We start from the raw sequence: 262,368 nt of genomic DNA on the forward strand, positions 1-262,368 counted from the left end.
AAGCTCTATTAAATTTGAAAATCAAATCATCTTGAACATAGTTATATAGTATTTTCCTTTATCACATAGTATCAGAGCATGCAATGTCATCTGTTATGGAGCATTTTTGTACTATTATGGATAGTAATTTTTAAAATGCTAGCTATTCAAGTAGCAGTTTGTCAATATCTAAACCAAAACTTAATAAACCATTTAAAGACTAGGGCTCCTTAGAGCTCTCTGTCTTAAGTCATATAGTATTTACTATATAATACTGTCTCAAGTAAAAATTGGTATCAACCAATTCAGCTGGAATCTATGCTCTTTTTTACCAGGGAAACAGAAGTGGACAATATAAAAAATTCTGAGACTGCTATTCTTGACTACATGATGAAATCTGAAATGCAACTCTTACAAGTGTTACCACTTAAACTGCTTCACCATTTGTAATGATATTGAAAATCTGTCTCTGTTATTGGGCTCAAGGGAAGCTCAACTAATATACTTCCAGCTCCCATTGCTCCTCTCCTAGTCTTTACCTTGTGCTACCTGCTTTACTCTGTGTCTCCACTTATGCAGCAAGTGTTCCAAAAGAGTTCCAAAAGTGTTCATACTTTTGCAGCCAGAACTATGTCAAAGATGGGGAAGCTTGTAGCCATGTTGTAGCCATGTACAGAAAATTAACACCCATTTATGATCACCAAGACTTTGCTGTACACATGTACATGTCTTGTTAAAAGTCTGCACGTGGTCAAGTTATTGAAAAATCCCTAGCAACCACATGAGTGGAAATATTCACTTTGGTGTTGAACTAAGCAACTGCAAACAGAGACAGGAATGCTACTTTTGGGGTCAAAAGAGGTGGTTTTGTGGGGGTTTTATTAGTTTTTTATTTTTTTAAGTGATACCATAGTTTGTAAGCATCTATTCCAATAACACCAAATAACCTGTCCAAATTACATGTTGCCACTCTACACAAGAATGAATCAAATTAATGCCTTATTTGCAAAGTTTCAATGATCATCAGACTTCAGATAACTTCTCTAAACAGTATTTACAGCCACAAGCCAAAAGATGGCCACATCTTATGCAAAACACTCAAATTAGCTTTACAGCAGTTTTACCGGGTCACAAGCTATCAAATCCCATTACAGCAACAAGCTGTATAGGTTGGCTAAGAAACCTGAGTAACTGTTTGAAGGTTGAAGCATAGTTTCACAGCTGTACACACCTAAACTAGTTAATTTAAAGCTAGATCAAATATATCCAGATATGCCCACATGTATCTACACAAAATTTCAAGTTTCACTACAACTTTTGCTAGTCTACAATTCCAGGAATTACAAAGGCCAGAGAACTAGATTCTGAAGCTTATTTCCATAAGGAGATGTGACTAATTTCCAAATATATAAGACTTGCATTTCTTTGGCTCAGATGCAAAAATGCCCCCAGTTTGATTATACAATATAGATAAAAGCAAAAATATCAAGTGAATATATTAAAAAAACAAGTGAAAAATAGTTACTACTCGACTATTGGAACTTAAAGCATTAAATTAACATCAGTCAGAAGAGTTGCCATAGCAGACTTAGGAAAAATAAGTTGAAGAGCACAACCAACAAACAGGCAAAGAAGATTGATGATGAGAAACTGGGGGTTTTTGCTACACGAGTAGAGGCAAAAAGACCTCAGGATAACCATGGTGAAAAGAAAGATTATACTGAGTAATGTAAAGTAGAGGTACGAAAAGCTTATAACTGTGCTTTTAATGTAAGCATAGGTGAAGATGAATCAATCAAAGCAGGTTCCCACTCCGTCTCTCTCAGTCAGGATACAATTAATAGGCTTGTACAATAGAAGCCAATAAATGCAAATGCTGATGAATCTAATAGGAAAATAAGTATCAGAATTGGAATCAGTGCTGTCTTTTTGCAGCTAGTCTTGTAACAAGACATAAGCAAACCACATGGTTCTGGTTTCAGGTGGGTTTTTTAGTTAATTTTGTGATTATTTTGGGGGGGTTGGTTTGGGGGATTTTTTAATTCAATGGGCATTACTGGAAATAAGAGAAATGGAAGGAGTAATGTAGCATACTTAATCATGTTTTCTATAAAATGCTTGGTATATTAAAATTATGTTTACAGTTCAGAATTATTAGCTAGACAAGAAAGAGAAAGTGAAAAGTAAATGAAATTAAATCTCCAGCTATACTATGCAAGATATTTACTCAAAATTTCAGTCTTAAATAATGTTTTAGAGCAAATCACAAAATAGATTGATTGGTTTTAATAAGATATTTGATCCTTCCTGAATTCATTGGAAAAAATGTTTTCTTTAAGGCTGTGAGTTGTGAGAGAAGTTAACTAGAGAGGGCTTTTATCAAGACATGGGAAAGGAAAACTAGTTTTAACTGAACACCAAAAGCAAAGAGGAATAAGCTTAGCATATGGAGATACTCATAATATTTTTCTCTTCTTTATCTGTTTTCCCATCAGAATATTAAAATTCAGGAAATAGCACTAGGTGGAATTATGGAAGTTATTTTAAAATGCTGCTAATTCCTCAAAGCATAATAACAAACACTACCAATTTCTCTTCATGTCATCAATCTGTCATCCCTGGTCTGAAGAAGACATCTTTCAGGACCCCTCACCAGAAGATACTGGATGAACATCCTTATCTTGTTTCTGGAAGATTTCTTAAAGCATTTCACAGAACTCCAGAACCACAGAATCTTAAGGGTTGGAAGGGACCTGGAAAGATCATCTAATCCAATTCTTTGACAGCTTTTAGATATCAATATGGCAGTGTTACTCAGCAACATTACATTCTTCCAGAACTTCTTAACAGCCCCCAAGTAGTCACAAGAGGGCTGTTTCTTACCCAAATGTATCTGTTCATCCACTGTCGATCATTCCCTTGGCTTTTAACAAGTAGAGCTGGGTAACGGAAGTTGAAGAAAATGCATTTGAGCATTCAGTCCTTAGATATATTTTGATTTGCAATAGAGGTAAATGAGAAAAAAAAATAGTTCCATATTCACAGTCAGTTTAGTTAAAAAGTAAAACCTCTTCATCTCTTCTACCACATCCTGTGCTTGTATTTCCAAAGAACAAAGCTAACCATATGTAAGTCTTACATCATCATGTATTTATGTATTATTTGTCATTCTGTTGTTGTCAAAAGACTTCAATAGTGAAAAAAACCTGTTTATGTAAAAAAAAAAGATCTGTATTCATCTGTAAAACAAAAAAGTTGCTTTCCGTTTCTCCTCAAAACAAGCTCACTTCTGGTAACACAGAAAGGAGAGTACAAGTACAGCTAAAGGAAAAGGAAGCCAGAAATGTATCCTTACAAAATTGCTGCACCTGAATTCCCTTTATGTAGTGTGAAATAGATTCACATGGCATGTTCTATTTCTAGTTAGTCAATATGTTTTTTAGTACCTCCCTCCAATAGGAACTTAGAAACAAAATTAATAGTGTATTAATTTGGTGTAAAATCTTCATCAGTAGTTATTTTTAAGGTTTGTTTCATTACAATTAAAAAAAAACCAAACAGATCTCACTTTAATTCTGCATATATGACCTAAAAGCAAGAGTAATTCATGCAGATTATGTGACTGCACCTGTGACCATAACATATAACATTTACAACACAGAGCACACAACTCGTTTGGCTTCATTTTCTAGAGCAACTCCCAGAGGGCATTTCAGAGGGAAATTCAGTGGAATGCTCTCATTAATGAAATATTAGATCTGTTGTGGCAGAAAGTATATGGAGGTAGCCAGTTTGGAAGCAGTCTAAGCAAATAACATTAAACATGGAAGTAATGAGAACATTAATTCTCTGTTTCCCAGGCTATGAGCAAGATGAATATCAAAGAAATTAGAATAAATCTAGTTATTCGGACAGTGTTCAGATTGTGCTCCTACAGTGAAGCACTTCAGATGAAAGGCTGGTTGTTTTCTCTTACAACTTGTTTCAAATAGAATGGTCAATTATTTCATCTAGACATTTTAGCAAGATCTTGCACTACCCTGAGGTATATCATGTTTTCTTAAGAATATTCTTATTTCTATTCTTACAACAAGTGTTTGGAACTTGCAATTTTGGAATTGTAATGCTCTTGCACACTTGTTCTGAGCTATAGTACATTAATACATTTATAATTAACTTCTTGATGCAAATGTTAGTGATGAAGTCAAAATATTTCTCTTTCATTCAGAATATGATTTTCACACTTACTAAACAAAAATTTAAAAACATTAATAATGAATAAGAAAGTTAAACTAAATTTAATCATTATAATTGAAGTTATATATCTAATGCATCTATGTAATCTAATTTATATGTCATATCTTCAACAGCCTACTGTCCACTTGTAATTGTAGTTGGTAGTAAGCTGCCCATTATCCAACTTGCCTAATACACTTAAAGAAACTTGTTACTAATCTGATTTAACAGTGAGACTGCACATACATTTGTAAAATTAAAACCTAGAATTCCAATTATGTTAGTCTGCTATCAGTGGATTCATTCAAAAGTGGTGTACAAACACTTCTCAAGATAACTTTAAGAATCCCTTAATGCATAGGTCCCTATACCTGTCAAGTTCCCATCTCATTTACTTTTGACTTAAGATCTCCAAAATGTGTCAAGTGACAACAAAGTTACATAAGCTTAAATGGTTTAAACTTCCTTATATTTTTAGTTAGAATAATGATTCATTTCACATAGACCACAACCATATTCTAGATAAACCAGAAATTAGTGTCTTCAGTCTCCCAAGATTCCTAAACCATCTTTCAAATAACATGATTCTCAGAAATCTTTACCACCACATTAGAGTAACAGAATCTATGGTCTGAAATACTGAATTCAATCTGTCTTGTCATAGGTCAGACAAATTTGTTCCCAATTCAGGCTGTTCATCCTTCCTAAGTTGAGCATGCTGAGGATGAGACTGAATTATCTAAAGTACTATTTAATTCAGAGGACTGAATAAAGTTGTCAGATATATTACGACAAAAATCCCTATCCTGTCATAAGTCACACCATATTATCTGCAAAAATTTGCAGCAAATGCAAGTCCTGTATTTATGTACTTAAACATTTTTTAATCCCTGCTTGCTAAATATCTTTGGCTACTTCTCTACAGCGCTTTGTGATTCAATTACATCAGACAAATTCAGTTCTTTAAAATAATGTCTTACAAAGTTGTCTTCCCTGTACCCCCCAAACCTCCTTCTGCTCACTGTCAAGAACTTCTTCCAAGATCTTCTAGACTGTCCTCATAATAAACAGACAGCTGCAGAGCACAGAATTTGTGAGCTTCTGCAGAGATCTTCACTAAGAATGTGCTTTTTTGTTAAATGGGCACATGAAACAGCACTTACAAGCAGTAGAATTAATGATGATCGCTCAAGTGGTGCAGCAAGAGGAAGAAAGAAAAAAGTTTTGTTCTAAATTCTAACAGCTCATATGTCTGAAGAGGCAAGGCTTCTCCATTCACTGATATCAAGATGATGTATTTGAGTTGAAGATGGTAATATGTATGAGAACAAAATCCATAAAGACAGAACACACCAAGTCAACCACTCTACTTAATACAGTACTGCTTAACACAATATCTATGCCACACTGTGACTAGACCATCATAACCCAGCCCATGGCAGACCCACAGTTCACCTGCACACAGAATTTGAAACATTTTCAGGGATTTCAGAATAGTCTAATAAATATCTTTATGCAGGTAAATGCTACTTTAATAATCATAATTTATTAGGGTTTATTATAAGATGTGCAGCTTTTTGACTCTATATAGGAAAGTGACATAGCCTTCCTTTCAAATAAGTAGATTCATAACATCACAGTGGCATGCTTTATTCTGCAGCAAATACAAAGAAAGCAACTATACCCAGTTATTGACACATCTTTAAAAGCTTTCTTAATGGGTGTAATGATAAATTGCTGAAATGTTCCTTAGGTTGCGAAGCTAAAAACAAAAGAGATCATTAGCAACGTTTTTCTCCACAACAGGGCCCTATGTCTATGATGAGCACATATCACAGTTTTAGGGTTCTACTTTGCTTCAATTAGATTTAAAAAAAATATTTACATTCCTAAAATAGCTGTTGATACCTGAATATCAAAAGGCATTCGTTTTGTAGCCAGTTGTGCAATGCAACCCTCTTTCACCACATTTGATCATCCTGCTCTGGTTCCCGTTTTATTGGTTTCACAGCCCTGTGACTGGTGACATGAAAAAGAGCTTTTCTACTTGCAAAATACATATTTCACAGCCCTTAGACATCCTCTGAGGAATTCAAGTTTGTTCTCATTAGGTAATAGATGAGGGCATCTTCACAATTAATGTTCAGGCTAACAAAATAAAATTAATTACATTAATCAAAAACAATTATTCAATTGTGGTGGCAAAATGATTGTCCTGTTAATAGTTCACAAGCTGGGGACTGTAAATTCCCACTAGTTGAAAATCTTTCAAAGCTACACCAACATCAAGAAAAGATAAACTACATCAGCAATCACAAAAGAGAAGTCTTCTTTTACTATCACATGTTCATTTTACCAAAAGCTATAGATTAAATTGATAGAAATATTAAAAAAACACAGTGCTTGACATCATACCTGCTGGATGGTCTAATATGCGTTAAGTTATACAAAATCAGAATCCAGGCCAATGAATTTTAACTTTGATATTTAACTCTTGTATCTACCTTAATATGAACAGATTTGCTTGTAGCATATTAAAATATTCCAGCAAACTATTCTGGTATAAGGACTACTCAACACAGCTCAGGTTATCATTGTGCTCCCCCATCTGGGGACAAGATGCTCATTTGCCACACTTTCAGAGCCTGGGGTGAAACCTTACAATATAAATGACAGTTGTGTTGAAGAGTAAAAATTGTGTTAATATGTACATTTAAGATAGATCTGTACAGTTATTTTATTGGTGTGACAAAATGACTACCTAGGCCAAGAGCTTTTAAAGAAATTGAGGGAAGGAAACTAAATTTGAGTGAGCAGAAACACTCAGAAAGGAAGGAAACTCTGCCACCATAAGGTTATGGTTACCTATTCAATAATTCTTCAGTTTTAAGAGAAGTGCTATGCACGATCTAAAATGTTGCCATTTTTTATTCTACTATATAGGAACAGAAAGATATATTTTAAATAGGTGATTATAAGAAAAAGAAAAGCAACTTTGCCTATAATAGCTTCTTACAGCTAATTACTCTTTATTAGATCAGTATAATCATTGAACATGGGTAGCTAGCATATAGCAACATGATTCCCCACTCTATCAACCAACATTTTAGAAATTAATGAACAAAACACTTTAGTAGTCACTTAAAATATTCATAATTATTTGATAGTAGATAGTTAATTAACATCCCAAAAGCATTGTGAAAATTTATTATTAAGTGTAACTGATAGATTACATACAGTATCTTTGGCAATTAGACCTTTATTTGCTATAAAGCCAACATCAAAACTTAATGAATAAACACAAGTTCCAAATAAAAAATTTTCCATCCTAAAGCCCCCTCAAAATGCCTTTATGGAGCACAATCCAAAGGGAGGATGGAGGGGTCACACCCAGCAAATGGATGGCAAACAACATGTTTTACTACTTAGAGGATTATGCTTTCACAGTAAAATACATACACAAAAAGGGAAGTTTTACAGCAAATCACAACCACTAAACAAGTTTTAAAGCATGAAGTTCCTAAGATAAATCAGGTTTTAAACAAGTTTCATATCCAGTTTTACTGCATGTTAGATACACTCTCCAAACTACAGAAGCGGTTTCGCTGAATTCATTCTACACACTAACTGGCTACCTCAGGAACTAACGTCTGAGGTGCTAAGGAATTTGTATGCGTGCATTGATTATGTGTGGGTTTGAGATATTTTATTGAATTTAATTTTATACTCAGTTTCAAGTTTCTTTCACAGTACTCTTGAGAGATAATGATTGATTTTGCTACCATTTAGAGGTGAAAGACTCAAAGTCTGGGAATAGACAGCTAAATATAATAATAGATATTATTTCCTTCTTTTTATGAAGGATACGTTTTTAAGCAACCAAGCATTTAACTGTTAAAGTAAGCTCTTGTTGTACTCATCTCTACTATGACATTAACTTCAAGTTAATTTTGGAAAAATATATAAAAAGTCCTCAAGTTTAGAAAGTTATTTTACTATAAATATTCAGTATATTGTCCAGAATCCTCCACAGAATCAGTGTTTCTGAATAGAAGGAGCTGAAATTTTGTGTGCATGTGTCTAGATGATTGGAATCCAATGCTTCGTTGCAAAGCAGCTCATTTTCTGTGCTTGATGCAGAGTTTGGTACTTCATATATTTAGAAAAATAAAAGCCAAAATGCTGGAATAAATTTGCCTTGATGCTAGGCAACCAGATTACCTCTAGACAAAAAGGGAGCTTGACCATAGTAGCCTGACAATACCTAATGCGGCAGCTGCATCAGAGGAACAGAAATGACCAGCAAAGTATGTGAAGGACACATACTGAGTTAGGGAGTTAAATCTGTTGCTACATATTAGACAAGTTATCTACAGTTGAGCAATTTCTTTTCTTTCTTCCTACAGAGACTATGACATTTGAGGAATGTTAGCAATTACTGAACAAAACAGAATGCTTTCAAAAGGATTTTCACATTTAAGAAAGAAAAAGACTAAGAAGAAAAAGAAATAAGGTACAACTGACTGTTAAAATAGAAGATTATGATGAAGTTAAGATGCCTTAAGATTAGTATTCTAATAGTTTCTATTTTAGTACTATTTTAAAATACATTGTCACTGTGCACATATAAGAAATGTTTCAGTAAATTGTTCATAGCAACGGTCATCTTGAAGTAAAGTATTTGCATTACCAATGAAGACACTGCTCAAAAGGAACATACGAATGTTATTTCATTTCCTCCTTTCCTCCTTTTTTTGAGCCAGAACAATTTATCATTTTTACTTGAATTTTACCAGGTTTTTACCATTGCCAGGAGTTGTTTTCCAGGAAATACTTTAAAAGTACCATTGCAAGTATGTCCTAGAAACCTCTTAAGAGAAGGAGACTGAATTAGGCAAATTCTCCTTTAATATTTCTCAATTAAATTTCATCATTTCATATTAATTAGAATATAACATGAAGATCGTTTACCAAGAAAATTCCGTTAGAAGAATGTTTATACAAACAATTCACAAATAAAAGATTCCTGGCTAAGCAATTAGTAATGTAAATAGTGAAATCAACATCTAATACATTCTTGTACACTGGGGTTGAGGGCGTGAAAATCCATCTTTCTAGTCTCTTCAAAACACAGTCAGATCTGAAAAAAACATCTGCAATGGACAAATAGGAATGCTAACATGATTTCATTTTCTGGTTCCTGCAATGGATCTGAAGTAGCACTTCATAGGTACAACTAATTGACATCATTCATTGTTTTGAGATTCTCAGAGCCTAATTGGTCCAACCTAAGAGGATTAGTACAGTTAAATGCACATGACAACATAAGCCTCCAAGATAGTACACAGACTAAAGAAATCAACATTACCAGAAAAGACATTTATCCCCCTAGAACTTTACCATGATTTTCAGTACATTGTGGGTAAGGATTTTTCCCCATGAGCCAACATTCAGCTCAGCTTTCACATGTCACTGAGAAAGCAGCACTAGTAGAAATCATTGTATTTTATCGTTGTATCAGAATTGCATGTGATCTTATTGCTTACAAAAGGATAAACTATAAAATGCATGAAGCCAAAGGCTTTATAGAAGCTAAGTTTTAAAATCAAAATGTGCAAAGAGGAAACAGAGGGCTCATAATAGATTAACAATAAAAATACCCTTACAATTTCTTTATTACACAAGGTACCCAGGTCAATAGTACAAAGATAAGATTTGCTAAGATAACCTGAGTGATTACCCCATAAAGTTACATCAAATGTTCTTGGAGGGAATAAACAATATTTCCAGTACGTTTAAAGTATGCAGTCCAACCTTAGAAGATTGATTTGGGAAGGTGTCCCCCTAATCTCCTATATTCACATTACATTAGATCTGATCTTTTGTATCCCTTCAGATGGCAAGTGTCCCAAATTTTTCCATTGTTTTGCCCTTCCTTTCTGAATTCGTAAGGTGTGCACTATGATTTTCTCCAGGGAGGGAAATATTCAGGTAGATGAGAGTGCAAGGAGAGCCCATATTCTCTATCCCTAGTGTATACCAAAGTAGCTCAAGTCCTTATAGCAAAAGGCAATGCCATATATAGCCCAATTGATCTCAACACTTTCACCAGTAATACAGACATATTATTGTGATGTTTTACCCCCAGTTATCCCTGCTCGGACTTTTAACATAACTATAACACTTGTGAAGCTAATCTGAAAGGGCTCAATGGAGACAGCTCAATTTTCATGAAATTCTGGCATCACACACCACATTAGAGAATGAAATTGAATTCATCAGTATCATAATTAGAGTTAATCATTGAGTACCTTAGGTTTAATATACCTGGATTTTTATCTGATGTCAATGTTATCTTCAATAAATGAGAGATTTTTTTTGTAGTTTTCAAGACTTTTTGACATAGCAAGCACATACATGTATCAACAGAAGTATGTGGCATACGCTTTGAAAAGGAGTAGAAAATAATTGTTGCATCTACATTACATGATGTCCACATATAGAATGAGCACAGAAATCTTGCTTTGACAATACCAAATCTTCATTTCCCCCCATTCATTCATTCTAATAACACTCAGATCTTACTCATACATGTATCCTACCAAAGGAACACAGCTCATTTTAATTCTAATGTGTTACACAAATATCTAACATGTCATCTTTGCATGAATTTACTGCCAGTGATTCACAGGATGAAGTTGGAAAACAAAAAGTTCCACTTAAATATAAGAAAAAACTATTTCACTGTGAGGGTGACAGACCAGTGGAACAGGCTGCCCAGAGGGGTTGTGGAGTTTCCTTACTTGGAGATCTTCAAGACCTGCCTAGACATGTTCCTATGCGACCTGATCTAGGTGAACCTGCTTCTGCAGGGGGGTTGGACTAGATGATCTCTAAAGGTCCCTTCCAACCCCTACCATTCTGTGATTCTGTGATTCTATCATTCTATGATTGTCCTTAACCTAGCTAAAATAAAGTGCATGCAGATACAAAGGGAGAGAACACTGAACCAATGAGACCATTCGTAATAAGCTTTTGTTATGATTTTGGTTATGTTTTACAAACATGGACGTATTTACAGGAGACTTCAATGCTCAGTGATTTTCAATATTTGACCGTCCTGTGCTAAAATGAAAGGGGTAAGTGGCATCAATTAAATCATTTAACAAGGCGGCAAGTAAGGAAATAATGAATTCCATATATTAAAAAAAAAAAAAATCTCCTGGTTCCTCAGAAAGCAGCCATCTACGAGAGGTGGAAACAGGGGCTGGCTTCTTGGGAAGAGTATAGGAACATTGCCAGGGCATGCAGGGGTGCAACTAGGAAGGCTAGAGCCCTTCTAGAACTAAATTTAGCCAGGGTAGTTAAGGACAGTAGTAAGTAATTTTTCAAGTACACCACCAGCAAAGGGAAGATAAGGGGGAATGTGGGCCCACTGCTAAACACAGAGGGTGCCCTGGTGACCGAGGATGCAGAGAAAGCCAAACTACTTAATGTCTTCTTTGCTTAAGTCTTTATGGCCAAGATTGGCTCTCAGGAAGCCCAGTCCAGCAAGGATAGTAGAGTGGCCAGGACAGCAGAGGGCTTGCCCTGTGTGGTAGAGAAAGAGGTTAAAGACTGTTGGCCAAGTTTAAGGCTCATAAGTCAATGGGTCCTGATGGAGTGCATCCTAGAGTGCTGAGGGAGCTGGCTGATGTGATTGCTAAGCCTTTCTCCATCATTTTTTGAACAGACATGGAGGACAGGCAAGGTGCCCGAGGACTGGAGAAAGGCCAATGTCACTCCAGTCTTCAAAAAGTGCAGGAAGGACGACCCAGGAAACTACAGGCTGGTCAGCCTCACCTCCATTCCAGGAAAGGTGATGGAACAACCCATCTCTGAATGTCATCACTAAACATGTGAAGGAAAATACGGTTATCAGGGGGAGTCAACATGAATTCACCAAAGGGAAATCTGTTTGACCAACCTGATAGCCTTCTACGAATGCATAACTGGCTGGCTTGATGAGGGAGATCAGCAAGTGTCACCTACCTGGACTTCAGAAAGGCTTTTGACACTGTTTCCCATAACATCCTCATCAGAAAGCTCAAGCAATGTGGCTTGGATGAGTGAACAGTGAGGTGGATCGAGAGCTGGCTGAATGACAGAGTCCAGAGGGTGGTGATCAATAGCACAGAATCAAGTTGGAGGCCTGTGGCCAGTGGAGTTCCACAGGAATTGATTCAAAATCTTCATCAACAACCTGGATGAGGGGACAGAGTGTACCCTCAGCAAATTGGCTGATGACACCAAATTGGAAGGACTGGCTGATTCACCAGAAGGCTGTGCTGCCATTCAGTGGGATCTCGACTAGTTTGAGAGTTGGGAGGAACCTCATGAGGTTCAACAGGGACAAGTGCAGAGTCCTGCATCTGGGAAGGAACAACTCCATGCACCAGTATAGGCTGCGATTCGAACTGCTGGAGAGCAGCTCTGCAGAGAGGGACCCGGGAGTCCTGATTGATAATAAACTAACCATGACCCAGTAATGTGCCCTCGTGGCCAAGAAGGCCAATGGCATCCTGGGATGCATCAAGAAGAGTGTGGCCAACAGGACAAGGGAGGTTCTTCTCCCCCTCTAGTCTGTCCTGGTGAGGCCTCATCTGGAGTCCTGTGTCCAGTTCTGGACTCCTCAGCTCAAGAGGGACAGAGAACTTCTGGAGAGTGTCCAGCGCAGGGCCACCAAGATGATCAGGAGACTGGAGCATCTTTCATATGAGGAAAGGCTGTGGGAACTGGGGCCGTTTAATCTAGAAAAGAAAATTATCTGATGATAAAAAGTTCCAACAATTTTATAGTAGTAATACGTATTCAAAATAGGAACCATATTAGGTTACATAGAAAAGATAAGGTAAAATGTCTCATGTCTCTTCCAGAAATTTTTTACAAAATTCTCGCAGTAAAAAAAAAAATGTTAATATGCCTGAAGAAGCATGCATAGAGACTGATATATATACATACACATAGAAAATACACTGCAATTTAGATACAAATGTTTTGTATAAGACCAGGACCGGGTCAAACCTTTTTTTAGAAAAAAAAAAATTACGTGCTTTTGATTTAATGAGGCTTTCTCTATACCCATATTTTAGACAAGATACATATTACTGTGATTAGTTTTAGATAAAGCCAAAATAGAGAAAATGCCTCAGAAATGCAGTCCAGCCTCAAATACCCCACTAATTCATTGAATGAACCAAGAGTTAATCTGCAGTTTAAAACAAAAGACCAAAAAAAAAAAAGTTATATTCATGGTTTGCCTTGTGTCTTAAAGGCACATTGCCAATGCATAATTCACATAGCTGTCAGTGGAAAATAGTCTTGAGCTAAAAAGCACAGTCAAAAAACAACTTTATGGACATGCCTAGAATGCTTGGATGGTTTAAGCTGTACTACAAACTGGCAATGCAGCCGAACTACTAGGTTACTAGTAGTAGTTACTTGCAAGTAACTACTCCACTTAAGGGCTGTACATTCCACTTCTAAAACATCTTCCCATATGATCAAGCATGAAGTTCAACATCCTCACTTCACTGGTTGCTTTCCTCATGGCCTAAGGACACAGAAAAGAAACATGAGGAAAAGGTTTTGATGACTTCCTAAACACACTACCAATTGCACCCTTTCTGTGAGAGCCCTAGACAAGCAAGGTTCATTTATACTTTGGTTTGTAATTAATTTATGCATAGGGAAAAACGTATAACTTGATATTGCACCATATTTGGATTTCTGGAGGTATTCTCCATTCTCAGGGGCGGGGGAGCAGGTCTAAGCAATGATCCACAGCTAAGTCCAGACCAGCTACCTTTGGAGCAGCTCCACACATTCAGCTGCATTTCTCGAAGGAGATCAATGCTACAGAATAAAAAAACTTCACAAACACCACTAACCACACTTTTCTCAGTAATTTTCACCATCCATCTACAGAAAACTGCTCTGCCACTTGGCTCTTTGCAGTTGCTAGAAAAGCCAGCAATGCAGAACTGGGACACAAACTTGTTAAATAAAAGCAACCACATTTGGACATATTCATTCACATTCAGTCCAAATCATTAAAGGGCAGATGTCAGAGGATAGATCCAGGCTGTTCCCAACGATGTCCAGTGGTAGGACAAGGGCCATTGGGTACAAGCTGGAACATGAGAGGTTCCAAAGAAATACAACGAAGAATTTCTTCCCTGTGAGGGTGATGGAGCACTGGACCAGGCTGCCCAGATGAGTTGCATCGTTTCCTTCTCTGGAGATATTCAAAACCCATCAGGATGAGTTCCTGTGTGGCCTACTCTAGATGGTCCAGGCCTGACAGATGATTGGACTAGATGATCCCTTCCAACCCTTGAGTTTCTGTGATTTTGTGATTAACACCTAGGAATTATTATACAGAAAATCCAGTGGAATACAATTATATTTGTTCTGAAACAGATATATTCTATTTTGTCTAGAAAAATTGCTTAAAAATCATTTTAGCCATTCACCACAAGACCTGGGGTTTCTCTTCTAAAGGTAATATCTCTCTGGTACTCAGTCCTCTTTTCCAAGAGCTTATCAAGACTACAAGACTCTACAGGGTTCCAACCATATTTTTCCTCCAACACAGAGGTGGCAGGAAAACAAGATCTACTGTTTCTAACATTCCCACAGGTAGTCATGCATGTATGACAAAATGCATCTCTTCTCTGCAGCCTTCTTATTTAGGACTTTTTGTTTAATAAATCTTCCCTTAGAGGAGCAGTCTCACAGATTGAAAATATTTTAATTTTAGAAATCATGATTTTGTGGTTGCTTGTACAGCAGGAAACTGATGTTTCCTAGCTGAGGTCATACTCTGATTATTCTCTGATAATCCACAATCCTAGCATCAGGCTGCACCTGATGCTCCTACCCACCCAAAGGAAGCCACGCAACTCAAGATCTCTCTTCAGCTTATTTGGTACCACTTTGATACATATTTATATATGCATGCATACACACAAAACAGCAAGTGTAGTTGCATCACGACCACAGGATGTGGGGTTTACTGCAGTTTCCTGAGTCTTTGACAAGACAGTAATGAGAAACAGTAATATATGATAGGGAATGGGAGGAGGAAGGTATGTTTGTCCTGCACATCATCATTCAAATTCATAATGACAGAACAGACTTGGCTACTTACTCCTAATGCTAATCTGTTTGCATTGTGGATAAAGATCTTAGAAGGATTTAGAAGTTATATCTACAAATCAGTTGCAGAAGTCCTGTCATGGTTTAGCAAGGAGCAGCTTTTGCTCAGTAACAGGGGGAGTGGGTTGTAGTGGAGACCCTGTAAAGAGTTTTTGGACTCTCCCCTTGCTCCTGAGTGCAGACCCACCTCCGGCCTGGCTGGGCCAATCTGGCACCTCTGCCATCACTATTTAGGGATGAGAATTTGAGCTGCTGGTAGGAGGTGTAAGAGTGATACAAGATGGAGGTGACCACACGGACCCTGCAGTCAGAGAAGGAAGAAGGAAGAAGGAGCACCAGACTAGAGACCCCTCTGCAAGCCGTGGCAAGAATGCAAGGTGTACCCCTGCAACCCATGCAGGGCCATGACAGGGCTGAGAGCCATCAGCAGCTCTGTGTGAGTGCACCCAGACAGGCGAGAGACTGTGTGGGGAGGTGGTCATGGCGCAGGCCGTGCTGGAGAGCCTGTGGGCCGCAGAGCAGCCCCACACGAGAGGCAGAGAGGAGCTGCAACTTTTGGGATAAATGCACATCGGAGCAGCCTGTGCAGGGCTGCCATGTGTGTGAGGTACCCCATGGACCTTCAGGGAGGACTGGTGCGGAGCCCACTTGCCCTGAGGAGGGACAAATGGCAGAAGCTATCAGGAATAGACTGACTGAAACTCCCACTCCCTGCCCCCCTGAGCCATTCAGCGGGGAGGAGGTGAAAACACTGGGATCAGAGCTCTGAGCCTGGGAAGAGGGGAGGGGTGGGGAGAAGGTGGTCTTAAAGGGCTGGTTGGACTCTTCATTGTTGTACCACTCTGTGTTGTTTTATTTTGATTATGTTTTGGGGTTTTAAGGTTGTGTTTTAGTTGATGTTGCATTAAATTATTTTCTGTTTTCTTCCCCAAGCCCAGTAGCCTGGTCTGTTTTGTTCTGGACCTTAAGTGGCAATTAAGCTCTCCCTGCCCTTTGGCAATCCTCAGGTCTTCCATACTTTAGGCTAATTGTGGTCTTTTGTTCCCTGAAGGGCCTAAACCATGACAAGTCCTCAAAAGAAATCTACATAATACATATGTTGAATTTCATGTCTGTTTATGATGCTCTCTTCTGATACATAATTTCAAATGTCCCTTGATTAGGTGAACAGAGCTTAGTCTGAAGTCCATGCTTACTTCTTGCTATGAGTTACAGTTGAGTAAACCAATAAGATTTAACAGTTCACTTGAAACAACCCATTTCACTTCTATTGTGATTGCAATCTTTCAGTAACTAGTAAAAAGTTACCCAATTGAGCTTCAGAAGATATATTTACATAAAGCAATATTTTCTACTACAAGAGTTGATTTATTATGAGATAGTAAAGTATCTCCATCACCTAAGATATATGCTATTCAAAATCTGAAGTATGTCACTAATTTTAATTTCATATTGAAGAAAAACAAAACCAAAAAATGAATGCACCATGTGTCCCAACTCTATAGGCATTGTTCTTAAAACCATATTTAGAATGAAAATTATTCCCCAAGTTTGCTCAAATATGTTTTTTTCTAGAAATATTCCTGCTTGTTCTCGTTCACTGTAACACTCATAGGTTATAATCACAAGTTGGGTGTGACTCTTCCATAAGCAAGTTTATTCATATATTTGCATAAGTGACTGCAGTAACTTTGACTGTTCACATACTTTACAGCCTGAAATGATGAATAATTAAGGGATCCTCCAATGAATTAGCAACATTTAGGATGATTTGTAAAGGTTCTTTTAAAAAATAACCAAATACCTATTGATGCATTCAGTACCATTTAAAAATGTTTTGACAATGCCAGGTATTTTTCTTAACACCATTAGAAAATACCTGCAAAACACAGTAATTAGTTTTATATATCAATTTACGAGAACTCAGGTCTCACTTTTCATCAGTACTTGGACAAACCCAAATGCATGCTCTCGATATGTATCTACCAAACTGTTACAAATCTTTGCTGTTTATCATCTTGAATGTTTATTTATTAATCCATTGCATTGTAGCAACAGGAGGACACAAAGGTAGCAACATAAGTTCAGAAAGCCCTGAGAAGTAGCTAATAACTAACCATAGGTCTCTGGCAAATCTCAGCTCAGTTGTTTTTTAGATATTCTCCATGCACGCATCTAGAGTCAATTACTAAAACACAAGAAATGGCCTCTAACACCAATTAACACTCACCAGTGGAAAATAATACAGCTATAACCTCTTAAAAAATAGTCACCATCTGAACTAAAAATTTTTACCCTCTCTATCTCTTCTGTTCGTGACATTATTAAAGAGTAAGACATTTAAATTGCTGCCATGTACCAAAAGCAATGAAGATGCACAAGATCCTTTGCTTCATTATTATAATTTCCTCATGCAGCAAGGGGAAGACGAATTAGAAAAAGCCAACTTTTTGACCTAGTATGGAGTCATGCTCAGAGGAAAGTCGTTCAGTCTGGGACTGAATTCATGTGGTAGTGAACTTATTCCTTTGCTTTCCCACAGGCCTATTACATACTTGTTCCCACCACTTGCAAAACGTTTTCTCCATCAATCTTTTTTCTTTTCCTGAAATAACTGTATTGGTTCAGATTGTATTTACTTTTTTTTCTATATTAAACATCTTCAAAATAACTTTGAATATGTAGGAAGTTAAAGTTGTTAAAAACTGGAGCTAGGAGGAAAGCAAATTAAATTAATGTACTTAAGTACAATGTGCTTATTAAAATCTTTGCTCTGTGTTTGCACAGCTGAATCTGCATGCAGATTTCTGTAGAGTCACATACAGATTGAAATTTTACATTATCTAATGGATCTTGAGAAAATTCCTGCAGAAATTGAATTTTTAAGAATGGCATTGCATTCAATAAGAGACTAGTACATTACATTTACTTTGAAAACATTAAGAACAATAAAATAATTCTTTAGCATACTTTTAGAGATATATTTTAAATGTACATGCTACAATGTTGGATTGTTTTCTTAATTTCTGCATTTTATACATAAACAAAAAATTCCAGTATGTTTGGTGAATGACAGGGAAACAGCAAAAGACTTCCATACACAAACTACATGTATTATATAATGTCTTGTTAAATTTTAATAGAAGTAATTTCTTTCCCTGAAAATAATAAAATCAAACCAAGTTAAAAATTGGTGCATATGACTTCCACTTAAAATTTAGTTTCAATCCAGTTGCTTGCCACTTCAGCTCTTGTTTCCCACTTTATGATATGTAAATATTTCTCATCTGAGTCCCTATGGCCAATCCAGAGTTTGAAAATAATCAAATAGAGCAGTGTGCAATTTAAGGTCCTGACGACAAGTACAGAAATGGTTTTTATGCTTGAGGGAACTGTACATGGACCATCTGCTGCCTTTGTAATTCCCCTGATGCCTGTCAAAGTGAGTACTTATGAAAAGGTAGGGAACAGAAGCAGAGGTATTTTCATGTAGTTCAGTACAAGACCCTGAGAAAGACCAGCATCTCTGCTACACATCATTTTGCTAATCAGATCTGTGTCAGGTACTGTAACTTCACCTACTGGTACATGGTCCCTTTGGGAACAACCCTATTGTATGCTTTTTATTATTCTAGTAGCATTATGCATTACATGCAGAGCGATTTAGGCTAATATGATCAAATAGTATTGAATCACAGAAAATTATAAAAATCAGTGGGAAAAGATAGCTTTGATATTGTTTTAATCTATTAAGAAGATTCCTTTTTAACACATTGTTTTATTACTTCTACATGAGACATGTAGACAACCTAACTTCTGACACACTTGAGAGGAACCTCCAGGGCACCTTTGTAAAATATCTGCTAGAGAATCCCCGACTCTCTAGTAAACCACTGTTCTTCTTATGACACCTACGTTGGATTACTAGATTACAAGAGAATATTCACTTCAGAATGTCTGCCACATATATTTAAATGTTAATATCTACAAGTAAAATCCCTCTTGGTAAGTGCTTCTAATATGTGGATTTATGCATCGAAGATATTCTAAGTAATAGGTTGCAGCTCATCATTTTACCGTGACATTCCTGCTTCAGAATGACAGACTCCATGCTGTTTCTTCACTTTCACCAACTTAATTGTAAATGGCATATTGATGACACTAAAATTTATGACCCAGAATGAAACAAAAGCTTTCCAGAACTACTACAAACTACTACAACTACTACTTTTGAACCAGTTTTAATCTTCTCATTGAATTTGCATGAGAAATAAATCATCATAGCTCTCATCTGTTAAGATTGCTGCACAAGAGTGGCTTTCAACCAGAAGTATATCACAGATTACATGTTAACATAAATAACTCTGAATCATATACATCATATACATGGGGGGTTTTTTTGTTTGTTTTTTTTTTAAGGAAGTCATGTAACTTCAATAAGCAAGCTACTTCAGTCTGTTTCAATGCAAAAATAAAAAATATTTTTCCATTTCTAATTTTGTCTAAATATTTATCCAGTTACTTATCTAGATACGAAAAAAACCCTAAATACTCCACTTTCAATTCTTTCAGCCTGTTCCTTTACTCCTAGAGATGCTATCTTGAAATAAGATTCTGAAATAAAATTTCACAGTTCCTATTGACAACATTGTTTTTTTAAAAATATCATTTAGAATCATCATAGAATGGTAGGGGTTGGAAATGACTTTTAGAGATCATCTAGTCCAACCCCCCTTGCAGAAGCAGGTTCACCTAGATCAGGTCACATAGGAACATGTCCAGGAGGGTCTTGAAGACCTCCAAGGAGGGAGACTCCACAACCCCTCTGGGCAGCCTGTGCCACTGCTCCCTCACCCTCACAGTGAAATAGTTTTGTCTTATATTTAGATGGAACTTTTTGTGTTCCAGCTTCCTCCCATTACCCCTTCTCCTGTAGCTAGCTACAATAGAAAAAAGGGATGCCCCAACCTCCTGACACCCGTGATGTAGATATTTGTAAATATTAATAAGATCTCCCCTCAGTCTCCTCTTTTCTAGACTAAATAGCCCCAGTTCCCGCAACCTTTCCTCGTATGAAAGATGTTCCAGTCCTCTATCCATTTATCTATCTATTATCACATATATCTAAGAAGCAGTCTTGCAGGAAAGTTTGCAGCTGGACAGCATTGTGACCATGACTTGTTCAGCCATAGAAAAGGCAAAAGACAAGATGAGACATGGCTAATTCTATCTAGATATTAGAAATTTTTTCAGATGTTTAAATGCCATGAAAAAGACTAACTACAAGATGCTCAGAGATATTGTGGAAGGTGTTCAAGATTCAACTGGACAAGCACCTGAGCCACCTGATCCTTTTGGAACTGCTTTAAGCAGCAGGTTAGAGCAGGATTCTACAGGTTTCTTCCAACCTTAATTACTTCAATCTTATCAGCCTACTATGACTTTGGAAAAGTCTATCTCTGTAGAATTTCTTCCAGACCAGTTTTATTCACTGCTGTTCTAAGGAGGCATTGGAAGCCAGTTTAACTGAGCTTACATTCTACAGTCTACAAGCAGCTGTAAAGCCTTTCTTAAAGATTAGAGCTACTATTAGTTTTTGTCCTGTTTGCACTTCTTATACCATACTAACTACAACTGGGCTAGAAAACACTTGTACCAATCGCAGCACAGGTCTTTTTAAACTACTTGGACACCCAAACCCTATTTTTATTGAAGTTAATCTAACAATCTTCTTCTATTTTTGTTTTTGAAGTTTTTTCTCCTGAACAATGTCTGTACATCCCCAGTAGCATTAAAACTTTATCACTATGTTTGTAGAATTTTCTTTACAATTGTATAATTATTTTCATTTGTTCACATTTGCTCTCAGTTTCATGTCTTTCTGCTTAAGCAATAGTCTGAAAAACGTATTACATTAAAACAGGCATTGTTCAACTGTTCTTTAGCAGCCAGTCATAACAATAAAAAAAGATTTTGAATATCAAACAAACATTATAAATTCAATAAACAGGCCTTCAAACAATTTTAGTTGCAGTTTAGTAGGGATGGAAAAAATTGAACTTTCCCAGGCAAAGCCTAAAGTTCTTGCAGAGACATATGAATCAAATACAGGCAAAAAATATAAGCAAATGTAAAAAATCCTACATTATAAAAAGTACTCTTTACATACACATTCCTGCACATGAAAAAAGAGAAAAATAAACTCAACAAGCTTAGAACACTGTTAGGACTGCAGTGAATTCCTTAAAAATTATTTATTTTAGTTCTAATTTTAGTTCTATAAAATGTAGATTTTTTTTCAGTTCTGTGATAGCATACTGCTTCATTACTAAGTACCCAAAAGCATAAATCAAAATCTAGGAAAAATAAAACAAGTATCCTGTTTTTAGAAAACCCAGTAGAAAGTATATTGATGATTGTCACAACTAAGCAAAACATTTCACATTATTATTGCCACTTTTCTATTTAATTTCTATTCATTTTCACTTTTTCTAATTTGCTAGTGAAACCAAAGGTGATCCATCTAACCTCAAAACAGACAGATTATTGTCTAGCTTAATGTATTAGAATATAACGATTACTCAAAACTACAGAGATCAATATCACAAGTGTCTGCCCAGAGGACATTAAAATATGCTGTTACAGTGTAGCTGAGGGATTATGTCTGAGTTTCAATAGAGATCAATACAAAGGTAGAGAAAAGGGAAACGGCCAACGGAAGTTGCAAATAAAACATTATCTAGGCAAGCTTTAATTTACTAGTTTTTGTGAAAACTATTTTCCTTAAATTTGACATTCACATATTAAGACAAAGGTTGGTGGCATGGAAGACAATGCTTTCCCTTTCAATAAGCATGCACCACTCAAGGGACTCATTCTTTTAAAATATTATGAGTGTCTACACATCACAAGAAACTGGAGGAAAATATGAAATAATATTAATCCAGTTGAATCCAGTGGAAAGAAAAAGCTATCAGTCAACTAACAATCATAACACTAAAGAGAGCTATATGTTAAGTGTTAAGAACTGATACCTTGCATAAGGTGCAGAATTTTGTTCAGGTACAACATATCTGCTGAAGATTTTTTTCTCGTGATTGGTCAGCTGTGCAGTTCTCTCTTTTTAATGCAAAGATAAAGCATATGAGTGAGCCCAAAATCTACAGAGAGTTTTCTTAACTTCCTCTTTTCCAAAGTGCTAAACATTTCCATATATAATATAAAAATACTACATGCACTAACATCTGTCTGTCCCTATTTATGTCAAGATACGAAAATGGTACACTGTTTAATTCTCCAGTATATAAATACTAAGTAAAAGCTAATTTTTACTACAATGACATCTCCCACAAATGACATTTTTACCTAAAGAAAAGATAAAATGCCAAGAACAGTTACCTCTAACTGGACAAGTATCTACTTGACAAAAAAGTCATATTAGTTATTTTTGAGGAAAAAAAAGCAATTTTTACCCAAATAGAAGATTCATGTTCTCCTATGTAGAGCAACTAGCTCATTTATAGAGGTTGCACCTTATTGCCATCTGGAGAATTTTTCACTTCCATTTCTAGCTAAAATTATTTTTGTCTTGAATGCAAGTAGATCTTGCTTGCTATCCTCTTCATAAATTTCTACAATGTTTTCCTCTGAAAGAAAATATAATTCAATAAAATCCTTTATCCTTAGCCCTATGCCTACAACTTTCCTTCAAGTCCTTTGCAGCTCCATCCTGCAATGCTACAGCTACCTGCCTCTCAGTTTACCTTGCATTTGCGTAGGAAACCATCATTTCTCTATTTCCACGATTACTGTCCATCTTTCATCATCTGCTAATTTTTTCTTATTTGGTTTGTTTTACTTAATCTACCCACTTCTTTTACTACCACATTATCAGGCTTGTGCACTTGCTTGATGCTTTTTCTCTCCCATGTCTGGCATGCATGAGGACCCTTATGCATAAGGTGACACTTCAAGAGACTTCCTGTCACCAGATTTCAACACCTTCAGAACACTCACTTGTCACTAGGTGAAGAGTAACCATCTTATTCTGACAGAAAAATGTGAATGAATACATGAAAGTCATTTCATGGTTTCTAAAAATGTGTGTGATGCACTTGGTTATTTTTCTACCTCATCTTTCTCCAAATGGTAATCTCTGCTGATCAAGGACTGAATCTTCTTCTCTGTTCAGAATAAAGTGAGTCTACTTTAGGCATATTCAGTCAATCATTTCAATGGGGTATTTTAATTCTTTTAAAGTGTAAGATTTTTTTACAACATCAGTGCACATGATTACAGACAAGCAGCAAAACTATAGTTTCAGGGAGAGCCTCATGACAAGCAAACCTAATTTTGTACCCTGACTGTGACTGACACTACACATAGGTCACCAACTATAAACATGCAATCAAAGTTGAACCACACTCTGATGGCCTTTCGTGGTAGACCAGAAAAAACTTTGTGCAATGCATGTGTAAAGCTGGTTGATTTCTATGTGCTAAGACAATGACAGTAATAAGTCATATTTTGTTGCTTTTCTTTGTTATAAAAAGGACATTATTGCAAATTTTCACTTTGTTTAGAATTTGGCTTTTTCACCTTCAAATCCACTGCAGAATTTTTCTAAGATGTTAGAAATGTCAATTACTGCCTTCAATTATGGTTTTCCAAGTCAAGTATCACTTTTAATGGGTAGACACGCCTAATTTCAGTGCAATGGTGACAAGTGGATAACTCTGACTAGTAATGGTTATTTCCAGTGTCAAAATAGGACAACTTGCTAAAAAACTACAAAATTATTTTGTATGCTTGCTACAAACCCTAGTCCAAAGTGAAAAATTCAGAAACTGTATGGCACTCCTGCAACTCTGATTCCTTGTTTGAGAAAGGATAAGCAGCATATGTTAAGGACTTCTAAAATATTAGTGCATCTTTTCTTTACTAAGCCCTTTCTCAGCAAGCTACAATTGCTTTTGCAATATACTTCAAGTTATTGAGGTAATCAGCCAGGCACTACAGATTGACGGTGACTCCATAATTAGGGATGGATAGTCTCTAAATCAAGCTCAATTTTAACACCAACAGGCAAACAAGAGGAACAAATAATCTGCCAATTGTCCAGATCAGTTGCATTGAAGAATAATGTGAGCTTTTCTAGAGATCACTTCTCTTGTGCTTCAAATTTCTATAAGCTTTTGAACCCTTACACATACTGCATTTTTTTTTTAGCTGAGTAACAACTATCATATCAGCCTTGCAGAGGTCATGAATTTTGGTCAAACTGACACAACATTATTCTAGCTAGCAAAACATGAACATTGTCTATAACCCTAATCCAGTCAGGCATCATACAAACATGGGAAGCACAACACTGATTTTGAGTTATAAAGCACTACTGAGATGTCATCTTAAGCTTGATATGCACTAATTAACTGCACATAAATAACATCTGCTTAGGTCGGTACATGTGAAGGAGAAAACTACTGTCAGGCTTCAAAGACTGGGAAGACACAATAGTTCTACACTATTCCTAATGTCACACTGTTTCAGAAACTTGCATATTCTTTTGACCTTTAGCACAAGGTTGTACCACAAATTTAACACACCTCTCTCAGATAAACAGCCATCTCCACCAAATGAAGACAAAAAATTTTCAAGAATTTTAGGGAAAAAAACATGTGCAACATATTCATTTTGTAAAACAAAGAACATTGTTGAGTTTTATTCAGACAGCATTTAAGGTTTAACATTTTTCCTTTAATGCCATGATAAATTCAAAGGTAATGTGTTAATCAATCTGTGCTACAAGTTTCAAAAGTTATAAAGTGTTCCTGAGCTTTTCACAGTATTTTTCTATCATCCTCCTTTTTTTTTCCAGATTTAATCTTTTCTTGATTTATATAGCACAAAATCAATGTTCAGAGGCTGTTTTAAAAGGCAGAGAAAGACCTACTATAAAATAGACACGAGTTTGTAGGCTGAGTTGCTCCTCCTGTATATGCAAAAATCAAGTTCAAGAGTCTAGTTTAATAAGTCAGAACATGAACTAGAAGCTTGAATTACAAGGCTTTTTATCTCTTCTCCTTTCATTCTTCATCCTAAGTTTGAGAGTTTTTAATTGGGAGGGGTGCAGGGTTTCCCTGGTTGAAGTTCAATTGAAAAAGACTGTACAAAACAGCCTCCCTTTTGATTAACTCACATTGTCTCACCCAGACAAATCCTGACTATTAATCAGAAAACTCCTAATCAGCCCTTTGACTCTCTCCATTCTGTGAGACATCCATTCTCATGCTTTTCCTAGTGTTTTTCCAAGTTGATGAGGGGCAAGACAAAAGAGAAGAGATTCTGAGAATGTACTACAGTAGGATCCCTCTCCCTCATCTAATTTGAAAATGAAGAGTTCCACATAATCAGCAGCTTTATCATGATCTAATAAGTGATAAAGGGCTAGTCCATGATAAAAAGTAGTCTTCAGCAGACTTTCCCTCTTAGCCCACCAGTTTCATTGACAGCAATTTTCATCATAACAATGTTTTATGCTGAATTCTTCTATTCCTGAATTCTTTTCATCTTAACTTTCTGACCTGCAAATGCGCTTGTTGTGGTGTTGTCAGTAACTGTGGGATGAGAAGCTGCCAAGGAGATCAAACAAAAGTTTGAATGCTTTGTGTTTTACGTGCAAGTGGAAAAGTAAATGTATTATATCAAAAAATATAGATAACGGAGATTTTCTTTGGGCTTTCAAAAAAAAAAAAAAGAAAGAAAGAAAGAAAGAAAAGTATGCTAAAAAAAATGATAACAAAAAGAAACAAAAAATATACTTAGGAAAAATTATAGTCTTGAATACAGTATTATTCTGGATATTTTAGAGCTAAATATAGACTTAAAAGGGTCGAAGAACCAATTTGAAATATCCAATATGATTCCACTGAATTACAATACTGCTCGATTTTACTAGAGCCAAGGATAAAAGAGAGAACTGCCCCATGTGGGATGTTCAAGAATCTCTCCTTAATATTGAGTTAATTCCGTAGTCTATGTTTCATTTATGTATGTAATGCATTACACAGTTCAACTTTGCTTAAAAAGCATTATCAGCAAAGCTGTAAAACTAATACTTCTGAAAAGGTCTGAGGAGAGAAGAGAGGAATTCATTCTACTTTGAAACAAAATATTTCTTATCTGAAATGAAAACAAAAAGAATGTCTCTTTCAGGTGTTCCCAAAGAGCTACCAGTTTTACTGACAGACACTACAGTTGGTAGTCTGGAGCACAAAAACATGCAGGTTAAGAGATCCTGAAGCACTCAGGAGTCAATCAGCAAGTGTTAAATAACTGCAAGCATAACTGTGAAACATGAGATTAAAGTATTCTCCAGTTTGCATAACACAAGGAAAAAGAAAATCCCTAAATCTAATGAAAGATGCAGAAATCTGACCATCCTGAGGGAGTATCAAATCAGGGAAGATCCTCTTGCATCCATCCATGGAAACTTGTGTGTTTGAGTAAGCGCGAGTTGCCTCTACATCAACACATACAGCCTGGGGAATAAGCAGGAGGAACTGGAGATGTGGATACAGATGCAGGACTATGACCTTATTGCGGTCAAAGAGACGTGATGGGACAGCTACCATGACTGGAGCACAGCCATGGAGGGACAGGCCAACAAGGCGAGGAGGTGTAGTTGCTCTCTATGTATCGGAGCAATTAATGTGCATTGAGCTCTGTCTGGGTGGGGATGAGGGGCAGGATAAGTGCTTGTGGGTGAAAATTAAGGGGCAGGGTAAGGTAGGTGATACCGTTGTAGGAGTTTGCTACAGGCCACCTGATCAGGAGGAGGAAGTAGATGAGGTCTTCTACAAATAGCTGAGAGTTGCCTCACAGTCACAATCCCTGGTCCTCATGGGGGACTTCAACCTCACTGACATTTGTTGGCAAAGCCACTCAGCCAAGCACAGCAGTCCAGGAGGTTCCTACACATTGTTGATGACAACTTCCTGTCACAGGTGATTGAGGAACCAACGAGGAAGAGTGTGATGCTGGACCTTGTGCTAGCAAATAAGTAGGATCTGGCTGGGGACATGAAGGTTGGCTGCAGTGACGGTTAGATGGTAGAGTTCAAGATTCTGTGTGGAAGAGGCAGGACACAAAGCAGGATTATGACCCTGCACTTTAGGTGAGCTGACTTCAGCCTCTTCAGAGACCTGCTTGGAGGGATCTCATGGGATACGATCCTAGAAGGTAGAAGTGCTATGATTCTATGATTCTAAGAGAGCTGGTTGATCTTCAAGTGCCACTTCCTTCAAGCCCAGGATCAGTGTGTCCCCATTAGTAGAAAAGTAGGAAAAAGAGGCAGGAGGCCTCCGTGGATGAACAAAGATCTGCTGGGACAACTCAGGGAGAAAACAGACATCTATGAGAGGTGGAAACAGGGCCTGGTTTCTTAGGAAGAGTATAGGAACATTGCCAGAGCATGCAGGGGTGCAACCAGGAGCTAAAGCCCTTTTAGAATTAAACATGGCCAGGAAAGTAAAGGAAAATAAGAAGAGTTTTTTCAGGTACATCAGTAGCAAAAGGAAGATTAGAGGGAATGTGGGCCTGCTGCTGAACATAGAGAGTGCCCTGGTGACAGAGGGTGCAGAGAAGGCTGAACTACTGAATGGCTTCTTTGCTTCGGTCTCTACAGCCAAAACCAGCCCTCAGGAAACCCAGTCCAGCAAGAATAGTAGGACTGTTTGGACAATAGATGATCTTCCCTTGGTGGATGAGGAAGAGGTTAAGGTCTCTGCTTTTGTGCCACCATCCTCTTTATACTCTCCCCCAGGGAAAAAAAAAAAAAAAAAAGCTATTGACATATTGCATTTCATTTCTTATGAACCATACATATTCAGTCTCAGGGAGTAAGATGGCACTTCAGCTTGCCTCAGAAGTATTTTGTTCAATTAATGAAGATGATTTAGAAGAAAACCATGATTTAGCTGAGACTACTATGTATTAACTCGGCAGGATACATGGTGGAGGCAAGGCTCATTTATTCATGGCTGTGTGGCTGATTGAGGTAATCCAGGGGTTCCTGGAGCACAGAGAGTGTAGGAGAAGTGAGGAGAGCCGCCAGGAGCAGGCAGTTCTCATGAGGGGGATGGTCTTGCCGGGAGGCAGAGCCACAGCAATTGTGGAAGACTTAAATGATCCCCAGGGAGCACGAGCGACCAGGAGCGCAGCCAACAGAACAAACAGGGCCTGGCATGGCAGCCAGGTGTGGCACAGCAGTTTGGGCAGGCAAGGCGAGCAGGGAGGATAGGCAGGGAACAATCCCATAGCCCACACAAACAGAAGTCAGAGAAAAGCCCTTGCTTCAATCTAGCAAGATGGTGAGTATTCACCTGAAGGCTAAAGCCAAGGCTCAGGTGGATAAAACCCAGGTGAAGGTCGATACATCCACCTAGACAGAGTCAGTTAGTAAAGACGCTTCAGTCCAGGTGGAATGCAGGGAGTGTTTAGGATGCTTAGGTACCTATGCTTCTGACATAGGTGCCCTCAAGTTCAAGAACTGCAGCGCCTGGTGAAAGAGTTGCAGGAAATTCTTAGTAGACTGTGTAGAATTAGAGGGACAGAGTGGAGATGGACTGAGGTTTCCACAATCAGGTACAAGTCTCCAGTGAATCCAATATGCCTTGGACTCTAGTAACAAAAAAAAGAAGAGTAAGGGCTCATCTTCAAAACCTTCCTTCCAGAGTGCCCACTACAAATAAGTATGAGGCACTGGTGACACAGGACTTCGACGAACAAGCTCCAAAATGGGAAAACCCACCAAACAATTCATCAAAAGCTGCTCCTCCTGCAACAGGTAATGGGCACCGTAGAAAGAAGCAATGGGCGCTTGTTGTGGGTGACTCATTGCTAAGAAGCACTGAGAGACCCATCTGTGGAGTGGATAAGGAGTTGTGAGAAGTGTGCTGGTTACCAGGAGCCAAGGTCAGCAATGTGGCTGAGAGAGTGCCACAGCTCTTCAGGGATGTGGGCTACTGTCCCTTACTTGTGTTCCATGTAGGTATGAATGATGTCATAAGATCGCACTGAATGGCAGCACAGCTTTCTGGTTAATCAGCCAGTCTTCTCATTCCGGGAAAGGTGATGGAACAACTCATCCCTGAATGTCATCACTAAACATATGAAGGAAAAGACAGTTATCAGGGGGAGTCAACATGGATTCACCAAGGGGAAATCTGTTTGATCAACAAACAGATCGAGAGCTGGCTGAATGACAGAGCCCAGAAGGTGATGATCAAGTAGGAGGCTTGTGGCCAGTGGAGTCCCACAGGGCCAAACTTGTTCAGCAGTGGAGTTCTGGGGCCAAACTTGTTCAGCATCTTCATCAACAACCTGGATGAGGAAACTGAGGGTACCCTCAGTAAGTTTGCTCATGACACCAAACTGAGAGGACTGGCTGATTCCCCAGAAGGCTGTGCTGCCATTCAGTGGGATCTCGACTGGCTTGAGAGTTGGGAGGAACCTCATGAGGTTCAACAAGGACAAGTGCAGAGACCTGCATCTGGGAAGGAACAACCCCATGCACCAGTACAGGCTGGGGGTTGACCTGCTGGAGAGCAGCTCTGCAGAGAGAGACCTGGGAGTTATGATTGATAATAAACTAACCATGAGCCAGCAATGTGCCCTCGTGGCCAAGAAGGCCAATGGCATCCTGTGATGCATCAAGAGTGTGGCCAGCAGGTCAAGGGAGGTTCTTCTCCCCCTCTAGTCTGTCCTGGTGAGGCCTCATCTGGAGTCCTGTGTCCAGTTCTGGGCTCCTCAGCTAAAGAGGGACAGAGAACTTCTGGAGAGTGTCCAGCGCAGGGCCACCAAGATGATCAGAGGACTGGAACATCTTTCATACGAGGAAAGGCTGCAGGAAAGGGCAGGGGTAATGGGATGGAGCTGGAACAGAAAAAGTTCCATTTAAACATAAGAAAAAACTATTTTACAGTAAGGATGATGGAGCATTGGAACAGGCTGCCCAGAGGAGTTGTGGAGTTTCCCTCCTTGGAGGTCTTCAAGATCCACCTGGACATGTTGCTATATGACCTGATCCAGATTGACCTGCTTCTGCAGCGGAGTTGGACTAGATGATCTCCATAGGTCCCTTCCAACCCTACCATTCTATGATTCTAACTCCTTGTCTTAACTATAGTTAGACCTCATTTTCCCCATGATTCCTAACAGGTACACCTTTAGTACTACTGAAAGAAGCTCAGTCCACTCCATTGTCAATGAGGAGATTCCTCTCTCCAAAAAAATTTGCATCACCTTCCACCACTGATACTCTTTTGACCTGGAGAACACTGAAAACTTAAGAGGTAAAAACAGGCTCCCTTAAGATCATCAAAGTTATGAGTTGAGTCTATTTGCCTTGCTATTACTTTCAGTGGCATTCCAGACATACCATAGTAAACATAGCATTACATAACTTACATAACAAGGTACAAAACCCCATTGAAATTTAGATAGATATTTTGTAACATCAGATAAAAAACAAGAGTCTATTCCACATCAGAAGTTACATACAAAATTTTCTTTTATAATATCACCTATAATGGGGCTTTGGTTGATGTTTCCAAACTTTTCTACAATTTCTGGAGCATATATATTCAAATGTAGTGAATATATCTATATCAAAGTAGTGAATATATCTATATCAAAGATCTTTTTTTAAGTGATAGACTTATAAGACCCTCAGAAAAACTTTTATATCATGAACCGCTTTGCATGCAACAGCTTCTGATTTAATGGGAAAGAAAGACATAGCAGTAATTCACAGCAATTCACCTCTTCAGCAGGTTTAGTTTTTAAGCAGAGATACTTCTGCCTCTTCACTTTCCCTTTTAGATTCTAACATTTTTTCATTAATGAACAACAGTCATTTTTTATGTAAATCTCAGCCCTCAAGGGGTGTTTTAATCACCAGTACTTCTACTAGTAGAAGTATTATGAGGAGACCAATACATCCTTCTTAACATATTATCAAGGTATGATTCCATGCAATGAATCATTCTCCAGTTATGCCTCTCAAATAACATGGGGAAGAGTATTCCCATCAAGTTCAACTTTATCACTAAGTTGTCCTATTCCTTCCAATAATGAACTCTGGATCCCTGATGAGTAACTTACATTTAACTGGCAACATTCTGGGCTACTTATATTAACTGCAACAGTCTGAACAGCTTGAACCTCAATAAAGTGTGCAGTAAATGACTGAGCTAATTTAACCTCATTAATCCTCAAACTAATAGAATAATTCGATGTCCACACAGCAGCTTGTGCACAGTCTCCAGCATAAACACGTCCCTGTGGGAAATCAGCATCAAAAATGTGTTACAGCCCTACTGCCAGGGTTATCACTGTTGGGAAAATAGCTACGTAATTACAGAGCCCTATCGCCAGCTGCATTACATGAGTCACACACTTTATTTGGTCTTGTTAACAGACAAACTGTTGTTTCCAAACAGGATCTATCCTGGAATCTCCCCACTGCAGCATTATCATCCAAGAGGCTCTATTTTATCTGTAAATTGTTTACCTCTAGTTGCAACAGTAACAGTAAAATGTATTAGTATGAGGAAAGTAAAACACAGAAAAACAAGTAGTATTAGCAGTTTTATGTGGGGAATTAGTTGAATTTGCTTACATAATAACCATTCATTATAGCAGCATTTGAATAATGTTTATAATAGTCTGAAAACATACTTCCAAAGAACGTAAGGTTCCCAAAATCATAGAATCATACAATCATACAATCATACAGTCATAGAACAGTAGGGGTTGGAAGGGACCTTTAGAGACCATCTAGTCCAACCCCCCTGCAGAAACAGGTTCACCTAGATCAAGTCGCATAGGAACGTGTCCAGGAGGTTCTTGAAGACCTCCAAGGAAGGAGACTCCACAACCCCTCTGGGCAGCCTGTTCCAATGCTCTATCACTCTCACAGTAAAATAGTTTTTTCTTATATTTAAGTGGAACTTTTTGTGTTCCAGCTTCATCCCATTAGCCCTTGTCCTGTTGCTAGCTACTATAGAAAAAAGGAATGTCCCAACCTCCTGACACTCACCATTTAGATATTTATAAATGTTAATAAGATCTCCCCTCAATCTCCTCTTCTCCAGACTAAACAGCCCCAGTTCCCGCAGCCTTTCCTCATATGAAAGATGTTCCAGTCCTCTGATCATCTTGATGGCCCTGCACTGGACTCTCTCCAGAAGTTCTCTGTCCCTCTTTAGCTGAGGAGCCCAGAACTGGACATAGGACTCCAGATGAGGCCTCACCAGGGCAGAGGGAGAGAAGAACCTTCCTTGACCTGCTGGCCACACTCTTCTTGATACATCCCAGGATGCCATTGGCCATCTTGGCCATGAGGGCACATTGCTGGCTCATGGTTAGTTTATTATCAATCAGGACTCCCAGGTCTCTCTCTGCAGAGCTGCTCTCTAGCAAGTCAATCCCCAGCCTGTACTGGTGCATGGGGTTGTTCCTTCCCAGATGCAGGACTCTGCACTTGTCCTTGTTGAACCTCATGAGGTTCCTCCCAACTCTCAAGCCAGTCTACTTTCAGAGAGACATTTTTTGAAATTCACCTTTGTACATACTCTTTCTTATTGAAATTATTGCTGAAAGCCAGCTGCTTCATTTCATTACAACCCCTACTATTCTATGATTTGAAACAGCAATATGAGAGTCTAATAGCAGAAGCACATGTGGGCTAAGGTGTCAGAATGAGACCAGCTTCTAAAACACAGAAAACTTTTTAAGCATACAAATGCTAATTTCAGTACCATATGGGAGAAGTTAACTTTCAAAGAATCATTTCAATTGGAAAAGATCTTCAAGATCACCAAGTGCAACCAATAATCTAACACTGCCAAGCCTACCACTAAACCATGTTCTGGTTTAGTGCATGTGTCACAGCTTGACAGCATAGCAACACCTTCAAGGAATGGGGAAAGGGATTGGGGTAGGAAAATATATGTCTGAATCTTCTTAAAGGCTACAGTTGAAGGAAAGTGCAATCGCTAACCTAATAGGACACCTGCTAAACAGAAATGTCAACAACAGGCTATTGACCTGCATGTACAGCCACACAAGTATTGTTCTTTCATTAAAGAAATCATGTCTGCTGGAAAGCATGCTCCTCTGTAATAAAATAACAGTTCCCAAGGTCAAAGGCTTTCAGAGAAAGATTTAGTGATAAAGGATCTTCTCTAAATCCATTTCACAAATATTTTTAATTTCAAGGTGCAACTTTTTGTAACATGTGGTAGAAGAGTAAAGCACAATCTCAGAGATAAAGAGCAACTTCTGCAGTAGAGCTCACAGTTATTTGGAAGGGGCTTATTTATAACCATATATTTTTACCAGACCTAAGAACGGTAGGTAATGTTAAGCAGACTTGCATGCTATTGTAGGCACAAATGTGGCTTGGACCAGCCAGCTTGAATAAAGATGGTAGGGACAAGTTAATGCAGCTAGCAAGCTACTTCCAATTATCAGAAACAAGTTAATCAATTGTTAATTGTTAAAAGCTAATAGGTGATATTCAATGGGTACGAACCATATGTGGTATCACAAATGAGGATCTTGCGCCACTAATGCCTTTGTTAAAGGGCTCAGTAGAGGCTGACAGTGCGCGAAAACTGTCCCGGCAGCAAATACAAGCAATAGAAGAGATAGGAAACAAGATAGTCAATAACTACAGTCATCAAAATGATCCTGACTTGTCTATTAACATTGCTTGTCTTATAACATTGCTGTGATAAGTCAAAACCAGCATGTAATGGCAGCCTTGATGCAGTGGGATTCAGTAGCGAAAGACCCATTGAGGATTCTGGAGTGGATATTTTTGCCATATAATTTGCAAAAAACAATTACCACGAGACTAGAAGCAATTGCAAAAATAATAGTTAAGGCCAGGAAACGTCTGCTGGAAATAGCAGGGATTGAGGCAGACATCATTTTCGTTCCTCTCACAGACGAATTCCTGAAGTGGGCACTGCAACAATCTGATGAATTACAGTGGGCCTTATTGTCATATTCAGGGACTATAAGTAATCATTATCTGGCCCATAAACTGTTTTCTGTTAAATTTCAATTGGAAGACCAGCCATTGAGATCAGCAGTACCAGTTAAAGGCCTGACTCTTTTTACTGATGCAAGTAAGATCCAAGCCAAAGCAGGAGTGGTTTGGTGGGAGAATGGAAAATGGCAAAACCTAACTGTTCACTCCCCAGGCAGTTCAGTTCAACTGCTGGAGCTGATGCCTGTAGTTAAAACTTTCGAGAAATGGCCAGATGTCCCATTAAACATCATCTCTGATTCCCTATATGTGGTTGATGCCGTCACTCGATTAGAGAGAGCGTTGTTGAAAGAAATCTCTAATCAGAATCTGTATAACTTATTTCTGCTGCTCTGGCATCAGATAAATAAAAGTCAAACTGCTTATTATATTGGACATATTCAAACCCATTCGGGCTTAAAAGATGGCCTATCAGTTGGCAATGAAATTGTAGACAAGATAGTAGCAGCTCCTTTATTGATACCTATGGGGCCAATAATTGACAAATTTTCTCAAGCCCGAAGGTCACATGACTTTTTTCACCAAGGTGTGAAAATGCTGGCAAAGCAGTTTGACCTGACCATGTCGGATGCTCAGGGTATTGTTTCCATGTGTCCTGCATGCCAGAATCAAATCGGCCTAGGAGTAGGAGTCAATCCCAGGGGTCTGGCACCATTAGGAACATGGCAATCGGATATCACTGTCTATACTCCCTTTGGACGATTTAAATGTATACATGTCACTATTGATACTTATTCAGCCGTGGTTTGGGCCACAGCCTTAATGAGCGACAATGCTCGAGACGCCTTAAGATATTTGAGGAGTTGCGTTTCAGTTCTTAGTGTTCCACAAGAGATGAGAACTGATAATGGTTCGGGATATATAGCCAGTAGAACACGTAAGTTTCTGAACTTATGGGGTGTCAAACATACTACTGGAATCCCAGGAAATTCTACCGGTCAAGCCATTATTGAGCGTACACATCAAACCTTAAAAGGCCTGCTAGAAAAACAAAAAATGGGGGAAGAGGGGGTGAGCCCTCAAGATAGACTAATGAAAACCCTTTATACAATGAATCATCTCAGAATTGTGGCAAATCGGAATGAACCACCGGCATTAACACACTTTGCCCAAATGAGTCGGGACTTGGATTTTACTGACAAACCTAATGTTGGTATAAGAGTCCTGTTACTGGAGAGCGGCTAGGACCTGCAGATCTGCTAACATGGGGAAGAGGCTATGCTTGTGTCATTACAGATCAAGGTCCTTGGTGGATTCCAGCAAAATGGATCAAGCAACATCAACCGAAAGGACTTAATGACTGTAAGAGCAATGGAGAAAACAATCTTGAGGAAAGAACCAAGTGATCCACCCTCAATCCATCACCCTATTAAAATGTAAACCCTGTCAACTGTGGCACCATATGTGCTGCTGTAAATTCCTCCAGCAATCGGTATCGCATTAAAAGAATTGAAGAACTTGACAAGATGGCCACTGGAAACTTGGAAGCAAAAATGGTGTGTTTGCTATGGATGAAGAGATACTTCCATCTTACAGATAATGCTCACAGATAAGCATGCTAAAGAAGTTGAGGAAAAGTCCGAAACTACATTCAGGAAACAGAAATATCAGTGGAGTTACAGAGAACTCCTCCCTTCTAGCCAGTATGCGTCCCTTCTAGCAACATATATCAGATTATGTTTAGTTTGAGTTTATGGATTTTTGTACTATATTGTTCAGCGCTGTAGCTGTTATTGACCTTTTGTTGTAAACTCATGGCCATGGGTAAAAATATTTGTTTTCTTCATGTACCTTTAATTTTGAAATGTGTTGCTGAAGGCTGGCTGGTCCAAAAAGAAAAAAGGGGGAATTATAGGCACAAATGTGGCTTGGACCAGCCAGCTTGAATAAAGATGGTAGGGACAAGTTAATGCAGTTGGCAAGCTACTTCCAATTATCAGAAACAGATGCTGCAAGCTAATCAATTGGGCCCTGGGTGATCACACCGGCAGAAGCAGCATATAAGGAAGTAGCTAGCAAAGGAAGGGTGGCTTTGAGTCAACTCTGTTGCTTGTACTATGTTGCCCGTGTACATCTCTGCACGTGCATTACCTAGATTCTCTACATCTTTGAATGAATATAGCTTGCACCGCTACAACATGCTATAGTAAAAATGGTTCACCTTCAGTTAAATGACAGTCATAACCTTTAATTCATGCAGTCTGTCCTGCCTCTCTATACCATGTCCACTGATAAACAATTTCTAAATGGTGTCTCAGATGCAACAAAAGGAGGACACAATGTTCAAGTATTACCGATAAATTATAACTAGTGACAAAGCCAAGCACCCTTTTTTAGTAGCAAGTAATTTTGACTCAGCTATTTTACACTCCAGCTGAAACATTCTTCTGCCTAAAGGAATAAGTATTCCTTACTCTTCTATGGGAAAGTTGATTTATGTTTTTAATTCTAAAATGAACTAACACTACTGCAGTATGACAACTTGTGGACTAAACTGACCCATACACATACACAAACAAGCAGTGTTACATTTATAATCTGCTTTGATATTTGTAGAAGGTACGTGCTGAAGAGACACTGAATGTGCAAGCTCTACTTTGCAATAACTTCCCACAGGTCTCCTACAGACGAAACTGACATGATTTGTGAAGTGTTTCTCTCAAGTTCCTCACTCAAGGTCTTTATTAGTCTGAGTTATTTTTCTTTTAAAATTTAGAACTGATTATTTATTATCTTAATCTCTTTCAAAAGTTTGTAACTTCCTCCTAATTTAGCTTTATGAAATGTCAAATTTCAAACTGTTTTTCTTTTTTTTTTTTTTTTTAAAGTCACATCTGTTAAGTTCCTTCATTTAAGTCTCAGTTCAGATGTGATCAACATTTGTTTCAACTAGTCCAAAAGATCTTCAAAAATAAACTAGGCATATGACAGGGGGCTTCACAATTAAGTATTAAATGTCTGAGTTTTTAAAAAAGAACTCAACATACAGGAGGATTCATAGGTTCAGCTTCAATTCTCTGCTATCAGATAATGATAAACAAGGTTTCTTACAATTATTGTATTCATAAAGAAAACACACCCATCCTCTTCAAATACCTCTCTGTAGTTTATGTCTACTTTGATTACACATAAAATTTTGCTCCTTCCTTTTCAAAGAAGTAGGAATATTTAGTCATTCAATTGAAACATTAGCTCTTTTTAATACATCTTACAAGAGTTTGATATCATTTGCTGTTAAACTTCCAAATACCCTGCCAAGCTGTCTCTAACTTTTCTAACTTCCTGACAACCATTCAGTGTTTGACGGCACAAATTGTCAAAGCATCTCCATCTTACTGTGCCTGATTTCTGGATTCCTGTTGAATTACTTACACAGCTTAGAGGAAAAAAACAGTATAATCAAATTTTAGTTTCATAATTCTCATCCTACTCTACCTCCCAACACCTCGTGAAGACTCGATCTGGTTTATACATAAAGCTTTGCCAGCCAGCAGGTATCCAAGTAGCTTAATCATTAAAGCTGCTGTTCATTTCAAGTGATCGCAGAAAAGTCTGCCAGTCACATATGCAAATTGCAATATTCTCCATAGCATAGAAAAGCAAGATAGAAAATTTATTGCTGTATGGTCTCAATTTATGCATCTGAATACGTATGACACGACATAATGTCAATTTGGTAGTTGGATGTCATATCTGGATGCTCAGTGTAATCTATAGCTTCCTTATCAAGATGCTAATTTTATCTCTTGCAAATGGAGGATAGCAGTAACATTTAAAATTAACTTTGCCACAGCTTTAAGGATTAAGTTACTTCTGTAATTCAAATAAACATTAGGTCCATTATTTCAGAGAGAACTAGAAAAGCGTACCTGCATAACAGTAGCTCCACAGCACAGAAACTGCAAGTAAAAAAGGGTAATGGCATGTCATTGGCTCTTCCTACAAGGCAACTGATGTGTGGTGACTTGTGTGTGTAGGATGTGACTTGCTTTGTCCAATAACTAATTTACATGCCTGAACTGCTTGATATCTTCATCCTTTTCAACAGGAGGAAGTAAAGTTTCTCGTCGATGTCACGTGGGATTCAAATCCCTCTCTTTGGGTGTAGAATATTCTGTCTTTGGCAGAATATCATACTTTTTCTGTTTGTACTTTCTAATTGCTATATTTAATTTTAATTTGACATTTTTATGTTTAATTTCCCTGTTCCTCCTAAATTCAGTATATTATCAGAAAGGGTAGAAAGCGGTTCTTCTGTAAGTGCCATTGCTACAAGAGGAAATGATTTTAGATGCAAGTTCTGTGAAACATCCTATCAATTGTCCTATCTTGGAGATTGGCTTTACCCTCTCTGAAAACATTTTCCCCTTGAAGCTTAAACAACTATTTATTAGTAACTAAGAATGTTTTGCGTCTGGCGTTTTCTGTTGGTAGACACTAGCAATTTGAGACTATCCCTACTATTCTCTTGCTCTGTGCTGTAGCTTTTTTGGGTGTGTTATCTGAGAAACTAGAACTTAGCTTTAGTTTGAAGAAGGTTTATATTGGTCCCTCATCATGCAGTCTAAAAGAAGGAATTTAAATAAATACCTGAAATAGTCAAGGAACTCATGAAAGGACAAGAAGGCAGCTTGAATGCTGTAAGGGACAAGATAAACAATGCCTTAAGTAGTTTCTCAAACATTCCCCATTTCTAATCAGTGGTGTTTGATCTTATTTGCTCACTGCTGTACATTTTTCTTTAGCATTTCTGTAGCGATATTAACTGCAGTGAGAATACAATTGTCATCAACATACTGACTTGTAAACAAACAATACATATATTATCTACTGCTTGACTCAAGAACAACAACCTGTGGATTAGAAAAAGCATTAAATTACTGAGATTTTTAGTAAATTGTGTGCATATAAATAAAAATTGATACATTTGATTAAATTAATTTTACTCTAATTCTTCCAGAGTGAAAAAACATATCTTTGTTAATTTAAAAACATAGAAATAAGTGTGCTAGTATTTAAAATTAAGTTCTTCCATAGGATCACAATAAAAGTTGCCAGAGGCAATAAAAAAAGAGTAACTCCACACACCAAGGATAAAATTACATGAGTCTTACATCTAAGACTATAAAAAATGGTTTAACTAGTTGTGCTACAGAAGGTTTGTTTCCAAAATTTGTGCACGAGGTGATACACAAATTTGGTTTGAATCTCATTACTGCTGGTTACTGGGTAACATATTAATGCTACTTTATAAACTTCTGCTTTTCTTCAAGGTGCATAAATCTGTGTAAAATCACAGTGTCTTGTTCTCTAGAAATACGGAAAGCCAGTCTTCAGACATTTTAATCTTTCCATTACAGGGCTATACATTTCATTTTAATACAAACACCACACTCATCAGAACATTTCTGCCAACTGATGCAAAAACAGATGAACTCTTCAAAGAGACAACCACTTCCCCAAATTCTATACTTGAACTACATTGACAACTTATGTTTGAGTGTGACCAGTTTGTACCTTAGCCCTTCATACGTCCTTTTGGCACATCTCAGTGACTCTGAAAGGAATCCATTTTCATGGAAGCTATTTGTTTATGCAGAAATCCAAATAATATTTTAAAACAGACAATGGGATGAATGCTACCAATACAGTGTGCATGGTTTGGATTAATCTGCATTAATTTACAGCTTTAACTGTTACTAACACATTAGGTATCTGGCTTTAGTGATTCTTACTTTTGAAATCTTGCTGAAATGTTTGTCCATAGTATTGTTCTAGTCTTCAGAGATAAAAATTACATGGATTATTTTCTTAGAGCTTCCAATAAAGTATCATCTCACCAAGTTAAGAAATTGAAGTTTCATTGCTGTCAGCATTTGGATCACACGAACCTATTTTCCTGAAGAAGGGATAGAGAATCTTTGTCGAGAAAGTAAATTGCACAGTCAGAGGACAGACTAGCTGAACCACACTAAAAACAGTTTAAGGACAAGACATCTAGTACATTGCTGCCAAAATGCATCAGCATAGTAAGTATCTAGAAGAGGAGCGCTGTTAGCATTAACCGACATTTCAAAACATGAAATTAACAGGACTTCTTTTCAGTTCTTTTTCCTTACTATAATCATATATGGAATGGAAGGCAGTTTTTACATTATGTAAGTATCCTCTTAGCTACCTGAAGAAATATCTTTTATAATGAAGGAAAAATGTTTACTCTCAATACTAGAAGGGAGAAGAAATACCAGTACTGACCCATAAAAGCTTTCTCTCTGACCTCCAAAAATATCCACTAGATCAGTCTTTTCACAACCTTGTAAGGTTGCAAGAGGAATCAGCAGACACATAATAACTGAGTGCCACAAAGAAAGCGTTACCTAATGTCTTCAGACAGAGAAGGCAAATAAGAGGTAGAAGTGTTCAGGCAGACCTTCTGTATAAGTAGAAATTTCATAATAAATATGACTGCTACACATCCTTTCAGATCAGGATATTCATGGGGACAATTTAAAAAAAATGCATTTGAAATAAGTTTGAAAGGCTATTAACCATAATCGTTTGCTCTAGACAAAGTGCCCAGAGTACCAAGATATGGTTCAATTCAAGTGATTCTGACAGAAAAACTCCTTTGAATGAGGCACATAAATGGCTTGACTGAAATTTTTCATTTCACAAAGTAGGTTATTATTCAGAACATCAAATACCTGACCAAATACCGGTTGGTTGTTTGGCCATACTGTATTTGGCAAATGAAGTCCAATAGCTCAATTACGACTTCATAAACTCAAACCGTTCAATTCTAAAATGCTAAGCCCTGCTGGACACACATTAATTCAACACTGTAGATCAGGAACCTTCTTCTGACCTTTGTCCACTTGCAAGAAGAGAGAAATTACAGAAAACACCTACTGAAAAGTAAAAAATCTGAACACTATTTTCCTTCGTAAGCATGTAATTGTATCTCTTGTCTTACTGATAGCATTAAATTTAAAGTGCTTTGGTCAACATATTTTCTGAAACATATGAGAAGATGGAGGAAAAAACCCTGATGCTCTAAAAGCATTTTAAAATCATTGAACAAGACAGACTTAATGCCAAAAATACTTCTTAAGGAAGTGGTCAGCTTGATTGGAGCCTGGATTTTAGACAAATGAAATTATTCAAAAGAGAAAAATTGTTATAATTCATTCTAGACACAAATTAGGGAGTGAAGAGCAGCAGACACTATTTTGAGCATAACTGCTCTCACTTTCTGTGTTGGTTCTTTTGGGATTTTCCCAGACAACAAACATATGAATAAATTTGTATTAATGACTCAGTAAGTAGCACTAGAAGGGGATGCCCATATCTAGCAATTGTTTCAGAGCTCTGAGCTTGTAGGTCAAGCAGAACAGTCATTACCTTCAACTATCTACATGATAAATAATCAGAAAGTTGCAAGAGCATGTGGACAAGTCAACAATAGGCAGGAATTCACATTTTCTAATGTCAATGGTTTTTCCTTAACCTGCATAACTCTAAATAAGCAAGAATTGATATTTCCTTATTGACTGTTCTTTTGCTAGAGAAACCAGTCTTACATGCAACTTTATTAGACTTTCTTTAAAAGAAAATCAGGAACTTAAAATAAATAAATAAATTAATCTTATGACAATGTTTTAAACTCCACTTTGCTCAATATTTGTCTGGTAAATAAATCTGTATTGGGATTTAAATCTATTTCCACTATTTTAGAACAAGTTGTTGTAATAGTCCTACTTATAGCATTCATAATGATAGAAGACATTTTCCTTGTACATTTATTCTAAAAAGTAAATGGATAGAAGTAGTGGCAAGTCATAATAATTTTTACAAAGTTTGATCATTAGATTTAACCTTGTAGACAGTGTCTTACTAATTTCAATAGATCTGTATTTTAAAAATAAAACAAAACTGTCAAGCACCATGCATGTTAAATGTAAGGAAACATCATGTTTTATTCATTTAATGGAACAGCCACCTCAAACCAAATTATCTTTACCCATAATTTGTTTCGTCATTCTATTACAACTATTAAATTCAACTGAGAAATCTGTTGCCATAAAACATAGAGCTTAATGAATGGTATTTTTCTCCCCATTTTCATGACGAAGTGTGTACTATTAGTGCAGAGTGTGTGTACTATTAGTGCAGAGCGCAGAGTGTGGTTGTTCATAGAAAATAAGGGGAAGCCTACAGCTAATGAAAAACAGACACTGAGAAATGTACTCTGACATTGAAAATAATATTTTTCCATTAGGAAGAGGATAATTGGAAACAATGCTGAGGGTCACTGCAACAAGAGACAAAAATGGATTAAAAGGAGAGGAAAAAGGTTAGCATAATTGAACAATTTTTTCCCATCATGAATTTTTACACTGAGGTATTTATTCTACAGCACAAAGAATAATAAATCAACTTGAACCTACGTTTGTTAAAGACTGATACAGAGCAGTACTTACTAAAATCCATCAAGCCAAGAGTTCAAACACAGAAAAACATCACATACATTGTTAGTGTATCAACCTTTTAATGTAAGCGAAAGGAACTGTTCCCTCCCATTTTGTATTGCATAATTTCAGATTTAGAGAAATCAGAAGTGATAGAAAAACAAAATAGAATTTGTCAGAATAACTGCCACAGCTCTTCCTTTCTCCAACATAAACCCTACACGGTTCAAATTCTTCCAGACTATTTCAGAGCTGTAAATCTGTGACATTTTTTAAAAAATCCACTGACTTCTCAGCTGCCTGTTCCATTAGCTGCAATGTAATTTATCCTGGCATGATTTTCACTTCACAAGGATTTTCTTTCTGAATATGTTCTCATAAATGTGCTTAGTAGCCAAAATGATTTTGATGAGTAGTTATATTGATGATCAAGAGGAAAGCAGGAAAAAATTAAGGTTTATTGGCCACTTTCAAGGTTATCTTCTCTGCTTTCATACAATTTTTTTTTAAATTTTTTGGTCACCAAATGAACAAAAGTAAGAAACTGCCTAAGCATGAACAGTCCAAATGAGAGATTAAACTCCAGCTCTAAATTTTAGGCCAGGTAATTTATTATATTCTCCTCCTCAAATTCTAGTAAGAGAAGGTGGATAGGTTTTTTTTACATTGTGGGCAGAAACACTTGTAATGATAGATCACCAAGTAAGCACCCTATCTCACAGAGGAGCAAGTGAGTACAAAGTGATGAGTTTCTGCCTCATACTTGGTATTGCACTGAGTTAGCTTTTACAAGTTGACGCGTTAGAACTGTTTTCTTGGTTGAAGATATGTATTTTGCACAGCAAGATGGGAAACAGATACAGTCATCTCCAGTAGAAAAGCTGCCTTAAGGAGGTAGCCCTAGATATCAAGTATTCAAAGGGCTGCATTTGTTTAGCATCATAACAATCCATGTTTGCTATGCTGTACCTTTGTCACCTTCATTAACTCATCTTTTTACTATTAGAAGTCTACTGCCTCTGCAGACAGCAATTCTTAGAATCAGGTTTCTGCTGAGAGTTATATAACCAAAGATGGTCAGGCCATATGACATTTTTAATAAAAACAGCCTGAGTATTGCAGAAGTAACAGTCCCACAATAAGTTCCAGGTTGCAAGATATCCACAGAAACTTAGTCAACAATTTCAAGTTAATAAATGGATTCAAGTATAAAAAAATACAACAGTATCCTTGAACAAGTGAAATGGGAAAAAAGAAAGTTTAACCAGTCTTTCTGTAATGGCTTTACATCACTTTCTTTTCTCATACACATCTAGAGAAAATACAATCAATTTCCTGTAAATTCCTTGAGCTAGCTTCTGTTCTAATCTTATGTAGCTTATAAGGAATTCAGCAGAGCTATTATGATTTTACACCAACTTTCTGATCCTTTTTGATTATTATTTGAAGAATTATTTCAAACTTTACACAGTGATTATTTATTTTTTGCCATTTAAGAACAACTTACAATAAGCACAGAAGTCTAAAGGTGAGTTACAAAGTTCAAGTTCTAACTTATTTGTACATCAAACTGAAGTCTCCTAGTAAAGAAAGCAGTGAAATGTGCTGGAAAGTTGCTGGAAATAGGGATAGTTGAACCATTCATTCAACTGGCATCACTTAAATGGCATTTTGTTTCAAATACAATTCAATTCCTGAAGAAATGGCTAGCTGTTTAGCTTGCTTATGAAGCATGTTTGCTAAGGAAAACCACAGAGTATCCAAACAGAAAGGGAAATTACCACTAGCCACTCAAAAACCAGTTTAATATATTTATTCTTTCCAACAGCATCTCTACTGGAAATGGTACTTTTCTGCAAGTTTGTTTGTCAAAAGGACTTTAAAGTGCTCCCTATTTTTACATTAGTTTCACAACACTTCTGTGATTTCTCTCAATTCAGAGCCACTCACTCCTGTACACCATTGATGCAATTAAAGAGGAATTTATTTATATTCAATGAAAGATGTTTCAGTTCTAATTTAAAAGATGGCAATTTGAATAATTATCTTTCTCTAACTCTGTGTTTATATAAACTATATACATGTAACAAACTACTTAACACTGCATAATATGGTTACTTTGTTCAGGTTATTTTACTTGGGTAAGCTCCTGTTACACTGAATCATTGCATTCATCCCAAGAAAACACAGTATATCGAATTATTACATAAGGGGAAAAAAAGTAAAATCCATTAATTAATATTTATTCTGATCCAAAATATGCTTATGTTAGCATAACAACTTTTAACAGCATCTTATGCTTGGGTGTAACCATTTTCCCCCATAGAATCTGGTAACCTTTCCCTTAATTATATGCTTTTATGGAGGTATTTCTGTGTACATAATTCTATTAAATCCAAAACTAACAACAAATTCACAAGTCTAGCTACTACAGACCAGATTTTTCTCATCAGATTGATTACATACACTGATTAATGAGATAGCAAAAACATCCACAAGAATTCAAAGACTTCAGGTTTTTCTAAAGTTTGCAGAAATAGCACTGACAACTAAGTTTTGTTACAGTATATCTCTCATACTATTAAATAAAAAGCTTCTTTTTTTCATCTCAGACACAAAGATTTCTCACCATCTATTTGTTAAGAAGATATTATTTTCTCTGGGTAAGTCTGAACAACTAGCTTTTCCCCTTTATCTAGCCCCACTTTCTTTTTACATGGTAGTAAAGGATGTGTTTAAAGAATGGTTTAAAGGACTTGTCTGATATAATTATCTTGCGAGAAATTGGCTCTGGTTGGAGATATGGTGATCTTAACAGAGAAACTCAATGGTCTAATCCATTAAGGCAAGTCTATACTTCTTCCTAATACCAACTGCATTTATGTTTACAAAACCAGTGAGTTTAGACAATACAGAGGACCAGAATGTACATTGATTCCGATTAAAATGAAAGGGCAATTCATCTGCTATATAGCTCACTTGGGAAAACAACAATACTACATTAAGCAACTTAAGAACTGCAAGCCACGCAGCATCTCTATGGCTCTTTTTATGGACAAGAGCCTAGGTACAACTGATACTTTTTAGAGAAAAAGCATGTGTTTCGATAAAGTACTGATACAGCCTTCAGAAACATCAGCTCTAACAGATATTACGTGGAAGCATTCAAATACACAAGAGGTAAAATCTAGAGGCAGCATAATTTAACATTTCAATTGGTAGCAGAATTTTAACAGAACCTACACTATGGTTGCTTCACTCACCCTGTAAAACTACTGCAACAAGGTATCAGCCTTGGTTCACATGAACACACATTGCAGTCCTTTAATAAGTAGTAAAGTGGTAATACTGGAAACTACAGGCAAAATGTAAACATTACTATAAAAAGTAACTTTCAGAAAAGGAAATACAATATAAGCTTTTCATATGGAGCAGTAAATAACAGCAATCCAGATTGAGTATGCTCGTGTTTGGAAAAAATGTTATTAGCAGAGAAGATTATTGTGAAAATTGTGGGTGATAAGTTTACTACTACTTCAAAGTTTCCCTCCTCTTGTTTAAAGCTAATGTTGAAATTAAAGTTCTTAAGAAACTTTAAATGAGATTCTCATCCTCAAATGACATGCTTTACATGAAAATGCTGTAATTATACTGTGACAATCCCCACAGAGTGCCCAAGAGGCACATCCACTTTGTTAATATGTGGTTTTGTTTTCTTCAGTCAGCAGGATTGCTAGCACAAATGCAGTTATCCCAAATATACCATAGGTATGTTCTACGAGGGTTTTAACAGTACAGGCACAACAGCAACACTTCAGTAACACAAACTCAGCCTACATTTCCCAATTGACAAATTTGACCTACTGTCTTATATCCAACAGACATTAGTCTTCGAAATAAAAGAAACAAGTAAACAAAATAATCTATTTCTTTTCTTTTTCTCCCCTGACCTTGTCACTCCTGTATCATAGTTCTGGAGTACTTAAAATGAAATGTAAGAGGTTTTAATTTAAACCAGAGACACAAAATCTACTTTGACCCTCTCCTTACCGCAGCTCTGTTTTTAAGTGAATGTACTAACAAATCTGAAATAAAGGTCTCCTGTTCCCCTTTTAATTCATTTAAATTAGCTGCACAGTCTTTGTGCTCCCTCACAGTATATGCATGCATACACAAAAAATGAGCACTGAGAAAACAAACCAGGAGAAGCAGGTCTTTTACTCTCTTCCCCCTTCCTCTCCCCCTCAAAGTCATCTGAAGTCATTGAAACATCTATCAGTCTAAAGTTGATTACACAAGCAACAAAATGCAACAAATCTGAGTTTTAGTTGATTTTTACTTGACAGCTTTTATGGGAATAAAAAAAAAAAAGTGTTTTCAAGATGCTATCTTTTCCTCAATGTACCATGTTTTCCTTCTCCTCCAAATGCAGGCATGAGACACTAATGCTCTCCTGAGTCACTCATGTAAATCAAGAGGACTATAGGACAATGTATAATATCCTCAGTCCTAGCGGTTAAAATTCTAAAGTGTCTCTTCATACCACAATGCATTTTTAAAGTTAATGATTGCAGAGGTCATAAAATACAGAACCTACTCAACTCAGAGGTCAATAGATGCTTTTGTAGCCACGTTTTTGTCAAATCGCATACATTTTGTTCAGCCTGGCATGAATTGACAGCCACCCCTCTGAATCTGTCATTACAAGACAATGTGAAGATCAAAGAGATGAACCGTACTGCTGTAAAATGACCTTCAATTTATTATTACAAGCAGAGAGAGAGAATGAGTGTGTGCAGGCAGACATGTTTTTCAGGAGAAGCTATTTATCAAGTTTGTATTAGGCAATTCTACATTCATTGGTTAACCAAAAAAATTAACATTTTCAGACATAGTATTGCAAAATAATACTGTTCTTGTGAACTGTTCTTGTGATGAACTTCCACTAGTCTATCTGCAACTTTAAAAATCACTTTCTTCACATGAATGCCATCTGCCTTCTCACCCCATCTGACAAGGGCTCTAAAGAACACCTTACCTTCCCTTCAAGAGGAATTTTACTGGCAGCATCAATTACATTCTTGAAAAATAGGTTATTTGCTATATTTCTTACTTTGCATTATGCAAAATTATTGCCCAACCACAGGTGCTCAGGAGCAGTGGCTTGATTTCCCATAAATACCACTATTGAAATGTTACTAGTGGCACACAACAGAGTGGTACACATTAAACAGATTTTGTATCAGACTATTAGCTCACTGTTGGGACTGCATGAGAACACTTATCTAGTAACTTGTCGGTTTGCTTGCATTTTCTCTTTCACATAGCACAAAGAGGTAACACTGTGAGCGACATCTAGGCCAGTGCCTGTAGTAATTTTCCAGGGCCTGTCAGCCTAAAGGCAAGGCTTCATGAACATCTTTCTTTTACAGACCACTAGAGGAAATTTAGTGGGTTTAGGAGACAGATAGCAAACTAATGGGATGGTTATTGCCACTGTATTTCTTGCATGCATTACATAAACAAGGCTGACACCTTCTGGCAAGCTGTAGTTTGACTTCTTAGATGTTACTGATTAGATTTTGGGCTTAATGAAAGGTACTCCTGAGAAAGCAGTATATCAGTATTTAGATACAGAGATGTTTGTTAAGGATGACTACCAATGACTCAGAAGCAACAGCTGCTGGAATAAGGTGACTAATGAATTTACAACAATGGAAATGTGAAGTGATTAACAGTACCAGGTAAAGTTCATCCCCTTCTGAACATCTGGTTGTCCCCTTCTAATAGTCACTTCGGTTTAAAAGAACTCTGAAATACAGGGTCTACAAATTTATTTCATAAAGCAGAACTGAGGACTAGCTTAATAAGACCAGCAAAAACAACACCTTTATTCCTACACAAAGGTTATTATCAAATATTAAAATTCGCCTGACTTCTGTATTACAGGATTGTCAGCATTCATTTGGTTAAACTATGAACAAGAGATCCATATGGAGGATGAACTTACTGTACTCGGTAACCACAGAAGCACAGAAAAGTTGAGACAGAAATCAAGATTTGGATATTGTGTAGTGCAAATCCCTGCTCAGACTTGAACACCAAAAAGCAGACAATAGTTACATGTTTAAAAGTGGCCTGTTTCCCTGTGATTCAATGTAATACCCTAATCTCAGCAAGTCCAGTAAATATTTCCTACTCAATATGTATAAACTTCATTTTTCAGATAACAATTTCTGTCTGTGCAGTTCAGACCTTGGAGGTTTCAAATGATAAGTTTTCTACTTGAGCCTACACATGCAGTAATGAGACATTTTTTAATCTCTTTGTAGAAAGTTACTATCAGTGTTTATTTGAAATAGTTCATTAAACATCAATTTTTCCAGAAAACGCCTTTTGATCAGCAAAATAAAATAAAGGTCTTCTGAAACAAAATACTGAAGAAGCTGGAGCATAAACATTTGTAGACTGCAATTAAGGTACAATTTTAATTCTAGTTTAATTGAAATATTGCTATCTGGAACATTCTCTTGAAAATACATAATATCAGCAACAAGAGGGAAAGACTGGAGCATGCTTACATGTCACTTTTCACAAGTTGGACAGAGCAGCATTTTCTTTAGCGTAAGGACGTTTCATTACACTAATGTAATTACTCTGATCATGACAGTAGTTGCATTTTATTTAATTAAATTACTCAATAAAAATTTCAATACATAATCATCCAGTTCAAAGGTTGGGAAAGTTCATAACTTGAGGAGAAAGGATTCTTCAGTTTTAGGGTTTTTTTGTAAAGACAGAATGCTGATCTTCCATAAACTATGGCACAGAAAAGCAAATGCTAATTAAGCCATTTCCATTGGGAAAAATTTTGTCCAAGAAAAACATGGCAAGTTCAGTGACATAAATAACACACTAGTAGAAAGCAGAGAAATCAATGTTGGTGTAATCTTTATAAAGTGTATGATTACATTAGACTTTCCTCTTTTCCAAGTTCAACTGCCAACAGTGATGTAAAAGGAGAAAATACCTTCTATTACATATTATGTATACTATTACATATATTTATAATACATTCTATCTTTTGACAAACACAGAGCAATAAAATGATTTGACAAAAAAAAATGGAGTTTACAATGAAAAAAAGATCTCAAAATGTAACAGAAAAGTGATCATATCCCAAAGTCAATTCACCTTAAATGGATGTGTTGGAAACACTAATCTGAATCAAGACCTCAATATGCAATTGTATGGAGACATATACATAAAATAATTACTGACACTATGATTTCAAACAGTTGGAAGAGCAGATAAATACACAGGATAGCCATATGGAGTATCAGATTTTACAGAGTTTTGTCATTGCAATGTCTACAATTCCTTCTCGATAACAACCCAATAAACTAGGGGAAAAAACTTCCCACTGGATCAAGGTATAAACCACCTATGCAAAATAATGCTGCAGTATTCCCTCAATATTTGCTTATATCATAAGATATTTCATTATCTTTTTTACAAAGATATGAAGATAGACAGTAAAATCTCTCAGAAAATTAAGATGAAAATTTAAAGCTTTTCCTTTTTTTACTGAAAAAAACACCTTTCTGACAGAGTCTTCATGATGGCTTCCATGATATTCAAGCCGTATGAAAAGCTATCACAAATTGTTATGTTAGTGTCTATCTGAATAGACCATAATTTCTCAAGGCTAACTTTGTAAAGTAATAAAAATAGAAACTGTTCTGAAAACTATGCAAGTTAAACTATAGTCTTCATCAATAATACTTGTCAATCCACTATCTGTGGTAAAACTCAGTTTACATTCTAGCACTACAATCTTACATGCTTCAAAACACTGCTGTCCCATTTCAGAGCTAGAAATGTGGCAAATATCTTTCATCAGCTTAAGGCTTATAATTTAGTCAACAAAGGAAGAGATCATGAACATATAAATAATGTGAAAATATTAAATGAAAATTTTAGTATGAGTATGTGAAACCTACCAAAGAATTAGAACTTGATTTTTAACCAATAGTCTTCTCAGCAGCATATATAAAACATTTACATTAAGGTAAAATGGTAACAGAGGCCATAAGCCAGACACAAGCAGATGTCTTTGGAAAACAGATAAAATATCTCCAAAACCCAGGAAAGGATCTTGTCACATTCTTAGCTTGATTCCTGCTAGTGTAGATTGGTTGTTTGTTCCCACTTACAAGCACTTGGAAACTGCAAGTGTTTCCATTAACATCATTGTATTCTCCAAGTTGCTCACTGCTGTTTCAAAATTGAATTGTCACTATTCTGAAGAACTGATGTTATTTTAAATATCCTTGGGAAAATCTCCTATAACCAGAAGCACAAGTATTTCCTTACAGTCAATCTAAACTATTCCCTTGCTTAACTTCTTAATTTAACATCTCTTAGCATATTATATTATCACTGTCCAATCTTTTTGAGATCTACAGCAATAGAACAAGTGAAGATTAACATTTGATCCATTAAAAAACCCCAACATTATAGATGTTGTTTGTTGCTTTTATTTTGGGATGAGGGTTTTTACTTCCCACTTCAGTTACTAAGCAATGGTAAAAACATTTATTATTGCATATCACCCAACTTGTAACCTCCCTCCTCAAATAGTTCATATAGAAGAGGTCTCAGTGGATGCAGTCAGATTTTCAGGCACTTAGAAAACTTGAAGCGAAGATTATTTAGGCAAAATAATGTTCCAGGGCTCTAAGCAGGACTATAAGAATCAAGCTGTAGAGAATAAAAATTAGTCTTTTTTACTATAGTATTTTTGCAAGCAGTATAAACATTTAATGGCAGCATTTCCAAAAATAGAGTAATTCAGAACCGCATGGAAAAGATTCATCAGGAAACTTGTAATTGGATACAGAGCATCAGATCATGAATGATTCAAACCAGCTCAGTACTGACCTTTAGTTGTTAGTATTAGAAAGACTAAGAATATAAGCTGATGATCTCATTCTAGTCTTTAGCAAGAACAACCAAAATCAGACCCATTTAAAACTAATTGTCACTCCTGTCATCAATCACAAAGAGTTCATGGATTATGTGATGTTTCAATCTACTCAAAGACATCGTCTAGACCCTTTAAAAAAGGTACATTTTTCTACCTTGAAACTACTTCTTGCAAACCAAGACAGCAAGGGTAGATACTTCAGTAATTCTGTAAGTTAAGCAGAGGTAGAATCTCTTCACCACATGAACATGCTAATTTAGCTCTTCTACAAGTAGTGCTGTGTGGTGGTTGGTTCTTTTGGCAATTTTTGTTTGCTTTTTTGAAGAGGCCAATGGAAACCGGAGAAAGTAATTTGGCAAACATATACCACCATTCCTCTTTTAGCCATAGAAAAATCCATGGAAATAAAAATTGGAAGCCCCTCCTGCGGTATTCAAGCACCTTTTGTACTCTAAAACTAATTTTATCAATAGGACATTAAGCTATATTTTGCAATATGGTGAATTTCCATTTGCCTCATTCAAAACAGTAGCTACAGCATCAGCCTCTACTCTGGAGTTGCAGGGGACAGATCTGCCCAGGAAGATTTTTATTTGTTGTGTTCATGTTTATTCTTTAGTTCTCTGACATTTAGCATTTTCTGATTTCTTGGTGGACCTAGGACAGAAAGGCAAAGCTATCAGTCAAGAAAAAAACATCAGGGCTCTGAAGACTTAAAACCATAAAGCAATCATTAAAAGGGACCATAGGCTATACAAAAGTTTTAATATCCATAGAACATAATATTTCTTACATTAGGGACTGGTGCAACAGAAATACTTACAGGACTTGATGCAAAGTGCAATGAGATGCAGGAACAGCACAGAAAAGACAAGTAACTTCACTGCTAGAATGACAGTCTGCAGTTGAAATGACTGAAAAGTGGTGGGAAGAGTGGCAAAACTCTGTAGTTCTAATCAAAATCCATCAAGTACCACTTGAATACTACTGAGTCCTGTAAACAGTGTAAAAAACAATCATTAGGTATTAGCTTTCAAGATCCTTCCAAAATGTTTATTAGCTTTCAAGCTCCTACACACTGCCCTCATGAGTTCAATCTGCTGCATATGAATTTGGTTTAGGATCATGAACCACTCTTCCTTCCTGTCATCTAGAAATATTCTCATTTCAAGAGAGATGCTGTAATAAAATTTGTTCTAAAACTGCTTATTAAGGACCAGCTCCATCAAGAAATGAGAGGACTCATTCTCCAGAAAAACTGCATTCCTAAAAAGAAATACACTTTTCATCTGATTTTGTAAACATTACCATAATATTAGATTCACTGCATACGTAATTTATGTGAATATTTATTAAGTGTAATACTATCCTTTGTATAATCAGGAAAAAAATATTTCCATTGAAGGGGCCATCTCAGAAATTGATCAATAAATACAAGATTTACAGAACTCTCAACCTCCAAAAATTTAAGCTTTATAAAGATTTTGGGTTATATTTTAAGGTTAAAAAATCATTGACTACAAAGTCAATTCTAAGTTACTGCAAACAATTAAACACAGTTTAGATTCACAAAATAAATTCTAATTCTGAATGAATGCAATGTGAAATAATGTTTGTGTAACTACCCACAACGATATATTGTTATTAGCCTCTGTGTTTACATCAAAAGCAACTGAACACACTAAGGCTGCTCTTTCAGCTTTGACTCTGGAAGCTATGGCAACTCATTTATCCATAAACTGGATACACTGACAAAGAAAGAAGCCTTACTGATTACAAGTTTAGGTTAAATCATTAACATCATCCATATAAACAGCTTGCATGTCTGATTTTAATGATCAGAAGAAAATATCTCTCTACTTCAAAGAAACATCACAATTACCTTCATGCTGGAATCTGCCTACAAACTAATTATTTGTTTGGTGCTCCAAGCAACTAGTTTTTGTTACCAGATACGTTATTCAACTTGGAGAAAATTAGTTACTTTGTACTGACTTTTTGACCCTTTTGACAGAAGCCATCTTTCTATGTTGTTTTTCATAAAAGTACATGAAAAGTCGCTATTTTGGGGAGGTTTTGTTACTCCTGCACACTTAATAGCAATTTTGAAACATTCCCTTCTAAAGATGTATGATGCAATGAAATATAATCTGGAAGGTTAAAGAACAGATACTACTAATTTCTGATGCTATTCCAGTCTTTGAGGATTTTTTTGCTTTCAGCTGTAACTTCCTTTGAAAGTAGGCCTAATTCCATTAAAGGGAGGAGGACTAACCACTCCCACTTTAAAATTTCTTAGTATTATTAGTGTTCTCATTGCTATTAAAATTGGTACAACATGAAAAATTTTCACTTTTCTCATCACACGTGATATCCAGTTGTCCCCTAAACAATCTTCCACTGCCCATTCAGAAGGTTCTTGAATTCATTATCTCATGTAGACAACATGAACATTTTTTCACTGCTCCTAACTCAGGATGCCTTTCTGTGTTCCAAATACTCCCAATATTTAAGCCTTTGAGCAGCACCTATGTTCACTTTCAAGTTCCATGTCCCATATTTGTATTTAGAATTAATTTCCATTTTCTTTACTATGAAGAATTTTCCCAATTGACACATCCTTGTATGTTTGTTTGTAACCTCTGTCAAGAGCAGTGGAATTTAGTAAGCTTAAAACAAAAAGAAACCAAATCACTAAAGTAAGTAGGACAGTGATTCTCTTGAATTACAAAAGAGCAAACAAATCTGTAGTGGGTCTGGGACGGTAGTGATTTTCCACAGCAGCTCCTGCAGTGCTGTGCTTACTGTTGATATCAATATTATAACTACTGCTTGCACAGCATCAGGGCTGTCCCTCCAGCATTCCTTCCCCCACCTTCACCAATAGCTGTGGGTGGGCATGATCTTGGGAGGGACTATGGCCAGGACAGCTGACCCAGGCTGACCAAGGAGATATTCCACACCATATGACGTCAGCTCAGTAATATAAGTTGGGGGAGAGGAGCAGGAAGGGGAGGCGAGATTCATTTCTGGCCTTCCAAAAGCAACCATTACAGGTACCAAAGCCCTGCTTCTCGGGAGGTGGCCGGACATCGCTGCTGATGGGAAGCAGAGAGTAACAGCTTTATCTGCTTCTGCTTTGCTTCCCGCGCGCGCGGCTTTGCTGCTTATTTATTAAACTGCTTTTATCTCAACCCACGAGACTCCCATCTTATTTTCTCCCCTTCCCTGACTTGCTGAGGAGGTGGAAGATAGAGCGGTGTGGTGGGCACCTGGCATCCAGCCAGGCTCAAACTACCACAAAATCTCATATTCCTACACATCTACAGACCATGACAACACAAAGTATAATTCAGATTCTCACTCATTTCAGTAAGTATGTACTAATACAAATCAAACTCTTTTAAAAAATATTGACTTATTATGCAAGTCTGTATGTATATATAAGGGGGAATCAGAAGTTTTGTAGTCCTAGTATAGAATTATAAATTTAAAATTTATAATTTTGTAATAGATGTACAATTTAAAAATTTCACTATCAATGAAAAATACAGAAAAAGTTACAACGGGACTTTTAAACACTCTCCCCTCCCGGTCAACGTGGATTTACAAGCATTTATACAACGTGTATAATTTCACAAGGATGGCCAGGGTTGAGTAAAGTCATGAAGCAGTGAACTCAAGACTAATGCACTAACACTAAACTTCAGCTACTTTGGAGAGGATACATGCTGCAGACTGCTATTCTTGTTAGTATTGCCCTGAAGGAGGTGAGAAGCTGGAATACACAAACTCTCCAGACACTCAAACTGAATTCTCAGTTAAAGTATGACTTAAAACCCTTTGCTAAGAGGCAAATGAAAAGTATCGCTCAGTCCAAGAGCCTTCTCAAGCATATCATGATCCTTTCCACAGTTTCCTTGAAAGAGATGTATTCTTTAAGGACAATTTCTATATTCATGCATAATTTATAACCCACATTGACTCACTTGAACTCTCTTGTTAATATGGATAGGTGAATACACTATAACAAAGTGAAATTGCTTACATTTATAGACACATTTTCCAAAAAGATGTCCAATAACTTCTTTTACTGTCAGGAACTTAAGACATTCATATAATTTGTATACCACATATAAACATTATGAAGCTTATATTTCTGCATGTTTGTATAAAAATAGCCTGAAGAAAAATAGATCAGAAGGAAAGGCAGAGTAAAGAGGTATATAATCTTTCTATCATTTTTGAGAATGTGATCAGAGATGTTCAGACTACATAGCTTCTGGCAAAAAAAAATGATAGAATACTTTCTATAGTTGCTCTCTAAAGCATATACTTGTAAAGCTGTTGAGCACATTTATGGCACGTGCACTACCTGCCCTAGCCTAGTTTGTCTCAGTGACTTAACTCATAGGGCAATGCAATTGAAAAATCATTCATATAGTAACAGTCACATGATTGATGGACCTACAACCAACCCATGTCATTTTGTAGAGCTTATAAAGTGCTTCTTAGATTTCAGTTTTAGCTTCTCTACACTTTATCATACATAACATAGGTGGTTTGTCTTCAGCGTTACACAAACTGGAAAAGATAAAGGTGAATTTTGGTTTTAACATGGGTCAAGATGTTCTACAATTCAGGCACTACTGAATACTAATGTATTGCTGGCCCCATATCATTTGTCAACAAGTGCAACATAATGATGAAAGACTAAGGGAGGAGTTTGCATGGAACCAGATGAAACTGACTGGAGAAAACTGACTCATGAGCAACTGTAAGAGGCTACTGAAGGCCCTCTTAAAGCATGTGCAGTAGTCCTTTAGAATGACACAGCAATATTATAACCATACATACAACTTTGACCAGTCATGTAATAAAATAACAATACATATGTATGTATGTTATGTTAATGGTTTTGTGTATAAGTGCAACATAGAAAGCCCCATCTGTGTGCTTGCACAAACATCTCTCTTCAATATGTAATTATTGGTGAGTTGTACACCAGATCTGCTTTTTGGACAACATTAACAATGTCATCTTTGACCTTCTTCAAAAACAATCTTAACATTATTCCTGCCCTATCTGGACCTGCTTAAAGCAGTATTGCTAGTCAGCAACTTTCTTAAAATTGCTTGCAGATTTATCTTAATTTATCCTATCTTTGCTCTAAATAAAATAAAATTCACAGGATTACATCTTTATGACAGCACAAGGTTTATATCACCTTCCACATGACGAACAACTCACAACTGCATCATATTCCACGTTGTCCATCTTCCTCCTTTGCTCTTAGCAAGAAATCCCCTTGCAGTTATAATTTGCTCCTACACCAAACAACTGGCTCAAGCTAGATAATTAAAGGTAAAATTCAAGTTTGGTTCATGTGTCAGAGAATCTAGTCTTCTTGACAGTGCTAGGAGAGGCTAACACTGGTGCTAACAGATGAAGCTAATACTCCCCCGAAATAAAATATATCACTACACAAACACATTTAATACTTTGTATCTACTCAAGTCTTCCCCAAAATGTTATGTTTCAAGCACTACAGTATGAGATTCTATTTAAATAGGAACAACCTAGTCCATGACTAATTGTTTAAGCTGTGACTGAATTTCCATCACAATTGAATTGAAATTTTTTACTGTGAGGGTGAGGGAGCCCTGGCACAGGCTGCCCAGAGGGGCTGTGGAGTCTCCTTCCTTGGAGGTCTTCAAGACCCGCCTGGACATGTTCCTATGCAACCTTATCTAGGTGACCCTTCTTCTGCAGTGGGGTTGGACTAGATGATCTCTAAAGGTCCCTTCCAACCCTTACCATTCTATGATTCTATGAATCTGACAGTTTTCAGTCTTTTTTTTTCTCATCAATACTTCCATGGAGGAATTTAATTGATGCTGGAATCTACTACATGTTTCCCAAAGGCAAACAGAAAATAAGCTCCAATCAGCTTGGAGACACAGTAAAGAAAAATACTGGAAATAGTTTAAGCAATCACAGATTGCCTTTGGGATTTCTAAACAAATGTTCCTGTTTGGATCATTAAGGAAGCATGTTAATTCCAGACCTCTGGAAAAAGCTACTAATTTAAAAGCCTACAAGCTCTCCTTATAGTCACCATGTTTCTGATTGTTTATGGTTGTTTTCTTAACTAAAGCATCAGGAAGTGTTGGTTTCCTTAACTTAAAAGCTGCAAAGAACTTTGAAATTATTTGCCAATGACAGTATTGGCTGTTCAATTTGCCCTCTTCATTCCTGTTTCCATCTTCAACGTCTTTCCCCATACAGAAAAAGACTACATAAGTACTCTTCAGAAAAGAAAGACCAAATCCCAAACACTTCATGGAAGAAAGTCTGAATAACTTAGACTGAATTGTGTAAGACAGCATTTAGAAAACTTTCAATAACAGCTTATTTATCACTTCAGCTTTTTTGAAGGTCTCAGAAAAATGCTGTATTTAATTCCTCTACAGCTGAAGCCCAGCTCCTTTAAAGGCAGAGGTGTTCTGCTATCTCTACCAACATCTTTAGTAGGGATAGGCTCTGAAGAACTATTTTTAAGAAAGTAGACAATTGCATGCACACCATATATGTTTTGCCTTTGCATTTCATAGTCAAGATTTCCATTATTTTCTCTAATGATAAATTCAAAACATGTATTAAATTTATACACAAAAGACATGTAACTAAAAAATGCCAGCTTCAGCCCCACAAAGCCATTGAAAGTTTTATCTCACAGAACAAAATAAGAACCCAATAAGACATCGACATTTCCTTCTTTCCTGGATACAGATTGCTTTACTCAGATTTGGCACACACAGTTGCATTAAGAGGGCAGAAGCAAAGAAAAACACCTGCATCTGAGCGGATTATTTCCAAGGGCAATTCTCCTCTGTTTCACAGCAGGTCTGTCTGCCACCTTACTTTGCCAACACAGTCTGGGAACCTATACTCTGGCATCTTTGCTTTCTCCCAATAGCACAGCAACGTGTTGATCTCTAATAAAAAATCCACAGACCTAATCTCTTTGCTATCAACTCTGCAACATATACCACCCTGGTGAAATTAAAATAATGAAAACCCACTAACCATGATTTTTCAAGATACTGTTTTGTGAAGCTCTTTTAAGATTAAAGAAGCAAAAACATCAACTCAGCAAGAAATAAAGATCTTGCAATAGCACACTGCAGCTCTCTGTTGATGACAGTCCCATTATTTTCTAAAGGAGGCTAAGGTTGGGGAACCTTGAAGTACTCCTTCAAAGCAGCAACATGTTTTTGGCCACCCGGTCAATGGTTTTCTGCTCCAGGGCAAGGCAGGAACACTCATCCATTTGCCTCTAGAAGTAACAGGAAGCCAGCAGCTTGCAGTTAGGTGGCTTCTCTACACTTCTACTATAGACAGTTCCTCAAAGTCTTGGCTTCCAGTTTCTGGCTCTCCTGACTTCATTTAGGATATTCCTAGATCCTATCTCATACATCCTGTGATCCACATATATATATATCCATATATAAATGGACCAAAATGCATTGCTCAAAATCTGCTGCATTTACTTAACTGTAATAGGATTTCCTGTGGGAATCTTCCTTTGTGTCATCTCTGCTCTCCATTCCTGCAGTTCCACTACAAGTTTCTGTTCAAGGCTTGGTACACACTAAGCAAAAAACAGGGAAACGCAGAATTCAAGTAGTGCTTAAACAATTAATCTTTCTTCTTGCGTAGTGCCAAGCCATATAATTTATAGAATATGTAACACTCAATTTGAAACTAAAAAAAACCCCAATATAAAAGTCTCTATAATAGTCTTAAGGTTCTCTCTTAAAGCATATACCAGTTTAGTGAATAAAATGACCAAGGTTTCTCTCAAGAGAAGAAAAAGAAGTGTGGGTGGGAGATAATAGCCACAGAGCCCAGTGTCACAGTTTATTTGTTGAAGCGTGAGTAATGGGGATGTTTTGCTAGGTATTTATCCTGCAAGGATAAAGGGTCATATTTATCAAATGCCAACTGGTTAGTAACTCATTCTGACTTTTAAAAACTGAACTCATGGACATAAGGCAAAAGCAGGATTTGAGAGCTGTAGCTATACTATTTAATTTCTAACATGAGTGAAACTTGTTTTTATGGCTGTAAATAACAAAGCACATTCCTTAGTGTATGCATTTATGAATGCTTCAGTTTGTTATGCCAGTTTGTTATGCTGGGTGATTTAAAGTGACTGCAAAAGAACACCTGTTTTGCAAAGATTGTAGGTAAGCAAGAGTTAGACGCCACAAATGGTAGAAGGTGACTAACTGAAAAAGTACTGCTTAAGAGTCATGGTTCAGTTCATGCACTCATGTGTGCAGTCCTAGTCAAGTCCACAGAGACTGAATGATGAATTGCAAAGCAGAATTCAGCAAAACTTTAAAAAAATAAGTATCATTTAAAGTTTATCTAAAATTTTATGAATAACCTGTATATAAATGAAAATAATTGCATGTTGAAGGGGAAGGAAAAGGGTCCATAGAGTTGACTCATGAATTTTCCCTTTTCTTAAAACAAGGGAAAACCTCTTTTAAATAAAATAACTATTTTCTTTGACTCCTATATTGCACAAAATATTAACCATTCTAAAACTGCACATTGACAAATCACCCAGGACAGACAATCTGGTGTGGAGATTGTGGAGTTTGATTCACATTTGACTATCCATTCATATCTACTTGAAAAGTCAAAGTTAAAACTTTAGTACCAATTCCCCTACTTCTTTTTTATATATACAAAGCTAAGACCCTAACAAAGCTCTTCATTTTATTGTACCAGCTAGAAAGTAATTTGGCTGCTACACATTTTCTATACAGATACATGCATATGTATGCCTAGAGGTATGTATATTTACATTTACACTATGAATATTGAAATATACATTTACACTTATATATATGTTTATATCCACAACTAAAACCACACAGCTTTGTTAGATTTGTATCCATGTATTTTAATAGGGTCAAATGAGAAATGTGCTGTAAAGAAGTTAGACTTTTTTCTCCAGAAGCAAGATAAAGTTTCCCAGGTGTCATCATTCCCTGAATGTGTTGTTTGTATCTCCTGTAATAACAAATATCCATGTTCAGAAGATAAGTCAGATCAAGGCATATTCATTCATTTCAAAATAACATGTCATACAAAGAAACCCAGCAGCTTGCCAGTAGAATGTTGTAGCTATACCAAACACCATTAAAAGGAGATTCTAGCCAGGCTCAAGGAGTACTATTACATGAACATTTACGTTTGTTTGCTATAGGAAGTAACAGAAATGGTATTGATGATTCATCAATAAAAGATAGGAAAATATTAAGTACTCTTTCTTTATATTTTCCCTTGATAGGAGACTTCTGAAATTGACCGAATACAATGTTTCATGAAATACTCTGTTGATAAATGTTACAGATCAGATGACAGAATGCTACATCAATCTCAGTTTTCCATCTTAATATATTCTCTTTGTTGTCACAAGCAATTATAAAAGACAGTCTTGCAAAACAGAGATCATTAATTAATACAATTAGCACAACTTAACATTCTTTAAACTTCCACTTAACAAAAACCAGTAAGTTTCCCCTCACAAAAAGAGTAGCTTGAGAGCATTTAGAGGATTTCTTGGGCTTGGGGCTACAAGGCCAGAGAGAGATTGCTTGCTTGTTTTTAAGTTTTGCAGAGCAACTCATCTGGACCACCAGCTATTGAAAAGTGACAGAAGTGTGAATTGTTTCATCCAAATAGCTTTCATCTTTCCTTTTTTGGCTTCTCTTGAGACAGGCAGTAGTACATCCTACAGCTAAAGAAAAAAATAACAGCCTGGTATCTCTAAAAATACAGATTCCTAAAAATTAGGAAAAAATTTAATACTTCAAAGAATAACACTTTTGTCTACCTTTAACAATGCTTAATAAGTTTTCCCCTTTTCAAAGCTCACAAATAAATTTCACAAGTTAATACTACAGCTGGACACATTCAAATATATTTCCTTCTAACTTAAGCTGAAAAAAATATTTCCATTTACTGCAAGAAATCTCAGTTATCAATGTGAGGACCCACATTCTCAAACAGATGATGAAAATGTCAACATTACTGAAAACAGCTAACTGAAAGTAAGCTGTCAAATGACTTTTTCTTCTCTGAGATAAACACTACAATACCAGTATCTGCCTTGTTGTCATATTCAGAGTGCAAGAGACTAGAATTGGAGTAGAAACACATCTGCTAGGTCTAATAGTCTCTACTGCATATCTTTAAGACAGACATATTGCTGTTTTTGTCTTGTTCTTGATTTCTTAGATCATTTGGGCTAAGCAATAAATGAGTAGCCTCAAAGATTTCCTAAGGATCATTCCCAGTGGTTGAAGAAACATGCACTAAGTCAGGCTGCAAACAAAGGAACGTGCAGTGAAATAGAACATGCATATATTCTGATAAGACATATTTCTGCTACCAGTGCTCTTGCCATAGCTAAAAGTGAAGCTACAGCACACTTTTCCATAATTATGGAAAATAAGGATCACATTGATTCAATGCAAAAAAATTACTGGTGGGAAACATCTGAATTACAGGTATGCTGCAATACCTAGCAGTGCAGCAGTTGCCAACAGTCTGTGTTTCCATCATTTCTATACATTTCATCTTTGTTTAAATGGAAAGTACAGGGACAAATATTTACCTAATTGAACCTGTTCTTTTTACTGCAGCAAAGAGGGAAAGAGGAGAAAAATGGGTTGAAACAATAACAGTTCCAAGATTTTCTTGACCATCAGGCATCCACTGATAGCAAGGGAGATGACAACCTTGAAAACTGCATTTTCAGTAATAAAAGAGTGCTCTCCATCTGAATGGCTTCATAGGAGCTATCACATTAAAATAAGTTTTCAAATAAAGAGAAATCATATACATCTAGCAATTTTATAGTAAGTTTCCAGATGCGGATTTGTGGGGTTTATGAGACCAAATTTAATGCATCCTTAGCACGCACAGAAAGTGTTGTGAAATGAGAACTGTTAACATTTTCAAACAAATTGGATGACATTACAGAACAGGATTCTTTCTGTTACTTGTGAAAAGAACATGCTCTTGGTGCAACTGATTTCACACATAAAAGGAAATGGTTTGAAAGACCAACACCTCTATTTTTGGCCAGTTAGTAGAAACTGATTTCTAAAGCCGATGGAAGCTCTGACAATTAGTTACAAGCTAAAGATCAAGCATGTCAAATCCTCTTGAAATCCCTAGATGTGAATCAGAATGACTCCTGAGAGCCACAGTAGAGTTCAGAGGAAATATTCCGTCTTTTTTTGGCTCATCTTTTAGTGTGTCTGAGCTGCAAACATTATAAGCATGAATATTTTACAGAATAAGATAAAGGAAAGAGGGCCAGGGGATTTGCAGTCTTCTTGGTTTATGTACAACAGACTTAGCACTAGTTAGTTAGGTACTTGTATGTGTTAAAGCTAGGTGACTAAAAGGGAAAGATATTCACAAATGAGACTAAAATAAATTGCAATGGAAATTAAAATGATACTCACCAATATTACGCTATACCTGAGTTTGGGTTTAAAAAAAAAAAAAATCAACATAACAGCTGAAATAGGTTGTACTGTGAGATAATATCCATAAAGACATAATTTGGACATGACTATCCCAAGAGAGGTTAACTACATTAAACGCCCAGTCTCCACTCCTCCAGCCAGCCAAACTAATCAATGTGCATGTGACCATCTGCTGCAGAATTAGTATAAAAAATTCATTGAAATTGTTTGGTGTAATAGATTCATTTTGCCAAAATATTAACTGTTATAGGTTGGCACAGGAGTGACTTGAAGTTTTCCACAATACCAGAAAGTTCTGATTCTTCCGGAAAAATGAAGTGGATTCTGATGCATCATTAGCACTTCTTGGAAAGAAACTACATAACACTAGGTACCTTGGAATTGACCATCTCCAAATGAGAAGGTTTTAAATATGTTTAGATTCTGATTAAATTCAGAAATGAATGCACTAAAAGATATCAGAAGGAGTTTTAAGTAGACAAACTATACAGTAATTACTTATTTTTTTGCCTCCCCCTGGAGTAAGATCTTTTAAAAAAAAAAACTTTAAGAAGTTCTGCTTAGTTCAACCATGGCATATTGACTTTTGGGCACTATAACTGAAATAACAGGGAAAAAAAATAATAAAAAAAAAAGATTCTGAAAGACAAAGTCTACCAACTCAAACCAAGCTTTAAAAAAAAAAAAAAAGCCAAGAAATATGTCACTTACATGCAAAACAAATGCAATGAGAGGGGTGATTTATTAATTTATAGATTTACGTTCTATTTTCCATTTCATTCTCCTTTCCCTGTTTATTTCAAGTGTAAAACCTGCCTTCATAGTTACTGCTAAGACACTGGCATTTTCCAGCCAGACAGCTAAACAAATTACTCCAACTTACAAGCATTTAGCAGTAAGGTGAATTCTCCTTTCTATGCTCTACTAAACAGGACATTCTCTGGAGAGGTGCAATATTCACAGCTATAAAGTAAGCCACAGCTATATGTTGCATGCACTGTGAGAGTTATAGAGCACTGGAATGGGCTGCCCAGATGAGTTGTTAAGTTGTCTTTTGTGGAGACATTCAAAACCCACCTGGACGAGTTCCTGTGTGACCTACTCTAGGTGGCCCTGCTCTGGCAGGGGGATTGGACTAGATGATCTTTTGATGTCCCTTCCAACCCTTAAGATTCTGTGATTCTGTGATTTTAAGATTTAGAATATTTGTTTTGATTCTTTAGTACTGGTGGGAGAAGCTATCTCACTCACAAGAAGTTAATCGGCATGTTTGTTCATATAAAAAAATGGGAAAAGGAATAAAGTTAGCTGCTTATCTTTAACTTTTTTCAGAAGTTATATGGGAAGAGATGAGAAAAAGCTAGTGTGTCTATGTTTAAATAAGCATACTTCTGCAACAGTGCTAAAATCCAGTCTGACAACAGAAAATTTAAGTCATTGTCACACATCAAATTTATATAACATTAATTTATCCGTAGAACTAAAGGGTAGCAACTTTATAGGTTTCCTAACAATTTACACTGAGTAGTTTACATTACACTCTCAGAGAAGCCAAAGTAAGGTTTACGCTAAAGCATAAAGGGAATGAGCATAAGCAATGAGCCACACTAGCTTGCTAAATACTTGCGAAAGAGTACAAAAACGCTTTTCAAAAAACCCAACACAAAACCAACCAGCACTCAAGTAGCTCTGGCTTGCTTGCTCTCATCCTCTGAAAGACACGTTGTACACAGAAAACTGCCCATTGAGATGGGTCTGACATGGGATATATCATGGGATACAAGTTATTCATATGAAGAGACTTATAAGAGCTATTTCCAACAAAGAAAAGCAATCCTTCATGCCTTGCTGATTCAGGACCCTGCAGTCCCATGGAAGGTCTGTTGTGGTTAGCTTTGATTTTCCTTTCCCCACCCTTGAGCCACTTAGTATTTAATCAGAGCTCTGACACAAGCATCTGTGCCAGAAAGAGAAGCTATTTCTGGAACAATCTTTCCTTGGCAGCTTTATACAAAACAAAGCCAGCCTTGAAACAGGAGACACTTTCCAAGCTATGAGGCTAGTTTTATTTCCCCAGGTGTAATTTCCACAGCTAAGCAAATGTTTCTAGCAGAAATTATGAAGTGATAAGTCTTGGCAACTACTTGAAATGTCGATCAGCTTTCTATGGAAACTCACAGCCTATTGGAAAGTAGTCCAAAAGAGATTAGGCAGTGAGAATAAATAACTTATTTTCACATCTCTAATGGCATTTACAACAGATAACATTGTCTACATTAAAGCTGGTAACACTCCCACTGGAAAGAAGACTGTATATTGAAGGAGGTAGCTCCAAGCACTAAAGGCAATAAAAAAAAAAAATGGGACACACACTCAAGATTTATCACTTGCCATGCAATGATAAATATAATTAGCAGTTTAAACCATTTTTAAATTGCTTAATTTAAAAGATTGACACATTAAACTATTGCCACTGTGCCAAGTAAACCCATTGCACCTGGTAAGCATTGTGCTTGGGAGATAGCACTAACAGATTAAATAAAACCAGCTAAATAGTTTACATCAAAGTATCATACTATGCTCTATTTCAACATTTTTAAGATTCTGTTAAATGATTGGAACATAAATACTTCATGCAAAATATGAATACTCCAGCTAGAGGAAGAAAGCAAGAAAAAAAATTAAATCAAGAACAAAATCACTCATTTCTCTGAGCGCATAAACTCCTCAAATTAGAACTTCAAGGTGTACTCTACTACTACGTAGAAAGTAGATCAGAAAAATCAACATGGACGACAGTGAAAGTTCTGTTGCATTTTGAAGGACTTCATTAGAGTTAAAACTACTTTAATTGCAGCCCTTCCTCACCCTGATGTGGACTTCTTGTCTTGACGGTGTCCCATTAGATAGGAGTCATATTTTTCGATTATATATTTCTATATTACTATATTTTTAAAGAGAGTTGTATAAATCTTTCTTACTGCAGGATAAGTTCCAAAAAGAAAAAAGCAATTCTTAAGAAGGTTGAAAACTAAGACATTTGACTTTTGATCAATTCTTTATAGGAAAAGAACAGAAGACAAATACGGTCAGTCTACAAATAGCTATTGCAACTTGGTTTTATCCTGAACAGAGCAGTTGGGAATTTTCAGAAAAGACAGCATAAGGAAAATCTAAGCATGATCAGCTGTTTAAAACTATTGCAGACCAATGTTTCAATTAGAAGAAATCTACATGACTAGAGCACTTCTAAATGTAAAAACTTGGAGTAACCTTTGTGGTTGTTTGCAATTCTTTATGAGAATGACACTTATCCTCTGTTCTAAATTGCTACTAAGTGCCTGATGCTCAATGAGTTGCTATTGATCAGTGTAGAGGATCAAGGTTACTGTAATCAAATTTCAGTATCCTACTGTAAATTTCAGTTTCTCATATCATTTCTAATTTATAGTCTTTCACCTCTCAAAGATACACAGTCCCTTCTTGGTTCTATTTTCTGAATATGCTACACAATTGTGAAGAGCTTACAAAAGTTTGAGGCTGGACTGTTTCATAGAAGAAAATTTCATTGAGATGTACTGTACCTGCACAATAAAAACTGTCTCAGGAAGTACCTGAGCTACATATGTTGGACACTATTAGAGTACTTGGAAATTATTGCCCTTTTTTGGTTTTGCACTTTAAGTGTCTGGTGAGAACCCCTGCCAGAGACAAAATGCTATTTTAGGTGGAGCATGGATCTGACTCAGTAAGACACTGATTTTTATTAGCAGTAAAGAGTGTTTACTAGTTTATGTCCATATAAATAGCTGCATACGAGGTTTGCCCTAATTTTTTTTTTTTTTTTTTTTTGGTCAGACAGACCAGGTTTCAGTATTATTTTGCCCAGACAGAAGCCAGAGCACTCTCAAGAGGGACAAAAAAATCCCTAACACCTCCAACGTAGATGCAGCACCTCCAGCTTACCATCAGTCAAAAGTCAATCTACAAAATTGAAAGTAAGTTGACAAGCACCCAATTCCAAGCATTTGCAAGATGTGACATTTCATCTCTCCACATACAAGCACATACAAGTATTTTCAACAGGTTAAGAAAGATCATATATTGCCGCTACCAGCAACATCGCCAGGCCGCCCACATGGATCACACAGCTCACCGACCGCTGAGGGGACAAGATCACTGCATACGCAGTATGGATAATGCTTTATTCCAGCTTTATTGCTTGCACCATGTGCTTTTATCTGCTAACACAAGCATCTCCTTTCATCCCACCACGTGCCCGCCTCTTCTGTACTCTCCACCTCTCGCGTCACAGCCCAAGATCTTCCGGGCGCCTACAACAATGATAAAGAAATATAAGACACCTAAGGGAAGGAGCTGCTCACAATCTCATCCACCTGCATGTCATCGAGGAACTCACCTGGACTCTTCCAAACTCAGCATCCACAACCTACCCTTCTTTAATTCCTCATGGGTTTAGTCGAATAAAAAATAAAATATCTTCTGTGAGATAACTAATTAATTTGCTTATTATTGTTATAAACAATCAGTTGTAGATGCTACCTTTATTTGCCACAAGGGGAAATTTTTGTAGGGTATTTTAGGTAAAAATTTCTACGTATTTTTATATATGTATACAGACCCAAACTCACATATCATTACTTTATATTCATTTTATCAGACATCTCCTGCCATGCAGTGGAGAGGGGATGTACTGAAGCATACCTAAAACTTTTGGCCGTCCTTCTACATGCAGGTGTTTCCTGCTTATAAGAGAATTAGTTTGATTGATTATTGTCTGTCTCATTTGTTTCAACATGAAGTTTTCTCTAGTGACTTAATATTTCTTGAAATTTTGGCCCTGTTGGGGCTAAAATTAAATAGAGAGTGAGGAGAAGGGCAGGGCAAGCATGGTCTGAACAACAGCTATACAAACCATCATGATCATGACCATTTATAATGGTTCTTAATTTTTTGTCAAGAAACAGGGTGTCTCAATGAACTAGACAGACACTTGAAAGAATGCCTTGCCTGTCAATAATGGCTTCTGAAACACTTACTGAAAATACTGGTAGGAGTCAGTGCACATGGACACCAGTTATGGCAACTTTTAGATGCCATTGTCATGATCTTCTACAGGTATGAACCCAGAGACTATGACAAAGGGGCCAATTCTCTACTGCATTTAGAATAAATCAGAGAACTACACTGTGTTAACAGTTCACATGTACCCTTCACTTGAAAAAGCTCCCAAGAGACCTTGACAGAGAGTTTGTTTGAACCATCAGATGATCAAATCCTTCTTAGAGTATTTTCTTGACACCCTACACTTAGATCTGCCTATACTGCAGTACTAAGTATCTGGTCTGAACCATATTGCTATTTGCTCTTTCTTATTTTGACCAGAACTCATTCTTATATCTCTTTTTGCTCTGTTCCAAACCATGTTTAAACCAAGGCTTCTCTTTTTTTTTTTTTTTCTTTTCTTCCTTCCCTCAATTGTGTTTAAATACTCTGCTGCTTTTTTCTTTAAAGTCAAGGGAAAGAGTCTTATCCATTTTAACGAAGATTTAGCCTGGCCTTCCATTTGAAGTGTTCCACCTCACTGTATCTTCAAAAATATTTTTCCATAGGGACGGAGATGAATCCAAATACAGATTAATAAAAAAGCAATTTATAAGATATTATAAACTGAAGAAGTAAGGCCACATTATGTATTGTCAGTGAATACCAACACATTAATCATAATAACAATACAGAAGTGTCTTGGATCTAGACAAGAAACCACATCTGTGTTAAATCAGAATATTTTCTCCAAAAATTAGATAATTTTGAAGTTCAAAAACATTTCCACTGCTTCATAATGAATCTGAGTGAATATCACTGAGTCAAAAGAAAGTATTATTTATTTATTTATTTGCACCTTTTAAGCCTTATGTTGTATTTTCATCTTTCTGTCTAAAAATAGTTCCACTGAAAGAAGAATTTCTACTGCTCCAGCTGTCAAATACTCAGTAGTTAATGCAGCTTGCTCTGTGAGGAATTATTCTTTTCACACTTCAAGTCTGAAATTACTCTTCACTTTGACAAACCTGCTCCTGATTGCACCCTGATGTGTCCTCAGTCCAGCTCATGACATTGGTAAAATAAATGTGCAGAATAAGAATAGTGACAACACTAATATATGTTACTTAGCTCAAAGAGCTGTGATCAGATCCTTTGAATATTAGTGGATGTATTCTTGACAATATTATGAGGCCATTAAAGTCTATATGTATTGGCTGATGGAGGTGAAATATGGTAAGTTCCAGGAGGCAATTGTCTGAAGTAGGACATGCTGACTAATTATCTAGGAGTAATTCCTTAACAGAGTTAGGTCTACTTGTGCACCATAAAGTCAGAGTGAGCAGCAGATGATAAATAATACAAATACTGTTCAGACTAAACAATGTTTGCAGCTGTAGATAGCCACATTTATACAAAGACTAAGATGGATGATCCCCATGCCTTGTAAAGGTCCAGTGCAATTCATCTCAGGATATCCAACAGGATGCATCTCAGGATGCATGTGGGAACAAAGAACTGGTAATTAGGAAAAATGTAAACCGACTTTCAGAGTATGAGATTGTTGGCAAATGAGGTAATGTTATAGAATACCCTGTTGCACATCTGAGAAGCAGCAGCATGAGAGTGGAAAACAGACAAAAGCTGAAGGTCAGCAGAATGTAAAAACAAAAACAGGTATTATGTAACCTTGACAATAAATTGGGGGTTTGCATACAGTATGGTAGCACTTGCTCTAGGCAATGCTCCCCCTTCAGCAAACTGGAGTGGATTTTGTTTGTTCAAGCATGTCACCCCTATCCCAGCTGGCCCGAGACCAGCAGATGCATTCACAGAAAATGAGAAATTTTCTCCAGGAATCATTTCTTGCCCTTTTTTCTTAAATCCCCCTAAGAGAAGAGACAGATGTCTTAGGTATTTGAATTAAAAAAAAAAATAATCTCATGACACTGAGCATACCATTGAGAGCTGGCTGGATGACAGAGCCTAGAGAGTGGTGATCAATGACACAGAATCAAAATAGAGGCCTGTGGCCAGTTCCACAGGGGTCGGTTCTGGGGCCAGCCTTGTTCAATATCTTCATCAATGACCTGGATGAGGGGACTGAGGGTACCCTCAGCAAGTTGGCTGATGACACCAAACTGGGAAGACTGTCTGATTCCCCAGAAGGCTGTGCTGCCATTCAGCAGGATCTTGACCAGCTTGAGAGTTGGGCAGAGAGGAACCTCATGAGGTTCAACAAGGACAAGTGCAGAGTCCTGCATCTGGGGAGGAACAACCCCATGCACCAGTACAGGCTGGGGATTGACCTGCAGGAGAGCAGCTCTGTAGAGAGAGACCTGGGAGTCCTGATTGATAATAAACTAATCATGAGCCAGCAATGTGTCCTCATGACCAAGAAGGCCAATGGCATCCTGGGATGCATCAAGAAGAGTGTAGTCAGCAGGTTCAAGGGAGGTTCTTCTCCCCCTCTACTCTGCCCTCGTGAGGCTTCATCTGGAGTCCTGTGTCCAGTTCTGGGCTCCTCAGCTAAAGAGGGACAGAGAACTTCTGGAGAGAGTCCAGCGCAGGGCCACCAAGATGATCAGGGGACTGGAACATCTTTCATACGAGGCATGGCTGTGGTAACTGGGGCTGTTTAGCTTAGAAAAGAGGAGACTGAGGGGAGATCTTATTAATATTCACAAACATCTAAATGGTGGGTGTCAGGAGGTTGGGGCATCCCTTTTTTCTGTTGTAGCTAGCAACAGGACAAGGGGTAATGGGATGAAGCTGGAACACAAGAAGTTCCATTTAAACATAAGAAAAAACGATTTCACTGTGAGGATGATGGAGCATAATATTAATTAATATAAATTAATTAATAATACCTTATATGTCATACACAGTCTTCACATCAAATGAGCTGTAGTTTTCTTCACTGAATTTTGCTATTGGAAATTTTTTATGATGACTTGTCACACATGTGGTAAAGTCGGAACATAGATCACTGCAAGAAGAGGATATTTCCCTAGTTCATCAGGATTCATTCTAGGAAGGTATAATCTTGTGATATCCAGACTAATTGAGTTATTAAGAAAAATACTGTTGGAAAGAACATGCCTTGATACAGAAATAATAAAATTATTTTAATGTCTACAAACAGCCATTTAGGACATTCCTTTTTTCTATAGCAGCTAGCAACAGGACAAGGGGTAATGGGGTGAAGCTGGAACAAAAAAGTTCCACTTAAATATAAGAAAAAGCTACTTTGCTGTGAGGGTGATGAAACAGTGGAACAGGCTGCCCAGAGGGGTTGTGGAATCTCCTTAACTGGAAGTCTTCAAGACCCACCTGGACATGTTCCTATGCGACCTGATCTAAGTGACCCTCCTTCCGTAGGGGGCGTTGGACTAGATCTCTAAAGGTCCCTTCCAGCCCTACCATTCTATGATTCTATGAACAAACCTCAAATTTACTCTGTCACAGCATCCATACTCTTTAACTTAGCTTTCTCTATATATTATTGTGTCTTGTAAACAACTTCTGAACAAGATCACTAGCAATGGGCATCAATATCTAAATCATCCATGGAAATACAATGTCATGCAATACACTGTTTACTTCAATTATATTACTGAGAGTGGTCAGTGCTTAAACAGGCATATACAGAATAAGAGGAATATTCTGAAAAGAGCTGCCTTCTTTCAGTCTCCTTATTTCACACACACCAAAAAAGTCAGCTTTCAAGACAGTTTTTTTCAGTCAGTTCTTTAACCCTCTAACTTCTTCTCATCTCATTACGTTAAAGTAACTAAATATAGAGTTATCAGAGGTTTGTTAAACAAAGACATTAAGTCCAATAGTTTTATCATCTTCTTATCTATTGGACATCATGTAAAGCTACTAGACAAAAGCTCCAAAACCCAGAGCAGTACTAAAACATAATGCTTGTCCTGGAACTGGTTGTCACCAAAAGTGTCGGAAGGACTAAAAGGAAGTCCAAAACTGTTTAGATGCTAGACATTTATCTTCCAAAACACTGCACTGGACAAATGGATAGATTCTACAAAATTATAACAGCTATCAAGATTAGAGCTAGGTTTGAAAAAAATCCCACTTTTTAAATGAGAAAATCAAATAAATAAAACTGCACCATAAGAAACGTTTAGAGTATTTTAGGAGGAAAACAGAACATTATTTCATAGGCACATCAAAAGGACACACACTGAAAAGCATTTCCTGTAATGTTATGATAATCTTTCTCCATTCCTACCATGGCAATGACTGCAGCAGATGTTTCTTGGCAACTTTCGATGGGAAATATTCCCCTACCATTGTTAAAATTATTTACAATGTAATATTTAACATATTACAATACATAACTTCACAACAGAGCATTAGGCAGGTTCCTATACGTGGTAGATTGAATGGCTAGAGGTCCAGCTGACCCAGCACAGTGAAGCCTCTTAAGATCTTGCTATCTCAGATCCAGAACCAAGTTTATAAGGTTGTCTTTACCTACTTAGCATCCTGATGAGACTGTAACATGTAAATGCATTTCTGAGCTGGCCAGCAGGAAATGAGCCCTAGCACTTGTACTATCCTCTCCAGAGCTTATGGCTTCAGTATCTGTTTGGTGCCAGCTTGAATGCTGTTGAACATACCTTAAAATTTATCGTCAGAATATTTAATTAGAATAACTTAGAGCCATATTAGCATGCTTCTTTTTTTTTTATTTCAATTTTTGTCTTATTTAAAACGTGGATAAAGAATAAGGCCGATATTTGTCTACTTCAAATTTCTCCATACTGCGAATGCTTCCTCTTTAGTTTTTCTCTGCTTGCTAGACTTAATTTATTCATTTTTTGTGGGAAACCAAGATACAGGACTCAGTACAGTGTGAGAAAGAAGTGGACTGGCATGTGAACAGAGCACACACATGCAGCTGATTGGAGGAGCTTCCTCCTGAACAGGAGATTCAAGAAGCAAACAAATTATCAGCACAGCTGCTCTGAAGGCCACTGAACAAAAACAATCCTGATTAGAAGGAACTAACAGGGTTATAAGTAAAGGAGATGCTTGTACAATACAAAATTCCGATTCTGCTTCTGCTTGCACTGTAACCAGGGTCCATGTCTTCACTTGCTGCAAATGGCGCCAAGCATCAGGGTCCCCTTACATTAAGGGTCCCTGTGGGGTGATCCTTACATTAAGGATCCCAGGCAAAGACTTCACAAGAGGATTTCAGAAGTCCACTCCGGCAGCATAGCCCGACTGAACCACAGGAGGACCAGGACACATCATGTGCATCCACACCTTTCTGCAGGACAGAAGGTGAGCGGTTGGAAATGGGAGTCATGGGGAATTCAGTCACCTGGGAACAACAAATAAATCTAGATGTGTTACACCACATCTTGGACAGTCAGCAGCGAATTGTGACTACGCTGTCTTTAGTGACTTTTCTTGATTGGGTTCAAAAGAATGTGCCGGGCTTCCCTCCTACAGCTACTTTTTACAGGGGAATGCAGACTAAAATAGGTGAAAAGGTCTGGGATGCAGACACCAGGACTGATAAAAATCTGCACATCCGCCAGTGTGGAGCCAGGTGTCCAAAGCCTTAGAGCAAACACGGAAAGAGTCAAAAGATAAGCGGCCACAGTTTTCAGCAATGGAATGCTCAGATTCTTAGGAGGATAATCTTTTTATTTTTGACACTGGTTCTATTGTTTCTGAGCAAGGACAGGATTTATTTCCTTGCAATGATGAGTATAGAGAGGTCAACCAATTCGGGGACGTGGACTTTGCTCTGTCCGAGCAGCGTGGCAGGAAGGAGCCCAGAACAGTTTGTGCAGCAGCGGTGGGTGCTGGAGCAGCACGGAGTGCTGGGGCAGAAGCAGCTGCCTGTGGTCCTGTTGGGCAGGAAGGGCCCCCGCAAGAAGCTGGGTCCCGGAGGAAAGAGGAGGAAGAAGAGGGCCGCAGTCAGGAGAAGCCCGGAAGACCCCACCTCCCCAGCCCACATCGCATCCCATAGCAAAGGGTCCTGCCAGCGGTTTCTGGTGCAAGGAGGTTGTGCAGAATGGCCCGGTGGCTCCCCTGAAGCCGAAGGTGGTGTGGGCCCACAGTGGAGCCAACAGAAGCCTGATAGCCCCCAGAGTCCCCCCGCCATCTGCTAAAAGCTGGCAATAGGCTATGAGATGGTGGGAACCATGTCTGGCGGGTGCATCAGTGTCACCAGGGGGAATATGGGAGATACGCCTTCTGAACGATTGCGGAATGTCATATTTGTGTTAAATGTTTTAAACCGTGATCGTGCAGATATGACACATGTGGATCATCATTTTGGGGTTTCTCCTATGTTCTAGACACAGCTTTTGGTCCATGTACAAGATGTGGCTACAAGACAATGGGAAGGACCCTTGCATTTAATAACTTGGGGACAGGGATATGCTTGTGTCTCTACAGGTTCAGGACCAAAGTGGGTTCCTGCATGATACATTCAGCCACATCTGATAAATGAGAAAATAATGCCAAGTGGAGTGACACCAGAGGAGTTAACCTGAATGGGCTTTTTGTCTTTACAGGAATACTGCTATGGGTAATAACAAAAGGATAGGTAGTCACACAGCCCCAACAGAATGTCTGGGTCACTTCAGCAAATGTCACAGGACAAGACACACTCTGTCTTAGTACAGCTATGTCTACTAACCCTTGCTTGGTAGGAGTTCCTCTGAGTAACCAAAGATGGCTTAAATTGTGTGAGTATTGTGGTAAAGGCTGTCTGTAATAGTATTTACAATAAAATAATTGATGGATGGATGCCATATTTGCCACAAGCAGCATTAGAGCTGCAAGAACTAACCCTACTTGGAACCATGAGGGTTGATTTATGCTTTTACATAAATTACGCTTGTAGAAATCAAAGCAAAACTTGGCAACTATCTCATCACTTGTATATAAAAATATAGTGTAATGATATCGTTTGTAGCATTTCACATGGAACTAATACTCCTATCCATCTTCCTCCTGGGTTGTTTTTAATTTGTGGTGAGTGTGTCTGGCAAGGTATTCCATCATGCATCATGAGGGGTCCATGTACATTTGGGCAGTTTTCCTTACTAACACTTAACATCACCATGATACATCAAATGAAAAGGAACCATCATAGACACAGAAGGGATCTGCACGGTTTTGAAAAAGAAGTACAATTTTGGTCTGTAGTGGAAAGGATTGGAGGGTTACTTATCCCTGGTATTGGGAGTGCTCACGCTTTGGCAAAGCTTAATAAATTAGGGTGCTGGCTTGCAAAATTTAGGAATAGTACTTCACTAGCACTAACTGGATTGTTATCTGATGTAGACTCAATTAGACATGCTACTTTGCAGAACAGAGCTGCCATAGGTTTTTGTATTGCTAGCACAAGGACATGGTTGTGAGGATTTTGAAGGCATGTGTTTTATGAATTTGAGTGATCACTCAGAGTCAATACATAGAGTATTCAGGATTTGAAGGATCTCACCAAACAACTTAAAGTGACTGACTGGAATCCTTTTTCAGGGCTGAGCTGGTGGTCAGGACTGGGCTCTTGGTTAAAGTGAACACTAATGATGGGAATTGTGTTCTTGTTAGCACTATGTGCATTTGCTTGTTGCTTGCTTTGTATTGCAAGATTTGTGCACTTTATGATTGCAAGAACAATAAGTCAAGTAACGCATGCTCAGATACAGACTGTGCTGCTTCTTTAGCAATTAAACAAAGAAGGGGGAGATGTGAGAAACCAAGATGCAGGACCCAGTACAGTGTGAGAAAGAAGTGGACTGGCATGTGAACAGAGCACACACATGCAGCTGATTGGAGGAGCCTCCACCTGAACAGGAGATTCAAGAAGCAAACACGTTATCAGCACAGCTGCTCTGAAGGCCACTGAACAAAAACAATCCTGATTAGAAGGAACTAAGAGGAGTATAAGTAAAGGGGATGCTTGCACAGTAAACAATTCCGATTCTTATTCTGCTTGCACCATAATCAGAGGTCTGTGTCTTTACTTGCTGCAATTTTTAAAACATAATAAAAATATCTTGCTGGATGCAATTAAACTGGTAGTCAATTAATTAGAAGACAAATTGACAGTCAGTGTTGTAGAACATTATTACTTTTTTGACACCAAAACTAAAAAAAAAAAAAAAGTCTCCTGACAGTTCAAGAAGTTTCTCATTATTTTATCTAAGGCTTTCATTTTTTTTTGCATGTTTGACTTCAGAAACTTCACATTTAATACAATCGGCTACTTTGACCTTAGCAGAAAGAAGTGAAAAAGTGAGAAAGTATTACTATACTCAGCTACAGAATCACACTACAGTGATACCTTGCAACAAAGACAAGTAAATAATCACTTACTGCACTTATTTTAACAAAATACACTTCAGTGGGAAGGGAAGGAAGAGTGAAATACTGGTAAGACCTAGAACTCTCATTTCCAGTGTATATCAAACCCCAAAACTTTTGTACATTCTTGCAAGATGGAAACATGTTAGATTGGCACTTGACAACTGTCTGGCTTTTTCATGGAACAAATGACAAGTAGATACAAAATCCCATGTATTCTTTCCACTGTCATTTCAGCAAAGTCATTACAGTTCTTAGTCCAAATATTTTACTTGTGTAAAGAGAAAAAATAGGAGATTCCATCCCTGTGCTGGAGTAACAGCTTTAGCATTCCAGCTTGATTCCAGCTGATGTGGTTACTATCTGTGGATCACAGTACAAGATTGGCAGAGAAAGTTTTGAAAATTCTACTCAAATAGGCAGTCAAAAAGTTTGTGAGAATCTGAGCAGATTAAGAGCTAGGATTCTATAAAATCCAATTCCATACAGTGTGCCACAATACCTTTTCTGTACAGTTCAAATAGCAAAAGTAGTTATTAAGAAACTGCATCTGATTATCTTCTGGAGCCAGCCTCTTAGCATATTTCACAGGACAGAGGAAAAACAATGCAGGTTTCAAAGAAATCTACCTAGGAAAAGATTTAAGATTTAGGTTCAAGTGCACTGTGTACTTATTCTTTGAATTTGGCAACTAGTATAGCTAAACAACCAAGTAGCATAGTATTTCCACATCACAGATTTGAGTCCATGCACCTAATTCTGTCTGCACCTTTTGGATCTGAACCATAAACTCTCTCAGCTCATTGAAATGATAGTAAAATTCTCTTGTTTTGCACATAATATTTATAAATCAAATGACAGATGTATATAGGTATCTGGAAAACATTTTTCTGTGAGATCGTTTAGGATTTCCAGTGTATTTTAAGATAGTAAGGACATATATTCTTTTGTCCCATTCTGGAGAACTGAAGAATTGAAAAACATCAACAGATAACAGGAAATTATGTACAGGAGGAACTCCAGACCATACATCTACTCTGCAATCTGAGTAGTCACTAACAAGTTATCCATCAAGACTACAAACTGATAGTACTTTTGAGAGTATTATTGAGAATTTTGCCTACTTTAATCCTTCACAATGCACACACAGCTATTAAGGGATCTGAGAGGTTGAGATGGATGACAGGTTGCTATTTGTAACCTAATTTATACAGTGAGAGTTCAGGAATGCCTTTTACAGTTTCATCTTGTGTACTTATGCAAGCCTTCAAATCTCCATATTATAAGAAAAAATACAAGATAGATGGTGAAGAAGATACTATTAGCTATGTTCTTTCATCAGCTGCATCAGATACTCTGCATTGGCCAGGAAAAAGAAAAAAGCCAAGACCAAAACTTTATTTGACACCTAAAATATGATACCAGCAGAAGCACCTTCCAGCTCTCTGCAGAGTTTCTGGTTCATTGCTGACTCATAATTGCCACCTCCTGAGTCATCAACACCTTTGCCAGCAGCATTCTCCATGTCCCTTACTGACCCTGTTTGCAAGACAAGGGAGAGCTTGACCCTCTTTAATTTACAAGCTGGCTTAAGGCTGCAATGCCAAACAGTGTTCATATAATCAGCAGGGATTCCCATTCCCTCTAACCCTTAGCAGTAACAAATTTGAAATCAGTCACAAATTACGTAGGCATTTCTCTTTCAATTTTCAGAGATACTAGAAATTACTCACTGCAGTTTCTAAATAAAACAGTAAAATTTTTTTAACTACATACAAAGTCTATAATACAGATTTATGTTTAAAAAGCAAATAAATGTGAAGTTCTGCAATGCTCTTATCTCCTCACAATGTCAATTTTATAGAAAAATACTTTGCACCGTATGCCAGCAGATAAACAAGAAAATAGGAAAGAAAAATTACCAACAATTAAGGGGTTTTTATATACTTGCATAAGTATAAATCTAACTTCTCATTGTGTTTAATCATGACCCGTACATTTATTCAATGAATGCTGATCAGTTCTTACACAAAACTAATTTACAGGTATCTTTTTGTTATTTTAAACATCTAAAACTGGTTAACTGGTACTTCTGGTTAACAATTAAATGTAAACTGCAAGAATTTTGGTCTGAAACCTAAAAATTATAACAATATAGGCAATCTAAATTTTGAAGGAACTTTACTCTGCTTTGCATTAAAAAATGCAGCAGTTAACTATTTATAGTAATAGTAGCTATATGACATGGTTGATAAAACCTTATGTAAAACAACTCTTACAGAATTTTATCATGTTCATCCAGGAAACTTTCAAGATACGTTCCTATATACAGAAAATAATAGTTTTAATTAAACACAGAAAGAAAGTCATCAACAATGTCACTCCACACATTTAAATTCTGGATCATTTGCATGCATTTATGGAAAAGTTTCTTAAACATACTCTAAGAAAATAGACCAGATTTCTTATTAGTACAAATGTGGAAGAAACCTATGACCTAAATCCCAATTTATTTCTTACAGCTACAGTCATTCACGTGTTCCACTGACAGTTTTAGATTAACTACTGGTTTGATGTACCAACTGTTGTGAATGTATTTTCTTTCTTGTGGTGTTTAGTAAGCTTCTTGTCAGCTAAATAACTTGCCTATCTGTGTGAAATTCCCTCCAGGATTTTCATCACCTAGAAGGATTACTGCCCAGAATTAAGCCTGCTATTCTGTGACAACCCTATTCTATGATACATCCTACAAAATTAAATTTCAGAAGCCTGCATTACCTTTATAATTTAGTGTATATATCATATATTGTTTAGTCCATGGCAAAGTCAAAAGTACTTCTTAACCATTATTTAAGTACAAAGACTCATGATATCGTTTCATCCCTGATTTTTGAAAGTAAAAGTTTACATAATATTATCTGGCATCTTCCAAAATTTAGTTGCTGTGTCTTGGAAATAATTGGCTAAAAATCCCTTATTTGCCTGACTATTTCCACCACCTTATCACTAGAGCTAAAAACCGTGAAATGGCAAAGCAGAAGGTCTCTTCCAACCTATTCTGTGATTCTGTGAACTTTGTAACTAGTTTTTGTTAAATATCTCCTCTCTGCCCCTGTGGCTTTAAAGTTACACTTGAGTTTCCAATAAAACAGTAGTATTCTATTCAAGTACCAATTCTCCAACATAAAATGCATAATTGGTCTATTCACATAACAGGCAAGTAAAACATAATGTAAAGCATTATTACTAGTATATTTTTCTAAAGTTATTGTGTTGCATTTAAAAAATTAGCCCACAATCATTATCTACTCCAAGTTATACATTATTTGAGTAACACAATTATTTGAGTAACAAGCCAGATTGAACATTCACCAAAGTCAACGACAAACTTACTAAGATAATTCTTGAGCTATGAATATAAACCCAAGCAGCATCATGACTTCTTAAATACGAGAAACATTACCACATTTGGGTGTTATACATTTCCAGGAAGAGCTTGAGGAAAGGTTGAGTATATAGAATTTTATTATCCAGCCACCAGTTTTACAGGGTTGGTTTTTAGGTAATGAATACAGACTGTCTATCTGATAGCTCAGCTGTATGAGGTATTATTCAAGAATATTCTTGCTTTTTTCATTTTGGAGTCTTATACTCAAGAAGCAGGTCTATATCCCATAGTTGTGTTGACAATCCCTTCAAGGCTGATTTTTGCACAGAAGTAATCTAGACAAATACTACAAAACTTATTCTAAATATAATTAGAAAGAAAAAAAAATACAATCCTGACATATATTCTTTCTGCTAGTTTCAGAAACTGCGTCTAGCAGATTTCCAAAGAAACTCAATAATTAAAGAATTACTACTTCAATTTCTGTAATGCTGAAGCTTCTCTGCTCATACACGCTCTCACATCTTTCAATAGAAATAGAACCATTCAATCTTCCCTTTGCAGGCACATGCATCTTGAATATATAATATTGGCTCTTTTCACATAGTCAATTAGATGAAGAGGTTTTTCCCTCAGCAGGATATTAAAGTCTCACAATCATTCAGGTACAATAGACAGTCATCTTTCAAAACTGATTAAAAATATTTTTCCCTTAAAAATCAAAATTCTGAATATCTTACTGTCACATAGTCCAACAGTAAATGAAATATATTAATGTTTTAAATAGCAGTTTATAAAGTCAAGTGGTTTAAAAGCAATCTACAATAAAACGCAAAAAGATTAATAGACTGATTATTAGTTCTGTAAGATCATGCTATGATCGTGATGTTTATGATATTATGATAGTCTACTCAATATTAACTGTAATTTTCAAATATTGTTTCTCCTTCAAATTCTCCAAATTTCATGTTGGAGTACAGCATCTTTCTCTCAGCCAACCAGTTTTCACCTAGTGAAAGTTATGGGAAATTTTTCACCAGATACACTTACTAAATACTAGGCACCAGACAAATGATGAAGATGGTTTAAGCAGCAAATCTTGGGCCTTAGTAATTATCCCAAGACAAAGGACATCATCTACTGATCATAAATAGGTCAATTCAGAGAACTTAACAAGAAGTGCTTTCTGTTCATGTTACTGAATCCTGGGATTTTTTTTTTTCAAAATTTAAAGAAATAGAACCGAGTTCAGTACCAAACAAACATGAAAAATACAAGCTAATTTCACTTTATATGACTGAAGTCAAGGACAGAAAGGTGACTAGAACAAGTCATGTAAGAATCTTCCTGTTACCTTTGCATATAACAAGCAACTAACTAAAGAACAATCCTCATAAGGAACACATAAAGCAGGGCAGGTTTCCTAGCAGACTATGGAAAGAGTTGACTAATTCCAGGAAGCACATTTGAAAATTTGTAAATAGACTAGATCTAGTTCTGTTTTGTAGTTGGTGATCTTGTTGCAAATCTGCTGGGGAAGAAATACTTACCTACACAAAGTTAGAGATGTCTTTTATTTGACAATGCACTGGGGACAAGGGATCATTCCCAAAGAATGTACACCAAGGTATAAGAATTAACAAATATTTATACCCAACATTCTTTTGTTCTTTATTACTACGCATAAAAGCCCGCTTGTAATTGTTCATTAAATTTACCCTTTACCTTGATTGGTTATTTGTTACTTTTGCACATTACATCACTCTAATCGATTAGTCACTTATTAAACTAGCTATACATATTCATTTATATTTCAAAATCACTTGGCCATAATGGATTTAAGCTATGGATTATTTGGCACTCTGGACCAGAATGCTATTAATTATCTGGTGCTCTGCACCAGAATGTTATTTGATGCTCTGGACCAAAAAGTTAGGGGGGTTCAGGACAGGAAACAGCCTAATGGTTAACACAACAAACTCTTTTCTTCCTCTGAAGCAATCACTCCCAACATTGTTGTTAGATGTTTTATGCCTTGCAGGTGCACGGATTTAAACAATCCCTCTTACTATCACTCTTACTTTCATTGTGTCTGATTTCTTATGTATGTTCTTCTCTTTGGGAGCGGCTTTACCAAGGAGGCCTAGTTTTGCCTAGTTATGAATTTTACTTTAAAAAAATAATAATAAAATTACTTTAATTTTTATACATTCTATAACAATCTTGGCCCCCAAACTCTGGGTATTTGGCTCATAAACAGATGCATCTCTATTGTCTTGCATTTTTGTGTGAAGTTTCCACACTATTACTTTCTGTATTTAAATAACTGATCAAGTGGCTCCTTATTGAAATGTCCTTTTGATTTGAATTTCTTAAGATGTTACGTGCACTTTTAGTTACAGACTCATATGATAAGATGCATTTCAATTTCTAGGTATGTTCTTAAATAATCTGGGAGACAGCAGCATTTTCAAACAATTAACATTTACTTATTAAATTAACCGGTCTTCATATTCAGTTTGATACAGAATAATATTTTCTTACAAATTTTTCTGTCCATGTTAAGGTTTCATTTAAGTAGATAAACAATAAATAAATCAACCTGCAACATAATTAATCTAAGTCTGTTTTAATCAGAGTGAGGAGTATTATCAAATATAGAGAATCTTCTTGACTGATGAGTGATGAGTGTTTATGAGTGATAAACAGAATCTGAATAAATTGTTTTTCCAAGTCTAGTTTAACACTTCTCATATTTCTTAAAAGTATCTTGTTTTCTGGTCTTTAAATTATTGGTATGAATTGACATAATTAGCTTCTGAATCTTACTTTGTAAAAGAAGTAGAGCCTGCTCAAGCAAACTAAAACAAACTAAAACACAGAAAAAAATTAAACATGCTAACTTATCATTGGCAAAGGAGAAATTTTGTGCCACCTAACATCTTTCTATCATCCAATAAGGTAATAATTTTAACAAAAAAAAAAAGCCACTCTCTGTACACAGTATAAGTGGGTTTGAGAAAGTGATTTTTGTACACAAAGATCATTATCTAGTGCTGTTGCAGCCAAAACCTGTCTCACTCTATCACTTGCCATTCCAGAGGCATGCAGGTCTCCTGAAGTTTGTGCTGTTATCTGACAATACCATGTGGATGTCTTGGATATCTTTGGTCATCTTTAATGGCCTTAAGATAGCCACAATACCTCAATTTTTTTCATAATCTTTCTACTGTTTGATTCCTAGGACATTTTTAACATGACTCTTTGCATCATTATGTAAATCACGAGAATCTTCAGCTTTTTTATTGCTGCTGTTAATAAATACTACAGTATTTCTGATGACAGAAGAGGATTTCAATGTATTTTGAACACATTTTTTTTGTGGGTTTTTTTTAAGTGTGTACTATTCAGAAGTGCTTGGTGACTAAGCTCTATATTGTGAGGACATCTGGGTCTGTCAGAAATAGCTGGAGGTTATATTATTAACAACATATAATTATTTTCTAACTAACATGAGCCATCTCTAAAAGGACCAGACTTGAATTATTTGCACATCAAAAGTTTATCATCTGCAGTATGAGCTTTAATATGGAACATATTAATGAGAAAATACTTTAGAAAAACTGAGGGATTTTCTTATTATTTAAGGAATATTTGAGTTCAAGATGGTGCTTATTAAGAGTTTGCTGAAGTTCCCTTTGTAGAGGATTAATGAAAGGTTCTTTGCTTGATGAGCTTTTTACAGCTCACTATTCACATGGAAGAGAATCCAACTTTTGCCACTGACTGTCCTGTGAATATGAAGTTTCACATGTAAGGAAGAACTGCTATTCTTTATCAGTTGTGAAACTAGCATCATTTCACTTTAAGAGCTGTAAAAAGAAGAGGTGTATAAAAGAACATACGTTTGGGATCAGATGTGCTATGAAATTCACATCTGGAAAAATTCTAGCTCATAATCACTCTTTCACTCAAACTGTTTCTGCTGTCACATCACAAAAGACAAGAGATATTGCTGATGGATTGCAAACCCCTACAACCTCCCCTCTATTTGGCATCAGTAATGTTCAAAAGGATTTCAGAGAAAATTGGGATGAGCAGAGTCACTACAAACCAACTAGCCTACCAAAAAATTTGAACTGTAAAGAATTTGGTATTTGGCCCATGCTTTATAAACTATTGAAATAACTGTTCTCATTGGAGTATTTAGTGCATTTATTTCAAGACACTATGACTATTTACAAATTTTCCTTTCTATAGTAACAGAGCACAGTTAACTTCATTATCAAACGAGATACTGCTATATCATCATCATCATCATCGTATCTTTTCTATGCATCAAAAGGAAAAAAAAAAAACAACTATAAACTTCCAAAACTGAACATAACCTTGGTACATCACATGCTGCTTCATCAACATCTATGCACCTAAGTGTATCAAAGTTCAAGACACTCTGAAGGACACATCTACTACTACTTTTTATTCCACTACAGCAAAAACTCATTAAGGGGTTAGAGAAACAAAGACCATAGGAAAACCAACATGTAAACTTTTGAGTGTCATGATCCAGCACATGAATATCTTTAATGGAGAAAAAAAAAAATTAAAGTCTAAGCTAAACATAATTTAAAGCTAATTGAAGTCGTCTTTTATTCCCTGTGTAACTTCCCACAACTTGACCATCTGTATATTGATATATGAGTAAAAATATCTAAATGTGTTGTGCCAAGGGACTTATAGATTTGTAGTAGCTGACTACATCAGCACTGTGTTGAGCATACCCTTTAGCTTTGTACAAGCAGTCGAAGGTTCCCCCTTCAGCTGTTTCAGTCATGCTTACTTCACCAATCAAAAAGTGTATTTTTATAAAACATTTGTTTGATGTAAAACAAAGCATGAAAAGAAATCAGGATAGTTTGAGAGTAAGAGAATTTAGAATCTTTCCTCAGTAAAGACGCTACTCCATTTAAAACATGCAAACTTTTTAAGTATTTTTCAGTCACCTCTCCATTTTTTTCTTTGAATAAACTGTATGTACTCTTAAGAAAATAATTTGAAAATTACTGTTGTGTGTAAGATGCACTAGAAAACAACAAGCTTTGTTATCAGCAGAAGAGCTGGAAACTGAAGCTTATTCCTAAAGTTGAACCCTATGCTGAAGTCTAGGCTGCACTCAAAATGTTACCTCTTTACGGATTGGAAAATTTATTTTTCTAAGAACACTGTGTGACATTCAAAGAACTTCAATGGAAAATAATTTCTTTTTTCTTCTAGATTCAGAGAAAAACATTTTACTAGGAAAACCATTTCCATGGATTTGACCTGAGACTTTCATCAATGCAAGTGGTGAGATACTGTAAGTGAATATTAAACTTTAGGCTGTATTATGTAATCCAGAAAATCACAGGTTATCAGGTACAACCCTCATCTCAATCATTCCCCCCATAAAGTCTTCCTAGCATTTCAGATAAATTTGGAATATAGTAAGGACTAGTGCCAAGCAGGAAGTTTCTTGATCTCCCTCTATTTTTGAAGGAGGAAAAAAATGGTCATTTTACATCTTTACATAGTAGTCCTGGTTCTACTGGGCCTGAGTTACAGCACAATGCATAAAAATTCTGACTTTGAGGTTGAAATTAGAAATGCAAAATACTGAAAACCAGGGATGCTGTGTGTCCCTGTAACAGTAGAGAGAAACATCAAAAGCTAGTATACTTTGCACCAAAATAAAGGTTTGAAGTACAAAGATCTAAAAACAGAAGAGTAAATCTAGGTTAAAACAAAAAAAAAAATACAGTGTATCCACAACCCAAGGGTTGGAAATTATTCATTAAAATAAGAAGTCCCTAGTTCTTGATACTGCTTTGGCTTCCTTCCCTTTCGATCTTAATGTGAAACAATTTATAATGTGAAAATGGTGTTATATTTCAGAATGGTTTTTTTATTGTAGTGCCAGGAATCATAATAATTATAATTTGCTTTTAAAAAAATCTTTGAAGAGAAAAACATATTATCATAATAAATCCACTGGAGGATTATTGTTGCACAGGAATATCAAAGCATTTAGGATGCATTGAGGATTAATTGTCATATATAACATCAAAGTTTTAATAATTATAATCTGAAACTGGGTGTTCTTCCTTTGATTAGATGCTATATATCAGTCTGACAGTCTTAATACCTTCTAGGTAGACTGATAAAAGTAATAAATTTTAAGTTACATTACTCAGTATGCCTGATAGTTTAGAAATAAAATTATCTCTTTATAAATTTTAAATTATAAACTCCAGATGTATAAGCACAGTACAACCATTTATTTATTTTTCAGTATGCATTGTATTATGAAAGTGATTAAGATGCGTGTGGAACCTTCCCTGTCAAACAAGAGAAAATTATGGGAGGTGGTCTCAGCAGATATTTCTCCTTCCAAAAAATATTTGAGTTCAAAGTGATCAAGACATTTCATAGTTCAATGAGTTTACCAATGTAACAGCAGTAATCATATGCTTACAAACAGGTATACATAGACCATATATGCCTCACTGATTGAGCATACAAGTCGACAATACATACCTAAGTGTGCTTTTCAGCACAGATGTAAACAGATATGTACATTGTTGCTCCATGTTGTCTCTATTAACAGATAATGCAATACAAAACAGTAGAAGAAAACTCATACCTTGTGCTTATATGGCTAATTTAAGATGGTAGCATTCTATATCATTTAGAACTCAAAGATCCTCAAAACTGAATTAATCAATACCAGCAGCATCGTCTCATGCTTTTTAGCATTCTAGACTGAAACACAGCAAGAACAATGATATCTGTTTAAGGTGACGAATACTTGCTAATTCCTCATATATTTGCACTAAAAAACTTAGCAAACCATGCCTTGTATTGTAAATGGTTAAGCAAAAGCAGAGCACAAATTTTCCTAAGAGCTACATGCAAATAAAACCTTTTAGTCAATTCTAAATTACTTCATGTATACCAAGCTTTGCAAAGCAAGCACGAAAACATTCACATCTAGGCAAAATGTATTTGTACTGAGAAATATAGCCTTTCTCTTGCACATAAGTTAATAAAATCTTTAAACAGCTTTTGTAGCATTTTTCACTTTCCAAATATATCTTTGAACAACTATCCATCAAGAATCCACATATATATAGGCCAGACATGAAAATAATAAATGGAAAACTAACTCTCTAAAGGAGACATTTTGATTCATAGCATATAAGATAATGCAAACAAAACTAAAAGCAATAACTAAAAAGAGGCATTGTTTTCACTTTTCATCAAAAGCTGATTATAATCACTGGAAAAAAACAACATGATCTACACAGGTTCCATTTTCCTGTGTAAGACAGTGGAATTCATGACTTGGAGTCATATAGCGGGTTGACATGTCTGGACATGGTATAGGGGGCAGAACTCAGCTTGCATGAGAAACATCTGTAGCATCTGTTAAGTCATATAGCAAACACACGCTCAAAGTGTAGCCAATTTCACATTGTCATTGCAAGACCGCACTTGTTATTTATGTTTCCATACTTGCTTCTACACACAATGTCATGCCATGCAATTTGTAACAGAACAAAAAAAAAATCTAGAAACGGGTGACTTTGGAGAACACTTGCCGATTTATGAGGTTAATTAATTTCAATATCAGCATCTAGACCAGCTAGTGACCTCTGATGCATTTTCCTTTCATTAATGGAATAGAATAACATGCTGAAAGAATTGATTGTAAACATTTTTTTCCCTTTCATAACGGTGTTTGATTTTTATATAACCTGAGAAATACAGTATGAAATTAGGTATTCTCTCTCTAAACAAATTATATATGACAAGGGGAAGAAAACCACGCTATTTAGAAAGCAACACTTACATAAATCGTTAGATTTTTGCCATCGGCCTTTGAAATTCTTATTCAACAGAGGACTAGTATCATGGAAGGAAAGGCAGCAGGCAATTCCATAATCAAAAATTAAATCTGGGAGTAAACACAGGAGGATTCAAAATTTCAGGTTCGTAAGGTAAATTCTTTAACTCAAAAAGAGACAAGTTTTCTAAGTCACCGTAACTAAGAAATGCATGTTCTAGGAGTTTTTTACCTCAAATACAAAATTGCGATCCTGCCCCATGCACTACTCCAAATTCTGTCTGCTCCAAAGACCATGACACAATGGTATCAGACAGAACATGACAACAGCAAATGTTTTCATACTTCCAATAGTCCACAGGAGACGTTTTTCACTTCAATTGAAATTAACAACACACATTTCTTCAAATAGAAACTCCAGCACAGTATTCTTAATTGTATAAGCAGGCAAGAACAAGACAACCAGGAATAAAAGAAAACTCCAAACACACCCTCAGAGAGAAGCTACCTGACAGCTCTGTGCTTTCTCCAGAATGACCAGTGATGCAGCAAGAGTCTTTTGAACTCCCGCTTATGACCACTTTGAATAGGCCATGGTTCATCTTGGAACTCAACAAAACCCCTGGTAGCAAAAACGAAGACTAAACTTTATGCTAAAAACTTCCTGAGTCTCTTCTTTACTCTGGATATTTCCCTACCAGCCTCCATTTTTTTTTCTGTATTGAGGGCCAGAAGAAATGGACCCTCATTCTTTTGGAGCATCTTCAGAACTCACTTCAGTAGAACAAATCATGCTTTACCGCTACCTGCTTTATTAAGCTCAATGTAAATCCAGGAATAAAAGAAAATTACTAGCATATCCTCGACCTCATTTTATGTAACACTACCTAAAATAGTCTCTTCATGGGAATACATTTACTATCAGCCACTGATCTATCCATTGCATTTTATAACTATTTGAATAAGATCAATTTTAGATCGATTTATTTGATTGTTCTAATATTAATATGAAGGAAGATTCAGTTAAAAAGCTTACTGCTTGAAAATGAATGTTCTTATGACACCAAGTGAATACAAGAGACAAAATTCAATGCACTTCAGAAGGTGGCTACTGGATAACTGTTTACTATAATTCAGGCTAATCTTGTGCTTCATTCATGGATATGCTTCCATTTAATGATATTTTTCTTCATTTAGAGCTAAAGGAATCACCTGAATTTCTATGACGATTGGATCTATTTCAGGTGTCATTTATGACACTGAAATTCTCAAGACTAAGTCATTCCCAAGTTACAGTAGTGTTTCTTCAGCAAATCCAGAGTTCTTCCCTTTAAAAAAGACACCTAAGAAGACTTGATAAAGCTGTAATATAGCAAATGTGCAAATGCACACAAAACTAGGTTATTTAACAGGCAAAGCAGGTTAGCATAGTCAATACTGCATTAGATTATTAAACAAAACATCACTTGGTGTTGTGTTGGGTTGTGGGTTTTTTTTTTATTGCATGCTCATCTGTCAGCCCCCTGGATGACTACGTATAAGTTAGTTTTCTATTTATAGAAAAAGGATATCTATGATTGCTTTTGGTTGCAAAGCACTGGCAAATAAATCAATACTATCTCAAAAACGGATCTCAGCTAAGACAGTGTTTCCATCCTAAGGTTTTCTCAGACTTTTTGTTAGTGTTACAATTCCTTTGCTTTCCCACTCCCTATTTAACCTACCTATTTAACTAGGGTTTAAATAAGATAAATACCTTAAGACATTACATAGTCAGTGTGTCATATATGTCACTATCTATATCGTGACAGAGAAATACTTCCAAGAGAATTTCAAGATATATTTAAAATGTGGCCATCTGTATATTAGTTTTAATTCTTCTAGTGCTGGAACCTTTCCGCTGACAGAATGAAGTAGACAGTAACTACCATATCAACTTGCACTAGCTCTGAAGTTACCTTCCACTTGCAAAAAAGGTATGTAATGGCACCTTCAGGGGTACCTGTTTGTCTTAACCTACAGCACGTTGTTCTTTACAGTAGAGCCATTACTGAAGATGGAAGGAAGCAAGTGGTCCTCTCCCCAAGGTACAATAAAACCAAAGCTAATTATGTCTTTTTTCTGCTTGATAACTACACCAGAGTGAATCAATTCTTATAAAAACAAGCTGAAACTTCCCAGAAATACACCAAAGACTTGAAGAACTCAAAACATTTGTTTAAAATCAATTATAAAGACAATATTATTTCTAATATAATCAAAACATAGTAACATCATATATCTTCTAAGAAAAAGCATGGACTCAGGTGCAGTACTTAGGACACTTAAGCCAGCCAAAACTCTAGTACAACTGAGATTCACTTCATAAAACTTTGAACTTAGGTACACAATAGCACCCCGCTCTGCAGAATTTTCTGACAGAAATCTAGTCCACAAATTTGCCAAACCAAAAATTTTTAATATTTTAATTTTATATACACAATGTGAAATACTTCTGCACTGAAAAACCATTAAAGCCACTTATGCTATACAAGGTGTAAGTAAAATACTATACAAGATCGCACCACATATTTTCCCAGTTCGCATTTATACCATACAAGAGTTACAAAGTGCAGAAGGTACAGAAAAGTGGATAATGAAGAATCCTTACTTGATTGTAGGCAGTTTATCTTGCAAGGAAAATTACCAAAATGTTTTAGTATTTGTTTTGTCATAACCTTTTAAAAGAAATGAAAAAAGAACTGCAAAGCAGAGAAAGGATGTCCTATTTTATTTTTAATAACTGCTGATAAGCTCAAACATAGGAGCTCCCCCAACTCTCAATGGGAGAACTGCAGAATTCTAATTGCTACAGGCAATTATTAATTTATAATGGCAGCTAAGTATGTACACATTAATCATACATATAATTATATGTTACATACAATGCATTCCAAGTAACTAATTTGACTCCAGGATGTTGAAACACAATGAAGATTTCTTACTACTTTTCCTGAATGCCTTCAGAACAAGTCTGATGCCTAATTTAGATGTCACCAATACAGGCATCAAGAGCACAAGATTGGGTTAATGAAGCATTAAAAAGTTCAAGTAAACTTCATTGAATAATGGCAAATAAAGACAATTGTCTCAGTGATTCCATATTGACACACTCCAGATTTGTGACAACTTACTCAAGCAGACATAAACGAGACATAACTATTGACTAATTTTTCTATGGGAAGAACCTATTGCAAAAAGAGGGCCAGGAACAAAGATCCTTGTAACAAAGAAACCAAGTAACTATATTGATCATGGATCGGAGCTTCTGGCTCTAATACTCATATTGGAGCTCACTTCAGGAATCTGAAAAACTGTAGGACAGAAAGTCTGGCTCTCAGGCTCACAAGAGATTCTCTGAGCTTTAGTCTTAAAAAAAAATCAATTAGCAAGACCTTCTTTACATCACAGTCTATTATAGTTTACTCCTATCTTGATTCCAAATAATTCACATATGACTAACTCAAAATTTCCCAAATTATATTCAGATTCATCTAGGAAAACTATTTACTGCATTTCTACTATAAAATAAGGGGGGTTTTCCTCAGCTATAAATTGTTTACAAACATACTGTAATTTAGTTCTAATTTTCAGCCTTTCCAAGGTAGAGTTCAATTGTACTCAGGATTACCATCTTATGTTTACACACAGGATGTAAGCGTAAAGACAAATGAATGAGCTTATTTTGCTAGACTTTGACTTCGTCACCATTGGAGATGTGCTTTCTCTGTTTGCTTTTCTCCTCTTGATACTCTTTCCATTTTTTCAACTTTTTTTTACAGCAATTTGACTATTTAATTGGGATGTCACCAATACTGATCACCAAATGTCCTCCTTGCTACAACTGAGTTCTCCCCTGCTTATTATACATTTAGCATCACTTCAGTCTTCTTTGCCAAGTATCACAACAAATATTCATGGTGAATTTTTAAGTATTTTTCAGAAAATAGCTTGTAGCCAAAGAAAGTCCCTTTCATAACCAATTTTCTTAATCAGTTTTCTTCTTTCCAGGGGAAAAAAAAAAATACACTGAGAAGTAAGAAAACATTTTGTATTAGCAAAGTTCACTAAATGGTCCAATTATTCTGCATAATTGCTTCATCTTTCTCATTTATCAAGCTGTTTATTTTTCTCATCCATAATACTTATCATAAAAATGTTATCACTATTTCCAGTTCAACAATAAAAATAGTCAGAGAGGGCCTCTGCTAATCTTGACAGAGGATCGTGTTTCCCCACAGACACTTCCTTCTGTGATTTGTTCTTAGTCAGTTTTTAACACTTTTAATATGGGATAAAATACCAGAGTAGTTTCAATTTTGTAAATTCGGAAATCATATGGTATTTAGACTTCATGAAAATTTATGAAAGTTTTTTAACCTTTAAATATCTTTTTTTTTTCCCTGAAGACCATGGTGTTCATTAAAATGCTTTCTTTGCAACATCAAATGCTGTTACTATCTCTAATATTCATTATCTTATAAAGGGTAGTCCTACCAAGAGCTTATAAACTCAATACTGCTGACACCAGATCACCATAATTTTGAAAGCTGTCTCAAATGACATGTAAAACAGCTGTCTCAAAATAGCTATGGTATCAGGAGCTGACAAACAAGTCTGTAATATGAGAAACTTCAATAAAAGCATCCATTTAATTCTTAAAGTGGATTAATATTTTAAATTCCTATTAAAAATACTTCCTTAATTATTTATTCTTTCATGTTAAAGGAACGTTATCCTCTAAGAGACTCCTGAATTTATAATATACAATTGTGTAGAGAGATTATAATTTTTAGGTTTCTTCTGGAGGGACAGTGCAAGCTCTAAGAATTCTAACCTAAATTTATATACACAGAGAACACTTAGAATACCACAGGCTTGATTAGGAATATGTACAAAAATAAAACCAAGGTTACAGCATACTTCCCAGAGCACAAACCCTTCAAAGGCAACACCATCTAGCATATAATCTCTGTGATATGATCGAGACTACAACAGGATAATTCCAGACATAGAGTTGATGCTACCCTAGTGCAAGTCCAGAGAAAAGAGCATGGCTGCCTCTGGAGATACCTCTCCTTTCCTTTACATCCCTATATTGGCACTGGTCATGTTCCAGGTACAATTTGCGTGGTTTCAAGAGTATGACACATTAAAGAAAAAAATGGGAAACAACCTGTAGGTTTATATCCCTTTGGATCATCTCTACTAAACCTGTCACTGAATCTTGCAGTCTTTGAAATTACTTCGTTTAAGTCACACTTCTTTTGTTATGTAACAAGAAGCTATTCATGGTCATATTTTTCTGTCCCTTATCCCTGCTCTGAAAGAAGTGTTTTTTTAAAGCTAAAAGTTATCAAAAGATTCATATATTTATATGGCAACCCCATAATCTTTCTGAACCTTGAGTTGTAATTTGTGAATCCTTGTAACTACTCTGTAAAAGACAGCAGACTTTGACTGTACAAGCTATAATTTACTTGGAATGTGAGGGAATTCTGACACCTTATGGCTATTCCTGTATATTACCTACTGTAAGTCCTGAATAAGCATGGCATCAGCAGTATCAGAAGCAAAACAATGAGCTTAAACACCATTTGGATTCCTGTAAATTAACTTGCACACCTTGCACTGCGTGCCCTGATGGTCAAACTTACCTCTGTGTCTTTTGCTGAACAAGTTTTATTGTTCCTCTTCTTGGTTCATCTATAACTGTCTTCATTCATTATTTCTAACACACTAGATTCACTAGCAAGAATGATCAACAGTGGCTGGTGTCAATTAGCACCCATCTCATCTAAGTCAATGCAAATCCAGTCAGAAAGTATGGCAATTGCACCTGTAGTACAGGAGAACTAACCATCTATCTGCACAAGGTAGAAGCAGCATCTCTCACTAGTACTTGAAATAACCATTGAGCATATTTTGCTTATTCTAAAATCAACTGCTAGTACATGACCTAGTGATATCAGGAAGGTAAAGCCAGATTTTCACCAGAATAAAAATGGTGTTTCAGCCTATACTCACAATTCCACTGCCCATATCTTTTGACTGAGCTCAGCGCTCACTGTGCAGGACTCCACTCTTCAGCAAAACTGTCAAAACTCTGAAAACTTCAGAAAATCCACACTCCCAAATACTTACACAAACACATGAGGGAAAGGAAAATATTAATGTGTGTTCTGGTTTAGCAAGGAGCAGCTTTTGGCTTAGTAACAGGGGGAGCGGGTTGCAGTGAAGACCCGGTAAAGAGTTTGCGGACCCTCCCCCGGCTCCTGGGTTCACACCCACCTCCGGCCTGGCTGGGCCAATCTGGCGCCTCTGCGATCACTATTTTGGGGACGGGAATTTGAAATGCGAGTCAGGAGGTGTAAGAGGGATACAAGATGGAGGCGACCACGCGGACCCTTCGGCCAGAGAAGGAGGAAGGAAGGAGAAGCAGTAGACCGGAGACCCTTCTGCAGGCCGTGGCGAGAATGCAAGCTGTGCCCCTGAAACTTATGGAGATCCGTGGCAGGACTGAGAGCCACCAGCAGCTCCATGTGAGTGAGCCCGGACGGGCGAGGGACTGTGTGGGGAGACGGCCATGGCCCAGGCCGTGTTGGAGAGCCTGCACGCCGCAGAGCAGCCCCACACGAGAAGCAGAGAGGAGCTGCAGCCTTTGGACTGGGTGCACGTCGGAGCAGCCCGTGCAGGGCTGCCATGTGTGTGAGCTACCCCACGGACTTGCAGGGAGGACTGGTGTGGAGTTGGCACGTCCTGAGGAGGGACGAACGGCAGAAGCTATTGGGAGCAGACTGACTGAGACCTCCACTGCCTGCCCCTCCGAACCGTTCAGGGAGGGGCAAGGTAAAAACCCCGGGATCAGGGCTCTGAGCCCGGGAAGAGGGGAGGTGTGGCGGGAAGGTGTTCTTAAAAAGGCTGGTTGGACTCTTCATTGACGTATTCCTCTGTGTTGTTTCGTTTTGGTTATGTTTTGGGTTTTTGTGGGTATGTTTTAGTTGATGTTGCATTAAATTATTTTCTGGTTTTTTTTTCTTCCCCAAACCGAGTGGCCTGGTCTGCTTTGTCCTGAACCTTAAGCGGCAATTAAGCCCTCCCTGCCCTCGAGCAATTCTCAGCCTCTTCGGTACTTGAGGCTAATCGTGGTCTTTTGTTCCCTGATGGGCCTAAACCACGACAATGTGACACACTCTGTTGTCAAAAGAGTCGTGTAGCTCTGTAGCTCCTCCAAGAAAGCTGGCAAATAGTCATCCTCTCTTTCAAAAAGGTATAATTAGATTTGTATATAATGAAATGAAAAATAATACTTTTCACATAACAATACATGAATAAAGTCTTTTTTTCATGGTAAATGCCAATATATTATCATAGAATCATAGAATAGTGAGGGTTAGAAGGGACTTTTAGAGATCATCTACTCCAAGCCCCCTGCAGAAGTAGGTCCACCTAGATCAGGTTGCACAGGAACTTGTCCAGGCAGGTCTTGACGACCTCCCTCCAAGGAAGGAGACTATACAACCTCCCTGGGTAGTTGCTAGATACCATAGAGAAAAAGGATGTCCCAACCTCCTGACATCCTCCATCTAGATATTTGTAAATATTAATGAGATCCCCCCTCAATCTCCTCTTCTCTAGACTAAACAGATCCAGTTCCCAGAGTCTTTCCTCATAAGGAAGAAACTTACCAACTTCATAGCTTTCCAGAATGTCACATCATCCTCATTCAGTTTCACGAGGACAAAGGACTACAAGCAGATTATTTCTAATGGCAACTACTTGCTTTGTAAAAAAAACAAAAAACAAAAGCACTGAGGAGGGAAGAAACCACTCAGGAAAAGCTAAAATTTATGAAAAAAAGGTGTCACAAGGCATAGTTAATTTAAGCAGGTGTTTTGAATTCTAAGACTTAATAAAAAGGCATAAGGCACAAGGTGAGGGGGCATCCCAACAGACAGAGTTAATTAAAAAAATATTGTCACCTATATTCTATGATTCTATGATATTTAAAGGCAGTATTCTATGATATTTAAAGGCAGCAGGAATGCTGTAACAATATTTAATTAGAAGGCCTCATGAATTTACAAGAGCCCTTACTGAGAAATGGCCAGAACAAAGTAAACCCTGGGAGACATAAATCTGTTTACAAAATCCTGCAAATGAAGTAGTTACATCTAGGTGCTAAGGAAGAAACTTACATAAATTTATGCTAATTATTAACTCACAGTTAACCATTGGTTACCAACAGCAGAGTCAGATCTACATGCCTTCCCTTGAATTAGCTCCAGCAATTGCGTGGTTAAGAAAATATAGAATCATAGAATCATAGAATGGTAGGGTTCGAAGAGACCTTTAGAGATCATCTAATCCAACCCCCCTGCAGAAACAGCTTCACCTAGATCAGGTCGCATAGGAACATTTCCAGGTGGGTCTTGAAGACCTCCAATTAAGGAGATTCCACAACCCCTCTGGGCAGCCTGTTTCACTGTTTCATCACCCTCACAGCAAAGTAGCTTTTTCTTATATTTAAGTGGAACTTTTTTGTTCCAGCTTCATCCCATTACCCCTTGTCCTGTTGCTAGCTGCTATAGAAAAAAGGAATGTCCTAAATGGCTGTTTGTAGACATTAAAATAATTTTATTATTTCTGTATCAAGGCATGTTCTTTCCAACAGTATTTTTCTTAATAATTCAATTAGTCTGGATATCACAAGATTATACCTTCCTAAAATGAATCCTGATGAACTAGGGAAATATCCTCTTCTTGCAGTGATCTATGTTCCGACTTTACCACATATGTGACAAGTCATCATAAAAAATTTCCAATAGCAAAATTCAGTGAAGAAAACTACAGCTCATTTGATGTGAAGACTGTATGTGACATATAATAATTTTTGGGACAAGAAATAATATTTAAGCATAAAGACAGTGTATTTATAGACTTACTTCTACTGTGGGTTAATAAATAGAACCAGATGGTTGCAAACAATGACAGATATGATACTAAATATCTATATTTATACAAGTGCTATGTCTTAACTATTTGTTGATTGAGACTACTTAATTGAGCCTATTAAATGTTTTAGAAATGAAGTAAAAATATTAAACATTATTGTAGTGCATCCTAGCCTGGAATGCACTCTTGATCAAAATCAAGCTTATCTGCACTCAGCAGCTTCTTTTTACAGGATTTCAGTCTGACTGAAATAATACTTCTACTGTATTTCTGCCTACAAGAAAGCTAAAAAAAATAATTTGAGAAAAAAGTGTCATTGAAGTACCTGAAACAACAGCTACAAAGTGTTATCTACAATGAAAGCAATTTCACAACACTATTTTTGATGGATACACTCTTTGGCTATCTGTTATTGCAGTAAAAATAATATTGGTGTAACAATAAAGAAAGGCGTGTATACTAACATGTATGGCTCATTGTAATAGTCCAACACTTTGGCATAATGTCGCAAGAAACAAAACATTTGTTAAGTCCTCAGGACTTCTGAGTATTTTGCTATGAGGAAAGTGAAAGAGGCTATGTTCTGGCCAAGCACTAGGATTTAAGAACAGGCCTGCAATAATCAAGACACATGTTGATATCAACTAATTCTCAGGCCTTTAAGTCCATCTTTTCCCTCACTCTCTGTATAAATGTTTCTAATCAGCTGTGTAATTCTACACAGAAAGTGTTACTGTAACACAATAAATGTAAGCACAGATTAAAATAACTAGTCTTGAAGACTCAGACAATTGCATCTTTGTCTTGGGTAGTTTGTTTTTTGATGCCTAATTGTGCAATACAGTCACTAAGTCAGCTTCTCTCAGAGCAGCCTTCTCTGAGAAGAATTATTCACACCCTGCTTTCCCAGCCTTTCTCTCTGGGCCTAGCAGCATCTTACCATCACCAGGATTTCAATCTCCATATCCAGCCATTCTGCACCAGTAGCCTAGCGCAGAGAAAACAAAATGTCTTTCTATTAGGCCATGTAGCAAATCAAATGCAAGTGAACAAAGATAAAACCACAGCAAAATGGTGTATATATACTTACATGCTCCCTGCTAGCAGCTTCACAGCCATGCTGCCTCCTCAGGCTCTCTCTTCCCTCATGCAGATGCCTGACAGCAGCTCTTGCTGAGCACAGGCCTTTCTCTACACAGTACGTTATTTTAAATTCAGCCAAGTTCAACACCCATAGGCATTTTTCTATGTCTGTTCAACTAATCCTACCAGTATGTGGCTTGCACATTTGCCAAACCACCCTCTCATTTTGACATTGTAAAAAATAGCTACTCTTTGTTTTCTTTCCCTTCTTTATTTCCCAAGAGAAAGAAGATAGTACCTAAGACCTCAAAATCCACTTGAGAAGAAACCTCCAACCTTGCTGGGAGAAGCAGTCAGGACTTTAAGGATAAAAAGGTAGAAAGCAGAGTTACAAATTCAAATTCTGGTTTGGTTATGGGATACAAGTGACTCACCCTCTGCAAAGCCTTCTTTGCAGAAGGGGTTCCCCTGGGGCAGAAATTCTCACCACAACATTTCAATGCCTGAAGCACCTCCTCTGGCACTCCATCACACTACTGAGCTGCACTCAGCCATGACGCTGTTCTGGTTCATGTCAAGAACAAATGAACTGTAACACCCTGCCATACCCAAATGCACCCAGAAGAGCCTCACCTGACCAGCGAGGGCATAGAAAGATGACACTACCTTCCATTATTACCACACTACCCCAGGCAACCTTCCCATTTGAATAGCACCTCCAGACACCTCTCACTCTGGGCTTATGTAAGTCCATCCCACTCTCTCCTCAGGCTTCTCCTGAACAAAAAGATATTATATATAAATTAACACGCAGAAGATCATAACAGCACTCACTTTGCAATACATTTCAATTATGGATTTTAAGCCGCTTTCCGATGCCTGAAGAACATTACATAAATCCTGCCTTTCCCTTAGGATATGAGCTGACAAATGTTATCCAGTTGTCTCTCATAATGATGAGAGACATCTCCAGGACATCTCCAACTTACTTAAGCAATTAAGTTAGGTTTTATTTTAGAAAACCTTCCACTGGACACTAGTGCGGCTTGAGGAAAGACATGGTGGGATGGCTTGCAAGAGATCATTGGTCCTGTTTAAGCTGTTAGAGGTAGGGCTCTTGAAATAAGAATAAATGTTTGTTTTATTACAGTCAGGCTTTTTTTTACAACTTTGAACCTTCTATTCCATTTCAGGAAAGCTTCTCAGAGGGACATCGGCTTAAAATGTTATTTTAGTACATATTGTAAAAAGATAGCTGGGGGAGATGAAGAATAAATGAGTGTTCTTTCTGTGGGGTGGACTATTCAAATGCAAATGAAATACTCAAGTAGAAGTTCCAACTACACAACTGGTTTCTGACAGAGAAGGAAGAATCTGAAAACTGCTCCTTGTTCCACTTGGAATGCAAACTGCAGTCCTTAGGCTGTGCTTTTGTAAGTTCACATTAATTTAACTTTCTCTCTTAGCAGGAATATATACCTCAGTTTAAAGTTCTGTGGAAAGAGCTGTACAAGGTAATAAACTTTGCCTTTTTTTTAAATTGTGAAAGACACATACATAACAGTGAAACAGATTAGTAAAATATGAGACTCTTGGACTACTCATAAACTCTGTCATTCATTTAACTATTCTGAAGTTATTGTTAATAAGAACTACAGTAATGATCTTAATTTTTAAAGTACAGCAAAGAAAGTGGATGAAAATCGGGATACTCATGTTAAGCCTGATATTTATATTGTTATTCAGAATTTTTAAAATTAAATACTAGACATAGTACTGATTTGTACTTGCTCATAATTCTAGCCTCTAGTTCTAAACATAATGATGGATGTAAAGTAGAACCAAGTTGCATAAATACCTAGGAACTAGAAATAAAATACTGTTCTTGAGGCTTAAGTGAGTAAATGTTGTAATATGTCTTTTATAAAGTACAATCGAAACAAAGATTTATTAGCCTACTCAACACTGTTTATAGGATTTGTTCCTACAATATATTTTTGAACAATTTATTTTTTTGTCTACCCTATATTTAGTATAGAGCAATTTATTTTTTAAATAGTAATTTTCAGACATTCGCGTTTGAATCTACAAGATATCATTGACATGTGCACTTCAAGTTTATCTGAAGAACCAGTCAGGCACATAGGGATCTGCAGTCTCTGTTAAAATGGAACTCCCACCAAAGTTTATTGCAGTACTGTATGTGTTAGTACAGAACTGGTCCTTAGTGTTACATTTTGGAGATTTTACTTAGATTTTTGAGTCTCAGAAATGCTTAATTATTTCTTAGATTAAAAATGATCAAAATATAACATTCATCCTGCGAGCCTGCAACAGTGAAGGACATAAACTACTTAAATGAATGGTTAAATGTACTCAGACCACAAAGCAGGTTTTGATAACATATACAAAATAAAATATTTATTATAATCTTCATTGCTCATATTTCTTTTAGATCACAATGACAGGAGACAAAAAAAATAGGAATAATTTTTCTCTTAAGTTGGAAGATACAATAAATTTTGCTACAAATGCGTTACATTTCACGGGAAAGGAATATTTGGCCTGGCTCATCGTACAGTGGAGTCACCATGATATTAGTGGGAGCTTGACTGACATAAGGCAGCAAGTTGTCCCAATAACTCTGCCAAAATATGCTCATTTCTAGACTGAATTCCTCTTGTGTTAGGTTCCAACAGTTGTGTGATGCTACATACTTTTTCATGGATCAAGAAATCATTAGTTACTACAAATCTCACCCAATACAATAAAGTACATGTTAATCTACTAGCCTCTTAGACCTTCCATTGCCTCATGCTGCTTTGTAATTCTGATCTTAATATCAGAAATTCTCCTGTATTATGCAGACTACACAGGACCGAAATATTCCATTCTTTTCATACATACAAGTAGTGATGTGTTTTACAAGTGTCTGGAACAGACTTAGCTATGCACTTTGAAGATATTTTATTGAACTATTTGGATCTTTTGTGAGAAGGATCTCTGGTCTTAAGTTTAAAATCTTGTTAGAATAGCTTGCTGTTTTCTTACAGAACAGACTGTTTTCTTACCTCGTATATGGGATCATTTTCAAAGTACATCTTGATATTAAAATATTTTTAGACATAGGTTCCAGTAGCAAATTCTCTCCCATTAATCCTCAGTGGGCATGGGTCTGTGTACCCAACATAAAATCAGAGTTCAGCACTGTCACTGTTTTTGGGAGGCAATCTTTGGAGACAGATGTATTTGTCAGAGGGAACTCAGATGGAAAAGAGATGACCATGCAAATGTCTGACTTCAGATATATTTAATACTTGACTATTGGAAGCAGCCTGGGAGAGCCTGTTTTTCTCCCTAATATTTGATTTTCTAGTTTCTACACTCTCTAGGATGTTACTTTCCTAATTGATCTTAAGAAAATCATTGCAGTTAGTAAGCAGCGAAGTGTCTTGTGTCCCCATAAAGCAGTTGCTTCCCCCTTGTCTGGCAATGAGATAGGAGCAGAAAATAACAGTTCCATACATGCACGAATTCCCTATCCCCTTATTCATCCCCACTCCCTCCAGAAGATACACGTCATATGGATCAGTACTGATTCAGTCACCAGGTGCTCCCGGAAGACAAGCTTTTCCACTGCTGCAGGTGACAGAGGTGTACCCAACCGTCGCTCTGCATCTGTACAGGTAGTAATTAAAATTTTCTTTGCTGCTTTCCGGATCGCTTCCTTGAAACCCTGGAGCTTGCAGGGTAAGGATAGGTTGCCTAGGATTGCTGGCGTTTAGCTGGGTCCAGGCTCCTCAAGGCAGAAAGTTTTACCACCCCGCTCGCGGCTAGATGATTGCATCTGAAGCGGTGTTGGCGGTACGCGCGTCTCCATCCAGACCCCGCTCATGAGCGCAACTGGCCACCGTTCCCAGTAGGGAACCAGTGCCTGTCAGACTACCAAAAGACTGCCCTACTAGTGCTGGATGCCGATTGGACTGGGAAAGGCTCTCGGCGACCCCCATCCCCCCTCACTCAACCATTCCGCTGACCGGCGAGGCACGACTCCTGCAGAAGGCGCAGTGGACCCGCGCCCGTTACTGCCTACGGCCGCGCCCCCAACCGCGCGTACGCCCGGTGGGAACGCGCCTCCCACCCCCACGTAAAGGAAACTCCCTCACGACTGGAGCCCGAGCCCGGCACCGCCCCGGCACCGCCCCGGCACCGCCCCGGCACCGCCCCGGCACCGCCCCGGCACCGCGCAGGCGGTGCGAGCCCCGCCCCTCCGTGGCGTCACGCGGAGCGCCAGGTCGTCGCCCTGCCGCGCGTTGCCTGCCGGGAGGTAATTGGTCCGCCGCGCGCTGCCTGGCTTGCAGCGCTCGCACTGTTTTCCCGGCGTGCTCCGCGGCTGCCGGCCTCGCGAGCCGGCTGCGTTGCGGCTCCCCGGCGGCGCCGGCGCCGTCCCGTCCCGCTCTGCTGTCTCGCGCCGCCCTGTGAGACCCCCGGGCCAGGGGTGAGGCCGCTCCGCCCTTCCCGCCATGCCCCCCAAGAAGCAGCAGCAGCCGGCGGGGGGCAGCAAGAAGGCGGACCAGAAGAAGAAGGAGAAGATCATCGAGGTAAGGCAGGCAGGGCCGCGCCGGGCGGGCCGCTCTGCCGCCGCAGCCCTCGCCCTGCCCCGACGGGGACCTGCTGCTTCCCACTCTTTCCATTCGGAGGCGAGCAGCTCCCTGCGCCCCTCTCTGCTGTTCTCCGACCTGCAGAGGCGCGGAAGCTGCTGCTGGCAGACGCCGGCCTCCCCCAAGACCTCCGTCACAGCCTATGAGCAGCCAGGCCGGCAGGCCGCCTCTTCAGCTAAAGCAGCCGAGGAAACGGCCCTAAAGCCGAAGAGTGTGCGGGGGGTAGTTTACACCCTGATACCTGACTAGCCACGCAACCGAGCCCAGGGGCATGGCTCTGGGGGAGTCGGGTTCCCTTCGCGCCCCAAGCCACGGGCCAGACCTGTCAAATCCCCTTTTACGTTGTACTAATGCTCGATGCGCTGCATGGACTCGGGTTTGGCTTTTCAGCCTGGACGTTTTCAGACTAGAGCGCTGAAGGTGATCTGGCAAGAGCGCTCTTTATTTCACCCTTTCCGCTTAAAAAAAAAAAAAAAAAACCAACAGAAAATCAACAGCAAACGAACCTGACAGAGGAGTATGTGTGTGTTATATATTCGAGAAGTTGTGCAAATCTTCCACTAAACAAAACACTATGTCTTGTGTAAAAGGAGTGAGCAGTAACAGAAAATTAAATGTTAGCAATCATCTGTTGACACGAAAGCAGCTGCTCAGCTGTTTAGGCAGAATATCTGTGTAATGCAAGTGTTCTTCTAAGTCTAGCACTGCAGAGTATTGTTCCTGTGTTCTTTGGAAATGTTGAGTTAGTGGCTATGCTTGCTTTCCATTGGCTTTAGTGTTTCTGTTCTTGCTGAATCCATCAACATAGGAAAACTACGTTTTTTGTTAAGAAAAAAACCCAACCCTGCAGCTGAAAGGCCAAAAACTTGCATTGATTCTTAATAACACTTTATTATTTAATTCAAATACACAAGGACTATTATGTAGTCCAAGTGGCATTTGCCATGGAAGTCCAGTTTGTGAATTATCTATTTTCTTTCCCAGCTAGTTATTTTGACAAATTACAGACTTCTCAATTTAGCATAAAGTAGTAGAGGACTAGCTTCTGTTCATAAGGGGATACATTGTAAATGACAACAGAGTGACTCTGGAAATTTGGAACTGTTTATTCTGTAACTATTTTATAATAATATTTTTTGATTGTTAAAGTTTCCAAAACTTGTTGCTACTTGTTCCTGAAAGGAAAAAAAAAATGTTGGTATCAAATGAAGGGCATGGGTAGGTTTTTAATGTACGTAGTTCAGTTGCAAAAAACAATCTCTGCTTCAGATACTTATGTTCAAGTGAGCTTTTTTAAAATTAAATTTTTAATAGATTTGGTGTAGAAACTTGTCTGTAACAGTAAAACTGGAGATGTACAGGAAGAACTGTTTCAGGCAGTAAATAGAAAGTTCTTGCAATGGAGTTGAGGAGATGTGAACACCTGTCTGGACTTGATATATGGGGGAGTCTTTTAAATTAGTAGGGTTAGAAAACAAGAAGCTTAAAATAATTGAAAACAAACAGTAATATATGTCACAATGTTTGTCTGCATTAAAAATATGTAACATTTATATGTAAACACTTGAAGATAAAAGTAATAACTGATTTCAAGTAGATGGGAGGAGGGAAAAGGCTGTATTTATGGCTAAGCACTCATGTATTTTTCTCAGATATTACTTGGGAAGTCACCAAAACCATCTGTCCTTTTGTCCTGAGAGGTCTGAAAACACTGTGCTTTTAATACCTGGACACAAGTAGGTTTGGTGGTAAAAGCAATAGCTTGGACAAAAGCAGCATTTGATAGGTTCTTTTGAAAAGCAAATTTCAAAGATGATATGACGGGTCTAAATATTGTTCATACTGTTTCTTGGATAGCTCATGTTGCTAAAGGTTTAACTGAAAACCTGAGAGGAGTGGCAAGTTGTGGGAGTCTTTTGTAACAATTTAAACTTGTTTCAGTTAATCCAACTGTATTTATCTCATTATTTAGGACAAAACATTTGGTCTAAAGAATAAAAAAGGTGCAAAACAACAGAAGTTTATCAAGGCTGTGACTCACCAGGTTAAATTTGGTCAGCAAAATCCACGTCAGGTAAGCATTTATTATGCAGTGTTTTCCCACTGTATAGTAAAATCATCTCTCATGATACTGTCATAAAATACTGAAGTATAAAAAAATTTACGTTACTTGCCTAATGTATTATGACTAGAGTAGTCTTCTTGTACAGCTTGTCTAGCAGAGAATTATGTACCTGCTTAAAGGCAATACAGAGTGCTCATTACTCTCAAATCAAACTTATCTAATATAGGTGGGGGTTTTGTTTACTCAGTATTCTAATAGTAACATAATGAAGTTTAAGGTATGCATGAAATAAAATTGTAGAAACTGACTATCAGCAAACTGCAGTTGTATATTCTTTCTCTTTTTAATTCCCACATAATCTAAGAAATAGTGAACAGTTAACAAGAAAAATAGTTGTTACTAATACTGAAATTTGAATTGCCCATATGTGCTGTTTATTCTACTTGGGAAGTATTTGTTATAAGTAACTTCAAGAGGAAACGTCTCACAAGTCTGCCTCTGTTTGGTCATCTGGTCAAAGAAACTGAACTTCTGAGCTGCTGTCTATTACTCTTCTTTTCAACACCCGCCTGGACATGTTCCTATGTGACTTGATCTAGGTTGACCTGCAGGGGAGTTGGACTAGATGATCTCTAAAAGTCCCTTCCAACTCTACCATTCTATGATTACGAAGTAAAATGTGATGTGGCTGAGATACCATGTTTAGGTTGTACTTAATTGGAAAGCACAAATTTCATGACAATATTACTGTATGGGCAATAAGCCAGATTTCTTATTCCTACAGTGCTGGGGAAGCTAGTTGTTAAGTATTTACATGGCTTCCTATTCTATGAATAAGCCTGTAGAATTATTATATTTGTGACAGCTAAATTAATGATGTCATAATTTATGTTAAATTCCTTACATAATATAAGGATAAGCTATCAAATGTCAAGTACAACTTCAAAAGTAGATATTTAGGTCATTAGATCTACTAGTTTCTGCAGTAGAATTGATTACTTGATGTCCCTTGAAAAACATTGTTTCTCAGTCCTGAAATTTATGTATAAAATCCTCAAATCTGTAGCATGTATAGGAATACCAGTATATAAATTTGCCAACCTACAATAATTTGTTTCTCAATTACTTTTATCTATTGACAGATGTCAGAAGATAATTTTTGGACCTGATTATACATTTCTTGCCTGGAAAAATAGTTTTCAGTTAGAGTTCTTCCTTGGCAGGGGGGGAAGAATCTTTAAAGCAATCTTTCCTGTGTCCTGAGATAGTGGAATGCTGTCACATTTGGTGATTTTTTTGTTAAAAAAAGACAAGCTTCATTATCGTGCTTTTAGAACCCGAGGGTAAAAGAAGAACATTCTTCGAGTACTACTTTTTGGAATTGATTTGTGTTGGCCTGTATGTTGCATAAACCAAGATTTGTAAACTGAGTATGAAAACTGAAGAAATGATTTTGAAACGATTTGGCATGTTTTCACCTTAAGAACAAAGTTCATTTTTTAATATTACACTGTATTTTACCAGTAAAGCATCTATATTTGTATAGTGGTTTTAGTAGATTCCCTTAAAGATGAGAGTCAGGTAATCTAATATTTCTCCCATGTCCTCTTTCATCTGTCTTCATCCCTCTCTACCACTCCAGTATAGATACATGGTAAGGCTGAGTCTTAGTCTTAGGTAAAGTAAGGGGATTTTTTGAACAAATTTTCCCAGATTGTTTTTCAGTCCTAGGCCTCTAATACCTATAAAATAAATATTCTTGTCTTACAAACCACCGATTTTCAGTAAAACATTTGATATATAAATGCAGACAAATAGTGTTCTAAAAGCATTTTCCAATTTCTACAGACAGGTTTCCTGGAGTTACCACCAACATACATGACAAGCAAAAGCAAAGCAATGTGTAGGGGAGTAAACTGAGAGGGGCTTTTTGCATAGTTCTTGAAGTAAATGCATTGAATAGTTGTGCTGCTCACATACCACTAAAGAGCCTCTAACTCTTCTAGTCTCAATGTCCATAATTTCCTAACCTGTAGAGGTAACTGTTATCTAACTACCTACCAGCATCTTGGATCTCTGACTATAGGTGCATTTGAAGTCTTTTATGTTTGAAAGGTCAGTACCGCTAGATGGCACTGGCCCTGAAATCTCAGATTCTTTCCCTTTTCCCCTTAAACTTAGAATCGTCTGCTAATTTAATCTAGAGTTCATGTCAAGTGAGTAATGTCATTCTAATTTTACATTAATAACTTCAAATTTGGGATCATTGTAGGTTGCTCAAACAGAAAGTGAGAAGAAATTAAAGAAAGAAGATAAGAAAAAAGAATTACAAGAATTAAATGAACTCTTCAAGCCTGTGGTTGCTGCACAGAAAATTAGCAAAGGTATAAGTGACTGAATTCTCTTCTGTACACTTATTCATATGTCTACTTCAGTTAAAATAGCCCTTTAAAAAGGCAAGTTCATTTTTTTTTCATTGTTATACATCTGTTTCCTTCTCTACTTCACCAAGTAGTTTGTCAGTATGGATATGACTATCCTCCCAGAAAAATGTGAACATCCAGGAATTACGATGAATATAGTATGTTAACTATGGTCTTCATGGAAAACTTGTACTCAAATGAGCACAGACATTATTTCTGTCCTACCTCACAATTAACACTAAGACTTGGTTTCAGAAGTGTCTTGCTTGGACTTGTTTATTATACAGACTAGTTTTGTGATGAAATCTTAAGTTTCAACAGTGCTTTATCAAGAATTCTACAATTGGCTGCCACGTGGGAGAAAAAAAATGATCATACTGTTACAAATCAACTTAATGTTATGAACTCCTTCTGTTTTTAACTTTCTGGAATTTTTGAGATGATGCACAATAATTGTTAATTAAATGTGTGATGTCCACAGCATTAAAGCAAACCTGATATTTGCTGGTTTTGGCACTTAGTAGCAACTAAGGCTGATTTTCTGTTAATGATCTGCAGTGGTCAGCTTTCTGCAAGGCAAGTAGCCCTTGACTTAAATTTACTTAGGAATGCTAATATTGTCTTAATTAAAGCTCTGGCTTTCTGTTGGGATTGTCAACAAAGAGACTTATATTACCCAAAGTTCTTTTAGGGATCTACACACTGATTAAATACTATATTTTTAGTTAGTGTTGCATAGGAGTTGGTGTATGTACTCTAGTCACTGGTTGCTTGCACCAAGCATAAAATCAGCAAGTGAAAAACTCAGGATTTAAAATCTTACATGAACACTTAATGAGTATTGCAAGAAAAGTATTTCTGATTTAGTCATGTCTCATAAATTCATTTCTACCTGCATTCATTGATCTCCTAATGGTCAAATAACTCCTTTACCGGGGTGATTTTTACTTAAACTATAGATAGGTTGATTGAATATCATAACAGCTGTTGTTTATTTTGGGATCTGTGAGCAGCCATCTTAAAGGAAGTGGCCTGAATGAGTGCAGGTTAGATTATTATAATTTATTCTAGTGTGTTGATCTCTTAAGGAAAGGCTGATGTCCACAAGAGGAAAGGGAAGTCCTGTATAGGGAAGTTGCACAACACGACACTTCTTGTGTATTGTATTATATGAATGAATCGTTTTCTCAGGCACATTTCCTTTTTTTAAAAAGTGTTCTCATTCACTACACCTACAAAGACTGTATGATCCTAGATGTTTGTAATGTACAGCTTTTGCTTAAAAATAGTACTGAAATGTAAAATCTTTCTTCACTCAGGTGCTGACCCCAAATCTGTAGTTTGTGCTTTCTTCAAGCAAGGACAATGCACTAAAGGAGACAAGTGCAAGTTTTCTCATGATTTGTCTTTGGAAAGGAAGTGTGAAAAACGAAGTGTCTATATTGATGCAAGAGATGAAGACCTTGAAAAAGGTATAAAGAAAAGGACAACTAAACTACTCTGATTCTGAAACTGGATTTTTAAGATTTAAGAATAATGCTGTGCTGTGGTTATAATCCTGAAGAGTTTGATCAGTTACTAAGCCAACCCATACAATTAAGGTCAAAATTACAGCAAGTTTCACCATTGCTCACAAAAAGTGTGCTCACAAGTATTCTTTAGACCTGTTTTTTTAGAAAATGTATGATGTAGTGATAGTGGTTTTTAAATTCTACTGGGTAATATATTATGTCATACCAGTAGCAAGTTGTACAGTATTTGGTCTTGCAGTGGCTAGTTTCTTCTAAGTTCTATAAAACATTAAGTGTAATGAGCAACCACAGTTGCCTTCCAGAACTAATACTAGTGTTTGCCCAAATATGCACAGTACTGGAATTCAGGATACTTCAGAATTTTTCTCTATGACTTCATCTCCTGAAATCATTTGTTGGCAAAGAGATATGGATTTTCCTTTTAGACAGGGATTAGAGATTTTTATATCAAAATCATTGGTTTTCCACAATGCATCATGTCTTGGTCTTTATTTGAATTCAGCCTCTGTCATCCTAAATTAATACAGTAGTAGTACCAAATCTATGGGATCCTGTTATCATTGCTGGTCTTACCCCTGTTGATGACACATTCTTTTAACTTTTAACACACTTGGTATTACCTCTTCTCATCCTCAGGTTATATTACCTGAATTTATAAACATTAGCTTCCAAGATTCTCTTCAGTCATCTTTCTTCCCTTGTCCACACTTGGGAGTGTACAGATGGAATAACATATTTTTTAGTCTTTTAACTGAGGCACACTTTATGCATATCAAAGTACAAATTTCTAAGCCCTTTGAGGAAATTGCTTTGTGAACAGCATAGGAGAGTATGAAACTTTAAAATATTAAAGTCTGAATTATTTTTCCATTCCATAAAGAAAATCTAAGTATAGTGTATTTAAAACTGTTACTAGGGAGAAAAGCAACTTGACTGCATTGTTCAGTATTTGGAACTTTTGTGAAACCATCTGTTGTCTTTTCCTAGATACAATGGATAACTGGGATGAGAAGAAGCTGGAAGAAGTGGTGAATAAGAAGCACGGTGAGGCGGAAAAGAAAAAACCCAAAACTCAAATAGTATGTCTTTTTTTTTTTCCACTTGAGCTGTAGTAGAGAGAATGAACCAGAGACTGGTATTAGCTATGTATTGTTATCTAAATATTTTGAATGGAATAGTGTAACAATATTCTGAGTATACAGTTGAGTTGACAGAATTTCTAATGTATTTTTAAAACCAAAAAAAACTCCACTCTAAAGTCCTTTCAGTCATCATAAGATATTCTCTCAAGTAAAACACAAATCAATAGTAGATTAAGTGCTTTCAAAGTAGAAATGTTCAAGGAATCCATCCTACTTACTCAGAAGAATGAAGTTTTGTGATGAGTTAGGTCTGTCAGCTCATTCCAGTAACTGCCATGTATATTGGCTTATTATGTACTAGGTAACACATAAGTATATAAGGTTAAATTTCCTTCTGTAAGCTGAATAGTTGAGGCCCATTTGTAGTTCCTGACCTCTAACTTAAAGAATATAATATAATTCTTGTACTAAATGGTATAGTATCTTAATCCATTTTTCTTTCTTCAGAACTATTTCATCTTGTTTTCAGTACTAAAAATTTAAATATTCCATTGATGCTGCCTAAATATGCAGAAGTTAAACTTTGATATGGCTAAGTGTGAACTATGAATTGCTTGTTAAAAGTTCCATAATGGCATCTCTACCTCAGGATCATGAGCTGGAAGTTTTAACATCTGAGGTAGATTCAGTTTATTTTAATTAAAAACTACATGGCTCTTGGTGAGCCAGAAGAGAGTCAGCATGCTTCTCCATGCTACATGTGCTGCTGGCTTTACAGTAATACACAGTTGCCAGTCTTCTGAGTCATCCCACATTTTAAAAGAGTAAATAACTGCTGACTACATGAATTTTTAGATAATTGCTTCAACTTCTTTTACCTACTTTTGTAGTAGCAATGCATTTTATATGTCTCTTCAGTTTTGAGCACAACTGGCTTTGAATTGCTGTACTTCTGATGTAGCTGTGGTGTAAATTACTGGGAGTGAAAAGAGAATGCAGTGCTAAAAACTGTTGTTTTATACAGGTCTGCAAATATTTCCTTGATGCTATTGAAAACAACAAATATGGATGGTTTTGGGTCTGTCCAGGTGGAGGAGACAACTGCATGTATCGCCATGCTCTGCCTCCAGGTTTTGTGTTGAAAAAAGACAAAAAAAAGGAGGAAAAGCAAGATGAAATTTCTTTAGAAGATCTAATAGAAAAAGAGGTAAAGTTGTCAGATGGGTATCTTTTGGTGGTATTTGTTTTCTTACTCTGAAGAGACAGTTGTAAAAAACTTCTTAATTAATAATTAGAGTGTAAGATGTTTTAAATCTGTATGAGCTTGAGTGAAGGATGTGTAGTATTTGGTCCTTTATTTTGTTTAGAAACTATTATGTAGCAAATAGATTAAGCTGTAGCTGAATACTTAGTGCAGGTGTTGCTAATCCTTTTGTAGAGTTCTATTTCTTAGTGTTATTTTTCCTATATCTGTTAGGACTGCTTCTGTACACCTTTGTCATCCCCAACTCAATGCCTCTTTAATTCTCACATAACTTTAAAGAGGAAGCAATGCCAAGAGAAGGGGCCTTCTGAAGGTCTTAGGTTGCTGCTCTGCTTATTTCTATCATCATGGTCTGGAAGTGTCAATTTGAGGAGAACCTGAGCTGTTACCACTGGTTTCTTCCCTTCCCCACTTTTTTTAACTTTGATGTAAACTCATCTCACTAAGTGAAAAATTGAGTCCAACTTCAAGCTGATGATGTGTGTTTAACAATGGTGAGCGTTAAGAAGGAATTATTAAGAAATGGTTTTAATTAGTGTCTGGAAAAGAGTAATTAAATCTCTAATTTGTTAATAGCCTTTGGAAACAATTTGTAGCATTAATCAGTCTCTTTACTTGACAGCGTGCTGCCTTAGGACCAAATGTCACCAAAATTACTCTAGAGTGTTTTATTGCCTGGAAGAGAAGAAAAAGACAAGAGAAAATTGATAAGGCTGAGCAAGATATGGAGAGGAGGAAAGCAGATTTTAAAGCTGGCAAAGCATTGGTGGTATGTTCTACAGTCTTACTCTTAAAGAGTAATTAAGCTTTCATAAATACAGTAGTTAGTCTGGAATTGCTTTGCTTGGTTTTGGGGGTTTTTTAATGTACTTTTATAGCAGTGTAAGTCCCATGAAGTGATAATTCAAGATTTATTTTCCTGTGAATAGATTAGTGGACGCGAAGTCTTTGAATTCCGACCAGAGCTGGTTGATGCTGACGATGAGGAAGCAGACGACACTCATTATATTCAAGGAACAGGAGAAGATGATGAGGTAGAGATCAATCTTGAATATTTAATAACATTTGAAGTTATGTTCAAATTGGAAAACTTTGGAGAGCTTTTACAGTGCAATTAATAACTGGTACTTAATTTACCACCACTACAGAGTACATCTTGTCAAAATGTTGATGTCAAAAGAAAGATTAAAAAAAAACTTTGCAGAAGTCCTGCAGAAATGAGACCTACTGTAGAGAAGCAATACATGCAGAACATCTTGGTTTATTTTTCAGATGGAAGACCCTGTATGCATTAATGATATAGATTTGAATCTATATGTCCCAAAGGCCGTAGATGAGACTGGTATTACTGTGGCTAGTCCTGAGCGATTCAGCACATACAGTTCGATAGACAAGGATGGTGAGTTAATTTTTTAGGCATTGCTAACAGTATTTAATACAGAGACTTAAAAATGCAGACACAGTGGGAGCAGCTCACTGAGCTCAAACCACTTGTGAAAAGTGGGAATTCAAGGAGTTGGGAGTTTACTTTTTTCAGTCTGTTTTAATAATTGATGATCCACACCTGCATATTATTCAGATATATGCAAATTAACCAATATAAGCCTACATGAATTTGAAATTAAGTAACTTTTTATAGTTTCAAAACTTTATAGCCTGATTGGTAGGATTGTGAATTAGTGATTAAAAACTTGTGACACTGAAAAGATGTATCTTTATTTTCAGCTAATAAATTAAGTGAAGCTTCTGGCGGTGATATGAACAGCAGTGAGCAAAATGATATAGAGGAAGATAATGATGGAGGTGGAGAGTTGGAAAATGGAGTAATTGATGCAGTTCCAGTTGATGAAAATCTTTTTACTGGAGAGGACTTGGATGAACTAGAAGAAGAACTAAATACTCTTGATTTAGAAGAATGAATTAAGACACTCAAGTGAGGAATTAAATTCATGTGACAGAGAAAACCGAGTACATTTTTTCTCCTTTTTGAATAGAATTCTTAAACAGGATGTTTATGGTTACCCAGCTGATTCTGATATCATATACCAGGAGTAATTTCCCTCAATCTCATCGACTCCAATCTTGATTATGCTCACAGTAAAATATTCAGAGTAGTGCAGAATTACCCGACAGCTGAGTTTGCAGAAAATGAGATGATAACTTTCAACTAAAAGTAGAAAGTGTAACTGCTTTGCCAGTATGCAAGTATAAGCAGGCAATTTGAGACCAGGTACAGTATAAAAATCACACTATACACTTTTCACCAAAACTGCTTTTTTTATTAGTGATTGTGTTTATCTAGTAACTGCCTGAAGTGTTTTCAGGCAGTATACTCTACGGGAGCTGTTGCAGATAATGCTTCTTTAAGTGGTGATCAGCTTTATTTGACCAACTGGATACTGAAGATTGTGAACTGATACATCATATGATATAATATGGTGCCCTCTGTTTCAAATGTTTTAAACTTTCCCATTGTCTTTGGCCAACAAAACTGTAAATAAAAATGATCGACTTTAAAATATCTGTGTTGATTTTTCTCTGTTAAGCTAGCATACCAAACTGTTAATAACCTCATTTTCTAATACAGTTACCAGTCTTGATATGGAAGTGATCATCAGTTGGCTTCAGTTAGAGCGAACTCCAATTAAAAGGTTTTTTTTCCACACTTCATGTAGTGTAAAATTCAGGAGCTGACTCTTCCCCTACCATTCTTATCTCCTGCCCAACCCTTAAGTGGTTTAATATGTTGTTATACTTCAGTCACTGCTACTTGAATCTCATTCTTTCCCCACTGTTTTGTATTTTAATGAAGACTTCAAGCTCTGCAGAGAGGGATGTTACGATCTAAAGAAATCCCTGTCATACCGTTAGTGTTTATAAACAAGATGGAAGTTATGCTGTAGGGAGTTGCCTCAAAGAGTGGTGGTGTACCCTGCAGGGGCATTTGCTGTTGGGCTTAAGGGAAGTCGACATGTCCTTGCAAAATTAATAGAACCCCTGCCGTAAAGACTTCTCAGGTGGTGTTCTTTCAAAGGGACTGTAGGTTATGCCTCCTTGCCATACTACTAATAGTATCTGCAACAATATTGTGTACTAATGATACCATTGATATTGACTTTTATAAAGCTTTTACGGTACTACTTAAAGACTTAAGATTCGTGGCATTGTTAGTGAGCTTTCTTGATCTGCTTTTGGGTGGTAATATTGGCTTTAATGGTTATTTCTGACACTGCTAAATGGACTCTTGTATCTTGAATGCTATTTGTAAAATAGCTGACTTCAGACATATTTTTTTCCCTCTTTGGGATCTTTGTGGAATTTGTTTTTTCCTATAGGAACAAGCTGTGTTTTTGAGAAAGAGGCCTACTGAAATTGACATCTAAATGTAAGTGTTTAAGGAGAAGCTGCAGTATCAGATATAAATATTTATTTATGGAGATTTTACTCCTGTGGCTATAAATAAAACAGTGTTGACAGATTATTGGATTATGCTGGCCAGCAATAGGATACCTGGATACCAGGACACTTAAGAATGCAATTGGTATTTAAATGTATAATGCATAATTTTTAAAGTTGTATATTTTGAGTGGAAATAAAAGTAATTTAATCGTTACCAAGGGTGAAAATGGCTTTCTCTATTTGGTGTCGGTGAGAGGTTGGTATATTGTATATAGTACTGATTTCTGTACAATGATCTGTTTCACAAGTATAAGCCTTTGCCATAATTGTGTCAATATTATTTGTGCTTGATGGGAGGAATAATAGTAACTCATACTAATTTCAGCTAATAAACACTGAGCTAGGTGGGCAGAGTGCATGTGTGCACTTCTGTGTCTAATGGACTCTGCTGTGGTGCATTAATGCCTTTATGGCTATCATTTAAACATTAGGACAGTCACCTTGTGTAGTATTTAAATGTGTTGAATATCTTTGAGTTAGCTGAAGAAAAGCTTATTTTCATAGGCAGCAGCTCTTGACATGTGACTTCACTTATTGGGCACTTTTTGACTAGACTTGTAGCCCCTTGGCTAGATTACTAAGGATGGAAGCAGAGCAGCTGCTTTTAAAGAACTCTTTGTTAGTGTAACATTCAGGAGTGCTTTTGAGGATCAGCTGCACTATGCTGCTACTTGTTCCTTCTGCTTGAATATAGCTCCGTTAAAGGCTCTTAATCTTGTGAGTTAAAAAAGCCTAAATTTGCAGCTCTTAGGGAATTTCAGTCAGTAAAAGCTCATTTAAAAATGACTGCAAAGGCCTTACTTAGAATAATTGAATCATAGAATGGTAGGGGTTGGGAGGGCTCTTTAGAGATCATCTGGTCCAACCCCTCTGCCAAAGCAGGTCCACCTAGATCAGATCACACAGGAACGCGTCCAGTTGTGTAGTAAACTCTTCAGGAAATCTATTCTATGCATCCTGCATTGCTGGGCCTGTGTTGTAATGAAACTGTCTTGTCAGCATGTAATATGGGTATAATGTGTCTTCTAGAATTGTAAAAAATCTGCTAAAATGTTACATTTTCAGGCCTTGCATAAATTTTAACAGACTTGCTATGCTAGGAGACTTGTTGCCTATGTTTCATCTCTGTTGTGGTTTTAGCTTTCTCTGGGTGCTAGATGCCCACTAAGTCATTCTATCACTCCCCCTCCTAAACTGGACAGGGTAGAGAGAAATAGAACAAGAGGTTTGTGAATTAAGGATGGAAATCACTCGACAATTACAGTTGCAGACAAAACAGACTCAGCTTAGGGAGAAATGGTTTGATTTATTAATGAACAATCAAAGCAGCAGTGAAATGAGAAATAAAAGCCAAACCTTAGAACACCTCTCTTCACTCTTCTTTCTTCCCAGGATTCTCCTTCCTTCCCCTCCAGATGGACTTTGCCACTGCTTCTTCTCAAGAGGGAGGCCTGCTCACACTTCCCACTGCTACAATGTGGGGGTCCCTCATGAATGTCTCCAACATGGGTCCTTCCCATGGGCTACAGTTCTTTATGAACTGCTCCAGCATGAGGCCTTCCATGGGGGCAGCTCCTCACACCCTGCCCCAATGTGGGTCACTCACAGGGAGAACAGTCCTTCAGGTATTGACTGCTCCAGCCTGAGTCCCTCACAGGATCACAAGTCCTGACAGCAAACCTGCTCTGGTGTGGGCTCTCTACTCATGAGCTCCCAGGTCCTGCCAAGAACTTACTCCAGGGTGAGCTTCCCACAGAGTCATAGCCTCCTTCAGGCATCAACCAGCTCTGGTGTGGGGTCCTCCACAGGCTGTGAGTGGATCTCTGCTCCCTGGTGGCCTCCATGGACTGCAGGGGCACAGCTGCCTCACCATGGGCTGCACCACAGGTCACAGGGGAGTCTTTCTTCCACTGCTTAGGCACCTCCTTCCCCTCTTTCTTCACTGACCTTGGTGTCTGCAGAGTTGTTTTCAATATTCTCACTTCCTGCTGTTGCTGTAGTTTAGCAACTGCGCAGCAACTTCTTCCCCTTCTCAAACACATTATTCACAGAGGTGTTACCTCAGTCACTAATTGGCTAGGCCTTAGTCAATGGTGGATCCATCTTAAAATGAACTGCCAATGATCCTGTCAGCTACAGGGGAAGATTCTGGCAGCATTTTGTTTAAAGAAGCCACCCCTGTAGCCCCACCTCACTACCAAAAACCTGGCCCAGGCAAAACTACTCCAGCCTTCATTACTGGTTATTCCTTAGTTTACCTACTGCCACTGAGGCTGTCAGTCTGGTGCTCTGGATGCTGCAAGAAGAATTAAGGAAGCTGGTCAGGAGGGACATAGTCAAGATCTTATGTCTTCAGATACATCAGATGAGTCAAAATAAGATGGGATAATCTATAAGGGATCTGAAGGAGTCTGTTTAGCTGCAGTCATCTAGCTTTTATGAACATTTTCCTTGACTAAGATCCTAGTATGTCTCACAGCTACACGCGATAGCTGATATAATAATATCAACCTTACACCACAGACTCTTAGTGTCTTTTCTTGTCAGTACAAAAAGGCTGTATTCTATAAATAGTGATTCCAGATTGTGTTCCACGCAGAAATATCAAGTTACAGTTCTACAGAATACTTGCTGTACATAAATAATTGTCCTTTCTTTGTATGTCTGGAGAGGCAAGGGGAAGTAGAATGAGGAATCTTCCCCCAAGACAGTAAAAGGAAATAGCTTTTAAATGCAGTCTTTATTCAAAGCAGAGAAGTGTCTGCAGTTCCTGTCTCTGATAAATGCTGTCAGCAGTAATGGCCAGACTTCTTTTACATAGATGCAAAAAACCCAAGATCTTTTACCAGCAGCACCCAAGTGTAACAACCTCCTGACAATTTCAGGCTAGTGTATTATAAACAAGAAATAAACACTTTTAAAACAAAATGAACCCACATCAAACAACCTCTTGGCAAACCCTCTGTCAGAATGGTTAAAGACCTCATTCCATATGGATCCATTTTCTTAAGATTTATTCCTTGATATTTTTTCTTTAACCCAGCAAAGACATAGTCACCAGTACAATGTTATGGAGGTGAAGACATACTTTGGTTTAGTAATATCAGACAGGGCAGTAGGCCTCGGATATGGAGAATTAAAAGAGAATGGCTTTTAAAGTGAGGGTGAGTTGGGGTTCTTGGTGCATTTTGGGAAAAAGGAAATTTTTGCATGGGTAAGAGAGAGGGAGTTTGAACTCTGAGGTCCTCTGAAGTTAAGGTTGAAGCGAAGAGGTCAAGCTGAATGCTGAGATAGTTTACCAAGGCCAGAGATGCCTGGGCTCAAAAACCTTAAACATTTTTTTTATTAGAGATGGGGAGGGGAATATCTTTTTCCTTGTCAGTTTGTCTTACTGCAATATTCTAGAGCTTTGGTATTTCAGTGCAAAAGAGTATTCAGAGCATCAGCTAGAAGAGGGCTTGGCTTTACCCCATTACCTTTCAGTCCTGCTTGCTCTGCATCCTGTTATTATTCTGCTGTATAATTCTTCAACATATTTAAAGTCTGAACTCATTACTAAACATAGAGCAGTTGAAGAATCTTATTATTGTTAACTGGGGAATTCCTCAGAAGTTTTCAACTTGATTTTGTTCCAAATCCTTTAGCTGGAACATAGAAGCACCACTGTAATACAGGAGCACTGGGGGACAGATGCTTCAAGGCAAGATGTGATATTATGTTTCTGGAGTAATACATTAAAAAACAAGCTGACTACTCATTGAGACTGAGCCTTATTAGATTACTTTGAAAATACATGACAGAGAAAACATAGAAAAAAATCAATAAACATTCTCAAAGACTCGGTAATAGGAAGAAAGTCATATATAACCAACTGTCACTCTTAAGTAGAAGAATATTTGCTCTAAAGACAGGAATGAAAATATCTCTGTATCAGGAAGCAGCAATATCGGGTATTTCTATATAACCAGAAGCAGGCAAGAATGTAAGAAAACTAGAAAATGCCTCTTCTGGAAATTCTCCATATATGGAAGTTACTAGAAAGTGAGCCCTGTCTTCTGTGGCTATAGATCTTGGGTGCAGGGAAGTGTGCTGGCTTTTTGCTCTTGACGGAATCCTGTTTCACAAGAATTTCTTTAGTAACATGTTCTATATGTGTTTGCTGTGGCTGATGGTCTCATCAGGAAGGAGAGTACTTAAATTGTATGAAAACATCAACAGGCAAAAAAAGTGGACAGATTCTTAGGAAATAAATGTATATACAAATAGGAAGACAGGCAAATAATTTCTTCCTCATCCTTGTGGAACTTCATAACAGCAGCATGTTCTAGACGGTCCGTTGTGAATGTGAAAGAGTAGAGTTAAATTCATGGCATACAGCCAGCCATTTACCTTCTCTGAAAAAGAGAAAAAAAAAAAAAGCAGAGGAGAGTGACGAAAAGATAGTAGCAGTGATTCTTAATTTGATCAAGTGGAATATTGCACTCCTGTATTTGTTATGCCTGCTGCATATTTACTAGTTCTGCAGGATGAAAAGGGTAGGTAGGATTAGGAAGAAGGATAAGTCTAAACATGGTTCTGTCTGATGAAATTGGGCTGTAAAGGAGCTACCACTACTGTAGTTACTAGTATTGGGAGCAGGAGCTTTGTCGTCTAGTGGGCTGTTTAGGTGCTGTGCCACAACAGTGCTTTCAGTAGGGGAGGAGAAGCAGAATTATAGAAACATCTGTAGACTACACATTCTATGTGAAAGTGAAGAAAACATGTGATTTCCATGTTTATCTATTTTCTTTCTATTTTGGAACAAAAAGCTAACTCTATTACCCTCTCTAGATGAGTTAATTCTTCTCCTCCCATTCTAGAAATCTCTGCTGAGGCCTTTCCCACCAGAAGACACAAGATCCCTGTCTCTGCCTGCCTGTCTCCCAAGAACCCTCTCACTGTGTTAGCTATGGTCAGTGCTGATTCTGGAGGTAAGTGTGGCAATTTCTCAGGCCTTCCTCCACCCCCACTGGGCTACTCACTCCCCCACCCCATCTCTTAACAGAACAGAGCGCTATTGAACTTTTTGTCTCTGTATTACCTGCCATATATGCAGATACTATGAAAACATTTTTAGTAAGATTATGTAGAGAATATTACAGAGGTTGGTTGGGTTTTTCCTAATCTGTTTCTCCTTCATTGCATTATTTCCTGTAAAGCCTTTTATCTAGACTAAAAATACTGTTCAAAAATATCTTGTAAAAGTACTCCAGTTTTTGGCAGGTATTGCTGAGCTACAGCCAGATACATTTGTTTCAGCTCTGCACAAGTGCTCTGTGAAGCAAAACTTGAGACACACATATGACTTAAAATGATTAATTTTATCTAACGAAAGACCAATCCTTCTGTAAATCAAGCAGAGCTGTCTCTGAATTTGGTGCTATGAAATCTTAATATGACAAAAGACCTGGTGAGAAAAAAACATTCTATAAAACACAAAAAAGATGGTGGAAAGCTATTGACTAAAACTGAAGTAATACAATTCTTGGTACTGAACAAATTATCACTGAATGGAAGGGGCTGGAAGGGACCTGTAGAGGTCTTTAATCCAACTCCTCTGCTAAAGCAGGTTCACCTCTATCAGGTTACACAGGAAGGTATCCAGGTGGGTTTTGAAAACCTCCAGAGATGGAGACTCCACAACCTCTCTGCGAAGCCTGTGCCAGGGCGCCCTCATAGGAAAGACGGTTTTCTCTGAAAAATCGGTACCACTTGTTTCCTTTTGAACAATAAGATTTCAAACTCTACACTGAAAGCTGTTAACCAACTAGAAGCAGATTTTGAGAATGTAGGCATACCCTCATTGTGCTAAAGAAAACATTGCCCTATAGCCTTGGGCTAAAGACACCTTTTGCATAATTTTGAACGAGATTTTGCTGATGTGGGGAATTTGTCATAGGTGCAATAAGACAAATCAAGCTTAAAACATCACAGTAGTGATTTCCTCTTGTTTTTCACTTAGTAATGTTTCTGTTGTTTTCCAGATGCAATTTCTTTTTTCAAGAAAGCAAACATTAAAGATTAGTACTAAACAAAACAGAAATACAAGGCATCAACTGACCAAACCAAAATAACATGTGAACTGCTTTTTGTCAAGTTAGGCTTGCTCTCTAATGCCTTGATAGAAACTGAGTTATTTCTTAAAATATCTGTCCAGGGCAGCCAAGCCTCTTTACAAGTCCCAGTGTCTGGATGGCACAAGAGCAAAATACGTACCAAAACTCAGGTCAATAAGGGCTTTTGGGGGTAGTATCAATGAACAAATCAGTGGTAATCCTTTCTTTGCTCCAGATATTAATAAGACATATTGTAAAACACTGGATCCACTCAAGAGTCTGAAGCTTATGGCTTACATACAGGACAGCTTGCTGAGCCTTACACACTTGCTTGTGTAAGGCTCAGCAAGCCGCTTGTGTGCGGCTTACACACTTGCAGTTTCTACCAAATTATAGGACTTTGTCCACTTCTTCCTGATGAATGTAATGTCATGAGCAGAAGACATTACATGAACAGAAGACATGTCATGTGCAGAAAAAAAATTCTCTGAAATACTCTATCTGTTTTACAGACTAGAGACTTGGGAATAGCAAAAAAATGAGTACCTGCCTAACAGAAGTGCTTTTCGTCTTGCAAAGCTTTATTCAGCTGTGTTAGTAAATAGTTTATATGGAGAGCAGTTCTTCCAACCCTGAAGACATGAAACATTATCTTATTCAAGTAAAAGTAAAAACTTGTTGGTGCCTTGTTAAAAGGAATCTTAGTCCTCCTGTTATTGAGGAATCAGCCTCTAAAGCTTTCTTAACCAAACAGAACTTTATTAAACCAATTATAGCAAGCGATAAAAGGGCAAACAGCGCTGGGTGACCGGGGGAAGTCCAACAGTTCCGCCACGGCACACACATTCATCTTTTGGTATGTACTTAATATATGTTATCCCTCCCTTCATGGGCTGGGACACTCAGACGAATCGGCCTCTGGTTGGTCAGTCGACAGTGTCCATGCCCCGTCCTCACTCATCTACCAGTTCCAGATTGGTGAAAAATGTTGCTGGGTGTTCCTGCCTTTGAAGTTTCGCTATTTTGTTGCACCATCCCAGCGCTGACCAGGTGTTGGCTTAACCACTTAACTACTATTACAAGGTTCCACAAAACATAATCAAACTTAAACAAACACAGTCATTGCTTACAACAATATGCACAATATAACTGAATCCTACTCGATTTGTTCAACAATAACAATTTTGACCATCACCCATTACACTCCTACCCACTTCTTAGTAGTTAATTTTCCCTACAGAATATTTTAGTAAGTTGAAAAATTGAGATAACAGGAGACTAAATATAGAAACACAGAACACATTTGTTTACCTTCTGTAATATAATCTCAGTAGGTATCATTTACCTATTTGTTAGTAACACTGAGAAGTAAGCAAGCTAGTAAAGAAAAATCACATCTTGACTGGCAGGTTTCCGGCTTTATGTCAACAGCAAAGTCTGTTGTAGGCTTCCATTCCTCTGACCATGAGTCTGTCAGATGTAGTAGCTCAACGCAAGTAATAGAATCACTCTGTCTCTACCACATAGAAAATACTCTCCTTCATTGAAAGTAAGATTAACATTGATCAGAAGTATAATCCCAAGCCTGTACACTTATTTCTTTTCCCATGGGGAAATCTGGGGGTGTATGATACCATATAGGGAGATGTGGTTATGCTCTCAGGCTGTCTAGACTGATTGACTCTGATTGTGTTCTGAATTAAGGCCAGACAGCAGCAACGCCACCACTTCCGCTTCCAACTGATGACTCAACTCAGTGGGAGCAGAGCAGGGTGCTCAGTGCTGAGTCAGCAAAGCAACAGGATGCTTTACCTTTCTCAGCCCAAATGAGGGAAGAAAGCAGATATGCACCAAACAGTTGCTGAAAAAGCATTTATCTTCTTGAAGAGAGGAAAGGGTTTGAAGAAAGATTTCCCTAGGGATAACTCACCCCTGACTCTGTGTAAAGTCTGAGTTATTCCTCTGGCCTGTGTTTTAGTAATTTTCAGACAACAAGCAGTCGTGCTGCACAGATGATCCTTAGGAAGCTAAAATTTATTATTTGGTAAAAACACTTTTAATATCTAAAAAATTACTCATCTTTCACTGTTGGTGCAATGTTGTGAAACTGTACAATCAAGTAGGAAAAAGAAATCCTCCTTTTCCCTAATCTACTGATTTACTGATAAAAGTACCCATTGACCACTCTCTTTTTTTTTTTTTTTTTTAGTTAATTGCTCTGTTTGCTAGAATTTGGGAAATTATTAACTCATCTGCAGTTTTGATCAGGTCTGTAGTACAACTGCTATGAGAGAAGTTGGTACATAACAATAAAACTTAATCTTTACTGATGATTTTGTTTTTTCGTATGAAGAGCCAGCAAATATGGGAAAATCAGACACAAGGATGAAGTCTAAATATAGGAACCCTCCTCCTCTAGTTGATAGAATAATTTTTTTTTGAGTTAGCTTCCTGTCGTGGTTTTGAAGAAATTGTTATTATCACTTGGTAGCAAGAACAAGTGACTGGAATACAGGATTAACCAGTTCGTCTTTCTGGCTCTGCCATGGCTTTACTCGACCAAATCACTTACCTTCTGTGTGCTGCAGTTTGTCAAGCTGTGACACACATCACTGCAGCCAGAGAAGCTGTGAGAATGAATAAATGGGTGAGTCTGGGGGGATTTTTCCTTTTTAAACTATGAGATATACTGAAAAAAACCTACATTTAAAATACACTTTTTTGAAGTATAACTATGTATAAATATTAAAAATATCAATGTACTGCTTACAGCGGAGCAAGAGTGTTGCAGCGTTGCACAAATATCAGGGCCACACATATTTCTAGATGGGAGGAAACAGTTCAGTAGTAAAGCATTTTTAAAATGGAAAACTCTTAACTTGCAACCCCTTTTCAATGGAAACAATTTATTGTGAAATCTTTTCTCTCTCTCCTTGTTTTCTTCTTCCCCTTATGTTGGTAATTTTTTGAAATTCATTTGCAAAATCCAAATTTAACAGTAGGTAAGTAGCAGTAGGCTTGCCAAGAATCCACAGTGTCCAATACAGCTTGCATATTTTGCATCCAGCTTTTAAAAGGTTGCTGTCATTCAGCTTCTTTCTCTTAGGCTATTGTGTTTTCTGCTGGCTTCAAGTCGAGTTAATTTAGCTTGCATGCTAACAAAAAGTCTGATTGTATTAAAATGTAGCAGTATTCTTAATTTAAAGTAACTTTCTCTGTTCATTTAGTGAGAAATTGAAATGATCTCTCAATATCAGTGTTAAGTTCCTTACCCTGGGAATCCTTTATACATTACACAGAATTTTTCTTTTCTTATAAACCTAAATAGCATGGTGTCAATGCAGGCTCTTGGAACAAAAAACCAAAACAAAGCCAAAAATAAAACCAAAACTAAATTAACCAAAAAACGACCCCAGTGACTGTAAATTTGCACTCCAAGGGAAAACAGGAAACTGATACTAACTCTGAGACATGATTCATTAGTTAGTGATGAAGAAAGCTTTTTTTTTTTTTTTTTTTGTGCAAGGTCCTTGGGTTACTTGAAGGAATAATTCATTAAACAAAAACAAGACAGACAGTATTAAAGGGACCTAAGTCAGTTTTACTTTACTACTTTCTCTACATTGGATTAAGCCAACTGTACGACTATCAGAACTTCAGGAATACTTGATTATTAAATCACATCTCTCCTTAATAGGTTAACTAGCAGTTTTTATAAACATCATGAGTCTAACTGTATTAAGTTGCCTACCCCTGTACTTTTTATTATCTTAAATATTTTCTGCCATCACGATTTCTCTCCACTGAAAACATCTGCAGTAAGACTTATAATTTTGTAAATTGTAAATCTTTTTAGGTCAACCTGATGCACCTGATTTTTTAGAACTGAGCCTGCCAAAGTCCACTTACAGTCAATTTAACACATTTCCAAGTAGAATGATCTGTTGTAAAGTCCAAGTCCAAAATTTCACCAGTGGTTCCCATATCCAGCTCAGAAATTTGAGGGGAATTATATGAGTATTTTAGAAAGCCACTCTAACTGGTGTAACTTCCAATCTTTACACTTAAGAAGCCCTTTAAGGTAGCATTTTCAACTTCTTACATTTATTGTTGTATTAGAATCTATCACTGCTGTTAAGAGGCCTCAGCAAAATCTCTGCATAATATTTTTTTCTGAGTTTTTTTTTACATACCTCTGTGGGGTTTCATATGCTTATTTTATAAGTAATTTTCTTTCAGGATTCCCTTAACTCTGAATCTGTCCCTTGGTAAACATATATGGAATGATTTTAACTTGTATTTAGGGCTTAAACTGTTATTTGTTATCATGCTCACATGGCAAAAGCCAAGCAGAAAGTTTAGACTTTTGGTGGGAATTGGGTGAAACTGTTTACAAGGTAACAGGACTTGGTTTTTACAAACTAATATTCTCAACTAATATGAGTTAATTCCACATAATAGCATGCTTTCTTTTTCCTGAAACACTACTATACTGAGTAGATGAACTCTGCTGTATGTTGGTGTGGGTAAGACTATGATGGATGTGACAGCAGCCTACCACAACGGTAGTGCCCAAATCTTATTAGGGAGAGATGACATAAAGGCCACAAACTGTGACTGAAGAGGTTCAAGATGGAGGCTGGACAGTGAGGCTTAGTGCTGTGGTAAAACAGGAGCCAAGATCTCCATCTGGGAGGTTGTACAGACCCTGCAGCAGGTGCTCAAGCAACTGCTGCTTGGCATCCCTGGAGCTGTGGAGGTGTGGCTGGGCTCTGTGAGGACACTTGTGTTTTAAATTCCTTCATTTAATAGTCTGTTAGGTTGACAATTGTTGAGGTTTTTTTAATCATACAATCATAAAATAGTTGGGGTTGGAAGGGACCTTTAGGGATCATCTCGCCCCACCCCCTTGCCAAAGCACCGGTTCACATGCGTGCTTATTTCACTCCTGTTTTGTGTCAACAGCTTTCCTGAAACAGATTCTGAGATGTGGAAAGAAAAGCTTTAACTAAGTAAGTCTTGCCCCGAAATCCTAAGCACGGATGTGCCCCATTCCTTTTTTTGGGCACTTGTCCTCTTCAAGCCTTCGGGTCCAGTAGCCTCTGTTTAAAGACTCGGTTGCGGGAAATGAGAGGGCAAGTGCTTTTTCCCACCACTGAACCATTCGCCACCCCGCCGCTCCAGCCCCGCTACCCCCAGGCCAGGCAGCGCTTGCGTGGGCCGGGGCGGGCCTGCCGGCGGAAGGGAGCGGCGGGAGGGGAGCGGCGCGGCGCGGCGGCGGCGGCCGGTGCGGAGCAGAGCCCGCCTCCGGCACCACATGATGCCGCTGCTCCTTCCTGCCGCCTCTGTCCCGAGGAGAGAAGGGAACTGGGCGCCGGGTGGGAGGAAGTGATTCCGCTGCCGCCCGTCGCCGCCGCCGCGGGAAGCGCGCGGCCCCTCCGCCCCCCCGACGTTCTCGCCGGGCCGGGCGCCCTCAGCGCCAAGCTGCGTGGGGCCGGCCATGGCTTGGTTGTGGCTGCTAGCGCTGCTGGCCGCCGCGCTGGCCCCAGGCAGCACCTTCAACCTGGACGTGGAGCAGCCGGCCGTCTACTCGGGCCCCGAGGGCAGCTACTTCGGCTTCGCGGTAGACTTCTTCGCTCCCGATCCATCCTCGTAAGTATCCTGCCCCATCCCGCCGCGGGTGGCCGCCCCGTCAGGCTTGCTACTGGCTTTGCTCTGCCCCGCTCCGCTTGTAGGGAGGGCACGGCGGGGCTGTGTGTAGCCGAGGCTGGCAACGTCCTGGCGAGGTGCGAGAGCCCAGCCGTCCCGAAGGAGAAGGGTGAGAGTGAGGAGGGAGATGAAGATGAGGAGCGCGATGTGGAGACCAGGGAAAGCCCTCCCCTTATGAGCAGCCGAGCTGCTCTCGCTAGTTCTTAGCGCGGGCAGGGGGAGCAGAGGCCAAGGCGGCTCTCGGAAGAGAAGCGATGAATGGAGGGACGGGAATGCCGTGATGGAACCGGGCTGGTTCCGCTGCGGGAACGTCTCCGGTGGGCAGGACATTGGGGGGGGGGGGGGGCGAAGCGGCAGAGCCCTAACAGGCACATTGGCTTGGCTGCATCTTCTCGCCGTTCTGGGACGGTTCTGGCTTCCGAGAGCCAGCAAAGTCTGACTTGATTTCGTGCTAACAGGGCACAAACTTTACGCTGCTGGATTTTCTGAATAGCTTTATCAGTGTCCAATTTATGCAAATAATGGCGGTCATAAATATAAAGATGAAGGTATGGTGTTTTGCATCTCGCACCGGAGGTTTGATCTCCCGGGATTTCAGAAGTTCTTGTGTTCTGCGACTGCCCTTCTCAGAAGTGCATGTTTGAACGGTGCTGCACCTGTGCTGGTCACAACTGCTAAGGAGTCAGAGGAAGAGAAAGTTCTGTGTCCATGCCCTCCACGTCTGCTTCTAACATATATTCTCATTTCATGTTAAACAAAAATTAGGCAATGGGCAGTAGCTGCTGTGCTTCGGATTTTGAATAGTCTTGCCACCAACTTCAAAGTTGTGTTGCTACCATAATAAATTTGTTTCTATTTCTCAAGGGAAGGCTGTGTTCAGATCCAGCTTTTGCTGCCTTTTTTTTTTTCCCTTCCTTCTTTTCCACCTTAAGAAAGGGCTGTAAAGCTAGAAAAGCTGCTGGCTTCCATCTTGATTTTCCCTCTCTTTCAAGCTCATAAAAGTTTATAAAAAATTCTGTAGCTATTGAGCAAGTGTTCTTGCAGCACATCAGCTAGCCTTTTTTGAATTTCTTGATTGCCTGCAGATACTAGAAGTCATCTTGTTTTAACTTGTATGCGTTGCAACATCTTTCTGTGCTATCGTAATCCTGTAATTCTTAGTACTAAAAGAAAAAAACAGTTCTATTTGTGTCCTTCCCTTTATTTTTAAGTTAGTATATATGGCTGAGAAGTTGTCAGGAGGCTGGTAAATGTGTGTAGTAAACTTTCATCCCCACTTTCTGATAAGGAATTACTTGAGACAGCTCTCAATGAAATCACTATTTGGAACCTTTCCATTATTTTTAAAATAACTATTAACCTCAAAGTGCATGTCTGTAAAAGAAAATAATGTTGTGGGTTTTTTATTTTAAATCCTCTTTGAATGCTAGTGGTTTTCGGACGTGTGAAGGACTCCATTTTTTTAAGGGAATTTTCTCCTCAGTTGTTTGATGTCACTAGAAGTTAGTCTGTACCTGCTAAGCTAATCCTTAGTACTGCATGTTATCTTAAATTTAATATGCACTAATGTTGTGAAATTCTGTGGATACTGATATTTTGCTTCTTGAAATAGTAAAAAAAACTTGACTGCAGTGCCCTCCAGACATAGGCCCATTATTCAAGGATCAACAGATACATACACCACAGACTAGAGTGTCCGCACGTTCCCTCAGGGTGTTGGAAGGGGAAGAAAGGTAGTGATGAACAGCCGGCGCAGCAATGTCTCCAGTTCAGTGTTAGGCAGAAAACAGTGAACTGTTTTTCAGTATCATTAGCAAAAGGTTTTTAGTAAACTGAGCCTTGTTATATTGTTTGTATTGAGTGTCATGTGTCACTTGGTTCGTAGACTGGTGGTGTTGTTTTAGTGGTTTGGTTATTTTTTTATCACCTGTTCTTTACATGATTACTTGGAGATAAGTAAATTTAATTGAACTAAAGTTACTCATATTGACTAGCCTGATAACAGAGGAATGTTATTAGTTCTTGAATGCTCAAGCTGCTGTTTCACAGTCTGTTTTGACTTGCTGGATACCAAAATAAAGCATTTTTAGAAGTGGGGTATGAAAGACCTATTCCACGCATCATTGTGTCAGGGTGCTATGTGGTGGTGCCTGACAGGCATGAGAAATACTAACTGACTGAATGTGACTTGATAACACTGAAAAAGATTTCTCATACATTCTATGGTTTAGAAGAGCTGAATTTAATAGTCTGTCTTCTAGCATACAAGTACGTGGAAATACCAGTTTTTCTTTATTGGCCCATGGCAAAATACTGACAAGTGCTGATTACTGTAAGTACACCTACTAAAGCTGAAGTGCTGAGGATGCCAGTACACTCTTGTCTTATCCATGGCATTGTGTTGGGGCAAATGATTGCGTTATGTAGGAGACAGGCAGTATCAAACCACAGTGATATATTCCCATGGAAATCACAGAATCTTAAGGATTGGAAGGGACCTCAAAAGATGTAGTTCAACACCCCTGCCAGATTGTTTGCCTGTTCCTCTTTTCCCAAAGTATAGAGACTAGAAAGTTATTTGTGTTAAGATAATAAGACCTATGACAAAATCTGCGAGTTTGGTCGATAATGATAAAAATGCTTTTTTTTAATTTTCCTTTGGGAAAAGAGGTGACTAAACCTTCATGGAGTCCCGTAATGATTCCATTATTGATAATCTTGTTAATAAACTTCACCACAAAGTCTGTCTTAAGAAAGATTTGAAAGATATGATTAGAACAGGAATGTTTTTTTTTAAATAAGTATTTAATTTGTGAGGCTTCTTAAAAGCTAGTGGTACAAGAGTACAGTGGTAGGCAAACTACCACTTGATTAATAGATTGTAATTATAACAATAAATGTGTTTCTTTACTTAGCGTTATGATGTTTATTTTTAAGTACTTCTGTTATGCCCCAGAGAGAACATTTTTATGTTGACTAAAGCATTTAAAACTCTTGTTTTTGGAATCTAGAGACTCTGTGAATGGCAACTAAGGAAAACAAACAGATTAATAGCTAGCCTACATTTTCTATCAGGGCCCACACCAGGAAATTGTTCTGAAAATTCACATGAGTTAAAACTAGCAGCTTACATTGATCTTCATATGAATTGAGCTTTGATGAGGTTGCTACGTGGCTATACCTCCTTTTTAATGTGTTAAGAAATATAAACATAGCTCTGTATTAATGCCAAGTCTGGAAGAAGACTCTGAAAACCAGAGCATGTTTGATAAGTCTGGATCTGCCTACATGTAGACTCCAACCAGTCTTGCAGCTTGTTCAGTTAACCCATTTCAAAACTAAATAACCATAAGGCCTGATATGGGGTGATAAGACTTGCTCTTGCAAGCCATGTTCTCTCTTAAGCAGTCTAAAGAAAAAAGCAGAGAAGATCCTGATGAAAGGAACTATTTAGTTTATCTTCTGTACCTCTGTGCCTCAAATTGATGTCCTCAGGAAAGTCCTGTTGTGACTCAGAGATGTCAAAGTTCCTGGAAGATGTTAATAACCTTGTTGAAAGATGCCACAAACATTGTTTTGTCTGTCTTTTTATGTACAAACTTGTGACTGACAGTAATTTGGGTATCTGGAGATTCTTTTTAAAAGCGCATTTGCTAATACTAAGCTGACTCATCACTTAGGACCTTCTGAGCTCAGACACACTACTGTTTTGCTTATATAGTATTTCTATTTCTGACTGACTTCCTTGAATTACTCTTAGTACTCTTACTCAAAGTTAACCAGAAATTATGACAGCTGATGACTTTCTTAAATTATGGAAGTACACAATTTACTATTCCTATGAATAGGTACGTAGAAGAATAAAGAAGGCGTTTATCTCACTTAAAATATCACTTTAAGTAGGTTAGAATACTTTAATTTTCTGTTATCTCTTATTTTTGGTAAATGTTTTGGTTATTTTGGGGGTTTTTGTTTGAGTGGGTTTTTTTGCCTACCTTGGCATAGAGAAAAGAGAGACCCAAGTTCTAAAACCTCATGTGAATATCTCTGAAACTCACTGTAGCTCTAGTCAGATTTAGGTTTGAATGGACAAGGCTTTTGCTTATGAACGCCTCAGATGTCATAAAGTAACAACACCTGTACCTTAGAGTGCCAAAACCTTTGTTTTATTTCTTCTTTTTACTGCAGGACATTTCTTCTGGTGGGAGCTCCAAAAGCAAACACTACCCAGCACAACATTGTAGAAGGAGGCCAGGTGCTCAAATGTAACTGGAATTCAAACAGAAACTGTCAGCCAATTATATTTGATTCCACAGGTAACCTGTGCTTTACTGTGATGGGAGATGGGGTGTCTCTAAACCTATGTGAGAGAGCAGAAGGGGTTCAGATTCATATGGAGTTTCTTGATGGTTGATGCAGCTGTCTTTGGACTGGCAACTACTCAAGATTTGCTTTTTTTAATTTGTTGTTTGTCTCTTCCCCCCCTCTCCTCCCTCTTCTCCCTCTCCCTCCTTCCCTTTCTTCCCTTCCTTCCTCTCATCTCTTAGAATTTGATTGTCCTTGGTATGTGCTGAAAGCCCAAGTGAGCATATATTATTTTTGTTTTGGTTTAACCCATTTATACTTCTCCATACTTTCCAGCAATCCTAAATTTTAGCAATTTAATTCCTTATAAACCCCAGGGGTTTATTGCCTATTAAGAAAATGGCATGTGAGGGAAGATACTTTTTAATATCAGTGAAGGTGTTACAAGACGAAATACTCAGAAGTTTAATTTGAAACGGGGAATATAAACTTAAAACTCTGGAAAAAAAATGTCCTTTTTTTTTTTTTCCTTGGATGCAGTTCCATAGTATTTGTTACATTTTTGATGGCATCACTCAGGGTGCCTCAGGTCAGAGGCATTGCTTAGCATTTTGAAGTATACTAGAACTGAGCAGCAACAATGCTGACATTAAATGTTTTACTCAGTCTTCATGCTCTCGTACACACAGTGATTTCCACAAGCTTTGGCAGGTCATATGAGAAAGCACTGCATGAGCTTTTCTCGTCAAGCCATTCAGAGTTGAATCCTGTTTTCCGCAGCATGTCTCAGGCCAGTGGAAAAACCTTTCCATGTCACAGGAGTGGATTAGCAAGACCCATGTGGCAGGGAAGAGGAAACACTTGTGCTTTTAAGATCTAGTTGGTTGTAATTCATTCTTGACTTTTCTGGGATGTTGACTAGACAGTCTGAAGGCTATTAGATTTATGGCAGCCTTTGTAAATCATGGAAAATACAGTGGAGAAGCTTTTCTTTCTGTTCCGTTGTCAAATTGTACAAGTTATACCAGATTTCTACCATCTCCATTTATTTTTCTGAAAACTGTTATATTACAAGCTCACTTGCAAAAAAAAAAGAAGTAGCACATAATGGTACACACAAACGCCAACGTTATTACCAGTCTCTTCAGTCTGCGACTATTTCTGCCAGATTACTTCAGATCTCTAGTTAAGTTGAGAAATATGACATTTTGTATGCCACAGTGCAAGACAACAGAAATTGTTTTAATTTTTTTTTTCTACTTTGGGCTTATTATTTACTAGAATACAAAAGTGGGTTTTGTTTGGTTGTTTTTTTTAAAGAAAGAATCTCTGTGTCCCTAATGGATAATCACCACTAATGTAATAACCAATCATCTCTGCTAGGAAAAGATGAACCACCTAGGTAGGTTCTGGATGCACCTTCCAATGGGAATTGCAGTGTATTTATCTGTTTATACTGTGAACATCTGCAATAGGCCTTGCCACAGGCCAGGCAGAGTAAATAGATGCAGAGGCCAAGCTGCTTTGCTGTGTGTCTGTGATAAAGGTGCATGCTACTGAGCAAAGTGTGTTGCTTATAGCTGGCTTTTAAGTAATTGGCATGTTGAAATTTAACAATTAAAGTAGTAGGTCATACTGGCTTAAGAGGATTTCTTCAGGCCTATTTTAACCCATTCCAGCTTTGGGGCAACAAATTGGGAAATAATGCATTTGTCAATTATTCTCTGGATGAAAAGGCGCATTGTATTTCAGCATAATAAAATAATAAAGGCACTGAGACAAAAGAAAATGTTTTTTTCTGTGTGCATAATACAATAGTTAATTCCCTATGTTACGATGACAATGTCTTACTGCCAGCAGAGTGTAAAACCCCCACTCTGACCTGCCCCTGTCTCATAAGATTACCAGGGTGATTCACTTCACAGGAAGTGTAAGATTTGACCATCCACTTTAGGTGCTAAGGTAGAGGTGCTTTTTGCAGCTGACTAAATGAATCCTCTGCAAGAATTCAGGTTCATCCATTGTTACTTCAGCACTTGTGCAGTATGATTTGTAATTCCAGAAGTATTGCTTAACACTATAGTAAAAGGCAGACTATTTTTTTTTTTTTTCCCTCCAAGATGATTTAGCTATTTTGTTAATGGGAGAAGCAGCAGAGGTTCTGCACAATGAATTAAATGTTTGTTTGGAGTTCTGTTCTGATTGTTTACAGCTAGTGAGACATCTGATGAGAACATTCACATGTGTGGCTTTTCTCTGTTTATCTGTCAACGCCAAACTCCATATGTGGAGCTGCAAAATTATAATTACTAGAAGACTTGCCCCTATTCTTTATCGTGTTTCCTTGTGCCAGATAGCACAGCTGATAGATGCGAAACTAGGACAAGCCACTGAGTCTTACACACAGTGAGAGCAGGGAGAAGGCTGTTTTTCTGTGCTGTGAACTGAACATAGAAATGGAATGGAAGAAATAACAAGTCTTGTTCTGACTGTGAGGTTGTGTTGGTCTGCTTGTCTCATGGTTGTATCACAAATAAATATGAGAGTAGAGTTTTACAGAGGCCCAACAAGCAATGTTATTTTTATCTCTTAATTTTTCTATATACAGGCAGCTCAGCTGCACAGCAGTGACTGCACAGAGTTGGGTTTTATTTTCTAACTTGCCTTTGGCTTAAATATTTTATTGGCACAGGGGCGTAGTCATATACATAAGACATGCAACAGCTATTATGTAGCCCAAGAGAGAAGGTACTAGCTGCTTTATGTTAATCATTGGAGGAGTTCAAGCTCTTACCTTATGCCAGCATTGCTTGTTACTTGAATTTACCCTCACCTCAGCTCCTCTGGAGGAAAATGATAAGTAATTAAGCTGATAGTTCCTGGTAGTATCAAATTTACTACTTAGTTTCTTCCTTCCTGTGCGTGACAACTCAGCTCTTTCAGGAGGAGAGCTGGCTAGGAGTCCATTCATGGAACTCAGCTCACATGCTGGAAATACATGTATTTACTTTTCTTTCACACCCTTCTCACCACTCTGTATAACATTAAAAAATCCTCATAAACTGTATATGACAATTTTTAAGCTGCTGGACAGAAAAAAATGTTTTCACTGGTCCTACACAGTGTATTTTCTGATGTAAAACAGCAGTATATTTGTGAAGGGGAAGAGGGATTTCCCCTTTTCCTAGATCTCCCAGCACAATAGTTACACTTGTGTAAAAACACTCTAGAGAGTATTCTATATATACATCTATGTACATGTGTTGCGGTGCATGTTATACTAATTTCTTTTGCTGTTTTAGTATACATGGTGGCTTTGGAAATGTTTATATTGCACATTAACACTTTCCAAATGTAAAGATGCTTCACTGTGGGGTTCCAGAGCATTTGAGCATTGACATCAGTTGGCTTTGATTTAACATAGTTATGACTATGTGAAAATTGCATAACAAGTGTATGGTACAAAATGCCCTCAAATTCAATGATGCATATATCTGTGCTGCATGTGCTTGTGTGTACATGGCCAGAAAGTTTGAGTATATTTTTAAAGGCTTTCAGGTTTCATTAGACATGTGTTTCAGGCTGCTTTTTGCTCTTAGAAGCACATAAAGGTAGAAGTTCAAAAGGAACATCAGATCAAGCTTCCTCACAGGCATGCATTTGCTGATGCTTTTGCAAAACAGAAATACAAAGCAGTGCTTTTTATCTGTTACTCTTTTATCCTGCAAATCTAAAATAGAAATAGATCTGATGGAGAAGTGCTGTGTAAGTGCTGAACTTTCTTTTGCCTTACTTCTGTTTACCTTGTTAATGCAGATGCTAAATATGCCACTGTCACAAAACTGAAGTTTCTGGCATTTGTGTTGTTTTGTACAGCAGCTTCCTACTACAGCTGTCATGGCATTACTGCAATTTCATTTGTATTGTTATGTAAAATACTTGGGTTTTTTTCCCCTCTATGTCAGTTAACTTTCGTTTTTTTCAGAGTGTGTAGGAGACTCTTATTTCTTCGAGGCATACACTGGGAGAAAAATTACCTTCTCAAGATAGTATGCTTATGACAAATTTGAAGAATATGAAAAATACCAGTAGATGCTTTCTTTTAAAAGATGTTTTACATTTTACATTCCGTTTACTAAAACCCACAAGTTACAGGTCAAGTGAGTAAATACTTATCTTCATTCTTATCCCGTTTCCACACCAGATAATTTTGTGACTGAAAATTTAGTTAATTTTTTGCTTTAATCCATAGCAACAGGGGAGGTTCTGAATCTTATAAAGAAGAAAGAGTTTGGGAAAGTAAATGGTGGAAAAACAGCTCTTACTGTTTGCTGAGCCATGGTACTAATTTTTCTACATGACTGATGGGAGAAGTGGTTTCTCTCTTAGAAAGCTCAGCAATATCTACTGAGCAGTTGACTTCACCTGCCATCTGCTTATCAGCTTTGTCCAGGAAAAAACGTGTTTCTTGTGGATAAACTATAAAAAGAATGCACTTAATACAGCAGTCCGTTACCTGTTTCTGATTAGTTTTGAGACAGCGATCCAAAACCATTTGTTTTAAAGACACATAGGGTCACACTCCCCTTTTCTGCAGCTTTGATGGACTAGCACAGCAAAACTGGCATAAATAGCACCAGATATCACTGAAAGTATTTCCATCATCTTTCTCAGGGAAAGCATTCTTGAAAAGTTAAAGGTTTAACTGTGAGACGTGTTTATTTTGTGTCATCCATTTTTTGTGTATAAAACTAAACATTTTTTTTTTCTGTTCAAGAGGAGGATGAAAAACTCTTTGAGCCAGAAAACAAAAAAACCAGTGAGCAAAGAGGTAGTCAAATGTGTCTTTCAATAAATCAGCAAGTCATCTTTATGTTTTAATTTATGTATTTAACAGCAGTTTAGCATACAATGAATAGTAGAGTGGATACACATAGCTAATTGTCTGACATCTAGATAAATACCTCCGTTATTTGACCATGGAATTTTAGAGAGCAGAATCACTCTGAATTTTCGTTCTGACAAATAAACAAAAAATTCTTTGGAGACCCACGTAACCAGTTGGAGTTAGTCTGACTGTACGTACACATGTGAGCAATATGTGGCAAACTAATGTAAACCAAATGAGTTTCTTATGTGTTGCTTTCCAAAATGAAACAATATTATTCATAGTTACTCATATTATTTTACTTTTCATGTCTAGAGTCCTAGTTCTTCATCAGTCAAGAACATTGGGAAGTGGCATAGTAGAAATAACATTTCTTAATGCTCCCATGGCTTTTCAGAAAAAATGTAATGGAACAGTTTTGTGATGATAAAGTTTCTCTTGGAAAAACCTGCCAGTTTTTTCATGGAAATATTGATTGAGAAATGTACCTGCTACAGTACAGAACGCTTGAAAAGGCAGCTCTTGATGTCAGCATCAGAAAGTGCAGTACCGAGCCTGCTTCAAGAGCTTCTGCATTTGTGATAATCTGATGAAATGCAGACAGCTCTACAGACCATTACAATGGAAAATATACTCACAAACCAACTTCAAACTTCTATGCTAATTAATTGCAGCTTTCTTGAGCAGATTCTGGTTTTAGCATGGAATGATCTGCTTGCTCACACAATGGATTATTTTACTCTTCTGAGATACGTAGTAAAATAGAGTGATGTCACTGCTAAATTGTCATTTCTTCTCTTGCTAAAGCTTTCCCTACGGTTTTAATTCTCTATATCAGAATTCAAGACTGGGGAAACTTACAGAAGCTGTTGAATAAATTGAGAGCATCTCAAATGTCTTCAGCTCTGTCTTGTGCTTTCATTTCTTTGGGAGAAGAACTCAGGGTAGCCTCTGGCTGCGTAAGGTTTTATCACTTTGACAGTTGTACTGTCCCTTTTTTCCCCGCTCCCACGTGTTTTTACACAAAAGAGTAATTTTAGAGAAATTATTTGATTTTAATTATTTTTGGATGAAATACTTTTAAGACTAGTTATTTTGATCTGTGCTAAAAGAGGAGAGAGAAACTTTTGGAAAGGAAAATACTTACAAAAAACCCTCTCATGATTCCTCCTTAGATTTCCATGTTTGGTTGCTGAAGTTTTTTTCTATCTAAGTGGGTGATTCTAGACAATAGGAGTCTTTGTTTGGAAGCCTAAGCCACCAGTCTAGAATGGCTGTATCTATCTGTGACCTGTTTAGTTTGAAGTGGGTATTTTTACTGTCTTGCACGGCTTTGTACTGTAGCATTGCACAGCATAAGATCAGCTGATGTTGGGCAGTTCAGGCTGGAGCAGATATCATGAGCACTTACTTGCCTTTTGGAGATTTTGATCATTTATGCAAACGAGTTAGTTGTTCATAAGTCGATCCTTTACATTTATGGAATAAGGAGGCGGATAAGGTGTGGGATAGGTTGATATTTTGTGAAAATGACATGCTCGAATAACTGATTTTATCTGATTGCTTTATTGGTGTTAGAGTGCAATCTGTATGGGGATTTGAATCTCAATAAAGCAATACATCTTGTGAAGACCATTCATTCATTTGTCGTAAACCAGATTTTTATCTGGGCAAATCTGTCACTACCTCCATCCCATTGAAGTTTGGTTGTTTCCCTTATGGTGAGTGCTGGTATAATTGAAGCCTGTGTACTCTGGGTACTGGTCTGAAAACAGCACAGAGCGACAGAATGTATAAAACCTCTTTCACGTGTTGTTATAGCTGACAGTGGAAAAATGCTCATGTTTTTGTGATTAGGTAGACTCCTGTGTGAGTACTGTTGGCTCTGTGTGTGTGTGTAGCTGAATCTCGACTATATGACTAGTTGGAAAAAAAAAAGTGTTTCTCTTATATTAGGCAAAGGGAAAAGATACTTCTGTCCTGCATGTTTCAGGAACAGATGCTGGATTTGCACTTCAGGAGAGGGAAGGGAAGTAGTGGGAAGCTTTGTATTCACATCTCCCTGAGTCATTAACAAAATACTGTGGTGAAATCAAGGTTGCTAAACCATCAGCTGTGTGACAGTGTGGGGAGTTTCAAGTAAAGATAAGCTTGTACTCTCTTGCTCTTGCCTCATTAGCTAAGGCTGAAATTGCTTAGATTTTGGATGAAAGATAGCTAGACTCATACCACACAACGTTCTCTTATTATCAAAACAGCACTCTTGTATACTTTATAAGTTTGTCTGTCTTCTGGCTAGCTGCATAACATTTTCCCTTAACTAGAAAGAGCAACATCATTTAGATTGAGTTGTCATAATTATAAAGAGGTTTTTTCTCTTTTAAGGAAATTCTGTGAAATGAGTAACTATGTAAATTTTCCAACTTCTCAACCAGGCTTCATTGGTTCACTGCTTCTTGACTCACAATTATCTCAGTTAAGTCTGGCACTTTTGTTCAGTTTTCTCATTATCATGCAGACAGGGAGTCTGCAAGTTACAACTTTATCCACTTACTCAACTGTGGTCACTTTGTAGTGACACCATTGTTTCTGTAACTGATAACATTTACTTGGAAAAAGAAGCTTCCAACTATCCAAAGCAGATAGTCAAAAGAAATCCATCACTGAAAGAACTTTTGATCTTTTTATTATATATACTCAGAAGAGAGCTTAGACTATTTCCCCCCCTTTTTCTGTAATATCTACATTTCCATTTAGCAATTGAAATGCAATGTAATGCAGTAAAGTGACAGTGTTCTGTTGGTCCAGCAGCACCAATGCACCAATGTCATGGATTTTTAAAGCAATTCTGTTCCTGCCTTGATGAGTGAGACAAAAGCACAAAGCACTGTTGACTTGGTGCGTCAGCCCTTTTTCCCTAATTAAAGAGACGTAAAGTCGTCATGTGATGTTGACTATAAGGAGAAGTAGCAAAGGAAAAAAACATGGCGTAAGCTGCCTTTACAGATATGAAATAATACCCTATGGTCAAATGACATAATCCTGGAATTAATGACCTATCCAGTAGAAGGCCCTGTAGCAGCTGCATTTTAGTCTGACAAATGGCATTGTGTAAAAAATCTGAATGTTTTCTTGAATGGTCAGGACATAGTTTATATTGCCTAGATAATATTTGTTTGAATGAATGGTTTGAAGGTGTTTCTAAGGTATCCTTGAGACACTAAAAGAATTCAGAAATTCAGGAAAACCAGCAGTAGCTACAAGAACCATTACCCATAGTAAGGCTGACTAGAATACGTCAAAACATAGGTCTGGATTTATAAGTCTTTGTTTGTTTAAATTTTACCCGTATTACACTTCGTTTAATGTAGGTATTGTTTTTAAAGTGTATGGGGAGAACTTTTTTTTATGCAACTATAACTGAAAAGTTACACCATGATGGAATAATAATGTAGTCAGGCTCTGTATTTGAAACACAGAAATGCTGCAGTCAGTCCTGCGTCTTCCGTAACAAATCTACTTTAAAGGGTAGCTAAAACTCCTTGTTTAGCTCTGATTTGCTCCAGTGAGGGTTTATATTTAAGTGTTCTTTATGCTTGTTCTTCTCAGTCAGGAACAGAAACTCAAATAGCTTCTCCTTTAAAGCAAGGGGATTTTTAATGACAGCGTGTTTTCCAGATTTCCTCATAATATTGGTTTCTCTTCTGGACCTGAGGGAAAGGCTCTTGATCTAGTTTTTGCAGTGTTTTCCCGGGGAGAATTTTGAATGAGTGTGAGCAGATAATGGTTACTTTTCTTCCTCAATGGAGAGTTAACATCAGATTTAGCCTGTGTTTAATCTTTGCAATTTTTGGTCTGAGAAGTTCATATTTCCAGTGTTCTACTTGATCTAGTTTTTGTATCTTAATGCACTTTCCTGTGTTACAGCCAATCTCAAACTGAACAGCAGCCCTCTCTCCCAAAAACCCTCCACCTAGTTTTGGAGAACTTAAAGAAGCATTGAATACAGGATAAACGCCATGTGAGACATCTTACTCTTGTAGCAGAGGTTGAGTGTATTATGTGCATTTGCGCTGTCACTGGACAATTTGAGTAAAATGTTTGTAAAATATTTTGGCAATAATAGCATACTATAAATAAATAAAATTTATTTAGCCAGATTGCCTAATGGAGTGCATTTTACTACATGGTGGAGGTTTTTTTTTTTAAACGTAAGAATTCCTAATTTGTTATTTAGGCCTTCAGAAGGTATGATATTGGCTTCTGAAGTCATGACATTTGAAACATAATACATTCAGTGTCATGTTCCTTTGCTTTCTGATTTTGATAATTTTGGTTTTTTTATGTGCCAACTTCTGACTGTATCTCAAAGCCTAGGTGTTTACCTATTGTAATATTAGAAACCTCTCTTTAATTTTATTATCATCACTTTAGAGCTGAACCAGGGCTTTTTCAGTACTCTAGAAAGAAATAACTTTGTTGCCTGAAGACTGAGGGGAAAAAGTTTTTTTAGGTGCTTAGACATTGATTCTCCCGTGAGGCAGGGCAACACCTCTAGCTCAAGAATGCACGGAGAAAACGCAGAGAAGGGTCTGTTTTGTCAGCATGTGCTGGTTAAGCTACTGGGTCCTTTCTAGTGCAATCAGCATAGACTATGGGTAGATAGCACCAATACTCTTTTTTTGTTTGGTTGGGTTTTTTAAATTGTTTTATGCTGTCTCAGCTGGTGCATTCAGATGATAAAATCAGTTTGCTGATAAAGTGAATGGCTGCTTACCTGCTATTGCAACAAGGCTGTTCCTTCTACTTGCAGCCTATTGATTTGAAGTTCACATCCTAGACACTTTTACAGTACCTAGCATGCTAGAATTCTGCTTTACACTGTAAAACTGCTATATATCTTTCCTTTTAGTCATATATAGCGTTGTGTAAGTATTGTGTGTCATATCCCATGATGTAACTGTTCTAAAGTTTTTTATTGTTTAAAGCTTTGTTTCACAAGTAAAGCTGAGAGATTTCTTTCTGTTTGAGAGGAACTGGACAAATAGAGGGTAGGAGCCAAGTCAGTCTTTCTAGGCTGTGTAACCTTGGGTGTGGTTGCAAGCAGAATAACCCAATTTTAAGTCCCTGATGCTGCCAGAAAGGATATGGTTCCCAGCCATATTTTTCTGTCTCCTCCCCAGCAGGTTAGCAATACTTCCCTCCCCATGCAGTCAGCTGGCTGGTCCCTGATCTAGTTGTGTATTATTCTAGTTGAGTTCATTCTCAGGTGGTTCACATTGTGACTATGTGACTAGAAGGTATTAATGCCAAGATAGGGACTGGCAGCTGGAACATAAGGATAAGAGCAAGTGAGAACTGCCGTCCCCTTTGGTGCCTGCTTTATCTAAAACTAATCCAGTTGTGCAACTGCAAACTATCCTTGGAAGGCTTTTCTTTAATTACAGGCAAGAAAGAGATAACGTGATGATAAACAGGATTTTAGAAGTGTGTAAAGACAATTCCCTATTGGGAGAACATCTTGATCTGTTCTTGGTTTTCTGTACCCTGAGAAAGGGACATGCAGGTCTCCAAACTACATTCTATCTGTAGGATAGACTGACAGTATAAATGTTCAAGTGTACATGTATCGGTGCAGTTGTCCTAATTGTCAGATCCTCTGTGTTTTCAGCACCTATTCAATAAGAGAGTGGAGGAGGGAGTGATAGAAGGAAGTGGGTTTTTGTAAATTACGTTTTAAATAGAAAAACCACAACAGTTCTCCATAATGCTATGGGATTTCTGTATAGCTCTATTCTAGGAGCACAAGTAGTCCAGACACTTGCTTGGTTTGGCTGACTCTGCAGATTAGAATCAATTTTGCTGTCCTTCTTGTGGGATATTCCTCATGGAAGTAACACAGTCTCTCAAGACAAAATATCCTTTAGAAGGTGTAAGAGAACAAGGAAGTTTTGATTCAAATGTTCACAGGTCTGTGACTCATAGTTGGGTTGGGTTTGGGGATTTCCCCCAGCAGTCTGTGGAAGTGATGTATGGCTGTTGGCCTCATTGACTACTTTAGCTTTGAGTGCCATAAACCAGCACTTTAAGTGACTTTCCATAGCGTTACATCCATTTTCTCATTAGGCTGGCAAGGTTTCTGTAGTTCTTCCAATGAAAATATGTAGGAAATGTTAAAGGATTTCAAGACTTTTAATATTCCCACTTACAGAAATGACACTTATTAAATTGCTTCTACCAGCCTTCCTCACCGAACAGTTAACATACAGATACCAGTGCAAATTATCCTGTTTACCTTACTCTTCTGTATGGAAAACTCTCAAATGTTTTCATTACTGAATACCTTTTCACTTTCCTACTGGTAAGCATGGTAGTTACCATGCTTCACACACTGCACTGACATTCAGAGTATAGACTTCAACTATCAGGGCAATATTTCTTCTAGAAGCATTAGTCCTAACTTGGCTTTGGCACTAATTATTGGGAAGTGCTGTAATCTGATTTGAAAGTCAAATATCTCAGGTATGAGTTATTTACTGTGTTGCTGTCAAAGATGCTATAAGCTTTGTACTCCTAACAACAAATCAGTATTGTGCTAATGCTTCGTATGTAAAAATAGCTAGTTATGTTTGACCCTAGATGTAATAATTAATAATACATCCCTTTTTAAAGCCTATTTCCATGAAGTAATTATGTCTTCCAATGTCTATGTTTTCTGCTTTTCCCTGTATTTGTCAAAACCGTTTACTTCAGAGGTTTTTTTGTGCTAACAGTTTTCAGTGAAATTATGTTTCTTTTTCATTTTTTTGTAGGCAACAGGGATTTTGCTCCTGATGATCCGCTGGAATTTAAATCTCATCAGTGGTTTGGAGCCTCTGTGAGATCCAAAAATGATAAAATTCTGGTATGTTTCTGATGCCTTTCAAATGTTTCAGTACTGTGATATTGTAGTGGAAAAATATGTAGAAATATCTGTAAAATTCAGAACAAAATCCCACTAATCAGCTTGACTTGTCTTTTTCAGCATTTACTGGCTAGACTTTTCTTAACTCTTTATAACTCTATATAAACAAATAGCATTTTTATAGCATTTTTCTCTGTTTTTGAAGAAAGTAGTAGAATTAGTTTGCGAAACTTAGCAAGTGCTATAAATTCTTGAGGAACTCTTCACAATTCTTCCTTTAAAAAATGTTATTTCTAAAAGTCCTGTGATAAACCAGGTGTTTCTAAAAGTATAACCTAGTGGTATTTCTGCCTCAGTTTTGATAGTATAAATCCCCTCTAATAACCCATCTGCCAAAATTTTGTTTGATTATTATTCTCTAGACACTTGGAATTCTGTTGTATTCTCAACATTTTGATGAATTTTTCCTCACTGCTGTGTGTTATTTCTTAGGCCTGTGCCCCATTGTACCACTGGAGAACTGAAACAAAACAAGAGAGAGAGCCTGTAGGAACTTGCTACCTGCTTTCTGGATCTAGATCTGTGGAATATGCACCCTGCAGGTCAAGTACGTGTTAAGAGTTTTATTGCTTTTCTGTTTGGAATTTCTCATATTTTGTGTACAGTTGAAGTGGGATATTTTACAGGTATTTCCCCCTTCAATACTTAACTCTCACAGCAATAAGAAGGAAAAAAAAAGTAAGCTAGATGCAGATATCTGAATTCTCCTTCAGTTGATGCAGATCTTGCTTTCTCTACTGAAGGCCAGAGGAAAATCTTAGATCCAAGTATCATTTTCAGAGAACACCTCTAGAATTTTCTGAAGCTGAATTGTTATTCAAGTAATTTTTTAAGAGAAAGCTCATTTTAGAAGTCAAGGTTTTTCACAAGTACATTCTGATTTCTGTGTATGCATACATGCGTAGCACTGTTTTGTTTTTAATTCTAAAAGTTGTTTAACAACTTGAGACTTATTTTTCAAATGCTTTGCATCTATACCATGTATTCCAGTTTATTCAGATGGTTATAACCTTCTTTTTTTTATTATTTGCTGAAAGTAGTTGATGAACTGGAGGAATGAAATACAGCATGGTATGGCATAAAAGGAAGTTAAAACTAAATCCTTCTAGTTAATTAGTCACACATCCAGATAAGAGGATCTCAACATTTCTACTCTGTAGATACATAATTGTAAGATTAATTCAGCCATAACAAATGTTACTGGAATGAGTCTTGGTATGTAGAGATTTTTTCACTCAGGCTTTGTTTTTTTTTTGTTTTACGGCAATACTTGAAAAAATGTACATTTATGTACCTTTCAGATTTTTCTTCCATACCAAAACTTACTCCAGATACCTTATTTCCTCAATAAAAATGCAACTATTTCCCAAAAAAACTTTTAAAGATCAAAATACAAAAGAGTATATAATTGGTATTTATTTTTACTGTGTTAGGCTAGAACATGGGTTAATGTTCTATTTATGCTATGCCAGCCCTAAAATTGTCACAGCATTTGATTGGAAATTGCTGATAAGAGAAGATACTGATTTGATGGAAAAAAAATAATTCCAAGGTTGAAGTTCAAGAGTGCAAGGTTACCTAGGAAGATTCATTGGAAAATCCATGGAATCATCTGATCTAGTGCTGAGAACACTTATTTATTTTTCTCCTTCTCTTCTTTTTTTTTTTTTTTGTAGCCACAATCGATGCAGATGGGCAGGGATTTTGTCAAGGTGGATTTAGCATTGACTTTACAAAGGTATGTGATTCTTTCTCAGTTCCTGCAAGTCAGCTGACAGTTGCAAATTAACAACATCTCTGATATAGACCACATAGAAGCAGAGCTGTTATGAAACTAAATATAAACTACCATTCCTGGAGGGGAAAAAATCACAACCAAAGGCATCCTTGCAAATAAAAATAACTTCAAAGCACTCCAGTATTATAAACCTGTGTCTCCCTACATCTTGACAGCAACACACTTTCATGTAGGAATCACATCTTGAGTAACTGGTCTGCTTTTCCAGCCTTACATCATAAACCTTTGCTGCAGCTAGTCCTTAGGTGAAATGAGCTGTAGTTTTTTGAGATGTTTATTTTGAAGGGAATGGTGCATAGCTAGTGTTACTTCTTGAGGAAGAATAACTTACTGCTAAAGGGAAGTGGTAAAAACTGTTGTTATGAGTTATGTTTTGTTTTTCTTATCAGCAGAAGTAGAGTTTTATTGCTATCTGTTATGTTTATTCTGCTTTGATGTTCTTGCTGCCTTTTATACTTTTGATTGTTTTGTTTTGGTTTTTTTTTTTTAAATATTTGCAATTAGTTTTAAAATCCAAGCACAATTAAAATACACAAATCTGAGAGGTAACTATCGTTATTTATACTGTACAGTTAAGTTGTTTATCATAGTCTGGACATGTTAAGACTGCAAGTCAAGTTTGTGATGTAGCAGTTTTTGGGGTTTTTCACACCTTATAGTTGGGTCAAATCACTATTTGTCTGAGCACACCCTTGTTTTTCCTCCAGAGGAAATTGTGCAAAGTGTGCAAAGGACTGTGTTTGAGTTATTTTAAATCCAGTTCTCAGGTTTACTATGCGGACTGTAACCCCAGTTAAAACCAGCCTTGAACTCTAATCCAAAACTGTAGCAAAATTAGCAGGCCTTGAGTAAAAGGTTTCTCCAAATCTCTGACCTAGATTTTTCTGATTGGGGAATATGAGAGATTTTAAGATTAAAACCCAAGTAAATACTTTAATTATGCAACAAAGCCCATGGCCTGTTTCAGTACTTACGGAGCAAATTCACAGTGCTGGGATAGCTAATGTAGTTAAAGTTTTAGAAAGTGGTTTGTAGGTTGCAGTTGTACCAAGGAATACAGAGTAGCGGAATTACATCACAGCCTACTGAGTTACTCTGACAGTAAGTTACAGAAAGTGAGAGGGGCTGAAGATGAAACTAGTTTTGTGTACTGACCTAAAAACATGCTGTGATCACCTTGTAATGGTCTTCAAGTTTTCTCTTCATTGTATTTCTGTTATCTTAATGTGTGCAGAGTGGTCTGTTACAATAAAAGTAAAATTCATCCTAGAATCTTAAATGGGTGAAATAGAGAGGCAAATCAGTGATATTGTTTGTTATCGTAGCATTTTGCAAGATGTGTTCTTGATTAAACATACCTTCAAAAAATAAAATGTATTGAGAATCAGTGCACTGCAGTGATAGTCATGCTTGAGATTACACAGGACATATTGTCTTGTCTTTAGATAGTTTAATATGGTTTTGTGGTGTGTTTTTTTTTTTTTTTTTCTTTCTCCTCCAAGGGAGACAGAGTGCTGCTTGGAGGACCTGGAAGCTTTTACTGGCAAGGTGAGATATATCATTTAAGTCGCAGAGACCTCTTAGATTTTTGTCTTTATTCGCTTAGTTACTTGGATCTATAGTCCTCCAACCACGTCAAGTCAAAGTGTCTGTCAGTGTTGCCCATCCAGGGACAAAAGACCACAATTAGAATTAAGTACCACAGACATTGGAACTCCCAAAGTACAGGGAGGGCTTAATTGCTGCTTATGGTCCCAAGTATACAAGGCTACTTAACTTGGGGAAAAAAACAATTTAATGCAGCACCAACAAAAACATAACCATAAAACCCCAAAACATAACAAACAGGAAACACAGAGTGATACAAAGATGAAGAGCACAACCAGCCCTTTAAAACCAACTGCCTACCACACTTCTGAGGCTGAGAGCCCTCACCTTGTCTTTATCTCCTCCTCCCATTAATGGCTCAGGGAGAGAGAGAATGGGGGTTTCAGTCAGTCAATGGCTTCTGCTGTTTTTTGTGTCCTGAGGACAGGCAGGCTCCTCATAGATCCTCCCTCTTCTTCTGCGGGACACCTCACGCACCCGGCAGCACTGCACGGGCCACTCTGACAGTGTTGTTCCTCTCAAAGGCTGCAGCTCCTCTCTGCCTTTCCTGTGGGTCTCTGCAGCCTGAGGTCACCTCCTCACACAATCAAGTCTGAGAACTCTTTACCGGCCTTACACTGTCGCCCTGTCCCCCTGTTACCAAGCAAAAGCAGCTCCTCACAAAACCATGACAGTCAGTAAGAAAACTAAGTTTTTCTGATCCTTCAAGATATTTCCTGAATAATTAAGGCACCACAGATTAAAGCTGAAGTAATAATTGTATAGTTGTGTTGTCTTTTTAAATGACACTATGACTGTTTTCAAGGCATTTTCTGAGGAATGTGGATTTTGTTTCCACCAGCAGGATAAATTTCCTTTAGGATATTTTGCTTGTTGTTTCAAAATCTATGTTTTGTAATTTCTGACACACATAGGAAGCATGCATTTTTCTAGAAATGTACCCTGCAAAGAGAGAATCATCATTATTTTCCATTGACAGTGGAGATGTGTCATATTTGTTTATATTGATCTGTTTGTGCCATAGTGCGCATTTTTCATCTAACTGCGCTGTTTACACAGATCATTACCTATATATTTTACTGATGTGGGCTTGGGTCAGTATTCTTCAGGATCATATAATATTTGACTATCAATCTGTTCAAAAGACGGTGCTGCTACAGTGAAGACATAGCTGCCAAACTTTGTTACCTCTTTTGTTATTGTAAATACTGATGCTTATGAAAGCTTTTCTGCATTATGCTAGCCTTCGTGTAGATGCAGCATCATGGGGGGCTTGTTTCCAGTACCCTGTTTGAAAATCTGAGCAAAATGGAATTTTTGAAGCTAAACAGCAGATAGAGTATAATACACCTTATGTTTATGTAGTGATTTTATTGCTTTTTGTCAAAAGTGACATGTGATCTGCTGAAACAACCTTATTCTCTACTACTACTACCAAAACCCACCACCTGAGCTCTGAATAGAAGACAATAGTATATCTGTAAAAAAAAAATAGACTTTTCATGCCATATTTTTATTACACATTCTGAGATGCTGGAGGAGTAGTTTTCCCTGTATTGCACGCATGTATGAATATGTATGTGAAGTAAGTGCTCTTCTGAAAAAAAAGTTTGAATTCAAGATATAATTTAAACTCAAAGGACTGTAATGGAGTCCCCACCTACTGGCTAGTGAAGTGAAAACAGTGCCATAATATCCGATGCTCATCTTACTTGCTTCCTGTCTGCCATATTCAGCTCTCATCTGAAGACACTTAGATTGGAGTGATGACCCAGTTCTGCATATGCCTACTATTACCTAACTGAGCAGTTCTTTGCAAGTCCTGGCTTATCTGTAGAAGCAGCTTCTGTTTTCAGTGAGAACTCTTTCTGAGCTTTTCATTAAATATGTGCATAAATTTTTGCTGAAGTAGAATCCAGATTTGCACTTCGATCTTTTCTAGTGCTGCTGCTGTTGGCAGTTTTATGGTAAGTATTGTGGAAAAGTTGTTGCTTTAGAAGCAAGCATTCTGTAGATGAGTCCTGTTGCTTGTTGAATGAGTGCACACATATTTTACTTGTGGTTTTAGACTGTTTTCATTCTCTTTAGGACAACTTATTTCTGATCGAGTGACAGAGATCGTGGCTAAATACGACTCCAAAGTCTACACTACAAAGTATGATGACCAATTAGCAACCAGACCTGCCAGTGCTGCTTTTGATGACAGCTATTTGGGTGAGTGGTTTGAAAAGGAAGGAATCTTACTTGTACTTGAACTCCCTTGCGTTGTTCATATTTATGTCAAAATCACACTGCTATCAAGTCAATGCTTGACACATACCTGAAGAGCTACATACCTGAAAATGCATAAATTTATGTATGATAGAAACTCAGTTATCTCTAAGTAGACTTCAAAAACCAACTGATGACCAAAAAAAAAGGAAATATGTCTATGATTTTTTGTGCTTTGTGATTCAGGATGACTATGGGAATGGCTGAGGTATAATTTTTATGAGAGAAGTTAATCCCATATCTACTTTTTTAGGAAGCAGCTGTTTCTAAATAATCTACAAAAAAAAAATAAAGATGTGAAATAATCATGTTTGGGAAGAAAAATGATGAAGAAAGTCCCTTAGTGAATTGCAAAAACATTGTTTTACTTATTGTGTATCTAACAGGATTCAGAAAAAAAGCAAGGATAGACCTGGAGAGTTCCCAGGATGATAATTTTAACATGTTCATCTTCTGATCTCGAATTCATGGGTGCAGATGAATTACAGTCTACTCGTTTAACTGTTAATAGTCTAAGCTGCTTAGGAGCAATATTCCGTTGCATTTTAAGATGAAGTAAGAGGACTCTGCATAGAGACCTCTGAAGAGCATTAACCTTTCGTCTAGGTTTAATAAGATTTTTAAAGTGATATACATTTTTTTTTTCTGTTGATCAGGTTATTCAGTGGCAGTTGGAGACTTCAATGGTGATGGCATAGAAGGTAAGACCTTTAATTGACTGAGCAGATATTTCAAATAAATGATATAGAACAAATGATACAGTGTACAGGAAAATGCACAAGGTACTAGGAATGAGCTACTCTGTTTAAGCAAAGCTTTGGTGCATTGGTACCTGAAAATTATCTGAGTGTCTTGCTTTATATTTCAGACTTTGTATCAGGAGTCCCAAGAGCAGCAAGAACTCTAGGCATGGTAGGAATTTTGAAATACTAAACTTAACGGAGAATAAAAAAGATTCCTGTTGTTGGTATGCTGTAAGGTGTATTTTGGTTTTTTTATGTGCAGGTGTCTATTTACAATGGGAAAAACATGTCTTCCATGTACAACTTCACTGGAGAGCAGGTATGTAGCTTTGTTCAGTGTGGTGGGTGACCAGGAGGCTATCCTTGTAGAAAGATGACACACTGAGATGGTATTTAGAGTATTAAAACATACAATATTCTGTGTGGTATTAGCTTATGTGTCTAAGAAACATTTTATAAAGTTGGTAGGAATCCTAAAAATATATGTTCTGTGAGTTCCTGTTTCATAGTACTACTTAGAAAAACAATCTCACTTAAATGAAGGAAATCCTGCCTATTTGGAGAACTGGGGAAGAAGACTGGATCATGAAAGGGCAGAATGGGGAAAGTAGCAGATGAGTTTACGTTCTAGCTTATATGAAGAAAAGAAAGATAAGAAATGTAAGGAGACAACAAAAATGTGTTCTATGTTGTCATCTCTCTAACATCTTTTCTGTACAGTTTTGTATAAACTTGTTTATATCACTGCAACTAAGAAGTTTTGTTTAATTTTTGTTTTTCAGATGGCTGCCTATTTTGGGTATTCGGTGGCTGCCACAGATATCAATGGCGACAAGTAATTGCTCTCTTCTCCTCACTGTCACCCAACTGGTTTATAGAAAGGAAAAAAAGAAGCTTTTTTATGCAAAATAGCTTTCCACCTTCATTACTGGTTTAAGACGTAACTGTGCAACACACTTTCTTGCTAACACTCAGCATTTGTTTTAACAATTGTAGATTTGTTTCTCTACTTGCATAAGTACACGTGTATTCACATGTTTTAAATGTGTTAAATTCTAACATATTTGTGCTTACTTTGTCAGTAAATTTTTGCCTTCAGTTACAATGTAAAGATGGGCAACTGTCATCTCAACGTTGACTTCAATGCTGAGTTGGTCCTACTAACGGATACTTTAGGGAATGAAACTGAAACTTCATTTTGTTACTGAAAAACTTTATCCTTCTTTACTCCAGTTATACAGATTTGTTTATTGGAGCCCCTCTTTTTATGGATCGAGGTTCTGATGGGAAACTTCAAGAGGTTGGACAGGTTTCCATTTGCCTTCAACGAGCCTCTGGAGGATTTCACATCACCAAGCTGAATGGTTTTGAAATATTTGCAAGATTCAGCAGTTCTATTGCACCTTTGGGGGATCTAGATCAGGACGGCTTCAATGGTAGGACATCATTTACTGATCGATATTTTCCATTCATAGATGAAATCTAGGTAGCACACTGAATGTGGATTCTACACACAAACATTAGGCATTCTAACCATGACTGCATGTTGGATACTAAGGTCTAGACTCCTTTCGATGCTTGTATGCTACTCCCAAGACTGCTAACAGGAGTTACATGTATGCATCGAGCAGAGACTATACCATTTAAACTACAAAATGGATTATTTTAGCTGTTACACTGATAAGTACAGTAGAAATTTTGATGAAACATCTGACTCTCCACTGTGGCTTGTTATGACATCTCAATATAATTTTCCTATTTCCATTGCTTAAAGCTTGAATTTCCAGAAACAGAGTTGTGACTGAAGGGAAGATTTTATTTCAGAGAGATGATTAAAAATGTTCTGATAAATTTTCCTGTGAAAAATCTAGAATTTTTTCATTTATAAATGGCACACACTGAAAATATCCCATAACAGTTACAGCCAGCTATACCAAGAGCTGAGTGTCTTTCACAAGTATTTAAATGAGAAGTTTGAGTCTGATACAACTGCAGCTATGGACTTTCAAATGCATTGTCAGAGCTTTATGTTACTTTCACTTAGGAATGGAGAACAAGGAAACAGACAATCATATAGTTTGGGTATGGTGACTTCCAGGAGCCCTAGGGAGAACATTTTGTTTTAAAAGTCATACTCCTGTACTTCTAAAGAGTGGAAAGAATTTTTTTAGAGTTTCACAGAAAATGCTTGGTTGTGTTTTTTTCTGTCCTGCTTGCAAGCTAAGTATTTTCTGAAAGATCAGAAAATATAATAGGCTAATATTTTGAATTTCCAGGTAGCTCTAATTAATTTTAAAATGAAATTATAAAATCATAGAATCACAGAACAAGTCTGGAAGGGCCTTTTTAGTTGCTAATAATATACAGAATTAGTGTGAAGATGCAATATCAGTGCAGCTATTTGCAAAAGACATTGGAAAAGTTACAGGTGATGGCAAAAAATCTGGTCACTTGATGAGAGTATCCAAAAAATGTTGTGATTCCACCATATTTCAATCTGAAATACACTCTAGGTGAGAAAATCATAACTGCCTCTTTTTAATTACTTGATCATTCTTAAGTCTGTTTTTTCAGTCTTTTTTTTTCTGCCTTATTTTATTTTGGGAGTGTTAGTTAAAATACTTTTCAGCACAGTCTGGTGCTTAACTGGAATTTCTGCTGCTTTCATAGAGTTTGTAAGGATAAGTCAGAAATACAAAATGGTAAACTTCTGAGGCCTTGTTCTTGTCATGAAACTTTCTCAAATTTAAAGGAAGAGGAGGGAGTAGTGTAATTACTCTGTATAGTGTTTATGTTTGGTCTTTGAACCATCTGCACATATTGAATTTAGATAATATGTACACTTCTAAAGTTGTCATTATAGATAGTCCTGTTAACATTTTGTTTATTAGTAATGACTACTCTCAAATTGATTAAGCTTTAGGATATATTAAGCATATAAATAAAATAGCTTAAGACTTACTAAGCTTAACTGCACCAACTGAAAATTCTCCATAAAACATATTGCCAAGCTATGATCAGAATAGATTGGAATTTGATATTTACTGTTGCTTTGGGCTGATTTAAATTTTCCAGAATTATTAAAATGTCACACCCTTTGGAACAATATGAGTCTGTTAACATCATGGGCAGATAGTCCCAATTAGTTTTGTGATTTGTGGCCAACAGTGACTAATTCTGGGTGTTTAAAGCTCTCAAAAGAATCTCAGATCCATATGATTTGACTATAAGTCTATTACTGAAGTGCAGAAATATTTCCAGAACTTCTCCTTCTCCTGCCACTGCCACATACAAGTCTATGGTATTTATTCTTATGAAGCATTTACACTTTCTAGAAAAAACAATATGCAATTGGGAAAAATAAACCCAAAACAAAAACAGATTGATGAGCATTTTAAAGGCTGATTGCATTTCCTTCTTACAGGTGCACATTGAAACTGTAAGTTCTCCTAGTCTGTGTCTGGAGATGCTGACAATTGTTCTTTTGGTTTACAGACATTGCAGTTGCTGCACCATATGGTGGAGAGGACAAGAGAGGACTTGTCTATATTTATAACGGAAGAGCAAATGGTTTGAATGCAGCCCCATCTCAAATTCTTGAAGGGCAGTGGGCTGCTCGCACTATGCCACCGAGTTTTGGGTACTCACTGAAAGGAGCCACAGATGTGGACAAAAATGGATATCCAGGTCCTTTGCTCTAAATGTCACTTTAGAATAACCTAATAGTGCCCCATTGCTGATTAACAGCATATATTAAAAAATAAGTTGTAATGTATTTCTCTCTTCTTGCTAGACTTGATTGTTGGAGCCTTTGGTGTTGACACAGCTGTTTTGTATAGGTAAGTGTCCCTCTATGCTTTTATGTAAGTGTGAGCAGATGGAAAGTTCAGTAGTGTTCCTGAAGTCCAAAAGAGAGCAGATCAGGGAAGTCTGAAATGCAGCCCCTTCACCTTCCAAACTGCTGATAGTTAAAGGAGGTCATACTGCTGTTTTCACTAAGTAAATCTACAGTCTGCTATTTACTGTTTATATTTCTCAATAATCTATAGTTAAGAGAAAATATAAATAAGCTGTCTTCAAGGCTTTCTGAGTGACTTTTATAGATTCTGACACATACAGGGTGCTGCTAACTATTATACTGCAATCCTGATTGTGTTAATTTTGGAATAACGTGTGTGCCAGAAATAAAGAGGACTTCCTCTTAACACAGTTGTCTATGTTCTGATTCCAATGATAAGGAACGGGCACAGAAAAGCTTACTGCTGTTCCCTACTCAATGATTATTTGTTGTTACTGCAGTTTCACTAAATATTGTCTATGTGTGTATGTGTGTTTTTCACAATTTGATGGGGAGGGTATTGTCTAACATAGTGTTTGAATGCTGTCAAAGATGATGTTTTCTTTTGCAGAGCTAGACCAGTTATTAGAGTAAATGCTGCCCTAGAAGTTAATCCAACCATTCTAAACCCAGAAAACAAAGCCTGTTCACTGTCAGACGTAAAAGTTTCTTGGTAAGCAGTTGCTTTGTTTTACTTTGAGGGGAGAGACATTTTTAATTTTTTTTGTTTTTATAAACTTTCAATTTTGAAAGAATTCAGGAAGTCTAGTCATCTGAAAAACACAGATTTTTCTGTAAGGACCATAAAAAATACAAACTTGGCAACAGTGAAAGGACCGACATTGTCTTCAATAGCTGCTGGACTGCATCCTTTCTGCAGAGACTGGCAGTTGTGTTGAGTTCAGTAAGATCTTCCCAAGACAGTAACACACTACACAACTTCTGCAGTGTTTTTAACCATTAGCTTACTTTGTAGATGGGCTTATGGAAATCACTTGGGAAATGATCAGTTCTGCAAACTGGTATGGTTTTTACTCCTGGATGGGTATCCAAAGTGGTTTTTTGTTTCTAGCCCTAACTTCCTTTTCAATTCAGTATGCCAGTTCCTTCTAGCTTTAAAAAGAAATGAGCCACATTTGATTTCAGTAATAAACACTCTGCTTCACGAGTGACTGTTTCTGCATTGTGGTGGCTTAGCACTGGCTGGGTGCCAGATGCCTACCAAGATATTCTGTCACTCCCCCTCTAAACTGTACAACGGAGAGAGAAATATAATGAGAGATTTGGGAGTTGAGGTAAGGACAGGGAGGTCACTCAGCAGTTAATGTTATGGGTAAAACAGACTCAACTTGGAGGTCACAGGGGAGTCTCTCTTCCAGTGCTTGAGCACCTTCTTCCGCCACTTCTCCACTGACCTTGGTGTCTGAGGAGATGTTGCTCTCACATTCTCCCTCCCTGTTGGTGCTGCAGTTGAGCATCTGCACAGCAACTTCTTCCCCTTCTTCAATACGTTAATCACAGAGGTATTGCATCAGTCACTAATTGGCTTGGCCTTGGTCAGCTGCAGGGTCCCTCTTGGAATTGACTGGCAATCAATTGACTATCAGCTACAGGGAAGTTTCTGGCAGCATTTTGTTTCAAGAAGCTGTTTAAAGCCCCTGTATCTCCCCACTGCTACCAAAACCTAGCCTAGACAAGACCACTACATGCATGAATCAAGGCTCCAAACCTTTTCTTTGCTTATGTTGCTGTCTACTTAGTAATGGATTACAGTTTCTCTCCCACCAGTAGAAAATAGCTTTTTGGAATGAGACAATCTCAAAAGAGAATTACCTTTCAACTGGGAAAAATAGTAAAGAAATTTAGAAGAAATTAGAGAAAAGGTGTGTGAAATAAATATTTTCTTTTCCTCCAAAACAGCTTCAAAGTGAAGTTCTGCTTAAAAGCGGATGGCAAAGGAAAGCTTCCTACCTCACTCAGTAAGTTCTGCTAGTTTAAAAACTTTGAAGCCTTTTTGTGTTTCCTGCAGACATGAGCACTATTTCATTGTTCTGTTCTTTGTTGAAACAGTTGGTTACCCTTTACAGCACAGTCCAGTTAAGCCATCATCTGCATCTATACGACTGTCATCAGTGGGGCTTTTTTTTGGTGAGGTTGTGTTGGATTTGGGCATACTTGAGACTTCAAGCGTATGTTTAACCACTTTGTGGAACTAGCCTCAAAAGTATTTTGTATTTTATGGAACTGAGATAACTCTTCTTGAGGGGAGTTTTATACAAGAGTAATGAATAGTGTGCATTGTTAGGCCTGAAAAGTACAGAGAAGCCACAAGGGACTTCTCACTTTTCTGTTGAAATCATGACCTTCTGATTGATATCACAGATTTCTTCATCAGATTCTCTGGATCAGAATAAGGAAAAGATTGTTTCAAATAGGTTTTTAGGTTGTCTATAAGAGATTTTGAAGTGTGGCAGTCAGCCTGACATAGTCAGATTTTGTCTGATTACAAAAGCTTTTCCTCACTTTCTGTGTGGCATCTATACAGGTGCTATGTATGAAATATTTGAAGCAATTAGATTAGCAATACAGTTAATACCAGTGTTACGTGTAAGATTGCCTTAAAATTTTCTGGTAGAAAGTATTCTAATGTTTGTCCTTGCAGTTCTATAGCAATTATAAATGTATTGCTGCTCTTAGTGTTCTAGTTTTTAAGAGAAAGGGCCAACAGTGCTTGTTAGTTACTATTTTGAGAACCAATGTAGTAGCAGAATTTATATTGAAAGAAGTGGAAGTTTTAGAAGTTCCAAAAACTAAGTTTTCATTTTAGCTGAAATCTGTATTCAGTTCTATTTGTGATGGGAATCTGCAGTGTATTTAAATGAGATATGCCTAACCTTAAATGCTTTGATTTGGACAGACTTCCAAGTGGAGCTGCTGTTGGATAAACTTAAGCAGAAAGGAGCTATAAGGAGAGCTCTCTTTCTCCACAGCAAACAGCCCAGCCACTCTAAAAACATGACAATTACGAAGGGAGGCAAAATGAATTGTGAAGAACTTGATGCCTTTCTGAGGGTAAGTAGCCATTTACATTTTAGGCAAACAATTTTTGGTATGTTTTCTGTTATAAGGGCCTTGTGTTAAGTGTTTCAACCCCCATGCCAAAAAAAAAAAAAAAGCTAGAGAAACATCATGGCCTATGGCTACACCTAAAATGACTAAAACATATGCCTCTCCCAGGTTGTTAATGTTGTCAGAGGGTGAATGATGGATATTATTTTGACTAAGGTCCTGGTCATTGAGTAGATTGACAATTTAGTTCTGAATCTTGTTAGAGATTTCTTGGACAAGCCATCTAGGCACAAAATTAGTTATAATTTCCAAGGAGCATGAAAGTCAATAAGCAAAGGTTGTGCTTCTACTTTGGATGTGGAAGAATAAAGAAAAATACAGAACTGCAACTAAAAAAAAAAGATCAGCAAATAGCAGGAGAAATACTGGGATTGATTTTTCTCTGTCTTTTTTGGGTTTAGTCCCCACAAATGTGGACAGTTTTCCATTTGTAAAATAGGCATGTTACTGCTAAAATTGTCCATGCTCACATTTTATATTGCAGGTTTTTTTGATAAGAATTTTTCCAGTTTGAAAAGTGCTCAGAAGTTTTAATATTGTTTTGACTTCCTCAATCCTACTACAACAAGAAAAAGAAACAAAGATACTGTTCAGTATTGCTAGTGGGATGACTATTTGTTCCTATAGAAGCTTTGGAAGGTGTGGTGGTTTAGCCATGGGTGGGTGCCAGGTGTCCACCAAGTTGTAATATCACTCCCCCTCCTGGACAGGGGAGAGAGAAACATAATGAGAGGTTTGTGAGTCAAGATAAGGACAGGGAGATAGCTCGGCAATTAGTGTCACGGGCAAAACAGACTCAACTTGAGGAGAAAAAGGTTTGATTTATTGAGTGAACAATAAGAGCAGGGAGATGAGGAATAAAACTGAATTTTAAAACACCTCCCCCCATCCCTCCCTCTTCTCAGGACTCTCCCCAAGTGGCACAGGGGATGGAGGTTATGGTCACTTCATTACAGATGGACTTTGCCACTGCCTCTTCTCAGGAGGAGGCCTCCTCACATTTCCCACTGCTACAATGAGGGCTCCCTCCCATGGGAGATAGTCCCTCACGAACTTCTCCAGCATGGGTCCTTCCCATGGGCTCCAGCATGGGGTCTCCCATGGGGGCAGATCCTCACACCCTGCCCCAATGTGGGTCATCCACAGGGAGAGCAGTCCTTCAGTGACAGACTGTTCCAGCCTGAGTCCCTCACAGGATCACAAGTCCTCACAGCAAACCTGCTCTGGCGTGGGCTCCTCTCAGCTCCCAGGTCCAGTGTGGACTTCCCACAGAGTCACAGCCTTCTTCAGGCATCCAACTGCTCCTGCAGGTGTCCTCCACTGGCTGCAAGTGGATCTCTGCTCCCCAGTGACCTCCAGGGGACAGCTGCCTCACCATGGGCTGCACCACAGGTCACAGGGGAGTCTCTCTTCCAGTGCCTGAGCACCTTCTTCCCCCACTTCTCCACTGACCTTGGTGTCTGAGGAGATGTTGCTCTCGCATTCTCCCTCCCTGTTGGTGCTGCAGTTAAGCACCTGCACAGCAACTTCTTCCCCTTCTCCAATACATTATTCACAGAGGTATTATCTCAGTCACTAATTGGCCAGGCCTGAATCAATGGCAGGCCCATCTTAGATTTGACTGGCATTAGTCCTGTCAGCTACAGGGGAAGCTTCTGGCAGCTCTTTCTTTAAAGAAGCCACTTTTGTAGCCTTCCCCACTACCAAAAACCTGATCTAGGCAAAACCACTACAGAAGGATATTTTTTTTGCTGTTTTCCTTAGTTGATTTAATTGTAATTAAAATTTCTGGTTTCCTCAGGATGAATCTGAATTCAGAGACAAACTAACTCCCATTACTATTTTTATGGAGTATCGTCTGGATTACAGAACAGCTGCAGATGCAACAGGATTGCACCCTATCCTCAACCAGTTCACTCCTGCTAATATGAGCAGACAGGTATGCTTATACAAAATCTATGAGGAAAGAACCCAAAATGTATTTTCAGTTTACATTCATCTTAGGACTTCTGAAAAATTAAGATACCAAAATGCTTTAGTCTAGGCATAGAATTATGGAAATATTGATGGCTGTTGTTTGTTTGTCTTTCTGGTTTCTTTCCTCATTCTAATTTCTTTTTTGACATGTTAATCCTTAGTGCTGAACTTTTTTTCACACATACTACTTAACAGTTTTCTGGAGAAATGCAAATAGAGAAGTATTGAAGGTGTTAATCTTGAAGGTTTGGGATGTTTCTATGGTGCTCTATTTATATTATGTTTATTCTTACAGTTTTACTATTTCTACTCTTTATACAATTTTTTGCATTTGTTTGTAGATCTTTAGACATCAGTCCTGGAATTGCAGTGTGGCAGGTTGAGGCGCAAGGCCTCCTGTATATAAAAACTCATCTGTTGTCTTCTGAGACTAATCAAATGAATCTATCTCATAATCAGCTATTCAGAAAAAAATGTATTTGATGATGAAACAATATTATTGGAAATGTATGTTAGAACAGATACAGGAATTACTACAGTAATTTGCATTTGATTTTTGCATAGGCACATATTCTGCTAGACTGTGGTGATGATAATGTCTGCAAACCCAAGCTGGAGGTTTCAGTAGAAAGGTAAATACGTGATAAAAATACTACAGGGGAAAGTAACTTTTCTGCTTGAATTCTATACTTGTAATACTTGTAATAGTTCTGTTAAAAGTATGTATTGAAATAAGTAGGACTCCTTAATGTATGCAATCTAAGCTCATGCTTATTTGTTTCAAGGAAGCCTCACTTTCTGCTTTGTAACCTAATGTCTTTAGCATATAATGCTGGAAGAACACCCATCTTCTCCCCAGCCTGTACTATATGTACACAGTGTTTATTTGTATATTTACTGCACTGGACATGCATAGCAAGCATAAAGTGGTGACAGCTGCAAACACTATTCTGTTATTCAGTATGAGATATGTTCACATGAGTATGTGAACAGGTGTGATTTTATATAGCAAGGGGTAAAATAGGACTCTGTTGTCCCACCTATGAGAAAAACTTTTAGTGTTGGTAATACTTTTATTAAACCTGGAAATGAAGTATTTTAACTCTTTAATTTAAGATATTATTACTACTCATAAATGTAATCTGTTTTTTTTTTCTCACTAGTGCAGAGCTATATGTATGTATGTGTAGGTAGTACAGTTCACAGGCATACTAATTAATGCAAATACTTCAGAAACATTTTACCTCAGTGCAGGTATAGTTAGGTTTCCTTGTAGTTGGTGAAATGAAAGTATATTGTTTGAAATGATACAAAAAGTATCTGAAAAAAAAGCGTTTCCAAGATCTTGGCTGTATTCTGTAGTTGAGCCTTCTATCGAATTTTGTTAAAAATATATGCTTTTATCTCTGCTAAGTAGACATTTGATTAAAAATTTACACAGTGATTTAACTGTTCATAATTGTTTGTTCTTTGTTACAAAAAGATGTTTGTTGTTTTGTGGTTTATTAAACAAAATTTTATGAAGCAGCATATAATATTTGCTCTGTCTTGGTGATTGTAGACATGGTGTTTTTTTTAAACATAGTGTAGAGCTCTCCTGACATTCTTTAAGCATGGGTGCTACCTCTACACTACTCTGTGCAATTTCAAAATGTCTCTTGTTTCTACAAGCTCAATAGTTCAATATATTTTAAAACCTGAACAGAGAGCTTATTTTTACACTTGTTTCTTGTAGTGATCAGAAGCAGATCTATATTGGTGATGACAATCCATTGACACTAATTGTCAGTGCTCAGAATCAGGGAGAAGGAGCCTATGAAGCAGAACTCTTTGTCATTGTTCCGCCCCAAGCAGATTTCATTGGTGTTGTTCGTAACAATGAGGTAAAATTCCAACTATCTTTCTTCTTCAAGTTATCATATTTTAGGTGCTGTTATGGAAGTGTGTGGGAGAGGGTTTATCCATGGTGGTTTTTATGTAAAGCAAAGCACCAAAAAAATGGTAAAATTCTTCCAAGCCCCAAGGCTATGTAACACCCGTCTAGATGGTTCCAGTTTAACAGCCTATCGCTTGCAACAGAGGAAAATCATCTATGTGATGGAGCTTGACATAGAGAGTTCTATCTGCCACAATTTATTTTATTTGAGCAATGCCCTTGTTAATTAGTTTAAATTTAGACTTAGCATGTCACGTGCTAGGTAAAGAGCTGGGCACCTGTAAAACAAAAAGCAATGTTGTATATTGCTATCTTCTTCCACCTAAGTATGTTGAAAGTCTTGACTGTCAGTTATTGTCACTAGGTAGAATACTAAAGTATATTTTCTGACTAACCCTTGTATTATAAAATATCTCTATAACTTCTGTTTCTTTCAAGACACATTAGTATAGCCCAAATTTTGGTTTAGCCCATAATAACTATATGTAAATAATATACTTTCAGATTTTCTTCATCTTTGTTTTTATTTGGTGTAACCTATGATCAATCAATACATCTGTAAAGTTGCAGAATCTTAAAGGGAAAATTATTTTCCCCCTGTATCAAAGGATTTCAACTTTGATACCACATCCTTCATGTATGATAGACCATGCCTTGGTTTGGCTCTTCCAGTTTACCTCTTCTACTCTAGAGCTCTGTGATGTGACTTTATCAAAATCTGATAGCCCCTCTAAGACCTCTTTTACAGTAAGCTGATACATGTGCATATTATTTTGCCTTCCAATTGTTATTTTCTTAGGTAGAGTCTGCGTGATTGTCAAGGTTTTTTTCATATAGGTTTTAAAGAACCATGTGGAGAAGTGCTTTAGACTACAAAAGTCAGTAGTGCTATTCAGTATATGAGTAATGAGTATCTCTTTTTATGACCTTGGAAAGAGCATCTGTCTTGTATTAAAAATATTTGCCTTCACGAAGACTTTCATACTCAAATTTTGTCATTGTAGTGTTTGACAGTGTTAGGACTGAGTAAATTTAAATTAATGCAGAATATCTAGAACTTTTCTCCAGACTTTCATCCAGATGCCCAGAAGTAAAGAATGACATCCTTTAATATTTCTTCCTGATTTATTGTAGGCTTTAGCAAGACTGTCATGTGCTTTTAAAACAGAGAATCAAACTCGCATGGTAGTTTGTGACCTGGGAAATCCCATGAAAGCAGGCACCAAGGTAAGGTTTGGTCCAACAGGTATCTGGTAGCTCAAACAGGAGCACTTTTTTTAATCTTACAGCAAAATGTTTACTCACAGGAATTTAAGATGAGATTTAACTGCTCACATTTTGTTAGTTCATTGGTAATTGTTTTCAACTTTGCAACTAAATTAAAGGCTGAAAGGAGTGTTGATGAGTTCTGTGACGCAACTCAAAAGGAATAGTTCATTATACGGTGGAATTACTGAACTCTGATCCCTCATGAGTTTGTCTTTAGATTTACCTGATACATATATTTTAGTATACAATAAAAAAGTAGCTCATAAGGCACCTTACCCTTAGTGGAAACCTAATAGTGCTTCTCTCTTCTGCTAGGTTTGTGAAGTTAGAGAGTTTTGTCTAGTTGAAACCTCTGCACTTCCACAAAATATAGCTGAAACTGGAAGAAATAAAAAACTGTTATTGAGACCTGTCAGATTTTAACATGATGTCACATTATAAATCTTAGTTTCTGAGGAAATAAAATAAGAATCAGTGGTAATTATAAACACTTTGATGCTTTTCTTCCAAGAGACGTTTTGTGTAGAGGAATAAATGCTATTTCCAAAGTCTTGCATATCAAGCTGAACTGTACAGATATTGAAGCAGCTCTCTTCCACTGACTTAGAAAAAACCTTGAGAACTGAATTTAGAATCATTAAAGTGTGCCCTGTTCTTTAGATCACAGTACCTTTCGTCACACATAGGAAGGCTCAGTTACGTGTAGAAATAGCTGAAGCAAGTTGGTGACCATGATGGAAATATTACATTTCTGTTTGGTGTCAGTGATACATCAGCTGAAGTCTACAGAGTGCATGATACATTTCTAGTCTCGATGAACTGGACTAGTTTTATTTGCCAGTTCTCTTCATGTGTTCTCTTATGACCACAAACCTCAAGCAATGTTGTTGTAGTGTAATAGTATTAAGAAGCCTTAATCACATGTTTTATTGTGCCTCCACTGAACCATGGTGATTTTTTTCTAAAGCTGTTAGCTGGCCTGCGTTTCAGTGTGCACCAGCAGTCTGAAATGGATACCTCTGTGAAGTTTGACTTGCAAATCCGAAGGTATGGAAATCTATAAGTATTTACCTCATCTGGTAGAAACCAAGTAAACAGATTGAATTAAGCAGATAGTTTCTACTCTGGACTAATGCTCTGGTCTTTGCCTTGTAATTGTTTAAAACATAAACACATCTTTATAATGAATTATGTTTTATATAATAGAGGAAAACTAATGACTGAACTCTTGAATTCCTTCTGATGTAGAGCCAGAATTTCAAATTTTAGGTGTTTTGAGGATGGGAGGTAATAAGTCTTTCAGAAGAGTCAGCACATGTGATGATGTGAGCAGGAGCAACATGCAGTGAATTGTTTTAAGTATTTTACTATAGCTAGCATATGATAGTCTAAAAATATAATGGAACAAAACAGTAGTGTTCCTGTTCTTTCATGTAAATATGATACATAAATCTGAATTTATGCCTACTGGAGATGGTATTTAACATCTAGAGTTATGATCAGTAGGAGTCTTTTTACCCAATACAGTTTTATGTTGCTTGATGGACAGTACAAATACAGCTGCTTTTTTTTTTTTTTTCCTGCAGTGGGCTAAAAACTTTAGATTTTTTTTTTTCAATTTAAAGGCTTCTCTTTTTTTTTTAATGTTGTGAGTGAATAAACTGTTCTCATTTATATAAGCATTTTTTGCCTACAAGAGTTAAGTAAGTTTAAACCTGCCATTCTGTTTTACTGATACAGTGGTTTGCCATACTGATCCAGACTGCTTAAGTCATATTTCTTTTTGATAGAAAAGAAAGGAGATTCTGGTAACATTTTCCACCTTTTATGAAAGGAATTTCCTTGTATGACTTCTGAATGCCAGAACAGTGGTGCAATTGAACATGGTAATCACAGTTCATAGTGACAGGCATTATCAAGGTATTATGTTGAAGAGGTTTTAAAGATTACTTGTCTTAAACTCTCAAAGCTAGATTTCCAAAGCTGGCACAATTCCTAGTGCAACAGCTCTAGTCTCTCAAGGAATGGGGTATTTACAGGTTGGGAAGAAAACACTGATGCACGGTTTGTTGTTGTTTGTTTTTTTTTTTATTTATTACAGCAGTAGTGAAGAACAATTAGAGAATTGAAGAAAATCTTTTTGAAGGCAATTGTTTAGTTAGGTATTGGGAATGATCAGATGTATTTGTGGAGATGCTGCTTCTGTTCCCTGCTTCAGTTTGAGGGGAATAGGAATGCTCTCTGTGTTTGCAAAGAAAGCCCAAAGAAATGTTATATACGAGTGATGCTACATGCCTTAATATCTATCATCTCCTGGAGTATCTGAAGTGTTGAAATCAGATGCTAATAGTGTTCATGTACTGGTTTGAAGACTGTGGACTTGGCAAAAGTAGCCCTAGCATACGTTTTTTTGCCTTGGGACTGGAGACCAACAAATATCTGAGCAAAACAGTTGTCTTAAAGTGGAACTTAAGGCCTTGTTAGCTATATAGTTGATGTCATCACTCAGTGCTGTCATTCGGATTTTCTTGCATTTGGCAGCTAAGGAGCAGTCGGCCCTGCTGAGGGACCTTCCAAACTGCTGAAGGTGAAACTGTCAAGCATATAAGTGAGAAGTTGCTGGAATCTGCTCCTTAGTTTTTAGTAACTGTACTTTCCTACAGTGGCTCAGGAGTCGTTATGCTGTTACATACAAGTATTTTAAAGTTGTAGCTTTTTAAAAAATACTCAGCTTATTTCATTTAAGAAATGAACATTTTATTTTTCTGCAGTTCCAACCTGTATGACAATCTAAGTCCAGTAGCATCCTATCAGGCTGATCTGGCTATTTTAGCAGCTGTTGAAATTAGAGGGTAAGTATCGATACCATTTTAATAAATGTCCTTCTCAAATGAATTTTACAAGTTTACTTCTTTGTATTTAAGGAACTTCCCTTCAGGTCTTTGTAAGTTTTCAGTAAGCCTTAAGGAATCATTAATCATCAAGAAAACATTGTTCTCTCCACTCAGCCTTTGGACTTTCAGATCTTAAATAATTTTAAATTACAAAATCAATTCCAAAAAAGCAGGATGTGCCTCTGTAACTAGGATTTATAGAAAAAGAAAAAAAAAATACTCCTCATTTTGCAGTTGCACACATTTCTCTGGCCACTTTCCTCTTCCACAGACTGGCTGTGTTTTCATCTGAAAACTTTTTTTTAAAACCAAAGCTAAAAATCCGATTGAAGATAAGTTTGCCATGCCCTCACCTTCTTCAGTCTTAAGCATAGTATTAATATTGTAATGACTCCATTATTTCTGTTACTTCTGCTTACCAGAAATATATACTTCAATACTGAAAGCTATATAATCCTCTTGCTTGTCCAGTTAACTCAGATTTCTGAATCATGTTTTTTAAAATTTTGCCTATGTTCATTATTGTGATCTAATTTTGTTAGAATCTGAGAGGTCGAGGGGATGGAGCAACTGAAAACTCTTATTTCTAGCTTCACTGTTTTCAGCGAATGCAGAATTATTCTTAAGACCGTACTGATAAAGTCTCTATATTGCTGATATTTCTCATTAGTGAAGTATTTCACACTTTGTGTTTTTTAGAGGACCTGTATGTATATTATTTCTATTAATGGTTTACTAGATGTCATAGGATGAACCCAAAGTTTAGAACAGGAAACAAAATGCCTCTTTTCATGTAGAGGAGAAAACTGAACATTTAGTATACAGATTTAGTGTACAGATGATGAAAATTTGGAGGTTGTAATTTAATCATGGGGTTTTTTTTTGAGATTTTCTAGAGCTTTACTTTTACTGTTTCTTACTTCATGGTAATGATTTGTTTGCTCTACTGTTTAGTGTGTCATCTCCCGATCACATATTCCTTCCTATTGCAAATTGGCAGCCAAAGGAGAATCCAGAAACAGAAGATGATATTGGGCCTCTAGTTCAGCATATCTATGAGGTATGTAATTACACAGTTCTGTGATAAACAAAAATATTTTTTTTCCCTGGAATAAATTACTACTTTTTTCTTCATTTTGTTCTCACATGGAAACAAAGATTTTATCCTTTTCTTTAATGCTGGGTCAATTGATGTCTGCAAGAAGGGTTGCAATGCCTGCAATTAGTGTAACAGGAGTGAAGGTGTAACCAGGTGGATAGATGGTGGTAATGCAGTGGATGTGGTTTGTCTTGATTTCAGTAAAACATTTGACACCATCTCCCACAATATCCTTGCCACAAAAGTGAGAAAGCGTGGACTGGATGATCAGGTGGTGAGGTGGATTGTTAACTGGTTGAAGGAAAGAAGGCAGAGAGTGGTGATCAATGGGGCAGGGTCTAGTTGGAGGCCTCTATCTAGTGGAGTCCCTCGGGTTGGTGCTGGAACTGGTATTATTCAATATATTCATGAATGACCTTGCTGAGGGAACAGAGGGCACTGTCAGCAAATTTGCTGTGATATTAAACTGGGAGGAGTGGCTGACACACCAGAATACTGTGCTGCCATCTAGTGAGACCTGGACAGGCTGGAGAGTTGGGCAGGGAGAAATCTAATGAAATTCAACAAAGGCAAGTGTAGAGTCTTGCACCTGAGAAAGAATAACTCCATGTCCCAGTACAGGTTGGGGAAAGAACTGTTAGAGAGTAGTGTAGGGGAAAGGGACCTGGGGTTGTTGCTGGACAGCAGGATGACCATGAGCCAGCAATGTGCCCTCGTGGCCAAGAAGGCCAATGGCATCCTGGGGTGTATGAGAAGGGCTGTGGGCAGTAGGTCGAGAGAGGTTCTCCTCCCTCTCTCCTCTGCCCTCTTGAGACTGCATCTGGAATCTTGTGTCCAGTTCTGGGCCTCTTAGTTCAAGAAGGACAGGGAGCTGATGGAAAGAGTTCAGTGCAGGGCCACAAAGATGATGAAGTGGAGCATCTCCCTTATGATGAAAGGCTGAGGGAACTGGGGCTTTTCAGCTTGGAGAAGAGGAGGCTGAGGGGTGACCTCATTAGCGTTTACAAAAATGTGAAGGGTGGGTGTCAGGAGGATAGAGCCAGGCTGTTCTCAGTGATGTCCAATGATAGGAGACAAGGGGCAATGAGTATAAGCTGGAACATAAGAGGTTCCAAAGAATTACAAGATAGAATTTCTTCACTGTGAGGGTGACAGAACACTGGAAGGGGCTGCCAGATGGGTTATTGAGTCTCCTTTTCTGGGGACATTCAAAACCGACCTGGATGAGTTTCTTTGTGACCTAATCCAGGTGGTCCTACACTGGCAGAGGCAGTTGGACTAGATGATCTTTAGAGGTCCCTTCCAACCCTTAAGATTCTGTGATTCTGTTTGAATGGCCAAAGAGAAGAGGCTGATTTATTAACGTGGTTACACAAGTTTTATTTTCAAGCCCTTTGAAACCTAGATGAAACAACTGAAGTATCTTGAAGTCAGAAAACGACTCCTAAACGACTCATAAATTATTCAGTATCCTGGTTTGTAGTCCACGTTATGAATCATTATTGAGAAGTCTTGCCTTTAGAAATGTTGTATTTCAAATCTTCTTAAAGGAATGATCACAGCTTTAATCTAGATGATTTAATTAAACAAAATTTATTGAAAGCTGTGTGAATAAGAGTAGATAAGATTTTTTCTAGTACTTAAGAGACCATTTATCTAACAAAAACTATAGATGTATGAATCTGTGGTCAGAGTATCTTGGCTGAGACATATACAGTGCCTGTGATTCATGCAATAGACAATGAAAAATACTTTTTTTTTCAAGGCAAAAAATTACATTTCTTCAAGGCAAAAAACCCCCTCAAATGCCGTATGACTTTTCTTCAAAGTATTTTTTATCAAATTACAGAAATATTTTTAAATTTTTTCTGCTGAGGACTGAATTTTTAGGTGAAGTTGTTGATGGTAGTGCCATAAGTGGGTAGGCGTAGCAGCTGTATAATTTATGACTCAGTTGAAAATAAAAACTACATGCACATTAACAAAGAAGGCAGCATTGGGGTTTCCTACATCTGCTAACTTCATTTTCACCATCAGCTGAGAAACAATGGTCCAAGTGCATTCAGCAAGGTGATGATGACTCTGCAGTGGCCTTACAAATATAAAAACTACACACTGTTGTACATTGTTCAGTATGAAATTGATGGTCCCATGAACTGCACTTCTGATATGGAAATCAATCCATTGAAAATTAAGGTAAGCAGGACTTTATTTTTGAGTGAAATAAAGTATGTTTGTTTTAGAAACACACTCAAAATACCAGATCCCTAAGAAAGTCTAACACTGAGTTAAGTTTTCATCTGTTGCTGAGGAACAAGACTTCACTGTTTGATAATACGTGTCAAAATATATAGCAGGTGAAATAAACAGCAGACAGTGGATTGTAAATGCAAAGATAAATTTGTCCTGTTTCTTTTTGTTGTTTTTTCTTTTTCTTGAAGCCTAAACTGTATGCATTTTAAGTCCAAAGCAATTAATTATATTGAGCGTGATCATGAATAAAACCATTCCAGATACTTCTGAGCCATTTATGTAAATTTTCTGGGGTTTGTGTCTTAAGAAAATGTCACTGTATTTTCTGTTACTTGCTTATAGTATGCTATCACTGCCAGCAAAACATGCAGTTGGCAGAGCACAGAGCAGAAGAAACTGCTTTTTCCTAGGTTGGACTAGACCAAGAAACACCGCGTATTTATGAACCAGCAAGTTCAGTTGAGAGTAGAGAGATGAATTCTAAGACAATTTAGAACAAGGAAAAATCAGAATATTAATTCTAGAAGAATTTAAGCAAAGAGTTGTATAGAAAGACTTAAGGGAAGATAGTGTATAGAACAATGAAGAGTGCTCATGTATCTTTGATAATCAGAAAGCAACTTTAGTGAACATATATATACAAATTTCCTGTGCTTTTGCTATACCATTTGTAATAATATATTTTTTTACAACTCTTTTCTAAGTTTTTTCATTTATATGTGTTATGTAGAAGACAAGTAGCATGGCTTGGCCTAGTCCTATATGTAAATTTGAAATTTTATGTTTGGAATTTCTAAGGGATTACTGAAATACTTTATTAAACATACCATATACTTTTTCAAGCCCATCCTAAACTAGTTTTTGTGCATCTGAATGAAAATTTATGTGGTACATCAGAACCATGCTACTGCTATTCTTTCATAGTTAAAAACTGAAGTGTGGATGAAAAATATTTTATAAAGGATTGCAAAATTAATTTATTGCAGTCTAAGACTACATTTTTTTCTGCACATGAAAAAATTGTGAGTTGAAGAATTTGATACTCGGGGCTCTGCGTTAGTAGAAATTTGCATCAGTGATCTAGAAAAGGCAGGAGTAACTTCTTAATTACAGCTGTAGGTAAAACCAGGTTCTGAAAAATGCACAGGGAGAAACATGGTCAGTTACATAAGTCTGCAAATATCCAAATATAAGAATTATTATTTGGATTTCCTTGGTTGCATCTTAGATTTCTGCTTCTAAAGATGATGAAAAGAATGATACACTTAGCAGGGAAGATAACCACGATCATCGCATCAGTCGAAGGGATATAACTGCTATTGAAGGAGATGTACAGACTTTGGTAAGCTCTCAACATTAATATGTTCTTAGAATGTTCATTTTTTGGAAAAAAATAGAAGGTGGAGATGAAACCTCCATGAGATGAAGTATCATATAGGTGATACATGTTAAACAGTTAACAGCAAAAAAGTCATATGCTCTGGAGCTGGTTTGGTTTGGTTTGGGGTTTTCTTCAGACAGTGAGGCATTTGCCTAGAGTTTTGTGCTATTAACACTTTAAGTCCTTAAAAACAAAAGTCTAGTTGGGTCATTCATTTGATGTCAGTCTTCTTTATTATGCTGTTGTCTGAATTTGAAAATCAGTACTTGAGAGGAGGAAGGCTGGTAAAATAGGATAATTGAGAGCAAGCAGTGCTGCAGTCATCATCTTTGCTACAATATACAGTTGATTTCACAACACATTTCCTAGCTGATCAGTGGACATTCTGCGGTCTGACACGAGACTATAAATAATTTAATAATTTCTAATATGAAGTAAATGTATTACTCTAATGTCTTTGTAACTTGCAGACATGGGCCTGTCCCTGCTTTGAGCAAGGCAGGGCAGACAAAACAGCTAGGAGAAACCCTTGGGAGTTCAGGATGAACTCATGGGGCTATGGTAGTCCTTTGGGCACAATAAAGGGCTGAGCACAGAAAGTGAAAATAGGGATTAATTTCTTATTTTATGTTGAGAAAAGCTACTTCTTTTAGATAAAAGCTACAAATATACTTCAGTGTTTATAAGTGCATTTCTGAAGGCGCTTTTGATATCTTTTTTAAGGGCTTGGCTTTTGCCAGATCTTACCAATGACTTAGAAGGATTTCACCCCAGAGTCTAATATCTCATCTTCATAATAATTTCACAGAGTTGTACTTAACAGTGGTAGATGTGCCTACACTGTGCAGTGCTTTTATCTATAGTATAGTTAAGTGACAATTATAAAATGAAGCCTCATTTTGCTCATCATTCTTCTGTTTAGCATCAATATTATTGTGAAAGGCCCGTTCAACTTCTGTAGTCCTAAGTATGCCTTACAGATTAGGCTAGTCACTCAAGTTCAGAACTCCTGTTGGATGTAGCAATGCTGCCTATGTAGATGAAGTCCATACCTTAAAGCTACTGCCAACTGTTTCATCTTTGGGATCTGAGCAGCTCACATTATATTTTTCTGAATGCAAACTGATAGGATGTTATAAATAATTATTCAGTATTTGGGTTATAGAATATAGTTGAATAGTTTATGGTGCTTTGTGAGGCTGATGATGTATACATGTCAGTAAAGTAATGCCATTAACAATTTTTTTAAACATTTTCATTATTGGAAAAATCTTTTTTACTTTTATATGCAGGGCTGTGGAACTGCTGATTGCTTAAAGATAGTCTGTCAAGTTGGGCACCTGGAAAGAGGAAAAAGTGCAATATTGTATTTAAAATCACGCCTCTGGACCCAAACTTTCATGAATGTGAGTGACACTGAATATCCTGTCTGTGCTTCTGAAACATAAAAAGGGATTTTTTTGTATTTGCATGCAATAATAATTTTGTTTTTTCTTACACAGAAAGAAAATCAGAATCATTCCTATTCTCTCAAATCATCTGCTTCTTTCAATGTTATAGAGTTCCCTTATAAGAACCTTTCTTTTGAAGATATCCACAATTCTACAGTAGTAAGTCATTTATATCCCGCTTGTTACCATACATAATAACTTTTAAATTAATATGAAACCAAAGACTATTGAATATCTTTTTTTCTGACTTAGTAGAATTGTCATTTATCAAATATTTGATTCACATATAAATTCAGTTATACAATTGAGAGTAAAACAAAATTTTGTCATAATGTTAGAGTTAACAGTCTTCTGAAAATGAAAAAAAATGATCTTGTTAATGCCATTGTTGTTAAATATTTTACTTCAAAATTGTCCTCTACTGGAGTAGTGCTTGGAGCTTGAATAATGGGCATTTATTATATTATGAAGTACTATGTGCATGTGAAACAAAAAGACAATCAATGCCCAAGAGGATTTCTATGAGAAACAAGATAAGATGCAAACAGAAAGGAGGATACAGCCCATTTATTTGCATTGCCAAATTAAAAGGTTTTGGTAGGCACTACAGCACAAAAGATCTTAAGAAAGAGATTAAAAAAGATTGTGATTGTTTTTCTTTTAATTTTTTTTTTAAAATGTTTCTAATACCTATTACTGAGTTTTCTCTCTTAAGCTTTGTGGAGTTAACTCTAGTTTCAAGGGTTACTGCCTTTTAAGAGGAAAAAGGAAAAGCCCTGAATTATTTGCTCTAATTTCCAAGTATTTCCATATTCCCACAGGTTTATTAAAAATCATCAAACATTACAGAATATGTCTTGCCATGGTATCACTGATTGCAAAACACCAATCCAAAAAATCTCAACCCCCTGTTTTGACTTAATTTTAAAATCCCATTAAATTTCAGACAGTGAAGTCTTTATGTCACTATTTATCTATAGCTGTTTACTCACATGGGAGAGAAAAAGTAATTTATGCCGGATTAAGATTATTAATTGAATAGTTTCTGTGTGACCTACTGTAAGTGGCCTGCTCTGGCAGGGAGGTTGGACTAGATGATCTTTCCAGGTCTCTTCCAACCCTTAAGATTCTGTGACTTACACTACATGAATAAACTTGGCATGTCGCTGCTGTGCAAAGTGTGATTTATTGCATTTTTGTATTAGGTTACTACAAATATTACATGGGGCATTCAACCACAACCTATGCCTGTGCCGGTGTGGGTTATAATTTTGGCTGTCCTAGCAGGATTATTGCTCTTGGCTGTTCTAGTCTTTGTTATGTACAGGGTAAGTACTGTATTTTGATTTTCATATTATTGTATTTTTGCTACTAGTGATGTATTACTTGCATAATACCAGCAGCTTGCAGAAATACTTTCGTCCCCCTATCACCTGAAGAAGTGCCTGGATAACTGTAAAAGCCTTTTAGCTTTTTCAGGAATAAGTTGCATTTTTAAGACGATGTCTCTGATGGCACTGAGTTGCTCAGTTTAATGTTTTAGCAGTTGTTTATTGGCTTTAGAAATGAAAAGTAAAGGAGAGAGAGACTAGGAGGGGAAAATAAAAATCAAGTAACCAATCAGATCAAAGAGAGAGAAGAGGAGAGAAGAGAAGAGAAAGAACGTTTGTATGTTTAGAAAATCACAATGCAATTCCTTTATTGTTCTCTGTGTTATAGATGGGGTTTTTCAAACGTGTGAGACCACCTCAGGAAGAACAAGAAAGAGAACAACTGCAACCGCATGAGAATGGAGAAGGAACATCAGAAGCTTAAGCAGAGTTTTATCTGTAAGACATTCTAAAATTTTAAAATGCCTACATCTTGGTTACGAACATTGGTTTCCCTCTTAAGGAAAAAACACTCATAACTGCAAAGCTGCTGCTCTCGGAAGCTATCAGCATATACAAAATAAGAGCGATATATTTAAATCTTCCTTTTTGTTTTAATTATGTTCATACATTTGACTATCTGCATTGATTTGTGTGTGAAAAAAAGAGTAATATGTAATGCTATGATTTTCCTTCTTGGGATGTCAGAGACAGCATCTTTTTTGAATCATGGACTGACTTAACATGAACTGTAACATGGATTCTGCATTTGCTCTTGAAGCCAACAAGTTCCATAGATACTTAGTGGTTTACACATTTAGGTTTGATTGGGGGGTTTTTTGAGGTTTTTTTTGGTGCACACTACATTTCATTTCCTAGCTCTTGAAGACTAGTTGCACACAAAAAAATTGAACATTGAACATAGCCTGTTTTACAAAACTAGAAAATATTCTGTGACTTGTTAAATCTGCTGATGATTTTTGTCCTGCCCAAAAAAAAAAAAAAAAAAAGAAATAGATTGTTTAGTGGAATTATACACATCTGATACCTATTCTGCATGTCTGTTCTCCTTCCTGCTCAGACACAGGTCTTCTGGTTTCCCTTTAAACTTCACAAATACGGTTCTCCAGGTCCTACATCTCTTACTGTAGGGATTGAGCCTACACAAACAGAAGTGAGCATTAGAAAGGTGCAGATGATATACTTTCTGTGGGACCTAGGGAAAAGATAGATTCAGGTCAAGATCCAAAGACTAAGCTGTGTATTTCCAAGGAGCAAAATCCAGGTGTTCCACAGAATTCTTGGCAGCATGGATCCATTCAGATACTGCCAGGGACAAGATGTTAGACTTCATCTGCCAATAGATGTGTTGTTGAGAAAACCCATAGTATTTATGTTCACAGGCCAAACCTCAACAGGATTTGAAGTCGAGTCTGCCTATTACTTGGCTTGAATTTCAGTTTCTGGCCAAACAATGGAGAGGGATACTTTGTGACAGGTTGCCTGATGTGCTGTAGGGAAGCTGTTGTTAATTCTTACATTCTGTGGTTCACCATGCCTGAGCGCAGGATGGAGTAATACAGGAACTGCTTAAACTAAGCTGCCAGCCAAATGTATCTGGAGTAGACGAGTACTTCAGCTGTACTCATGCCTGCTTTCCTACCTGCCCTCAGTGAGCTTGTCAAAATAGAGCGGGGCATATCTGGCAGCACAAAAAGATTTAAGAAGGATGAAGACTTTCAGTTGCACAATACATTTCATTATGTTCAATACATTTCTGGTAATGAAAAGACACTAAATATTTTGTTTTGTTGTTCTTTTTTAAACGTAAGTTCAGTGATTTAAAGCCATGGGTTTATTTTCCTTGGCACTGGTGTCATAGAGTGAAGCTTCTTTTACTTGCTAGTAAACACAAGAACATTGTCTATATGCATTTCACTAGACATGTAACTGCAAATTAGGAAGTAGTTTTGCATGCAACCACATGTAGCTGTGTTGCACAAATCTTCAAGTGAACATACCTAAACTATTACAAAGGTGCATTATATAAGATTTGGTTATTCTCTGCTCCAAAAAGGGAATAAATTAAGTTATAAACTCCCCATATGCAGTCACATATAGAAAGGAATACTTCTACTGTCATTATACCAGTGAGATTTCTATGTAAACAAGCTGTTAAGAGGACAAAACCTCAGGTTTGGTTTTCTGTCTTGGGGATTTTGTTCAAAGCTGCATCTCCCCCATAAATACTGCAATGCCCAGTAAACCCAAAATTATATGAAATGAAATGAACTCTCATTTCTGTATCTTTTCTGAGATTTAAAAATTGATTTTGTTTGTAAGTCCATTCTTACTTGCTGAACCATGATGGCATTTGAGTCATTAAGAGAGACAGCACAAAGTCTGTGGGGGCCAGTGTGTATATCAGATATAGGCTTGCGTATTTATCTATTTACGTGTTATAGTTTTAGATAATTTGTTTAGATGTAATTAGTTTATATGAGAGTGTAGGACATAAATTCACTTTTACTGTATTTTCATTGTCTTCAATGTGGCCAAGGTTTTATTTTTATCTTCTAATATTGTTACTAGTAATGTACTAAAGAATCAAGAGTCAGGATTTGCTCCTGGCCTCAAAATGTGACTTTTATAAAACACAGTTTCAGTTACACAGGCTTTTCGCACACTTTGTCAACTGATTATCTATATGCAAGCAGATCGGTTTTACCCAGTCTTAATCTTGGTAGGTTAAGAGGTTTAAGAGACTGTCAGACAGATTATAGCTCTAATTCTTACATGTGTGCTTTCATTACACATACACACTGTGTTGACTTCAAATTTATTAGACTACTTGCACGTCTAGGCATTATAAGGAGATGAAAGTAACATGGAAGGGATATTGTAGCATTGTAAATGTCAGTGCTAAATGCATCTTAATTTTATTGTTGCAACTGGAAGCCCTTGTTTTGCTGATTTTTCACGATAAAAAGGTACATTTTATTGGTATAACTACTGTAGCTATGGAAAGTTACTTCCATTTATTGAAGTTACATAAAGTAAAATGTATTTAAGTGATTTTCATTTTCTTGCATTCTCCTGGAGAATAAAAGCAAATAGGCGCTTCTCCCATGTCCATTAATTTCCAGTTGGTTAAAATAACCAAATCCATTAACACATGTAAATAAGAGTATACAGGTTACTTAGTGAACATAGGTATAACACCCTAAATTCAGCTTAAAGTAACATACGTGTTTCAGGAAGACTCTGAACAAGATGTTTTCCTGAATGGGGGTGCAGGAAACATTTGATATCACATTCTAGACTCAGGTATAAGATTACAGACTGTATGCGTACTTAATTTCAGTATGAATTTCATACTGACTTAGAGCATTGATATATTCTTATAGCAAATATTGTAGGATGATGTTAAAACTTAAATAAAAAAAAATAATTGTAGAATTAAATTAATGCCCTTGAGTCAAAATTGATGAGCGTGAGATATGTACTGCAAGCATTAAAAAAATACAAGTAACAGAATTAATGTTCTTTTGAGAGTTGTTTCAGAAGCGTATCTTTTATGAATGGAAAATCAACACATATGTAATTATTTAAACAATGAAGACATTTTAAGAGCTATATATTTTATAATGAAATATGAAATTTGTTAAGTACTTCAGTTTGCAATTATTGCAAGATCTCATGATCAATATTAAAAAGCAATTTATATTAAAAATACATACTCTCTATTACTATATTTCACAATACTTAGAAAACATAAAGCCAGGAACCGAATTTATAGGTTTATATTTCTTTCAAGAAACTACCAGACTGGGGAGATAGCTTTTGTTTAAGCGTGACTGCAAAGTCAAACGTGGGAGTAAGTTGAAATCTTTGAGAAAATATTTGCAGATATCAGTATCAAGTTAATAATTTTATTTGATTTTTCTGTTTTAAATTTTGATTTACATGTTCATCTTTGATTCACATAATGCTTGTGGAAATTTTAAGAAAGTTTATGATATATGCCCCTTTATGCTCCTTCTTTATAAATCATTTATTGCAAACAAAGATTTAATATTTAGTTATTTCAGAATTTCTGTCTGTGCTTAATATTTAAACTCTCATGGGTATTTTGAAAATATTTCAGCTATAATCAAATGGTTTTGATGATCCACGTTGCACTTAGATTTTTGCAATATTTGGGCTTGCTGTTGGTTAGTCTGGTATAGACCCTGCACTATTGTTTTCTTACACTTTCATAAATAGTCGCAGAGCAGCATTACCCTGGTGAGAAATCTAGTCAGTTTTCCTCTTGGGTTCAGACTTAAGACCTGGTATTCTACAGTCTTAAGTCACAGAAAACCTGACATTCATTGTGGTCAGCTTTGAATGTGACTCTTTCTGTTCAATGCTGCTGGCTGTTTTGTAAAATAGGATTTTATAAAAGGAAAATGGAAATTAAAAAACTAGAAGGGTGGTGGCAGACCACAGATGAGCCTTACAAAGAGATGATTTTGTTTGTGTTTCTGAGATGGGAAGAACCCATTAGTTCTCTGTTGACAGTGGCCTCGTCACACAAAAAAATCCCACAGTTTGGATCATGATTATATGCTGAACTTTAATAACTCATTGACTTGAGTGGGACCTGAACTCTGGTACTGAATCTCTAGCTTCTGATTCCCAAGTGCAATACAATATGGTCAGATCTAGTTCACTGCCAAGTCATCTGTGTATTTTTGTTTGCTTGAGAAGGGATGTAGCATTTGTTGACTTACTGTGGTCAATATTTCTAAGGACATTAACAAACCAATTTGTTAAATTGAGGTGATAAATGAATGGTATAGAAAGTGTTTGATCACCCACATTGGGTGAAATGTGATGTATATTCTAAAGCGTACCCGTTACTAACTCCTGAGTTATGGAGAATTGGTACAATATTCTTGTCCATTGTGGAAAATTTGACTAGAGACTATACAGTAATGGTTTAGAGTCTGTAGTGCTACTACTGTTTCATGGGGTTGTGGTATTTAGTATTTTGGTCTATTTTTGTTCCAGTGTGTAGAATTTTCCAGTGTGTAGAAAACACAGGAACTCTAACCTTTCATGCAAGGACTTTCTCCAAATATGCTGCATTACGGTTGAGTAACCTGACTCTTGGCTTTTGCAAACTGCATGAAGATTTAATTTAGCATATAAATCTTCAAAAAACTTGTACAGGTTTAGGTGGACCTTTCTAGTCTATGAAGAAAAACCTGTATTTGCTATGATGTATTTTCAAAATGTAACATTTTATTTCTTTGTAATTTTTGTTTTGCCTTTTTTGCTTGTGCATTGAGTCAGTAGAGCATTGTTTGCACAAGCAGAAAACTAACATACTAAGGAGAGTGCTGTATTCTTGGTTTCTTAGTTGTGTATTAAATACTTGTAACATAAATGAAAATACTTTCAGTAACTATGAACTTATTCCAGAGGTCTTCGGTACATTTAAGGAGAGCAATATACACTTGATGCCACCTTATTTTTATTAAATTATAAGTCTTGCAAAAAAATGGGGTGGTTATGGCATAATAATTTTGTACTGGTATCAAATATATAGCTATTAAGCTATGGTTTTCTTTTCAACTACTTATTTTCATCGTAATCCAAATTTGATTGATTTTCTTACATTGTATTTTTCTATATATGTGTACAATTTCAAAATACTATGATTGGATAAACTGAAAAACGTTAGTATTGGGTTGATTCTGATATTTAGAATTTTTGAATAAAATACCTCCTTATTAACAGGAAATCTGAGTGGTTTGTCCTAAGCATATTTTTTAAAATGCATTTTAATTAACCTGAAAATATTTCACAGTATATGTTTGTAATCCAGTTATGTACTAAATATGAAAAGGTCACATTTACACAACTTCTACATTATCAGCTGAAGTGGCACATATTAACCTTGAGTCAAAAAATGTTGTAATCCCAAGCAAGAATGTAATCACAAATTACATTCTTTCATCAGAAAACTATTTTCTTACAAATATTTTTACATACAAAAAATAAATATTTCAGGTTTTATAGCTGCCACATCACTGTAGAAAATAGTGAATTCTTGACTTTTCATTAGGAAAATTCTCAGAGAGGTGGTGTTTCTTTTCTTATATTACTAGACTTATTTTAGTATTACATCTTTTCTGATTAGCAGTCATACTCATCTTTGTCAATGGGGTGACAGTAAATATTGTGTGTCACAACAAGAGCTTATATGTTTATGTTCCTAGAATAAATGGTGGTACTTGTGAACCCTTTAGAAAAACTCCAAACTACTGAGTTCCCTGAATTGCTGCTAAAGAATTTAACAAAAAAACCTCAAAACAACTAAAAAGAACAGTAAAAAAAAATTAAAACCTGGTTTTGTGTTTTAATTAACAGCTTTCAGTGACCTCACAGTAGCTACAACAAATGTGCATAATAAGAGACGTCACAGCAGTAGTCAAAACATGACTCTTATAATTTGTTCAATATGCACTGCAGCTACCACAGGCCTAGTTTTTGCTAGATAACCTGATTATCAGCACAGTGATCTTAAGCAGTTCCAAATTAATGCATTACTGAGAAATTAGTGACAAGATCTGTCTCATTACAGAATCAAGGCAACAGAGTGGTCTTTCAAATTCCCATCTTGTGCCATAACCGCCTTAAACAAAATGCTGGACCACCTCCTGAGGTTATTTACATCAACATAACTCCACTGCCTCCAGTTGAATTATGCTGTTTTTATATTTATATATTTGAATTGCCACATCAAGTAATTTTAAGAACGTGGTGAAGAAATTGAAAATACTTTATTTGAAAAGAAATTGAAACATAGGAAGAAAAGATGGTTACCAGGGGGAGTCAATGTGGATTCACTACGGGGAAATCCTGTTTAACCAACCTGATGGCCTTCATACCTGGCTGGCTAGATGAAGGGAGAGCAGCTGATGTCATCTACCTTGACTTCAGCAAGGCTTTTGACACTGTCTCCCATAACATCCTCATCAGAAAGCTCAGGCAGTGGGGCTTGGATGAGTGGACAAGTGAGGTGGATCAAGAGCTGGCTGAATGACAGAGCCCAGAGGGTGGTGATCAATGGTACAGAATCGAGTTGGAGGCCTGTGGCCAGTGGAGTTCCACAGGGATCAGTTCTGGGGCCAGTCTTGTTCAACATCTTCATCAACAACCTGGATGAGGGGACAGAGTGTACCCTCAGCAAGTTCCCTGATGACACCAAATGGGGAAGACTGGCTAATTCCCCAGAAGGCTGTGCTGCCATTCAGCAGGATTGCAGCTAGCTTGAGAGTTGGGCAGAGAGGAACCTCATGAGGTTCAACAAGGACAAGTGCAGAGTCCTGCATCTGGGAAGGAACAACCCCATGCACCAGTACAGGCTGGGGGTTGACCTGCTGGAGAGCAGCTCTGCAGAGAGAGACCTGGGAGTCCTGATTGATAATAAGCTAAACATGAGCCAGCAATGTGCCCTTGTGGCCAAGGCCAATGGCATCCTGGGATGCATCAAGAAGAGTTGAGGGAGGTTCTTCTCCCCCTCTCCTCAGCCCTGGTGAGGCCTCAGCTGGAGGTCATCCATCAATTCTGAAAGTCCTCACTGAAATCATGGCATGGGCACACATCACCATGACACTGAAACTCATTGTGAGGTGGTCCCAATATGTGGTCAGCTCTCAGACATGCAGTGAGTTTGATTTGTCCCATGTGCTGCCTTTCCTTCAGTAATTTTTCCATGATCTCATCCTAAGTTGTGTCTATACATGCCATTCCCGTTTTACCTGTGTTAATGTGTATCCTTGATTTTAAAAATTGTGTAACACTTGTTATCAGGGCTGTTATTGTGGCTAAACATGTAAATGGAGGAGAGTGCTGCCTGTGTGCACCACTGAAGCCTTGGGAGACGCTAGGAATACAGTCAGGCTGCCTGCCACGTTTGTCAGTGCCCGAGAGAAGGTGAATTTTCAGTTGACGCAAGGCAGTCTTAAGCGTCTGCCCCGTAACAGGACATGCTACACAGAGGTTACTAAATGCGCTTCAACACTCAAGTATCAGAATATGAGTTCTGACATCTGGGAGCGCTGAAAGAAAGCGACCGTGGCGCGGCTTCACTTCCTCGGTAACGCGGTCCGGCTCTCCCTCAGCGCTGCCCACCGGCAGGGCTCCTCCGGAAAGCCGTTAGCTCGTGCCGGCCTGCCCTCGCGCCGGGCCTCCATGCTGGGCCGGAGGCGGCGGCATGCTCACCGCCGGGTGCTCGCTCCCTTCTCGGCAGGACCGACCCCACCGCAGCGCAGCGCGCCGCTTCCCCTGCTCCGGGCCCGCCCCTCGCCAAGGCCATGGTTCCGCCCGGAGGCCAGGCCCCGCCTCGTCACGTGTGGGGGCGGGGCGGGGCGTGCGGGCGGGAGGCTGGTAGGTTCGTCGCGTGGAGGTGGCCCCTTGCCGCCGCAGTCCCGCCGCCGCCGGAGCCTCGGGTCCCGGCCTCCTGCCCGCGTTCTTGCCCGCAATATGCCTCCGCTGCCCTCGGGCTGCTCACTATGCCGGGGACCTGCGGGCGCCTCTCCTCCTTGCTCCTGGGGCTGGCGGCCGCGGTGCTGCTGCTGCTGCTGATGGGGTGGCCGTCTCACGTCGATGCCGCAGCCGCCGCCGCCACTCGCCCGCAGCAGCAGCGGGCGGCGCTGCCGGGGGGCGCATCCACCGCTGCGGTGGCCTCAGGTACCGATCCCCGCCTCTCCCGCCGCTGGGCAGATACTCCCGTTTCCCGCCTTCCCTCTGGAGATTTCTCTCTTTCCCGGGGGCCGGGCCGTCGGAGTCCCCTCAGCCCTGCTGCATCCCTCTCCTCCGGGGTAGGGGTCGGCGTCCTTCTCAGCCACTCCCCGCTGGGGGGCTCGGCGGTTGAACCGAGTGCTCCGTTGCCGGTCTGTGAATCCAGAGTGTTGTGCTGCTGTACGAAGGACGGGCGGCATTCCCGAAGGAAAAAATAAGCCGCTGCGTTTTTAACGAAGCAGGTTAGCGGAGCCATGGTGGCGGCAGCTCCGCGGCGAGAAGGATCCATCTTTAATATCAGAGGGTCTGTATGCAGCTGCTGTAGCTCGTCGATACCGTGGTGAAAAATCCAACCCAGTAATCGTGTATCCGGTTTTTTACCTAGCTGGATGGATGTGGTCCCTCAGGTGTCAGGCAAATGATCTCGAGAGGAACCGTGGCACTGTGAATTTGTATTTGCTGGTAGAAGTCACCAGAGCAAGATACCTTTATATATGTAAAATACAAGAATACAGGAATATGCGTATTTATTTCTCTATATGTTTATATCAATATAAAAATTGGAAAAAAAACACGAAGATACGAGTGCAAGTGTCTTAGGCCTATCAAATGCGTGATAGGGCTGGTGAGCTCATTAGTTTTTGCATCTCTTCTGCTGAGTGAAGAAATATGTCGTTCATCCAACAGCTGAGAGTATGAAAATAATGTGCTTCTTTCAGCATTAGGCCGTGGTATTACAGTCAAATGTGCGAGATTACTCCTTTCCAGAGCTGGGGCAAGTGATAAGATGTTTGTTCTGTCATCTAGTTTAAAAAAATACGTGCATATTTTGAAGTCTTAGTGGCTCAAATTAGGAAAAATCCGGTACTTTTCTTGACATGCTGCCTTTCACCAAAGAATTTCAAAATGGTTTCAAACATGAATTATTTAAGACCTTCTAGCACCAAGACTCTGTATGGGCAAAATGGTAGAGCATATGTTTAATTTTTAACATATATGCATGTTTCTATTTCCAGTTGCTTTCAAGAAGGTATGAAATGTTCTTACTGTCAGGCATATGGTTAATATTTTGCTGAATTGAAGCCAATTTACAAAGATCCCTGAATTATGGTCTACTTGTGACTTCTTAAAGATGTAAAATTAAAAACTAGATTGATAGAATTTGAAAACACTCTTAAAAATCTGCTGATACGCTCTTAAAATGCCTTAATTTGGTTTTTTGTGGTTTTGGTGATGTTTGGGTTTTTTAATTCGTCTGTGGTTTTTTTTTCTTGAATATTTAAACTATAGGACTTTAAAGAAGAGTGTTTGAACAGCTTGATTCTTGTTTTTCATTTTCAACTGATAGTTTTGTTTCTTATAATGCTTTTAGAGGAATATACCATTAATCACCAGTACACCCCACTTAATAGGTATTGGCAGCATTTCTGACCTGTGCAGTGGACATTTTGCTCATTAAAAAATTGAGTGGGGAAAAAAAAAAAGAGACAATTTTTGTAAATCAATGCTCTTGATTTATTTTCAAGAAGCTCTGTTACCATATCACCTTCAACCCGGGCCAAAATCTTTGTTGGTACCAAACAATTTGATGCCAGTGCTGCTGGTTTGCTGTAGTTGTTGCAGATCCATGTGCCTAGCTGCTGTTGCTTTATTTTATTTGCTTATTAGGCTTCACAGGTTTTGTTGACATATGAGAGTCTTGAGAGGATCTCATGGTACATAGCTTTCATGATTGATACCAGTTTAAAGACACTTTTAAAATTATCATTTGAGCTAATCCTTGGTATGTGTTTATGTTATGTTTAAATACAGTTAAAGCATTATTTTGCTTGGTGACTGGCTTTCTAAATGATCTTGATTCATTTTTTTTTTTCCTTTCTTAAAAATATTTTAAAAGCCAATAGGGATTATTTTTTTTTTTTAAGAAGACAAGCTAATCACTGCTACAAAATCTCGTTATTCTGAAGAAGCTGCTAAGCACGTTTGTTTTTTGTGTGGTATTTTGTTTCAGTTAAGCATGTCAGTAATTTTTGCAATGTAAACAACTTAGAAATTTGAAAAAGGAATAGCCAGACTCCAAATACACATTCTTTCAGATACTAATGTCTTTTTCCGTGAAATTATCTGTTGATAGTTTACAGCTAAAAGATTGGCAGAATAAATGAATGTTGCCTTTCCAGCAGAAGACTGGCAGCAAAGCAATCCCTAAGGGGAGTGCTCTGAAGAGGCCATTCCTGCAGCAGCTGCAGGTCCAGGTCAGCAATGGCTTCTGGAAGTAAAGAGGAGTCTGGATGAATTTGGATTTATGCTGCATGTTTGTGACCCCAGTGTTGTTAGAGCAAAGGAGCCTTATCCTAAAACGGAAGATACAGAGCTAAGGCTGGAGTTCACAACCTTTTCTCTTTTGACATTCCTATATTGATGTCGCTGTTCTGTTAAAGCTAATTATATAGTTTTACAGATCAGTTCCCCCCTGGATTAACAGACTTATGCTGGTGTAGTTATTATCCTGTCTGAGAAGAGATGCTGAAGTCAGCACAGCTGTGTATAAAGGTTTGGTGTGCATACTGTACTACTGTTAAATAAATACAACAGTGAGAAGGTAGTTGCAGAGCTTGACCGAATAGTTCCTTTGTTCATCTCCTTTTTCTTGTCCCTTAAAAAAACCAACAAACTTAGGCACTGACAAAAGAAATAAGTAATTTCTAGAGCTGAGATAGAGAGGACATGCACAAGAGGGACTCAGTTAATGGAGTTACTCTGACTCATGGTGTCTAATGGATGTAGCTATTCTTCCAAATTTTAGAAAACAAGTATTTGGAGAGAGAGAGAGACGGTCCTCTTTGGTTACGGTAGTGATTTCTCAAATGGAGAACCTGTCTTGGTTCCTTGTTATTCTTAGTGAGTTTTTCCATTTTCTGAGTGGCAGTTTAGATACCTAGACTCTGGTGTGTAGAAGCAATTGAAGGAGAAGTTGCTGGGAGCTTTGAATACTGGCATTGAGGTCAGCAGACTTGAGCACAGAATTCAGTAAATTATAGTCCTGTCTTTGATCCAGGCAAATCTGAATTTGCTTTTCTTTTTCCCTTTTGGTAATGTGGCATGAGATGCATTCTTTACAGGAGATAAGAACAGTGTTCTTTAATATTCACAATGCTTGTAATATTCTGGACATGGTGCATTGTTATTTGCTTAGTAATGCAAATATTGGGTAACAAACACAGACCACTAATGGAGGAAGTGTTACTTAAATGCATCAGTTCCATGACAGGTCTGACAGGTACTGAATGAACAAGATTCCGTTGGAGAAAACAGCAGTTGTGTAAATAGAAACTATAATATTATGTATAGACAGCACATAAGATAACATACACTTTCTTAATGTTGGATTTTTTTTCCACGTTGCCACCTTAAGTTAGACTTGAAGTGTGTTTTAATCTGTCATATAACTGAATAGTGTATGCTGTGGGTGCTCCCAATACTTTACATAATCCCAGCATAAACAAGTCAAGACTTGCCATCACATTTGTTACAGACCATTCACAATCTGCCTCATATTCCAGAATTCAGGGTAAAAAAATATTTTGCCTTTGTTTTCTAGACAGGTGGCTATGTGTGTGGTGGGAAGATTAACTTGTTTTTTGCAGAATGAAACTAAAGAGCAGTAGCAGCTAATCGTGGTCCTGAACAAAGGAGAGGACAGAACTGGAATCACTGTGCATATTTACACAGTTAGTTCTGTTTGTTGAGACTGTAGAGATAAATATATGATTATTGGTGAACACAGAAGAAAGTAAGAGCTTACTTTTGTACCTATTAGAGACAAATGCTGTACGGATGCTGCCAATGGAATTTGATTCTGTGCTCATTTCTCATTGCTATCTGCATGTAAAGATGAGTTGCTATCTGATGAAAACAAATGTTGTAGACAAGAGATTATCAGTTAAGGTTTTTCTAAACTTTTTTGTATGTTGTCCTATTCTTCTTGATCACTGAAAGAGAAGATAACTTTCTGGTGCTTCCTTTTTATTTGAAATGCTGGAACAGAAATATTTCTCTGATGCATCCTTGTGTGGACTTACTGATTTTGTTGTCTTTGTTTTCAAGGTTTCTAGTAGTGAAATATTTTTCCTACTGACTTGTATGTTGCTGTGTAGGTGGTACTTAGGTATTTAGAGCAGCATTTGGTTTTGATAGTTTGTTCTGTTGATATGGGTCTTAGTTTGAGCAATAATACATAATGATGCACTAAAAAAAATACATATGTATTGCCCCATGACTGGCTTGTTGCTTGATGGAACAACTTTTATGGTTTACTGTCTCAATAGTCACTGGATGGGGGATTAGTATAGCGACAATACATAATTTCTGTTTTGTAGTTTCTGTTGATCAGATACAGGTCATAAGAAAATTAGTAAGGAGTTAGAATCTGTATGGTAAACTTTGCAGCATTCCTATAAAGAAAGTAATTTTCATGACTGAGTGATTACATAGGAATCAGTTCCTGCTCAAGAAGTCAGGGCTACCTAGGGACTTCTGATCGCACTAGAGTTGTTTCATACAACTAGCAACATGACCTTGGCCAATACAAATTGTTATATAACTCGTTTCAAGGAAAAGATTTCTTTTTAAGTCATCAAAGCTTATGGGATAAATTATAGTAATTGTTTTCTTTTTTGGACATGGAGGAGATGGTGTACAGTCTTTTAAATAAGATTTTTCGGTTTACGTACATAATTACATTTGATATCTCTAAACCAAAATTTTGAGCATCTCTGTGTTTCTTATATGAAGAACCTTCATGAAACTTTTTGATTTTGAAGCTGACTTTTGATGTGGTTAAAAGTAATTCCTTTATTATGAAATAGAACTCCAAAAGTATTACATGCATACCCCAGCAAAATTATTTAATGCAAGTAGCTAACTCCATCTATGGAAATAAGCTTAGAAAATGTCCTTTGATTTACTGTTTGGTTTTCTCAGCATTCTTAGCTTTAGGATTTGCAGTAAGGTTTCTCAGCTAGGTGAGAAAGTAGAGAAAAAATGTAAGACTTAGCCTTGTCCTGATTTATTGGAGGTGATGTTCTTAAGTGACTTAGCTTTCTGTGCTGATCTAAGGCTTAGGAGTGCAACAAAACATCAAGAAGGACATCAGGACACTGAGGGGGGATAAAGCATCTGCAGTTTGAGACATCTGTGAATATTTCTTTTTCATTATTCATTTCTAATTTCTTTTATTTGTCTGTGTGATCCATGATTTTGGTCACTCAGTTGCTAATACAAGAAAAAGAGGAGTTTAAGATTTTCCATAGTAGAGCGCAGGTGAAAAAATATTTATTTTTTGAGATAAGAATTGATATAAACAAAAAGAGACTGAGGAGTTCTGAAGAGGTAGGCAGCTCTGCTAAGCTGAAGGCCTGCTTTACTGAAGCTTGTAATATATTATACAATATATATTCTCAATGATGTCCAATGAGAAGACAAGGGACAGTGGATACAAGCTGGAACATGAGAGGTTCCAAAGAAACATAAGGAAAAGCATCTTCACTGTGAGGGTAATGGGGCACTGGAATAGGCTGCTCAGATGGGTTGTGGAGTCTCTTTCTCTGGAGACATTGAAAACTCACCTGGATGCATTCCTGTGTGACGTACACTAGGAGGTTCTTCTCTGGCAGCGGGGGTTGGACTGGACGATCTTTCCAGGTCCCTTCCAACCCTTAAGATTCTGTGATTCTTGCTTTGCTTTTCTAGTACTAGTTGTTGTAGAGAAAACATGAAGTTTGCAAGCTGTTTTCATGCTTGCATGTGCTTGTGGGGGGCATGAGTGTGCACACCTTTACAATCAACAATATGAAAGTCTATTTGCTGAAACAACCTGTGCTAGGGAAGTTAGGGTTAGAAAACTCCAGAGAATGAATTTATCTTTAGGCATGCCTTCTGTCCCTAAGCTGGATGTTCAGTAAAGGAGATTTCACTCAAACTGTAACTCATCTTTTCAGTTGGAATAGGCACCACAGATACATCCAGCAAGAATTGGGTCCACTGGAAAGGACAGTCCTTTGAAACCACAGGTGAGACTACAACACAGATAGAACGTACTCTTGTACAACTCCACTACATCTCATTTTCACATCTACAGAAGAGACAGTCTGTATACAGGGTCCCTCTAGCTTCTGATTTGCCTTGTCCTGTTTTGAATATTTTGATGGTTTTGATGTGGATCTTGTCTGAATTACTGGCAACTACAGCAGGTCAATCTGCAAATGGTGGCTGAAAAGCTTCAGTGGAGAGGATTTTTTTGTGTGGAACGTGGTGCTCTGGTTATAGGTATGACTGTGAGGCATATATTGAGCCATATACATTAGCAGGTCATGAAGCAGCAAAAGACAGAGGTTCTCAGAACTGCATCAACATGTCCTGAACATGCTCTTTTGAAAATGCGTTATTGATGTGACCACAACACCCCAAAAGCACTGTAAAGTCTATAGAGTGTTGTTCAATTAATGAGTGCTTTCGCCTGTACAACTGAGTGTTTGCTTGAGTGCCTTTACTAACCACAATGTAGTTACAGCCAGATAAATTGGAGCACTGACCTATTACCATGCAGTTCACTTTGGAGGAAAGACTTGTATTTAGATGGTGGGGTCTTTTGTAGTTTCTAGGTGGTCATTAATAGTTAACCTGTCATTTTATTTCATCTGAAATGTTTTCTTCTGGTTAACATACTTTTACTTTTTTATTTCTCATCAATCTTTTACCTGCATTCAACCCACTTTTACCTGTGTTTCCCACTGGCATGTGCATATAGTTTTCAGGTTTCATGTTATAGGGAGTTTTGATTGCAGATCCAAATAACCCTTTGTTTTATTCAAACTGATTTTACTTTCAGAATTATTAGTGTTTCTGGTTTTGTTTGCAAGTTTTATTGGGTAAGCCCATACAAGATCAAGTGTATCCTTTTCATTGCATTTTCTCAAAGTGTAGAATTTGCATCAAGTTTTGAGCCCCAAATTATCACAGGATGCTATACTCCAGTGTCATGGTTTAGGCCCATCCAGGAGCAAAAGGCCACGATTAGACTTGAGTACCACAGACCCTTGAACTCCTGAAGGACAGAGAGGGCTTAATTGCTGCTTATTGTCCTGGACAAAACAGACAAGGCTGCTCAGCTTGGGTAAGAAAACAAAACTTAATTTCATCTCCTCCAACTAAAACATTACAAACAGAAATATACAACAGAAAAAATAATAGAGAAGAGTGAATGATGGAAGTACAACCAGCCCTTTAAGATAACCTTCCCCCACCCCTTCTCTCTTCCAGGGCTCAGAGCCCTCAAGCAGAGCTGGGTACAGGGAATGGAGGGTGCAGTCAGTCCTTTCCTGATGTCTCTTGCTACTTATCACACTCCTGAGGAGAAGGGCTCCTTGCCAGTCCTCCCTTGCTCCAGCTCAGGATCCCACACACTGGCCAGCCCTGCACTGGCCACTCCAACAGGACACTGCAACTCCAGTTCATCTTCTCTAAGTTAGGGTCTAAACTGCTCGCACCGTCTGACCTGCAGTCTCCAGCTCTCACCCCCTCTGGCACAGGGTTTCTGCTTCTCATCACGGGCTACAAGGATGTCTCTGATCTGGCATTGCTTCTTCTGACTTTTCCTTGCTGTGGAGTCCGCATGGATGCCTCAGTCTTGCCCTTTCCATCCGTCTCTTTCCACACATTTCAAATTCCCATCCTAAATAGTAATGGCAGAGGTGCCAGCTTGGCCTGGCCGGGTGGGAGATGGGTCCAAACCTCAGAGCGGGGGGCAACATCCAAGAATCCTTTACAGGGCCTGCACTGCAACCCCCTCCCCCTGTTACCACACAAAAGCAGCTCCTTGCAAAACCTACTAAAACATCAAACTGGATTTGCAAAGTGTATTAAAACTAGCAGCTGAAATAAACCAGTCAACTGACCCTGATGATTGTTCTTTGTGGGTTTTTCTTTCAATGGTTTCTGTGATTCGAAAGTAACTGTGAGGATCTGGTAGTCAGGCCGGAGAGGATATCAGGAGCACTCTGATCCAAGCTGCTTAAAGCAACGTTGTCACTGAATTCAGACCTGGGAGCTCTTTCATGTCAGGCCACAAAAGCTTCCAAGAAAGGAGAGCCTCTCTGGACAACCTATTCCAATGACTGTTTATCATCAGACTAAAAAATATTACTCATGTCCAGTCAGATCCTTTCCTGTCATTTGTGACTGTCGCTTCCTGTTATCTTGCCATGCATTTCGACAGAGAATTTGCTCCTGTCTTCTTGGTAAATTTGTGGCTATTACAAGCCTGTTGTTTAGGTCTCCCAAAGCCTTTCCTTGAGAAGGTAAACAAGGCTCATTGCTTTCTGTGGGTCCAAGGCTGAATGTAGTTTTCACATGCAGTCTAGTGAGCACTAAATGAGAGGAATTTATTCACAGAATCACAGAATGGTAAGGATTGGAAGGGACCTCTAAAGATCATCTAATCCTGCTAAAGTAGATCCTAGATCAAGTCACACATTCAGGTGGGTTTGGAAACCTCCAGAGTAGACTTCACCCCCTCCCTGATGTGAAGATGTTGAATAAGACTGGACTGGAGTCTGTGGAACATCACAGACCTCCAAGTTGACTCCGTGCCATTAATCACCACCCTCTGGGCTCTTTCATTCAGCCAGTTTTCAAACCCTGTTACCATCCACTCATTCAAGCCACACTGCCTGAGCTTTCTGTGAGGATGTTATGGGAGACAGTGTCAAAGACCTTGCTGAAGTCAAGGTAGATGATATCTGCTGCTCTCCTGTCATCTAGCCAGCCAGTTATGCCCTCTTAGCGGGCTATCATGTTGGTCAAGCCATGCTGAGTTTCCCTCATAACCACCTTTTTCATCATGTGTTTTGAGATGGCATCCAGGATGAGTTGTTCCATCACCTTTCCAGGGATGGAGGTGAGACTAACTGGCCTGGAGTTTCCTGGGTCCTTCTTGCCTTTTTTGAAGACTGGAGTGACATTGGCCTTCTTCCAGTCCTCAGGCACCTCACCAGTCCTTGCATTCAAAAATGGAGAGTGGCTTAGTAATAACATCAGCCAGCTTCCTCAGCACTCGTGAGTGCATTTATGGGTGTTAAGCTTGCCCAACAGATCTCTAACCTCATCCTTATCGAGCAAGGAAAAGTCTTCTGTTCTCCATACTACTCTACTGCTCTTCAGGGACTGGGCTTCCTTAGGACTGGCCTTGGCAGCAAAGACTGAGGCAAAGAAGGCATTCAGTAGTTCAGCTTCCTCTGTCACCAGGACACCCTACTTGTTCATCAGCGGGTTTACATGCTCCCTAATCTTCCTTTTGCTGCTGATGCATTTGAAAAAGCCCTTCTTGTTTTCCTTCACATCCCTTGTCAGGTTTAATTCAAGGGCTTTGGCCTTCCTGTTTTCATCCCTGCATACTCTGGCAATGTTCCTATACTCTTCCTAACCAACCAGTCCCTTTTTCCACTTTACGTATATTTATTTCTTCTCCTTGGGTACTCTAGCACTTTTTTTCATCCATGCAGGCCTCTTGCCTCCTTATCCTGATTTTCTAATTGTGGGATTACACTGATCTTGGGTTTGGAGGAACTGCTGCTTGAAGACTGACCAGTGTTCTTGGGCATTTCTACCATCTAGAATCCTATCTGATGAGATCCCTCCAAGCAGCTCTTTGAAGAGGCTAAAGTCAGCCTATCTACAGTTCAGAGTTACAACCCAACTCAGTGTCCTGCTTCTCCCATACAATATTTTGAACTCCACCATCTCATGGTTATTGCAGCCAAGGCTGCCTCCAACCTTCACATCCCCAACCAGACCTTCCTTATTTGTCAGCACAAGGTCCAGCAGCACACCCCTCCCTATTGGTTCCTCAACCATCTGTGACAGGAAATTGTCATCAACATTCTGTAGCAACCTCCTGGACTGTGTGTGCTTGGCTGAGTGGCTTTGCCAGCGAATGTCAGGGAGATTCAAGTCCCTTGTGAGGATCAGGGATTGTGAGTGTGAGGCCGCTCTCAGTTCTTTGTAGAAGGCCTCATCTACTTCCTCTTCCTGATCAGGTGGCCTATAGTAAACTCCCACATTAGTATCACTCACGTTACCCTGCACCTTAATTCTTTTGAAATTTCTCCATTTCATTTGGGGTAGACAATTTTCTTCTAATGCATGTACATTAGGAGAAAGTGAAATTATATCCTCTGTTGCAGATTTGGAACTGCTTTATAAATACAATACATATAGTTGGCTCAGGCTGTCGAAATAGATACTAATGTCTATCAGGGACTTTTGGTTATAAAATTTGGCAAGCCACCAAACATATTTATTATTATTTATTAATACTTACTTTATATGGACAAGATTCCCAAACAGAACGGATTGAAACATTCTCATATAAGTTACCTTCTGTGAAGTGGCAAATCTGGTTGATCATTTGTCTCTGCTAATGTGGGCTAAACCAGAAAAAGGTCAGTGGTGTCAAGATATTTGAAAATATTTTACTAGAATGAATGAGGAGGTGCTTGCTCCCTTCACTTGTTATAGACACTAATGGAATTATAAAAAGTTTTTTTAGATCATTGTGGAAAATATTTTTCTTCTGTTCTGAAGCCTTTCATTAAGTGACTGAGTAGGGAGAAATAAATGGTTTTGTGTTGGGTAACTGTAGGACATAGGTAGATCGTTTGGAACAATACAAGCTGTTAATAATGGGAATTACACCTTGTAATAAGGGGCTTATTTCTTCCTTTGTGAGAGCAAAGGAGAAGACTTCCTCTTAATGGGCTAAAGAAGTTTTCTTTTAATTATGGACCATTGATGTTGAGAAAATCCTCCAATTAAGTTAACTGGAATAGAGGTCCAGCAAATCACTTGGGAGATACTGCATGGTTTTGGTGTAGTGTTGGGCAAAAGAATCTGTCACAGCTGTTAATCAGTTGTCAGGTTCCTTTTCCCACTTTAGGATTTTTTTTTTTTCCTAGGCACAGTATAGGAAACCTGTCCCCTCTACAGTTCTGTCTCTTGGATTCTTCAGTGTTTCATGGAACAGATTGTCTCAGAAATACTAAAGTGGATTTCTTTCCCCTCAGTCTGCTTGGCACAGTATCAGTCAGAGGCGCTGAATGAATCTGAGTATTCTTAGGGGGAGGAAAAAACCCTCAGTCTCCCATTTTTAGTCTTCTTGTCAGTGAAAATGTTTTCATCAGCCTAGAAAGGTTTCCATAGTGCTAGGTTGATTTCCAGTTATCCCCTACAGGAATTTGACCAATTGGTGTAGAAGGAGAACTTGTATGTCTTTTGGTGGTATTTGTGGTGGAGACACAGTTGGTGGATAGTATGTTCATCTCTCACATCCTTAACCTGGCTTCTGGAGCACTTTAACCTGTGATGAACTGTAGAGAAGCAATAATGATTCAAAGTGGCAACGGCTGAATCACTAATATATTCAGTATTGCCTCGTAACTTGATGGTATCTATGTATGCAGAAGAGTTATATTATTGTGGGAACAGGGTTGATTCAATTGTTTTGCTTTATCCTATGATCTGATTTGACAGATCCTTCTATTTTTTGAACTCTTCTTATAACATCTGTGGAATTTTACTTAATTAAAATTAGTAGAAATGCACAATAATTTTCCTAAAACCTAATGTCATTTATTGTTGGTTTGTGATTTTCTTGTTTGTTCACTTTGTGAAATTGAACTGTAATCAAAATTTTTATATGAAGGAGCTAGTAGCTTTGTTAGGTGCTCTTGTTTTATTTTTACAGTCTGAATTTCTTAACTAGTGCATAAAAAAATTCCTGTCCTACACGTACAGGACTACAGTTAGGAAATGTTGGCCTGCACACTTTGAATTGTGTTTTCTTCATATATATCTCTACTCACCGATCTTCTTCTAAGGGGTTAGAGATCTTTTCTTGTAAGTCAAAGAAAAACATTGCTGAGATATTGCAAATATATTTCTTTTTGTATGTGATTTTACAATTTTTAGAAAAGAGGAATATTCCAATCAAAGAATATTAGCCAGAATATTACTGAATAATGCCATTGAATGCATCAGTAGTTTTCCTTTGTGATGAAAGAGTAACATGCACTGACGTTCAAATTACTAGGGTGTAGATTATATCATGTCACTGAGTTTATTTAGACATATCTGTCTTAAGGGTAATACCTTCAGGGCATTAAATGTCATGTCTGAAGAGGATACTACTTTATTTTGCTGTGAATTTTTTTTAGCTTTGTCAAATTAAGGGGATGTTTGAACTTGCACAGATTTTTTTTTTTTTTTTCCCCCAGCTAGTTGCACTCACTATTCACCACTAAAAGATGATTCATGCCACAGAGTTACTGCATTTTTTTTCTTCTGTTGAAGTATATTGACTGTTATAAGGGGAGGTTTGTCAGATCATCGAGTTCTCTATAAGAAATGGTCTCATTTTGTCAAGGAAGTAATGCCCAATGATTTTATTTTTCATGTTCACATAATGAGGGCTTGATTATAAAGTTTGTGAGTGGGAAACACTTGTTGTTTGCTTAATCTTCAATAGGACCTTGCCTATTTTTCTCAATAGTATATTAAATAATGTAAGTATTAAGGATAGGATATTTTAAAGAGTATTATGCAGATTTCATTGTTTCCCTTCTGCATTTTTTTTCCAGTGTTCTATAACAAAGTGTGAGTTTTTACTATTTTTCCCCTCAACTGTGATGCAAGGTAGTCATCAACTGTGTTACAGGCAGTCATTTAAAAACATGAAAGAGCAGCATCACAAGTTTAGTATTAGCCAGTGAGTAAACCAAAATGAAAAAAATCATCTTACAATGGGAAAAGGTATTCCATTTTGTAGGTTTCGGGAACCTCTGTTACTGGTATTTCCTTGCTTATTTAAATCTCTTTCGCTTGTTCTTTTATGTTTATTTGATACACAAATTTCATTTTTGATTTTTAAAATAAATGGATCCTCAATAAGTGAAGCTCTACAGACTCTACAGCATTTCAGCTTGTCTACTGTATATCTCCTTGGCCCCAGGAAGGTGAATTTCTCAGCTTTCATCTACCATAGTAACCAGAGTTCTGATAACCATGCTGGCTGATGCAACAAGGTAGCAGCAAATAAAAATGCAGAATTGCTATGGTAATTGTCATAGCTTCACCAGCAGGTGTGAATTTTGAATTTTATTGAAATTCTTATTATTTATGCCAATATACGAATCCAGCGAGACATATGAAATACAGTTCTGTAATGAAAATTCTGGTCTGTTTTATCCTATGTATTCTCATGGTTTGTCTTAGGTTGTGGAACATTCTAATTCTAGTATTTAAGTTGAATGAAAAAGGCATCTAACGGTGAAAAAACATCATGCAACTACTTACCAAATAAGTACCTTAAAGGAGTACATGATGTGTACTTAAAAATATTCCAGTGGATTTTTTTAACTGACATGTATACCAAGCAATGTTAAAGGAATACAGGAAAAAAAAAATCCTGTTTAAATTTTGCTTATGTAGCCCATAAAAATATTTAAATGGGCATGCCTGTTTTCTTTTGATTTCACTTATCTTACTTTCGCACTTGAAAGTGTTTAGTGTTATGTTCCCACTGGATAGAGAAGTTGTTAGCAGCTTTATGGATTGACCTGATGGCATTGCATAGTTTTCACAAGGATGCTCATTCCAGGAAGGTGTTTATTAATTATGCAATTATAATCACAAAGGTTACAGCTTATAATAATCTGATTTATTGTATTGATTTTGCAGAACCTTCATTTCATCAATATTTGGTTTATGTCAACATTTGTGGAATGAACATGATGTTTACTCATTTTCTTTGTGTCTCATCTGAGATCATGGTTGGAAGTGTAACCACTTGCAGTGGTGATACTTAGCTATCGGTTGTAGAAGTGGGTTGTCTTGTTTGGTTTTTTTTTTGTTTATTTAATTTATTAAATCAGTCCACTCATATACAATAGATGTTAAAACTGAAAAAGCTGAACTGTTAATTTGCCTGTGCACTAATACAGATTTTGAACTCTTAAGACTATGATAAAATAATCTCAATCTGATAAAATAATTACAAGCACTAAAACTTTGCATGTTTGAGAAGTGTGGTAATTTTGTAAAAAATACAAACTCAAAGTGGTGGTGTAGTCTGTATCTGTACAAGTGTGTCATGGAAGTAAATAGCTGTAAGGTTTAGTAGTGATTATTTGGAAAATGCTAGGAGTTTCTAAACTGTTTCACTTCTTTGAATAATTAGTTTACGTTAGGCAAGTACATCTGCTATCAAAAGGTGACAGCTAAAGTTTGCCATTGTTGAATGCTGGCTGTATTTAGTCCCGAGTAATTTTTTTTTAAGGTGCTTCTGTATTTGGAGGAACCAGTCTCAAAAGTTGTTGGGAAATAAATGTATTGGTTTACACGGACCTAATGACTATTCACTACTTTGGAAATTAAAGCCTGGAGCTTGGTTTGGATCAGATGCTAATTAGTCACTGGCAATCCCTTGTAGTTTTTTAGTCTGCTAATTTTGAAATCTCCATTTAAAGTACATGGGTTTGATTTGATTCATTTAACAGTGTGTAATTCATTAATCATTCTAGTTTATGAAGCTTGCAAAAAACTTCATCTTTATAAAAGAACTGATCTTTCCTCATGATCAGTGATTTCATGGGCTAAAGTATTATGGGGAGTTATCATCACAGAGATTACTTCAGGATGGGATGAAGGCTGAGAGGAAGGAGACTGCTAAGAAAAGACGATGATAGGAAAGACATGGAGAAATAGGAATGAGGAAAGAGAATTTTCAGAAAGCAGTGAATGGGAGCAAGGATAAGATATTTTTATTTGGGATGACAGTACATTGGTGGATTTAAATATTTCCTACATTATTTTAAGACATGAAGCCCAGTCTTGATTGGGAACTGAGGAATTGGGATAGTGTCTGAAGTGTTCTCTACAAAGAACTGTATTTATAGTTATATATATATATATATATGTACACTCTACAGGGTGCTATTTTCCCCACTAAGGCAGGAAGAAGGGCTGCCTGAAATCTGTATTACGTGCCAGAATATTATATGTATCAACATGAGTGAGCTTCTAGTAAATAAATTCCTTGCACTGTGGTCTGTGTGTGCATATCACGGCATATACTGTTAAAGTAAGGGTTTCTCTGTAACTGAAATAATGCTTTATTTGAAGAAAATATAAAAAGATATGTTTGAGGAGCTCTTAGATTTAGAATGTAATTGATTTTTTTTTTTTTTAACAGCAAAAGCTCACCAGAGTAACCTGTTGGGTGACAAATCCCCTGCTTAAGTAACAATGTGTTCCATTTTTTTTCTCGTGTCTGATCTGCTAAGGTTTCTCTTGAATATGAAACAAGTGTTTGCTGGAGACATCTAGATTTGACTAGATTAACTTAAACTTTCTCCTGTAAAATGACTTTAACAGCCTTATTCTATGTAGAAGATACTGCTTGTCCCTCTCAGGACCTAGCCTTAGCTCCTTCATAATTGGAATTTCATTGATGGCTTCTGTGGAAATTGGTTGACCAGAAATAGGGCATTAGGAATACTGTAGCGTCCTACTTTCTCAGACCCCATTTTTCTGCTTTGTCCCTGGAAGCTGGTAATGTATTCTGTGCCTCTGCAGAATTTTTTGCCAACACTGTTCTTTTAAATATACACTTCATGTTCAATTCTGCATTAAAATATTTTAAGGGAGTGCTAAATTACAGAACTGTACTGCATAGATTATGTGGTCATTTTACTTCCACAGGATCAGGTGTTCATACACAAATGGAGCAACTGTTGATTAGCTCTGGGCTCCAGTTTATCTAATATTTATCTTTTTACAATATCTTTGCATTGCTTTAAAGTAGTTCTCTGTTAGTCTGTGCAGTTGAATGCTTTTGAACAGCACCCATGACACTCGGCAGTAAAATGTCCCAAGTGCATTTCAAGGAACAGTCCACACTTACTTTAAAATTAGAGTAATCATGCTGCTGTCTTGCTGCAAGATCAGCCTAATCAAAAGCAAGTTTTAGCTATTGCTGTACCCTGAGTCTGTATGCACTCACATGCATGCAATATCTACTGGTCACTTCAAGGTTTTAGTTTGTTTCACTTAGTTAGCAAAACTGACAAGTAAGTTTTAACTTCAGGAGTGATTCTGCAGAGGATTGGTACAACTTTTAATGAAACTCACCTAGTTGTCACCTTTCAAATGGTTTTTCTCTTTTCAGCCAAGCAGAATGATTATATTTATTATCCTATGTTTGTGGTGTTCTTACCTAAATCTGTCTCTTTTCCACTGAGACTGATTTTTTTTTACAGCAAGTTAGATATTTCTTTGCTGAATTTCCTCAGGCCTTTTGTGAACTATGTGAAGTTCTTTGCCTCTTAGTTCAGTTGTCATACGTTGAAAATAAAATGTGTAGATTGTACTTTACATAATAAAGACAAAGTTAAAATTGCACAGGTTGAATTATTTGCAGTGTGTTTTATGTTTTGGTATTATGATGTATCATTTTAGGGAAGAAAATCAATTTCTTTTATTTATTATTTTAAATTGGAGGAGCAGCATATGAATACCATATAAACATCTTTATTAAGAATCACGTTTTTAAGTGAGATGTTCAAATATATATATTCCCTATATTTGGAATATATAGAAATATTTGTGTAGAGTTAGAAATGTCTTTATGCATGTACCTGCCCATCTCTATAGAAGATCTATAAATGACTGCGTGGAGTAAGACAGCATAAAAGAATAATGACAGCTAGCAAATGAAGACTCTGTTGGGGTGGGGGGGTTATTAATGAGATTTTCAGGTTATTTGATAGCTACAAGAAGTGTAATTGAAAACTGGTCAGAGAGCCTAGCCTAGGATCTGACAATAACTATCAGAACATAGCCATAAAACAGTTATTAGAGTTTAGGGTTCACCTATTATGTCATTTTAATGCACTATGCAAGGCAGAAAAATCTGTACTGTGGCCATGCATCATACCTTAATAAGAAAAGATAACCACAGACTGATGGTGTGCAGTAGTGAGCAGGGCTTATTTCAGCATTAAGTCATTCCCATGTCAGTTGCTGCCGCAACACACCTTCTTGTACATGGATTTTTAATGAGCTTTAAAGGTATAATAGGCTTTTACTTTTTATAGATATGCTTTTGTAGTTTGTCACTGGCATTACTATAGATTTAAAGAATTTTTAAGAGGTAGTGATTGGTGTTTGTGGGCAGGAGGATTGCTTTTATATGACTTTTTTTTACTAAACCCATGTGTGTGTTGACTGTGTAGATTATAAATTTCAATGATTTTATTTTTTTTCCCTAGTGGTGATATCCATTGTAATACTACCTGTGTAGTAAAACCTGATATTGATAGAACATGTGATTTCTTCTTTACAGATGAGTGCACCTTTCTCATCCCTAATTATATTAAGCCAAAAATTATGGTGTTCTGTGAATGTAGAAGATGGAAAAAACGATTGTTCAGTCATCTGGGACCAAGCAAATTGCACAGCACACATTTTTATCTGTCTGGTTATCTGGAAGCACTGTAATACACTGTAGGCAGCTTCCATAAAACACATGTAGCCGTGTGCTTTTCTGGCATGGGTTTAAACATTTCTAGGCAAGGATGAGAAAAGTGTCCTCTGAAGGAAGAAACAGATGAGTAATTTAATTGTAGTTACTATTCCATCCACTCCATAAGACATTTCTTTAATTGGATAGTTGTCCATGTGTTTGAGAAGCGTAACTGGCTCCTTGAAGGTGTAGAACCCATTTTGCTATAGGATCTTGGTGATAAATAGGAGAAGGGACTTAAGACTGGGTTGCAGAATGAGTAGAATACTTCCTGGGCAGTGCTCTGTGTATATGTAATTACTGCTGTATCTCACAGTTAATGATACGTGTAGTTTGGAATATTTTGGTGCTTGTAAGGTCTCTGACTTTGACCATGTTAGTTAAATCTCAAATAAATAAATAACCAGATGTTACACTTACATGCAAGTAAATAATTAGGAACAAATTTCATAGGGATATTATAAAGAGAGGGTTTTGGGTTTTGTTTTTGGTTTTTTTTTCTTGCATTGTTATGTTTTGTAACCAGCTTGCAATACCAATTCTTTGGCTTAGTTCTGTGGTATGATTTCTGAGTTAGGACAGTGACATGAAGCTAAATTCCAGGCATTAGATGCTGTTGTCCAAACAAATGAAGTGTCATTTTGGTGCCTGTGACATGTCTGAAGCAGCTAAATGTGGTAGAAGGTCTTGTTTTCATTTGTCTAAGTAACTGCTGCATTTCTATGAACATTTATCAGCAAACGTTTGAATGTCATAGAAACAGGCATTTCCAGTGGACTAGCCAAGAGACGAATCTCCCATCTCTGAGGCAGCACAAATCAAATTAGCTAAGACAATTCTTTGTTCCAATTGTGGAGGTCCTGTCAAGTCCATTTAATACTGAGGTACAGCTGACCCACTTGTGTTTGGCAAGTGTTAGTGACCAGAAAAAAGTACAAGTTTCATTTGTTGTTTAATTTGAGCTTTGGTTTTGTTAAACAGTTAACCAACAGTTAATGTTTTCATCCAAAATTTTTCACTACGTTTAATTGTCATCATATTTGAGAGTTAAAAATGTCTTTAAGAACTTGTGCCTTAAGGTCTTCATAAAAAGAAAAAAAAAAAGGATTTTCTTTGCAAATTAGAAGTCATAAGTGTTGACATGACGCTGTTAATAACTCAGTGCATTATATATGACTGATAAATTTCTCCATGCAAGGCATGTGAGTGTGTTGGTTTGAGGAGAGAGTTGGTTAAGGGATGTCAAGTTCAGAAAGGTACAGATCAGTCATACATGTTGGGCCACCACTGCACACCCAGTCTGAGCTCTTAGAACCTGAGGATTGCTTTGCTTTTAGCTAGACTGATTGTTGTTACTGTTAAGATTTAGTCTTTTTTAACTGAGATTTTTTAATATATCGTCATTTCACTAACATTTGGTTTCAGAGGTGTGATTCTGTGTCCTTGTATCTTCAGTTGTCACTGTTATTAACAAGGAGTTGAACGATTAATTTAAAAAAAATAGTCTTTCCAAAATCATTGCACACAAACTTCAATTGACTTGTTGGGGGAGTATATTCTAGCTGATATTAGAAAATCTAAATGGTTTTACTCATAGATATTACTTGCAGGGAAGGAACAACTCCCAGCCTATTGGTAAACTTTTGTCAGGAAGACTCTTGTGTTAGCACAGAAGATAAGACTGAAAGCAATGAGACCTAGCGATCTAGTCCCCTTTAATCTTTGTCTTGATATTAGTGTGAACTGAGTGTTTTTTGCTTGAGTAACTGGTACTTACATATGACAGTAATACACAGGTAATTACTTTTAGAGTTTGCATAGTGTAAGACCATTTGTTTTCACATAGGAAAACTTTGTCTGAGTAACCCTCCCCGAGGATTTCAGTCTGCATTTACAACCCCACTTTTGCATCTTCACAACACTGTTTCAAATGGAGCATCAGTTCTGAAAAATGCTGCAGCAATTTCTGAACCCACAGAAAAGTAATAAAAGTTGAGCTTTGCTAAAAACAGCAAATGATGTTTGTCTGTTCACTATGAAAGAGTGAAAATAGTATATCTTTCTACATTTTTGCAGTCTTTTTTTAAATTTCATTTTTCCGTCAAAAACTTCTACAAAATGTGGTTTGGTTTAATATGGCTCTAACTGAAGGAGATGAAAGAAATCTTTTTGCACAAAATAACCTTTCAATTTACTAACAGATGGAAGGGGAATGTAGCGATTTCTCCCTACCACTGTGTTTTCATTAAGCTTTTGTTAGCAGGAAATAGTGAAATATACAGTAAAAGTGTGAAATGATTGAAAGAGAGTGTCTTTCTGACTACAGTCTAGGTTTGCATTTTTTTAAAGACTTATTTCAGCTGTTAATAGACTCTTTTTCTCCTGACTTGATTCCAGCTGTTAAAATGCTGGTTTATACTAGGAATTTCTGTTATATGGTATATGGAATTTTTGGTTCCTACTGGAATGAGCTTGAATTTTGTACTGCTGAATTTTTATTTTTAAATACCCTTTCATAAAATACTGCTGGCTTCCAAGCAATTACAAGATTAGAGTATTGTACAGGGTCAGTTTCCCATATTTGTTAGTCTTTGAAATAGTCATGTGCCAAAGGCAAATGACCTGTCTTCCAAGTTTGGAAACCACTGAAATTGTGTTAGTGTATCTGTAACTGGATCAATGCCTGGAAGATCTGTTTAGTAACCACAGTTTGCATACATTACTTTTTTTTTTTTTTTTTTTTTTGTATATTATGTGATTTTAAAAACCTCTAGAACAGCAGTTTTCTTATTGAAGTATCATGCATAAGGAAAAAGTCAGGTGACGTGATTCTAAGATTATTGTGCATTTTCTGTTCAAATTCAAATATGTTCAAGTACCATAGATATCTTTTTTTTTTTTTTTTCTTCTTGCTTTTGAAAGTATATATTAGTTTGCACAAGGAAATGTAGATTTTTCTTCAGTGTTACAGAGCATTAAACTGGTAAGGCTGGTAAGGTTTTGCTGTGTATGCAATAAAACAAGGCCAACAAGCTTTTCTGTGCAGGTTATATTTTGCTTTAATATGGTATACTCCATCTGTACAATATATCTAAGTAAATACTCATTTCAGAGAGGCCTAACTTGGATGTCTTCACTACCTACTAGGTTTTTTTGATGGATTGCACTCCCCTTCTCAAGGCCTTTTCACTTAAATCAAGGTCAATGGTAGTAATCTCTTGATGCTATGTCAGTATCAATTATAGAGGCGATAACATGATGAAATTGAACTACAGTTTTATGTAGATATATTTCAAACCAACTTTACCTGACATTTGACCTACATAGACATACATATTCATAGTTAATATATTTGAAAATATTTGGGGATAAAGTAGTGCAATGATGGTGAATAGTATGTCTGTAACCAGAAAATTGATGGAAATTGTTAGAAATATTTTTAACAGTGGTCTATAGATATTTTAATTTATAGTAATAACTTAATTTCACACTGGAAATAACATGGAATTCTGAACATTTTCATGTAGCTACTATCTATGAAAAGACTCCCTAGTATTCTATTTACGAAAAAGTAATAGAAAAAATGAATGTAATTCAGAGCACCTTGAGACTTATTTTCATCATGCTGCTCAGTCACCGTGATTATTATCTCTGCAAGACACAAGATATGAACAAATGTCAGATCCTCTAATTAGCATTGGACAAGTGCTATTTAGAAATTGAAATACAGAAAGGTGAAAACTAGACCAGAAAACTAGACTAGAAATCTGGTGGGAGATGATAGATGAAAACAGTTAAGGTGTCTGGATACATTTGGGTACTTTATTGTAATTTTACACGTGTAAAAATAAATGAGTCATCCCACAGTCTGTAGACATTAGATTATCTGTTTTTACAAAGTCAGGGGACATCTTTAAATGTGTGACCCAAGCCAAAGATTACACTTGGATAACAAGACCATCTGAATTATCGGTGTGATATTGCAGAGCACTTGCAAGGCACGTTGAATCTCGTGTTGTCACAGATGCATTGTTCAAACTTAAAAAAAAGCGGGAAGAATTGTTTTGAAATTTCAGTTTTGTCTGTTTTTTTTAACTTGTTAGGTATTATATTTTCTGAGTTTGATTAACACTCTTTTTTATCTTTGTGCCCCATCTCAAGGTTTTTTGCCTTTTGTGTGGTATATAATAGTGTGATTACACCTGTCTTTGGCCAGAGCTTACCCTCGGTTGTGATAGACATCTGTCATACAGTGCATGAATAGCTAAGACATCAACTCCAGGGCTTCTTTAAAAATTTAAGTTATGGTCCTTGCTTGCAATATATCGTGACCTGCTGTTTTTTTCTTTCTGTTAGTAGGATCTGTTTTTACGCTAAAAGTTCAAGTAAATGACATCATCAGTCATCTGTATGTGCAACAAGCAGTTGTAGAAGTGTTTGTTAACTACACGAAGACAAATTCTACTCTTACTGGAAACAATGGAGCAGTATTAATAAAAGTTCCCTATAAATTAGGATTAAGCTTAACTATTGTATCATACAAGGATGGATACATGTTAACACCTTTGCCTTGGAAGACTGGGAGAATGCCAAGTACGTAAGCATCTTACAATCCTATTATTAAACTATATCTATCAGTAATTAAATTCCTCTCTTCATCAGCAGTCTGGGTAGTTACTGTTAACTGAAAGGATTGAATGAAGTCAGTACTGGAGGCAGTACTTGTTAGTGCAGGTATAAGGATGAATGATCTGTTAGATATGTCAAAATTCTTATTATTCCAAAACAGAAAGTAGCCCCTTTTAACTCTTAAGTAGATTATATTGCAGTACTGTGAGTGCATCCTGAGAAAATGTTTACTTAGACTTAGTAGAGGGTTGGTAATGTGTTTTGACAAAAATCATGTTGTCTTCAGCTATTCCTAGACTGCCATTGCTTTGAGTGTTGCGTAAAAACCTGCTGTAATAGCTTCCTTCTAGCAGTGTTTCTTCACAAGTTTTCCTGCTTAACTATTGCATGCTACTAAAGTTACTTTTTTGTTTAAAAAAAAAAAAAGTGAACTTTTAAGATTTTTAGTCACTTGTTTATCCCTAGAAGGTGGAAGACAGTAGCAAACGTACAACAGAGGCCTTCCTGCCTAACTACTAAAATTCCTGCTCTGGACAAGAGAAGGAATTTATTTAATTCAGCATTTTTATACTCTGTTTTAGTTGTTCTATTCAGTATTTCCTTCAGAATTGGAGATCTTACAGGACTTTTGTTGACTGCATGGTGTAACGGATATTACTGCTTTCCACAGTATACTCGTCTGTGACACTTTCGTTATTCCCACAAAGTCAAGCTAATGTGTGGCTCTTTGAAGATACTGTCTTAATTACTGGAAAACTGTCTGGTAAGTTCAGTGTTTGCAGACCGTAATCTAAACACTCTGTGATTAAAAATCTGTACACATTAAAAAAAAACTTTAGCATGTTCATATTCTTTTATAATACTTATCTACTCAAATCCAGGTTTGCAGTTAATTGTGCAGCTATTTATGTGGCTGTGACAAGTGCTAGGCTAGTAATACACAAACAATGCAAAATAAACCAGGTTGTTATGCTAAATGGATTTCTGAACAGTAATAGAGACACTGTTTATGTGTTTTACCATTACTACAACAAAATATTACTCTTTTACAGATGCCAAATCTCAACCAAGTGTTCAGTTTCCCAAATTTTTAATAAAACTTCCAACAAGTCACCATATTACAAATGTTACAGCCTATCTGACCGTGCCAGAGCAATTTTTGAAAGTGGACAGCTATCTGTATACAACAGGAATTCTTCTAAATAAATCAGGTACGTAAGTATGTTTTTTAAGATTTTTTTTTTAAATGAAGAAACCTTCAAATTATAATGCAGATGAGTGCAGTGTTTTAGAAAAACATATGCTTAAATTAAGAGCTTGAACCTGCTTCCCTTGCATTAGTTCTATTGTAGTAAGCTATAAGCATGTGTCTTGTTCCGTGTAGTATGAGAACATACTTTAGTACACTGAAATACTCCTTCAGTGTCTGATATTTTTATATATATATATATATATATATATATATATATATATATGTGTTTGTGTGTGTGTTTATATGTTCAGGATTTCACAAGACTGTGGAACTGATTTCGTAAACACCTTAAAAATATGTTTATGGCCAAAGTGTAAATTAGGCAAACACAAAGAAATCATTGAAACTGCAGCAGTTGGCTTCAGCTGGGGGGTTTTCTGCATTTTGGCTAGAATGATTGGCTCTAGGAGCTTTACACCTCACATAAAGGTTATATGGAAGTTCTAGTTTGCCTCACAGGCAGTTAAGCTGTAAGCAGTTACGCATAAGCCTGTTTGAAATCAAGTAGTCACTACGTATACAGAGCACGATTGTAGTAATGTTTTCTGTGCATCTGTTTCACTGGAGCAGCAGTAAGTGGTTTAATGAGTCATTATGACTCTGCTTATATGCAGTTGGATCTTTCAGTATTTGTCATTCTATCAAATATTTCTTTTTATTTGCATAAATACAGTAATCTCTGGTAGATGGTACTGTGGGATGTTCCGTCTTTCTTTTGTTCTCTTCTTTCTTTTCCCAGTGGACCTGAAGCTTGGAGGATTTTTAATTTGTTACAGCACATGGGGAGGCCACTACATGGCTTATTTGAAATTGTCATGCTCTCTGTTTAAATTTTCTTTTTGTTAAAATCATCATATATATTACTGGTTTGACTCTAGATATTTTAAAGCCTTTCTTATCTATATTTCACCTATTTAAATCCAAAGCCTAAGAGAATGAGCAGTGTTTCTCCCCTTTGAGTTTTCCTTTCAATCTGTCTAGCAGATGTTTTAAATTATTCATATACTCCTAAAGGAACGGGCTTCCTTTTAGGGCAGGTGGAAACTAATTGATATCTGATGCACCAGGAGTTTTGTCAAAAACGGCTTCTAACAGCTTGCATCAATTTAACATTCTGGTACTTTTTAATTCTTTTTCAACTTCTTTCACCATCCAGTCATATTGTGCATTCTGAAGTATTAGCAAATTTGTGTAAGGAGAACAAAAGAAAAAAACTTTCAGGCTGCACTGTAAAGCTTTCTATAATCAGTATTTCCTCTTGAGTGCTTTGACAAGCCTCGCAATTAACTATTCAGTTACTTATACCAGCCAAATTAGCAAGTTAATCCTTACAGGAAAGTTTAAAAGGGTTGTTCAACTAGGGAGAGATGCAAGAAGAGTGTATCCAGCAGGTCAAGGGAGGTTCTTCTCCCCCTCTTCTCTGCCCTGGTGAGGCCTCATCTGGAGTCCTGTGTCCAATTCTGGGCTCTTCAGCTCAAGGAGGAGGAATCTTATTAATATTTACAAATATCTAAATGGTGGGTGTCAGGAGGTTGGGACATCCCTTTTTTCTATAGTAGCTAAAAACAGGACAAGGGGTAATGGGATGAAGCTGGAACACAAAAAGTTCCACTTAAATACAAGAAAAAACTATTTTACTGTGAGGGTGAGGGAGCAGTGGAACAGGCTGCCCAGGGAGGATGTGGAGTCTCCTTGCTTGGAGGTCTTCCAAGACCTGACTGGACATGTTCCTATGTGACCTGATCTAGGTGAACCTGCTTTGGCAGGGAGGTTGGACTATAGATTATCTCTAAAGGTCCCTTCCAACCCCTACCATTCTATGTTTCTATGATATTTGCATAAGTCTTCAGTTTGATGCAGTGTTACATATATTAAAATTATTTGTTGAAGTTCTTATCACTATTTCATGTACATTTGCTAATTAATAATTAATTTTGTAAGGGGGGAAAACCCTTCTTACTTCACCCCTGGGCCATGTTTTGCACATGTTTTTGCTCTACAGTCAGCATTGAACCTATATGTAAAAAGTCTGTTTCTCTTTTACGGATTTAGCATAGAAATGTCTGGGTTTTATTTTAAACAAAAGATTTTAAAATTCCAAGAGAGAAGAAATGTTGGTTTTTATTTGACTAAGTTAGTGACAGCTGACCGTGTAGCTGTGTGTGAATTAGGACTTGCCTTGAGTTACAATGAGGATAGATTCTTAATTCTAAGTTTTATTTTTCTTTAAATACGCTATGAGTGAAGAATTACAATGTATTTCTAACATTCAGGTTTCAAAAGCATGGAATTAGCTCCTCTTGCCGCAATATGCATAAACATTCTTCTGACTGGGAAAGAACTGAAAGTAAATGGTCCTATTCAGATTACACTTCCTCTTTCCACAAGTGCTGTGAAAGCAGGAGATGCTATACCTGCATGGACATTTGATATGAAAACTGGTAAGTGGGATGAGTTGTTATTCCATGTTTTAGCACATGTGGATAGTTTTGGGCACTGATACCGTATGTCATGGAACAGTGATGGCGCTAATATGTTAGGTGGAGGTAAATAGTAAAAAAATTTATTAGGGGTTCTATATGGTTTTTTGGATTGAATAGCTTGAATTGTTCAATAACATTTTCCTGCTTTCATTGGTTCAGAAGGCTTTGTTAAAATTCATTAGCATTGAAAATTTTTTTAATGTAATGTGTTTTTATTTTCATGAGAGATTAAGGATTCAGGGAACGTACGTTTTAGGTGGTGTTAGATGTTATGCCTGGTAATTTCATGGATACCTTTTTAAAAACAGCAAATCAGAATTTAAGATTCAGATGCTTTATTTCCTAGAGTATAGCTTTAAAGATCCTTTGACACTAAAACTGAAATAGATATTACTTCAGTTAACAAAAGCAATTCGGAAAGTGAAATGATGGCAAAATAAGAGTTTTCAGAGAGATCAGCATTGTTCTTACAGTACACATGGGAAGAGGAGGCTGGGGATTAGGCATTCTAAACCTTTTGTCATCCGTTCATGTCTAATTTTAATCAAGAGTAATGAGCTACATATACTTAACTCATTTAAATGTCCTGTATTAGGGCAGTGTGTGTGTGCATGTTAGTGTACTGAATGTTTTACATTGTACCTTGCACTTTCCATCACATTTCATCTTGAAATATGCAAGTGAGACAAGAAGTGTCTTTAAGGCAAAAAGCTCTTATGCAACTGCTGGAAGTACAGGAGAGGACACCAACTCTAACAAAGCATTGTTTACATATTCAAGAAAAAAACTTGATCATCGTAATGAAGAACAACCAAAGAACGTGTTAATGAAAAAAAAAGTGACTAGGTTGTCTCTTGGGAAAAGAGTGAATAAGTTTTGACAGATTAAGTCTATCTATACACCTGAAAGACTTCAGACAGGTAACCTGAGGTAAAAGGTTCTTCATTTCTTGCTTCCACAGCCACTTTTGCTAGCTCATCTGTATCCATGCTAAACTGTTTTAACTCACGAAACAGAAAACTAGGCCAGCAATATTAGTAAAACAAGAAGTTGACAGAACTAGAGCAGCTTGGCACAGGGCCAAGTTAGATTCTAAACCAGTATAAAGTGTCTATGTGGGTATTGGGAGGCCTATTCAACATCCCTACCTAGGCATGCTGACCTTGAGGGTAGAGTAAGAGCAGGAGCATGGCATGCTGACCCAGTAAAACCAATTAAAACAGCTGCGATGTAAAGTAATAGAGGTTCCATAAAGGTAAATTGTTTGTGATGAGTGCTTACTGACATATAGTCATTCAGTCAGTCACTGAAGCCTTCACTGCCACTTACTGAGGAGAGGTTGAGGAGGGCAGTGGAGAAAGAGAGAGAGGCCATAATTCTAACCTTGTTTCTTTTCTTCCACCTACTCATTTCTTCTCTACAGTGAAAATTTGTAACTGCGTTCACTGTTCTGTATGTTTATTCTGAAGTGTATTTCTTTGATACTTACTTTTGAGCTGACATGTGCATTGTTTTTTTCTGATTTAACTGAGTAATAACAATGTTGGGGTGACTGAGGACACCTGAAATCTCAGCTCTCCAGCAAGCCTTCCAGAATGTCCTTTAGCAGTAGGCTCCCATTTGAGCTGAATGAAGAGCTTCCACTGCACTGGATAATGAGGCTCTGGCATCCAAGGTGTTGCATACAGAATGTCTCTAGCAAGATGTTTACACACACTTTTAAACTCTGAAGCCCTTGGGCAATGTCATAATTGTAATCAGAGCTTCCATGTCAGTATTGATGGTGGTAAGGGATTCTCTGTGTTTGATGTGTAGAATGAACCATACCTACCAGAGCAAGCAGAAACTGTTGCTTGTGCAGTGTTGCCTGGGGGTTACTTGAAGTGTAACAGTCTTCAGCCTGTTTCTGGAAAATGAGCTTTTTTAATTCTATCCCAGCTCCTGTAAATGTAGCATTTGTTGATGTGTACTGAATGTAATCTCCGTCTTACTAAATATTTTGCCTTATTAGTACTGAAAGTACTTTGTGGATTTTAATACAATTACCAATAAAAAAAAATAAAGCAACCTTATGTTGCAACATTAAATTGAGAATGATACCCTTCTGTTTGAATGGCAGTAAATCCTAAAGAATACATACTTACTTTGAAATCATGTTTTAATGTTTTTCTTAATATATGCTTTTTTCAGTGGATTGTACTGGGGGGAGATATAATTTACTGAAGGGGACAGCAGAGATTATATAGTTTCTTATAGATTTGTTCAGTCAGGATAGACCTTCTGGAGACTTAATAGAATTGTCTTTGCCTTTTATATGTGGTATTTTATGTTGTTTTTTATCTATTGTAAAGAGTCTCTATACTTGTAAAACAACAGTTTGGCAGTATAGTGACATCTTGCCTTAGAGTTGACAAGACAGAGAACTTGTTGTCTCCATATGAGACAACAAGTCTTGCTGGTTTGCTCCTGAGTCTAGACAAGAGGTTTTCCAGGTAACTGAGGAACTACTTCTTTCAGGGCTCTGGATTGCTCATGCTGCTGTTTTCCTCTGCCAGCCATCACGAATTAGCATGAAAAGGCTGCAGATTTTATTGCCAAATTACAGTTTGTGTCTGTGCACATTTGGCATGTGTGAATTCTCAACTTCACCTCCTATCTGGTAGAATTTTTATTTTACTTTGCTGAGAGAAGAGTACTGGAGGAAAATTATAGGGCTTATATAAATTATACCGTGTGCATGCTTTGGTTATTTTTGCTTTAAAAAAAAATGCTGATTCTTTGTCCTTCTCAGCATCTGCAGATCGAAAGTGGAAGTTTATTTATATGAGGTTGTCTTCCATCCTTAGAATTTCACAGATGACCCACAATAAATTTGTTGAATGTAGTACATTTGTTGAATTTAAGTGTATTAAGTATAATTCTGTCTCTTCTACTATGTGCTTTATTAATTGTAGAAGCTGCCATACCATAATATCTGTCCTTTGTTATTGCCAAACAGATGGGATGGAATCAGTGTCCTAACAACACACCTTCCTGAACAGTTCACCTAACTGAACTGTTATTGCCTTGGGGCAGGGAGGAGGAGACAAACATTTGAGATAAAAATTGTATATCCTGTTGTATCTTACTAGATTAAAATGTTTTCCCATTAAGTGCTGCTAAGCTAATGTTAAACTTCTATTCATATGCTCAAGTCACCCGCTTCTTGATTTTTTTAGTGGTTTTTTTTTTAGTCTTGTCCTTCATACATGCATATGCTCATAAAATAGAATATTTCAAGTCATTTGTGTGTCTATCAAAGACATTTGTTGATAGAAAAATAATTAAATAAATTCTGGTAATGTCAATGCTTAGTTTCAAAGGAAGTGTTCACACAGGGATATTTGCAATGAAATTGTTGAGAGAAAGTTTGTGTGTTTAGCTAAAGCTATGTAATAAACAATGTATGTATTGGGAGTGTCAGATTTTCTTGTGACTTGCTGTGTTTTTGGTAATGGCTGACTTGCTGATAGTTAGAGGTATGGAAGAATCCTGCACAACATAGGCAATATTTGGTCCTTTTTTTTTTTTTTTTTCTCCTTTCAGGTGCTTGGGTAAGCCGTGGGGTAGGAATGGTCAAGGAAGCAGATGGTCAATTAGTATGGACATACACTGCTCAACACTTAGGCTACTGGATAGCAGCTCCACTACCTGGAACAAGAGGTATGGCAACAACTGGCAAGGAAATGACCAAGTAGCCCATGTAACAATGTATCATAAGTCTTTCAGATTGATTCCTTTATTTAACAACAAAAAGGGAAAAATGACATGCAATTTGAACAACTGGGTAACTTGTGTTTGAATCCTGATAGTGGGCCTTTGTGCATATAACCATTTTCTAAAACTTAAAATGCTACGAGGGGGAAGAGTTCAGACTGCATTTGAACTTAAATGATTATACTATCACCATCTCTTGGAAGAAGCTTCCAAGGGAACCGTTGACTATGGAAGTCTTAAAATCAGTAGGATTGTATCTCTCGCTGTTGATAACCATATGACAGGAGAAAATACAAGAAGAAAATTAGTCTTGGGTAAAACAATCCCAATGGATTCTGTCATACGTGTACTTGTTGCATGTTTTGCAACTCCATTAGAAGGGTTCTTGTTGGAGAAACACGATGTCAGAACTTAAAAACAAGTAGCACTTTTCTGACAGAGCACTACAGAGAAAATGTAGACTGTGTCTCTAAGTCAGTTTAGCCAACTAATACAAATGTAACTTGACTGGAATTGAGTAGATTAAGATCCATTATATTGTAACCACTTTGTATTTTTTAGTTTGCTGAAATAGTAAAGTGTAAAGAGAAGGATGAACATGGTGCCATAGGAACACATAGTCACTGGAACAGTGCAGTTTCATTTATTAGCTACAACTCTACATCTCAAGCAGAATTCCGTGGTTTTGACAACTAATTTGTGTCTGGTTTTGTTTGACAATCTAGAATCCATCATTAGTGCAGTTTCCAAGGACATAACAACCTACCATACAGTGTTCCTTACGGCCATACTGGGAGGTACTGTTGTCATTATCATTGGATTTTTTGCTGTTCTTCTTTGTTACTGCAGGTAAGCAAAAAGAGGGGCTCTAATAATCTCAGCGTGAACCACACTTAAGTTTGATAAAGTAATATTTTGAAGATGGGATTTGTTTCCTTTGCTAAATTATAATATGTAGCCTCATATTTCTTAAAAAATTACAGTTATTGCAGAACTTAAGTTTGTGACATCACACTACACTGTAACTTCTTAACCAAAATCTAACCTTCAGCTCTAGTAATCAACAGTCTGGCATTTCCTAGTATGCTCTAGTCACCTTACATCTCTTTTGCGTAGGGATAAATGTGGTCGGACACAAAAGAAGGAGAAAAATACAACCAAGCTGGAGGTCATCAAAAAAGACCAGACAACATCGACAACTCATATAAATCACATCAATGCCATCAAAGGGTCTTTAAAGCTGGAGGATAAGTCACAGTTATATACACCAAAGATTTCCTCATACAGCACTCAAAGAAAGATGTCCATAGACATGGATGATGGAAAATCAAGAGATAATTTTAAAATATACATAGAGGACGCTTCTTATCAGTCATCGTGTCAGACTGGTCAGTTAAGGAATTTGACCCATTCATTGGAGCCTAATGCTGGAGTGAGGCATTTACAGCAGCCAGTACATAGTAACAGTACTATTTCTCAGGCTCCTAGGGATAGTCAAGACCAAACCAGGTACCTTTCACTGAAAGAGGAGATGTATGGGCTTTCCCATATCCCAGAACATCTAATGCATATTTACAATCAACCTATTGCTATTCTTCAAACCTCTGACCTTTTCCATTCCCCAGAACAACTGCATCCTGCTAAATCAGCAACTTTGCCAAGAAAGGGACAGTTAGTATATAGCCCCATGATGGAACCCATGAATCGGGACAGTTACATGCAAACGTTACCAAAAATGCCAGTGCACTCACATCCTCAGCCTTCTGCCTGCAGGGATGAAAACAGTGTGTTGGATAGTGAAGAGGGCTTATCTTCTCAAACGTCAAACTGGGGCCGGTACGCTAATAACTTACTAGAATCTGTCTCTGTTCCTGGGACATTGAATGAAGCAGTTGTAATGACTCCTTTTTCATCCGAACTTCAAGGTATTTCAGAACAAACATTATTGGAACTCTCTAAAGGAAAACCATCTCCACACCCTCGAGCGTGGTTTGTGTCCCTGGATGGAAAACCAATCGCTCAAGTGAGGCATTCTTTCATAGATCTGAAAAAGGGCAGGAAAACAGAGAGCAACGATACCAGTCTGGACTCTGGTGTGGATATGAATGAGCATCATCCTAGTAGGAAACTGGAGAGAGAGAAAACTTTCATAAAAAATATGCCACATTCTAAGATCCTTTACTTGGAAGATCTGGATCTGAGTAGCAGTGAAAGTGGGACCACTGTTTGTACTCCAGAGGACCAGGCTGTGAGGCACATTCTGGATGGAGGGAATGGGCCAATTGTAGAACAGCAGGATGAAGAAAGTCTAAGAAGAAAAACTGTATCAGGAAGTCATGAGTCTGGTATCCCTTCCACTAAAAAGAGGGATAGGCCGTCTATCACTAAAAGAGATAGCAAAACCAATATCTGGAAGAAAAGAGAGGAGAGGCCACTTATTCCTATAAATTAGAACATTATGTGCTTTGTGTTGTTGCTCTCCCTGCTGGTTATTGACCTCTTGGCTGCTTCTGTAATTCTGCAGTGTGGATTTTACAAGGGAAATGTTGTTTTCTAGTATCAGATTATTTTTTTTTTTAAACTTCAGCTGGGCAATTGATATTCAATGTGAATTGAAAACAGGGAAATGCTAAAATTTTCCAGTTCCTAATTTTGTTGGCAGTATAGGGAAGGCCCGTGTTTTGATTAGCCTGTCAATCTTGGACATACCTGTGGGAATGCATAGTAAGAAATGTAGGCACATATTTTAGATTTTGTTGTACTTGTTGCTAATGTGTTGATAGGCTAGTTAAAGCCATTCCTCAACCTTGTTCCTAATATATGTAACCATCTGTACGGTATCCTGTATGTGAAGTTTTCTAGGAATTTGTTGCTACTTCTTTATGCATTGTAAACTCTTTCATCAGTTAGTCCCATGACACCAGATGAGCTCTGTTGGATTTATCAGCAGAGCTCTACAGCATTACTGCCCTCCCTATGTGCCCATCCGTGTGCAAAAAGTTGCCATTCCATGTAGACATGGCGGAAAGTGGAAGTGTACAAACTCTGTCACTGCTGCAGTTCATGGTCCCTGCTATCTTAAGATATTGCCCATCTGCTTTGTTTTAATCTGTTTGTTATGTACTGTGGACATTGAAGACTGACATCCGCCATGAAGGGTCCACATCCAGCAGAAAAGTACTGGTTCTTGTAGCATTCAAAGCTGCTGCTACTGATACCAGTGTTGTTTTGGCTTCACTGTCAGTTTAAATCTTCTCTTCTTCATGATATTTGGCTGATTGTGCTCCATGACAGTCTTGCATCCCTGTGTATTTCTAAGTTAGACTTTGGCCAATAATGAGAAAGTAATCAAGTTTAGATGAATTGTGACTTAGAAATAGTTACATTTATCAGGAAAGCTCGGTACTGTTGCTTTTCATTTTATGTTTTAAAAAATGCAAGCTCATCAGAGGTTTTTGTGCCTACATTTTGCCAGCCTGAGCTGCTTAGGTTATGCATTGCAGAGGGGTTAAATAGGCTTTAAAAGTTGGAGATTTTAATGAGCATGAGAGAGCAGATCACAAAACTAGGTCTATAATGCAATACAAATAGTACTTATGACTCATCTCAGAGTTAAATTTACCAAAAGTCATGAATGCATGAAATGTAACTTAAGATATGTATAGAGGAAGGAAAAGGCCATCAGAATATTTTTTTTTTTAAATGTTCATCTCATCAAAGTGATCGCTTCAACTTTGGCTAACAGAAAAGTAGATGTCTCCCATAATGTGCTTCATATACTATATAGATTGTCTTTTTATGGCTTTGAAGCTGTTTCCCTGATGAAATAAGTTCCAGCATTTTGGCTTTGGCAGTTTGAATATAAATCATTCTAAAAAAGCTTTAGCAATGTTTCCTTAGAGCTTGATTAAGGTTCTATACCAAGGCCCAAACGTACAATATGTATGTCTGAATTATGGTGTGAGATGTTCTCAGTTGTCTGCTGTGTAGTACACTCAAGAGTTGGGAAATAGCTTATGCAGCTGGGCTTCTGGAAATGTTTACTCAGGAAACATTACTGTGAAATATGTTTGTTACCTTGGGATTGTCACTTGTTTGGTCCTGTTTCTAGAAGAATATGCAAGGTAGCCAGAATGGTACTAGTAATACATCAGTCCATCTTCTTCTGGTGTGCAGTTGCTTCATGGACAAAATACAATAATCCTGTTGGGTTTCACAACAACTTCATGCAGCACTACAGGCTTGGGGCAGAGTGGCTGGAAAACTGTCCTGCAGAAAAGAACGTGGGGGTGTTAACCAACAGCCAGCTGAATATGAGCCAGCAGTGTGCCCAGATGGCCAAGAAGGCCAGTGGCATCCTGGCCTGTATCAGAAATCGTGTGACCAGAAGGGACAAGGGAGCGTTTGTCCTCTTGTAGCGCTGGTGAAGCTGCACATCAAATACTGTGGTCAGTTCTGGGCCCCTCACTACATGAAGGACACTGTGGTGCTGGAGTGTGTCCAGAGATGGGCAATGAAGCTGGTGAAGGGTCTGGAGCACAAGTCTGATGAGGAGTGGCTGAGGGAGCTGGGGGTGTTCAGCCTGGAGAAAAGGAGGCCGAGAGAAGACATGATCACTCTCAAAAAGTACCTGAAGAGGAGTTGTATTGAGGTGGGGGTTGATCTTTTCTCTCCAGTAACGAATGATAGGATATGAAGAAATATGTTCAAATTGCACCACAAAAGGTTTAGAATGGATATCAGGAAGAACTTTTCACTGAGAGAGTTATTAGGCATTGGAACGGGCTGCCCAGGGAGGTGGTGGAGTCACCATTCCTGGAGATATTCAAAAGATGCACAGATGCGGTGCTGAGGGATTTGGTTTGGTTTAGTGATAAGCTTGGTAGTGTGAGGTTAGTCATTGGACTTGACGATCTTAAATCTCTTCCAACTTCAATGATTCTGTAATTCTGTGAAAGTGTAAAATATGAGATAGGTGTGCAAATAAGTCTGTGATTAAATTGACCAAAAGCATCTGGTTTAATTATATAATAATTATATAATTATATAATAATCTAGTTTAGAGGTGAAGATGGCTTGTCATTTTAGCATGGCTTTGGTACTCTGTTTAGATAACTGTAAATCAATTTTCCTGAACCTAATACATTTTCAAAGCAACTTTGACTTTTGAGGTTTAGTATTGCCCTGCTCTTAGAGTTACATCAGTTCGTATGGTCCTCATTTTAAAAAGATACGACAGAAAATCCCTGACAAACTGACATTTTTTAGGTGTTAATATTAAATTACTGTGTCTTTACTTGAAGTTTTGTTCATCAACAGTAACTTCAATATATTGCAGATTTTTTTCATTGCATATCTCAAGAAGACCTGATTCCTCAAACTTGTTTAAAAAATACAGACTACTATAAATGGCTTTATTCACGTGAGTTCAAATGAATAAAGTTTTGCACTCCATTGTTCTTGTTCTATATCAGAGTAGGCATCTGGTCACTACAGAAAAAGGATGAGATGCATTGAAAAGATCGGTTATAACTTTGGGACTTCAGAGTAAAAATGCCAGAAGATGTACTGCTGTAGTGCAGATTTTCATCTGCTCTGTTAGCTGATCAGGAGCAGAGTTTGGTTCTGTATTATCAATATAAAGGAGTTTTTGGCTGTCTGGATTAGTCACATTTTTACTCTGCACATATGGTAATGCAAAATGTCCCCTTTAAGGGTTGTGCATGTGATGCACTTCAGCTTTTAGCCAACAAAGCAAGTGAAAGAGTTTCTTGCTGCTAGACTTCCCAGTGTTAAAGATAGAGCAAAATTTTCTGAAAAAAGGGCAACTCGTCGTGTCTGTGATTAGTATCTACTGGTTTGTAGCTTGTCCCTTGCTTAATGAGGATGTGGACATTTCTTTTAGCAGAATATTTAAATTCTTTGCTGGAATGTGCACACTGCAGTTCTAGTAATAGCATTTCCAAGGCTGTGTTTAGCTGTTGCTTCTACCCATGCCAGTCAAGCAACAGCTATTTTTGTTTGCTTTGCAGATCCCATACACCAGTTTTCTGTATGTAACTTGCTGTGTTCATTGCATAATGTCTTATGCTGCTGGTTACACTTGAAAAGGCTTTTTTACAATTGAGCTTTATATTGAAAATAGTTACATAACTTGTTTTCTGTGTTGGAAGAAGAGACAACTCTTAGAATCATAGAATGGTAGGGGTTGGAAGGGATCTTCAGAGATCATCTAGTCCAACCTCCCTGCAGAAGCAGGGTCACCTAGATCAGGTTGTATAGTAACATGTCCAGGCGGGTCTTGAAGACCTTCAAGCAAGGAGACTCCACAACCTCTCTGGGCAGCCTGTTCCAGAGAAATGCTTGCGGCAGTTATATCTGCAAAGATAAATGCCACATAAGAACAGCTGATGTCCCTGAGCTCTCAGAGGAATGGAATTTTTCCTTGACCCTATAATGAATATTGAATTTTGGATTTTAAAAACTCTGTATAACTCCAAAATTCTTAGGATCATGCTTCATAGTTACATTCAGTACAGAATATATTATCTGAGTCTTCAAGTTCCAGCTGTATGTTGGACTTTGTGCACAGGAAATATGTATTACCTATTAGTGACAAGAATTCTTTTTCATTTTAGATCCTGAGTTATGAAAATGGTAATTCCAGAGGTAACCATACAGGTTATGTAACATGTGGAAAAGACAGATTTCATGACAATATTTTGTTTTTGTGGTTGAACTAATGCTTTTCTATATTTCTATATATAATTTCAACATACAAATTTATAGGAATCACTGAATTTATTTTTTAAGGGTTTTTTTTTTCTGTTGGCTCAATATTGCAGTACTAACAGAGTGCTAAAATGCTAGTGCTAAAATCAGGTCTATACGAAAAGTAGCAAGGATTTGTGACACACTGCTCTTGGAAACATTCAGAGATTTTGACTTCTGGAGGTTGATTACCTTGAGAATAATAAAGTGGGACGTGTGTCCTGGTTTAGGCCCATCAGGGAACAAAGACCACGATTAGCCTCGAGTACCGAAGAGGCTGAGAATTGCTCAAGGGCAGGGAGAGCTTAATTGCTGCTTAAGGTTCAGGACAAAACAGACCAGGCTACTCGGTTTGGGGAAGAAAACAGAAAAATAATTTAATGCACCATCAACTAAAACATACCCCCAAAACCCAAAACATAACCAAAATGAAACAACACAGAATGAAGAGTCCAACCAGCCTTTTTAAGAGCATCTTCTTGCCACACCTCCCCTTGTTATTGAGGAATCAGCCTCTAAAACTGTCTTAAACAAACAGAATTTTATTAAACCAATTATAGCAAGCGCTAAAAGGGCAAACAGCGCTGGGTGACCGGGGGAAGTTCAGCAGTTCCACCACGGCACACCTTCGGTTTATTGGCTCAAATTTATATAGGTTTTACAAATGTCCATGCTCCCAATATTCCATAACAACGATCTCTGATTGGACAGTCTCAGGTGTTCACGTGTAGATCATGCTCAGGTTTTCCCCTCTGATTGGTGAGAGGTCTAGCCGAGTTGTTATGCCGAATATGGTGTGTCTGCCGAAACTTCCAGCCCCTGTTGCATCAGCCGTCTCAATTCAGCTGAGCCACCCCTCGCCAGCATCTCAGGTCCAAAACCATTATTTCTAAGACTAACAAACAATTAACTTTCTTTGGACAAACCTTCAATTATTACAATCAATGTCCAGCAACATTGTGTTAACTAACATCCATTTAATTGATCAATAAAGCTTCATCTTTTATTACAATTCCCCCCTTCTTTTATTTCCATTTATTGATCAATTATATGTGGGCATCTTCAGACAATAATGATTGTTGATCTTCCTTATCTATTTCTTGCAAAATCATAATACGTACCTTGTCTATCCGATTCGTTACCATCCCTATAATTCAATCAATAATACAGGGTCCAACGGTCAAAGCTAATAATAATAATATCAGGGGGCCCACTATTGTGGACAACAAAGTAGTTAACCATGGGGTTTGGGTAAACCAAGTCTCATACCAATTTTTCATCTTCTCTCTTTCTTTTTTTCCTTTCCTCTATTCTTTCCCTTAATTTCGCCATTGAATCCTGGACCACTCCAGTGTGGTCTGCATAAAAACAGCATTCTTCTTTTAATGCTACACACAATCCCCCTTGTTGCAAAAAGAGGAGATCCAAGCCTCTTCTATTTTGTAATACTACTTCAGATAATGAGGTTAAAGATTTTTCTAAAGCCGTAATTGACCTTTCAGTCCTTTCCAGATCTTCATCAATTGCCACTTTTAATTCATAAATCTGTTGGCATTGCGTAATTAGAGCAGCGGTCCCGGTTCCCGCCCCGACTGCTCCCAACCCCAATAAGGTAGCTATCGTTATAACAGTAATAGGTTCTCACTTGGTGCGATACATCCTATTTTCTACACGGTCTATTATTTCTTCTGTTAGGTGATAATACATTCTTTGAAGAGTGATTATGGCCGCACAAAATTCGGCAGACTTATTAAACAATTTAAGTGATACACAAGGAGTCAGTCCTGTATGGGAACATATCCATCTGGTTCCATTAGGAGGGATTAAAAATCCATTCTTTCGACTAATGGTTTGGTTTTAAGAGCAAATTGCTCTTCTCCAAGTTGGTATATTCCCTATGCATAAGCCGCTCCCAGTTACAAACTCCATGGTTATTCCTCTTTTTTTCATTGTCCAGTCACATTGGGGAGTTGTTTGGTCATCACTATGACTATATGTACCATTTACCACTATGCCTTCATAGAAAGGTGGGTCGATGGTATAACACAGCCAGCACCCCTGAGCGGTCGTGTTAAAGGACGTATGATTTATGGACTTAAAAACTTGTTTTACTAGGTCCCATAAAGGGTTTGACTGGATCTGGGCCTCAGTTACTGGCCGTGCGGTAGTGACTATCCTTATGGATACCCCCGCAGATGTCCCCAGGGGAGCTGGGGAGGTGTTCCCTGAAACAGAAGTAGGTAGGGTGCTTTCCCTTACGACAGAAGGGGCTGTTATCAAAGGAGCCACCGGGGGTGCTAAAGGGGATTTCAGCACAGGGTTAGGTCCCACGACCCGGGGGGTTGTGGGAACCTGCTCCTTTTTTATAAAAAACATGCCTCCCCTATCTTCACCTGGTTCATAATATCGCACTCCCCAGGTTTTCCCAATGAACCACCCCATATGTTCAGGATTTGTCACATTAAGGACTATATGTTTACAACTGCCATCCTTTGCTTGCTGATTTACCTTGCAAGCATGACGGTGGCACCGGGTTCTTTTTCCCGTCGGGGGAATGCATCCACTAGGTCCCCATGCAACCTTTAAAAACTTGTCAGCATTTGTCAGAGCCCAATTTGAGGCGATAGTTTCACAACCCCAATAGACACAATAGTAGTGTCCCGGGCTATTACAGTATGAGGGCCCTGAACTGGGACACATGTAAAATCCCACTTTGTCCTGACATGGCTCTATAACTGCTAATTGGCATAATGTTGGAGTAAAAGAGGGTACCCCTGATGTGGTAACTTGTTGTATTAATTGTTGGTTTTCCCATTGATAGAAGGTCCATTTAAAAGGCTGGTGGAAACCCTCTTCCCGGGCTCAGAGCCCTGATCCCGGGGTTTTTACCCTGTCCCCCCCTGAACGGTTTGGGGGGGCAGGCAGTAGGGGTTTCAGTTAGTCTGTTCCCGATAGCTTCTGCCGTTTGTCCCTCCTCAGGACGGGTGAACTCCACACCAGTCCTTCCCTGCAAGTCCGTGGGGTAACTCACACGCATGGCAGCCCTGCACGGGCTACTCCGACGCGCATTTATCCCAAAGGCTGCAGCTCCTCTTTGCCTCTCGTGTGGGGCTGCTCTGCGGCGTGCAGGCTCTCCAACACGGCCTGGGCCATGGCCCCTCCCCACACAGTCCCTCGCCCGTCCGGGCTCACTCACACGGAGCTGCTGGTAACAGTCGGTCCTGCCATGGGTCTCCATAGGTTGCAGGGGTACAGCTGGATTCTCGCCACGGCTTGCAGAGGGGTCTCTGGTCTATTGCTTCTCCTTCCTTCCTCCTTCTCTGGCTGAAGGGTCCGTGTGGTCACCTCCATCTTGTATCACTGTTACACCTCCTGCCTCGCATTCCGAATTCCTGTCCCCTAAATAGTGATGGCAGAGGTGCCAGATTGGCCCAGCTGGGCCGGAGGTGGGTGTGAACCCAGGAGCCGGGGGAGAGTCCGCAAACTCTTTACCGGGTCTTCACTGCAACCCGCTCCCCCTGTTACTAAGCCAAAAGCTGCTCCTTGCTAAACCAGAACAACGTGCCTGAAACACCTTTAAAGTAAGCTCCTGTAAGGTGAGGGGAATAGATGTGAAAATTGTAAAGGATATAGCTTCTTTCTGGTGCTTGTTTCCAAATTGGGAGCAATTCTTTTTGAAGAACACAAATGTTTGTAAGAATTATGCCTCAGTTTGGTCCGGTTCCAGCTCTTGAGATTCTGTGACTCTTCACAAGACACTTCTTGAGCTGTTGGCTTTTCCCAAAAATAAAAGACACATACCTGTACATAAAATTTCAGATGGAAGGTTTCAGGTAGATACAGAACACTAAAGACCAAATATTTAAGGTGAAGGGCATTAAGAAACTTCAGGATGGTTTGCTTGCCATGTTTGCAATACATGATGTTGAGATTCTTCTTGCAGAAGGATATACCAGTTCCAGGTCTCACCTGTTTTTCATAAGGTGGTTAGTGGAATTAGCCAAGGCTTGTTTTTGCAGATAAATTCATGTAGCTTAGATCAGTGTTTTGATGGATCGTAAATTGAGGGAAGTGATCAGGCTAAATGGTATGTGGCTCTGTGCATGTTAATCTGGATGTGTTACCTGGAATAAGCTAATTAACAGCAATTTTCAGATTGTTAACAAATGCTACATATTTCAGAAATTTGGAAAAGAAGCGGAAATCACTTAAATTCCATTTTATAAACAGGGAAAAAATCCTTATAGTACTGTAAGAAAATACAACAACTCTGGTATCAGCAAAACTGATTTGATCATTAGGGATACTATTTACCAATGTAGAGTTAGAGGTGATGCACAAAAAATAATCCAGGATGTAAGAATGTTTAGTTATCCATTTTGATTTTATGCAATAATTTGTACCAAAGAGGATGAAATGAATGGATACCAATCTAAAATCTTCTCATGAACAAGTGAACCAGGTTAATATGATTGATGTAACACTGCAAATTACTGTGCAAAGACAGTACACTTCATTGTTGTCTCATACTTTGTATTAGGAAAATCTGAAGATAAATTGGCCTGCTGAAGTACCTTTTTCTTTCATCACACTTATTTTATCAGTGGGACACCTGACTCTCTGAAAAGCACATTATGGGGTTTTTTTCTGTTAGCCAAAAAACCCTCAATTTGTACTGAGAATGATGTAGCTTTTATAGTATTTTAAAAGGCATACCTAGTGGGTTTTATGTTGGAATACCAACTCTTGCATGTTGATGATGGTGGTAATTGTTGTAAAACCTGGTTTTTTGTATTTTACGTTTGAAAAGAAATTTAAAAAATATATCTTTAGCCATCTGAACAGTTGTATCTTCTAAAAATGCATATTTGGTATCTGATTCAACTTATGAAGAGTAAGCATCCTGAAGTCACTGGATTTACATGTATGAAACTGAGAGTTTAACTTCAAAATTGAAATTATTATGTTTTTATATATTTAAAAAAATATAAAAATCCTTTTTTCAGCTGCTAACCTTCCCTGCCAGTAGAAGCAGAAAATGTACGGAGATAAGTACTTTAATTCTTATTTTCTAGAACCAATTTTTATCTCAATTTGGAGACTAACTGGCATTATTGATATAAACCAAACTTCTGATTTGTTTTTTTAAATTCAATGGAATTATGCAAAACACAGTACAATGCCTACAGAGTTAAAAATGAGAATACTTTTATAGTAGTTTGTACTAATTTGTGCCACACTTCTAACAGTAGGCAACTACATTTGTGTTACAGAATTTATATGAAAGATCGTTTAAAAGACTTCAATCTGAGCTTCATTTTATTTTAAAAGCAGTATTCAGCATGTTCTAAGTACCAAAAAAAGAAAAAGGCTTCAAGTTCCTTTTTCAAGACTGACAGGGGAAACTGTGTCATTATTTATAGTATTAGCACTCTCAGCTTGAAAATTATTTTACCAAATGTTTTTTTGTTTGTTTAACGAACAATCCTATATTCCCCTGCCCTGAAATGTACTGGTACTTTATTCCTCAGTTAACTGACTTGGTTCCTTTGAAGCACTTGTTGCACTTCAATACATGTTAGAACAGTAATATTTTTACACCTTATTGTCTAGAAAGGCACTTTTTAGTGCTCATTATAGTGTGGAGTACATAAGTCTGGCTCCAAGATGCTGAAAGATCAGTGAAGTGATGGTACTTCCTGTGCTCACCACCTTGCACATTGGAGCCTTATATTCAACAAACACTTAATTACTTTGGCAATCATTTTCAAAACACACTCTAGTATGGATATTGTACATGTAAAACGTTCTTAATATTCAACATCCTGCTTTTAAGTATTTCTACCTTTTTTATATTTTGTCAGAGGTGTCTTTTCATCTCTATTTACTACAGTATCAGTGTATCTGTTGCTGGAAATGTAACTAAGATTTGTAAAATGTTATAGCTTATGCAATATAATAAAAGTTTTTAAAATTCATCAGTGTCTTACCTTTTTTTATTTTTATTTTTAAGTTATATGCTGTGTAGAGTCATACCTCTCTCACTTAAAACTTTTTTTGCTAAATATCACTAAACTTGTTTGCTCTCATCACCATAATTCCAATGACAAAATAATGTTATCCTTAAGTTTACCAATTCCAATTCACTCACAATCTCTATTCCATTTCTACTGAAGAAACACATCTATATCCACCTGAAATATAAAATATGTTCCTTAGTGCATCTGAGATTATCCCATGTGTCCATTGATTTTTGTCACAATTGGAAAGGCATATCCAGATAAAAAATATTATTTCAGATTTTGTTCTTATGTCTAATCTGTCTCTTCTCCATTCTTTTATTTAGAGACTTTCCCTTGCCCTGCAAACAAATAAAAGATTATTTCCATATGTCTGCACAGTACATAAAACAGAAGCATCAATTACAACTGCAAATAAGCTCCCAAGTACTGAAATCCAAGTAGAAGAGCAAGGCAATTCTGTAATATTGAGGAGTTAAACTGAACTTCAGAGTGCAATGTCCTGTTCTTAATTGTATCTAATACTAGTATTTCTCAAGACTTTTCTAAGCTTCGCAAAAGCCATATTTCAGTATTTTCACCATTGTTCAGACACCCTGCAAGACTGCAGAAAAGTTCATTGCAAAGGTTCACCTACCCTGCAGAGCACTTGCATGTGCTCTATGATCACTTCTTTAATGCTTAGAGAAGCTACAGTCTTGTAGTAAATGTCTGGGGTATTTTCTTACTTTCACAGAAAAACTTTATTTTCAATCTTCCTGAGAAGTCATTATATTTAGGAAAAAAAAACCAAACAGAAAAACTTTGCAAGTCCATTAGGTTCTTTAAAATAGATGGAGTGAACATTCTTTGTACAGGAAGCTAAAGAAATCTCAGGAATTTTGTTTCCAATCCAAAAAAAGATTACAGTATTTTCTGTCATAGTTCACTTATTTAAAAAATTGGATATCTAGGTCATCAGCTGATCTGTAAGTGCAAATACTTAAATCAATATAAAAGTTTAACATGTTCTAGGTCATCATAGAAAACACAAAATCCAAACTACAGATTACTAATTTAATAAGAGTTAAAGTATGTAGGAGCAGATTATACTTGTTTGTTTGTTCTTAACAAGTTGTTAGATGTGCTATCACACTTTGATTTCTATTAAAACATAATGAAAGATAACTGGAAAAAGTCAAGTTGCAAATCTGGCAAAGCTTCAACAAAATGTTCCTTTTTCTTAGACTCTTAGAATAAAACTTTAAAAATGGCAGGCTCTTATTGCACATGTTTTTCAGTTCTATCAACGGTGTTGGCAACTGTTTTGAAATACTTCTATTTCTCATTCATTCGAGCTTTATATTTACATTTATTGCAGGTATTTAGGTTTAATTCTTCATTACACTAAGTGGGAATCTACGTCTTAGAGAAAAATAGAAGTATTAAAATATGAAAGTACTAAAATTTATTTATATTGCCATTTAGAAGAATTCTTTGGCTTGGGCATATGTACATGATTGAAAATGGCTAAGTGGGTGGTTCCTGTGTACTGTTTAGAGGCTTTGCTCCTCTTGAGCATTAATTATCAAGGACACCATAGCAGACCTTACAGAACATATCTGATACCATTAATAGGTTTATTTCCATCTTGCTTTTATAACTATTGCACATTTGGAAATAATACATTTGATACTGTTTCTTTCAGCAATAATGTTAAAATGAGTCTAGCTTAATTTATTACATCTGATTAAGAATCATTACCTAAATGATCTTTGAAGAATAAAAAAGCTTTCTGTATTTTACATTTGAATACTTCACTTGATTGAAGATTAAAAACTTGCAAATAAGAAATAGTGACAGTTTTACAAGAATATGGCTATTTCTCAATACATCTACACCAGACAATTTCTCTATTTAAGGATATTTAATATGAACATTTCTAACAGCATTGAACAGCACTGAATTATTTTTTATACTAGAGAGAGTTCATAACATCTGATTAATTGCTTGTTAATTTGTTTCTTGGTCTCTTAAGAAATCCTGTGTATGGAGTTTAAGTAAGAATATAGGTGTGTTTTCTAAAGCAAGACAGTCATGAGCTGGTATGCGGTGGAATTCCTTCCAACAATAAATCCATTCTTGTTCTAAAGTTCAGATGATTGATTATGTTTAGGTGGTGGTCTTGTTAGGAGCCTCCATTGATGGCTGGCATTTCCAACATTCTTATTGTCCTTTTCAGGAATGGCTTGATGTGCACAAATTCATTTAGAAATTCAACTCTGTGGGTTATCTTAGAATTGTGGAATTATTACAGACATTTTTTAAAAGTAACTACTTCGTATTGTCACAATGAAACTGATGCTGGCTTCTCAAAGTGTTATTTATGTCATCCTTTCTAACAGTACTGGACCTCCCAGAAAAAGCTGTATAGAGGGTCACTTGGACATCTACCATTGTTCTGATCAGATTCTCCTAAAAGCAGGTTGCTAAAAAATCTCAAATGCTTAGAGGACTTTGGCACATCTCTGTTAGAAAGTTTTCTGAAGCTACCTTAAAACTTTTGATGTATATTCAGATGATACTTGCTTGAGAAATAATCCATTTTCAGATAGACAAATTCTGGTTCCTCTGTCTTTGCAAGTTTGCTGAGACATGAGTGACAGCCTGTTGGGTAGTTTCCAATATGGCTGGTGTATATTTCAAAGTCAGAGCATTGTATAGAACATATTCATCAATAGGACATGTTTCTCTGCTGCAGTAGACAACTATCCATACATTCCCTATGAAACTTAGAAGGAAAGTCAGCTGTTGCATAGTATTTCTTAGCTAAATATAGGTCTTGCATTTAACTGTAATTCAGAGAAGCCTCTCTGGATGTTACAAGTGCAAACCCAGAGGAACTTCAGTGATAGCTAGAGGGCGATGTTGCTTATGTATAGAATTAATATAACCTAAGTTTTGGACACTGACAAGCTAAAGAAAGTTAGTTAAAATTGTACTGACTGCTGTAAACTGGATATTGAAATCCCACTTTTAAAGGTGCTGCAATATCAAATTACTTAAGGGTAACAGGTAATATAATTACATATATATTCACTACTATAAGATGATGACTCTGCTAGCCCTCCCTTTCAGTTTAATTCCTTTTTTGATTCTGTTCCTTATCAATTCTGGACTTAAAGGGCAGTAACTACTGAGATTGTAATCAGCATCCTATAAGTGAATAAGCAGTTTGCTGAAACAGTAAGCTAGCTTGAGTAAATAAATCCAGAAAGGCCTGTCTTCTGTGAACTTGGTTAAAGGTGCTGGTACAAACTAGCAAAGATGAATTTCACAGGCTGGCTGTGTAATATGTGTTTCCAAATTCTGGAATTTGCTCCAGGTTTGCAAAAATCTCACCTGTAAGTAAGCTTGGCTTCTCTTTGCAAAAAGCATCCTGAGACAGATGAAAGTTCCACTGGGAGATGTTTGAAGTGATCAGCTGCTCAGAGGATGTAAATGGGCCTCTCAAATACTGATAAGGTGCTAACTGACACTGATTAAGAATCAGAATCTGGTTATTTTGGCCTCAGCTGATAAACTACAAAGCTGAACAGGCAATATTGCATAATTTCAATATCCCACATGATCTAAATCTTTGCAAAATAATCTGGCTTAATGTTTTTTAAAATTTAAACTTGTTCAAGATGATCTGCTCTGCAAGATGCTACTGAGTTCTTCCAGAATGTATCAGAATTGGAAGACAAGTACCACATTGTTCAGAGGTAGTTCTGTAGAAAAGTAAGCTGTAGATAATGGTGAAGAGTATCTGGATTGTCACTAATAGCTATAAAACATACATATCCCTCATGCAACTTCTGTTTCTAATGTTATTTACCTTGTCTACGCTCCAAGAATAAGAATGCAGACTACAGGAACAAGCTGATTCATTGCTAGCAGAGAATTATGTATCAGAACATTTAACTGTTCTGCTTCTTGCTGATGATTTGTAACATCTATTTTAGCTGCCATTTCTAACCATATGTTTTCCTTAAAGCAGATGCTAAGACTGAAGCATGCAGTCAAGCAAGGATGTGAACTGTCAGACTAGCGACCCTTACAACTGATGCCTTAGGAGTTCCATCCAATGCGCTATGCCAGGGATGACAGTGTCAGAAGTCCAATGTGCTACAAGTTAACAGGCTATTTAATGTTCAGAACATTTTCCCTTCTTCCCTTGTGATCACATGCCAAGGGTCTTACACGCTGACCAAAGTGAAAGCTATTCAAACAAAGTCTACACTGGGTACTCGGGGCAAGTAAATTACTATGTTTACTAGTTAGAATGATAGGTAAAGATTTTACAGTGTTCTTTGGGGTACAACTAGTCCTAAAAGAAAACAAAACTCAATAAAGTCAGAGAAACAGCAACTAAAGCTGAATAATGCATCAGAATAATTTATCCCTTGAGAAAAGTTTCTCTTCAATAGTATCTTAAATTACTGAATGGGTTAACCAGTCTCTTAAACCAGAGCTGCTCTGAAAGTCAATTCAGTGGTGTTGACATTAGTGTAACAGTCATGCACAACCAAACACAGTCTAGAAAAATAAACTAGTGTGTTCATTTAGCCTGAAGAGTTGCATAATGTAAGCCATTAGATTTTATGCAATAACTTCTACATCAGTTTCTCTGAACAAATGCTAGAGAAGTTTTCATGACCTTTTGAAACCTGAGCTCAGAATTCATAACCCAAATATTGTGATCTCTTGCTAAATTACCTTAGTTTTGAAATTGTGGGATTGTATCTTGCTCTGTCTAAGATTATAGACTCTAAATCTCTTCCTGTAATCTACTTTGCATAGCAATTGATATTCCTGTAGTTTTTAATTATAAGCGATTCATATTTTAATAAGTATCTCATTCTTTCCAGTTTTCTTTTTGTTTATTTGATAAAAGTGTAAGGTAAAGATACAAGGCTGATCAGCTAATAGTGCTGATGTTTTTACGTGGTATAGAAGAATGACTGCTTTATCTGTGTTGTAGACACATGTTCGTAGTCTATGGGTAGAGAAATTTCAGTCTTTACTTAGGATAGCACCAGTTCATTTCTAAGATGATTCTGGAATGTGAACCTGTAATCCCTTCTGAAAGATTTTTGCATACTGACCTTTTAGGCATTCAGTTACTACATCAAATAGTAGTGTTTTTCTGGTGAAAATCCTTGTGCCCTGATGAGGCAGATAGAAAGATGAACAAAAGCTTTTTCTTTCTATCTGTATCATCTGTTTAATTTCTGTACAATAAAGCTGCCAGATAAATTTTGATCATTGCATTTGTTATTTCAAATATTTTCGAGTGAAAAACTGGTAGCATTTTTTAAAAAATACTGTTAACTGCAGGATATTTTCACTGTGAAAAATTAAAATATTGTTTCAGTACCTTTACTGTGAGTTTCTAAACTACGTGAAGATAATTACTTGGTTTTCTAGGTATATTTAATTTTAACTATGTTAGGATGACTTGTTGCTTTATTAGAAGTGCTAATACTTACCTGAAGTACTTAAAAATATTTTTATTGAACTTTTTTCAAATACTGTTAAGATACTGTTAAAAGAACATTTCACATTGTCATAATAGGTAGTACAGAAAAAGACAAGCATCTTCTCGGGAAGACACAGTAACTCTCCTTCAGAATTATTTCCTGTTTAAAGCTTTTAGATGTACCTGCTTGGGTTGTAAATTTTCGAACTCTCCATTTCTTATGTCTCTTACGGAACATGCAAAAGTACTTGAGACAAATTGAACTCAAGATACAGAGAACAAACAGTCTTGTAAATGATGAAGAGAGGGGCTGAGAACCCCAAACCCACAAACAACTAACTTGAAAATGCTTTTCAAACTCCAAAGTATTAAGCCTTGAACCATCTTTTGAAACACAATAATAAACATTATTTCCATAGTATAATTCATGGTGCTTGTGAATTGAATGTATTTTGCTCCTCAGTCAAGACTCATAAGGCTAATCTCATAACCAAATGTTGACACTTCAGTGAAACACTGAAGGGCCTTCCTTGAATTCTCCTTATTTTCACAAGGAGAAAATGATGCAAGGTAGTAAATTCCTCTGCTAACAGCCAGCTTCAGCAAATTCATCTATTCTCTGAAACTCAATCTTGGTACAGTTCTGATATCATGTGTCATTATATTCCATAGCCAGAAACTAGTTACAAATTCTAGTGATAAGATGAAAACCTGTTCACTGATTTCTACAAAAGTTGTATTGCCTACACAAAACTTCAGAATGTAAGAGGTTCTACAATGTACTCCAGATGGAAAAATGCAAGCTAAGTTCCGAGTAAGTACCAGGTGTTTGGTTTTTTTTGTAAATATATTTCTTTTAAAAAAAAATATCTTCTTGAATGATAGCCATTCTTTATGGTTCGTTTGTATTTAGCTGCTTTGTTATGGCTTGGGAAAAGATCTTTAATTATTTTGTAGAATGCTTACACCATTTGTCGTGTTCGAATTTCTGCAGTTCTGGGAAAGCAAACAAAACAGTTGAGAATCTATCATAAGGCCCTAAAATTCTAACTCAGGTTAGAAAGCTAATCTGGCTATACAGATTATACCCTCTGGTAGGAAGTTTCAGAGATTTGGTGACACAAAGCCACAAATATAAAAAACAGGAAGACTAAATTTTTTAACAGCTTGTGTGGTGGTTTGGCCCAGCTAGCACAGGAGCACCACAACAGTCTCTCGCTCGGTGCCTCCTGATGCCCAACGTGGGGCACTGAGCGAGAGACTCTCATGGTGCTTCAGCGCTAGCTGGGCCAAACCACAACATTTTAGAGAGAAAAGTAGGAAAGTTTATTCTACTACCTACAAGAAACAGAACAGAACAAAAGCAAAAAGGGAGTAGGATAATGAGAAAATTACAACCAATCACACCTCAACGACCTGGGGGCAAGGGGGGGGTGGCGGTGCAGTGAACGGGGAATGTGGTCAGTCTCTCACAGGTGGGCTCTGCTGCTTCTCTCTGCTCAGATGAGGATGACTCCTGGCATTCTTCCCCTGTTCCGTCCCTCCCATGGGACACAGTCCTTAACGAACTTCTCTGATGTTGGTTGTTCCCAGCAGCTGTGGCTTCTGTCAATACAGGGTCCCTCACACAGGACACAGTCCTGTCACAGCGTCGGCCTTGTAAAGCTGTGAACATGCTCAGTGTATGACTGGTGCTTTTACTTTCTGTTATCGGTAGAGAATGTTTTTGGAAGGTGAAGTTTCACCCCATCACCCAGCTTTGTTCTTTTCCTTCGGCACACCTCGGTTCTCTTTTTATTTTTTTTTTTTAATGGTCTTGCAATACACGTGTTTTATTGCTTTTGGTGAGGCCGGAGGGGGGTGGGTTGGTGTTGCGTATCCCAGTCGCTAGGGGGAACTATTGTACCGCCTATAGTTTAAAAATGTGTTTGTTTTCGTTAAATGTTTGTATTCTGCAAACAGTTGATAGTTACGAGTCTTGATGATATAAAAGGAATTTGTGTCGTTTTTACTGGAATATACAGAGACATAGTGTGGTAATGGGAATCTAACTCCCATTTATGTTTTCTAAAGACTTCTTAGAAAGTCTTTGTCCTGTGCTAGGCTTCTCTGAACTGCCTTTGTATTTCAGCAGTGACTAAGCCCTGCTGGGAAGTGATGGAGATGGGGTAGAGCTCCCAGACAGGTGGGAAGAGTCAGCAGCAGGGCCCCTGGGAATGCTTGAGAAGTTGGGGTTGAAGGCAACTGGAGACTGGGGCCTGGCACTGTACCACATGAAAATGGATGCACTCACTGCCACTCACCCACCAATGGGCTCCCCTCTGTGCCAGATTATGGAGGAAAAGTATTGGTGAAGAAAAGTTGATCTAGCTGCAGGACTCTGATCCAGATGAGTACAGAGGTGAGGACAAGGTTAGACAAAAAGTTTTCTTTGGTTACTAGGTTCACAAAAAAAATGTCTGGGTTTGAAAGAGCTGTCAAATGATGTGGAAGGCGCTTACTACGTAGAGACTTGCTTGATGGAGTGACACGGAACTTTGGCTTTGGTGTACTGGTCACAAATGTGACAAGTCAACTCCAGTGGACAAATCAAAGTGGAAGAGTTGAAGTAGCTGATATTAACCAAGTGGTGTGTTGAATAATCCTCAGAGTTTATAAGGCCTCTGCCATCAGGCTGAGGCTAAAGGATAGGGAGCTGAAAGAGAATAATTCAAAAATCCCTTGGTGCAACATTCTTAAGCAAAGTTCTCAGAGTGTAATTTTTAGCAAGGTGCCACGGAGTTCTTGTAAAATGTACACCAGCTTGTTCACGTCCTTTTCCTTTTCTTCACCACTGTATCATCTCTCCTGAATGATGTTTTAGGAAATAAAGGATTATATTTCTCTTTTTTTTCCCCACTCCTAGACATAGATGTCTTAGCATAAACCAATACAGAAATGTGTAGTATCTTCTCTGAGGGAAGAGACATTTTAACAGCAGGAACCAGTCCATGGTCTTGTGATTTATACAATTCTCAATGACAGCTTTGAGAAGGGTGCCTAGCAATGCATGTAACTTGATAAACTTTTGAAGTGTAAGGGTACAAGCATATATAAAGGACTAAATTTCAGATTTTTTTTAACTTCTTCACAGGAAGAGCTTCAGAAAAGAAGCTGTTGCAGTAAATGGTACAGATTAAGAGCTACATAGTGCATGTTTTGGACACAGTTTTCCCAAGTCATGGTATAGGAAGTTCTTGTAAGCAAATAAAGCAAATAGGGAATATTGTTATATTTGGTTATTAGATGTAATACATGAAAGATCATTCCCATTTGCAGTTACAAACGGTTCCATGACATGGCACAATATTTGTAATTTTATTCCTGCAAATTGATTGCCTTTTAAACTATTCCTGTTCTAACTCTGGTCTTGTGTTTGTTCACCTTTTGTCTGTCTGGCTCATTAGCCTCAAAGTACAAGTGTTCTTAGTGTTTACCCTCTTGAAATGTTAAAGAATGCAAAATGACACTGTGTTCTTCACCATCAAAACTGATCAGCCAGTACGGATCTTTGCCAGCAGGTCTAACAGTTTGAATAGTGTATTGAATAGCTCTAATTGAATAGTGTATTGAATAGTTTGAATAGTTCTAACATGAGAACCCTTGCACTATGTGACAGGATCCAGCAATGTTAACGGGCTTTAGAAATAACTGTTGTGTGATAGTGCATTTTTTTCTAATGTTATTTGAGATGGAATGGACCTTTTGATTTCTTTTATTGTATTTTAACACAGTGAGAGCTTCATCTTAAATGTCAAAGCATAAAAGCTTGTTGAACTTCTAGGTTTTCTTGACTTTGTAAGAGGAATAGATAGGTGGCATGATTTATCTGTCTTCATCTCTCTGAACTGTTACCATGAAGTATTTGAATGTAATTTTTAAGTGGAAAGTTCCGACCTCTGTGGGAGGTCAAATCTACATTTTCTGTCTCCTTGGGAAGCCTCAGACACCCAGACTTTAAGGTATGTGAAATCATACAGGAAAGGGAACTCTGCCCCTCTGTTGTTGAAATTGTACTGTTGTAAGCCAAGATTTATTTGGCTTAGAGATCAGGAAAGTAATTTTTTACCTTGCTAGTTTATACACTCGCCCGAGCACGTGTTTTTTGGATAATCACTCTGTATCATTTTGTGTAATCACTCATCATTGAACAAAATGAGAGTGAGTAGGAGATACATAATCTTAAATATTTCCTCTTCCAGGTAAGCATCCTAGTTATAAATTTTATGCTATGTTCATTATATTCTCCAAGCAGATTTTGTCTTCTTTTCCATATACTGGCAGCAGGAAAAGAGAGTGGAGAATGTCTGTATTACTACTCCCTTTCACCCTTCATCCTCTTGAAATTCAATTCAAAGTACTGACCTTCCCATTTCTGGGGAGAAGAGGGTTTCTGTGCTCACCTTAGGGTTAGATATTCTCTTTTTCATGCCTTGCTCCTGTTCTATACATTCGCACCTACGTAGTGCTTAAGCCTGCAAGGTTTTCAGGATAAATATTTCTTTTCCCTTAGAGTTAAGTAATATACACTCCCTGCCTTGGTTGAGAATGAATTATATCTGTTTCCAAAGTGTATTTCACAACTACTTTGTCTCAGGAACCTCTAAATACTGTGGTGTAGTACAGTAAAAAAAATTATTCCAAAGAAATTCTTTAATTAAAAAAAGTTGAAATATGGTATAAAAAAATTTGGAAATCAGAATTATTAGATTTCTGAAATCTGCAAATCGTGAAAATAGAGATATATCTCCTGTCAGAGATGGTCAAAACCTTAAATATTTTAAGACTCACAAAAATAGGATGACCTTATGGTTTAATTGTAGACCAGGACTGAGAAGAAAGTCATCATCCTGGTTCTTTTATAGACTTCCTGAGTGACCTTGAGCAAAATCATTCAGTGCCTCAGTTCTCTATTGGGAATGTTTCCTTTCTCCTCTTCCCTGCCTTGTCTGTTTAGAATCATCCCCCCTCTTAAGGAGGGGAAGTTCAGGGTGCACAGTGTATATTGAATGAGTTCTCTCATCATGCATTGACAGTTACACAGTACAGTGCTGATCAACTACTTTCTGCTTTATTAATAGTTGTTAAGCAATAATCTTAAGTTTAATATATGAATTTGTTCAGTAGAACACTGAACTCTGTGAGCTTCCAAAACTGATCAGTGGTTTCTGAGTAAAGTCACACAGATACTGATCTCTGGCAGGCATCAACCAGCTACATTCTTTCCACATAATTTCAGAAGCTATAAATAGAAGAAAAAAACAACAAAATCCCCAAATCAGAAAAACCTACTTCCCCTCTTCCTCTCTACTAGAAGTGTGAAGCTCAGGTCCTGACAGATATTTGGAAATGAACACAGCATTGATAAATTGGTGCAGATCAGCAGGGGAACACTGTATGTTCAGTCTTGCCTATAATCTTACCTGGATACTGTTTTAAAATATATTTTTAAACAGTATGGAAATAATATTTACTTTTGCTTACATTCTTATATTGACACCATCAGTGTGATTTCCAGTGTGATTTCCTGACTGCTAAATAATTTATTAATCGTTGTTAATTTACTGTTACTTAAGAGGATAAAGGTTTGGAATGTGAATCACAGAACTGTATTATACTACTGTGTATTAATACTGGTACAGGGATAGCAAAAAACCCAGTCTTCTCTGTGGAAAGAATTTGAGGTGCTACAGTTACTGACACCTCACCTGAACATTGCAGATATAGGTTTTTTCTTTCATACTTAATATAAAGAGGATGGATTGTATGTTTTCATTTTTTGAAATGACTAGGTATATGCCCTGTTATGTCAGTGGAGATAGTGAAAATTTACTTTTTAACTAGTGATACCATGTCCACAAAGTGAGCACACCAAAACGAAGAATTTGGTTTCCTGAATCTCTGCTCATAATCTTTTCCACCTTGTGGCTGTTGACACTGTTTTGTTCGGTTTGTTTTGGCTTTTTTTCACCAATCATATGAAAAAGTCTGAGTGAATTAATTATGGTAACTGGTGTTGGCTGTTTAACTGATTTTGCAACTATATAGTGCAAAGTAAATCAGATGCATGTACTACCAATTTGAAACATCATGATTCTTATTAAAAGCTTTAAATGCTAGGGCTGCCTAGAGTATCTGACAGGGCAGAAATGACAGAATCTTAATACATACTTGCAAATACATTTTTCATCAGTTATGGGGGTTTTTGCAGGGGTCAGTCTATGGTCTTAATTTCTCATAGTTCATGTAGAAGACCTTGCAGATAAACAGATCCCCCAAATGAGCTGTGTAGTGGGAAACGTTGTGTATGTTTATGCAATATGTGACCTTTAAAGGTCTACCTCAGAGGTGGAACAGAGAAATAATCACTAAGAAAAAATTATGTTGGTAGCATAAAGCAAAGCACTCTTGATACTACGGAGTCATTTCAAGTGATATGAACCTAAGTTTAATGTGTGGTGTATAATTCTGCCTCTCCACTTTTACTTCAGTTCAGTTTCTACAAATGACATTGTCTGTCAGGAACTCAGATTTGCAAAGGTATGTTTTTAGTGACATTACAAAAAGATTAGTACTGACAGGTTTTTTTATATATATTTCCTACGTGGGGCCAACTCTTCCAGCCCGTTTCCTTTAGTGATATCTGGAGAGGATCTGATAAGCTTTATACTGCTTTTCAGAGGTCAAAGGGCATTGTCTTCCCCTTCACTCCAGCTGCCAACAACAAAGTCGGACATATGTTATCACCATCACAGAGGAAGCTGGGAGCCTGCTTGTGTTCAACAAAGTACAAATACAGGAAGAGCGTCAGGTTAGTTAAAAGCTGATGCTGCTCTGTTAGGGTAGTCTATAGCTAATAGTACTGTAATTCAATACTACTAGTCTTATATGCTGTGGATGTTTCAGGATCAGGGAACAGTGATTATCTGTTGTTGGTTGGTTTAATATTACTATAGCCTAAGTACAGATGTCAATTAAAAACCTTTTACAGGTGGTATTGTCTCTTGAGATGGGGCTGCATAAAGATAAAAGAATAATTCAGTAAAGAACAAAGCTGCAGTGGGATTAAGTGCTAATGAATTAAACGTTAAGTTCATCTGAACAGATACAATTTCACACTCCTAATTAACAAACAGGATGTGAATTGCTTTACATTTGTTCTAGATTCCCTCATTTTAGCATACAGTGTGTTGTATATCTAGGTTAAAATGATGTACAATGTATTAGCAAGCTCATATAATGAAAAGCATTGTCTCGGGACATCTTAGTGTTGGTAAAAGCAGGTTTTCCGCTTCCTTGTGATTTTGGAATGTGCAGTCAGCTTAGAGGGAGCTTTATGTTTTCAACACTGATAGCCAGTGTTTTGAAACCATGTTCATTAAGTGCTAAATTTGGATCTGTTTGCAACTTGTCTTCTGCTTCCGGTACATTGTTTACTGCTTCAGGAAAGTCTTTCCAATACATTATACTAGGTCCTATCCTTTGGTTTTTGCTCAGCACAGAACAAATCAGGTCAGGCACACTGAGTTCCAGTTCCTGTCTCTAAGGACTGGTTGAAGCTCTACTATGATGTACTGCTACTATCTGCAAGTTTTAGGCCACACCATAAATAAGACACATACAGATACCTGTGGGAACAGAAGACTACAAAAGTAGTGTCAAGCCCACTACTTGCCCATCAGTGACAGTGAGTACAGCACTACATCAGTGAACCGTCTTACTGCACTATGTGCCGTCTTTCTGCTTGTTATAGCTTTGATTTCACACCTTCAGTGGCTATGCCAAGAGCTTAATATACCCTAAGAAGGACCCTAAAATAGTTTGCTTCCTCTGTTGAGATCACTTTAGATGTGGAACCAGCACTTGAGCTTCAGCCATCAGAAGTACAGATTCAGCATCAAGGGCCAGTGTCCTGACATTTTGGAGTGCCATATAGATGAAAACAGTAAGGAGATATGAAGAGGTGTGATAGACAAGTTAAAATAGGACTATGTCACTACTCAAACCAAACCTGAGTTCCTATTGTGCTTGTGTGTCTAGCAGGTGACGCCAAGAGCAAGAAATGGTACATTCACAGCAACTGAAGCTCAGAGATCATGATAAAGTTTTTCACCTAACCCTAGGGATGGCACCAGTTGGGGTCAGAGGTTGTCCCTAAAGACTAGTGGTACTACTTTAGGTCACTGCCCTGAGGTGGAAAATATAGGTAGCAGTAATATTTACTTGCTTTCAATCACAACTTAGGAGAAACAGACCATCATGGCAAGTAACGGTTGCTGTTTCATCATAGAGTTGCTACTGCAAATATAAACAGCTGGCCTCTACTCACCATCTTGCTGTGATCCTGTCAGTCTCTTCTGTTTTACTTGTTAATGAAAGTGCACAAACAATTTCATGTGATTTGGGATTATGGTCTATATCATTACTGCAGACTTCACTTGTGCACATGTAAATGTCTGTTTTTACAAAACATCAGAAAAGTTTTTCAGGATTTTTCTGGGGAGATAGAAGAGGGAAAGCAAGTTAAGAGTTTAACAGTTAAATATTATCTGCCAACTGGAAAAGAGATGTGTGACCACCTGACATAACAGATCTCATGCCTTTATAGACAAAATAGTGGATATCTACCTGTAGAGGTGAGAAGCATGGCTAAAGGTAGAAACAAAGACAGACAGCAGAATGGAAGATGACATATTGAATGAAAAATTAAATGCATTATTGTTTTGGCCAAGAGCATGGCCATATATCATCATACATCTGCTTTAAGCTTGACTGAAAACAATACACCTTTCCACAATTTCAAACTGAGATACTCATCACTAAGGCAATCTGTAAGTCAGATTTGACATCCCTTTGAGTTAGCTAAAGTCCAAATGCCAATAAAAGATGTCAGTGAGGAAATGCCCAGAATTAAGCATACAGTGAAACTAGAGAGAGAGGAGATGAAGCTGAGGGAAAGAGGAGATAAAGCTGAGGGAGACCTTTTATTCAGTTGGCTATTAAACTGCTCATTTTGAGTAGATGGCCCACTCAAAGAAGAGATGCCTGCAGGACTATGTTTCTAATTCTATATGAAATCTGACTAATACTATTTTCCTTCTTTATTGAGTGCTCAATCTTTAGAGCAAAGACAGTAAATAGACTAATTTGAGTTGAACTGTTGAGATCCAGTAGTTTGTTTTAAATAACGTCTCAGTAGGTGAGCTGTTTGAACATACAATTGACCGTCTGAATTACTTTTACCCTTGTAATCTTTGTCTATCTGCAGTTCATAGAAATAGTATTAAACACTTCTAGTTCTGGTATTCTAGAAGGCCGACTCTTAACAATACTATTCAAAGCTTTGTATTGCTTAATACAGACATCTGTACCTCTAGTGAAATCCTGCAGTATATATACATGCAAACTGGAGGTGTTGGAGGTGCTCTGAAGAAAAAAAAAGCTTTTCAAACCCATCTGATGGCTCTGCTCTTTCGTAACTGTTTTAGGAAGTGAATAAGATAGCTTTCTGTCTTAATGGACTTATATAAAAAAAGGTTTATATAGATATCTTTGGAATACTGTCACTACATGAGCAGGTAGTTCAGAGCATTTGTATCTTGGAAATTTTTAGGAGAGGTTTTCACAGGCACTTTAAATGTTTCTGTGCCTGTTGGAAGCAATAGGCTCTTTCCCAGTTATGCTCAGCAGAAGGCTTGTTAAGTTTTGATCAGTATGTCTCTACAGAGTTATCGGCCTGTCAGAGCTCTAAACTCTGATGACGTTCTGGATCCCAAATGCTTCTTCAGTCTGCATAGCAGAAACAAACCACTTCCAGGATTTGTTCTAGAAGTGTGACATTTACTGAGACAAGTGTGAGTCTGTTGCTAGAATTACCAACTGAAGAAGGGACACCATACCAAGAGATAAAGTCAGACTGATAAGGAGCTGATCAGCTTCCCTCAATTGAGAGCTAAATGTCAAGGGGTGAGAAGTAGGGGTGAGTAACTTGGACTGGCAATTGTGTCCTACTGTGCTGGCTTTCAAAACTGACCAAAATAGGGGAAAGAGTAAACGCTAAAGTGGATGAATTTACATTGTATAGGGATTGAATGCTCAAAACATGTCTGTGGGTAAAATCTTGGCTTAGAAGTTACATTAGATAAGATGGAAGAGCCAATCTAATTTGTTTGAACCCTGATGATTGATCTTTTGTTTGGGATCCTGCCTTCATTCTGAAAGTCATTTGCTTTCTTGAACCCTAAACAGGTCTCTGAAAAATTTCCATTAACAGCAGTGAAAATTGGTGCTGGCAGTTTCCCAATACACAGGTATCACAAGGGACTGAATTTATTTGTTTGTAGAGTAAGAAAGTTCATATAAACTAGTATTCTATTCAGTGCTGAAATGTAATTTCTGAGAGATAAAATCTGAGAGTAGTTTCATACATGTTTCTAGATAGAAGCAGATGTGGAGATACATCAGGCTAGGTCAAATTTTAGTTGGCATTTTGACATATATGTTCCTCTGTTTTTAGTTCCTTACCTTTGTGCAAATTATATTCGAAAAGAATTTATGCTGAAAGTGGTGTATTTTGGTGGTCCTGAACACTATGTTTATTGTGCACCATAGGAACAAGAAGTTATACCAAAATTGTTTTTATATCCATAATTAATTTAGATTATACCTGAGTATTTCAATGGCGTAGACAAATTTGTAGATGGCATAAAGTCAGTGAAATACTTCCTTTTTTTTTTTAACCTCTTTTTGAGGTATAGTAGGCATACAAATGGTCCTTAAGTAACAGAGATGGAAGGAATTCATACTGACTGGTAAACACTTTTTGTTCTTATCTTGTGCCATTTTATCTGATGACAACCTTTTGATGTAAGTTAAGACAGACAGAATCCTGACTACAGGAAGCCAAATAACTATTATCCAGAGAGCAAGCAGGAACAGAATGCTGACATTGTATTATGATGCTTTTCTTCATATGACATCTGTTCTGCTATTGGGAAGAAATCAGCAAAAAAAAAGTACTGCAATCTTTCTAAAGGGATTTTATTTGAATGGAAGCTGCTTCAAACTGTAGTGTCTTTGTGAAACTCTACTTGTTTTCTGATCATTTGTCACAAGAGGGGGCTGTAGGTCTTTGCAGTTTATAAAAGCTGGCGTTTCGCTTTAGCTAGGAAAGGGTGTTTTGTTTCGAGGTTTTTTTTTTTTTTTAATGGGATGATAAATGAAGTCCTTCTCATTATGGCCTTCTTGTTGTATTGTACTGTTTTTTAATCGTAGGCTATAAAATCATTGAAAAGCTTAGATTGAAACAATTGGCAGCTAGTAAGAAAACAATTGTTCCATACTAATTTTCATTTTGTACTTTGATGGCAAATATATAATTGTAAAAACTGTAAAAAGCATTCTTGGGCATGATCATACTATTAAGCAGTGAAATTCATGAAGAAGAGTTCAATGGAAATCTCAGAGAGAAACTACATTTCTGTTGGGAACTATCACAAAGTGAATCCAAGTCACCAGCTAACTAAGTGAAGGTAAATGAAATGATGAGGCTTTGTCCACCTAAGACACCATCTGTGTTTATACTGGTGTTCATAGGATACAGCATCCTGTATAAAGGCTCTCCTTTTATTTTGAGGTAGAGTGATCAATATCATTGCCCTGTTTCCGAATCCTCACTGGGAAGAGATTTTGGAAAAAATAACAATAGAACTCTAGATGCTTTTTTCCCCCCTCTTTTTCTTCTTTTTTTTCTTCTGGATAATCTCTAAAGAATCTGACAAATCAGGGAATTCTGTCTCATTCATTCACTTCTAAGGACGCAGATCAGGAGGAGGAGTGCATTTTTTGAAATGTTTGGGGAAAAGCATAGACACTATTATGAAAATAGCTAAACCTTCACTTTCCATAATGGAGTAAGATGATGTGACTTAGAAGATGATGTCTTTCACATTTGGTGAAGAAAAAGTTTGCAAAGGTTTATTCTTTAGGTTTAGAGAAGAAACAAGGTGTCTTAGGTGGTAAATGATTGCAGACTCTTTCGATCAGTAGTGAATTATTATGCAAGAAAGATAATGCAGAAATCCCCCTTCTGCCTGTAGGGAAATCTAAACCTTGTTCTTGAAATGCTATGAAGAAATTAGTAATTTTTCATTGAACTATTTGTTTATATTCCCTTAATCATTAGAAAAACTTTTAAACTCATATCTGTACTAGACACGTTGTGTGTTTCTATTGTGTTGTATAGTCTGTATTAACTGCCTGTAAGCATCATGAGGGTTGGACCTTTCTATAGAAAATCTCACCATGCAGCAATAAACCGATTTCATATCTTGCATGTCTGGCAGCAATTCAAGATTTTTAAAACATTGGCAATGCTCCTGGAAGATCTCTGTACACAGCTGAGCGGCTTTGCAGGGCTCTGGCAGTGGCTTTTTTCTTTTATCCCTTTATGTTTCCAGTGTCTGAAAACAGTTGTTACCTGTCCTTTCTTAGAATTAAACTAATGGAATACAAAAAAAATGCATTATTTCGAGGAAAGACATAGTTTTTAGGGTAATGGTACATATTGAATACAAAGTCAAGAATAATAACTTTTAAACATTGATAACACATATGAAATCATATAGTCAGAGACTATATGCATCCTTTATGAGGAACAGCATAATGGAGGACTACTTTTTGTTCTTGAAAAGAAACAAACCATTTTTTTCCTTTCAACTTTATTTAGTTTACTTGGATATTCTGCCAAAAATCCCAACGAAAAAGAAAAAAACAGAGGAAAAAAAAAGAAAGAAAAGAAAAAATATCCTGGACATTGTACTGGTTAAAAAAAAAATAGCTTACACTTGACTAGATTTTGTCTTAGAATTATTGAATTAAGGATTATATCCTCACTCTTTTCTACTGTTTTTACTGAGTACAGCAGAATTCACAAATCAAATGTAGGGTATCATAAAAACTCACCACAATATGAGCTACATTTTGTTTTATATTCACTCTTGGGAACTTTGAACAAAGGTCAGCACAAGTTTCATTACCCCTCCCATTTGCATTTTCCCACACTATTCTTTCTCCCACACTTGAATGAATCTATATAGTGTGTGCATGGTGTTTTATATTTAGAATATGACATGTATCTTTGAACCTAAATATAATGCAAATTCATAACTGGAGTTCTATGAGATACTGTCATTAATTTTATCCTATATCAGTAAATAAAATGAATACTCTCTTTTGTTTTCAAATCAGAAATGCTTTTCCTTACATTTGCAATTGATTCTCCACTGAAGAATTTTTCAAATTCATTTTTTCACTTTCTTTTCTCAACAGTGTTTTTTCTTTAGAACATAGCCTGAACGTACACATTGTCTTCAACGCTACTGTCTTGTGACCAAAAATTCAAAATGTGAGGGTAGGCACTGCCTGTCCAATGTGAATTGTAGCCTGCATTCACAGTTTACCTCCTCCTAGCTCATTATTTGTTCTGACTTTTTTTCTACAGCTGAAATATGTGAAGAACAGTAATATTTTGGCAGGGTTTGCTATCTCTAAGAGCAAGACACATAGAGACAAAAATAAAATGCTGTTTTGTTTTGTTTTTTTTTTTTAGTTTCTGTTGAATCATCGGGTAGAGACTTTGGATCTTTTCTTTACTAAGTAAGAAATTCGTAGTTGTTTATCATATATAATAGTTTCAAATTTATACAGGCTTTTAAGCCAGCTGGTAATAGAGAAGATGGCTGTAGGTCACAGTATACCCATCATAAACTCTTTGCACTGTTCCTCAGCTGTTCAAAGAAACATACCTCTGTTTGTTGTCCTCCTGCTGAGGAATTAGTACATAAGCCCAAAGAATCAGGTGTCATACTACACTACCAAACAAAAGAGCTTTTTTTTTTTTTTAAATTCAACTAATGCTATTAGTTTTACTTATTGTCTTTAATATTAAAGATATAAATTTTAAAGAACTTAGAAGATTGCAAGTTAACAGGGTAACTTACTAAATTTGTCTATCTTTTAAGACAAATGTATTCTCTGTTGACCCTGCTTTGAGCAGGATGTCATCCTACATGACAACTGTAAATTCCTTCCAGCTTGAATGACACTTACTTTGTGAGTAATCCATTTATCCTAGACAGGTAAGCCTCATAAAAGACCAGAGGGAACCATCAGCTGCTACTCGTTTTATATAGTTACAGTTTTCATGTTGGCTTTTGGTGGCCAGTGTATAGGCAGAGCTCTTGCACTGTAGAATCCTGGTAATCTCAGGTGAAATTTATGTACAATCTGAGCAATGAACCAAATAGAGTGATAATGGCATAATGAAGTGTTCAGCTCTGGTGGACCAAAATCCAGTGAATTTGCATTGACACTAAAGCAATGTTATCTCATGATTTTGAATATCCTGGGGTAAGAGCAATATGAATTGTTTTGGAATGTAATATAAATCGTGCATATAATATGAATCACAGAGACTGTACTGTGTATTTGAGAAAGCCCATTTAAAGCCTGTAGAAAGAAAGAGTTTTCTGAGATGTGCAGAGCTAGCAGCTAACTCAATTTCCAACTGAACCCATTGTTGACCCATTGTCAATAATGGGTATTTTCTCATACAAATTACATTAGTCAAAACAAAGCAAGTTTTGTTCTGTACTGTTAAATAAACTTTTTTTCCTCATTTTTATCACAGATAAGCTGCCATTATAATAGCTTAATATTTTTCCTAAGTAAAAATACATTTAGAAGGAAGGGTGAAAATAATCTCTGTAATATATTTTAGTTCTAAAATGAGTAAAGAGAAATCAGCAAGCAAAGCTCACTATTGTTAGCTTAAAGCTTTTTAGATTACTATCCTGACATAAAAATAATAGTAAGGAAAGGTTCATTTTGTCTGTGAAAAATATCATAGGAATTGGACACTCCAGGGATAAGACATCAGTCAAACCTTCTCTTCCAAAAATTCAGTATCAATGGTAATAATAAAAAAAAATTCTGAAGAAGAGCATTGATAAAACTTTCCTGACCAGCCATAGTTACAATTATTTTATTTGATAATACCTGTGTTACTGCAAAATTATTCTATAGGTGAAGAACAGGACGTTCAAGAGCAGTTTGCTGGCATTTATTAGCTGTGGGAAAGTCACCTTTTTCCAATTATATTTTGCAAATGTAATTCCAGTAGCGTGAAGATTGTAAGCACTATGGTTTCTATAATTAAGTGTACTTTCTCTTGTTCTTTTTTGAATTAGTTATATTTATCTATTATATTCTAGTACTCTGTTCCCATGGGAAGTTTTATTTATCAGCCTCATCTGATGCCTTGCTATGAAAATATGTACTCAATTCTTTGCTAAGTTAGCTGATTATTTAGTATAAAATATCACAATCTGGACTTCTTATCTGATAAAAATGCAGGTGATTAGTTTAGAGGTGACTTAATGTCAGTGTTAGTTTAAAGTTCAGATGTTAGACTGGCATAAGCCATATCTTCCTTCCTACCATAGAATTTGAATGAGAATAGGATTAGGGGTGCTGCTTCTGTAGTTTGTTCCTCTTTCATTGGGAAGGCACACCCTCAGAATGTGGAAAATAATGTCTTTCTCCCGAATGTAGACTTTATTTGATTATCTTTATTTGATCTATAGACCAGTTTGCTTTCAGCAAACATTTGCTACATGGACACTGTGAGGCACAGTGAGAATGGAGTTAAAGTCTGGGAGAGGAGACTCTGGTGCTGCTGAGATTCACTTTTAGTTAGCAGCTGAGCTTTGTATGGTGCCATAAATCAGGTAGTCATTAAAAAAAAATAAAATCATTACACAATTCAGTAGGAAGTGGAATACGATAAACTCCTGTTTACAGCCTGACTGACTTCCTATCAACTCCTCCTTTTTTAGGACACAGAAAAATCACTCCATGCGATAAATGTTCAGTATTTTAATTTATGTACTATCTGCTGAGAGTACAACTCTCCAGTCCACTTGAACTGCTATGCCTGCCTCTGTAAATTATGTTATTCTGACTAATATAAACACATCAAAATTTCCTTTATTAATAGTGCCTAGTACTAGATGTCATTATAAATTACACATCTTCATTTGTAGCTTGGTTTTTAGCAATCCCCATAGACCAATTGAGAAAGTGTAGAGACCAACCTGAAATGTCCTAGGAGAATTTCCAAAAAAACCCCAAAGCAGTAAGAAAGAGAAATCAAAATAATGTCTTTGATTTTATCTTCCCTAGATTCTAAGGACATAACCACTGTTTCAACTTTCTTGCAAAATCACAGTTATCGTTTTGATGTTTTACAGATACTGTAGACTGAGAAATATTTAAGGCTGTATTTAGTGATTGACTGTGTGTGATATTCTTATGCTATTACCTACTCCCTCTCAAAAGGAGTGTTACAGTGCTGCTTATCTTGGTTTTGGCTTTACTGGGCATCCTTCTTGTGGAGTAAGGAGGGTATTCAGCTTATCTTTTATGACAGCTTTGGTTATTTGAATGCCTGCTACATGTACTCACCTGTCTTTCTCTGTTTAGTGATCATTTCCGTCATATATTTATGTAAAATGTTTGTACATTATGTCCAGTTATGTCATCACACTGTTAGAAAAAACTTAGATACTATCCTTAGTTACACTATTTTAGTGTACTGATATTTGAATGAAATGCAAGCAAATGTTAATTATATCTTGATTAGTACAGTTAAAATTTATGGGTGTTAAAAGGCCTTTATTTTGCCTACACTGCAAATTTAAATAAAGATCAATAGCAGTTTACCTTAAGATAGAAAACTTGCTGTAAATTTTCAGTAAGTTATTGTAGTGGTTTTGACTAGGCTGAGTTTTGGTAGCTGGGGGGCTAGAGGGGTGGCTTCTTTAAACAAAGAGCTGCCAGAAGTTTCCCCTGTAGCTGACAGAGCTAATGACAGTCAGTTCTAAGATGGACCCTGCAGCTGGCCCAGGCCTGGCCAGTTAGTGATTGAGGTAACACGTCTGTGAATAACGTATTGGAGAAGGGGAAGAAGTTGCTGTGCAGTTGCTAAACTGCAGCAGCAACAGGGAATGAGAATGTGAAAACATCTCTGCAGAAACCAAGTCAGCGGAGAAGGAGGGGGAGGAGGGTGCTTAGACCGTGAAAGAAAGACTCCCCTGTGACCTGTGGTGAGGACCATGGTGAGGCAGCTGTGCACCTCCAGTCCATGGAGGCCACTGGGGAGCAGAGATCCACTCACAGCCTGTGGAGGACCCCACGCTGGAGCGGGTGGATGCCTGAAGGAGGCTATGACTCCGTGGGAAGCTCACCCAGGAGCAAGTTCCTGGCAGAACCTGGGAGCCTGTGGGGAGAGAGGAGCCCATGCTAGAGCAGATTTGCTGTGAGGACTTGTGATCCTGTGAGGAACCAACTTTGGAGCACTTGGTACCTGAAGGGCTGTTCTCCCCGTGGATGACTCACGCTGGGACAGGGTGTGAGGAGCTGCCCCCGTGGGAGGCCTCATTCTGGAGCAATTTATAAAGAACTGTAGCCCATGGGAAGGAGCCACACTGAAGAAGTTCATGGAGAACTGTCTCCTGTGGGAGGGACCCCACAGTGTAGCAGTGGGAAGTGTGAAGAGACATCCCCTTGAGAAGAAGCAGCGGCAAAGTCCATCTGTAATGAACTGACTGTAACTCCCATCCTCCATCCCCTGCACTGCTGTGGAGGAAGGAAGGAGAGTCCTGGGAAGAGGGAGGGGTGAGTGGAGATGTTTTAAGATTTTATTTTATTTCTTGTTTTCCCTGCTCTGTTTTGATGGTTCATTAATAAATCAAACCAATTCTCCCCACGGTAAGTCTGTTTTGCTCATGATGCTCTCCCTGTCCTTAACTCACAAAACTCTCATTATATTTCTCTGTCCAGTTTGGCAGGGGGAGTGATAGAACGACTTGGTGGGCACCTGGCACCCAGCCAGGGCTAAAACCTCCACAATTATAAAACAGATGACAACCATATGAGTGGGCTAGGATTGTAGATGGTAGGAGTGCCCAAGAAAGCTGGTCGGTCTTCAAGTGCCACTTTTGCCAAGCCCAAGAGCAGTGTATCCCCACAAGTAGAAAATCAGGAAAAGCAGGCAAGAAGCCTGCATGGATGAATAAAGAGATACTGGAAGAACTCAAGGGAAAGAAAGTCAATGGAAGGTGGAAAAATGGGCCTGATTGCTTAGCAAGAATATAGGAACATTGCCATAGCATGTAGGGATGAAACCAGGAAGGCTAAAGCCCGTCTGGAATTAAACCTAGCAAGAGATCTGAAGGAAAGTAAGGAGGGCTTCTTCAAGTACATCCGTAGCAAAAGGAAGATGAGAATTTGAGCTCACTGCTGAGTAGGGAGGGTGCTGTGGTGACAGAGGATGCAGAGAAATCAGAGCTACTGAACATCTTCTTAGCTTCAGTCTTTACTGCTGAGGGCAGCCCTCTGGAAGTCCAGTCCCTGGGGGACAGTGAGATAGTCTGGAGAACAGAAAACCTGTCCTTGGTGGAAGAAGATTGTGTTAGAGATCTGTTAGGCAATCCTGACACCCATAAACCCGTGAGTCTTGATGTGATGCACCCAAGAGTGCTGAGAGAGATGGTTGATGTTATTGCTAAGGCACTCTCCATCATTTTTAAATGATCATGAGTGTCTGAGGACTGAAGGAAGTCATATGTCACTCTAGTCTTCACAAAGAGCAAAAAGGAGGACCGTGGAAACTACAGACCGGTCAGCCTTGCTTCCATCCCTAGAAAGGTGATGGAACAGCTCATATCATCTCTAAACACACAAAGAAAAAGACTGTTATCAAGGGCAGTCAAGATGGATTCACCAGGGGGAAATCTTACTTGACTAACCTGATAGCCTTCTGTGATGGTATAACTCACTGTCAAGACAAGGTGAGACCAGTGGATGTCATCTACCTTGACTTCAGCAAGGCTTTTGACACTGTCTCCCATAACATCCTCATCAGAAAGCTCAAGCAGTGTGGCTTGGACAAGTGGACAGTGAGGTGGATCGAGAGCTGGCTGAATGACAGAACCCAGAGGGTGGTGATCAATGGCACAGAATCGAGTTGGAGGCCTGTGGCCAGTGGAGTTCCACAGGGATCAGTTCTGGGGCCAGTCTTGTTCAACATCTTCATCAACAATCTGGATGAGAGGACAGAGGGTACCCTCAGCAAGTTCACTGATGACACCAAACTGGGAGGACTGGCTGATTCCCCAGAAGGCTGTGCTGTCATTCAGCAGGATCTTGACCTACTTGAGAGTTGGGCAGAGAGGAACCTCATGAGGTTCAACAAGGACAAGTGCAGAGTCCTGCATCTGGGAAGGAACAACCCCATGCACCAGTACAGGCTGGGGATAGAAATGCCGAAGAGCAGCTCTGTAGAGAGAGACCTGGGAGTCCTGATTGATAAACTGAACATGAGCCAGCAATGTGCCCTCGTGGCCAAGAAGGCCAATGGCATCCTGGGATGCATCAAGAAGAGTGTGGCTAGCAGGTCAAGGAAGGTTCTTCTCCCCCTCTGCCCTGGTGAGGCCTCATCTGGAGTCCCATGTCCAGTTTTGGGCTCCTCAGCTCAAGAGGGAAGCTTCTGGCGTTGAGGTGAACCTGCAGAGATCCCTCGCAATCTCTTCAACACCCCCCCATTTTATGATTCTGTGAGTAAATTATTAGATTCAGTGTAACCTCTCTCCTGGAAACACAGAATAAAGAGTATAACAATAATTTTTTTAGATTTGTCCCTCCACTGTTCTCTTTTCTATAGGAAGATGTCTGATACAATACATAATGTAAGACTGCAATCTGGGATACAGACATGAGAAACAGTTCAGAAGTTCTTTTCAGACTAAATGTTCTCATGACCAAGACCTGTAGCCATTTAGATGAAATCTAAATGTTGCTATCATCTCCTCAGGACACATTTTCCTTCCTTCCACATTATTTTTCTGAAGGAGAACTAGACATCTCTCTCTTACACTGGCATCTCCTTCGGTCAATGACTGTCTTCTTCCCCCATCACCTACAGCTGACAGCAACTGTTTCTATTAGGCTACATCAGACACAAGTGAAGACTTTTGACTTCTGGAAGAGCTTTCATTGCTCAAGCAATGAGTGTTCCAGTTTTTCCCTTGGGAAAAGTCAGGTATCTGAATGAAAACCAGTTGGACCATGTCAATTTGAGTGTCTTTGCATTGCCTTATGCTTTCTAAGACATTCAAGGAACTTTTAAAACTGATTTAAGAACAGACTACTGATTATCAACAAATGAACATAGAGTATTTTCTAAACTGCTATTTTGTCATGTATTCTACATGTGCAAATGTTATGGTTTAGCGAGAAGCCATTTTTGCTTGGTAACAGGGAGAGGGGGTTGCAGTGAAAACCTGGTAAAGAGTACTCAGACTTTCCCCTGGCTCTTGGGTTCAGATCCACCTCCAGCCTGGCTGGGCCAATCTGCCACCTCTGCGATGGGAATTTGAAGTGCTGGGTAGGAGGTGTAGAGTGATACAAGATGGAGGTGCCATGCGGACCCTGCAGTCAGAGAAGGAGGAAGGAAGGAGGAACATCAGACCAGATACCCCTCTGCAACCCATGATGAGAATTCAGGCTGTACCCCTGCAACTCATGGAGTGCAATGGCAGGACTGAGAGCCACCAGCAGCTCTGTGTGAGTGCATCCAAACAGGTGAGAGACTGTGTGAGGAAGTGGCCATAGCACAGGCCGTGCTGGAGAGCCTGTGGGCTGCAGAGCAGACCCACATGAGAGGCAGAAAGGAGCTGCAGCCTTTGGGATGAACGGACAATGGAGCAGCTTGTGCAGGGCTGCCATGTGTGTGAGGTATCCCGCAGAGGTGCAGGGAGGACTGATGAGGAGCCCATCTGCCCTGAGGAGAGACAAATGGCAGAAGCCATCAGGAGTAGACTGACTGAAACCCCCATTCCCCCATTCTCTAACCTGAGCCGTTCAGTGGGGAAGGAGATAAAGACAGAGGGATCAGGGCTCTGAGGCTGGGAAGTGGGAAAGGGTGGGGAGAAGGTGGTTTTAAAGAGTTGTTTGTACTCTTCATCATTGTACCACTCTGTGTTGTTTTGTTTTGGTTATGTTTTGGGGTTTTATGGTTATGCTTTAGTTGTTGTTGCATTAAATTATTTTCTGGTTTCTTCCCCAAGCCAAGTAGCCTGGTCTGTTTTGTCCTGGACCTTAAGTGGCAATTAAGCTCTCCCTGCCCTTTGGCAATCCTCAGGTATCTGGTACTTGAGCCTAATCATGTTCTTTTGTCCCCTGATGGGCCTAAACCACAACAGCATATTTTTTTTAAATTAAGCTTTAGACATGAAGCATGAAGCATGAAGACTTTTTTAGCATTTAGATTTTTTTTCTTTAAGCCTTTTCTTTGTAATAACACATTTCAATTACAATATTACATATAGAAATCTGTAATATGCTGATTGCTATCAGCTCTTCATTCTAATGTTTTTTCATTAGAATGCTAACTAATTAAAAGAGCAGTCCACAAAGGGTGTAAAAAAATATGCTGATATCCTGTAATAAGGAAAACAAAAAGCAAACATCAACTCATTATTCCTGTTCAAGAGCTACTACAACAGTTTAAAAGTTGCCTCACAATCAGCCAAAGAGTGTTTCAGTTAGTTGATTTGTGATGTGTAGGATAGAATTCTTTTCCACTGGTTTCTATGAATTTTCCTCAAAGCTAGCTAATTCTACAAGGCAGGCAACTTATTTCTAATAATAATTTCTTCCAGAAATTATGTCCGTTGTATACAAAGGCTATTAAATCTCACACAGAATTAGGCTTTGTAGTTAGGATCTTATCTCCAGTGGATACAAGCAAAAGTGGCATTCCTGCTTCTGGAAAGCAACTTGTGCTTGTCAGTACACCAGTCCAGGCAGAACAGAGATGTTGATACCATATTTGCCTGCTCTTGCGTTCTTTCTGAACTATTGATTTTATTTGTCCTCAGCATGTTGAAGTAGAAATGCCAAAGATGACTGAACAGGAAGTCTAAGATTTTTCAATGTACATTCTGCATAGTCTCAGACATTTTTTTTTTTTTTAATGTAATGAGTGATTTATCTTGGTTGTTGACCCAAAATGATTTAAAGAAACCCATCACGTAACTTTTCAAAGTATACTTCTGCATGAGAAGAGTGTCGAAGGCAGAAGAAACAACAGTGTCAGTAGACTGACTTGTGTTGAGTTGCATTATGAATTTTGGGATAGAAAGTGCTTATTATACATGGGCTTGTGCAATGACCTGTGCATGCACTGTGTTGATTTTCTGTCACCTTCCCTCCAAGCTTGTTTGTTATTGCTGCCTTGGGCCTGTGCTTAGGGTTTACCTTGAAGGCTGTCCAAAATCTTGAGCAGGTTATTCATGCTTTGTGTGGGACCTTGTGAGCCACTTGGAACATAAGTTCTCTGGACTACTCATCTTTTGTTTTTACCTGCAGCCAGATGTGCTAGAAGCTAGTAATGGTCTGAGAAAGTACTGACTTCTGAAAAGAATTATTCTGCTCTAGAAAAGTGCAGGAAATATCTGTCCAGTGTTTTGAATGTTGCGTTTATCAGCACCAAGGGAGACCATCTGCCCCTGAGTCAAATACCAAGTAATGTTGAGCTTGTGAATGTAGCTCAAAGGCATTGCTTCTGATGGATTGTTTTTCTTCTTAACAACATAGCTGCTAATATTTCAAGCTCTTTATTAATGAACCATCCCTATAAATACTGATATCATCTGTGTGTAATAATTATATAACTGTATTGGCAAATTTCTTTTATTTTTTCTCTACCAATGTAAATTTCACACATTAATATCCCTGAGTACCTCAAAGTGTTCTTTTAATTCCCTAATGTGCCCTATGATTAATCTTTGTTATATCTTAAAGGAAAGTATAACTGTAACTGTTAATTAATTTAATATTGTATCTATCTTCTCTTTATCCTCCTTAGTATCTTCCCTTAAACTAGAGAGAAAATATAAACTTTGTGACATTTCCAGGAAGGTAATAACAATTGATGTTAAAATAATGCTTATCATGTAAAGTTTACCTTAAGTACGAATAGTTTCTCTAAACCAATAAATAAGTAATAATTTATTCCTATATTCTAATTTATGAGTTTGGAGAGCTTTATGAATGGAAATAAAAGTTATTCTCATTAGCTGTTGGTTGTTTTTGACAGTATCCACTAAAGCTTTTTGGCTTATTTTTTAAAGAGATCAGAAAATATACCCCCATGAGAGTCAAATTTGGTTAATTACATTTTGAAATAATCCAGATATATACACTGTTTTCTTGATGTTCATTTTTATTATGATATTCTGCTGTATATTCATTCAAAGATGTAGGAAATCTAGGTAATGCACGTGCAGAGACATACACAGACAACACAATACAACCAACAGAGTTAACTCAAAGCCACCCTTCCTTTCCTGGCTACTTCATTATATGCTGCTTCTGCCCATGTAATTACCCAGGGCCCAATTGAGTAACTTGCAGCACCTGTTTCTGATAATTGGAAGTAGCTTGCCAGCTGCATTAACTTGTCCCTGCCATCTTTATTCAAGCTGGCTGGTCCAAGCCACATTTGTGCCTACAATATTCCGGGATTAAAAAAAAAGTGCATAGATTATTTTTGCCCCTCTTTTCTTCCCTGGCAACATATACATACCTGGAGTGTTAAAAAAAATATGTTACAATTGGAAGTTATTTGGTCTAATGTTGATACTGGAAATGTTTGTAGTGTTTTTTGGCCTACAATTTATTAAGCAATCTTATGGTGTTTGTACGAAATGCACAATAACATGTAGAAAAGTTATTATTATGGATCATCATGCTTACCTTTCAGTTCTGTTTCCTGGAAGGTTTTATTTTCTAGATTAGAGATTGAAAACGGCACTATTGATCCTCCATGGTTTGGAACCATTGTTCAGGACAATGCAATTTGCAAAGGAAGTTAGAACCACAATAAAGGGATTTTCTGAGTCCATTCTTTTGGTGAATTCTAAAAAGAGTAGTGCATGTGGAATGCAAGCTATGAATGCCACTCTTTGAAATGTTTGTGAGTCTTCAAAATTGCTTGATAGCTTCTGGGTACATACCATGTTTTATAGTTCCAGAAATATAGTCCTGCATGGCTGACTGGTTAAGAATGAGGCTTCTCATCAGTTTCCTCTCCTTACACTCTTCTGTGGCTGTGTATCCAGAATGCTAGCTTCTATCAGAACATTGTGTGTATATCCTATGACTCTAATTCTTGTGCAGGGCTGCTGTTTTGCTTTCATTTTCATCAAGCTATTAATAAGGACTGACAGCAAGTATATGATTTACTGATGTAACTGAGATAAGAATATAGAGTTGGGGGTTTTTTGCATTCTCCTGGAAGAAATAAAAATAGTGTGAGCATTTCTGAAATGACTGAGAGACAAAGAGAGGAGTACACTAAGAACTGACTCTCAGCTGATCCAAAGAAAAAAAATGGAGCTGTATGTGAAATAATTGCAGGTAGAAAAGATTACAGTGTTGCTCAAGCACTGCTATCTTGTTTGCTCTATGGTCATGATTATTTCACCATATTTGTGTTGGTCATTGGAATGATTTGTTCTGCTACATATCTTCCCCACATCCACCCTAGCTTTTTTGATGCACAGTTGTGTTTTAAAATCAAAGCTAGACACATAAAGCTAGAAGCTCCAAGGATACCAGGATTATATATTTAACTCATAACAGCCATTTTTTTAATGCTACTCATACTGACTTGTGCAGTATTGCTTAGCTATATAAGTTTATACTGCTTGTGAAAGCTAACAAATTAAGAATTATGTTTGACCTAAATGCATTCTGCCATTCTGCATTTTGTTTTTTTCCAGTAAGTTTTCCACTGTTTTCTCTCTTCTATTGCATTGAAGATTATGGATAACAGTTAATGGAATCAGATTATTTAAAACTTTTTGTGCATTTTATCTTGATAGTGTCTGTAATTTCTATAATAGCACCCTACTTTTCAAATGTGGCTCTCAGTGTATTTCACTGTGTCAAATATTAGATGTAGTTAGATGTCATTACTTCAAATGTTAAATCCTGTGCAGAATCCTTAAATGGCAGATAAATGTAATTCTTAGGTTTTCAATAAAGGACAAGAATACATTTCTTTTTGAAGACAGATTTTGTCCTGAGGACCTATATTGTAAAACTAGCATATTCTATTAAAGGCACACAATTAAATTGTTCAACAGAACTTCAGCACATTCAGATAACTTTTATGTCTTTTAAGGTTGTTTGACCTGCTTCCGCAGCTGGAAGAGCTGGTTTTAAAACCAATCTCTTGAATTCAGAAAAGTGTAAACCAGTGAATGAATATAATCTAACTTTCATTTAATGTTAAAAAATTTAAAAGGAAAACTGCTAATTATTTGGGGGGAAAAGACATGAAATTGTGGAATGCATTTGTGGAGTTGTGGAAATATTTAGGCACAAATATTAGAGGCAAAGGTTGAGCAAATAGTTAAAAAGACATCTATTACCTATAGAGATTTTGTTAGATTTACAGTTACATCTTTTATGTTTATTTAAATCCAGATATTTAAGTGCAAGCCATGGGTTCCTCCCATCAAAGGATATGACTTAGAGTAAATCTTTGTATGAATATCAGCAAAATAAAGCTTTCAGTAGTCAGTGGTTTTAATAATCACATGCCTACAAAAGCTACAATAGCCTGAAAGACATTGCTTTTACATGCCATAGTGCTGTTCTGTAGGGGATCAGCCATATCTGATCAAACTTCACCCAGTCCAACCCTTGTGAAGGTGTGTAGAGCTATCTTCTAAAAGGATATCTTTAATTAAAGAGATGCCCTACTAGGCAAAATGATCTCCTAACCTCACAGGGTTGGAACAATGAACAACAGGAAAGAAGCAACTCTGTTTTTATGTGAGGAACTCCTATGAAGAGGAAGGAAAAGTCTCATCTGGAGACCTTCCATCTGTTTCAGGATATAACGAAGTTGAAAGGATTCCATGTTCAAGGACATGATTTTACATACTTTTAACTGTACTGTGTGAAGTGATTTCTCCATATTATTAGACTGACAATAGATTTCAATAAATTGTTTAGTCTAAGAGATAACTAGAAATTCCAGTTGTGATTGCCTTCTGATTTAATATCCTAACTATCATCCTGTACTGAATTCTGTCTAAATTTTTTGTACTTTGCTGCTGCTGTTCTATTTTGGATAATATCAATAATTGATCACTGAATGTGAATAACAGTGACTGAAGACTACCATGGTAGCTCATTTAGCAGTTGAAGTCTGTGGCCTACTCCCTCACTTCACAGTGTAATGTGTGAAATTAGCATTGTTTTACTGCTTATAAGTGATTCAAAATTAAGTAGTTCTAAAAGGATGAAAGCCTTTCCACCTGACTTTGTGAATATGTTTTATTCAAACCCCGGGTAAGTTTTTCAATGCACAGTGGATAGATTTACTGATGTAATTTTCCTTGTGGTTTGCTACAAAACTGAGAGCTAAGATTCATATAGAGCAACTTATCAGTTGATTTATAGAAGAACTATTTGTTTAATCTACTCAACACAAGCATTTTCTGTTTTCAAAGTTGATTTGCTTTTCTGTTACATACTTCAGGCTGGACATATTGTAACAACCTTGTAATTAAAACCAACCTAAATTGCCATGGAGATCAAAGAAATTGAGTCCAAAAAAACTTCTTTCACTGGGCTGAGTTAAGGAATAAGACAGATTGGGAATGTTACAGTAGCATTACTGTAAATTTATGTATTTGAACATAGATGAAATTTTGTGCCTTAATAATATTCTTTTAAAGGAACCTAGAAAAGAAAATCACTATAACCTGTGTGATTGGCTTTTGTTTATCTGTGGGATGATTTACTTTTTGAAAAGTGTTTCCCTTCCTGTTATTTTAGGCAGAATGCAGGAATTAGGCTTAGGATCATTAGATCTAAGATTGTGTTACCGTGCTGAGGAGCCACCTTGAATGAACAGCTGCCTGTTGTTTTGGATCTTCTATTTGCTGAGGCAGAAGAGAAGCAGATCGTTTGCCTGGGAATACTTCTTTCTTCAACCCCCTAGACTGTAGTCAGCTGTGTGATCTGGGTCCAGAGGTGTTCAGTGGGGAAACCATATATGATATTTGGGATGACCAGCATAGCCTGTTGCATGATCTTGTATCATCTGTCCATGTTAAGTCACTGGGGTGTACATCAACACATTTACGGCCTGGGCTGTATCAGCAAAAGTGTAACCAGCATATCAAGGGATGCAATTATTACACTCTACTCAACCACTTGTTAGACCACACATAGAACACCGGTGTCTGGTTTTGGTCTCTCCAAGAGACATTGAAAAGCTGTGAAAGATCTAGCAAGTACCTACCAAGATGTTTAGAGGGTTCTAGAACTTGAAAAATGAAGAAAGATTGAAGGAATTTGGTTTGTTTAGCCTACAGAAAAGAATGCTCAATGGAATCTAATCACAATCCTGCAATATTGGAAGGTATTTACAGACAAGTTCTCTTGTCATAAGAACAACTAGACATTGGAACAGATTTCTTGGAGAACTGGTGGACTATCTCTCACAGGAAATATTTAAGACTTCACTGCACAGAGCCCTGAGTAACCTAATCTAAACCTTCGTTTTCAACAGAAGGCTTAATCACATATTTCCAGATGTCTGTTCCACTCTAGACTTTTCTATGGTTTTGTACTCAGGAGAGTGGCCTGTTCAGTGGCTAGCCAGATTGGATGGCTATATCTGATATGGGCTAAAGTGATGAAGTCTCTTAGATAATCCTTCACATCTTTTTCTCTTTCAAAGGTGTGTATATGTGTGCCTTTGCTGCCTGCAGGTTAAAGCATTATTGAGGCCATTATGAAATTAAAAAATATCTCAAAATAATTTTAGAAAAATGAGATATTTAAAAAAAAAATCAGCATAAAAAATTTGAACTCATTTTTAAAATAAGATAAAATGTTTTACTCTGTGTTGCATACAAACCTCGGAGACTGTCTTCAAGGCTAAATGGTAAGCAATTTATGAAATTCTACTTTTTTTGAAAATCTCAGTTATCTCTAAAATTCCGGTAATAGTCACACAACATAGACGTAACTGTCTGGCTAGATGAGGGGAGAGCAGTGGATGTCATCTACCTTGACTTCAGCAAGGCTTTTGACATTATCTCCCATAACATTGTCATCAGAAAGCTCAAGATGTGTGGCTTGGATGAGTGGACAGTGAGGTGGATCGAGAGCTGGCTGAATGACAGAGCTCAGAGGGTGGTGATCAATGGCACAGAGTCGAGTTGGAGGCCTGTGGCCAGTGAAGTTCCACAGGGATGGATTCTGGGGCCAGTCTTGGCTGACAGGACAACCTGGATGAGAGGACAGAGGGTACCCTCAGCAAGTTGGCTGATGACACCAGACTGGGAGGACTGGCTGATTCCCCAGAAGACTGTGCTGCCATTCAGCGGGATCCTGACTGGCTTGAGAGTTGGGCAGAGAGGAACCTCATGAGGTTCAGCAAGGACAAGTGCAGAGTCCTACATCTGGGAAGGAACAACCCCATGCACCAGTACAGGCTGGGGATTGACCTACTGGAGAGCAGCTCTGCAGAGAAAGACCTGGGAGTCCTGATTGATAATAAACTGAACATGAGCCAGCGATGTGCCCTCGTGGCCAAGAAGGCCAATGACATCCTGGGATGCATCAAGAAGAGTGTGGCCAGCAGGTTGAGGGAGGTTCTTCTCTGCCCTGCTGAGGCCTCATCTGGTGTCCTGTTGTCCATTTCTGGGCTCCTCAGCTCAAGGGAGACAGAGACCTTCTGGAGAGAGTCCAGCGCAGGCCCACCAAGATGATCAAGGGACTGTAACATCTTTCATATGAGGCAAGGCTGCAGGAACTGGGGCTGTTTAGTCTGGAGGAGACTGAGGGGGATCTTATTAACATTTACAAATGTCTAAATGGTGAGTGTCAGGAGGTTGAGACATTCCTTTTTCCTATTGTAGCTAGCAACAGGACAAGGGGTAATGGGATGAAACTGAAGCACAAAAAGTTCCATTTAAACATAAGAAAAAACTATTTCACTGTGAGGGTGATGGAGCAGTGGCACAGGCTGCCCAGAGGGGTTGTGGAGTCTCCTTCCTTGGAGGTCTTCAAGACCTGCCTGGACATGTTCCTATGCAACTGGATCTAGGTGAACCTGCTTCTCCAGGGGGGTTGGACTAGATGATCTCTAAAGATCCCTTCCAACCCTACCATTCTATGATTCTATGATTTTATAGACAAATATTTTTCATTCAAAAGGTGTTTTACAATCAAATGCATTTAAACTACTTTCAGAGATGCTTACAAAATGTAGATTATCACTGGAATTAGTTTAAATGGCAGTTTTGTTTAAAATTGTTAATCTTAAAAACTTAATATAATACTTCTTCAATAAAAATTTAGTTAACACCAAAAATTTTTTTAAAAATCCTGAAAAAATATTACAATTTCTTTTAACCTAACGAAAATTGTTACTGGGAACTAATATCGAGAAGTAAACATTCTGAGGATTCTATTCAGCTTGTTCCATCAGATTAAGGCTCACATCATCTATGAAAGGATTTTTCAGCCTTATGTTAAGAAAAATGCCAGGCCTACATCCAGTGATTATCCCTTGAATTTCTTGGTATAGGCTTCCAGTTTGTATTCTAGAGGAACTATTTAATACACAGATTGCATGCTTATAGAAATTGTGATCAGAAATCTGGGCAGTACAGTGACACGAATACACCTGCATGTTTTACATATGACAGATCTATGCATGCTCAGATATAGCGGATAGACTGCTATGTGAAAAGCTTGTGACTTGCAGAAATAACAATACATCTTCCTCTGTGTACTTTTAGTGGCCAGATCTGTTATTGAAAACTGAACAGTTATGAGAGTTTTCTTTCACTTATGTCTAAATACTTGAGTAAAATAGCTTATTTAGGTGTAAGATGATCAACAATATTCAGAAGACTAAAAGTTAGAGGCAGCGAAATGCCTTTATAATATTTACTGCATTTATGGTTTCCATTTTTCCCAATGAGAGCAATTGAAGGGCGTGATGAATTATGGAGACTGAGTGCATTCAGGAGAGCACTTTTATATTATTGTAAAACATTGCACTAGTAACCATGCAGCTTAAACACATCTAAGAAAGGCAGACATCTAAACCCCTTTGAACATGAAATATGGGAGACTTACACGTAATCAGAAAAACGTTTCATATCACTAGCATTTATTAGAACGTGCTTATCCTTGAGAAGTGTATTTGTTATACATCTGCATAGGAGCCTTATTTTCTTAATTTCCCTTTAGTGCATAGAGGAACTGAAGAAATACAGAAAGGAAAGGTGTTTGTCTTTATTGTATCTCAAGTATTTCAATAGTATCTTAAGAAGACACTACTGTGGATTATTGTGAAACACAGCAAGTAGAAAGATAGCAATTGAAATCATAGTAGAGAAATGCCTCATCAATCATCAAGCTGCTCACCAGTAAAATTTTTGGCTGAAATTAATGAAGTTGAAAATGTATCGAAATTTTCACTCACACCAATGCATTGCTAATGAAATGTCTACACCACGTATTGCAAAGGTAGGGGAGAAAAAAGGGAAATGAGTACAAATGGATAGGAAGAGAAATAAATTATAAAAATTTGAGGAAAAGAGTAATCCTGTATATGATTTTTTTTACTTGCAAGAGAGCAAATATTGTATTTGAACTGAACTCCATGCCAACAGGTCTGGCTCATTCTTGTGATCTGATCTGTCTTGTTTTGCATTCAAATCAGACCAATGCCTTGTGAAAACTAAGAAAAAAAGTTTTCTTGGTTTGAAAAGTGTTGTTTGTTAACTCCTGTGAAATTGTTGATTCAGGGCTGGTTTAACTGAAAATGGTCTAATTTACAAGACACTTAATATGACTCTTCATTAAAAAAGAATTTTAGTTTCACAAATATCCTGAGTGCCTATTAGTCAGCCTGACCATATTTCTTATGTGTTAAGACAGATGAACATAAAGTAAGCAGAAACAGATTTGTTTCAGAAGATAGAGGGCCTCTTTTGCAGAACCTATCTTAGGGTCATATTGTTACTGACAACAGTCTCACAGTTCTGATATCTCCTCATGGATGGCCTGTCATCAGTTCAAGTGATCAGTTCATCTTTCTAGACCTCTCTTCAACATTTTGGTTCTGTTTTCCTCCATATGTCTTGTCTGTACAACTTCTGGCCTTTCTCTGAAGTTTTTCTTCTCACTATTGTTACAAGATACTTGAAGGGTCCTTACTTATATGAATCTCTGAATCTACTGTAAGCTTATGGAATCTGTAACAGACTAGTTCTTTGCCCCGTTTACCCTATTTTTGCCCTTTGAAAGTAAACCATACTTATTGTTTTTATAACAGTAAAGCTATTTTCAACTAGTTTACTTCTGCAGAAATTCAGAAATTATTAATTTCTATCTTTATGATACTGAAATGAAAAAATAAAAAAATAACTTGAAAACTGAAGGTAAGTCATAAGAAATGGATACATTCTCATTTGAGAAGCAATAAAGAAGTGAGCTGGCTTTTCACTGGAAGGAAAAAGAATTTTATTGATTACTGACATAAGCCTTCCTACACCTAACAGCTTGTACACATTTGTAAAATCTTTCAAAATGATAATTACCACAGAAGGAAAATGGCCAGCTTGCAGACAATAACTTCTGTGACCTGAACATCCAAATCCTAGTCCAGAAAACAAATGTTTACTACTCAGATGTTCTCAGCAGAGTCAAAGTAATTTACCAAGACATTATGCTGAGAGTGAATGTCCTTTGGGGAAGAAATCTTGTATTTCAGAACTATGAGACATGTTCTGCAGACAAAATTAATGATGTTATAAAACGTCATTATAATTACTTATGCAGAACTTGATTGATGCAGTATGTTCTGAAAGTTCCCATCATATTATTCACACTTATCCTCTCTCTAAAAGCAATGAAATGGACTATAGAATTTCCCTTCTGGGAAGAAGTATTTTATGTCTTGCAGCTGTTCTATAAAAAAATTCTTTATGCATCTAATGATAACACAAAAGGATAATTGTGGTTTATAATCACTGAAGTATGTAAATCAGGATAGACTGCTTTATTTGATCTGTCTGTGCTACTACAGAGAAATGCATCTTGAAGTGCAAGGAGGTTCTGATGCATTTCAGTGTATTTATACAGTGTAATCAATCTCAGCAGAGTTGTGTTGATCTGTTCACAACTCTGCAGTTTTAATATTGCATCATGAAGTCTTGGAAAACAGAGACGGATGTTACATCTTATCCTAGAGGCATATGGATTAGTATGAAGTTCAGTCCCCTACTGAAACTGGCAGTGGTTAGAGGGAGCCTAGTTTAATCAACATGTTGCATTTTCTAGATTTGCTTAACTTAGATACTTTTCTGCACTTTTTTTTTTTTTCCCCACCTAGAGGTAAAATGTAAGTCTGAAATAAAAATGTCACTTCTTTGTTCAATGTGAGGCAGAAAGCAGGCTAAACACAGCTTTACCTGTGAAGATACTGTACAGTGCACAAAAAGACCAATGATTGACTAACCAAAGGCTATGGTGGGTGATATTCCCTTTGCTATTAAAGTGCCAGTCTCCTTTCTGTTATTGTTTTACCACCTGTTGATGAAAGCATTCTTAATCCTTTTGTAGAGAATCCCCATCTCTTGTATCTAATGGTGTGGAGTTGCTGCAATTACCAGGGTCTAGTTTTGTTTTGTTTTGCTGAAATATATTGGAATGGCCGCCATTATGTCATTCAAAATAACAGTGTATATTTTTTATTTATTTATTCTGTCCCAGTTTTCACATTTTAAACCTCTCTTCACTCCCAATAGTTTAGTGCCTGAGTGCTGCAATATTTTTAGTAAAAGTTTATTGCAGGTGGAGAGTATTAGGCCCATGTTTGATGGAGAACTAGACCATAAAGGATCTGTTTATATTACACTATACAAAACAAACCTTAGACTCTCAGATAGCTCTACTTATCTTGTGGAAATGCACAGCATAAAGCATATAGCCATTAGAAATACTAGCTGTAATCCTGGAAATGATACAGTTGTATTGTTACAGCACCACAATAGGACTAACTAGCACTGTTTCTCCAGTTAAGATATCTATTATACCTCCAGATATGGAATTTGAATGTCACTGGAGAGCACTCCTGAAAGACTGAGCAGTGATACTTCTAGTGGCTGTGGTGAGGGTGTCGACTTTGCTTTTATATGGTTTTGCAACATGGAGGAGAAAAGCATATTAACAAGAAGTACAGATACACTCCAAAATAATAAAATGAACATTTTACACCTAACTTGAATGATTTGCCCAAAGTTACCGTAGGAATCTCGGGAGTTCAGTTCTCTCTCCTCTGTGCCTAAGGACATACGTACTCTAATATTGCTTTTACTCTGCCCTGCTTTCTATATTTATCATGCAGTGTGCAAAATATACTACTAATCATATTGCAGTGTGGTTCTTTGGGCTTTTGCAGTTTCCCAGTATTAACAGAACTGTCTGAAAAAGGAAACA

The 262,368-nt window shown here is 37.5% G+C and overlaps 3 protein-coding genes across 4 annotated transcripts; all 3 read left to right on the forward strand.

Moving 5' to 3' along the window:
- Nucleotides 1-102,713: 102,713 nt before the first annotated feature.
- On the forward strand, nucleotides 102,714-113,894 carry ZC3H15 (zinc finger CCCH-type containing 15). Its single transcript, XM_062002537.1, has 10 exons — nucleotides 102,714-102,949; nucleotides 104,982-105,083; nucleotides 107,347-107,458; nucleotides 108,817-108,969; nucleotides 110,017-110,108; nucleotides 111,136-111,318; nucleotides 111,998-112,144; nucleotides 112,305-112,409; nucleotides 112,648-112,774; nucleotides 113,101-113,894. Exons 1-10 carry the CDS (start codon nucleotides 102,872-102,874, stop codon nucleotides 113,292-113,294), a joined length of 1,293 nt encoding a protein of 430 aa, XP_061858521.1. The 5' UTR covers nucleotides 102,714-102,871; the 3' UTR covers nucleotides 113,295-113,894.
- Nucleotides 113,895-126,232: 12,338 nt separating this feature from the next.
- On the forward strand, nucleotides 126,233-177,455 carry ITGAV (integrin subunit alpha V). Its single transcript, XM_062002361.1, has 30 exons — nucleotides 126,233-126,581; nucleotides 130,827-130,954; nucleotides 142,644-142,735; nucleotides 143,228-143,342; nucleotides 144,472-144,533; nucleotides 146,096-146,141; nucleotides 148,290-148,415; nucleotides 149,129-149,173; nucleotides 149,341-149,384; nucleotides 149,478-149,534; nucleotides 149,998-150,050; nucleotides 150,449-150,651; nucleotides 152,711-152,902; nucleotides 153,009-153,054; nucleotides 153,625-153,726; nucleotides 154,974-155,032; nucleotides 155,971-156,125; nucleotides 157,984-158,121; nucleotides 158,724-158,791; nucleotides 159,895-160,042; nucleotides 161,230-161,322; nucleotides 162,332-162,411; nucleotides 164,136-164,216; nucleotides 165,213-165,318; nucleotides 167,395-167,553; nucleotides 168,839-168,952; nucleotides 170,284-170,397; nucleotides 170,494-170,601; nucleotides 171,648-171,770; nucleotides 172,162-177,455. Exons 1-30 carry the CDS (start codon nucleotides 126,430-126,432, stop codon nucleotides 172,255-172,257), a joined length of 3,105 nt encoding a protein of 1,034 aa, XP_061858345.1. The 5' UTR covers nucleotides 126,233-126,429; the 3' UTR covers nucleotides 172,258-177,455.
- A 2,790-nt stretch (nucleotides 177,456-180,245) lies between these two features.
- On the forward strand, nucleotides 180,246-223,112 carry FAM171B (family with sequence similarity 171 member B). Of its 2 annotated transcripts, none has more exons than XM_062002466.1 (8): nucleotides 180,246-180,557; nucleotides 202,600-202,836; nucleotides 203,543-203,635; nucleotides 203,925-204,083; nucleotides 206,398-206,565; nucleotides 210,193-210,309; nucleotides 211,089-211,212; nucleotides 211,480-223,112. In XM_062002466.1, the coding sequence occupies exons 1-8, from the start codon at nucleotides 180,380-180,382 to the stop codon at nucleotides 212,813-212,815; spliced, it is 2,412 nt and encodes an 803-aa protein (XP_061858450.1). In that variant the 5' UTR covers nucleotides 180,246-180,379; the 3' UTR covers nucleotides 212,816-223,112. The 2 variants fall into 2 exon arrangements, with proteins under 2 accessions (XP_061858450.1, XP_061858451.1); XM_062002467.1 differs by having other exon boundaries at nucleotides 202,603-202,836.
- Nucleotides 223,113-262,368: the final 39,256 nt, after the last annotated feature.

Source organism: Colius striatus, chromosome 9 (assembly GCF_028858725.1).
Source record: "Colius striatus isolate bColStr4 chromosome 9, bColStr4.1.hap1, whole genome shotgun sequence".
Taxonomy (NCBI): domain Eukaryota; kingdom Metazoa; phylum Chordata; class Aves; order Coliiformes; family Coliidae; genus Colius; species Colius striatus.

Coding starts and splice junctions, on each gene's coding strand:
- ZC3H15 (XM_062002537.1), top strand. CDS start 102,872: ATGCCCCCCAAGAAGCAGCAGCAGCCGGCGGGGGGCAGCAAGAAGGCG. Junction 102,950..104,981: donor AGAAGGAGAAGATCATCGAG/GTAAGGCAGGCA, acceptor CTCATTATTTAG/GACAAAACATTTGGTCTAAA. Junction 112,410..112,647: donor GAACAGGAGAAGATGATGAG/GTAGAGATCAAT, acceptor TTTATTTTTCAG/ATGGAAGACCCTGTATGCAT.
- ITGAV (XM_062002361.1), top strand. CDS start 126,430: ATGGCTTGGTTGTGGCTGCTAGCGCTGCTGGCCGCCGCGCTGGCCCCA. Junction 156,126..157,983: donor AACTTGATGCCTTTCTGAGG/GTAAGTAGCCAT, acceptor TGGTTTCCTCAG/GATGAATCTGAATTCAGAGA. Junction 162,412..164,135: donor TTTGACTTGCAAATCCGAAG/GTATGGAAATCT, acceptor ATTTTTCTGCAG/TTCCAACCTGTATGACAATC.
- FAM171B (XM_062002466.1), top strand. CDS start 180,380: ATGCCGGGGACCTGCGGGCGCCTCTCCTCCTTGCTCCTGGGGCTGGCG. Junction 210,310..211,088: donor TCCACTACCTGGAACAAGAG/GTATGGCAACAA, acceptor TTGACAATCTAG/AATCCATCATTAGTGCAGTT. Junction 211,213..211,479: donor GTTCTTCTTTGTTACTGCAG/GTAAGCAAAAAG, acceptor TCTTTTGCGTAG/GGATAAATGTGGTCGGACAC.